General features: G+C 33.5%; 3 protein-coding genes across 3 annotated transcripts; 1 reads left to right on the top strand and 2 right to left on the bottom strand.

Moving 5' to 3' along the window:
- Positions 1-17,820: 17,820 nt before the first annotated feature.
- Positions 17,821-60,075, bottom strand: LOC146734711 (dolichyl-diphosphooligosaccharide--protein glycosyltransferase subunit KCP2-like). The gene is made up of 5 exons (XM_085506841.1): positions 59,986-60,075; positions 50,194-50,348; positions 48,728-48,791; positions 34,962-35,028; positions 17,821-18,024 (listed from the first exon to the last, which is right to left on the bottom strand). Exons 1-5 carry the CDS (start codon positions 59,987-59,989, stop codon positions 17,913-17,915), a joined length of 402 nt encoding a protein of 133 aa, XP_085362967.1. The 5' UTR covers positions 59,990-60,075; the 3' UTR covers positions 17,821-17,912.
- Positions 60,076-60,135: 60 nt separating this feature from the next.
- Positions 60,136-131,953, top strand: LOC144361886 (NAD-capped RNA hydrolase NUDT12-like). The gene is made up of 5 exons (XM_085506849.1): positions 60,136-60,217; positions 100,820-101,035; positions 115,495-116,144; positions 116,662-116,823; positions 130,573-131,953. Exons 1-5 carry the CDS (start codon positions 60,168-60,170, stop codon positions 130,875-130,877), a joined length of 1,383 nt encoding a protein of 460 aa, XP_085362975.1. The 5' UTR covers positions 60,136-60,167; the 3' UTR covers positions 130,878-131,953.
- Positions 131,954-152,786: 20,833 nt separating this feature from the next.
- LOC146734712 (uncharacterized) lies at positions 152,787-155,339 on the bottom strand. Its single transcript, XM_085506824.1, has 2 exons — positions 154,084-155,339; positions 152,787-152,925 (listed from the first exon to the last, which is right to left on the bottom strand). The coding sequence occupies exons 1-2, from the start codon at positions 155,337-155,339 to the stop codon at positions 152,787-152,789; spliced, it is 1,395 nt and encodes a 464-aa protein (XP_085362950.1).
- Between the last annotated feature and the right edge of the window lie 133,019 nt (positions 155,340-288,358).

A 288,358-nucleotide genomic window follows, 5' to 3' on the forward strand; every position in this document is an offset into this window, starting at 1 on the left:
CCACCAAAGCGTACTTTATCATAATTAGGTGTACTCAACCAAAGCGTACTTTATTATAATTTGGTGTGCTCAACCAAAGCGTACTGTATAATAATTTGGTGTCTCAACCATAGCGTACTTTGTCATAATTAGGTGTACTCCACCAAAGCGTACTTTATCATAATTTGGTGTACTCCACCAAAGCGTACTTTATCTTAATTGGGTGTACTCAACCATAGCGTACTGTATAATAATTTGGTGTACTCCACCATAGCGTACTTTATCATAGTTTGGTGTACTCAACCAAAGCGTACTGTATCATAATTTGGTTTACTCAACCAAAGCGTACTTTATCATAATTGGGTGTACTCCACCAAAGCGTACTGTATCATAATTTGGTTTACTCAACCAAAGCGTACTTTATCATAATTGGGTGTACTCAACCAAAGCGTACTTTATTATAATTTGGTGTCTCAACCAATGCGTACTGTATCATAATTTGGTGTCTCAACCAATGCGTACTGTATCATAATTTGGTGTACTCCACCAAAGCGTACTTTATCATAATTTGGTGTACTCAACCAAAGCGTACTTTATCATAATTTGGTGTACTCCACCAAAGCGTACTTTATCATAATTTGGTGTCTCAACCAAAGCGTACTTTATCATAATTTGGTGTACTCAACCAAAGCGTACTTTATCATAATTTGGTGTACTCAACCAAAGCGTACTTTATTATAATTTGGTGTCTCAACCAATGCGTACTGTATCATAATTTTGTGTCTCAACCAAAGCGTACTGTATCATAATTTGGTGTACTCAACCAAAGCGTACTTTATCATAATTTGGTGTACTCAACCAAAGCGTACTTTATCATAATTTGGTGTACTCAACCAAAGCGTACTTTATTATAATTTGGTGTCTCAACCAATGCGTACTGTATCATAATTTGGTGTCTCAACCAAAGCGTACTGTATCATAATTTGGTGTACTCAACCAAAGCGTACTTTATCATAATTTGGTGTACTCAACCAAAGCGTACTTTATCATAATTTGGTGTACTCAACCAAAGCGTACTTTATCAAAATTTGGTGTCTCAACCAATGCGTACTGTATCATAATTTGGTGTACTCAACCAAAGCGTACTTTATCATAATTTGGTGTACTCAACCAAAGCGTACTTTATCATAATTTGGTGTACTCAACCAATGCGTACTGTATCATAATTTGGTGTACTCAACCAAAGCGTACTTTATCATAATTTGGTGTACTCAACCAAAGCGTACTTTATCATAATTTGGTGTCTCAACCAATGCGTACTGTATCATAATTTGGTGTACTCAACCAAAGCGTACTTTATCATAATTTGGTGTACTCAACCAAAGCGTACTTTATCATAATTTGGTGTACTCAACCAAAGCGTACTGTATCATAATTTGGTGTACTCAACCAAAGCGTACTTTATCATAATTTGGTGTACTCAACCAAAGCGTACTGTATCATAATTTGGTGTACTCAACCAAAGCGTACTTTATCATAATTTGGTGTACTCAACCAATGCGTACTGTATCATAATTAGGTGTACTCAACCAATGCGTACTGTATCATAATTAGGTGTACTCAACCAAAGCGTACTTTATCATAATTTGGTGTCTCAACCAAAGCGTACTTTATCATAATTAGGTGTACTCCACCAAAGCGTACTTTGTCATAATTAGGTGTACTCCACCAAAGCGTACTTTATCATAATTAGATGTACTCCACCAAAGCGTACTTTATCATAATTAGGTGTACTCATCCAAAGCGTACTTTATCATAATTTGGTGTCTCAACCAAAGCGTACTTTATCATAATTTGGTGTACTCCACCAAAGCGTACTTTATCCTAATTTGGTGTACTCCACCAAAGCGTACTTTATCATAATTAGGTGTACTCAACCAAAGCGTACTTTATCATAATTTGGTGTCTCAACCAAAGCGTACTTTATCATAATTTGGTGTACTCCACCAAAGCGTACTTTATCATAATTAGGTGTACTCAACCAAAGCGTACTTTATCATAATTTGGTGTCTCAACCAAAGCGTACTTTATCATAATTAGGTGTACTCAACCAAAGCGTACTTTATCATAATTTGGTGTCTCAACCAAAGCGTACTGTATCATAAGTTGGTGTCTCAACCAAAGCATACTTTATCATAATTTGGTGTACTCAACCAAAGCGTACTTTATTATAATTTGGTGTGCTCAACCAAAGTGTACTGTATCATAATTTGGTCTCTCAACCATAGCGTACTTTGTCATAATTAGGTGTACTCCACCAAAGCGTACTTTATCATAATCAGGTGTACTCCACCAAAGCGTACTTTATCATAATTAGGTGTACTCCACCAAAGCGTACTTTATCATAATTAGGTGTACTCAACCAAAGCGTACTTTATCATAATTTGGTGTCTCAACCAAAGCGTACTTTATCATAATTTGGTGTACTCCACCAAAGCGTACTTTATCATAATTTGGTGTACTGCACCAAAGCGTACTTTATCATAATTTGGTGTACTCAACCAAAGCGTACTTTATCATAATTTGGTGTACTCAACCAAAGCGTACTTTATTATAATTAGGTGTACTCAATCAAAGCGTACTGTATCATAATTTGGTGTACTCCACCAAAGCGTACTTTATCATAATTTGGTGTACTCCACCAAAGCATACTTTATCATAATTAGGTGCACTCAACCAAAGCGTACTTTATCATAATTTGGTGTACTCAACCAAAGCGTACTGTATCATAATTTGGTGTCTCAACCAAAGCGTACTTTATCATAATTTGGTGTGCTCCACCAAAGCGTACTTTATCATAATTAGGTGTACTCAACCAAAGCGTACTTTATCATAATTTGGTGTCTCAACCAAAGCGTACTTTATCATAATTAGGTGTACTCAACCAAAGCGTACTTTATCATAATTTGGTGTCTCAACCAAAGCGTACTGTATCATAAGTTGGTGTCTCAACCAAAGCGTACTTTATCATAATTTGGTGTACTCCACCAAAGCGTACTTTATCATAATTAGGTGTACTCAACCAAAGCGTACTTTATCATAATTTGGTGTACTCCACCAAAGCGTACTTTATCATAATTTGGTGTACTCCACCAAAGCGTACTTTATCATAATTAGGTGTACTCAACCAAAGCGTACTTTATCATAATTTGGTGTCTCAACCAAAGCGTACTTTATCATAATTAGGTGTACTCCACCAAAGCGTACTTTATCATAACTAGGTGTACTCACCCAAAGCGTACTTTATCATAATTTGGTGTCTCAACCAAAGCGTACTTTATCATAATTAGGTGTACTCAACCAAAGCGTACTTTATCATAATTTGGTGTCGCAACCAAAGCGTACTTTATCATAATTAGGTGTACTCAACCAAAGCGTACTTTATCATAATTTGGTGTCTCAACCAAAGCGTACTGTATCATAAGTTGGTGTCTCAACCAAAGCGTACTTTATCATAATTTGGTGTACTCCACCAAAGCGTACTTTATCATAATTAGGTGTACTCCACCAAAGCGTACTTTATCATAATTAGGTGTACTCAACCAAAGCGTACTTTATCATAATTTGGTGTCTCAACCAAAGCGTACTTTATCATAATTTGGTGTACTCCACCAAAGCGTACTTTATCATAATTTGGTGTACTCCACCAAAGCGTACTTTATCATAATTTGGTGTACTCAACCAAAGCGTACTTTATCATAATTTGGTGTACTCAACCAAAGCGTACTTTATTATAATTAGGTGTACTCAACCAAAGCGTACTGTATCATAATTTGGTGTACTCCACCAAAGCGTACTTTATCATAATTTGGTGTACTCCACCAATGCGTACTTTATCATAATTAGGTGTACTCAACCAAAGCGTACTTAATCATAATTTGGTGTACTCAACCAAAGCGTACTTTATCATAATTTGGTGTCTCAACCAATGCGTACTGTATCATAATTTGGTGTCTCAACCAATGCGTACTGTATCATAATTAGGTGTACTCAACCAAAGCGTACTTTATCATAATTTGGTGTCACAACCAAAGCGTACTTTATCATAATTAGGTGTACTCCACCAAAGCGTACTTTGTCATAATTAGGTGTACTCCACCAAAGCGTACTTTATCATAATTAGATGTACTCCACCAAAGCGTACTTTATCATAATTAGGTGTACTCATCCAAAGCGTACTTTATCATAATTTGGTGTCTCAACCAAAGCGTACTTTATCATAATTTGGTGTACTCCACCAAAGCGTACTTTATCATAATTTGGTGTACTCCACCAAAGCGTACTTTATCATAATTAGGTGTACTCAACCAAAGCGTACTTTATCATAATTTGGTGTCTCAACCAAAGCGTACTTTATCATAATTTGGTGTACTCCACCAAAGCGTACTTTATCATAATTAGGTGTACTCAACCAAAGCGTACTTTATCATAATTTGGTGTCTCAACCAAAGCGTACTTTATCATAATTTGGTGTACTCCACCAAAGCGTACTTTATCATAATTAGGTGTACTCAACCAAAGCGTACTTTATCATAATTTGGTGTCTCAACCAAAGCGTACTTTATCATAATTTGGTGTACTCCACCAAAGCGTACTTTATCATAATTAGGTGTACTCAACCAAAGCGTACTTTATCATAATTTGGTGTCTCAACCAAAGCGTACTTTATCATAATTAGGTGTACTCAACCAAAGCGTACTTTATCATAATTTGGTGTCTCAACCAAAGCGTACTGTATCATAAGTTGGTGTCTCAACCAAAGCATACTTTATCATAATTTGGTGTACTCAACCAAAGCGTACTTTATTATAATTTGGTGTGCTCAACCAAAGCGTACTGTATCATAATTTGGTCTCTCAACCATAGCGTACTTTGTCATAATTAGGTGTACTCCACCAAAGCGTACTTTATCATAATCAGGTGTACTCCACCAAAGCGTACTTTATCATAATTAGGTGTACTCCACCAAAGCGTACTTTATCATAATTAGGTGTACTCAACCAAAGCGTACTTTATCATAATTTGGTGTCTCAACCAAAGCGTACTTTATCATAATTTGGTGTACTCCACCAAAGCGTACTTTATCATAATTTGGTGTACTCCACCAAAGCGTACTTTATCATAATTTGGTGTACTCAACCAAAGCGTACTTTATCATAATTTGGTGTACTCAACCAAAGCGTACTTTATTATAATTAGGTGTACTCAACCAAAGCGTACTGTATCATAATTTGGTGTACTCCACCAAAGCGTACTTTATCATAATTTGGTGTACTCCACCAAAGCATACTTTATCATAATTAGGTGTACTCAACCAAAGCGTACTTTATCATAATTTGGTGTACTCAACCAAAGCGTACTGTATCATAAGTTGGTGTCTCAACCAAAGCGTACTTTATCATAATTTGGTGTACTCCACCAAAGCGTACTTTATCATAAATAGGTGTACTCAACCAAAGCGTACTTTATCATAATTAGGTGTACTCAACCAAAGCGTACTTTATCATAATTTGGTGTCTCAACCAAAGCGTACTTTATCATAATTTGGTGTCGCAACCAAAGCGTACTTTATCATAATTTGGTGTACTCCACCAAAGCGTACTTTATCATAATTAGGTGTACTCCACCAAAGCGTACTTTATCATAACTAGGTGTACTCACCCAAAGCGTACTTTATCAAAATTTGGTGTCTCAACCAAAGCGTACTTTATCATAATTTGGTGTACTCCACCAAAGCGTACTTTATCATAATTAGGTGTACTCAACCAAAGCGTACTTTATCATAATTTGGTGTCGCAACCAAAGCGTACTTTATCATAATTAGGTGTACTCAACCAAAGCGTACTTTATCATAATTTGGTGTCTCAACCAAAGCGTACTGTATCATAAGTTGGTGTCTCAACCAAAGCATACTTTATCATAATTTGGTGTACTCAACCAAAGCGTACTTTTTTATAATTTGGTGTGCTCAACCAAAGCGTACTGTATCATAATTTGGTCTCTCAACCATAGCGTACTTTGTCTTAATTAGGTGTACTCCACCAAAGCGTACTTTATCATAATTAGGTGTACTCAACCAAAGCGTACTTTATCATAATTTGGTGTACTCCACCAAAGCGTACTTTATCATAATTAGGTGTACTCCACCAAAGCGTACTTTATCATAATTAGGTGTACTCAACCAAAGCGTACTTTATCATAATTTGGTGTCTCAACCAAAGCGTACTTTATCATAATTTGGTGTACTCCACCAAAGCGTACTTTATCATAATTTGGTGTACTCCACCAAAGCGTACTTTATCATAATTTGGTGTACTCAACCAAAGCGTACTTTATCATAATTTGGTGTACTCAACCAAAGCGTACTTTATTATAATTAGGTGTACTCAACCAAAGCGTACTGTATCATAATTTGGTGTACTCCACCAAAGCGTACTTTATCATAATTTGGTGTACTCCACCAAAGCGTACTTTATCATAATTAGGTGTACTCAACCAAAGCGTACTTAATCATAATTTCGTGTCTCAACCAAAGCGTACTTTTTCATAATTTGGTGTACTCAACCAAAGCGTACTTTATCATAATTTGGTGTCTCAACCAAAGCGTACTGTATCATAAGTTGGTGTCTCAACCAAAGCGTACTTTATCATAATTTGGTGTACTCAACCAAAGCGTACTTTATTATAATTTGGTGTGCTCAACGAAAGCGTACTGTATCATAATTTGGTGTCTCAACCATAGCGTACTTTGTCATAATTAGGTGTACTCCACCAAAGCGTACTTTATCATAATTTGGTGTCTCAACCAAAGCGTACTGTATCATAAGTTGGTGTCTCAACCAAAGCGTACTTTATCATAATTTGGTGTACTCAACCAAAGCGTACTTTATTATAATTTGGTGTGCTCAACGAAAGCGTACTGTATCATAATTTGGTGTCTCAACCATAGCGTACTTTGTCATAATTAGGTGTACTCCACCAAAGCGTACTTTATCATAATTAGGTGTACTCAACCAAAGCGTATTTTATCATAATTGGGTGTACTCCACCAAAGCGTACTGTATCATAATTTGGTGTCTCAACCATAGCGTACTTTATCATAATTGGGTGAACTCAACCAAAGCGTACTTTATCATAATTGGGTGTACTCCACCAAAGCGTACTGTATCATAATTTGGTGTCTCAAACATAGCGTACTTTATCATAATTGGGTGTACTCAACCAAAGCGTACTTTATCATAATTGGGTGTACTCCACCATAGCGTACTTTATCATAATTAGGTGTACTCAACCAAAGCGTACTTTATCATAATTGGGTGTACTCCACCAAAGCGTACTGTATCATAATTTGGTGTCTCAACCATAGCGTACTTTATCATAATTGGGTGAACTCAACCAAAGCGTACTTTATCATAATTGGGTGTACTCCACCAAAGCGTACTGTATCATAATTTGGTGTCTCAAACATAGCGTACTTTATCATAATTGGGTGTACTCAACCAAAGCGTACTTTATCATAATTGGGTGTACTCCACCATAGCGTACTTTATCATAGTTTGGTGTACTCAACCATAGCGTACTTTATCATAATTGGGTGTACTCAACCATAGCGTACTTTATCATAATTGGGTGTACTCCAGCAAAGCGTACTGTATCATAATTTGGTGTACTCAACCAAAGCTACAGAATTTCTGAGAAAATGTTAGAGATGTCACGGACGGAAACCGGAATAAAAAGGGGATTTAGTATGACTCCATGGACAATGATACAAGTACACTAGTAGACTAAGTGTTGATTATTTGGGATAAAAAGAAAGTTTGTAAAATATTATTAATTCGAATGACACTAACCAGGTTGCAGAAATCAATTCGCAATGGCGAAAAAACAGGCAATTGCGAGTTCGCAATGGCAAAAAAATGACGATTTAGAGTTCGCAATGGCAAAAAAACTGACGATTAGAGTTCGCATTGGCAAAAAACTGACGATTGAGAGTTCGCAATGCCACAAAAACAGTCAACTGAGAGTTCACAGTAACACATAAAACAAAAGGCTGATTTATATTGTTGAGTGTTGCTGCAGTGGAAAATAGAAAACAGTTTTGAAACGTCGTGTGAACCATCAAAGGTATGCCGACAGTCAACCAATGGTAGACGTGTATTCACGCAACCCTGCTGTTACATTGGACCATGGAGGTAGTAGTCTCTTTTCTACCTCCATGATTGGACCAAACATGAAGCGGAGAGATTTGACACATCATAATAAAAGTAAAGCTCTCTTGCGAGGACGTTTCATTTGGTGAATTATTTGAGGGAAAAAACGTTGTGACAGGATGTAATTCACAGCGTTCCGCAGAGCCATTGTATTCATAGTTCGAATAACAAAACGACCCTGAACGGTGGCGTACATGCAGTCTGCAGACAGCGGTACGTTTCACCGGCAAAATACAAAATTACAAATATAAAAACCTGGGCGTCATTTGATTTTTGTTAGAAATAAATAATTTGTACATATTTCCCAGATAACGAGATGTTTGTTTCATCAGGAAGGGACGGTATCATGTTCCTGAGATCACACGTAATTGTAATGAGTGGCCCTACTAAGTACTCCAATGTATGACATTCATCTCCGATGCGTCTTTTTTACGAAATTGATAATTTTAAGCAGTCTCGAACTTGATGCAGAAATGGGGTTTTCCAAGCCGTTCAATTCATTTGCGAACGCAAGCGGAAACGTAACGTCGCCGTTTGTCTCCGCAAATTTACCCTCTGGTCAGTTTTGATACCATGTACATGTACTAGGAAGGAATTGAACTATAATACATGTACATGTAATAGTATCTAATAACAAGCAGCCTGTCGGCTGAGATAGCTCCGCTGTTAGCAATGCACATTTCAATTAAAGAACAGAAGATATCATTAGAAAATGAACAATATGTATAGTATAAAAGCAATTGGACTTGCAGTTTTTAACAAGAAGTCGAAAATATTACTTCACAAAAATGACAAAAATAATCATCAAAATTAGGTAATTGAAGATATCACCACGAAATTAACAAATCTGAAAGAGGTCCACATGTAGTACCTATATATGCAATATCAAAGCAATTGGACTTGTACTTTTTAACAAGAAGTCGAAAATATCACTTTTCACCAAAATGACAAAAATATTCACCAAAATTAAAGATATCATTACAAAATGAACAAATCTGAGAGAGGTCCACATGTAGTACATATATATGTAATATCAAAGCAATTGAACTACCAAAAATGACAAAAATATTCACCAAAATTAGAGAATTAAAGATATCATCATGAAATGAACAAATCTCAGAGAGGTCTACCCAAGCTGCATATACACCAAATATCAAAGCATTCATGCTTGTAGTTTTCAAGAAGAAGTCGAAAAAAGTAAAACATTGACAAGGACGACGGACAATCACTCATATGATAAGCTCCGCTCGACAACGACAGCGGAGCTAAAAAATGCACAACAAAAATAAGGCACGACAAACCGTAATTTTGCATGAAATATATAAACGGTTTAGATGTTTACAAGACATGTAAGTAAGTAACTTTTTTTTTTTTTTTCTTCAGGTGATAACTTCACCCGCGTTCGATGATTAACACCAGTCCGAGTACAATACCCGTTATGGCCCGTAATTAGTGGTACACATTAACTAGTCCACATGAGCTCATTTCAGCTACATGAACTAGCTACAACCCCTTTTACTTGAGCTTGCAGTTTGTATTGTAATAGAAGTCAAAACAAGCAGCCCATCGGCTGAGATAGCTCCGCTGTTAGCAATGCACATTTTAATTAAAGAACTGAAGACATCATTAGAAAATGAACAATATGTATAGTATAAAAGCAATTGGACTTGCAGTTTTTAACAAGAAGTCGAAAATATCACTTTCTACCAAAAATATTTACCAAAATTAGAGAATTGAAGATATCAACATGAAATGAACAAACCTAAAAGAGTTCTACCCAATGTACATATACACCAAGTATCAAAGCATTCAGGCTTGTAGTTTTCAAGAAGAAGTCGAAAAAGTAAAACATTGACACGCTCGACGGACGATCACTCATATGATAAGCTCCGCTCGACAAAGTCGACAGCGGAGCTAATAAATGGGTCAGGCAACAATGTTTCAGTTCGCGATAATACAAATAAACCTATAATAATTTGAACATTGCCGAATATGCATTTGAGCATTTGTAAAAATATGTGCAAGCAGCAATTTTATAGCTCAGTCGTGCTTACTCAGAGAGTATCTAATACGTATAATATTTTAACCTTTATCTTAAAAAGTTACTGCCATGACCGTAAACTACATCGTTTTGTAATTTGGTAGACCATGTTTCAATGTGTGTCAATTCTGTGGTAATTATTCTTTTGAAAATGCCTGTCGTCATAAATAGAAACTTTGTTGCCTGGCCCATTTATTTTTATGTCACCCATGATACAAACTGCAAGCTCGAACGAACTGTAAATGAACTACTGTAAATATTAAGGCAACTGGTGTAACAAATTTAGGGGAGTGTCGGCTCGCTAATAAAGACGTCAGGTCCTAAAAAACTGGGATGTGGTCAATTGAATTGCCAATAACTTGCGTGTCGGACTATACCATTTAGGTGTGGGGAGGTGGCTGCGGGATAGTTAGCATGATGTGGTTGATTGACAGGTCAATTAGTTAGCATGATGTGGTTGAGTGACAGGCCAATTAGTAACATGCTGTCTTTGTTTTATTTTACAGGCTGCTTTTTTTAAAACCACAGAAAGTAATTAATTTATTTTTTTATTTTATTTTACTAACATTTTATTTTTTATCTCTTATGTATTGTATGTATTTATGTTCCTTACCATACAAAAACCCTCTGAAGGTTTTTTAGTAGTGTAATAAAGTTATTATTATTATTCTGACCAGTGTAAAAATAGTGGTCATTATAACTACCAGTTTGAAAATACTGGCCAATATTTTGACCATTAAAAAATTTCTGGTAGGTATTCTGGCCATTAAAAAAATAGTGGCCATTACAATGGCCAGAAGTGACTTTTCAAAGGGGTCTGAGGGGTGAAAAAAACAGAGTTAAAGTGAAATGAAAAATTATTATAACCTCCTCACTAGCCTAAAAGTATGAATAAATATTCAAAAGTTGTGAAAATTAAATCTTTCCGAAACGTGACGGAATTTCCGAAAGTTATCCGGACGCTGTTATAAATTCCTCGCCTGGTTACGGAAATCAGTATCATCGCTGCAAATACGACGTACCCGGAGTAACTGTGAGTAAGGTATGGAATCCTTCATTCTAGTAGGATGTGATGATTCATACTGTAAATAACAATGTGAATAGTAGGTTTTGTGTAAATTGATGTAGAAATCCGATCACCATCTACCTTAGTAGAAATATCGAGAAATGGTAGTGTTATTTCTGATATCTCATGTGTGTATTGTATGGCGAGATTAAAGTTGTTAACAAAGTCAATGGACTGTAATAACTCATCCCGACTGCTTGACATGGCACCAAAGCCATCATCAATGTACCTGACATAAAATTCAGGTTTAGTGCCTTGAAAGGACGAACAAATTAACTCCTCTTGATATGACATGAATAAACATGCATAGCTCGGACCAAAACAACTGCCCATAGCCACACCTCGTTTCTGTATATAATGTTTACCATTAAAAGAAAAACAATTCCTGTTCAAAACTAATTCCGCTAAGCGCACCAACACAAACGTAGGAGGATCCTTAACTGCCCTTTTATTCAGAAAATGCTGTAAAGCCAACAGTCCATTAGTGTGCGGGATAGATGTATAAAGTGATTTTAAATCCATAGAAAACAAAAATCTGGGTTTATCCGATGTGAAACGAAATAACTCTAGTTTCTTAAGTGCATCATTAGTATCCTGAACATACGTAGGCTGTGACGCAACAATTGGTCTCAACATTGAATCCAAATATCGAGCTATGTGCTCAGTCGGATAATTACATGCTAAGACAATGGGTCTACCAGGATTGTTTACCTTGTGAATCTTAGGTAATAGATAAAAGACTGATGTCCGTGGTCTGCGCACTATAAGATTTTTGGCCTCTTTCGGCAAATCACCTTTAGCAATATAGCCATTGATCACCTATTTCCCGTTGTATATTATTCGTGATATCCACATCAAGTGCCCGGTAGGAGTCTGTATCCAATAACTGCCTCTCTGCCTCCACCAGATACAAATCTCTACGCCAAACCACGACTTCTTCTCGAAAACCGCTGAACCATTTGACTCGATTTTTGGTGTGTGGATGCCTTGATGAGTGTAGATAATTTGTTCATGTGAAGTCGATCTGTCAAAAATTATGCAAATTAGCCCCCAAAACTCTACTGTGGCGGCCTATGGTGAGAATAGTGATGGAATAACTTTGTTTATGAATAAGTCTGTGCGTCCCTGTGTCAGTCAGTTAAATTGTTTCCGTCTGTGTGGGCAGGTCGATTCTCCTGTTAAATCGACTGAATTCCTTCCAAAAACTGAACGAAAGTGGTTATGGATGTTGTGGAACTCTTGGTACAGACGAAATCGTGTTTGCGTGGAATTTAGTGACTGGCAGTCTTTTCCGAAAGTTGTAGTTGTGTGGATCGACCGCAGAGGTTGCAGTCCGCTGTTGCCATTGTGTTGAACGAAACCGTGGTTGAACCTAGCTGCAGTTCTGTAGCTCACTTGGTTTCGCTGTTGGTTATTTTGTTCGTCATGTTGTTAACGAGAAACCATGGTGCTACAGTTCCATCCTTTGCGAGTTACCCTATTTTACCGAACTGAAATCAGGTCAGGTCGTTTTTTTTTTCATTATTTTCGCCTTAAGTTTCCACCTTCAGTAGATGGGTCCCAAACTATTACATCAATTATTTTGAAGGCGATGGTTCGAAATTGGTCGATTTCAAGACGAAAACCACGGAAAACTACAGCGAAATCCCTGTGTTTGTCAACATCTTGAATAAGTTATTGTGACGCCACGAGGCGTCATAGTTTTCCCATTTCACATGGTTTTCTTCGTGAAATCGACCAATTCCGGACCATCGCCAGTCGGCCATTTTGAATCTTATCTGAAAAACAAAATTATTTGCATCAAGGTCCCATAACGTCTAATGTACATACCAAGTTTGAACAAAATCCATCTGTAAACAGCCGAGAAATGCTCGATTTTTAGGATTTTTTAGCACAAAAATGGCCGCCATTCGGCCATCTTGAATCAGATCGTGAAACAAATTGACGTGCATATGTATATTATCATGTATGATGTATGTGTGAAGTTTGATTGTCATTGATCCAGGCATTTCTAAGATACAGGTCCTGACGCGTGCGTCAGACACGCACGGACACACAGAGGTCAAAACATAAGTCCCCGTTTTCGGACTGCGTCCGAACGGGACTAATAATTTGGTGAGGTAATGCATGTTTTAGATAAACACTAAACTGTTGAAATTGTTGCTGGTAGAAACATGTACTTATCAGCAGAACTAAAAAGAAATACAAAACATTCTGCTTCAAACACACAGTGTACACATAATACACCTCTGTGATTTGTAACTGGGTGTCTTTAAAATCTATGTCATTGATTTGACAATATTTATATGTCTATTTTGTGCCATCAAGATAATGTTCATTAAATTTCGATATATGGTTTTTATCTTTAAATTTTTTTTTAAAGACCTGATTCTCACGAGTATGTAGAGTGAAATTACCTAAGGTTTAAAATTTATAAACTGCAATTTTATTTGATAGAAAAGAGAATGGTGTTATTTTTTGATTTTTATTGTGGTCTAACATCCTGTATTTTTTCTGGTGATTGCTTGACTAAATTCTCACAAACATTTTGTCAATTCCTTAACTTAGCTGAATGATGTTTCATACAAGGTATGCAAGGTCTGTTTATAATTTGATTGACAGTCTTTCAATTTACACATTTCATGATATCTTCATACTATGATCCTATTTTATCATTTGAGATTCACAGTGACATGTCCAAGCAAGGTTTTACATCTCTTCATTAACAGCTTTTGTACTGTGTCTGTGCAGACGTATTTCACATAAAGACTTCTCAATCTTTTAAACCTTTATCAATCAAATCTGAAATCAATTACCATACTAATTGACATCTCTTCTAGTATGTACATATTCCACCTCAGGCAGTCATTCTGGATATCTGCGATGATTAAGGTAGCAGGACTATTATTTGCATACTTGTTTTCATCTTCTAATTGTGACCAAATGACTACAAATAGACCCAGGAAAGTATAGATTTTTGGAATCGCCAGACTTCAAGCTTTTCAAAGGTGTGTTTGCCATGCCCGTATCTGCATTCTACAGGTCATAACAGCCGTTTTTTTTTCATTATTTTCGCCTTAAGTTTCTACTTTCTACTGTTGATGGGTCCCAAAACTATTACATCAATTATTTTGAGGTCACTTTTCCTAGCTAATCAATAGTCTGGTAAATTGATAATTGGTAATACTACAGCCAGATCTGAAGGCCTTTGCCGCATTCTGGCCACGCTGTGTGGCGCGTGTCGCGTGGACGGGTTTCATGTTCTCTGCACGTAATAAGCGAGGTTATTAAGCATCCTTTTTTGGGGATGCCCGGTGGCCGAGGGGAAGACGTGTAGTAGCGTGAAGCTAGGCTATTAGGTGCCGTACGCGAGCGCCGGTTCGAGTCACGCACGCAGTACGTATTTACTATAATTAGACATAGTCTTTACCTTGCCGTTTATTCGGTGTTATTTGCTTACTTTACTTCCTATGTCGACAGCAACTATGAGTTTAAAATTATTTCTCAGTACTTATTAACTGTTACAATGCTGTACCATTACTTTCACCATACTACTACAGCCAGATCTGAAGGCCTTTGCCGCATTCTGGCCATGCTGTGTGGCGCGTATCGCGTGGACGGGTTTCATGTTCTCTGCACGTAATAAGCTCGGTTATTAAGCATCCTTTTTTGGGGTTGCCCGGTGGCCGAGGGGAAGACGTGTAGTAGCGTGAAGCTAGGCGATTAGGTGCCGTACGCGAGCACCGGTTTGAGTCACGCACGCAGTACGTATTTACTATAATTAGACATAGTCTTTACCTTGCCGTTTATTCGGTGTTATTTGCTTACTTTACTTCCTATGTCGACAGCAACTATGAGTTTAAAATTATTTCTCAGTACTTATTCACTGTTACAATGCTGTACCCATTACTTTCACCATCCTACTACAGCCAGATCTGAAGGCCTTTGCCGCATTCTAGCCATGCTGTGTGGCGCGTATCGCGTGGACGGGTTTCATGTTCTCTGCACGTAATAAGCTCGGTTATTGAGCATCCTTTTTTGGGGATGCCCGGTGGCCGAGGGGAAGACGTGTAGTAGCGTGAAGCTAGGCGATTAGGTGCCGTACGCGAGCGCCGGTTCGAGTCACGCACGCAGTACGTATTTACTATAATTAGACATAGTCTTTACCTTGCCGTTTATTCGGTGTTATTTGCTTACTTTACTTCCTATGTCGACAGCAACTATGAGTTTAAAAATTATTTCTCAGTACTTATTCACTGTTACAATGCTGTACCATTACTTTCACCATCCTACTACAGCCAGATCTGAAGGCCTTTGCCGCATTCTGGCCATGCTGTGTGGCGCGTATCGCGTGGACGGGTTTCATGTTCTCTGCACGTAATAAGCTCGGTTATTAAGCATCCTTTTTTGGGGATGCCCGGTGGCCGAGGGGAAGACGTGTAGTAGCGTGAAACTAGGTGATTAGGTGCCGTACGCGAGCGCCGGTTCGAGTCACGCACGCAGTACGTATTTACTATAATTAGACATGATAGTCTTTACCTTGCCGTTTATTCGGTGTTATTTGCTTACTTTACTTCCTATGTCGACAGCAACTATGAGTTTAAAATTATTTTTCAGTACTTATTCACTGTTACAATGCTGTACCATTCACTTTCACATACAAACCAACCCCAGTGTCACACATTTTTAACTTTTCCTAACTACAAACCAACCCCAGTGTCACACATTTTTAACTTTTCCTAACTACAAACCAACCCCAGTGTCACACATTTTTAACTTTTTTAACCACAAACGGACCCCAGTGTCACACATTTTTAACTTTTCCTAACTACAAACTGACCCGTGTCGCACATTTTAACTTTCCTTAACTACAAACTGACCCCAGTGTCACACATTTTTAACTTTTCCCAACTACAAACCAACCCCAGTGTCACACATTTTAACTGTCCGTAACTATAAACTGACCCCAGTGTCACACTTTTTTAATATTCCTTAACTACAAACGGACCCATGTCACACATTTTTAACTTTTCCTAACTACAAACTGACCCCAGTGTCACACATTTTTAACTTTTCCTAACTACAAACTGACCCAGTGTCACACATTTTTAACTTTTATGAACTACGAACTGACCCCAGTGTCACACATTTTTAACTTTTATTAACTACGAACTGACCCCAGTATCACACTTTTTTAATATTCCTTAACTACAAACTGACCCGTGTCACACATTTTTAACTTTTCCTAACTACAAACTGACCCCAGTGTCACACATTTTTAACTTTTCCTAACTACAAACTGACCCCAGTGTCACACATTTTTAACTTTTCCTAACTACAAACTGACCCAGTGTCACACATTTTTAACTTTTATTAACTACGAACTGACCCCAGTGTCACACATTTTTAACTTTTCCTAACTACAAACTGACCCCAGTGTCACACATTTTTAACTTTTCTTAACTACAAACTGACCCCAGTGTCACACTTTTTTTAACTTTTCTTAACTACAAACTGACCCGGTGTCACACATTTTTAACTTTTCCTAACTACAAACTGACCCAGTGTCACACATTTTTAACTTTTCCTAACTACAAACTGACCCCAGTGTCACACATTTTTAACTTTTCCTAACTACGAACTGACCCCAGTGTCACACATTTTTAACTTTTATTAACTACAAACTGACCCCAGTGTCACACATTTTTAACTTTTCCTAACTACAAACTGACCCCAGTGTCACACATTTTTAACTTTTCCTAACTACAAACTGACCCCAGTGTCACACATTTTTAACTTTTCCTAACTACAAACTGACCCCGGTGTCACACATTTTTAACTTTTCCTAACTACAAACTGACCCAGTGTCACACATTTTTAACTTTTCCTAACTACAAACTGACCCCAGTGTCACACATTTTTAACTTTTTTTAACTACAAACTGACCCCAGTATCACACATTTTTAACTTTTATTAACTACAAACTGACCCCGGTGTCACACATTTTTAACTTTTCCTAACTACAAACTGACCCCGGTGTCACACATTTTTAACTTTTCCTAACTACAAACTGATCCCAGTGTCGCACATTTTTAACTTTTCCTAACTACGAACTGACCCCAGTGTCACACATTTTTAACTTTTCCTAACTACAAACTATTTTTATGGTGACAATAAATGAAATTGCAAATACCTATTGGGGGTAGGTGCGCATGAAACGTCCTAAATTATTGTTTTGACAGAAATTTTGCTTTCTGACAACAAAAGATGTACTATGGCATCTGACATTAATGTAATCAACATACAACATGTAGTCTATTTTACATATAATTTGCCTAACAAATTAATATTGAGTTCTGTCTGTCTAAAACTCCAAAAAGTCAATGTACATGTACTTACTATGTTCTTCATCTGAACTAGAAGAATGAATTTGGGAATGACAACAAAGAAAACAATACTGTATATATAGTTAATGACAAAACAACAATGATTTTAATTTCTCACAATCACAGTTAATAATTCAAAAAAAAAATCATTTATGAAACCCATGGTGCTTTTATCTCCTCTTTTTCCTTTCTTGCTGTGGTTTGACAGGAGTCACTGGTGGAGCATACATAGAACTTGAGATTTTGTTTATGTAGTACAGAGCTATCACTGAAAAGATGAAGCTGTAAGAGAAACAAAAAAATAAGTACAGAACTGCTTGTCGATAAAAAAAATATACAAGTAACATGTACTACAGTACTAATTCCGCCCAACCTCCTGCTTTTATCGTTTTTATTCCGACCGATTATCACTTAATTTCTGACCGCTCGCTGCTTTCCGACCGGAAACCAACCACTTTTTCTTTATGTTCGCTAGCTCCTGCTATGGCTGGCTTCAGAAACGTTGTCCGCTTGCCATAAACTTTAATATGTTGTTATTCATAATAAATTTAGGTTTTAATGATGATTCAAAATACAACGCGTATTGCTTCTCTGTAATTGGAAGGGGGACAAAGACGCCTTCAAATCACTTGACACATTGTAACGTTTGCTACGCAAGTCGAAGTGTGACCTGTATTAATATATTTACGTCCTTGTGTGCGTAGTTCAAGCAGCTATATAACTGGTCAATCAATCGTGATATGTATTGAGTACTAGTATTTGTGTGTGTGTTTCTGTGTGTGATTTTGACTAAATTTATTCCGAATGACGCTCAAAATAATTTAACACTTTGTCACACTATGACCCTCACTCAATTTGCATAAGTAATACAAATGCTGTATTTTCTGAAATTCTATCGGTTGACTTTTGCTCATGTCTGGGTGGGCAAAACAAAACTGCACATATAATCATCGCATAGCTGAATTTCTACAAATCAATTGGACTTGAACTACAAGTATAATGACTGTGGCAATTAATCACTTGTCTGAGTACATGCGACGACGAATTATTGGATTGGCAGCAGCCGAACGAAAAATGAAAGAGATCCCGTAACAGTTAATTGTTGAGGAAAACATAAAACAAAACAAACGCAGCCAGTGATACATTTCGAAAATAAAAATACAAAATAAACGCAATCACGCGCGTTAGAAATAAATAAAATGTGTTGTGACACAGTCTCATCAGACTTTTTTACTCACACAATATAATTATGCTATTTCCCAAAGCACTTATATTTAATACATTGACGAAAAACACCTCGAACGTAATGTTGATCACTGTAAAAGTGAATAAATTCGAACCATCATCAAATTCAAAATTCAAACGATCTCGTTGAATGTCAATCAAAAATAAACTTGAGGTTTAGAACGACAAAAACAACAACATATTAGAGTGCAAAAAAAGTTAGCAGCAAAGAACAAGAAATGCATGTGCGAAAGCGATGAGTGAACTCAAGGACAATTATGCTAATGTGAGAACAAGCAATATACCCCACGGAGTACTCACTAAAACATCCAGAAAATGTGCCATTTCATAGAGCACCCTTACAAATAATGTGTGCGATTGTGTGAACATGATAACGTGCAAACAAGAAACAGAGCTCATGTTCCACAAGGAAACTTAACGATGACGCAGTTAGATGTATACGGCTGTTGAAAACATATGAGCAGGTTCATGTGGATGTATCATTTTCAACTATTACCAACAACACTACAATAATAAAGACTTTCCGTTTTCAACATTGTGAAATACTTTTGTTTTTATGTAGAAAAATACAATATTTTTAACCAAGTAAAATGATATTTATTAAAGTTATTGTTTATACACGAGTTTTCGAACACACTACATAGTTTGTAATTTCATCCAGCTTTCAGTCACAATTCAAGACAAATAAAAGGCACGATGTAATATTCGTGTGTAATCAGTAATTATGAAAATAATTTATAGGTACATGTGGAATACATTTCCTTATGAATTTTCCTTGATATAAATTTCTAAATTATCTTGTCAAAATCATTTTTTTTCAGGGTTTTTCCCCTCAAAAGACGAAAGAATTTCATAATGTCGGGAACGGGAAATCTTTTATTATTATTATTATTTATTGGGAAAAGAAATTCCTTATCGTAGTGCTTTGCCTTGGTTGACAATGAGCTCTTTGGGTTGCTAAAACTGTATGTCCACCTCTGTTGGGGTGTTCATTTGTATTATTATACTGAATAAATCTTAAAACAGAAATTGTGGCACTCAATCATGGCAATCTTCCAGGTCATCGTTAGGAAGCTTTTCGGAGGCAAATTTAATCTCCACTCAAGGCTATCTTGAAGAATTGCAGGAAATTGACCTTTACCGAATCATATTTATGAATTAATAGGGATTCAGGTACCATAGTGTTTGTAACAGAGTATTCCTAAAGATACGCCAAAAAAAAAAAAAACGAACTTTCGTGTGGGATTTTTCATGCAAACATTGTCAATGGTTCCCCGACACTGATTCCTTTTTAACTTTCAATTTTTCCAAGACGCGGCAAACCCTGCTCAGTGCTCATGATCGGAGACGTCGTTAAGATGCAGGTGCAATTCCTCATTGCAACGCGTTCTATTTATTTCCAACGTGTGTGGTCAGCACCTTTTATTGAGTTTATTTTGTCTTTTATTTCTGAAATCTACCACTGGCAGCGTTTGTTTTGTCGCGTCTCACAACCTAATGTCCAAACTGACTATGTTTTGGCTGTAAGTGAACTATGTACAGCTCCTGGTATTTCGCCCAAAGTTCGCAAAACGGAATACCCTGCAAAATTTGAATCCTTTATTTTATAACGAGACATTGTGTGCAAAAATAAAAATCATAATTGTAATTCAACAAGTTTATGTAACATGTTAGGCCGCTTGCCAGCCGCCCAGTTAAAAAACGCGATCTCCATTGATGTCGGCTTCGACAATTTTGGACAAGTAAGATGGGTGCTGGCCGACATCACATTTGCAAGTATTGTATTTGTTTGACAAATTGTACAGTACAAACATTCTATAACAATCGATTGGTGTTTTTTTTCATAGTCTTACTATTCCTGCAGATATTCTTCAATTGTTATGAATTAAGGTAGTAATGCAGTTCATTTGGCTTGCTTTTTTAATTGAGTAATTAGACAATGAAGATGGTATTATATATCCAACATGTTATATATTTTCTGAAAGCTTATTATACAAACTTTGTAAAACGTGTCTTTATTTTAAATATCCAGAATGCGTTTTTGATTTTGGGTCAAAAATATGCTTTTTTGGACAAAAGTGGTTTAAAAAAAATTAGCTTAAAAACTTCAAGTCCGTTTGTGGGTAAAATTACATCACTGGATACCTTGGTATACTACTAATTCAAATGCGTCCACTCATCTCTCTAACGGCTTTCAAAGTTGCACAGCATGATCTCAAAGTTCACTTATTTCTATTTTTGCATAATTTATATATCCATGTTAATTGCGGACTTGTTATTTTTGTTCCACTCGTTGTAATAAACTGTCCGGACGCATTTTGAAGGGGGAACACCTTGTCAATAATGTGTGAAAATTTCGAGGCAAATGGCCAAAGCGTCCATGAGCTATTTTAATTTAAAACCCAAGAATTCACCAAAAATAGAAGACGAGAAAAAGGCTAATTTGCATATTTGCGCGTTAAACCGGGAATTACTGCTTTGTCATACTTTCTAGACTATTGAAATTGAAAGTTAACGTATAGACATAGACATTTTATGTAAAATCGTTGGACCAGAACAACTGCTCTTGAATATATAAATCAGAAACACGTCATTCATACCAGTGTTTTGATGGGGTCGGTAAAACACGTGTCAATGCCCAGTAAATATGACGTCATCTCATGAATTATTAAACAGGGGGCGGTCCTAGGAAGGTGACCTTTTATCACGATCAAAACATCATGGCTTCTCTTCGATGTATTTTCAATAAAAAATCCACGAGTATTTCAGAGCCTATGGTTTACCGTGAAGAGTACAAAGTGGGATATTAAATTATTTATCCTTGACAGATTTTTATGTAGTATTGAGAACCAACTCCAGGAAGTGAACGTAGAATAATGAATAATCACGTAATCCTAGAATCGAAACGCGAGGCACAGAAGTTTTGTTCAGCGTTTCCAATCCCATTTTTCCCACTGCAACATATTTGTTTTTTAAGGAGGCAATTTTTTATTTTTTCCGATTTTGGTAACGCCTTATTCAGGGATTTTCTTAGACAATTGCAGACAATCAGCGCACGGATGTACGTACAGAACATGCTGTTGTACTACCGGCGATGGTTGCCTGCAAAAAGAGAGCTCCAGCTACTAACGTAAAAGTTTTAAAATTTCGACCGGTTTTAAATAATTAGTGTTTTAAGAGTGCAAAATTAAGGTGCATTTTCGAGCGGTCGAATTTTTCTGAATAGAAATCAGCAAATGAAAAAAATAGGAGTGCTAAACAGTGTGTTCGTTAGTTTTGAAAAATGGAATGTCCGTCAAGTTGACGTAAACTTCCCCATTTTTCACGGAAAAAGCAAAGGTCGTGGCCGAGTTGCAGGCTAAAAAACTCAAAAATCAAAACAAAATCATCAATCAGTAAGTATCATGACAAGGAAAACAAAACATCAGACGCGGAGAAGCGGTCAGCGTGTCAAAAGAGTTGTTAATGTATCAAGTTACCTCTCTCTGTGATTTATTTTTCATTGAAATTATTTGCTTGTTTTCAATTAATTTTAGCGTACCTCTGCAATTTATTTTTGGCGATCCGCTCCGCTAGGATTGCCCTTATAATCACTTTTGTCGTTTTGTGTGTGTGTGTGTCTGTGTGTGTACATTTCCAGTGTTCCAGTGTTCACGTATTATTTCTTCTGTGATTTTTTTGGCTTGGCCGATTTCGTTCAAACTTGGCAGGTAGGTCACACCTTAACCCTAGTTATAAGGAAAAATCTGGAAAAATTTTTTGGCCCACCGTTGCCATAGCAACAGCCAAAAAACTGATTTTTGGATAGCTTCGCGCCAAATGTATCTCCTCCTACAAATTTGGGATAAAATACTTCAAACATAGCTCATTCTACTCAGCTTGAGTGTGGGCACAAAGTTACCATTTGAATTTTTGATATCTGTTTTCATTTTCAAAGTTGGGGTAACTTTTCACCAGCAACGGCTCGGCTGGTTTTGTTCATACTTCACAGGTAGGCCGTGCCGTCACTAATTGGAAAAAAATCCTGGCCCACCACTGCCATTGCAACATCCAAAAACTGATTTTTGAATACTTTCGCCCCCAATGTATTACCTCCTACCAGTTTTGTACACAGTCAGCTGGCATCGGTGTCGCTGGGTGTATATGATAAAGGGAAGTTGTGCAACCAAATTTGCCGAGTTCGCAGTTTTTCGCCAATAAAAAAATAACTAAGGCAACAACTCACGGTTTTTCAGCATTTTTGTAATAAAGACATTATTCTCTATCAATAATCCGCCCAAAACAGGAACATTTCTACTAATTCTTGTGTTTTTAGATGTTTTTCGAAAAACCTGCTATTAGGCTGCAAAAGTAGAACATTCCGGAGGGGGCGAAAGGGAAGAGCCAAATTTAACGCGTAAAAATAGAACGCGTATTTTGACCTCTATGCGGTCGTTGCCAAAAAGCCCTGTGTCCATCGCCTGGCGATGCTCTTCTGTTTCACCAGTTGCGTTTTTTGACTAAAATTTGGGCAGTACTGTCAGTCACGAAAATTGATGAATAAATTAATACACATAAAATATGAATCACGGGATAATTCAATGGTCACCGAACACTCCACTACTAAACAATCTGTGGCAAGATAGTAGCGTACTGTATATTTGACCCAGATTTGACAAGCGTGGTACAGTTTTTTGCGCGTGTCCGTAATAACGCGCACAAAGGATTGTGGGATAGAGTCCTTTATTTGCTGGCATTCTTGACTTTTGACTGCAGTTCTTTTTTTATATTTTAGAGTAAATGCTTCTGATATGCTCTTAGGTTGCTTAATATCCGTCTGAAATTCTGGACTGTGGTCATATTTTTCGATTAGGAGTCGTATATTTAAATTACTCACTGTGACTAGTGTTTTGCATTATGAAGTATATTGTTATGAAGGTCAACACACTGCAATTTAGGTAAATATTTACCATTTCGTTATTTCATTATTTCGCTTTCCAGCATTTCCGGGAAACGCTTCATTCTAAAAAATGCTATCGCAAAACGGTTGGAAATAATAAATGTAACAGCAGAATACGTCCTAGCACAGTCACTCTACTAGGAGAGAGTAACTGTGGTCCTAGTACTAAACTAAGTGACTTCTAAAGACTGAATGGTGTTTGCGAACTTCGTATTAGTTATAAACCGACGTCAGCTTCACGTTTATGTCACCATGGAAACAGCCAAAAAACATGTTGCTTGTTTTTGAGCGGAGCGGATCGCCAACCAGCCTACCGGCTTGTAGCATTGTCAGTTGTTTGCTTCATTGAATTAAACAGAGTTCGTCCGATTGCAAACAAAGCTGTCTCGCACCACCGAGCAAAACTTGCGAATGATCGAAGTACAGGTACCCATTGGACAAAAGATACACGAAAGTTTGTATCTCCCCGACCCAGTGCAATATATGCGGTTAGAATCAAAGCTCACATGTCCATTATTTGAGGGACCAGATTCTGCCGTAAATTCGGAATGGGATTTAGAAAAAAATAAAATAGGACTTTTAAGGTGTATTTTGGCGTCATTTGTGGACATTTCAATAATTCCTGATGCCAAAAATAGGGTCTACAGTGATAACAGCTCATTGTCGAAACGAAGCTTACCCATTCACGCTAGTCACAATAAACATCATACTCTTGAATAGGCGTCAATGACTACGGTAAAACTTAGTAAACAATGTTAAATTATTCTTCACATGCTCAGTTTATTTTTTGAGAACAATTATTTAAAAATAAAATCTCTCAATCAATCAGAAACTCGGATTCACGCCTTCAGGGAAAGTCACGTTTGGACGCTCACATCGATTTTGTTTTTCGTTCGGCGGGCTGATGCCTTCAGTGTAGCTTTTGCCTCTTCCGACATAGAAATCATCTGTATCTTCTTTCTACCTCTCATTCTTTTTACACCACGCATAATGTAATGATAAAAATTAGGAAAAAACGCTGAGGAAATATAATGTTTGGTTTGCTAGAGAGCGATAACTGATTTGAGAATAATTGCACATGCGTGCGAATTGAATGAACTATGACCCGTACAATCTCGATTTGTCAATCAAAGGTCCTGTTATTTGCTTACTCATGCAAATTAGGCAATGGGACATAAACATTGCCACGTGTGAGTGTTTTTTATTTTTAACCAGAAAATAAACAGCAATTTTAACAGTGTTCCAATAAGAAATTATTGGTCAAATTTTCACAGAATGTTCTTTAGATAAAAATCTATATAAAAAAACGAAAAAAACTATTTTTGATTGAAATTCACAAATAAACTGCATCTCTACCTTAAACAAATTTATTAAACTACAACTTGACCAGGGATCTGGCCACGCTGGTCGGCCCCGACCGGCACTTAAAATTAGCGACTACCACTGAAATGCTTCCGACCAAGACTATTGTCCGATTGTTATTATAATTTATGTGCCGACCGACACGCATTCTGCCAGTCGTGGATTATAATTTGTAAACAATAGACCTAGTTGCACGATATGTAGCAGCTAGTCAATTTTGTGAAATTAGCACCTCTTTGTTTGTAAGTAAATACTTGTTGCGATAGACACAGTCTTTAGATTTAAACCTAAAATTCTTTCAAAATCAATTCCACCTCGATGTAACATGGTCAAAGCGGAGTTCACAATCAGTGAATTGGTAAAATTCATTTTAACTGTTATCATCGCGAATCATGTAAAAACTCTTCTTTCAAGACCTATTTTACCTTTTAAAATTGCTAATCACCTGTTTCGAAAACCATCATGCTGTTTTCAACTGAAATCAATGCCAACACATCGTGCTACGACATTGTAATTTTTATAATTACTACCTTTCGGAAAACTTCCGATTCTACCGGCATTACCATGCGGCATACACATGCCAGTCAACTAATACGTCACAAACATCATGGCGGGTCTGTGTATTTTACCGAAGCGATCGATACGGTAAAGCTTAGTAAAATTTTACTTTTACTTCATATCAAAAAAAAAAGGAAGAACATTTTTTGCTTGGCATCATGACTGAGTAAGAGGAATTGTTGGTATAATCGGTGTATAACATCACGAAGTAAGTTATGTCACGTCGTACCTTTGAAAGTTTTATTTGTTCATTCATTACTGTGAATACTTTGTATATATGTTTTAGAAATTGATGATACGAATAATAAATTACAACAATACGTCAAATAATTAAGTGGTCGATTTTTTGAAAGAGAATGTTTTTGGAGTAAATAAGATCGTAAACATTAATATTGCAACAATAATTTATTTGTTTCTGTTTTTTAGTCTGCAGCATTCGCATTTTGAATATATTTCATTTTCAAATTCAAACTCTTCTAAATTGTGAAACATAATGTCCTAAATTCCAAAAATATTTGCACTGCCACCGAACTCATTAATATTCATTGCTAATTAATATTCATATAGCTCATTAATATTCATGACCGACCGGCACTCACGTTGGGCTGGCGAGATCCTGGCTTGACCCGTGTTAAACACAAACCATGCGTGCATGGCAACCGTCACCCTACACACAGTTACTCAACGAATACCGTACTCTACAATAGAAATTTTTCGCTCTCCACCAAAAATAGATGGTTTTATTTCATATTAGTTGTGTCTGTGTCAGCGCCGTATTTGATTTCACATGTTATTACTACACGTATGTATTATTACCAATTTTATATGGCAGTGTGATCCACCGTATTTTTTAAACTGTCGGATTGTATTTATTCTTCTTTTAACATCATAAAAACAATAATTATACACTTGTACATGAAAGAATAGGTAATGAACTGTAAATGCGGGCAGTTGCGATGTCAGGCGAGTGAGTGCGTGAGCGGATACTTTCGGATTTGCGCAGTGTAAAAAAAAAAGAAATTGTCCGGTCGAATTGAACAAAGCGAAAGAAAAAATGACGAGCGAAATCCGGAAGCTTGTGGGCGAAATGAGTACAGTACACGTAGGTTTCTTCATCTGAGCTTGGAGCAATTTGTATAAAGACATGAATTTCATAGCATTGAAAAATTACTTAAATTATATAATATTAGGGTTGTACAAACCCATTTGTTTACTTAATCATACCTACCAGAAAGTCTGTGGAAATAATAAATTCCATTTATTACTCGTAGGCTTAACTACAGATTACAGCCCCAATCGGAAACTATTAGGGAATATAACCTGTTCACAAAGAACACCTTAGGGTAGCATTCCCTATAGAAAAAAGGCCTCTCCTAAGGGGCCACCCCGCGCACGCGGTGGCAACGCAAACGAGACGGGATCCGATATTCCCACAAAACGTTTCCGCTGCCACAACGGGCCGCCGGAAGCTTGTGGGGAGGTAGGCGGGTTCCACAGACTTTCTGGTAGGTATGATTAAGTAAACAAACGTTTGTAAAACCCTAATAGTTTACTACATCACCTACCAGAAAGTCCGTGGAAATAATAAATTCCATTTATTACTCGTAGGCAGAGCATCACGCTCACCGAAGGTGGGGTAGTTCTGACAGCTGAAATATATATAAGGTCCAAAAACAAAAACTGAGAAATCTAAAGCTCCTCACCAACAAGGAGTCTAGTCCCAGGATAAAACGAATTAGATGACTCTTTAGGGACCAGTGCCCAAGGATGAACCCCCCAATTTAAGAAGGCTACATGTACTAAAGCCGGTCAACTGAACAATAAATAGGGCCCCAACAATTGTAATGCATCAAAACAGTATATTGCCAGGGTTCGATAGTGCTTAACGAAAACTGGTAGCGTCAAGCAAAGGAGGCTGGTTTCGGCTGAAGGCACTATCTCTAACGCTTTCGCGCATAGGCCCCCCCTTGGTGGTGCGGGCTGGGTCAATGAACACAGTCTGACCCGTCACCACTGGACCCACCTGTAGAGGCCCTCCTGCAGTGCTTGAAGGTCTCTCAGGTAATAATTAATGAAGACATTCTGAGATCTCCAGAACCCTGCTCGAAGCACCCGCTCGAGTAAGGTCCCAGACATCAAAGCCAATGAGTTAGCTACCCCGTGCACCTTGTGTGCCTTCACCTGGTGGCGTTCCAAACGAACCGATGAAGAAGCAGTTAACCTATACGCTTCCACGACCGTATCAACAATCCACCGCGAAATGGTGATATTCAAAGCAGGGTGGCTCTGTTTGCCCCGCCCATAACAGACAAACATTCTCACTGCCCCTAGACATCTTGGTGCGATCGCAGTACCAGCTCAGCGCTCGAACCGGGCATAGAATCCGTTCCTGACGATCCTCCTTGCCCACCATGTTAGTGAGGCGTGGAATGACGATCGGCTCAGGGTCACGCCCTGGGATTTGATTCTTGGCAAGAAAGCCCAGCCGAGTCTTTAGAATAACCTGCGAGTTCATAAAGGAGGCACAACCGTCACTAAAGGACAGTGCGCCTATCTCTGAGCGCCGCCTACCAGAGCCAAAAGGAAAACTGTTTTTATAGTGACATACTTCATGTCTGCCTTATCCATAGGCTCGAAGGTGAGTGTCGTAACGCCAACAGAACTAACGACAAGTCCCAGTCAGGAGGATTTGTAAGCCCCCTGGCGCGTGGCCTCTTCGAGCGGAAAGACTTAAATAGTTGATTCATAATAGAGCTAGAAGCCAGTTTCAGTCCAGCAGATTCTGATAAAAGTGGGAATAAAACCGACCGATATCCAAGAATTGTCGATATAGATTTCCCTTGATTAAACAAATGAAGGGAAAAATTGGCTACCTCGCTAATAGAGGGACTGAGATGATCAATCTTCCTTCTGTTACACCAATCACCAAGTACAATTTCCATCTGGATTCCTACAACCGTCTGGTGCCGTCCGACTGTGCCGAAGCGAGGAACTTGGACATCTCTGCAGAAAAGCCTTGCGCTTGCACGAGTTTATCGATACCCTCCACGCGTGAAGATGAAATAACGCGGAGCTCATTGATAGCATGCCGTCCGGCTGGGACAACAGATCCAGCAGCTCCACTGGCGACTCGACTAGAAGTTCCAGTAACAACGGGAACCAGATCTTCACTGGCCAACTGGGCGCCACCAATGTAAGAATACAGGTGGGCTCGAGTCGTAACTTCTCCAACACCTGGTGCACCAGATGGAAGGGTGGAAATGCGTAAGCGTCTATGTGGCTCCAAGAGATCGATAGAGCGTCCGTGGCAAATGTGCTCGTCTCCAGGAGGAGTGACACGTACGTTGGGGAGCTTGGCGTTCTGGTGATTGGCAAACAGATCTATCCGGGGACCGTCCCAGAGACGAAAAAGCCTGTCCGCCACCCATTGGGGGATCTGCCACTTGGTGTTCTTGAACCGAATACGTCTCGAGAGGGCGTCCGCGGCACTGTTGCGTATCCCCGGAAGGTGGTGAGCCGATAGCTCCACTTGGTTCTCCAGGCATCAAAGGAGAATCTCCTCCGCTAGCTTTGACAACATGGGGGAACGAGTCCCCCCCTTCTTGTTGATGTACGACACTACTGAGCTGTTGTCTGTCTGAAGCAAGACTCTGTGGTGGTGTGCGACTTCCTGAAAATGTTTCAGAGACAGTAGGACGGTCTGCAACTCCAACCAATTGATGTGGCGGTCCCAATATGTGGGCGGCCAAATCCCCTGGACCTGAAGGTCCATCAGATGACCACCCGATCTCTGGAGCGACGCATCTGTATTGAGAGTCAGTGAAGGGGTCGTCGGATCTAGAGGTACACCCGTCTGTGCGTCCTGCCACCAAAGGAGGGCCGCCATCGCTTGATCCGACAGTTGAACCCTGAAAGTCAAGTTCCGCATATGGACTCTGTAGTCCAGTAAGCACCTCTGAATCGGACGAGACAGGAGAGCTGCTAACACAACCAGACGACGAACTGACGTCATTTTGCCAATAAGCTGCATCAGTTCGCGCATTGACGCCGATCCCGTCGACCGGAGTTGGCTGGCGAGCTCTACAAGCGAGCCGCATAGCTCCTGAGAGGGGCGAACACGCCCTTTCTCCGTGTCAAACTGCATACCCAGAAACACTAGGCTGTGGGACGGTATAGGGTTGGACTTGGCAATATTTATTAAAAAGCCCAACTCGTGCAGGAGCGTCTGCGTTAACCGCACATGCTCCACTAAGACCTCCCTGTCTCGGTTGTGTATTAACCAGTCGTTGAGGTATGACGACCGGTGTAGCAGCTGGGTCACCTGTCTTAGCACTCTGGTGAAGACATACAGTGCCGTGCACAGGCCGAAAGTAAGGGCGGTAAACTTGTAGATTTTGCCCTCTATAGGGAATCTGAGATACCACGGTGTACCATCTTCCGCAACCGCCAAACCGTTCACCGCATCCACTAACCGGCCACCAAATAGCCGGTCACGCCCCCAAGGCCTTCTCCGCAGAAGATCAAACTCGCCTCCCGCTGGAGTAGGATAGGCGCATACACCAAGAACTGCCTCACGCTCAGCCGAAATCGCTCCTGCCAAGAGGGCAGTATGGACTTGCAGGATATCGCACATAGCGACTCTCTGCACCGCCAGGAACTGGCCCATCTGCCCGAGAATCGAGGTTAGTTGCTGAACATCCAGACGGTCGGAACTTAGCAAGGGGAGCTGATGCTCTAACGCTAGAGAAACCCATTCTAAAAAATTGATGGGTCTAAGTTTCGCCCGTAAAGCCCTATGCACTAATAGGCTCTGGTGCTGGTCAATTACCACTGGCCCAGTGCGAAACAAGAGTCTCGCGGCCATCACTGCACGGTTCACAAGCTGCGATCTTAACTGCATATTAGTAAGGGGCAGCTGGGCTCCGGTTGTTTGGGTATCCTGTGACTGCCCCGCCAAAGTGGGGACGAGAAACGACAAAACGCTCGCCCCCCCTTCCAGTCGGGGAAGTGGTCGCTGTGCCCCATAAGAGGGTAGCGTACCACCCTGTCCAGGGGTACCAACACTGGAGTCCCCCCCCCCTCGCAGAGTCATAAGAGGGAACACTGCGCGGTTTGGGAAGATGCAGGAAACAATGTCTGGTTAGCCTGTGCCTGAGGGGGGTGTGGGGAATATGGACGAGAACGCGTAAGGCGGTCCTTTCTATAATAGAAGTGGGCGCTCCCCTTCCCACTGATGTGAATTGTCCCCTCACTGACCCTCTAAAGGAGAGATCACTGGGAGAAAGGAACACACCTGACCCTAGCCCTGGTGGTGAGGGTACAGGCAATATCTCCGCCTGCCCCCTCCACCTGACTTACCCCCCTAGGTTCTCCTGAGTCCTACCCTGAGACTGCAGAAGGGAGTTGACTTTTGAAGCCAGACTATGCATCCAGACTGTCCAAGCCATCTCTTCACCCTGGGAAAGTAGTTTTCCACCTTGACTTGTACCGGTACAGGGAGGCAACTGAGCCTATCCCTGTGATTGCGCAATGCAATCAGGCTGCGTCGGTGGATACCGGTGGATTGAACCAGTTTGATCTCTAAAAGAAATGCCGATTCCACCCCGGGGCTCAGTGCCGATGTCGGCACCCCAGAGGGAACATGCCGTTTATCAACATCAGTCGCTGTGGTGACCGGGAACTCCGATCTCACCGCAAAAGCGGTTGACCGATGTTCATTAGCCTCGGTAATATCCAATGGGGAAGCCCACTCCACGTTGGGAGAATTGAGATCTACCATCGGTGCACTATCGACCGCCCTTTGCGTTACCTCAGCGGTAAACTTTTCCGGCGGCCTTTACTCAATCGGCGATACCGCCACCTCGAGCAGGGAGTCAGATCGTGACAACTCTACCAAATTCTCAGCTGTCGAACGGAGGCGAGACTCGCGGTGACCACCAAGCGTAGTAGAGAATAATTTCTCACTCTTAGAAGCCGACACACTGGAGCTAGCATCAGTAAGGAATTTCCCCTTCTTTCCGCGATCTCCACCAGCCTTCAATCGCTTGCCTTCCGCCTTCCACCCTGCTTTGCACATGAGCCACATTTTATGGTCCCACAAATCACAAATAACTTCAAGACAAACCCCGGAGTCCCTGACGCAATTAAGGCAGGAGTGACAGCACATATGGGAATCCCACTCGGGCATAAGCGTATAGCAGGAAGATCATGTCCTACGTTCCGTCTGAGGCGGGACGTTCTTCAACTTTTTTTGAGATTTAGGCATTATATTAGAGTCTGCAAAAAAGGGAATATCGGTTCACGCCTCGTTTGCGTGGCCTTTTTTCCTATAGGGAATGCTACTCTAAGGTGTTCTTTGTGAACAGGGTATATTCCCTAATAGTTTCCGATTGGGGCTGTAGTTAGCCTACAAGTAATAAATGGAATTTATTATTTCCACAGACTTTCTGGTAGGTGATGTAGTAAACTATATATTGAGAAAAGAATATTTTCTTTATATATAGGCCAAAATAAAAACTGTTTTGCTACTCGTCCTTGGGAAAATTGAATCAAACAAAGCTTAGAAAGAAATCCTGTGTTCTGAAGGTATTGGAAACAGAGTAAAAACAAGGAATACTTTATTTACTATATTAGAAACACATCATCAGTACACATACAGCAAAATCGGATGCAAAAATCATTGAAATATATCTTATTTTGACCAAGTCTATGAAACATAGATGTATTTTATTAAAATCTGTTGAATGGTTAAAATAGGCTAATTAATATGCAAATCAGATAATTGATATGCACTGATTACAACAACTAAAAAACCAATCAGGTCTGGCAAGTTTCATAACATGTTTACATGCAAGTTTAAAAAATGCTTAAAATGGACTTATTAATAAGCAAATTAGGAAATTAACCAAAACCGAATCAGGTCTGTGCATTATTCCAAAGCATCTATGCACCTAGTTTCATTAAAATCTGATAATTGGTTCATGAGATATTGTGTACTTCACACACGCGAGTGTTTATTCAGTAATGTTTATCCACTAATTTTTGATTAATATTATAAGTGTTATAATATTAGTCCGGTGGATAAGCACAAAAAAACAACATTGTGAACTTTGGGGTAGAAGTATGAAATTAGGTGCAAATTATCTACTCTAGGATGGAATCATTTTATGACATACTGAGAAATACTTTATTTTCGCTGGAATTAATTTTCGCTAAAAAGGTTTTTTGGGCATTTTGTATAGAACTTATTTTCACTGATTTTTGATGAGTTTAATGTGAAATATATAGAAAAAAAAGTATATTCGCTGGATTTTATTTTCACGGAATCATCCCTTCAGCGAGAATAAATTCCAAGCGAAAATAAAGTATTCTACAGTAGTGCAAATAGATTAGCGTCCTCTAGTGGCCACCAGTTTAAGAGATGGAACATTTTGTGAATAACAAACTAATAGAAATACTATCTCTCTAGAATTGAAGGTAATATACAGAATGTTTTTGTACTATATTTATATAGCCAGTGAGTACGACGAAATCTTCCATCACCCTGTACATAATGCATCAAATGAAAACCCTCAATAAATATTTTTAAAATGATTCAAAGACAAAAACAATTTAGTGAAATCAAAGGTACATTACTTGTGGTTTGCAACTCGCATAATACTGTATGGTGACATCATGTCAAGATCCCATTCAAGTCTCTTCTCGTAGATAGCGAGACTGAGGCTACGACCTTCTGACATGACACATATCAATGTTCAAGGTTTGTAATGAAAAAACAAAACTTTTCTTGCCACTATCATAGTGAAAAATGTAATACATCGAAAATGTACAGAAAATATAGTTCTCGTAATCCGTCATATCGTGGGCAGCTATTTTGATCCACGTGGACATCCCAGTATCTTTAGTTACCTTGGGCATGCGCATTCGCATTTTTCTGAGTTGGAACGCTTATGTGAGAGCGAGGTTGTGACGGGATCTTGGTATCATGTCACCGCAGTTGCAAACCCCAAGTAATGTCCCTCTGGTTAAATTTAATATTAATTGTTAGAGTGAAAGTGAAGTTAAAATGAAATTTTACAACATTAAGCAGACATTAATACTTAAATCACAGCACTGCCACAAACATAGAATTTATGAGCAGTCGAGCAAGTGATACATGTATGTAAATTGGTCACGTAACTGACAACAATAAACGAAGACAAAATTTCACTTTTCACTTCCACAAACATTTGTCTCTTGCAAAAGTAAAGCATTTGACAGAAATTAAATATTTGTTAGTGATATATATATACATATATAAGGTATAAACTAAACTTGTTGTACTTTTTGCATTGTTCATGAAATTCAAGACAAATAAATTAATATTCAAAGCCCTCATTAGCCATGTCTTTTTCCTTTACATCACCATGTACACCCCTTTTCAAATATCATTCTCAAAACATAATAGTGAAGACTAGTATACATATAACAAATCTATTCAGCATATGAAATTGCAAAAATGGATGCATATTAGCGCAATTTGTGGTAACCAATATGTCATCCATTTTCATGTTTCAAAACAATGTTTCTTAATTCCATTCTTATGCAAATGCAGACATGCACTCATTGCAGTATTTACCAAATGCAGCAAACTGTACAAAAATTCCGAGTAAAAATCAATATAAAACCAAAACCATAAAAAAGACTACGCATCCAAAGAGTATCATTGTCACAGTAAACATTTTCATTTGTTTTTGATCTAGGTTTTCAATGCTGTACTTTTTGTTTTAAATCTGAAAAAAACAAGGAATAATCCTTGTAAAGGCACTTCCTTCTGGTGATGACTTTGTATGATTCTGGAATGTAAAATGCCCCATTTTGAATTTGCCGTGAAAATGCAGAGAATTAATTCATGTGCCTAATTTGCATAGTTATTTCATGACTCTTGATACTTTTGTACAAGAATATAACTCTATTCAAATTACAAAATCATAACAGTCATCATCATTTTTGGGAAGGGGGACTACACCAGGCAGCTCAAATTTCATGGCAAATTGAAAAAAAAAACTCAACTTCAGAAGGAACTATAATTTTATCTTATTTGCAACATACATGTAATAATTCATGCTTTACTTACCAAGTTGTGACACAAACTCTGTGAACAAGACCTGATGCAAACATAGCAGCAAAAAGACAAACAGCCACTGTAAGAAATACATAGCATAACTATTAAAACCTTGTCCATTGACATAAAAGAGTCCCCATTGATTGAATAGTCAGCTGAATTGAAATGAGTCAGCCATTTTGAATCAGAGCACGAAACAAGTAACAAATACAGTACTCATTCCGCTTTTTTTCCTGACCGGAAACCGACCGCTTTCTTTTCAGCTTGCTCGCTTTTGTTCGCTCGCTCCTGCTATGGAAACATCGTCAGCTTGCCAACCGACCAGTGGAGTAACGATGATCGTATATTGTATGTATAAATTTATGTTTTTATTCGTAATAAATTTAGGTTTTAATGATGATTCCAAATACATGTACAACGCGTATTGCTTCTCTGTATTGGGAAGGGGGACAAAGATGCCTTCAAATCACTTGACACATTGTAACGTTTGCTACGCAAGTCGAACTGTGACCTGTATTTACATATTTACATCCTTGTGTATGTAGTTCAAGCAGCTATATAACTAGTCAATCAATCGTGATATGTATTGAGTACTAGTATTGTGTATTGTGTTGTGTTGTGTGTGTGTTTTTGACTAAATTTATTCTGAATGACGCTCAAAATAATTTTACACTTTGTTATTTGCGAACGCAACTAACACAATGACTCTTACTCAATTTGTCTAAGTAATGCGAATGTTGTAGTTCAGAAAATCTATCGGGTTAACTTTTGCTTGTGTCTGGGTGTGCAAAACAAAACTGCACATATAATCATCGCATAGGTGAATTTCTACAAATCAATTGGACTTAAACTACTAGTATAATGACTGTGACCATTAATCACTTGTCTGAGTACATGTGGCGACGAATTATTGGATTGGCAGCAGCCGGACGAAAAATGAAAGAGATCTCGTAACAGTTAATTGTTGAGGAAAACATAAAACAAAACAAATGCAGCCAGTGATACATTTCAAAAAATAAACTCAATCAGAGGCGCTGACCACACGCGTTGGAAATAAATAAAACATGTTGTGACACAGTCTCATCAGACTTTTTCACTCACGCAATATAATTATGCTATTTTCCAAAGCACTTATATTTAATACATTGACGAAAAACACCGCAAGAAAAAAGTAAATCAGGCTTGTAAATACTAGCAACTCAACTCGAATGCAATATTGATCACTGTAAAAATGGATAAATTCGAACCGTCATCAAATCCAAAATTCAAATGATCTCGTTGAATGTCAATCAAAAATAAACTTGATGTTTAGAACGACAAAAATAACAACATATTAGAGTGCAAAAAAGTTAGCAGCAAAGAACGAGAAATGCATGAGGGAAAGCGATGAGTGAACTAAAGGAAAATTATGCTAATGTGAGAACAAGCTATATACCCCGCGGAGTACTCGCTAAAACATCAAGAAAACGTGCCATTTCATAGAGCACTTTTACAAATAATGTCTGCGATTGTGTGAACATGATAACATGCAAACAAGGAACAGAGCTTGTGGTCCACCAAAGAAACTTGGTTAGATGTATACAGTTAGATGTATACGGCTGCTGAAAACAGAGACTCCTTCGATCTCATATGAGCAGGTTCATGTGGATGTATCATTTTCAACTATTACCAAGAATAGATGGTTTTATTTCATATTAGTTGTGTCTGTGTCAGTGCCGTATGGCAGTGGAGGTTGGACGAAATGAGAACTGTAAGTTTGATATTGCAATCAGTTAATGTACATCATGGATCAAGAACAGCATTTGATCTGAATAAATATTTTGATCCCTTTATACACATGTTCAATGTCCATGAAAATGGACAATATCTGTATATAACATATATTTTTAACATTGAATCATCAACATATAATGCATGGGTATGTGCTTGTCAGAACTATGGCTCTGGAATACAGTACTATATAAAACCTGTGCCTCATGTACTTTTGTTCGTGTGTGTGCCACATATAAAAAAATAGGTAATCTCTTTTTTCTGCTTCAGAAAATATTTTGTATGATTTAAATCATACTTAATGTACGATTAAAATCATACTTAATGAAAGTTTCAATAGCATCAGGGATTTTTCTAAACCGGCTGGGGCCCTCTTAATGAATTGCTGATTGAACTTTCAAGTCATAAATATATTGAATGGTGCAGAAAACTTCCGATATGGCGTTTCCAGGTTGATCCACCATGTTGTTTCTGTGCTAGCTTGTTTGCTCTGCTCCCTCGCCTGTGTCCTCTTGTTCATTTTTTTCTAGAAAAACCCCTGAGCATTAATTCATTAAATGTAAATGTTGTTGTTGTGGTATTACCTCAAAGTGCCTGTCAAATGACTGCTTTTTTCTCGCCAAAAATCATTCATTGGTACATCAATATTATTCATTTTTATCTTTCTAAAGATAAAAATAAAAAAATTGTGTGTATTTTAAAACGAGGCTCATTAGCTGAGACCGACTTATCACCTATGCGCAGGAACCCTTGTGGTCGTTCAGGCTGGGTGAGCAACCAGAGTCTGACCCGCTACGATGGGATCAAACCTAAAGAAGCCCTCCTAAATGGATTGGGTGTCTCTTAGGTAGTAACTGATGAGGACGTTTTGCGTTCTCCAGAAGCCGGCCCTCAGTATATGTTCAGCTAGCGCTAGTGAGTTAGCAATCGCACGGACCTCATGCGCTCGTACTTGGTGTCTCTGCAAGCTCTGTGTTGAGGAAGTTAAAGTATTATAGACCTCTAATACAGTTGCAGTAATCGCTGCTTCCAAACCTGAATACACAGCCGCAATCTGTGTGCGACAGGGATATGTGGCCATGGGTTTGGCGGTTGAGGGTGGAAGATGTCCAGTCTGACTCAGTTTTCCAGGCGAAAACACACTTGTCTAGGACCGTGTCTCATTGCACAATAGTAGCTCTGGCCAGGAGAGCCAGGTGACAGTGGAGGATGTCGAACATAGCTGTGTGGTGGCCCACCAATAATTGTGTCGCCTGGTCTGGGAGGCTGGTGCGTTCCGCCTCCAAGGTCTAAGAGTCCTGGGCGCGTACAATAATGCGCTCCAGGAACTCTGCCCTCATGGCATGATGGATCGTTTCAGACTGAGCTGGCGATAACGCCCATGGAACACGGTCGTCCCCATTTACCCGGTTTCCCAAACAGAAATTTGTGGTACCGGGGGTCTGGGGAAGGAGTCTCAGGATCTGGTTGAGGGCGTTTGGTCTCATACCACACTTTGGGGTCTGATCCCGAAACCACACCAACCGGGTAGCGTTTGGTCCAGCGGGAAGTGTTTTGCATAAGATTACCCTATTCGGGGACCTCCTCCACGGCTGACCAACATCCGCCCATCATCACCGCCTAAGCGCCCTCCGCCACACTCAGCACTCGGCCGGACTAGGGGAGACGTGCCAACAGGGTTGCTTTGGATCCCGGCGCCTGTGATCCCTTAAGCGTTGAAAGTGGCTGCCTTAGGATCGAGGGTGGGGGTATATACATCGTATCACTAGGATCGATGATACTTCGCATCACCCCAACAGCGTGGCTCACCGAGTCATTACGGATGGAAGAGTCTGTGGGGCTGCCCAAGGTACCCGAGCATGAGGACTTCACTCATGCCAACACACAACTCACTTTGAATGATTACACTAGACACGTGGCCGTTGTTGCAAAAATGAGCGACGCGGCCAGTTGCAGCGATTTTCATGTGACGCTGGAAAGCATCCCAGACCTGAGAACTCCAGTGATTACACACACCTTCAAGGCAAAAACAGTCGCCTCTAAACCTGAGGAGACAAAACCAGCGGCAAGCCTCTGGTGCTGTCATTACATCTATCCATTTCTAAATACATAGGTAACAAATAAAAATGAACACGACATGCATGAGGGAAGCGAAATACAGTTGGAAAAGATGACACAAAGAAACCAACAACGTGGTTAAATTGCGTCCCTGGATTTTATTTTCTTTGTTATATTATACACCCAAAGAAGAAATCGACACGGAGGCAAAAATAATAAGAATCAAAGAAAGCTTAGAAAGAACTCCCGTGTGCTGAGAGTATTGGAGACACATTAAAAATTAATTCAAAATTACTTGAACTTGAGATATTGATGGAAATGCAGAAAACTAATTATGCAAATAAGGTAACTAATATGAACACATTTAAGTGTAAAACTAATAAGGTCTGCGCAATGTAAAAGTAATAAGATCTGCGTAATGTAATATCTATGTACCAAGTTTCATTGAAATGTGATTAGAACCAAAAAATTATTAATTATTGTGCTAATTAAGAGAATTAATATGAACAGATTTTAACCCAAAATTAATCAGGCTGTCTATTGTCCTAGAGCATTTATGTACCAAGTTTTATTCAAATGTGGTGATCAATACTTGAGATATCAGTATTAATTAATTAATTAATTATGTTAATTAGATGATTAAGAAGCATAAATATTTACCAAAACTAATATGGTGTATAGTCCTACACATGTAGGTTCATTGAAATGTGATGAGTACTCTTTAAAAGTTTCATTAAAATTCAATGAGTGGTTTTTAGGACTAATTAAGCAAATTAGTAGTTAATATGCACAATAATTTATCCTAAAATTAATCAGGTCTCTGCATAGTCCTAGAAGATCTATGTCGCAAGTCTCATTGAAATGTGATGATTAGTACTTGAGATATCAGATGAAGGGCTGAAAATCAACTAATTATGCTAATAAGGTAATTAATATGCACAAATATTTCTCCAAAAACTAATTAGGTCTCTGCACAGTCCTCAAGTAACTATGTACCATGTTTCATTGAAATGTGTTCATTACTACTTGAAATATCAATAGCTGAAAATTAATTAATTATGCAAATTAGGTAATTAATATGTACTGATATTACCCTAAAAACTATCAAGTCTGTGCAGTCTCATATGACATCTATATACCAAGTTTTATTGAAATGTTATGATTAGTACTTGAGATATCAGTGGAAAAGCCAAAAATTTATTAATCATTATGCAAATTAGGTAATTAATATAAACAGATTTTTACCCAAAACTAATTAAATCTGTGCATTAGATCAGAGCATCCATGTGCCAAGTTTCATCAAAATCCAATGAGTGGTTCTTCAAATATCAGTGGAACAGTCATGGAACAGCTTAAAATCAGTTAATTATCATGCAAATTAGGTATTTAATATTCATAGATTTTTACCCAAAACAAATCAAGTCTGCGCATTAGTTCAGAGCATCCATGTGCCAAGTTTCATCAAAATCCAATGAGTGGTTCTTCATATATCAGTGGAACAGTCATGGAACAGCTAAAAATCAGCTAATTATCATGCAAATTAGGTAATTAATATTCATAGATTTTTACCAAAACCTAATCAACTCTGCACATTATCCCAGAGCATCTATGTACCAAGTTTCACCAACATTTGATTAGTGGTTCTTGAGATAACGGTGGAACAAAAAAAGTGACATACATACATGTACATACATACAGACATACATACATACATACAGACAGGGTAACTGCAAAGACTCCCTTTTGTGCTTCACACATGGGAGTCAAAAACTATCAGCCACAGTGTCGGCTACCGCAGCCACGGTAGCAACCGAAGCGAGAAACCCGGACAGGAAAAAGCAGACCTTCCAGACAGTCGCCAGACTTCATCCTCGTGGGTGCAGAGATAAAGAAAGAATGAAGGTCAAGTTAAGGTGGCGTCGCCACATTACCTCAGTCACGTGGTTCAGGACGTAAGGGAAAAAATCTTGGGGTCATGGGGCTTCCCCTGACCTAGATTTTATCTCTCAGTTATTGGCAGAATCGCTGATTAATGCCTACAGTTCAAAATAGTCATTTTGACTGACCGGAGACTATGGTGGGTAATTGAACAGAGTGAATTTGTGGCTTTCAACAAGAATTCAAAATTATCACTTTTTTCCAAAATTACAAAAATATTCACCAAAATTAGAGAATTGAAGATATCATCATGAAATGAACAAGTCATTGTCAATGACACGTCTCCGTTCCGTTCATATTTGAGTGACATATACATTCAAAGCAGATCATGACCGAAATGCACCTGCATATGTACAACACATTGTGCTAAATCTGAACAAAATCCATCCATGCATGACTGAGATCCGGTTCTGGAATTGTGAAAATACGTGATTTTGATGCATTTTCGGCCTTAAAATGGCCATCATTCCGCTATTGTTAAGCAGATCATGAAACAAATGCACATATCTATTTGTGACATGATGTACCATGTGTGTGTGAAGTTTGAACTTGATCAATCCAGACATGTCTTGGATACGGATCCAGAACTGAATTCTTTAACAAAATGGCCGCCAGTCGGCAATTTCGAACTTGATCCGAAAAAAAAAAAGACGTGCATCAAGGTCCTATTATGTTTAATGTATGTACCAAATTTGAACAAAATCCATCCATGCATAACTGAGATACGGGTCCGGAATGGTGAAAATGTGCGATTTCAATGCATTTTCGGCCTTAAAGCAGCCCCCATTTGGCTATCGTTAATGAGATCATGAAACAAATGCACATACATATTTGTGACATGATGTACCTTGTGTGTGTGAAGTTTGAACTTGATCAATCCAGACATGTCTCGGATACGGATCCAGAACTGAATTCTTTAAAACAAAATGGCCGCCAGTCGGCTATTTCGAACTTGATCCGAAAAAAAAAATGACGTGCATCAAGGTCCTATTATGTTTAATGTATGTACCAAATTTGAATGAAATCCGTCCATGCATAACTGAGATCCGGGTCCGGAATGGTGAAAATGTGCGATTTCAATGCATTTTCGGCCTTAAAGCGGCCGCCATTTGGCTATCGTTAATGAGATCATGAAACAAATGCACATACATATTTGTGACATGATGTACCTTGTGTGTGTGAAGTTTGAACTCGATCAATCCAAGCATGTCTCAGATACAGATCCAGAACTGAATTCTTTAAAACAAAATGGCCGCCAGTCGGCCATTTCGAACCCGATCCAAAAAAAAAAATGACGTGCATCAAGGTCCTATTATGTTTAATGTATGTACCAAATTTGAACAAAATCCGTCCATGCATAACTGAGATCCGGGTCCGGAATGGTGAAAATGTGCGATTTCGATGCATTTTCGGCCTTAAAATGGCCGCTATTCGGCTATCGTTAATCGGATCATGAAAAAAATGCATGTGCATATGTCCCATATAATGTGTGATGTATGAGTGAAGTTTGAACTTAATTGGTCCATGCATGTTGGAGATACAGGTGATCACGGACGGACGGACGGACGGACGGACGGACGCACGCACACAGGGCAAAACATAAGTCCCCGTTTTCGGACTGCGTCCGAACGGGGACTAACAAATCTAAGAAAGGTCTGCCAAAGGTACATATACACCAAGTACATGTATCAAAGCATTCAGGCTTTTAGTTTTCAAGTCAAAAAGTAAAAAGTTGACTCGTATGATAAGCTCTGCTTGACAAAGTCGACAGTGAAGCTAAAAACTTATAAAACTTGTATTATATAATCCTAATTCATAACTACGCAACTATAAGAATACAATGGATCAGCGAAACACAGTTTCCAAAGTAAAATACCATACACATTCCTACAAACATTAACAGCTATAACCGGGTTTATGTAATGTCGTAATTCGTAATTTTGTGACTACGCAACTTTCATAAAACACTGGATCGGCGGTACAGTTTCCTATTAAGTAAATTACCATTACATCAAACCACCAAGATCAAACTGCGTGAATATAATTAAGATGCTTTTGTTAATTGGACGCAATGGCACTAAATATAAATTCGAAATCTCTAACAGGACAGGAATCTCGGCTCCCTGAACTTTTTCTATTTGACTAGATGAACCTGTTCGTATTTGGACAGAAAAAAAAGCTATCGTGCATAATGAATGTGATGAATCCTCTAATCGTAAGTACCACCGTAGTACTGAAACAACAACCGCTAAAACGGGGCCATTAATTAATGAAATGTTATGTTTTATAGTGAACAAAATGGATATTTTACCAACCGACATCATGGTTAAACTAACCACTGAGTTTTATAATGAAGCGGAAATTGAATTGGCAAAATGTCTACTTTTTGATTTATGTGGTGACTGTAGTTCTAGGCGTTTCATTAGAAGACAGGGATTGAAGAAACCCCCCCCCCCCCCCCCCCCCGCAATGTCCAAGATATGCTGTCTCTCTTACATGAAAGTGAACCGGAATCAATACCAAGCTTTGTTGCAAAAGATCTGTGCAAATTGCCACCTGTTGACTTTGATCATGTTGATATGTCATTGCTGTTAAAAGACAACATCCAAACGAAATCGGCAATTGAATCATTGAAAGATTTCGTCAATATAATCTCGAAATTTCATATAGAAATATATAATGATATACGTATGTAAAAATCCAGACGTTTTGAAACAGGCTGAGACTACAAATGTACGTCTAAATCAGCTGATAGAAAGTCCACAGTCAATGATGAATTACGCAATGATGATGTTGATTTGCAAAGTGATAGTGGTAATTTGCATACTCAAGATGCTGATGTGCAGGTATACTACATTAATGAGAACGCCACCAAAGGTGTTAATGATGAATGTGATAATTGCACAACAGATACCAATGGTTACACCACTTATCACAGTCGGCGTCATCTTCGTAGAAAACGTAGCTATGCTAAAGTTGTGTCTGTTGAAAATAAAGCTGCAAACCCAGTCTATAATGCCTCAAGTCCAAGAAGGAATGGAATTCCTGTAGCTCTGGGTCCTTGTGTAAAACACAATATTAATACTCGCACCCATGTCACCACTAACTCGCGTACTTTGTTCATCGGGAAAAAGAAATCATGTGATATGCCTGTGGTTTAGAAATGCCTGAGTGTATTTGTTAGTAGACTTGAACCCAAAACTACCATCGAGATGTTTAGCAAGTATATAAGGACAAACGTGGGCATTACAGATATTGTGTGTGAAAAATTAAGAACCAAATATGACACATATGCTTAATTTTGTGTTACGACATCTTTATCAGACTTTCAGACTCTTATGAATGGTGATGCCTGGCCTAAGAACGTCTTCGTTCGTAAATTTTTTCAGTGACGCAATTGACACTCTTCACATTATAATGACAGAAATTAAAATTGTCTTGTCAATTAATTGTAGATCAATTAAGTCTTGTGTACCCACTGTCAACACACTGTGTGATAATCATGATATATGTTTTTTACAAGAACACTGGTTGGTAAAGGAAGACTTCTATACACAGGGACTTTTATTCGTTTGGAGTTTCTGCTGTGGGTACTTGCAGTGGTCTTCTTGGAGGTACCGCCATCTTGTGGCGTAAATCGCTTACACGCGCAATTGAGATTAAAATGTATGATGATCCAAGGCTTCTTGGTGCGGAATTAACAACTAACGACAATAGTAAACTTTTCTTCCTGTGTGTTTACTTCCCTACAAACTATGGTGACAATATAGACAAATTTGTAGACTACCTGGGTAAGATTAGTGCGATAGTGCAAGACTGTCATACACCCAATGTTATGATTATTGGTGACTGGAACGCGGATCCTACTACAAACTCCAACTTCAGTGAAGAAATGAATGAATTCTGTAACAATGCTGGTTTAATTATTTCCGACGTTGAATTCATTGGTACATCTAATGAAGCTTAACTTTTCTCAGTGACTCGCATGGTACAACGTACTGGTTAGATCACTGTGTCTCCTCAGTGAATGCACATCGTTCTATTGTAGACATTAATATTTGATATGAATATGTCACTTCTGATCACATGCCTGTTTCTATCACGTGTCATACTGAGTCTTTGCTGAGTGTAGCGTCATCTACTACTGGATCTGAAACCCGCAAGGCAAAAATTAACTGGCCCAAAGCAAGCACTTATAATCTTAACCAGTATCGGCAACGGATGGAAATATGCCTTAAAAACATTGATATTCCAAGGAATGCAATTATGTGTGTATCTGATGATTCCTTAGGAATTGCTGGTGATGAAACATTTATTAGAAAATCAACCAGACGTTTTGTGGCTGTACCTGGTTGGAATGAAGTAGTTAAAGAGGCACATGACACAGCTCGCAATTATTTTCATTCTTGGTGTGATTCTGGTAAATCTAGTTATGGTTTTGTGTACCAGATGATGGGAAAATTGAGGTCACAATTCAAACTTGCATTATGCTACTGCAGAAATAATAAGATCAAATTCGAGTCTGATAATCTGGCCAAGTCGTTGATGAACAAAGATCGGCAGATATTCTGGAAAAAGTTGACAATGGCATAAACGCGCCACTTCCATGTACTATTAACGGTTGCTCCGGTGAATCTAATATTGCGAACATGTGGGCAAACCATTTTAATACGATTTTAAATTCTGTTAATAATGATATTTATAAAGTTGAAGTGCAGCAATATGTTTCAGTTAATATGTGTCCGTAAAAGAAGTCGCTATGGTTGAGCAGAGTCTTGAGCTAGAGAAATCATGTGGAGCAGACGGTCTATGTGCTGAGCACCTTAAATTCGATAGCCCAGTAATCTCATTGCATCTGTCAATGTGTCTGTCTGCAATGTTTATACACAGAATTGTTCCAAGAAGGTTGATTGAAGTTGAACTGCTCCCAATAGCTAAAAACAAATGTGGAAATATGACCAGCAAAGATAATTATCGACCCATTGCCATAACTACAGTTTTATCCAAAGTCTTTGAACACATTTTTCTAAACAGATGTCGGAATTATCTTGATGTTTCAGACAATCAATTCGATTTTAAAAAGAAACACTCGACTGACTTATGTATTTTTACTCTGAAATAAATTATTAAGCATTACAATTCCCGTGGAAGTCATGTATTTGTTTGCTTTCTCGATGCATCTAAGGCCGTTGACGGGGTCAATCATTGGACCTTGTTTAATAAGCTCACAGAACGCATGGTGCCGGGTTACATTATTCGGTTTCTTATCAACTGGTATGAAAATCAAATGTACTGCGTAAGATGGGGGGAGTTCTATTACCGCTCATTCAGTGTATCCAATGGAGTTAGACAAGGTGGTGTTGTCACCCTCCCTGTTCAATGTGTATACAGATGACCTAAATGTGAAGTTAAATAAACTTTCATGTGGCTGTCTTGTTGGCAACAAAGTGATTAATAATATGACAGAACCCCACACCCTCCCCGTGGCTTTCGTTGCGTATGGAAGTTATTTTCACGAGTGATGCGGTGTATCCTGCGGCCGTACTTTCACGAGCGAAGCGAGTGAAAGTACAGCAGAATACACCGCATCTCGAGTGAAAATAACTTTCATACGCAACGAAAGCCACGGGGAGGGTGTGGGGTTCTGTTATTATTACATATGTTCCATACTTGATTATTTCATATTAAAGAAAGAACGTGCAAACCAGGATGGAATTTAGGTCGGGAAACCCCATTGCCCATTAATATGTTCCAATATAAGTGTTACGCCCTAGCAGCGCGTGTCAGTGTAGAACGCGCCCGGAGAACGCATGTCACTGTTTGTATGAAATTAAAATAATCAGACGTCTTAATCTGAGTCACTGTCCGAATAAATAACTCGTTGATGTAGTTGGGAACACGACAGAACCAGAACTTGAACTGGATGACTATGATACACAGTTTATGTTGAAGTTAAAAGTTCCGCAAACATGCCGTGCAAATGCGGTACTCCACTGACGGGATGACTTTCATCGACAGCGGTTGTCGCTGAGCTGCACGCTACAACTTCGTGTGTGATGTTGCTTGCTGGTCGTGGATTGACTGAGTCTTGATTACCGGTTAAAATGTTGCTCTTTTGGCGTTGGTAATTTTTATTTGGAACTGAGTAACGCCGCAACGTCGCCAGCAGAAACCTGGTATCTCGATGCTGATGGTTGCGGCTGCATAGTAATCGCTGATTTTACTGCTGGTGGATCTTCTGAGAGCCCTTCAAGGTTTATAAAACTCAGTTTCCAGGTGGTCAATATACATTAAGTTCTCCCAATCGTAGTATTCCATGTGATGTACACCTGACATGCCAAAAATGTTGTTGAACGATTTGAACTGGATAAAAATAGCAGACGAAAATGTGTTTACAAAATAAAAATAGTTCAGTAGCCAATGAAAATACCATGTTCATTTGCATATCGACCATGAAAATACCGAAAACATTATTGCATGGGTGATATGCAAATTAGTTTGGGCCAAAATAAGTGACTGCCTAAAAGTATCATTATTGTTGTTCAAATTTCATTTCACTCGGCAAGTATATTCATGTACCCCAAGGGGAAAATATCATACTTCTAAATATTGTTTATTTCAAAAAACTGTACTCCTGAAGGGACTACTTTGTTTGCTCTCAGACCTCATTTGCATATGGGTTGTGGAAATACCGATTTTGATTTCATGGACGAATCAAAATAAACTGCAGTACATATGTAATAATATCAGTTATGCAGATGACACGTGTCTAATAGCACCCTCTATAAAAGGGCTACGAAAACTGCTGAAAACTTGTGAATTATTTGCTACTGATCATGATATGCTCTATAACGTGTTGAAAACAAAATGTATGTACTTTCCATCCAAGCTTAAACTGAACATTCTGCCACAGATTAGACTGATGGGCCAGAACATAGAATTTGTCTCGCAGATTACGTATCTGGGTCATAGGGTCACGTGTAACATGAAGGATAATGCAGACATTGACCACCAACGTCGCTTTTTTGTGTGAGAGCAAACCTACTTCTTAGGAAATTCGTTAAGTGCAGCTATGATGTTAAATTGTTCACAGTTGTGGTGCTTTTTTAACAGAGCGACCCTTAATTCTTTGAAGGTTTCTTATAACAACCTATTCCGTAGACTTTTTGACTATCCATATGACCACAGTGCCAGATCCATGTTTGTTGCTAACCGTGTCAAATCATTTTATGAAACTTACAGGAATATTGTATATAAATTTAGAGAGCGTGCGTGCATGATCGTCCAACAACAGTATATTAACTAGTTTATGGAACAGTGATTTGAGATGGAAGTCAGCCTTGTTGCAGCGTTGGAATGAAATGCTGTACTGAGATGCTATGTGCAATTATGTAATAGCAAGCGAACTATCATTTCCTGTTTATATTTCTTGTTCTTTCTAGTATTTATTTACTATTATTATTATTATTTTTTGTGTGTGTGTGTGTGTGTGGATATGGACTTATTTGTCTGAAATAAAATAAAATAGTAAATAGTATCCCAATACACATGTACTAACACACAACTGCCACTTACTAAGTGGTGTTAGTAAAAACTGAATATAAAAAGTCATTAGTAGTCAAATAGTAACATTACAAAGAAAAACAATGTCATCGGAGTTTTAATGGAGCCCCCATGGGAATGTCAATCTAAAATTGTGTCAACCCACAAAGCTTATACCTTGATAAAAGGTAGACTATTTGATTGATTAGAAGCGGAACGTAAAAACAGGAAAAACTAATTTGCAAAGGGACTGAACCAACTATTCAGCATGATCATTACTAAAAACTAAATGTAAACAAAGACAAAAGAAAGATGTCAAGTATCCAGCTCATCATAGTGCGTCATTCATCAAATAGCAGACTCCCAAGCATGGTTCAAACTGTCCTAAATTTGGCATACTTTCTCAATGGCTTTGAGAAGTGATACCAGATTAAAAAAACAAGATTTGAATTGACCTAGAAATTACATACCTTCTGGAATAATTCTTGCTTGGAATCCTCGCCCAAACATGACAGTTTCCAGATTGTTCATTGCCTAAAAAAGTATTTGTTAAGAAAAATATACAACATGTGTTTTTGAATCTAGTGAAAATTTAGACAATGCTTGAGATATATGTATAAAGTCTTGTGGAAAAAACAAGTCATTGTCAATGACATGTCCCCGTTCCGTTCATATTTGAGTGACATATACATTCAATGCAGATCATGACCGAAATGCACCTGCATATGTACAACACATTGTACTAAATCTGAACAAAATCCATCCATGCATGACTGAGATCTGGTTCCGGAATTGTGAAAATACGTAATTTTGATGCATTTTCGGCCTTAAAATGGCCATCATTCAGCTATTGTTAAGCGGATCATGAAACAAATGCACATATCTATTTGTGACATGATGTACCATGTGTGTGTGAAGTTTGAACTTGATCAATCCAGACATGTCTTGGATACGGATCCAGAACTGAATTCTTTAACAAAATGGCCGTCAGTCGGCCATTTCGAACTTGATCCGAAAAAAAAAAGACGTGCATCAAGGTCCTATTATGTTTAATATATGTACCGAATCTGAACGAAATCCGTCCATGCATAACTGAGATCTTGGTCCGGAATGGTGAAAATGTGCGATTTCAATGCATTTTCGGCCTTAAAGCGGCCGCCATTTGGCTATCGTTAATGAGATCATGAAACAAATGCACATACATATTTGTGACATGATGTACCTTGTGTGTGTGAAGTTTGAACTCGATCAATCCAAGCATGTCTCAGATACGGATCCAAAACTGAATTCTTTAAAACAAAATGGCCGCCAGTCGGCCATTTCGAACCCGATCTAAAAAAAAAAATGACGTGCATCAATGTCCTATTATGTTTAATGTATGTACCAAATTTGAACAAAATCCGTCCATGCATAACTGAGATCCGGGCTCGGAATTGTGAAAATGTGCAATTTTAATGCATTTTTGGCCTCAAAATGGCCGCTATTCGGCTATCGATAATCGGATCATGAAAAAAATGCATGTGCATATGTCCCATATAATGTGTGATGTATGAGTGAAGTTTTAACTTAATCGGTCCATGCATGTTCGAGATACAGGTGATCACAGACGCACACACGGACGCACAGACGCACACAGGGCAAAACACAAGTTCCCGTTTTCGGACTACGTCCGAACGAGGACTAAAAATTTGTATCACAACACACACATTAGTTTTGTACATGCAGGTTTAGTGTGTTCTATGAATAAACTTTGTTTTTTCCAGACAAAGATGCAACAGAATATGATTGCTTAGTTTGGAACCCAGTTTGTATACTTACCGGTACACATGTACCATGATCAGGGCAATCAATTCAATGTGACACATGGATTCCATGTATACAATACAATGCATGCCAAAAACACTGATGATGATAAATTATTGAATACAAAGGATACTGTGAGAATAAGAATGAAGAGTCCAGAGCCAAGGAATCCACCAAACACAGTCATGATTTCAGATCCTGCTAGCTGAGTTCTATAAACTTGCATGCCAGCAAACAACACCACAGTTAGTGTACTTGCCAGCAAAAATGATACACCGCTTGAGGCAGCTAAAATAGACAATATAATCAGTATATATATATATCAGCAAATAATAGTGAAAATTGCAGACGGCCAAGATATCACTAGTGAATCACACTTTTGTAAGCATTGCCTTTCGATTTACAGATACAATATTTCATAAATCTTGGTTTGGTTTTGCTTTCTGTTTTATTTTCTTCTATTTTCATTTATTTTTAATTATTAGCAGGAATATTTTTCTTTCTTTCTATTTTTTAAACACAAAACCCAAAAATGTGACCAATTATTATACCACAATAATCTCTCCGGGGTAATTACAAAGCTAAACGAATCTTTTTAGTAACAACAAACATGGAAGGTACTAACAGAAGAAGCCACAACGCTATTGTTTTAGCTTTACTCTATGATCGTTTGTTAATGTTTGTTCCCAAACATTGGTTCTTGTTAGCTCTTGGCATCTTCTCACAATGGGTTATGCTAATCTCGAGCATTTCGTAATATTCAGAGCATGTTCGGTAGCAATAGACAAACTGCGCATGTACAAGATTAATAATTACGTCTAGTTGGAACATTGTTGTTTTCGGAGATCTTGGCGAATTTTAATGAAAAAATGGCAGATATAACATTGATTGAAGAAGAACTGATGAACTATCGTGAATCTTTTTGTATTTGTAATGGTGATGAGACGTAGTCCATGATTGCCTGTGACAATAACGATTGCATTATTCAATGGTACCATTGTCAGTGCGTGGGTTTGGCGCCCAAAACTGTTTGAAATTTTTGACCACCGGGCATCGGCAAACACCACCAAAAAAATAATATCGAAAGAAGGGCTTGCCTAAACACTTTCTCTGTGCTAATATTTTTTAGGAGTTCTTAGGAATTTTTGTTGTACTGTATAAGCCCAGGGTCCTGAACATGGAAAATCGCCAAAAAGAATGTGACAAATATTAAAACCAGAAATAATAAAAATCTACAGTGAAGATTCATTTGAATTAGAATATCCCCGTCGACAAACACTCCGCCCCATACGCGTGAATTATTTCCGGTTTCTACAATTACTGGATCAACAGCCATACAAGATCAATAATAATTTACGCAGTAAAATTACGAAAGTTCATAGTTGTTAGAAGAAAAAAACCTTCTAAGATCTCTATTTGTACAATTATTGCTATCTTAGTAAAAGTCAAAACCCTGAAATTCCAAGTCGGTGCCACTGTGGCGATCGAACTAAAATCCAAATAGTTTCGTCTTGAAGTTTGTCGATGTCGTCCCACACAATTTGGGCTTAGCACGGACGGATTTCGCTGTCTGGTAGCTTGGCACTTTTAATTCATGTCTAATCAGAATAAAGAGACAAGAAAAATGGGGTCGCGGCAAATGACTTGCACGATGCTTTTGTTTACCGTCTGGCAATCATCTTTGACCTTTAAGCATCCGCTTTACTGATTGGCTAAGAATGACATCACTACTAGTGTTTTGTCATGGAGGTAAATTCAACACTGCTTTTTTATTAGACTAGGCGTTCGTTCATAAATCAAGGTGAAAGTTACCATTCAGCAAGTTATATGGATATCGCAGTGGGCTTGAAATAGGAAGATTTTTTTTCCAATGACAAAGAAAAATTTCGATGAAATGCAATAGCTGTGGTGAAAGATGGTAACTAAGTTGGCAGTCTTCGGCATGACATTGCAAAATTGCTGGCCCCAGTTATGGATTCGCAAATATTTTATAAAGCCAAAACAACGTGCTTTAAACCACTCTTCCAGTTACGGGTTGCTACAATATTGCAACATTGGTTTCATTGTCGGCGACGCTAACTACGTAAACAGTGGTGAACGCGCTGCTCTTTTTATGTCACAGCTATTTCGTGTTCACTCCTCGTTTTACGCAATTGACATTTATTTTTCAAATTTTGTTATCAGAATCAAAACAAACTGCAAGGAAGTAAACTGTTAATACAACGAACAAAAATAGGTTTTTGTTTTTTTTATTTTATTACAGGTGTAGAAATAACACCCCTGGGCGTTTGCTAGGATATGACCTCAAATCCTTTATTTTATCAAAAGTGGGGGGTGGGCGTTTGTCCGGGCATGGGCTCTTAGCCGGAAAAATACGGTAGATGCTCGAAATTTAGGCGAGGGTTCTCCGAACCCGTCTGTTCACATAGTTCATACCCACCATAGACTCCGGTCAGTCAAAATGACTATTTTGAACTGTAGGCATTAATCAGCAACTCTGCCGGTGACGGAGAGATAGAATCTAGGTCAGGGGAAGCCCCATGACATCAAGATTCTTTTACCCCTTACATCACGAACCCACGTGACCGAGGCCACATGGCAACGCCATAGGTAGCTGTCCATCACTCTGGTTCCTTTCTCTCCGCCTCGAGGACTTAGACCAACGCGACGGAAAGAGTGGGGAGGTTGGGGGGGGGACCCGGAGTCTATGGTGGGTATGAACTATGTGAATAGGCGGGTTCGGAGAACCCTCGCCTAAATTCACTACGTTCAATTACCCACCATAGACTCCGGTCAGTCAAATTTTGAACTGTAGGCAGAGTCAGACACCGACAGGTGGCGGGTTTGCAAAACAAAACCCAAAAACCTAAGTTAAGACCCAAAAAAGGTGCCAATGCTGCTGTGGTGACAGGGTTCGGTGTGCCCGAGAAAGCTAGACCCAAGCCGAATTCGGGGGTGATAAGCTTGAAGTAGGACCGAAACAGTTCACATGAGGGCGTAGGTCGACAGAAGCGAAACCTGGGAGCTTACAGGAAGTGCTAGTGGAACAGACAATCTGCCGGCAAAAATGCCGAGACTGACTATGCGCAGAGGCCCCTGCGGTCGTTCGGGCTGGGTCAGCAAACAAGGCCTGACCCGCTACGACGGGGCCTAACCTGAAGAGACCCTGCTCAATAGATTGGGTGTCTCTTAGGTAGTAGTTGATGAAGACGTTCTGCGTTCTCCAGAAGCCTGCCCTCAGAATGTGTTTGAGGGGGGCACCTGACGCTAGCGCTAGTGAGTTAGCAATCGCACGGACCTCATGTTCTCGTACTTGGTGTCTCTGCAAGGTCTGTGTTGAGGAGGATAGTGTATTATAGACCTCCAGTACAGTCGCAGTAATCCACCTGGAGACAGAAGTCGGGGAAGCCGGCTTATCCTGTTTGCCAGGGCCGTAACACAAAAACATGTGTTTGGTTCCTCATCTAGAAAACCTGGTACGGTTCTCGTAGCAACTCAGCGCTTGGACCGGGCAGAGAAGCAATTCCTCCTGATACTCCGGACTGACAATATTTGCCAGCCGGGGGATGACGATCGGTTGAGGATCGTGTCCTGGGATTTGGTTCTTGGCGCGACACCAGATTCGAGTCTTTAGTACAACTTGATCGTCCATAAAAGTGACACAACCGTCCGCGAAGGACAGTACGCGCCTAGCTCTGACCGGCGCCTACCTGAGGCGAGGGCCAGTAGGAAGACTATTTTCCACGTAAAAAATTTGAATGGTGCTGATTGGAGAGGCTCAAAGGGCGGTCTGCTTAGAGCAGACAGCACAGCCGACGAGTCCCAGTTGGGCGGCTCCCTTGTATGGGGTCTTGGCGTCTGGAAAGCAGTAAATAGTCTCCTAATAATAGGACAATCGGCTAGTCTTGTTCCCATACATTCTGAGTGGTGGGGGACAAGACCGACCTGTAGCCAACGCTCGCTGCGTAGGACAAACCCACTTCGTCAAACAGGTGGACGAAGGAGCCTGCTACCTGGCCAATAGAGGGATGGTATGAATCAATCTCCCTTCCGCTACACCAATCAGTGTATGCTTGCAGCCTAGAAATGGAGGTCGCGTAGGTGGAATGCCTGTTCGCCCTGGCCAGGACGTTGGCAGCCTGCTCAGATAAGGCTTTCGTATGTGCGGGTCTACTGAGAGCCTCTATGCATGTAAGTGATACCTGCTGGGCTCGTTGGTAGTGCGCCGTCTGGTTGGGACGGCCGGTCCGGTAGGTCCGGAAGCACTGCTGGCGCTTCGACTAGCATTTCCAACAGAAGTGGAAACTAGGCCTTGCTTGGCCAATTGGGTGCGACCCATGATAATAAGTGGGTGTGCACCTATCGAAGTTTTCTCCGTGCTCGGTGAACTAGCGGGAAGGGAGGAAAGGCGTACACAACTAAGTGGGTCCACGGGGCTAGCAAAGCGACCCTGGCCCAGACTCCTGGAGTCAGCAGGAGTGTTACGTATGTCGGGAGCTTGGCGTTCCGGGGTGCAGCAAAACGGTCCAACCTTGGACCATCCCACAGCCGAAACAGCCTGGAGGCTACCCACTGGGGTATCAGCCATTCCGTGTTCTGGAGACAGAGCCGCCCTGAAAGGGCGTCGCCAGACTGTTCCTCACCTCTGGAAGGTGGTGTGCGGTTAGCTCCACATTGTATTCCAGGCACCAAAGGAGGATTTTGCTCTGCTAGGACTGACAACGATGGGGAATGCATCCCCCCTCCTTCTTGAAGGAGACCACCGCTGCGTTGCCTGTGTGGAGCAGGACTCTGTGGTCTCGAACTACGGGTAGAAAGCGTGGTAGTGCTAAGTACACTGCTCTCAGTTCGAGCCGGTTGATATGGTAGTCCCGAAACTAATGTGGGGGCCATATCCTTGGGCTTATTGGCCCAATAGATGCGCTCCCCAACCCTGGGGATAGGTATCTGTTACCAGAGCCATACCTGCGGCGAGCGGGCCCAAGGGGCTCCCCTGTCCGAGATTGGCCAGTGCCGACCACCAGGACAGGGCTTCCTTCACTTGGTCCGAGATTGAAACCCGCCTATCTAGTTCCCATAGGAGAGCTCGGCGTTATAACAAGCGTTATACCGGGCGGCTGCGTAGTGTGGCCTGGGGAACGACCCTTCGAACCGAGGTCATCATTTCGATGATCCGTATTAGTTCACGGAGGGACACCGAGGGAACGCTGACTAGGCATTCGGCTAGGCTGCTTAGCGCTAAGCAATACGCTTGAAATAGCTAAGCCAAGCTTACCTCTGTGTCAAAACTCCATGCCCAGGGACACCAACTGCGTGTTGGGTCGAGGTGGGACTTGTCGATTTACTAATGAGCCCAACTGGTGAAGTAAATCCTGTGTTAGCCAGATGCGTTTGGCTATTACCCTTTGCCCGGGTTGTAGGTAACCGGAAGCTTGGGTACGTATTGAGGTGTACCGACATCCGGTGAAGCAGCAGCACTACCTGTTTCATCACTCTGTAGGGCACACATAGGGCACTGTGTCTAACCCGAACGGGGGGCACCCGAAATTCGAATACTTGGCCCAGCTGGGCGATTCGAAGGAGATGGCAACTCGCTGGGTGCATCGGTACGTGCAGGTAGGCCCCGCTTAAGTCTAGCGGGGCTAGCCAGTCAAAACGGTGGACGGAGAGAAGAACCCTGAATGGTGTCTCCATGTGGAACCGATCGAGGAGCACGCACTGATTCAGTCTGCCTAGATCCAAAACTGGACGCCTGCCACTTGTAGATTTGGTACTACGAACACATTTGGGTAGAAGCCTGGCCTTAGTTCTGGCTGATGTACCCTGTGTATGGCGTCTTACCCCAGCAAACTGCTACTTCCTGTCTGATTGCTTCCGCCTTGCGGGAGTCCCCTGGCAGTGCCCAACAGGGGAGACACTGACGGGAAGAAATGGAGATTTCAGCGGTATCCCGTAAACGGATGTCACCACCTGGGAAGGTCCAGGGGTCGGTCACCCGCCGTCTCCAAACCGGACTACACCGGCGCAATCTGTGTACGACAGGGACATGTGGCCATGTGTTCGGCAGTTGCGAGGGGAGGGGGGGTGCTCCCTTCCCCCATGAGGTGAGTTCCCCAAGGCCTGAAGTAGTCACTAAGTTGTGACCTGGCCATTCACCAAACACGTGCCTGTCCCCCCCTCCCCCCGGTTGCAGAGGTGAGCGTCAAAAATGCCTCCCCTGCTGCCGGGTAGACGTCCGCCCAGGGAGGGTGAGGAGCTACCACCTGGCTCCTACCTCCCTGGGGGCGCGCCACTACCCTCCCCTCCCATGGAAGGGTATAAGCGCTTGCCTCCTGGCTGACCCTGGCTATCGGACGACGCCCTAGGGCATTGTGTTTTCTGTGCTTGGGGTGCCCTCCGTTTGCCCATGGCAGGACCAACTGGCCAGCGGATTCGATCTGAACCCTCTGGTTCATTGCACTCCGAAGCTCCAAGACTGTACCCACCATTCCCTGAACAAAAGAGGGTGGAGGATGTCCAGTCTGCGTCACTGAGGTGGGGGACGTACCCCGGTTCAGCTTGTCGGCGAACAACACGTGCGACTAAGGCCTCGTCTCATAGCACGGTAGTGGCCCTGGCCCTGGTCGCATGTAGATGTGCGGTGGCCCACCAGTAAAAATGTCGCCTGGTCTAGGAGGCTGGTGCGTTCTGCCTCCAAGGTCTCCAGAGTGCTGGTCACGCATAATAATGTGCTCAAGCAACTCTGCCCTTAGGGCTGGATGGGTCGTTTTCAATTGGCAAAGACACCCATGGAACGCGGCTATCCCCCTTTGCCTGGTTTGCCAACTTCGTGGTACCGGGGTCTGGGGAAGGAGCCTTGGAATCCGGTTGGGGGCGTTTTGGTCTCATCCCACGCTATGGGGTCTGATCCCGAAACCACACCGACCGGGTAGCGTTTGGTCCACTGGGAAGTGTTGCCTAATGTTATCCCCACCCGGGGGTCCTAAGCATTACGTCCTCCACGGCTGACCAGCGCCGCCCATCAACACCGTTTGCGTGCTCTGCGCCCCACTCCACACTCAGGCGGACAGGGAGAGACTTGCCGACGGGGTTGCTTTGGATTCCTGTGATCCCATAAGCGTTGAAGCAACCTTAGGTGGTCACTTTAGGATCAAGGGTGGGGTTATATACATCGTATCACTGGGATCGATGATACTCCGCCTCACCCCCAAAAGCGTGGCTCACCGAGTCAAACAGATGGAAGACTCTGAGGGACCGCCCGGAGTACCGGCTGTATCCGACGCGAGCGAACTGCATCTCCTTTCACTTTAAATATGTGAGAGGGAGCGTGTTCGACTGTGCGTCTCATGACAGGGTCGATTCCCTCTGGGGACGCCCGTGGGTCGGTAAGAAGGGAGTCAAAACCCACAGCAGGAACCGGACACAAGGAAAAATTCGTCACCGTTGTACCGTTACCGCGTGATGAACCCTAGCTGGCTGAAAGTAGGGGGGGTCAACGTGTGCCCTGTCCTGCAAGCCCTGCCCCGAGATCGGAGACTTGGCTGCCAGCACCCTGTTGGCATTCAGTGCCCGAGGATCCAGAGAAGGATCAGTGCAATTAGCCTGAGCCTCGGCCACCCCCCAAAATAGTGGGAGAGCCGTGCCTGGGAACGGGGGTTCCCCGGAAGAGACGTATTTGAATGCAAACATGCTTTCGTGTCTCTTCCTGCTTGCCCACCGAGGGGACACAGTGGAGACAGCTCGCTCCGACTGCGTCTGATCTACCCGGCCCGCCAGGGACACATTTGCCCCGACAGTCCTTCGACCAAAGCCCTCAATTCGGAGGCAAACCCAGCGCCGTGCGAGGAAGGGCCCACAAAGAGACCTGCAACGGGCCCATAGGAGGAAAGCCTCCAGGGGCACAGCCTCGCTGCAGCTGGTGAAATCGGGTAAAACACCGCCTGAAAACACAGACTGTGAGGATGCCCTCCGATCAGCGGGGGAGACCGAGAAAAAATAACGGTACCTCCACAGTCGGGCCTCTTACTCGACGCCCCGGTACATGAAGTACCGGTAGCCGAGCGTGAGGACTTTCCACTCATGCAAAACACGCAACTCACTTTAACCGATTTGTTTACTGGACGCGCGACCTTGCTGTGACGCGGTCAGTCTCAGCGATTTGATGGCTCTGCAAGAAAAACTCAGGTCTCAGAACTCCAGTGAAAAAAACACGCTTCCACGCAAAACCCCCGAAACCCGCACGTAGCTACGACAAAGTATCTCGGATGCAGGTTCTATGCTGGTAAATTCTGAATATAACCACTGCACGGTCGATTCGAAACACGAGGAGACCGGAAAGAAAACGGCAGCGAGCCCTGGTGCTGTCATTACATCTATATATTGCTAAATAAATTGAAAATAAAAGACGACATGCAAGAGGTAAACGAATTACAGTTGTAAAAGGTGCCGCCATGAGATCCACATGTGACTAAGTAGTGGCGCCGGGTTTGGTTTCTTTGTTGTGGAAAAGCATAACACACAAAGGGGAAAACGACACGAGGGTAAAAAGACAAGAAAAACTTATCCTACCAGCTAGAATGTCGGATGGCGCGGCTGCGGCGACGACCCACGCTAGAAACCCGGACAGGAAAAAGCAACAAAGCCAGGCAGAGCCGCTCAGAATCATTCCCCGACGAGGCGGAGAGAATTGAAGAGTGATGGACGGCTACCTATGGCATTGCCATGTGGCCTCGGTCACGTGGGTTCGTGACGTAAGGGGTAAAAGAATCTTGAGGTCATGGGGCTTCCCATGACCTAGATTCTATCTCTCCGTCACCGGCAGAATCGCTAATTAATGCCTACAGTTCAAAATAGTCATTTTGACTGACCGGAGTCTATGGTGGGTAATTGAACGTAGTGAATCTTGTTCTTGTTACAATTGCTAATATTGAAAACATGTGAAATCTGTGAAATCAAACGTTCATCTGTTGAATTTCCGGTTGCGAAATGCTTAATTTGACCTTTCACATCTAAACAAACCAAATGCACATGTGTGATGGCCGTAGTTTCATAATGCGCATATATATATATTTTTTGGTCACGTTAAAAATCGGTGAGGTTATATCATAATCCGCTAACTCGTTGCTTGTGTAAGCAATTGTAAACTATCATGGACATCAAAGATGAGATAGATTAACTTGGGATTATCAGGATTAACTTGGGTTGAAACAAAAGGAAATAAGCCAGTTACAGTAAGAGGCTTAAGTGGCCACTTGAGAGACATTGTGGCTTCATCATCTAGTACCTTCCATGCAACAAACAAGGCAAACATTTAAAAGGCACATAATCTTAATTTGCAGAAGTTATTGAGATAGTACATGTACTAGCATAACATCATACTGGTTCTATTTAAATAATACATATTACTGGTGAATGGTACATATAAGATGAGGGTGGGTGGGTGGGTGGAGTGTTAGGGCTAAGGTTCAACGAAGGAGTGCTTCATAAAAAACACTTGACCCAATTACAATTACAGGTGACCATGGAAATTTCATAAACCACTTCCTGTTTATGCAAATGTATATTTACTACATGGTCACATTTAGCCTCTGGGTTCGAATAAAATTATTACTTATAGTTTTCATATTGACCATTCTGATTTTACTGTCGTACCTATACATGTATAGGTACATATTTAATAAACGTGTACAGTTAAATAACATTATTTAATACTATATCTAAAAGTGCCACGTCGTCGTCTTGGTTTTCCATTCTGCCGCCAACAAACGACTAAGACGCGCATCAATTTAACGACAATTCTAATATTAACAACCGCAAGTTTTGAATAAAGTATTTAACATTTGTATTAAACTATTCGAGTACCAAATTGAATTAAAATTCGCTCATTTTTAAACATATTTGCTCTCATAAAAAATATAACACATACCCATATTGAACTCGCAGGGAAGAGGTTGAGCTTGGGGTCAGAGAATGAAATAAACCAATCAGAATACGCGAAGTGGTAGCAGCGCCCTCAACTAACAATTTTTTAATATTGACCTTTGTCTTCTATAAACTGAGTCAGCTGATCGGCAGTAACGTGATAGTACATCTGTGTACCCAAAGGGCATGGTACATGGTTGTATTCGGTTGAGCCTATTCTTCGATTGTCTTGTCAGGTAAGTTTTAGATTGCAAGTACAGAGAAATATTTTAAATGCAGTGTAATCCCATTAATTGTTTAAGCCGAGGGACTGTGCATGCAGATACTTTTTTCCAGAGGGATCGTGGTACGAATCGAATATATTTAAAGTTTTAATTTTAGTAATATTTGTAACTTTGTTTTGTTTTGTTTTTTCTGTCATTATTTTATATATATATTACCTTTATTGTATTGATCAATAACCCATTGTGTATACGATTTCAATAAAGTTATTATTATTATTATTTAAAGGCCCAATTCACTTGCCCCGGGCAAGTGTTTATTGGAGGTGTGGCTATGCGAATGGGTTATAATCACTTGCATAGTTTACAGAAATTCATAGTTCTTTTATAAGCTTCCATAGAGTTCAGACCTGTGCTGCATAGACATTCCGTAATGACAAGCTAAGAATAATAATATTACCCCCGGTAATAGTAATAATACAGTTTTATTACACCATAATGAAATAACAAAATCATTTTTGGCTGAAAGTAATATAAGGTAAGATAAAGATGTAAGTAAAAAACAGAACGTTAAAATAACATAATATTTGGTAGTAAAATATTAATGTAGTCTGTGTTTTTCAAAAAAAACTTTCAGATACTGTGTCACATGTCTTATTAATTTATGATGGTTTGTATTAGGCCAACAACAAAATGACCGACCGAAAAATACAATCTGGTTGTTTTTTATTTTTTTTTTTAGTGATAGGCCCAAATATTAAAAACTCACCATTTTAGGCAGTAAAAAAGTGTTTTCTCTAAATATTAACGATCCCGGACCGTTGTTTGATACCAAGGGTCCCGGGGGGATAAGTGGAGACTTTGAACCTTGGGTTGATCTGTATTTAAATACAAAAGACTGAAAGAAACACTTTTATTTTTGTGTTTAATATCTAGCATGCGTTTGATTGATTCCCATATACCTCGGCTATTTACGATACCCTTAGTTTTCATGAGTTAAAAAAAAAAATCCGACCGACCCAATTTTTCAATTTACCGACTTGAGGGCAACATTATGTGTTTTTTTTTTATATGTAAGGATAATGAACTTATTGATATTGTTTTCAGACCGGGGGATTTCCTTAGTAAATTCAGGGTACATAGTATACCTTCCACCAGTGTAATAGCTACAGTGTGTACCGGTAATAAAATACTGTCACTCCTACACTTATCACAAATCCTGTTCTCTAATGGGATTTTAGGTCTCTTACGTCTGCCTACTTCTATTTTGAGTTAGTGACAACTAAGTCGCAATTGAGACAGTAGTCTAATATCTTGTCTATTATTTAACAGTTGTAGGTATTTAGCTGGACTAATATCACTGTAAGATCTGAGTTTGGCATCTGGTCTCTTGATATTATTAATCCACATGTTAGTATAATGGCTTTTAGTTTTCTGGTACCATACTAGAAACAACTAGAAGATCAATATTAAAGCCGCAAGCGGCGTCACCGGGGCCCAAGCTGACAAGATTCTGTTTCATAATTAATGAGATCACATGTTAGACAATCAGGTAGCTTGAATTATCAGTAACATGAGATCAAAATGAAATTGGTACCATGTATTTACCTGGTTTGGTTATCGAAATTTCGTTTTCAGGATTACCGATATAAAATAAGCCATGTTTTTATGCACAATAATGAGATCACATAATCATATATAGCCATTTCTAATGTCAGTTACATCTTTCATTCAATGTCTTCATAATGACACTAGTTACATGTCCTGCTCTGCGACAGTGTTTTAGATATGGCTGCTATGCATATTAATGAGTTCACATGACCATATACGGTCATCTGTTATTTTTATCAAATCTCTTGTTCACTGTTGTCATAATAACACAGGATTCATCTTCCTAACTACATTTTGTACAACAGTGTTTAAAATATAATGGTTATGCATATTAATGAGTTCACATGACCATATATGGTCATCTGTTATTTTAATCAAATTTCTTGTTCACTGTTATGATAACACAGGAATCATCTTTCTAACTACAAGTGTTTAAAATATAATGGTTATGCATATTAATGAGTTCACATGACCATATATGGTAATCTGTTATTTTAATGAAATCAATTGTTTAATGTTGTCATAATAACACAGGTTTCATCTTCCTAACTCCAACAGTGCTTGAGATATATCAGTTATGCATATTAATGAGGTTAGAAGCCCCCACCCCTTAGGCGCCCAGCGACAAAACCCAGCCACGTGCCATTCGGTTGAAAGAATGCATCTCAAGAGTAGTATGCACATATACAATTTTATCCAAATCGGACCAATACAACACATGTAATTGCACAAGATTTTTTTTCATAAAATCCAAGATGGCGGCCAAACCATGTGACTGATCATAATAATATTATTTTTCTCATATAGAGCTAAGGCTAGGCATGGTAAATATAAAAACATCTAGTAGATTGGTTGAATCACCTCTGAGAAACAAATGCCCGAACTTTTGGACAATTTTGCTTAAAATCCAAGATGGCGTCCAAACCATGTGACTGATCTGAAATCTTTTTTAGGTTTCTGAAAGAGATTGATATAGAGATGCCATACAGCAATATGGAAAATAATCTCTCAAGTGTGGCGTGAGTAAAAAAACTACTTCCTATTTAGAAGAAACCCGATATGGCGGCCAAACCATGTGACCAATCACAATAATTTTTTCAAACATAAATGGGATTCATATATAGAAGATAAATACTACATATGAGAGCATTCTGCTTAGTGGTTCTGAAGAAGAAGATTTTTAAGTGTTTTTTGCCGTTTTTAGGAAAAACAAAATGGCGGGAAAAGTCACATGACCGCTAAAGTTTTTATTGCTGATATCTATTACACATGAGTTGTACTATATGCCATAAAAAAATCTAGACGCCTAGACCCTCAGAAAGTGGTCAAACAGCCACTTCCGGTTTTATTTCAATCCAATATGGCTGCCAAACTAATTGACCAATCGAAATTCTGAAAGCATGTTGCACCAGTTCACATTAGGGACTATCAGTATAGAGCATTATCAGACCATTCCGTTCAGCGGTTTTCTCAAACGGCTTGACGAAAAAAGTTACGGAAGAAAGAAAGAAAAAACTGAACGATAATAATAGGGGCCTCGCCCTTTGGGCTTGGGCCCCTAATTATACAGGTCAATATGTGGCATTGACCATTTCTTTGAATTATGTTTATTTCAACAAGAGCGTTCATCTGAAATGCAGAATGACGTATCATATCCATTTGCCACCCTTGTATCGTTGAACTACGATTCCATGTCAATCATCATGATCACGATACACGTATGTATGTAAAGGGTGTTGTCAAGCTTGTTACGGTCAATACGGTCACACTCTCATAAATGCTGCTACTGATACGTTGCAATAGTAAAGATAATTAAAGCCGCAAGCGGCGTCACCGGGGCCCAAGCTGACAAGATTCTGTTTCATAATTAATGTGGTCACATGTTAGACAATCAGGTAGCTTGAATTATCAGTAACATGAGGTCAAAATGAAGTTGGTACCATGTATTTACCTGGTTTGGTTATCGAAATATGGTTTTCAGGATATATAATGAGCCATGTTCTTAATAATGAGATTACATAATCATATATAGCCATTTCTAATGTCAGTTACATCTTTCATTCAATGTCTTCATAATGACACTTGTTACACGTCCTGCTCTGCGACAGTGTTTTAGATATGACTGCTTTGCGTATTAATGAGTTCACATGACATATATGGTCATCTGTTATTTTTAATCAAATCTCTTGTTCACTGTTGTCATAATAACACAGGATTCATCTTCCTAACTGCAACAGTGTTTAAGATATAATGGTTATGCATATTAATGAGTTCACATGACCATATATGGTTATCTGTTATTTTAATCAAATCTCTTGTTCACTGTTGTCATAACACAGGATTCATCTTCCTAACTGCAACAGTGTTTAAGATATAATGGTTATGCATATTAATGAGTTCACATGACCATATATGGTCATCTGTTATTTTAATCAAATCTCTTGTTCACTGTTGTCATAATAACACAGGATTCATCTTCCTAACTGCGACAGTGTTTTAGATATGACTGCTATGCATATTAATGAGTTCACATGACCATATATGGTTATCTGTTATTTTAATCAAATCTCTTGTTCACTGTTGTTATAATGACACAGGATTTATCTTCCTAACTGCGACAGTGTTGAAGATATAATGGTTATGCATATTAATGAGTTCACATGACCATATATGGTTATCTGTTATTTTAATCAAATCTCTTGTTAACTGTTGTCATAATGACACAGGATTCATCTTCCTAACTGCAACAGTGTTTGAGATATAACGATTACGCATATTAATGAGCTCACGTGACTATATATGGTCATCTGTTATTTTAATCAAATCTTTTGTTCAATGTTGTCATAATAACACAGGATTCCACTTCCTAACTGCAACAGTGTTTGAGATATGACAGTTACGCATATTAATGAGCTCACATGACCATATATGGTCATTTGTTATTTTAATCGAATCTCTTGTTCAAGGTTGTCATAATAACACAGGATTCATCATCCTAACTACAACAGTGCTTGAGTTATAACAGTTATGCATATTAATGAGGTTAGAAGCCTCCACCCCATGGGTGCCCAGCCACGTGGCCTAACAGTGTGCTATTGGGGCAAAATGATGCATCTGATGACACAAATGCACATACAAAATTTGAAAGAAATCAGACTAATACAAAACATGTAGTTGCATAATTTCTATTTTCACAAAATCCAAGATGGCGGCCAAACCACGTGACTGATAAAAATAATATTATTTTTCTCGTATGCAGCTAAGGCCAGGCATGGTAAATATAAAAACATCTAGTAGATTGGTTGAATCGTCTCTGAGAAACAAATACCCAAACTTTTGGTCAATTTTGCATAAAATCCAAAATGGCGGCCAAACCATGTGACTGATCTGAAATTTTTTTTAGGTTTCTGAAAGGGCTTGATACACAGATGCCATGAAGCAAAATTGAAAATATTCCCTCAAGTGTTGCCAGAGTAAAAAACTACTTCCTGTTTAGAAGAAATCCAAAATGGTGGCCAAACCACGTGACCAATCGTAAACATTTTTTCAAACATAAATGGGATTCATATATAGAAGCTAAATACTACATATGAGAGCATTCTGCTTGGTGGTTCTGAAGAAGAAGATTTTCAAGTGTTTTTTGCCGTTTTTAGGAAAAACAAAATGGCGGGAAAAGTCACATGACCGCTAAAGTTTTTATTGCTGATATTTATTACACATGAGTTGTACTATATACCATAAAAAAATCTAGACGCCTAGACCCTCAGAAAGTGGTCAAACAGCCACTTCCGGTTTTATTTCAATCCAATATGGCTGCCAAACTAATTGTCCAATCGAAATTCTGAAAGCATGTTGCACCAGTTCACATTATGGACTATCAGTATAGAGCATTATCAGACCATTCTGTTCAGCGGTTTTCTCAAACGGCTTGACGAAAAAAGTTACGGAAGAAAGAAGAAGATGATGAAGAAGAAAAAACCGGACAATAAGAATAGGGGCCTCGCCCTTCGGGCTTGGGCCCCTAATAAGTTTGAGACGATGCATCACTGCGTGCGAAAACATGATGACCAACCACAGTCACTTGTAACGCAAAATAAAACTGGTAGATGCTGACTAATGTACATTTTCTAATGTGCACAAGGCTGGTTATACAAGGAAAGTCGAAACTTGTATTATCTAAAATAAATATTTTTAGTCGTTTGTTTTCATAATGTTAGCATGAATGTAAAAGCTAGATTTAGTTGTGATGTTAAAAAAAAACATTTTTGAGAAAACAAAAATTTTCACGATTTTAGCTACATGTATGAGCACACAGTTATGGCATGAATTTGCCATTTTCTTAAACAATTATTCACGGAATACGCTCTTTATCACCAAGTAAGAGTAAACAATACTGAAAACATGACAAGGGGTATTTGTGGCTCGTATTCTCTGTGGTGACTTTTTAAATTTGCGAACATGATTTTCATTGTCTTCGTTGAATGCGCTATGTGATAATGAGCAAAAGCATTAGGAACTGTGTAAATGTGCAACCTGTTTCAGCGACCCAACGTCACGTGACATTGATTGTTAGCAGGTTATTATTCAAGCTTATTAGCGCATCCTTTTTTCCAGTTCGTGTTTTTGATGTTTATCCAACAAAATCTGAACCTGTACCTATTTATTGTCATAAATACTATATATAATCACTGCTGTGATATTCATAATCACATACATCCACTTTGGCACGACATAATTGATCTGTAAGTTTTACCAGAGCTTGGCTGGAGCTGTTTACTACAGTGTGACTTTCAAGGAAATAATCCCTATTGTTTAGAAGCGTATTTATAGTATACATGTACCTGGGCCTTTAAGATGAATGAAGTTGAGTTGTATTAACATGTCATTTGTTAATAAAATAATAGGACATCTGATCTTCAATAATAATGGTAGGGCATACAATATAATAACTTGAAGTGCCTGTGAAATGCCCACCCACATATTATCAATTTTAGATCTGTGTACCACTGAAATGGAGTTATTGATTTTGTGGTTGAAAATGATTACTCATATCCAAGTAAATTTGAAATATTTCTCGTGTTGTAGCCACGCTCACCTATCCTGAAACGGTCAACTGTTTCCAGATTTCCGACTCTTGACGAAGTTGAAGTGTGCCACCAAATGCCAAAATATGAGAGGTAGCCTTACTCTTGAGTCGTACCTTTATAACACTGCGTCATTCAACATACTTTTTAAACGATATACATTTTTCGATCAGCATTTTTTTGTCTATTTTTTTTCTCCTAAGATTTTTTTAGAGGTTGTTTTCACAACAAACATTTATGATGGTTGAACGTTGTTGTGGTTGGTAAGTTTATATCGCAAAACTAGGTGTTGAGGTGTTCTTTTCGTTATTGAATCGAACATAGATTGCATTGAATTTTCTCGAGTTGAACAGACATGAGGTATAATTCAAACTTGTTTATTCATACTCAGCATGAACAATACGTTGTACAGCAAATACTTCTTGATATAAAATATGAATTGTTAAATAATAGTTTCATGAGTTGACACATAAAGAGCATAGAAGTAGGGTCTGCGAAACAAGCATCAGGTTGCGAAGCTACCATAGGAGGGATTACAATGACGGCCTGAGGCTTCTCACGACAGCGCTTTGCCTGGTTAAAGTAGTTGTTAACATTCCGAAAATGAAACAACACTAATGATTGGCGCAGTGGCATTACTTCAATATTGACTAATAGTGGCTTTAATTCAATATTGACTAATAGTGGCATTACTTCAATATTGACTAATTGTGGCTTTAATTCAATATTGACTAATTGTGGCATTACTTCAATATTGACTCATAATGGCTTTACTTCAATATTGACTCATAGTGGCTTTACTTCAATATTGACTAATAGTGACTTGACTTCAATATTGACTAATAGTGGCTTTAATTCAATATTGACTAATAGTGGCATTACTTCAATATTGACTAATAGTGGCATTACTTCAATATTGACTAATAGTGGCTTTAATTCAATATTAACTAATAGTGGCATTACTTCAATATTGACTAATAGTGGCTTTAATTCAATATTGACTAATAGTGGCATTATTTCAATATTGACTAATAGTGGCTTTAATTCAATATTGACTAATAGTGACATTACTTCAATATTGACTAATAGTGGCATTACTTCAATATTGACTCATAGTGGCTTTACTTCAATATTGACTAATAGTGACTTGACTTCAATATTGACTAATAGTGGCTTTACTTCAATATTTACCAATAGTGGCTTTACTTCAATATTTACCAATAGTGGCTTTAATTCAATATTGACTAATAGTGGCTTTACTTCAATATTGACTAATTGTGGCTTTACTTCAATATTGACTAATAGTGGCTTTACTTCAATATTGACTAATAGTGGCTTTAATTCAATATTTACCAATAGTGGCTTTACTTCAATATTGACTAATAGTGGCTTTACTTCAATATTGACTAATTGTGGCTTTACTTCAATATTTACCAATAGTCACTTTACTTCAATATTGTGGCTTTAATTCAATATTGTGGCATTACTTCAATATTGACTAATAGTGGCATTACTTCAATATTGACTAATAGTGGCTTTAATTCAATATTAACTAATAGTGGCTTTAATTCAATATTGACTAATAGTGGCATTACTTCAATATTGACTAATAGTGGCATTACTTCAATATTGACTAATAGTGGCATTACTTCAATATTGACTAATAGTGGCTTTAATTCAATATTGACTAATAGTGGCATTACTTCAATATTGACTAATAGTGGCTTTAATTCAATATTGACTCATAGTGGCATTACTTCAATATTGACTAATAGTGGCTTTACTTCAATATTGACTAATAGTGGCATTACTTCAATATTGACTAATAGTGGCTTTAATTCAATATTAACTAATAGTGGCATTACTTCAATATTGACTAATAGTGGCTTTAATTCAATATTGACTAATAGTGACATTACTTCAATATTGACTAATAGTGGCTTTAATTCAATATTGACTAATAGTGACATTACTTCAATATTGACTAATTGTGGCATTAATTCAATATTAACTAATAGTGGCTTTAATTCAATATTGACTAATTGTGGCTTTAATTCAATATTGACTAATAGTGGCTTTAATTCAATATTGACTAATTGTGGCTTTAATTCAATATTAACTAATAGTGGCATTACTTCAATATTGACTAATAGTGGCTTTAATTCAATATTGACTAATAGTGACATTACTTCAATATTGACTAATAGTGGCTTTAATTCAATATTGACTAATAGTGACATTACTTCAATATTGACTAATAGTGGCTTTAATTCAATATTAACTAATAGTGGCTTTAATTCAATATTGACTAATTGTGGCTTTAATTCAATATTGACTAATAGTGGCTTTAATTCAATATTGACTAATTGTGGCTTTAATTCAATATTGACTAATTGTGGCTTTAATTCAATATTGACTAATAGTGACTTTACTTCAATATTGACTAATAGTGGCTTTAATTCAATATTGACTAATAGTGGCATTACTTCAATATTGACTAATAGTGGCATTACTTCAATATTGACTAATAGTGGCTTTAATTCAATATTGACTAATAGTGGCTTTACTTCAATATTGACTAATAGTGGCATTACTTCAATATTGACTAATAGTGGCATTACTTCAATATTGACTCATAGTGGCATTACTTCAATATTGACTCATAGTGGCATTACTTCAATATTGACTAATAGTGGCTTTAATTCAATATTAACTAATAGTGGCTTTAATTCAATATTGACTAATAGTGGCTTTAATTCAATATTGACTAATAGTGGCTTTAATTCAATATTGACTAATAGTGGCATTACTTCAATATTGACTAATAGTGGCATTACTTCAATATTGACTAATAGTGGCTTTACTTCAATATTGACTAATAGTGGCTTTAATTCAATATTTACCAATAGTGGCTTTACTTCAATATTGACTAATAGTGGCTTTACTTCAATATTGACTAATTGTGGCTTTACTTCAATATTTACCAATAGTCACTTTACTTCAATATTGTGGCTTTAATTCAATATTGTGGCATTACTTCAATATTGACTAATAGTGGCATTACTTCAATATTGACTAATAGTGGCTTTAATTCAATATTAACTAATAGTGGCTTTAATTCAATATTGACTAATAGTGGCATTACTTCAATATTGACTAATAGTGGCATTACTTCAATATTGACTAATAGTGGCATTACTTCAATATTGACTAATAGTGGCTTTAATTCAATATTGACTAATAGTGGCATTACTTCAATATTGACTAATAGTGGCTTTAATTCAATATTGACTCATAGTGGCATTACTTCAATATTGACTAATAGTGGCTTTACTTCAATATTGACTAATAGTGGCATTACTTCAATATTGACTAATAGTGGCTTTAATTCAATATTAACTAATAGTGGCATTACTTCAATATTGACTAATAGTGGCTTTAATTCAATATTGACTAATAGTGACATTACTTCAATATTGACTAATAGTGGCTTTAATTCAATATTGACTAATAGTGACATTACTTCAATATTGACTAATAGTGGCTTTAATTCAATATTAACTAATAGTGGCTTTAATTCAATATTGACTAATTGTGGCTTTAATTCAATATTGACTAATTGTGGCTTTAATTCAATATTGACTAATAGTGACTTTACTTCAATATTGACTAATAGTGGCATTACTTCAATATTGACTAATAGTGGCATTACTTCAATATTGACTCATAGTGGCATTACTTCAATATTGACTCATAGTGGCATTACTTCAATATTGACTAATAGTGGCTTTAATTCAATATTAACTAATAGTGGCTTTAATTCAATATTGACTAATAGTGGCTTTAATTCAATATTGACTAATAGTGGCTTTAATTCAATATTGACTAATAGTGGCTTTAATTCAATATTGACTAATAGTGGCATTACTTCAATATTGACTAATAGTGGCATTACTTCAATATTGACTAATAGTGGCTTTAATTCAATATTGACTAATAGTGGCTTTACTTCAATATTGACTAATAGTGGCATTACTTCAATATTGACTAATAGTGGCATTACTTCAATATTGACTCATAGTGGCATTACTTCAATATTGACTCATAGTGGCATTACTTCAATATTGACTAATAGTGGCTTTAATTCAATATTAACTAATAGTGGCTTTAATTCAATATTGACTAATAGTGGCTTTAATTCAATATTGACTAATAGTGGCTTTAATTCAATATTGACTAATAGTGGCATTACTTCAATATTGACTAATAGTGGCATTACTTCAATATTGACTAATAGTGGCTTTAATTCAATATTGACTAATAGTGGCATTACTTCAATATTGACTCATAGTGGCATTACTTCAATATTGACTAATAGTGGCTTTAATTCAATATTAACTAATAGTGGCTTTAATTCAATATTGACTAATTGTGGCTTTAATTCAATATTAACTAATAGTGGCTTTAATTCAATATTGACTAATTGTGGCTTTAATTCAATATTGACTAATAGTGGCTTTAATTCAATATTGACTAATAGTGACATTACTTCAATATTGACTAATAGTGGCTTTAATTCAATATTAACTAATAGTGGCTTTAATTCAATATTGACTAATTGTGGCTTTAATTCAATATTAACTAATAGTGGCTTTAATTCAATATTGACTAATTGTCGCTTTAATTCAATATTGACTAATTGTGGCTTTACTTCAATATTGACTAATAGTGGCTTTAATTCAATATTGACTAATAGTGGCTTTACTTCAATATTGACTAATAGTGGCTTTAATTCAATATTGACTAATAGTGGCTTTAATTCAATATTGACTAATAGTGACTTTACTTCAATATTGACTAATAGTGACTTTAATTCAATACATGTATTGACTAATAGTGGTTTTAATTCAATATTGACTAATAGTGGCTTTAATTCAATATTGACTAATAGTGGCTTTAATTCAATATTGACTAATAGTGGCTTTAATTCAATATTGACTAATAGTGGCTTTAATTCAATATTGACTAATAGTGGCTTTAATTCAATATTGACTAATAGTGGCTTTATTTCAATATTGACTAATAGTGACTTTAATTCAATATTGACTAATAGTGGCTTTCCTTCAATATTGACTAATTGTGGCTTTACTTCAATATATACACATGTAGTGGCTTTACTTCAATGTTGACTCATCGTGGCTTTATTTCAATATTGACTAATAATGGCTTTACTTCAATATTGACTCATTGTGGCTTTACTTCAATATTGACTAATAGTGGCTTTACTTCAATATTGACTAATAGTGGCTTTAATTCAATATTGACTAATAGTGGCTTTAATTCAATATTGACTAATAGTGGTATTACATCAATAATGACTAATAGTGACTTTATTTCAATATTAACTAATAGTGGCTTTACTTCAATATTGACTAATAGTGGCTTTACTTCAATATTGACTAATAGTGGCTTTAATTCAATATTTACCAATAGTGGCTTTAATTCAATATTGACTAATAGTGGCTTTACTTCAATATTGACTAATAGTGGCTTTACTTCAATATTGACTCATAGTGGCTTTACTTCAATATTTACCAATAGTGGCTTTACTTCAATATTTACCAATAGTGGCTTTAATTCAATATTGACTAATAGTGGCTTTACTTCAATATTGACTAATTGTGGCTTTACTTCAATATTGACTAATAGTGGCTTTACTTCAATATTGACTAATAGTGGCTTTAATTCAATATTTACCAATAGTGGCTTTACTTCAATATTGACTAATAGTGGCTTTACTTCAATATTGACTAATTGTGGCTTTACTTCAATATTTACCAATAGTCACTTTACTTCAATATTGTGGCTTTAATTCAATATTGTGGCTTTAATTCAATATTGATTAATTGTGGCATTACTTCAATATTGACTAATAGTGGCTTTACTTCAATATTTACCAATAGTGACTTTACTTCAATATTGTGGCTTTAATTCAATATTGTGGCTTTAATTCAATATTGTGGCTTTAATTCAATATTGACTAATAGTGGCTTTAATTCAATATTAACTAATAGTGGCTTTAATTCAATATTGACTAATTGTGGCTTTAATTCAATATTGACTAATAGTGGCTTTAATTCAATATTGACTAATAGTGACATTACTTCAATATTGACTAATAGTGGCTTTAATTCAATATTAACTAATAGTGGCTTTAATTCAATATTGACTAATTGTGGCTTTAATTCAATATTAACTAATAGTGGCTTTAATTCAATATTGACTAATTGTCGCTTTAATTCAATATTGACTAATTGTGGCTTTACTTCAATATTGACTAATAGTGGCTTTAATTCAATATTGACTAATAGTGGCTTTACTTCAATATTGACTAATAGTGGCTTTAATTCAATATTGACTAATAGTGGCTTTAATTCAATATTGACTAATAGTGACTTTACTTCAATATTGACTAATAGTGACTTTAATTCAATACATGTATTGACTAATAGTGGTTTTAATTCAATATTGACTAATAGTGGCTTTAATTCAATATTGACTAATAGTGGCTTTAATTCAATATTGACTAATAGTGGCTTTAATTCAATATTGACTAATAGTGGCTTTAATTCAATATTGACTAATAGTGGCTTTAATTCAATATTGACTAATAGTGGCTTTATTTCAATATTGACTAATAGTGACTTTAATTCAATATTGACTAATAGTGGCTTTCCTTCAATATTGACTAATTGTGGCTTTACTTCAATATATACACATGTAGTGGCTTTACTTCAATGTTGACTCATCGTGGCTTTATTTCAATATTGACTAATAATGGCTTTACTTCAATATTGACTCATTGTGGCTTTACTTCAATATTGACTAATAGTGGCTTTACTTCAATATTGACTAATAGTGGCTTTAATTCAATATTGACTAATAGTGGCTTTAATTCAATATTGACTAATAGTGGTATTACATCAATAATGACTAATAGTGACTTTATTTCAATATTAACTAATAGTGGCTTTACTTCAATATTGACTAATAGTGGCTTTACTTCAATATTGACTAATAGTGGCTTTAATTCAATATTTACCAATAGTGGCTTTAATTCAATATTGACTAATAGTGGCTTTACTTCAATATTGACTAATAGTGGCTTTACTTCAATATTGACTCATAGTGGCTTTACTTCAATATTTACCAATAGTGGCTTTACTTCAATATTTACCAATAGTGGCTTTAATTCAATATTGACTAATAGTGGCTTTACTTCAATATTGACTAATTGTGGCTTTACTTCAATATTGACTAATAGTGGCTTTACTTCAATATTGACTAATAGTGGCTTTAATTCAATATTTACCAATAGTGGCTTTACTTCAATATTGACTAATAGTGGCTTTACTTCAATATTGACTAATTGTGGCTTTACTTCAATATTTACCAATAGTCACTTTACTTCAATATTGTGGCTTTAATTCAATATTGTGGCTTTAATTCAATATTGATTAATTGTGGCATTACTTCAATATTGACTAATAGTGGCTTTACTTCAATATTTACCAATAGTGACTTTACTTCAATATTGTGGCTTTAATTCAATATTGTGGCTTTAATTCAATATTGTGGCTTTAATTCAATATTGACTAATAGTGGCTTTACTTCAATATTGACTAATAGTGGCTTTACTTCAATATTTACCAATAGTGACTTTAATTCAATATTGTGGCTTTAATTCAATATTGTGGCTTTACTTCAATATTGACTAATAGTGGCTTTACTTCAATATTGACTAATAGTGGCTTTACTTCAATATTGACTAACTGTGGCTTTACTTCAATATTTACCAATAGTGACTTTAATTCAATATTGTGGCTTTAATTCAATATTGTGGCATTACTTCAATATTGACTAATAGTGGCTTTACTTCAATATTGACTAATAGTGGCTTTACTTCAATATTGACTAATTGTGGCTTTACTTCAATATTTACCAATAGTGACTTTAATTCAATATTGTGGCTTTAATTCAATATTGTGGCATTACTTCAATATTTACTAATAGTGGCTTTACTTCAATATTTACCAATAGTGACTTTACTTCAATATTGTGGCTTTAATTCAATATTGTGGCTTTACTTCAATATTGACTAATAGTGGCTTTACTTCAATATTGACTAATAGTGGCTTTACTTCAATATTGACTAATTGTGGCTTTACTTCAATATTGTGGCTTTAATTCAATATTGTGGCTTTAATTCAATATTGACTAATAGTGGCATTACTTCATTATTGACTAATAGTGGCTTTAATTCAATATTGACTAATAGTGGCATTACTTCAATATTGACTAATAGTGGCTTTACTTCAATATTTACCAATAGTGGCTTTACTTCAATATTGACTAATAGTGGCTTTACTTCAATATTGACTAATAGTGGCTTTAATTCAATATTGTGGCTTTAATTCAATATTGTGGCTTTAATTCAATATTGAACAATAGTGGCTTTACTTCAATATTGACTAATAGTGGCTTTACTTCAATATTGACTAATAGTGGCTTTACTTCAATATTGACTCATAGTGGCTTTACTTCAATATTTACCAATAGTGGCTTTACTTCAATATTTACCAATAGTGGCTTTAATTCAATATTGACTAATAGTGGCTTTACTTCAATATTGACTAATTGTGGCTTTACTTCAATATTAACTAATAGTGGCTTTACTTCAATATTGACTAATAGTGGCTTTAATTCAATATTTACCAATAGTGGCTTTACTTCAATATTGACTAATAGTGGCTTTACTTCAATATTGACTAATTGTGGCTTTACTTCAATATTTACCAATAGTCACTTTACTTCAATATTGTGGCTTTAATTCAATATTGTGGCTTTAATTCAATATTGATTAATTGTGGCATTACTTCAATATTGACTAATAGTGGCTTTACTTCAATATTTACCAATAGTGACTTTACTTCAATATTGTGGCTTTAATTCAATATTGTGGCTTTAATTCAATATTGTGGCTTTACTTCAATATTGACTAATAGTGGCTTTACTTCAATATTGACTAATAGTGGCTTTACTTCAATATTGACTAATAGTGGCTTTACTTCAATATTGACTAATAGTGGCTTTACTTCAATATTGACTAATTGTGGCTTTACTTCAATATTAACCAATAGTGACTTTAATTCAATATTGTGGCTTTAATTCAATATTGTGGCATTACTTCAATATTGACTAATAGTGGCTTTACTTCAATATTTACCAATAGTGACTTTACTTCAATATTGTGGCTTTAATTCAATATTGTGGCTTTACTTCAATATTGACTAATAGTGGCTTTACTTCAATATTGACTAATAGTGGCTTTACTTCAATATTGACTAATTGTGGCTTTACTTCAATATTGTGGCTTTAATTCAATATTGTGGCTTTAATTCAATATTGACTAATAGTGGCATTACTTCATTATTGACTAATAGTGGCTTTAATTCAATATTGACTAATAGTGGCATTACTTCAATATTGACTAATAGTGGCTTTACTTCAATATTTACCAATAGTGGCTTTACTTCAATATTTACCAATAGTGGCTTTACTTCAATATTGACTAATAGTGGCTTTACTTCAATATTGACTAATAGTGGCTTTAATTCAATATTGTGGCTTTAATTCAATATTGTGGCTTTAATTCAATATTGAACAATAGTGGCTTTACTTCAATATTGACTAATAGTGGCTTTAATTCAATATTGACTAATAGTGACTTTACTTCAATATTGACTAATAGTGGCTTTACTTTAATAGTGACTAATTGTGGCTTTAATTCAATATTGACTAATAGTGGCATTACTTCAATATTGACTAATTGTGGCTTTAATTCAATATTGACTAATAGTGGCTTTACTTCAATATTGACTAATAGTGGCTCAACTTCAATATTGGCTAATAGTGGCTTTAATTCAATATTGACTAATAGTGCCTTTAATTCAATATTGACTAATAGTGGCTTTCATTCAATATTGACTAATAGTGGCATTACTTCAATATTGACTAATAGTGGCTTTACTTCAATATTGACTAATAGTGGCTTGACTTCAATATTGACTAATAGTGGCTTTCATTCAATATTGACTAATAGTGGCATTACTTCAATATTGACTAATTGTGGCTTTAATTCAATATTGACTAATAGTGGCATTACTTCAATATTGACTAATTGTGGCTTTAATTCAATATTGAATAATAGTGGCTTTACTTCAATATTGACTAATAGTGGCATTACTTCAATATTGACTAATAGTGGCATTACTTCAATATTGACTAATAGTGGCATTACTTCAACATTGACTAATAGTAACATTAATTCAATATTGACTAATAGTGGCATTACTTCAATATTGACTAATAATGGCTTTAATTCAATATTGACTAATAGTGACTTTACTTCAATATTGACTCATAGTGGCTCGACTTCAATATTGACTCATAGTGGCTTTACTTCAATATTGACTAATAGTGGCATTACTTCAATATTGACTAATTGTGGCTTTAATTCAATATTTACTAATTGTGGCTTTAATTCAATATTGACTAATTGTGGCTTTACTTCAATATTGACTAATTGTGGCTTTAATTCAATATTGACTAATAGTGGCTTTAATTCAATATTGACTAATTGTGGCTTTACTTCAATATTGACTAATTGTGGCTTTAATTCAATATTGACTAATTGTGGCTTTAATTCAATATTGACTAATTGTGGCTTTAATTCAATATTGACTAATTGTGGCTTTAATTAAATATTGACTAAGTGTGGCTTTACTTGAATATTGACTAATAGTGACTTTACTTCAATATTGACTAATAGTGGCTTTAATTCAATATTGACTAATTGTGGTTTTACTTCAATATTGACTAATAGTGGCTTTACTTCAATATTGACTAATAGTGGCTTGACTTCAATATTGACTAATAGTGGCTTTACTTCAATATTGACTAATAGTGGCTTTAATTCAATATTGACTAATAGTGGCTTTAATTCAATATTGTGGCTTTAATTCAATATTGTGGCTTTAATTCAATATTGACTAATAGTGACTTTACTTCAATATTGACTAATAGTGACTTTAATTCAATATTGACTAATAGTGGCTTTAATTCAATATTGACTAATAGTGGCTTTATTTCAATATTGACTAATTGTGGCTTTACTTCAATATTGACTAAATGTGGCTTTAATTCAATATTGACTAATAGTGGCTTTACTTCAATATTGACTAATAGTGGCTTGACTTCAATATTGACTAATAGTGGCTTTACTTCAATATTGACTAATAGTGGCTTTAATTCAATATTGACTAATAGTGGCTTTAATTCAATATTGTGGCTTTAATTCAATATTGTGGCTTTAATTCAATATTGACTAATAGTGACTTTACTTCAATATTGACTAATAGTGACTTTAATTCAATATTGACTAATAGTGGCTTTAATTCAATATTGACTAATAGTGGCTTTATTTCAATATTGACTAATTGTGGCTTTACTTCAATATTGACTAAATGTGGCTTTAATTCAATATTGACTAATAGTGGCTTTACTTCAATATTGACTAATAGTGGCTTTACTTCAATATTGACTAATAGTGGCTTGACTTCAATATTGACTAATAGTGGCTTGACTTCAATATTGACTAATAGTGGCTTTACTTCAATATTGACTAATAGTGGCTTTACTTCAATATTGACTAATTGTGGCTTTACTTCAATATTGACTAATAGTGGCTTTACTTCAATATTTACCAATAGTGGCTTTAATTCAATATTGACTAATAGTGGCTTTAATTCAATATTGACTAATAGTGGCTTTAATTCAATATTGACTAATAGTGGCTTTAATTCAATATTGACTAATAGTGGTTTTAATTCAATATTGACTAATAGTGACTTTACTTCAATATTGACTAATAGTGGCTTTACTTTAATAATGACTAATTGTGGCTTTAATTCAGTATTGACTAATAGTGGCATTACTTCAATATTGACTAATAGTGGCTTAACTTTGATATTGACTAATAGTGGCTTTAATTCAATACATGTATTGACTAATAGTGGCTTTAATTCAATATTGACTAATAGTGGCTTTAATTCAATATTGACTAATAGTGGCTTTATTTCAATATTGACTAATAGTGGCTTTAATTCAATATTGACTAATAGTGGCTTTAATTCAATATTGACTAATAGTGGCTTTAATTCAATATTGACTAATAGTGGCTTTATTTCAATATTGACTAATAGTGACTTTAATTCAATATTGACTAATAGTGGCTTTCCTTCAATATTGACTAATTGTGGCTTTACTTCAATATATACACATGTAGTGGCTTTACTTCAATATTGACTAATAGTGGCTTTACTTCAATATATACACATGTAGTGGCTTTCCTTCAATATTGACTAATTGTGGCTTTACTTCAATATATACACATGTAGTGGCTTTAATTCAATATTGACTAATAGTGGCTTTAATTCAATATTGACTCATAGTGGCTTTATTTCAATATTGACTAATAGTGGCTTTACTTCAATATTGACTAATAGTGGCTTTAATTCAATATTGACTAATAGTGACTTTACTTCAATATTGACTAATAGTGGCTTTAATTCAATATTGACTAATAGTGGCTTTAATTAAATATTGACTAATAGTGGCATTACATCAATAATGACTAATAGTGACTTTATTTCAATATTAACTAATAGTGGCTTTACTTCAATATTGACTAATAGTGGCTTTACTTCAATATTGACTAATTGTGGCTTTACTTCAATATTTACCAATAGTGACTTTACTTCAATATTGTGGCTTTAATTCAATATTGTGGCTTTAATTCAATATTGACTAATTGTGGCATTACTTCAATATTGACTAATAGTGGCTTTACTTCAATATTTACCAATAGTGACTTTACTTCAATATTGTGGCTTTAATTCAATATTGTGGCTTTAATTCAATATTGACTAATAGTGGCTTTACTTCAATATTGACTAATAGTGGCTTTACTTCAATATTGACTAATAGTGGCTTTAATTCAATATTTACCAATAGTGGCTTTACTTCAATATTGACTAATAGTGGCTTTACTTCAATATTTACTAATTGTGGCTTTACTTCAATATTTACCAATAGTGACTTTACTTCAATATTGTGGCTTTAATTCAATATTGTGGCTTTAATTCAATATTGACTAATTGTGGCATTACTTCAATATTGACTAATAGTGGCTTTACTTCAATATTTACCAATAGTGACTTTACTTCAATATTGTGGCTTTAATTCAATATTGTGGCTTTAATTCAATATTGACTAATAGTGGCTTTACTTCAATATTGACTAATAGTGGCTTTACTTCAATATTTACCAATAGTGACTTTAATTCAATATTGTGGCTTTAATTCAATATTGTGGCTTTAATTCAATATTGACTAATTGTGGCATTACTTCAATATTGACTAATAGTGGCTTTACTTCAATATTTACCAATAGTGACTTTACTTCAATATTGTGGCTTTAATTCAATATTGTGGCTTTACTTCAATATTGACTAATAGTGGCTTTACTTCAATATTGGCTAATAGTGGCTTTACTTCAATATTGACTAATTGTGGCTTTACTTCAATATTGTGGCTTTAATTCAATATTGTGGCTTTAATTCAATATTGACTAATAGTGGCATTACTTCATTATTGACTAATAGTGGCTTTAATTCAATATTGACTAATAGTGGCATTACTTCAATATTGACTAATAGTGGCTTTACTTCAATATTTACCAATAGTGGCTTTACTTCAATATTTACCAATAGTGGCTTTACTTCAATATTGACTAATAGTGGCTTTACTTCAATATTGACTAATAGTGGCTTTAATTCAATATTGTGGCTTTAATTCAATATTGTGGCTTTAATTCAATATTGAACAATAGTGGCTTTACTTCAATATTGACTAATAGTGGCTTTAATTCAATATTGACTAATAGTGACTTTACTTCAATATTGACTAATAGTGGCTTTACTTTAATAGTGACTAATTGTGGCTTTAATTCAATATTGACTAATAGTGGCATTACTTCAATATTGACTAATTGTGGCTTTAATTCAATATTGACTAATAGTGGCTTTACTTCAATATTGACTAATAGTGGCTTTAATTCAATATTGACTAATAGTGACATTACTTCAATATTGACTAATAGTGGCTTTAATTCAATATTAACTAATAGTGGCTTTAATTCAATATTGACTAATTGTGGCTTTACTTCAATATTGACTAATTGTGGCTTTACTTCAATATTGACTAATAGTGGCTTTAATTCAATATTGACTAATAGTGGCTTTACTTCAATATTGACTAATAGTGGCTTTAATTCAATATTGACTAATAGTGGCTTTAATTCAATATTGACTAATAGTGGCTTTAATTCAATACATGTATTGACTAATAGTGGCTTTAATTCAATATTGACTAATAGTGGCTTTAATTCAATATAGACTAATTGTGGCTTTACTTCAATATTGACTAATAGTGGCTCAACTTCAATATTGACTAATAGTGACTTTAATTCAATATTGACTAATAGTGACTTTACTTCAATATTGACTAATAGTGACTTTAATTCAATATTGACTAATAGTGGCTTTCCTTCAATATTGACTAATTGTGGCTTTACTTCAATATATACACATGTAGTGGCTTTAATTCAATATTGACTAATAGTGGCTTTAATTCAATATTGACTCATAGTGGCTTTATTTCAATATTGACTAATAGTGGCTTTACTTCAATATTGACTAATAGTGGCTTTAATTCAATATTGACTAATAGTGACTTTACTTCAATATTGACTAATAGTGGCTTTAATTCAATATTGACTAATAGTGGCTTTAATTAAATATTGACTAATAGTGGCATTACATCAATAATGACTAATAGTGACTTTATTTCAATATTAACTAATAGTGGCTTTACTTCAATATTGACTAATAGTGGCTTTACTTCAATATTGACTAATTGTGGCTTTACTTCAATATTTCCCAATAGTGACTTTACTTCAATATTGTGGCTTTAATTCAATATTGTGGCTTTAATTCAATATTGACTAATTGTGGCATTACTTCAATATTGACTAATAGTGGCTTTACTTCAATATTTACCAATAGTGACTTTACTTCAATATTGTGGCTTTAATTCAATATTGTGGCTTTAATTCAATATTGACTAATAGTGGCTTTACTTCAATATTGACTAATAGTGGCTTTACTTCAATATTGACTAATAGTGGCATTACTTCAATATTGACTAATAGTGGCTTTACTTCAATATTTACCAATAGTGGCTTTACTTCAATATTTACCAATAGTGGCTTTACTTCAATATTGACTAATAGTGGCTTTACTTCAATATTGACTAATAGTGGCTTTAATTCAATATTGTGGCTTTAATTCAATATTGTGGCTTTAATTCAATATTGAACAATAGTGGCTTTACTTCAATATTGACTAATAGTGGCTTTAATTCAATATTGACTAATAGTGACTTTACTTCAATATTGACTAATAGTGGCTTTACTTTAATAGTGACTAATTGTGGCTTTAATTCAATATTGACTAATAGTGGCATTACTTCAATATTGACTAATTGTGGCTTTAATTCAATATTGACTAATTGTGGCTTTAATTCAATATTGACTAATAGTGGCTTTACTTCAATATTGACTAATAGTGGCTTTAATTCAATATTGACTAATAGTGACATTACTTCAATATTGACTAATAGTGGCTTTAATTCAATATTAACTAATAGTGGCTTTAATTCAATATTGACTAATTGTGGCTTTACTTCAATATTGACTAATTGTGGCTTTACTTCAATATTGACTAATAGTGGCTTTAATTCAATATTGACTAATAGTGGCTTTACTTCAATATTGACTAATAGTGGCTTTAATTCAATATTGACTAATAGTGGCTTTAATTCAATACATGTATTGACTAATAGTGGCTTTAATTCAATATTGACTAATAGTGGCTTTAATTCAATATTGACTAATTGTGGCTTTACTTCAATATTGACTAATAGTGGCTCAACTTCAATATTGACTAATAGTGACTTTAATTCAATATTGACTAATAGTGACTTTACTTCAATATTGACTAATAGTGACTTTAATTCAATATTGACTAATAGTGGCTTTCCTTCAATATTGACTAATTGTGGCTTTACTTCAATATTGACTAATAGTGGCTTTAATTCAATATTGACTAATAGTGGCTTTACTTCAATATTGACTAATAGTGGCTTTAATTCAATATTGACTAATAGTGACATTACTTCAATATTGACTAATAGTGGCTTTAATTCAATATTAACTAATAGTGGCTTTAATTCAATATTGACTAATTGTGGCTTTACTTTAATATTGACTAATTGTGGCTTTACTTCAATATTGACTAATAGTGGCTTTAATTCAATATTGACTAATAGTGGCTTTACTTCAATATTGACTAATAGTGGCTTTAATTCAATATTGACTAATAGTGGCTTTAATTCAATACATGTATTGACTAATAGTGGCTTTAATTCAATATTGACTAATTGTGGCTTTACTTCAATATTGACTAATAGTGGCTCAACTTCAATATTGACTAATAGTGACTTTAATTCAATATTGACTAATAGTGACTTTACTTCAATATTGACTAATAGTGACTTTAATTCAATATTGACTAATAGTGGCTTTAATTCAATATTGACTAATAGTGGCTTTACTTCAATATTGACTAATAGTGGCTTTACTTCAATATTGACTAATAGTGGCTTTATTTCAATATTGACTAATAGTGGCTTTAATTCAATATTTACCAATAGTGACTTTATTTCAATATTGACTAATAGTGGCTTTACTTCAATATTGACTAATAGTGGCTTTATTTCAATATTGACTAATAGTGGCTTTAATTCAATATTTACCAATAGTGACTTTATTTCAATATTGTGGCTTTAATTCAATATTGTGGCTTTAATTCAATATTGACTAATAGTGGCTTTACTTCAATATTGACTAATAGTGGCTTTACTTCAATATTTACCAATAGTGACTTTAATTCAATATTGTGGCTTTAATTCAATATTGTGGCTTTAATTCAATATTGACTAATTGTGGCATTACTTCAATATTGACTAATAGTGGCTTTACTTCAATATTTACCAATAGTGACTTTACTTCAATATTGTGGCTTTAATTCAATATTGTGGCTTTACTTCAATATTGACTAATAGTGGCTTTACTTCAATATTGACTAATAGTGGCTTTACTTCAATATTGACTAATTGTGGCTTTACTTCAATATTGTGGCTTTAATTCAATATTGTGGCTTTAATTCAATATTGACTAATAGTGGCATTACTTCATTATTGACTAATAGTGGCTTTAATTCAATATTGACTAATAGTGGCATTACTTCAATATTGACTAATAGTGGCTTTACTTCAATATTTACCAATAGTGGCTTTACTTCAATATTTACCAATAGTGGCTTTACTTCAATATTGACTAATAGTGGCTTTACTTCAATATTGACTAATAGTGGCTTTAATTCAATATTGTGGCTTTAATTCAATATTGTGGCTTTAATTCAATATTGAACAATAGTGGCTTTACTTCAATATTGACTAATAGTGGCTTTAATTCAATATTGACTAATAGTGACTTTACTTCAATATTGACTAATAGTGGCTTTACTTTAATAGTGACTAATTGTGGCTTTAATTCAATATTGACTAATAGTGGCATTACTTCAATATTGACTAATTGTGGCTTTAATTCAATATTGACTAATAGTGGCTTTACTTCAATATTGACTAATAGTGGCTTTAATTCAATATTGACTAATAGTGACATTACTTCAATATTGACTAATAGTGGCTTTAATTCAATATTAACTAATAGTGGCTTTAATTCAATATTGACTAATTGTGGCTTTACTTCAATATTGACTAATTGTGGCTTTACTTCAATATTGACTAATAGTGGCTTTAATTCAATATTGACTAATAGTGGCTTTACTTCAATATTGACTAATAGTGGCTTTAATTCAATATTGACTAATAGTGGCTTTAATTCAATATTGACTAATAGTGGCTTTAATTCAATACATGTATTGACTAATAGTGGCTTTAATTCAATATTGACTAATAGTGGCTTTAATTCAATATTGACTAATTGTGGCTTTACTTCAATATTGACTAATAGTGGCATTACTTCAATATTCACTAATAGTGACTTTACTTCAATATTGACTAATAGTGACTTTAATTCAATATTGACTAATAGTGGCTTTCCTTCAATATTGACTAATTGTGGCTTTACTTCAATATATACACATGTAGTGGCTTTAATTCAATATTGACTAATAGTGGCTTTAATTCAATATTGACTCATAGTGGCTTTATTTCAATATTGACTAATAGTGGCTTTACTTCAATATTGACTAATTGTGGCTTTATGTGGCTTTAATTCAATATTGACTAATAGTGACTTTACTTCAATATTGACTAATAGTGGCTTTAATTCAATATTGACTAATAGTGGCTTTAATTAAATATTGACTAATAGTGGCATTACATCAATAATGACTAATAGTGACTTTATTTCAATATTAACTAATAGTGGCTTTACTTCAATATTGACTAATAGTGGCTTTACTTCAATATTGACTAATTGTGGCTTTACTTCAATATTTACCAATAGTGACTTTACTTCAATATTGTGGCTTTAATTCAATATTGTGGCTTTAATTCAATATTGACTAATTGTGGCATTACTTCAATATTGACTAATAGTGGCTTTACTTCAATGTTTACCAATAGTGACTTTACTTCAATATTGTGGCTTTAATTCAATATTGTGGCTTTAATTCAATATTGACTAATAGTGGCTTTACTTCAATATTGACTAAAGTGGCTTTACTTCAATATTGACTAATAGTGGCATTACTTCAATATTGACTAATAGTGGCTTTACTTCAATATTTACCAATAGTGGCTTTACTTCAATATTTACCAATAGTGGCTTTACTTCAATATTGACTAATAGTGGCTTTACTTCAATATTGACTAATAGTGGCTTTAATTCAATATTGTGGCTTTAATTCAATATTGTGGCTTTAATTCAATATTGAACAATAGTGGCTTTACTTCAATATTGACTAATAGTGGCTTTAATTCAATATTGACTAATAGTGACTTTACTTCAATATTGACTAATAGTGGCTTTACTTTAATAGTGACTAATTGTGGCTTTAATTCAATATTGACTAATAGTGGCATTACTTCAATATTGACTAATTGTGGCTTTAATTCAATATTGACTAATTGTGGCTTTAATTCAATATTGACTAATAGTGACATTACTTCAATATTGACTAATAGTGGCTTTAATTCAATATTAACTAATAGTGGCTTTAATTCAATATTGACTAATTGTGGCTTTACTTCAATATTGACTAATTGTGGCTTTACTTCAATATTGACTAATAGTGGCTTTAATTCAATATTGACTAATAGTGGCTTTACTTCAATATTGACTAATAGTGGCTTTAATTCAATATTGACTAATAGTGGCTTTAATTCAATACATGTATTGACTAATAGTGGCTTTAATTCAATATTGACTAATAGTGGCTTTAATTCAATATTGACTAATTGTGGCTTTACTTCAATATTGACTAATAGTGGCTCAACTTCAATATTGACTAATAGTGACTTTAATTCAATATTGACTAATAGTGACTTTACTTCAATATTGACTAATAGTGACTTTAATTCAATATTGACTAATAGTGGCTTTCCTTCAATATTGACTAATTGTGGCTTTACTTCAATATTGACTAATAGTGGCTTTAATTCAATATTGACTAATAGTGGCTTTACTTCAATATTGACTAATAGTGGCTTTAATTCAATATTGACTAATAGTGACATTACTTCAATATTGACTAATAGTGGCTTTAATTCAATATTAACTAATAGTGGCTTTAATTCAATATTGACTAATTGTGGCTTTACTTCAATATTGACTAATTGTGGCTTTACTTCAATATTGACTAATAGTGGCTTTAATTCAATATTGACTAATAGTGGCTTTACTTCAATATTGACTAATAGTGGCTTTAATTCAATATTGACTAATAGTGGCTTTAATTCAATACATGTATTGACTAATAGTGGCTTTAATTCAATATTGACTAATTGTGGCTTTACTTCAATATTGACTAATAGTGGCTCAACTTCAATATTGACTAATAGTGACTTTAATTCAATATTGACTAATAGTGACTTTACTTCAATATTGACTAATAGTGACTTTAATTCAATATTGACTAATAGTGGCTTTAATTCAATATTGACTAATAGTGGCTTTACTTCAATATTGACTAATAGTGGCTTTACTTCAATATTGACTAATAGTGGCTTTATTTCAATATTGACTAATAGTGGCTTTAATTCAATATTGACTAATAGTGGCTTTATTTCAATATTGACTTATTGTGGCTTTACTTCAATATTGACTAAATGTGGCTTTAATTCAATATTGACTAATAGTGGCTTTACTTCAATATTGACTAAATGTGGCTTTAATTCAATATTGACTAATAGTGGCTTTACTTCAATATTGACTAATAGTGGCCATAATTCAATATTGACTAATAGTGGCTTTACTTCAATATTGACTAATAGTGGCTTGACTTCAATATTGACTAATAGTGGCTTTACTTCAATATTGACTAATAGTGGCTTTACTTCAATATTGACTAATTGTGGCCATAATTCAATATTGACTAATAGTGGCTTTCCTTCAATATTGACTAATAGTGGCATTACTTCAATATTCACTAATAGTGGCTTTACTTCAATATTTACCAATAGTGGCTTTAATTCAATATTGACTAATAGTGGCTTTAATTCAATATTGACTAATAGTGGCTTTAATTCAATATTGACTCATAGTGGCTTTAATTCAATATTGACTAATAGTGACTTTACTTCAATATTGACTAATAGTGGCTTTACTTTAATAGTGACTAATTGTGGCTTTAATTCAGTATTGACTAATAGTGGCATTACTTCAATATTGACTAATAGTGGCTTTACTTTGATATTGACTAATAGTGGCTTTAATTCAATATTGACTAATAGTGACTTTACTTCAATATCGACTAATAGTGGCTTTACTTTAATAGTGACTAATTGTGGCTTTAATTCAGTATTGATTAATAGTGGCATTACTTCAATATTGACTAATTGTGGCTTTAATTCAATATTGACTAATAGTGGCTTTACTTCAATATTGACTAATAGTGGCTCAACTTCAATATTGACTAATAGTGACTTTACTTCAATATTGACTAATAGTGGCTTTACTTCAATATTGACTAATAGTGGCATTACTTCAATATTGACTAATAGTGGCATTACTTCAATATTGACTAATTTTGGCTTTAATTCAATATTGACTAATAGTGGCATTACTTCAATATTGACTAACAGTGGCATTACTTCAATATTGACTAATTTTGGCTTTAATTCAATTTTGACTAATAGTGGCTTTACTTCAATATTGACTAATAGTGGCATTACTTCAATATTGACTAATAGTGGCATTACTTCAATATTGACTAATAGTGGCATTACTTCAATATTGACTAATAGTGGCATTACTTCAATATTGACTAATTTTGGCTTTAATTCAATATTGACTAATAGTGGCATTACTTCAATATTGACTAATAGTGGCATTACTTCAATATTGACTAATAGTGGCTCAACTTCAATATTGACTAATAGTGACTTTACTTCAATATTGACTAATAGTGTCATTACTTCAATATTGACTAATTGTGTCTTTAATTCAATATTGACTAATAGTGGCTTTACTTCAATATTGACTAATAGTGGCATTACTTCAATATTGACTAATAGTGGCATTACTTCAATATTGACTAATTTTGGCTTTAATTCAATATTGACTAATAGTGGCATTACTTCAATATTGACTAACAGTGGCATTACTTCAATATTGACTAATTTTGGCTTTAATTCAATATTGACTAATAATGGCTTTACTTCAATATTGACTAATAGTGGCATTACTTCAATATTGACTAATAGTGGCATTTCTTCAATATTGACTAATTTTGGCTTTAATTCAATATTGACTAATAGTGGCATTACTTCAATATTGACTAATTTTGGCTTTAATTCAATATTGACTAATAGTTGTATTACTTCAATATTGACTAATAGTGGCATTACTTCAATATTGACTAATTTTGGCTTTAATTCAATATTGACTAATAGTGGCATTACTTCAATATTGACTAATAGTGACTTTAATTCAATATTGACTAATAGTGACATTACTTCAATATTGACTAATAGTGGCTTTAATTCAATATTAACTAATAGTGGCTTTAATTCAATATTGACTAATTGTGGCTTTACTTCAATATTGACTAATTGTGGCTTTACTTCAATATTGACTAATAGTGGCTTTAATTCAATATTGACTAATAGTGGCTTTACTTCAATATTGACTAATAGTGGCTTTAATTCAATATTGACTAATAGTGGCTTTAATTCAATACATGTATTGACTAATAGTGGCTTTAATTCAATATTAACTAATAGTGGCTTTAATTCAATATTGACTAATTGTGGCTTTACTTCAATATTGACTAATTGTGGCTTTACTTCAATATTGACTAATAGTGGCTTTAATTCAATATTGACTAATAGTGGCTTTACTTCAATATTGACTAATAGTGGCTTTAATTCAATATTGACTAATAGTGGCTTTAATTCAATACATGTATTGACTAATAGTGGCTTTAATTCAATATTGACTAATAGTGGCTTTAATTCAATATTGACTAATTGTGGCTTTACTTCAATATTGACTAATAGTGGCTCAACTTCAATATTGACTAATAGTGACTTTAATTCAATATTGACTAATAGTGACTTTACTTCAATATTGACTAATAGTGACTTTAATTCAATATTGACTAATAGTGGCTTTAATTCAATATTGACTAATAGTGGCTTTACTTCAATATTGACTAATAGTGGCTTTATTTCAATATTGACTAATAGTGGCTTTAATTCAATATTGACTAATAGTGGCTTTATTTCAATATTGACTTATTGTGGCTTTACTTCAATATTGACTAAATGTGGCTTTAATTCAATATTGACTAATAGTGGCTTTACTTCAATATTGACTAAATGTGGCTTTAATTCAATATTGACTAATAGTGGCTTTACTTCAATATTGACTAATAGTGGCCATAATTCAATATTGACTAATAGTGGCTTTACTTCAATATTGACTAATAGTGGCTTGACTTCAATATTGACTAATAGTGGCTTTACTTCAATATTGACTAATAGTGGCTTTACTTCAATATTGACTAATTGTGGCCATAATTCAATATTGACTAATAGTGGCTTTCCTTCAATATTGACTAATAGTGGCATTACTTCAATATTCACTAATAGTGGCTTTACTTCAATATTTACCAATAGTGGCTTTAATTCAATATTGACTAATAGTGGCTTTAATTCAATATTGACTAATAGTGGCTTTAATTCAATATTGACTCATAGTGGCTTTAATTTAATATTGACTAATAGTGACTTTACTTCAATATTGACTAATAGTGGCTTTACTTTAATAGTGACTAATTGTGGCTTTAATTCAGTATTGACTAATAGTGGCATTACTTCAATATTGACTAATAGTGGCTTTACTTTGATATTGACTAATAGTGGCTTTAATTCAATATTGACTAATAGTGACTTTACTTCAATATCGACTAATAGTGGCTTTACTTTAATAGTGACTAATTGTGGCTTTAATTCAGTATTGATTAATAGTGGCATTACTTCAATATTGACTAATTGTGGCTTTAATTCAATATTGACTAATAGTGGCTTTACTTCAATATTGACTAATAGTGGCTCAACTTCAATATTGACTAATAGTGACTTTACTTCAATATTGACTAATAGTGGCTTTACTTCAATATTGACTAATAGTGGCATTACTTCAATATTGACTAATAGTGGCATTACTTCAATATTGACTAATTTTGGCTTTAATTCAATATTGACTAATAGTGGCATTACTTCAATATTGACTAACAGTGGCATTACTTCAATATTGACTAATTTTGGCTTTAATTCAATTTTGACTAATAGTGGCTTTACTTCAATATTGACTAATAGTGGCATTACTTCAATATTGACTAATAGTGGCATTACTTCAATATTGACTAATAGTGGCATTACTTCAATATTGACTAATTTTGGCTTTAATTCAATATTGACTAATAGTGGCATTACTTCAATATTGACTAATAGTGGCATTACTTCAATATTGACTAATAGTGGCATTACTTCAATATTGACTAATAGTGGCATTACTTCAATATTGACTAATAGTGGCTCAACTTCAATATTGACTAATAGTGACTTTACTTCAATATTGACTAATAGTGTCATTACTTCAATATTGACTAATTGTGTCTTTAATTCAATATTGACTAATAGTGGCTTTACTTCAATATTGACTAATAGTGGCATTACTTCAATATTGACTAATAGTGGCATTACTTCAATATTGACTAATTTTGGCTTTAATTCAATATTGACTAATAGTGGCATTACTTCAATATTGACTAACAGTGGCATTACTTCAATATTGACTAATTTTGGCTTTAATTCAATATTGACTAATAATGGCTTTACTTCAATATTGACTAATAGTGGCATTACTTCAATATTGACTAATAGTGGCATTTCTTCAATATTGACTAATTTTGGCTTTAATTCAATATTGACTAATAGTTGTATTACTTCAATATTGACTAATAGTGGCATTACTTCAATATTGACTAATAGTGACTTTAATTCAATATTGACTAATAGTGACATTACTTCAATATTGACTAATAGTGGCTTTAATTCAATATTAACTAATAGTGGCTTTAATTCAATATTGACTAATTGTGGCTTTACTTCAATATTGACTAATTGTGGCTTTACTTCAATATTGACTAATAGTGGCTTTAATTCAATATTGACTAATAGTGGCTTTACTTCAATATTGACTAATAGTGGCTTTAATTCAATATTGACTAATAGTGGCTTTAATTCAATACATGTATTGACTAATAGTGGCTTTAATTCAATATTGACTAATAGTGGCTTTAATTCAATATTGACTAATTGTGGCTTTACTTCAATATTGACTAATAGTGGCTCAACTTCAATATTGACTAATAGTGACTTTAATTCAATATTGACTAATAGTGACTTTACTTCAATATTGACTAATAGTGACTTTAATTCAATATTGACTAATAGTGGCTTTAATTCAATATTGACTAATAGTGGCTTTACTTCAATATTGACTAATAGTGGCTTTATTTCAATATTGACTAATAGTGGCTTTAATTCAATATTGACTAATAGTGGCTTTATTTCAATATTGACTTATTGTGGCTTTACTTCAATATTGACTAAATGTGGCTTTAATTCAATATTGACTAATAGTGGCTTTACTTCAATATTGACTAAATGTGGCTTTAATTCAATATTGACTAATAGTGGCTTTACTTCAATATTGACTAATAGTGGCCATAATTCAATATTGACTAATAGTGGCTTTACTTCAATATTGACTAATAGTGGCTTGACTTCAATATTGACTAATAGTGGCTTTACTTCAATATTGACTAATAGTGGCTTTACTTCAATATTGACTAATTGTGGCCATAATTCAATATTGACTAATAGTGGCTTTCCTTCAATATTGACTAATAGTGGCATTACTTCAATATTCACTAATAGTGGCTTTACTTCAATATTTACCAATAGTGGCTTTAATTCAATATTGACTAATAGTGGCTTTAATTCAATATTGACTAATAGTGGCTTTAATTCAATATTGACTCATAGTGGCTTTAATTCAATATTGACTAATAGTGACTTTACTTCAATATTGACTAATAGTGGCTTTACTTTAATAGTGACTAATTGTGGCTTTAATTCAGTATTGACTAATAGTGGCATTACTTCAATATTGACTAATAGTGGCTTTACTTTGATATTGACTAATAGTGGCTTTAATTCAATATTGACTAATAGTGACTTTACTTCAATATCGACTAATAGTGGCTTTACTTTAATAGTGACTAATTGTGGCTTTAATTCAGTATTGATTAATAGTGGCATTACTTCAATATTGACTAATTGTGGCTTTAATTCAATATTGACTAATAGTGGCTTTACTTCAATATTGACTAATAGTGGCTCAGCTTCAATATTGACTAATAGTGACTTTACTTCAATATTGACTAATAGTGGCTTTACTTCAATATTGACTAATAGTGGCATTACTTCAATATTGACTAATAGTGGCATTACTTCAATATTGACTAATTTTGGCTTTAATTCAATATTGACTAATAGTGGCATTACTTCAATATTGACTAACAGTGGCATTACTTCAATATTGACTAATTTTGGCTTTAATTCAATTTTGACTAATAGTGGCTTTACTTCAATATTGACTAATAGTGGCATTACTTCAATATTGAGTAATAGTGGCATTACTTCAATATTGACTAATAGTGGCATTACTTCAATATTGACTAATTTTGGCTTTAATTCAATATTGACTAATAGTGGCATTACTTCAATATTGACTAATAGTGGCATTACTTCAATATTGACTAATAGTGGCTCAACTTCAATATTGACTAATAGTGACTTTACTTCAATATTGACTAATAGTGTCATTACTTCAATATTGACTAATTGTGTCTTTAATTCAATATTGACTAATAGTGGCTTTACTTCAATATTGACTAATAGTGGCATTACTTCAATATTGACTAATAGTGGCATTACTTCAATATTGACTAATTTTGGCTTTAATTCAATATTGACTAATAGTGGCATTACTTCAATATTGACTAACAGTGGCATTACTTCAATATTGACTAATTTTGGCTTTAATTCAATATTGACTAATAATGGCTTTACTTCAATATTGACTAATAGTGGCATTACTTCAATATTGACTAATTTTGGCTTTAATTCAATATTGACTAATAGTGGCATTACTTCAATATTGACTAATTTTGGCTTTAATTCAATATTGACTAATAGTTGTATTACTTCAATATTGACTAATAGTGGCATTACTTCAATATTGACTAATTTTGGCTTTAATTCAATATTGACTAATAGTGGCATTACTTCAATATTGACTAATAGTGACTTTAATTCAATATTGACTAATAGTGACATTACTTCAATATTGACTAATAGTGGCTTTAATTCAATATTAACTAATAGTGGCTTTAATTCAATATTGACTAATTGTGGCTTTACTTCAATATTGACTAATTGTGGCTTTACTTCAATATTGACTAATAGTGGCTTTAATTCAATATTGACTAATAGTGGCTTTACTTCAATATTGACTAATAGTGGCTTTAATTCAATATTGACTAATAGTGGCTTTAATTCAATACATGTATTGACTAATAGTGGCTTTAATTCAATATTGACTAATAGTGGCTTTAATTCAATATTGACTAATTGTGGCTTTACTTCAATATTGACTAATAGTGGCTCAACTTCAATATTGACTAATAGTGACTTTAATTCAATATTGACTAATAGTGACTTTACTTCAATATTGACTAATAGTGACTTTAATTCAATATTGACTAATAGTGGCTTTAATTCAATATTGACTAATAGTGGCTTTACTTCAATATTGACTAATAGTGGCTTTATTTCAATATTGACTAATAGTGGCTTTAATTCAATATTGACTAATAGTGGCTTTATTTCAATATTGACTTATTGTGGCTTTACTTCAATATTGACTAAATGTGGCTTTAATTCAATATTGACTAATAGTGGCTTTACTTCAATATTGACTAAATGTGGCTTTAATTCAATATTGACTAATAGTGGCTTTACTTCAATATTGACTAATAGTGGCCATAATTCAATATTGACTAATAGTGGCTTTACTTCAATATTGACTAATAGTGGCTTGACTTCAATATTGACTAATAGTGGCTTTGCTTCAATATTGACTAATAGTGGCTTTACTTCAATATTGACTAATTGTGGCCATAATTCAATATTGACTAATAGTGGCTTTCCTTCAATATTGACTAATAGTGGCATTACTTCAATATTCACTAATAGTGGCTTTACTTCAATATTTACCAATAGTGGCTTTAATTCAATATTGACTAATAGTGGCTTTAATTCAATATTGACTAATAGTGGCTTTAATTCAATATTGACTAATAGTGGCTTTAATTCAATATTGACTCATAGTGGCTTTAATTCAATATTGACTAATAGTGACTTTACTTCAATATTGACTAATAGTGGCTTTACTTTAATAGTGACTAATTGTGGCTTTAATTCAGTATTGACTAATAGTGGCATTACTTCAATATTGACTAATAGTGGCTTTACTTTGATATTGACTAATAGTGGCTTTAATTCAATATTGACTAATAGTGACTTTACTTCAATATCGACTAATAGTGGCTTTACTTTAATAGTGACTAATTGTGGCTTTAATTCAGTATTGATTAATAGTGGCATTACTTCAATATTGACTAATTGTGGCTTTAATTCAATATTGACTAATAGTGGCTTTACTTCAATATTGACTAATAGTGGCTCAACTTCAATATTGACTAATAGTGACTTTACTTCAATATTGACTAATAGTGGCTTTACTTCAATATTGACTAATAGTGGCATTACTTCAATATTGACTAATAGTGGCATTACTTCAATATTGACTAATTTTGGCTTTAATTCAATATTGACTAATAGTGGCATTACTTCAATATTGACTAACAATGGCATTACTTCAATATTGACTAATTTTGGCTTTAATTCAATTTTGACTAATAGTGGCTTTACTTCAATATTGACTAATAGTGGCATTACTTCAATATTGACTAATAGTGGCATTACTTCAATATTGACTAATAGTGGCATTACTTCAATATTGACTAATAGTGGCATTACTTCAATATTGACTAACAGTGGCATTACTTCAATATTGACTAATTGTGTCTTTAATTCAATATTGACTAATAGTGGCTTTACTTCAATATTGACTAATAGTGGCATTACTTCAATATTGACTAATAGTGGCATTACTTCAATATTGACTAATTTTGGCTTTAATTCAATATTGACTAATAGTGGCATTACTTCAATATTGACTAACAGTGGCATTACTTCAATATTGACTAATTTTGGCTTTAATTCAATATTGACTAATAATGGCTTTACTTCAATATTGACTAATAGTGGCATTACTTCAATATTGACTAATAGTGGCATTTCTTCAATATTGACTAATTTTGGCTTTAATTCAATATTGACTAATAGTGGCATTACTTCAATATTGACTAATTTTGGCTTTAATTCAATATTGACTAATAGTTGTATTACTTCAATATTGACTAATAGTGGCATTACTTCAATATTGACTAATAGTGGCATTACTTCAATATTGACTAATAGTGGCATTACTTCAATATTGACTAATTTTGGCTTTACTTCAATATTGACTAATAGTGGCATTACTTCAATATTGACTAATAGTGGCATTACTTCAATATTGACTAATTTTGGCTTTAATTCAATATTGACTAATAGTGGCATTACTTCAATATTGACTAATTTTGGCTTTAATTCAATATTGACTAATAGTGGCATTACTTCAATATTGACTAATAGTGGCATTACTTCAATATTGACTAATTTTGCCTTTAATTCAATATTGACTAATAGTGACTTTACTTCAATATTGACTCACAGTGGCTTTACTTCAATATTGACTAATTGTGGCTTTAATTCAATATTGACTAATTGTGGCTTTAATTCAATATTGACTAATTGTGACTTTACTTCAATATTGACTCATAGTGGTTTTACTTCAATATTGACTAATTGTGGCTTTAATTCAATATTGACTAATTGTGGCTTTAATTCAATGTTGACTAATTGTGGCTTTAATTCAATATTGACTAATAGTGCCATTACTTCAATATTGACTAATTGTGGCTTTAATTCAATATTGACTAATAGTGGCTTTACTTCAATATTGACTAATAGTGGCTTTAATTCAATATTGACTAATAGTGGCATTACTTCAATATTGACTAACAGTGGCTTTACTTCAATATTGACTAATAGTGGCTTTAATTCAATATTGACTAATAGTGGCATTACATCAATATTGACTAATAGTTACATTAATTCAATATTTACTAATAGTGGCTTTACTTCAATATTTACCAATAGTGGCTTTACTTCAATATTGACTAATAGTGGCTTTAATTCAATATTGACTAATAGTGGCTTTAATTCAATATTGACTAATAGTGACTTTACTTCAATATTGACTAATAGTGACTTTACTTCAATATTGACTCATAGTGGCTTTACTTCAATATTGACTCATAGTGGCTTTACTTCAATATTGACTAATAGTGGCATTACTTCAATATTGACTAATAGTGGCATTACTTCAATATTGACTAATTGTGGCTTTAATTCAATATTGACTAATTGTGGCTTTACTTCAATATTGTCTAATAGTGGCTTTAATTCAATATTGACTAATTGTGGCTTTACTTCAATATTGACTAATAGTGACTTTACTTCAATATTGACTAATTGTGGCTTTACTTCAATATTGACTAATTGTGGCTTTACTTCAATATTGACTAATAGTGACTTTACTTCAATATTGACTAATAGTGGCTTTAATTCAATATTGACTAATTGTGGCTTTACTTCAATATTGACTAATTGTGGCTTTACTTCAATATTGACTAATTGTGGCTTTACTTCAATATTGACTAATAGTGACTTTACTTCAATATTGACTAATAGTGGCTTTAATTCAATATTGACTAATAGTGGCTTTAATTCAATATTGACTAATAGTGGCATTACATCAATATTGACTAATAGTTACATTAATTCAATATTTACTAATAGTGGCTTTACTTCAATATTGACTAATAGTGGCTTTACTTCAATATTTACCAATAGTGGCTTTAATTCAATATTGTGGCTTTAATTCAATATTGACTAATAGTGGCTTTAATTCAATATTGACTAATAGTGACTTTACTTCAATATTGACTCATAGTGGCTTTACTTCAATATTGACTCATAGTGGCTTTACTTCAATATTGACTAATAGTGGCATTACTTCAATATTGACTAATTGTGGCTTTACTTCAATATTGTCTAATAGTGGCTTTAATTCAATATTGACTAATAGTGACTTTACTTCAATATTGACTAATTGTGGCTTTACTTCAATATTGACTAATAGTGACTTTACTTCAATATTGACTAATAGTGGCTTTAATTCAATATTGACTAATTGTGGCTTTACTTCAATATTGACTAATTGTGGCTTTACTTCAATATTGACTAATTGTGGCTTTACTTCAATATTGACTAATAGTGACTTTACTTCAATATTGACTAATTGTGGCTTTAATTCAATATTGACTAATAGTGGCTTTAATTCAATATTGACTAATAGTGGCATTACATCAATATTGACTAATAGTTACATTAATTCAATATTTACTAATAGTGGCTTTACTTCAATATTGACTAATAGTGGCTTTACTTCAATATTTACCAATAGTGGCTTTAATTCAATATTGTGGCTTTAATTCAATATTGACTAATAGTGGCTTTAATTCAATATTGACTAATAGTGACTTTACTTCAATATTGACTAATTGTGGCTTTACTTCAATATTGACTAATTGTGGCTTTACTTCAATATTGACTAATTGTGGCTTTAATTCAATATTGACTAATAGTGACTTTAATTCAATATTGACTAATAGTGGCTTTACTTCAATATTGACTAATAGTGGCTTTACTTCAATATTGACTAATAGTGGCATTACATCAATATTGACTAATAGTTACATTAATTCAATATTTACTAATAGTGGCTTTACTTCAATATTGACTAATAGTGGCTTTACTTCAATATTTACCAATAGTGGCTTTAATTCAATATTGTGGCTTTAATTCAATATTGACTAATAGTGGCTTTAATTCAATATTGACTAATAGTGACTTTACTTCAATATTGACTAATAGTGACTTACTTCAATATTGACTCATAGTGGCTTTACTTCAATATTGACTCATAGTGGCTTTACTTCAATATTGACTAATAGTGGCTTTACTTCAATATTGACTAATAGTGGCATTACTTCAATATTGACTAATTGTGGCTTTAATTCAATATTGACTAATTGTGGCTTTACTTCAATATTGTCTAATAGTGGCTTTAATTCAATATTGACTAATTGTGGCTTTACTTCAATATTGACTAATAGTGACTTTACTTCAATATTGACTAATTGTGGCTTTACTTCAATATTGACTAATTGTGGCTTTACTTCAATATTGACTAATTGTGGCTTTACTTCAATATTGACTAATAGTGACTTTACTTCAATATTGACTAATAGTGGCTTTAATTCAATATTGACTAATTGTGGCTTTACTTCAATATTGACTAATTGTGGCTTTACTTCAATATTGACTAATTGTGGCTTTACTTCAATATTGACTAATAGTGACTTTACTTCAATATTGACTAATAGTGGCTTTAATTCAATATTGACTAATTGTGGCTTTAATTCAATATTGACTAATTGTGGCTTTAATTCAATATTGACTAATTGTGGCTTTAATTCAATATTGACTAATTGTGGCTTTACTTCAATATTGACTAATAGTGACTTTACTTCAATATTGACTAATGGTGGCTTTAATTCAATATTGACTAATTGTGGCTTTACTTCAATATTGACTAATTGTGGCGTTACTTCAATATTGACTAATTGTGGCTTTACTTCAATATTGCCTTTATAGTGGTTTGTCAATACTGCCCCTTTAAGGCATATTATTCAGGCACAGTAATATCAATCTTATAAAACATTGTAATTTGAATTTAATAATATCACTGATAAATATCACTGTTCTAAGAAGACAATTATTGTTACTGTGTTCTTGATTTATTACTTTCCCTGAAAATATGGCTTTACTGTATTTACAGTTTATTAATAAATGTTGCTGTATGTACAGTAAATACTTTTTAAACAATAAACCATACTATACTTTTAAGAAATGTTAACATTGTACAATGCGAGAATGATTTTATTGCTTGGCGGTGATATAGTAACAAATCCATGTCCTCTTGATTCACAAAGAATGTAATTAACATGTCAAGTCAAGTTATTGAAGGTACTGAACATCAGGGTCACTCAGATTTATGAATGTGTATGTGTTTTTTGTGATTCGATTCAAAATGGCGGACTGGTGGTTATTTTGGTTTTTATAATTGTCCTGCTTATTTAACAGAGATTTAGTACAAAGGCAAGATATCGCTTTGTTTCATTAATTTTCCCAAAAATCAACATTTGGACATGTCATTCACAGTTTCTGGGGCATGCAATGACCAATTTCATTCAAACTTACCGGTAGTCTTTATACCTGTTTCATGCACATTTGTAGTAAAAAAATTTAAACATAATCTGACTATGCTTTTCATTGTTTGACAAAGTCACTAAAAACATGACGGGTACTATGTCATTGACAATGACTTATTTTTTTTGAGGGCGTAAAAGTATAATTATGCAATTAATTTAATTTGTTGACAGATGTGTAATCATCATGAATTTTGATGGCTCAAATAGTCGGAAGCAATTTGTGGAACATCTTTATGAAGCTGCTGGTAGGGGAGATGTTGACAGAATCAAGAGTTTTATCAAAACCTCAGATGTTTTGAATGACTGTAATGACCGAGGATGGAATGCTTTGATGTTTGCTTCAAGGAATGGTAAATCAGAAGCTGTTAAGTCTCTACTGGATCTTGGGTAAGTTTCCAGTGAGTAATGGAATATGTACTGGTATATAAAGTAGTTGTCCGAGTATAAACCCCTGTTCGAGTATAAGCCCCCCTCCAAATTGACAGCATTCTACAACAAGTCATTTATCCGATTACCCCCCCCCCCTCCAGTTTGGCAAAATTTGGTATGTGAATAACGATAGTTGATTTGTGTTTGCACAATGTACCTCCACTTTGAAATGCATTCCGTGTAGTATCGAATTCTGCCCTAAATTTGCCCTTGATCATTAAACAGCAGTTTGGGTTTTTAAACAAATAAAATGGGACCAAAAAATCGCCCAGAGCAATTTTTCGGCAGCTTTGAATGTTGTTTTTAAATATTTTCGCGTCATTTTTTAGACATTTCAATCTTTCTTGACGCCTAAAATAGTCTATTTAAGTTGTATTCAAGAGTGCCCTTACAAAAATATCCTGTAGGTTTCCTATAAGACTAAGTCTCATAGGAATCCTATAGGAATTCTATAATATTCCTTTAGGACCAATTCTACAGAAATCCTATAAAACTTTAAAGTATTCCTATAGGAATTCTAAAAGATCCTTCAGTATTTTGGCCCCTTTCTTATAGGATTACTAAAGAAATACTACTGAATTTTTTAAGTAATCCTAAACGAAAGTGTGTACTTAAAGGTATAACCTGATGTTTTGTGTGTTGACAAAAACATAATTATCAAATAGAATGAGTATAGAAGCACAAAAGAAACTCAATATTATTCTTTTAGAACAACTAAAGAAATCCAATAATATTCTTATAGGACTACTATAGAAATCCAATAGTATTCTTATAGGACTACTAAAGAAATCCAATAGTATTCTTATAGGACTACTATAGAAATCCAATAGTATTCTTATAGGACTACGAAAGAAATTTAATAGTATCTTGTAGGACTACTATAGAAATCCAATAGTATTTTTATAGGACTACTAAAGAAATTCAATAGTATCCTTTAGGACTACTATAGAAATCCAATAGTATTGAATTTCTTTAGTAGTCCTATAAGAATATTGGATTTCTTTAGTAGTCCTATGACTACTAAAGAAATCCAATATTCTTATAGGACTACTAAAGAAATTCAATAGTATCCTTTAGGACTACTATAGAAATCCAATAGTATTTTTATAGAACTACTAAAGAAATCCAATAGTATTTTTATAGAACTACTAAAGAAATCCAATATTCTTATAGGACTACTAAAGAAATTCAATAGTATCCTTTAGGACTACTATAGAAATACAATAGTATTCTTATAGGACTACTAAAGAAATCCAATAGTATCCTTATAGGACTACTAAAGAAATCCAATAGTATTCTTATAGGACTGCTAAAGAAATTCAATAGTATTTTTATAGGACAACTAAAGAAATCCAATAGTATTTTTATAGGATTACTAAAGAAATCCAATAGTATTCTTATTGGACTACTAAAGAAATACAATAGTATTCTTATAGGACTACTAAAGAAATCCAATAGTATCCTTATAGGACTACTAAAGAAATTCAATAGTATCATTTAGGACTACTATAGAAATCCAATAGTATTTTTATAGGACTACTAAAGAAATCCAATAGTATTCTTTTAGAACAACTAAAGAAATCCAATAGTATTCTTTTAGAACAACCACCGAAATCCAATAGTATTCTTATAGGACTACTATAGAAATCCAATATTATTCTTATAGGACTACTAAAAAAATTCAATAGTATCCTTTAGGACTACTATAGAAATCCAATAGTATTCTTATTGGACTACTAAAGAAATACAATAGTATTCTTTTAGAACAACTAAAGAAATCCAATAGTATTCTTATTGGACTACTAAAGAAATACAATAGTATTCTTATAGGACTACTAAAGAAATTCAATAGTATCCTTTAGGACTACTATAGAAGTCCAATAGTATTTTTATAGGACTACTAAAGAAATCCAATAGTATTTTTATAGGACTACTAAAGAAATCCAATAGTATTCTTTTAGTACAACTAACGAAATCCAATATTATTCTGATAGGACTACTAAAGAAATTCAATAGTATCCTTTAGAACTACTATAGAAGTCCAATAGTATTCTTATAGGACTACTAAAGAAATACAATAATATTCTTATAGGACTACTAAAGAAATACAATAGTATTCTTATAGGACTACTATAGAAATCCAATAGTATTCTTATAGGACTACTATAGAAATCCAATATTATTCTTATAGGACTACTAAAGAAATTCAATAGTATCCTTTAGGACTACTATAGAAATCCAATAGTATTTTTATTGGACTACTAAAGAAATCCAATAATATTCTTTTAGAACAACTAAAGAAATCAAATAGTATTCTTATAGGACTACCAAAGAAATCCAATAGTATTCTGATAGGACTACTATAGAAATCCAATAGTATTCTTTTAGAGCAACTAAAGAAATCCAATAGTATTCTTTTAGAACAACTAAAGAAATCCAATAGTATTCTTTTAGAACAACTAAAGAAATCCAATAGTATTCTTACAGGAATATTAAAGAAATCAAATTGTATTCTTATAGGAATACATAGTTCATACCCACCATAGACTCCGGGTAACCCCCAACCACCCCACTCTTTCCGTAGCGTTGGTCTAGTCCTCGATGCAGAGAGAAAGGAACGTGAAACGGAGCTTATGTGGCACCGGTGTCTGTGACTCTGTTACTCTGTGATTCTGTTACTCTGTGACTCTGTGACTCTGTGACTCTGTGACTAAAATTTGTTCCACTGATAACTCAAGATCTACAATTTCAATTCAAATGAAATTTGGCACACAGCTAATATATGATGAGTAGATGCGCTGATTAGATTTTGGTGCATCTCCATGCATATTAATTAGTCAATTATTGCATTAATTAGTCCCCGGACGCAGTATCTGTATCTTAGAAATGCCTGGACCAATCACAATCAAACGTCACACATACATCATACATGATGTTATACATATGCACGTCAATTTGTTTCATGATCTGATTCAATGGCCGAATGGCGGCCATTTTTGTGCTAACAATCATCAAAATCAAGCATTTCTCGGCTGTTTACAGATGGATTTTGTTCAAACTTGGCATATACATTAGACATTATAAGACCTTGATGCACATCATTTTGTTTTACAATCTGATTCAAGATGGCCGAATGGTGGCCATTTTTGTGTTAAAAAATCCTAAAAATCAAGCATTTCTTGGCTATTTACAAATGGATTTTGTTCAAACTTGGTATATACATTAGACATTATAAGACCTTGATGCATATCATTTTGTTTTACAATCTGATTCAAGACGGCTGAATGGCGGCCATTTTTGTGTTAAAAAATCCTAAAAATCAGGCATTTCTTGGCTATTTACAGATGGATTTTGTTCAAACTTGGTAAATAATTTTGTTTTTCAGATAAAATTCAAAATGGCTGTCTGGCGGCCATTTTGTTTTTATGAATGTGGTTCTCGTGCCATATCTCTGACTTGCTTTCACTGATTATGTTCAAATTTTGAATATTCATTATACATTATGTCATGGATAGACAGATATATTGGTTTGATGATCCTCTTCAAAATGGCCAAATGGTGGTCATTTTGTGCTAAAAAATCATCAAATATCAAGCATTTCTGGCATTTATGGATGGTTTTTGTTCAAACTTGGTACATATATTAGACATTACGGGTTCCTGATGCACGTCATTTTATTTTTCATATTGGATTCAAAATGGCTGACTGGCGGCCATTTTGTTTTAATGATTGGGCTTCTAGAGCCATATCTCTGAAATGCTTTGACTGATTATATTCAAATTTTATATATTCGTTATACATCACATTATATATATACATGTATTCAAAATGGCTTATTTTGAATGCTGTTCCATATCTCTCAATATGTACTTGTTTGACGATCAGATACAAATGTCAATTTTAATGTTAAAAAATCATATTCCTGACATGGTTATATTCCAGCCATATTACTATAAACAAAACTATTTATCTTAAATTTGATAACGGGGACTGTGCCATGCATGGCTTGTTAATTTATAACTTAGTCTTTAAAGTTAAAATATTTGACTAGGGTGAGTAGCCTAATTTGCATATTGCAATAACGTATTCTGTCGCAAAAAACAAAAACAAAAACAAAACTGGTAATATTACATTGGAAGGTCTGCCAATTTGCGAATTTTAGTATATAATGATTTATTATATCATGATGGATGTTATTTGAGCAGATACAGCGACTAAAAACATCAAATGTATGCGAGTATGGGGAGTATGCATGCGCAGTTACAAGAGTGACGCGGCCATTTTTTCAGTTTGACGAAAAGGCAGTACCCTTTCCGATTTTCATGAACGCAAGTTCAATTTCACTTTGTGCGTCCTATTCATCAATAGACAATATCGAAGACAGATGCCGTACAACTTTCTGCCAATCTTGATTCGTGAATGTGCTGGTTACATGTACAGTGTTCTCCTCGGGCCTGCGTCGCTTGGACAATAGCCGCATAACTTTTGTTTCGCCCGCAATTCTGCAGTGTTCTCATCAGGTCTTTTTAGGGTATCGGGTCCGATACTGTTCTTTCTTTCCACGATACTGTTTCCCTCAAGCTGGGCCGTTTCCAGGCCATTGTTTTGCAATGATGAATCAGAACAGAACAATTCATGTGAACTGATTGATCCTAACTTATTATCTGGATACTCATATTCACCTGTGGATACTTCGACCTACTTTCAAGCATGAATATAGAAGGAAATCAATGATTTTTTTCAGTATCGTTCCAGACTTTGCAAGAAATTTATATAATAATCACAGTGATCACTACTATTGGGTTCAAAAATTATTTATGATCATTCAAATATAGTGGCCATGGCTGTCGGTTCAATCCAGTACTGGCCTTCACCGCTATTGCGACGCCACGAGCAGAGAAAAGGAAAGCTGAATCCCCACGTCTACACTTAATCCATGTATAAGGCAGACACCCGACAGCAACAGCAAGGAAGTTTGTCAGTTTTATTCAAGATTTTCTATTTTACGCGTGAAGCTAGGCGATTAGGTGCTGTGCGCGAGCGTCGGTTCGAGTCACGCACGCAGTACGTGTTTACTATAATTAGACATAGTCTTTACCTTGCCGTTTATTCGGTGTTATTTGCTTCTTTTGCACACGACTCCCAGTGTCTTCTCCTCGAGCAGACAGTAATATTTCACATTTGTTTTCGCATGGTTTCCATCTTACTCAAATAAAACGAAGCAGTTGATTCCTATTTTACTTAGTGTTTATTTTTGTTTTATATCTTTAAACAAAAATGCACTCATTATACAAATGGTATATAGGCGAGTTTATTGTTTTTGCCGAACGAGGACAAGGAAAACAAAATGGCGGTAGTTTTGTGTAGGGTCGATCGCGATCTTCAGTTTGTATCAAAAGCACGTCTCACAAATGAAATATTTTTTTTGAGTGATAATTTGATAGCAATTAAACAAATTTCAATCGTTGGCGTATGTAAGGGCTGGATCACTTACTTTCAAGGGCTCAAAGTCCGGACGAACATTAAACTATGATGTTTTTGTTTATCTGTTCTAGGTATGTTGTACAGACTTTTTAGTTGTACTATTTTGATGATTTAATTTCAAGAATCTGTCAAGGAAACAATCTGTTGTTACTTTACATGTAGGTTTAATTTAGCAGATTTTACTTATTTCCACGTGAAACGCAGGGTCGAATGCTGTTCCACTAAGTAAACGCACCCAAGAGTGATTAGTGACCCTGGGGCATAACGACCGATCCTCAAGTTAATACAAGAGAACTGGTGATGGTTGTGAACCATAACTGCCTCAGCACAAAGGCTGTTGTGTGATACCAGGGAATGTAAAGGGAAATGTATTGTAGTGTTACCTCTGTGTAATTTACAATATATCTGCATTAACCTTCACTATTAAGGACAAAATGGGAGTAGAAGCCAGGCTACGCAAATTTGCAAAATAGTAGTTAGTTAGAATAACCAGACATTGTGAGGTATAAAGAAATGGCTTATTAGTCCCCGCTCGGACCACGGTTACTAAAAAAGACTGTTAGGAAACGCCATTGTTAAAAGGAGTGAATCTGCCTAATCCCTCAAGGATGCGTGTCGCGCTGTGTACGCCCTCTATTGCTTGAGATTTCAAGGTCCACCATTTTGTTTCATTTTTGTGTCGATCACTTGATGTTCCGCGAATTTGAAATTTTAAGCTCGTTTTCGATAGAATATCCACGTTTAGTGAACAAGCTCTACGAAGAACCACACGTACATTTCGGATGAGTACTCTTTGTGACTGTGAAAACATTCAGAATCGAGAATCGTCATTTATCGTTTTCACTGTTGTCATGAGAGCTTGGGTCCCGGTAGAAAAGTGACAAAAATTCTAACCCCTAAGTCACTATTTTAAAATACATTATATTATAAAAATTACTACCAGATGAATTTTTAGTATACTACTGTGCGTACTTATGAAGGTTGTGTGGGATTTGGGGGCTTATTAGAGTAATTTTTGTCGTTTTGCTTTCGCGTCACTGTATCAGCCATTTTGTTCAAAGTCGTAACACTTTTTTTGTAGACGCCGTAGAAATTGTTGAAAATGTATTCAAAATTTACCGCCAGTTTCATAACATGCCTGTTTAATTGTTCTTGTCTGTCCTTGTTTCAGTTTTTTTGGAAAATTTTTCATGTTGCAATATTCAGCGTGCCGTTAAATGTGGTTTTAGTCAACGCTACAGTTTTTGAACACATTGAACTGTGGGTACAACTTTCTAGCAGTCTCTTCGCCAAATCAATTTTTCAAACCCTTTTTAACCGTTCTTAATTTCATTGGAACTGCCTGTTCAGGCCCGTAGTTTGGGGGGGTTTGGGGGGTTCGGTCGGACCCCCTAAATTTTGAAAGTGAATAGATTTATGATCGTAGATTAGAACATAATAAAACAAACAGTATTAATTAAAATAATTATCATCGTTTAAATCACTTGACTCAATGAGGTAACTACCAGACTCAGTCGAAATAGCATAGCAATGAGCATTTAGGTAGCAACGAGCTTTAAATGTCAATCGTGAAGTTACGCCGTCTCAGTTCAACAGCAGCCAATCAAAACAGGTTGTTATAAATGGGCAAGCTTTTATTCGGTGGTTCCGCGATAGTGTAATGAAGATCGCGTTCAAGCAGCGGATGTTAAATATTAAAGCAACATTGAAACAATAATGTAATGATAGTCACTCTCTGAAGGATGTGGTGGTCCTGAATAGGTCCGTTTGTCTTGTGCTAGTGTTCGCTCAGTTAGTAAAGTGTGGGATTCGAACGGGATTGAGACGACAACACGACACTGTACTTTCATATTGGTTCATTAGTTTTGTATTCTTCAAGTTAATGATGGCATATATACTGTTTTGTTCTATGTGTATCAGCCAAATGTAGTCAACTTATTGTATTAGTACGAGTAGCCTGTGTTATTGGACATAGTGTACAACTACGGGTTTAAAACATCATTAAAAAAATGACGAAGATTTATCATCACAAGTTGTATAGGTCGAAGAGCTTCTTGCAGCCAAAAAATTATCCCACAGTGTTGCTTCAGCACTGAAACTATGCGATAAATCATATTTTTCAAACATATTTTTTTACACGTTTTTTTTGATGTCTTAGAAAATTTTCTATGTTTTTAGTGGGTTCATAAAAAAGGAGATGTAGTCATTGAAGTTTATTTATTTGTTTACTGCTAAGCTGCTACTATATGCATATTCTTTTACCGCCATCTAAAAACAGATTTACAGTGAACCAACAAATTTACGTACTGCAAGAAACTTGGTAGTATGCCATTAGTTAGTGCATTTAATTTGTTTGATGCAATCATTGTGCCAGCTATTTCTTATGGTAGCGATATGAGGGTACCAAAATTCGGAAATCGAGAGGGTACAGACAACGTTTTGCAGATATCTACTTGGCATTAATAGTTGTGCAAACAATATAGCAATGTTGGACGAATGTGGAAGGCTGCAATTATGCTGTGATTATTTCAAACGTTGTATCTTATATTGGTTAAAATTAAATAATAAATAGCTGGAATCCCAGAACATGTTATATCATGCTTAAACGATTAGACAAGACCGACAGACTTACTTGGGAAACCCACATAAAAATCTCCTGTTCAAATATGGTTTCGGCATTGCCTGGTTTGAAAAACAAGTTGTAGATACTGCAAATTTCTTAGAGATATTTACTCAAAGAATAAAAAAAATGTAAGAATGGCATGCCTCAATTTCACATTCATCCAGGCTGCATACTTTCGGAAAAATCAATGTAGTATTATAACCTGGGAGATTTATTGGCAAGCAATAGACTAAAATATATACTGACGAGTTTTCGCTGTTTTGACCATAAACATAATGTTGAATTAGGCAGACACACACAAATACAGTTGGATCAATAAATTTTTAGTTTTTGCAGTGATACATTTGAATTTAGCGTGGTAGACAATTGCAATTCACTTTGTTTTTATATGTTCATTTTATATGTTCATTTTACTTCGTCGCTACACAAACTGCCACACCATATATCAACTAGCTCTGTATCTTTTAAAAGTTTTAAAGCGACGAGATAAATATGAATTCAGCTTAACTTAGTACCATATGTTTACATGGATGTTGTATTGTTTTTAAAACGTGATATGCACTTTTCTACCCATTACATTTTGTACGATGTGGTGAGGCTCTGTACAGAAATAAAATTACATAATTGACTAATACTAAAATGAATAATTGTAGACAGATTTCGACATGAAATTTCGACATGTGCGCTAACATCTGTGAAGAGCGAAAAAGCTCGTGAGTAGCATTCTACCTTAAAATGCTTGGACAATAATGCTAAGATGCGTACAGTCTTGTCTTTTTTGTGAACAACATTTTGCCGTAATGGATCAAGGGTGTGGGTGTGTTTGTGGGTGGGAATGGCCTAGGACCCCTTCTCTAAAATGGTAAAATAGTTCAAAAATGTTATGTGGAATAACTTGCCAACGTAACACAAAGTAAACCAATTGAATTTAAAACCGAGAATATAAAAATGTATGTAACAGAGCTCAAAAACACTTTTTGAATATTATAAATAAATATATCATTTATTGTTGTTTTCGAACCCCCTATTCAAAAGTGCTGGCTACGGGCCTGCTGTTGTTGCATATTTGGTCTGCTACATGCATTTTGTAGAGCATGGGTGGGTCATTTCAGTTATCTTATCGCATATTTTGTTTATTTCCAACAAAATGTACGTGGTATCATGGCTCCTCATTAAAACTTTCGCCTGGCTGAAAGATAAACACTTGTATGGTTTCTTTGACGTCTTTTTTTCTGATCATATTTTGTTGGTTTGTTTATTTCAGTTTTCTGCCGATCTTGTTATTTAGAAACGAAAATGCCATACGCGACAGGCAAATTTGTTTTGAGTTTAAACCGAGCGACAGGTTTTGTCAGGATTCACTGTAACAACTTACACTTTAGTATTACTGAAAGTATCCACAGAGACACAATAAAATGGCGTGCAGTTGTTGATTGCAATGAACTCTGCGGAAAATGGCGTCATATTTGCGTGATTTCCTGTCTACATTTTATGTTAATGATTTATCACAGATTAGTACGTCTTTTGTTTCAAATATTTACCCGCGACACGCATCCAATGAAAAGAACATGATTCGTTTCCTAACCGTCTTTTTTAGTAGCCGTGCTCGGACGAAGTCCGAAAACGGGGACTTATAATTCGGTCTCCGTCTGTGTGTCCGGAGTCATATCTCAGAATCCCTTGGACCGATTCCATTCATTCTTTGCATGTGCCTAGTACTTTATGCACATGCAGTGGTTTAGCGATTCGATTCAAAATGGCCGACTGGCAGCCATTTGGTTTTTTGAAAATGTTGTATTTTGGACATGCTTTGTCAGTTTTCATTCAAACTTGGTACATAGATTATACATGTTAGGATACATGTCCATGACGATTTATTTCGCAATTGGATCAAAGATGGTCGACTGGCAGGCATCTTGTTTTTTTATGCGATATCTTGGACATGCTCTGTCAGTTTTCATTCAAATTTGACACATACATGTACTTTATACATGTTAGGATGCATGTCCATGACAATTTGTTTCAAAATCTGGTCAAGGATGGCCGATTGACAGCCATCTGACTTTTTGGCCTTATTACTATATTTCCACAATTTATGTACCATTTTCATTCGTATTTGGCACATACAGCATACATACATGTATCAGTGTGTTTCATAATCAGATTGCCGAATAAAGGCTGTTTTTATTTTTGGCCATATTACTACTACACTGAACACGTGTTTTGATGTAAATAAACAATCTGTTGTATACGCCACTTGGAACTCAAGTTTCAAGGACACCCTCGCGACAACCCCTCCGCCTTAATATGACGAGCACAAAGAGAACTTTCAAAAATTTAACGGGGACTGTGTCATTTTCAATGACTTGTTAACCCATGAAACATACTCGCACATATCCATACATGTCTTATTGTGTGGGGGAAAGCTGTCATGTACACAATGATAATAACTGGAAATGGTTTCACAACAGCAAACAAGTGTTATTGCTGTAAATAATTACGAACAATAAAAACTGAAATTTAGAAAAACTATGAACAAAAAATAATGAAAGTCTGTGATTTTCTGCACAGTTTCCAGGAAATTATTAACCGAACCATAACATTTATAAAAAGCACAGTGCTCAGATTCACTTCGAGTATATCAGAAATATAATCTTACAATTGCATACGAGTCATCAAAACGTACAGTTTGGTGACATAATTCAAATGTTGTATAGTTCAATATGCATACAACCACCCATATACTAGTACATTTTGACAATAAACCCCTCTTTCACATTGTGCTAATACAAACAAGACATTAAACCTTCCTGACAGTAACATGTAAGCGTTGTATAAACCCGAATGAAAAGTCTTGAGTCACGGCGAATACTTCTATCGAGTCGCCCATTTAAAAAAACGCTTCAACTAGCCAAGGCCAATCAATAATGTGCAGGTTCATTAATTAAATAATATTAATTTTATTAACACTTGCACATTCCCCGGAGGGATTGGCAATGGTTACAAATGTTTAAGAAAGATTAAAAAAAATAAATAAATAATATAAAATAAAAACATACAAAAAGATAATTAATTATCTTTTTGTATATCTTTTTGACATGTAAGATTATTTTGAAGTAATGTACTTTTTTGGGAAAATATATGAATAAAAAAAAAATTATAAAAGACAAAAAAATAAATAAAAACATACAAAAAAACTAAGCTAAGCTACATTACTGTAACAGAGAAAGAAAATATTAAGACTAAATTATTATACAATAAAAAGATAGAAAAAAATTGCTGTCTTATTTCAAAACACTTCTTTAGGTACCTTGCTACAGGGAGTATTAGACCACTGTTGTTTAGCAAGACTATGAATTGTGTCTTTGGTGACAAATTTTGGTTTTTGCCATTTCAAATAAGACATTTCTATCGGGGTATAACTTTTGCATGACATCGTTAGGTGATATTCATCTTCTACTTGATTCTGATCACAAAGGTTACATAATCTATTAGCAAGGGGTATTCAGTTGTGTCTGTCAGTCTCAGTTTTCAAGTTATGGTCACTGAAGCGGAATTGTTTAAATTTTCGCGCATCTCAATATTTTGCAGGGTAACAAGGTAGGTTTCAAAAGCAAAATTGTTTTTTAATTCTCTGTATGTTCTTAATTTATTTATATTTCATTTTGGTTTGATTGATTGTCGTTTTGTAATTCACTTTTCCAAGTTGATATAAATGATGTTTGTATATTTTTATTAATTTGTCCTAATTGCCTTGTTAGAATTTCATTGTTGTCAACCAGGTTAGACTGGTTGATGTTATTCAAAAGGGAGTCCACTATTTACTATTAATTTCTTAATATTGATAATTTACTATTAAACTCAAAAACATCGTAATGTTATTACACTTCTACACCGGGTAACACCAATTAAAACCAACATCAATTTAGAATTACTGTGGCCAATGACATTGAAATTTGCTCTTCCATAAAGCAGCAGTTTCCCTTTTCTAATAATCAAAACTACCCTTGATACCCTGGAGAAGTATGTCCACTGTTTCACAACAACGACTGTCCCAAGAGATTTTCGTCTTCTCAATTTCTCAAGATAAACGTCCAAGGGTTGTTTTGTTTACTAGAAGGAAATGTCCTTTGACAGCGTTTCTTGAATTAATTTCCATTGCACAAAAAAGCAGCAAATACTCTTACTGAAGCACAGAATTGGCATGATTTTTTCCCCCGGCCATTCACGCAAACTGCAAATCAAGACTTTTACCGCATCCATAGTTGTTGACAGCCGATGGATGATGATGGATGTATTGTGACGTATTTTGACCCCCCGACCCCCCCCCCCCCTCCCCTGGATTTTGACCTTGCATTCTTGTCACATTTACTGCCCTTTCATACCTGTTCAATTCCTTTCATTATTTCATCCAGATTCCATGATATTTTATATTTAAAACCAACCTTTATTTCACAGTCACTCAAGTTTTCATTTTTCTAAAATTATCTTACTGATCAAAAGACTTTTCACCCCCATCATGCAATCTCCCATAGTACTTCCGCAGACACAGCAGCGATCGCCAACATATCTACAAATAACCTCGCTCTCAGGAGCTGAGGAATAAATTAGTTAGCATAAATTAACTTTTATCTGTTTATAAGCTCCCCCCTTTTTTTCATCAATTTTTCTCCCAGGGGTTTATACTCTGACAACTACGGTATAGACAATTGTATTCTAGTTCTTTAACAATTAAAACTGTTCATATTTGTTCTTATTTAACCTTTGACCGAATGCTTTATTCCACTTCCTAGTTGTTGTGTGTCACCAAGGATCTTAAAAATATGCACTTAAGATAATTATGTACAGTGTTGTATGCATCAATTAAATGTATGTTTAATACAGTGATTATATTCATTATTATGCATGTACTATCAATGCCAGTAGCATAAATACAAAAAACAAACACTAACAATTTATTTTCACAGAATCACTTATTAGCTCCGCTGTCGACTTTGTCGAGCGGAGCTTATCATATGAGTGATTGTCCGTCGTCGTCGTCTGTCGTCCGTCGTCCGTGTCAATGTTTTACTTTTTCGACTTCTTCTTGAAAACTACAAGCCTGAATGCTTTGATACTTGGTGTATATGTACCTTGGGTAGACCTCTCTCAGATTTGTTCATTTCATGATGATATCTTCAATTCTCTAATTTTGGTGAATATTTTTGTCATTTTTAGTAAAAAGTGATATTTTCGACTTCTTGTTGAAAACCGCAAGTCCAATTGCTTTGATATTACATATATAGGTACTACATGTGGACCTCTCTCAGATTTGTTCATTTTGTAATGATATTTTTAATTCTCTAATTTCGGTGAATATTTTTGTAATTTTTGGTAAAAAGTGATATTTTCGACTTCTTGTTGAAAACCGCAAGTCCAATTGCTTTGATATTACATATATAGGTACTACATGTGGACCTCTCTCAGATTTGTTCATTTCATAATGATATCTTTAATTCTCTAATTTTGATGAATATTTTTGTAATTTTTGGTAAAAAGTGATATTTTCGACTTCTTGTTGAAAACCGCAAGTCCAATTGCTTTGATATATTATACATATAGGTACTACATGTGGACCTCTCTCAGATTTGTTCATTTTCTAATGATATCTTCTGTTCTTTAATTGCCATGTGCATTGCTAACAGCGGAGCTATCTCAGCCGACAGGCTGCTTGTTTTCATTATTTCTATAAATGTACGGTTGTTTTGCAATGTTGTGATCATTTCTAAATTTACATGTGATCCTTGTTGTCACACATATCAAAATAACATTCCAATACTGTAAATTACTTTATTTTCGCTATTTTCAAAGGGACAATTCAGTGAAATCAAGCATATACTCCTTTACATTACAATATTGATTTGTTTTAGTGTCCACCATTGACTATCTTTGGATCTTTTATTTACTTTATGCAAACTTTATTTGGACAAATATTTTGTGGTATTTGATCAATTTGTGTTTATACATGTAATACACTCACAATCGTTGATGATTTAAGATGGTGTCTTTAATTTCATATTTTTGCATTTGTCAATATGAAATCTAAAAATATTATTTAGATATTATTTCACATTAATTCTCCATAACATTTTTTTTTTTTTTTAATTCAAATGATTTAATCATTTGGTTTTTCTAGCATTTTCCATCAGTTTAATGTTTATGAAAGTAATTTTTATAAAATCAATATTTATAATTAAAAATATCAAAAGTTATACATGTATGATGTATGCATTATTCTTGATCCATAATAATTAATAACTTTGTTTTGCAGGTGTATTTATGATGCTGTCAGCAATTCTGGACAGTCCGCTTTAGACATTGCTAAATTCTGGAACCATGTCAATGTTATTCGCGTATTTGAAGACCATCCAAGGACTTCTTACAAAGACAAAGAAGCCCCTACCAACTTCTTTGGTTATAACCCCCTTGATCGATGTGCTGTTAAACGGTCAGATGATAAGTGGCTGGAATCAACATTACAGAAAGATGATTCTGTGTTTCTCTTGTACAGCAACTCATATCCTCTAGTTAAATTTGATCCAAACGGAAAGCCGCAGCTTTGTCAATTCCGCTATAACAACATAAGATCCATCATTGATAACACAACAACTAAACCAAATATTATTTTTCTGGGTGCTAAATGTAAAGAACAAGAAGGCAGTAATGATTTCAATGAGGCTTGGTTTGCAGTTGATGCAACAGGTGTTCCTACTGAACAAATCACTGACTTGGCCCCAGGTGCTGAATATCTCAGTGGTGCAGGCGGTCTCCGTTTGATGCAGCTACATGAGTCAATAGCTGGTATTGTAGCACAAGGAAGGTCACTACTTGCTTGGCATGCAAGGTACAAGTTCTGTCCAACCTGTGGAAATAAGACATTTCTGACCGAAGCTGGGTACAAACGAAAATGTGAAAATGATGGCAAGTAACATCTGAGCTTTTATACAATATTCACCCTATATATAAAAACCGGTGTAAATTTCAAAGTATTTATAAACAAAGATATTTATAAATTGACAGTTCTAAAGCTTGTGCTGTGATAATGTCATGTATGTAACATGTTAGTGTTTTACAAAATGAAAGATAGTTCCACCCTAGCCAATCCAGTCATCTTGTTTGAATGCTAAACTGTTTTTATAAGTTTTGTAAATATAAATATTAAGTTGTGGAGGCCCACAGTACCTTTTTGTAAAATATTGCCAATAGTTTACAATTTACACAAGAACTACAGAAATCTAAATAACAAATAAAAAGATATTAACTGGGTACATATGTAGAGGGTTCTGTAACATACAACAATCTTAAGATAGCGAGATAGTTTATTGAATAAGTCAACTGGTTGAGGGCATTTTAACAATATTTATAATAGGGAACACATAAGTTTAGGAATAAAACAAATACATATACATTGCATTAACACATAGATTCTTTTTTACAGAGTGTATTAACCATAGAGAGATACACAATTCAAGTTATCCTAGGACAGACCCTGTAGTGATTATGTTGGTGGTTTCGTCTGGTGGAGATAAATGTTTGCTTGGCAGGGCTAAATCATGGCCAGCCGGCATGTACTCCTGTTTAGCTGGGTTCATGGAGCCAGGTATGTACTCCTGTTTAGCTGGGTTCATGGAGCCAGGTATGTACTCCTGTTTAGCTGGGTTCATGGAGCCAGGTATGTACTCCTGTTTAGCTGGGTTCAAGGAGTCAGGTATGTTCTCCTGTTTAGCTGGGTTCATGGAGCCAGATACATACTCTCCTGTTTAGCTGGGTTCAAGGAACCAGGTTTGTATTTCTGTTTAGCTGGGTTCATGGAGCCAGGTAAGTACTCCTGTTTAGCTGGGTTCAAGGAGCCAGGTATGTACTCCTGTTTAGCTGGGTTCATGGAGCCAGATACATACTCTCCTGTTTAGCTGGGTTCATGGCGCCAGATACATACTCTCCTGTTTAGCTGGGTTCAAGGAGCCAGGTTTGTACTTCTGTTTAGCTGGGTTCAAGGAGCCAGGTATGTACTCCTGTTTAGCTGGGTTCAAGGAGCCAGGTATGTACTCCTGTTTAGCTGGGTTCATGGAGCCAGATATGTACTCCTGTTTAGCTGGGTTCAAGGGGCCAGGTTTGTACTCCTGTTTAGCTGGGTTCATGACGCCAGTTATGTATTTGTGTTTAGCTGGGTTCATGGAGCCAGTTATGTACTTCTGTTTAGCTGGGTTTCTGGAGCTAGTTATGTACTTCTGTTTAGCTGGGTTTCTGGAGCTAGTTATGTACTTCTGTTTAGCTGGGTTCATGGAGCCAGTTATGTACTTTTGTTTAGCCGGGTTCAAGGAGCCAGCTATGTACTTCTGTTTAGCTGGATTCACAGAGCCAGGTATGCACTCATGTTTAGCTGGGTTCACAGAGCCAGGTATGTACTCCTGTTTAGCTGGGTTCATGGAGCCAGGCATGTACTTCTGTTTAGCTGGGTTCATGGAGCCAAGTATGTACTTTTGTTTAGCTGGGTTCAAAGAGCCAAGTATGTACTCCTGTTTAGCTGGGTTCAAGTAGCCAGCTATGTACTCCTGTTTAGCTGGGTCCAAGGAGCCAGTTATGTACTACTGTATAGCTGGGTTCAAGGAGCCAGTTATGTACTACTGTATAGCTGGGTTCAAGGAGCCAGTTATGTAATTCTGTTTAGCTGGGTTGAAGGAGCCAGGTATGTACTCCGGTTTAACTGGGTTCAAGGAGCCAGTTATGTACTCCGGTTTAACTGGGTTCAAGGAGCCAGTTATGTACTTCTGTTTAGCTGGGTACATGGAGCCAAATATGTACTATTGTTTAGCTGGGTTCATTGAGCCAGGTATGTACTACTGTATAGCTGGGTTCAAGGAGCCAGGTATGTACTCCTGTTTAGCTGGGTACATGGAGCCAGGTATGTACTCCTGTTTAGCTGGGTACATGGAGCCAGGTATGTACTCCTGTTTAGCTGGGTACATGGAGCCAGGTATGTACTTCTGTTTTGCTGGGTTCCCTGAGCCAGGTATGCACTTCTGTTTAGCTGGGTTCAAGGAGCCAGTTATGTACTTCTGTTTAGCTGGGTTCAAGGAGCCAGGTATGTACTCCTGTTTAGCTGGGTCCAAGGAGCCAGTTATGTACTACTGTATAGCTAGGTTTAAGGAGCCAGGTATGTACTTCTGTTTAGCTGGGTTCATGGAGCCAGGTATGTACTTTTGTTTAGCTGGTTTCAAAGAGCCAAGTATGTACTCCTGTTTAGCTGGGTTCATGGAGCCAGTTATGTACTTCTATTTAGCTGGGTTCATGAAGCCAGTTATGTACTTCTGTTTAGCTGGGTTTCTGGAGCCATGCATGTACTTTTGTTTAGCCGGGTTCAAAGAGCCAGGTATGAACACCTGTTTAGCTGGGTTCATGGAGCCAGCCATGTATTTTTGTTTACCTGGGTTCAAGGAGCCAGCTATGTACTCCTGTTTAGCTGGGATCATGGAGCCAGTTATGTACTTCTATTTAGCTGGGTTCATGAAGCCAGTTATGTACTTCTGTTTAGCTGGGTTTCTGGAGCTAGTTATGTACTTCTGTTTAGCTGGGTTCATGGAGCCAGTAATGTACTTATTTTAACCGGGTTCAAGGAGCCAGCTATGTACTCCTGTATAGCTGGGTTCAAGGAGCCAGGTATTTACTCCTGTTTAGCTGGGTTCAAGGAGCCAGGTATGTACTCCTGTTTAGCTGGGTTCATGGAGCCAGATATGTACTCCTGTTTAGCTGGGTTCAAGGAGCCAGGTTTGTACTTGTGTTTAGATGGGTTCATGACGCCAGTTATGTATTTGTGTTTAGCTGGGTTCATGGAGCCAGTTATGTACTTCTATTTAGCTGGGTTCATGAAGCCAGTTATGTACTTCTGTTTAGCTGGGTTCATGGAGCCAGATATGTACTATTGTTTAGCTGGGTTCATTTAGCCAGGTATGTACTTTTGTTTAGCTGGGTTTATGGAGCCATGCATGTACTTTTGTTTAGCCGGGTTCAAAGAGCCAGGTATGAACACCTGTATAGCTGGGTTCAAGGAGCCAGGTATTACTTCTGTTTAGTTGGGTTCATGGAGCCAGCCATGTATTTTTGTTTAGCTGGGTTCAAGGAGCCAGCTATGTACTCCTGTATATCTGGGTTCAAGGAGCCAGGTATTACTTCTGTTTAGCTGGGTTCATGGAGCCAGTTATGTACTTCTATTTAGCTGGGTTCATGAAGCCAGTTATGTACTTCTGTTTAGCTGGGTTTCTGGAGCTAGTTATGTACTTCTGTTTAGCTGGGTTCTTGGAGCCAGTAATGTACTTATTTTAACCGGGTTCAAGGAGCCAGCTATGTACTCCTGTATAGCTGGGTTCAAGGAGCCAAGTATTTACTCCTGTTTAGCTGGGTTCAAGGAGCCAGGTATGTACTCCTGTATAGCTGGGTTAAGGGAGCCAGGTATTTACTCCTGTTTAGCTGGGTTCAAGGAGCCAGGTATGTACTCCTGTTTAGCTGTGTTCATGGAGCCAGATATGTACTCCTGTTTAGCTGGGTTCAAGGAGCCAGGTTTGTACTTGTGTTTAGCTGGGTTCATGATGCCAGTTATGTATTTGTGTTTAGCTGGGTTCATGAAGCCAGTTATGTTCTTGTGTTTAGCTGGGTTCATGGAGCCAGATATGTACTCCTGTTTAACTGGGTTCATGGAGCCAGGTACGTACTCCTGTTTAGCTGGGTTCATGGAGCCAAATATGTACTATTGTTTAGCTGGGTTCATTGAGCCAGGTATGTACTTCTGTTTAGCTGGGTTTATCGAGCCATGCATGTACTTTTGTTTAGCCGGGTTCAAAGAGCCAGGTATGAACACCTGTTTAGCTGGGTTCATGGAGCCAGCCATGAACACCTGTTTAGCTGGGTTCATGGAGCCAGCCATGTATTTATGTTTAGCTGGGTTCAAGGAGCCAGCTATGTACTCCTGTATAGCTGGGTTCAAGGAGCCAGGTATTACTTCTGTTTAGTTGGGTTCAAGGAGCCAGGTATGTACTCCTGTTTAGCTGGGTACATGGAGCCAGATATGTATTCCTGTTTAGCTGCGTACATGGAGCCAGGTATGTGCTTCTGTTTAGCTGGGTTCAAGGAGCCAGGTATTTATTCCTGTTTTGCTGGGTTCAAGGAGCCAGGTATGTACTCCTGTTTAGCTGGGTACACGGAGCCAGGTATGTTCTTCTGTTTAGCTGGGTTCACAGAGCCAGGTATGTACTCCTGTTTAGCTGGGTTCACAGAGCCAGGTATGTACTCCAGTTTAGCTGGGTTCAAGGAGCCAAATATGTACTATTGTTTAGCTGGGTTCATTGAGCCAGGTATGTACTACTGTATAGCTGGGTTCTAGGAGCCAGGTATGTACATGTGTTTAGCTGGGTACATGGAGCCAAATATGTACTATTGTTTAGCTGGGTTCATTGAGCCAGGTATGTACTACTGTTTAGCTGGGTTGAAGGAGCCAGGTATGTACATGTGTTTAGCTGGGTACATGGAGCCAAATATGTACTATTGTTTAGCTGGGTTCATTGAGCCAGGTATGTACTACTGTATAGCTGGGTTCAAGGAGCCTGGTATGTACTTGTGTTTAGCTGAGTTCATAGTCAGGTATGTACTCCTGTTTAGCTGGGTTCTAGGAGCCAGTTATGTACTTCTGTTTAGCTGGGTTCAAGGAGCCAGCTATGTACATGTGTTTAGCTGGGCTCATGGATCCATATATGTACTTCTGTTTAGCAGGGTTCATGGAGGCAGGTATGTAATTCTGTATAGCCAGGTTCAAGGAGTCAGTTATGTACTTGTGTTTACCTGGGGTCATGGAGCCACGTATGTACTCCTGTTTAGCTGGGTTCATGGAGCCAAATATGTACTGTTGTTTAGCTGTGTGCATTGAGCCAGGTATGTACTGTTGTTTAGCTGTGTTCATTGAGCCATTGGTGAACTTCTGTTTAGCTGGGTTCATGGAGCCAGGTATGTACTTCTGTTTAGCTGGGTTCATGGAGCTAGTTATGTACTTCTGTTTAGCTGGGTTCACAGAGCCAGGTATGTACTCCTGTTTAGCTGGGTTCAAGGAGCCAGGTATGTACTCCTGTTTAGCTGGGTTCAAGGAGCCAGTTATGTACTTTTGTTTAGCTGGGTTCAAAGAGCCAAGTATGTACTCCTGTTTAGCTGGGTTCAAGTAGCCAGCTTATGTACTCCTGTATTGCTGGGTTCAAGGAGCCAGGTATTTATTCCTGTTTAGCTGGGTTTCTGGAGCTAGTTATGTACTTCTGTTTAGCTGGGTTCACAGAGCCAGGTATGTACTTCTGTTTAGCTGGGTTCACAGAGCCAGGTATGTACTCCTGTTTAGCTGGGTTCACAGAGCCAGGTATGTACTCCTGTTTAGCTGGGTTCAAGGAGCCAGGTATGTACTCCTGTTTAGCTGGGTACACGGAGCCAGGTATGTTCGTCTGTTTAGCTGGGTTCACAGAGCCAGATATGTACTCCTGTTTAGCTGGGTTCACAGAGCCAGGTATGTACTCCTGTTTAGCTGGGTTCAAGGAGCCAAATATGTACTATTGTTTAGCTGGGTTCATTGAGCCAGGTATGTACTACTGTATAGCTGGGTTCAAGGAGCCAGGTATGTACTCCTGTTTAGCTGGGTTGAAGGAGCCAGTTACGTACTACTGTTTATCTGGGTTGAAGGAGCCAGGTATGTACATGTGTTTAGCTGGGTACATGGAGCCAAATATGTACTATTGTTTAGCTGGGTTCATTGAGCCAGGTATGTACTACTGTATAGCTGGGTTCAAGGAGCCAGGTATGTACTTGTGTTTAGCTGAGTTCATAGTCAGGTATGTACTCCTGTTTAGCTGGGTTCTAGGAGCCAGTTATGTACTTCTGTTTAGCTGGGTTCAAGGAGCCAGCTATGTACTTCAGTTTAGCTTGGTTCATGGAGCCAGTTATGTACATGTGTTTAGCTGGGCTCATGGATCCATATATGTACTTCTGTTTAGCAGGGTTCATGGAGGCAGGTATGTAATTCTGTATAGCCAGGTTCAAGGAGTCAGTTATGTACTTGTGTTTAGCTGAGTTCATAGTCAGGTATGTACTTGTGTTTACCTGGTGTCATGGAGCCAGGTATGTACTCCTGTTTAGCTGGGTTCATGGAGCCAAATATGTACTGTTGTTTAGCTGTGTTCATTGAGCCAGGTATGTACTGTTGTTTAGCTGTGTTCATTGAGCCATTGATGAACTTCTGTTTAGCTGGGTTCATGGAGCCAGGTATGTACTTCTGTTTAGCTGGGTTCATGGAGCTAGTTATGTACTTCTGTTTAGCTGGGTTCACAGAGCCAGGTATGTACTCCTGTTTAGCTGGGTTCAAGGAGCCAGTTATGTACTACTGTATAGCTGGGTTCAAGGAGCCAGGTATTTATTCCTGTTTAGCTGGGTTCAAGGAGCCAGGTATGTACTCCTGTTTAGCTGGGTACTCAGAGCCAGGTATGTTCTTCTGTTTAGCTGGGTACACAGAGCCAGGTATGTATTCCTGTTTAGCTGGGTTCAAGGAGCCAAATATGTACTATTGTTTAGCTGGGTTCATTGAGCCAGGTATATACTACTGTATAGCTGGGTTCAAGGAGCCAGGTATGTACTCCTGTTTAGCTGGGTACATGGAGCCAGGTATGTACTCCTGTTTAGCTGGGTACATGGAGCCAGGTATGTACTTCTGTTTTGCTGGGTTCACTGAGCCTGGTATGCACTCATGTTTAGCTGGGTTCACAGAGCCAGGTATGTAGTCCTGTTTAGCTGGGTTCACAGAGCCAGGTATGTACTTCTGTTTAGCTGGGTTCAAGGAGCCAGGTATGTACTCCTGTTTAGCTGGGTTCAAGGAGCCAGGTATGTACTCCTGTTTAGCTGGGTCCAAGGAGCCAGTTATGTACTACTGTATAGCTGGGTTCAAGGAGCCAGGTATTTATTCCTGTTTAGCTGGGTTCATTGAGCCATTGATGAACTTCTGTTTAGCTGTGTTCATGGAGCCAGGTATGTACTTCTGTTTAGCTGGGTTCATGGAGCTAGTTATGTACTTCTGTTTAGCTGGGTTCACAGAGCCAGGTATGTACTCCTGTTTAGCTGGGTTCAAGTAGCCAGCTATGTACTCCTGTATAGCTGGGTTCAAGGAGCCAGGTATTTATTCCTGTTTAGCTGGGTTCAAGGAGCCAGGTATGTACTCCTGTTTAGCTGGGTACATGGAAGCAGGTATGTATTCCTGTTTAGCTGGGTACACGGAGCCAGGTATGTTCTTCTGTTTAGCTGGGTTCACAGAGCCAGGTATGTACTCCTGTTTAGCTGGGTTCACAGAGCCAGGTATGTACTCCTGTTTAGCTGGGTTCAAGGAGCCAAATATGTACTATTGTTTAGCTGGGTTCATTGAGCCAGGTATGTACTACTGTATAGCTGGGTTCAAGGAGCCAGGTATGTACTCCTGTTTAGCTGGGTACATGGAGCCAGGTATGTACTCCTGTTTAGCTGGGTACATGGAGCCAGGTATGTACTTCTGTTTTGCTGGGTTCACTGAGCCTGGTATGCACTCATGTTTAGCTGGGTTCACAGAGCCAGGTATGTAGTCCTGTTTAGCTGGGTTCACAGAGCCAGGTATGTACTTCTGTTTAGCTGGGTTCAAGGAGCCAGTTATGTACTTCTGTTTAGCTGGGTCCAAGGACCCAGTTATGTACTACTGTATAGCTGGGTTCAAGGAGCCAGTTATGTACTGTTGTTTAGCTGTGTTCATTGAGCCATTGATGAACTTCTGTTTAGCTGGGTTCATGGAGCCAGGTATGTACTTCTGTTTAGCTGGGTTCACAGAGCCAGGTATGTACTCCTGTTTAGCTGGGTTCATGGAGCCAGTTATGTACTTCTGTTTAGCTGGGTTCATGGAGCCAGTTATGTACTTCTATTTAGCTGGGTTCATGAAGCCAGTTATGTACTTGTGTTTAGCTGGGTTCATGGAGCCAGATATGTACTCCTGTTTAACTGGGTTCATGGAGCCAGGTACGTACTCCTGTATAGCTGGGTTCAAGGAGCCAGGTATTACTTCTGTTTAGTTGGGTTCAAGGAGCCAGGTATGTACTCCTGTTTAGCTGGGTACATGGAGCCAGGTATGTATTCTTGTTTAACTGGGTACATGGAGCCAGGTATGTACTCATGTTTAGCTGGGTTCACAGAGCCAGGTATGTACTCATGTTTAGCTGGGTTCACAGAGCCAGGTATGTACTCCTGTTTAGCTGGGTTCATGGATCCAGTTATGTACTTCTGTTTATCTGGGTTTCTGGAGCTAGTTATGTACTTCTGTTTAGCTGGGTTCACAGAGCCAGGTATGTACTCCTGTTTAGCTGGGTCCAAGGAGCCAGTTATGTACTACTGTTTAGCTGGGTTGAAGGAGCCAGGTATGTACTCCTGTTTAACTGGGTTCAAGGTGCTAGTTATGTACTACTGTTTAGCTGGGTTGAAGGAGCCAGGTATGTACTCCTGTTTAACTGGGTTCAAGGTGCTAGTTATGTACTTCTGTTTAGCTGGGTACATGGAGCCAAATATGTACTATTGTTTAGCTGGGTTCATTGAGCCTGGTATGTACTACTGTATAGCTGGGTTCAAGGAGCCAGGTATGTACTCCTGTTTAGCTGGGTACATGGAGCCAGGTATGTACTCCTGTTTAGCTGGGTACATGGAGCCAGGTATGTACTTCTATTTTGCTGGGTTCACTGAGCCTGGTATGCACTCATGTTTAGCTGGGTTCACAGAGCCAGGTATGTAGTCCTGTTTAGCTGGGTTCACAGAGCCAGGTATGTACTTCTGTTTTGCTGGGTTCAAGGAGCCAGTTATGTACTTCTGTTTAGCTGGGTTCAAGGAGCCAGGTATGTACTCCTGTTTAGCTGGGTTCAAGGAGCCAGTTATGTACTTCTGTTTAGCTGGGTTCAAGAAGCCAGCTATGTACTTCTGTTTAGCTGGGTTCAAGAAGCCAGCTATGTACTTCAGTTTAGCTGGGTTCATGGAGCCAGTTATGTACTTCTGTTTAGCTGGGTCCAAGGACCCAGTTATGTACTACTGTATAGCTGGGTTCAAGGAGCCAGTTATGTACTTCTGTTTAGCTGGGTTCATTGAGCCATTGATGAACTTCTGTTTAGCTGGGTTCATGGAGCCAGGTATGTACTTCTGTTTAGCTGGGTTCATGGAGATAGTTATGTACTTCTGTTTAGCTGGGTTCACAGAGCCAGGTATGTACTCCTGTTTAGCTGGGTTCATGGAGCCAGGTATGTACTTCTGTTTAGCTGGGTTCATGGAGCCAGTTATGTACTTCTATTTAGCTGGGTTCATGAAGCCAGTTATGTACTTGTGTTTAGCTGGGTTCATGGAGCCAGATATGTACTCCTGTTTAACTGGGTTCATGGAGCCAGGTACGTACTCCTGTATAGCTGGGTTCAAGGAGCCAGGTATTACTTCTGTTTAGTTGGGTTCAAGGAGCCAGGTATGTACTCCTGTTTAGCTGGGTACATGGAGCCAGGTATGTATTCTTGTTTAACTGGGTACATGGAGCCAGGTATGTACTCATGTTTAGCTGGGTTCACAGAGCCAGGTATGTACTCATGTTTAGCTGGGTTCACAGAGCCAGGTATGTACTCCTGTTTAGCTGGGTTCATGGATCCAGTTATGTACTTCTGTTTATCTGGGTTTCTGGAGCTAGTTATGTACTTCTGTTTAGCTGGGTTCACAGAGCCAGGTATGTACTCCTGTTTAGCTGGGTCCAAGGAGCCAGTTATGTACTACTGTTTAGCTGGGTTGAAGGAGCCACGTATGTACTCCTGTTTAACTGGGTTCAAGGTGCTAGTTATGTACTACTGTTTAGCTGGGTTGAAGGAGCCAGGTATGTACTCCTGTTTAACTGGGTTCAAGGTGATAGTTATGTACTTCTGTTTAGCTGGGTACATGGAGCCAAATATGTACTATTGTTTAGCTGGGTTCATTGAGCCTGGTATGTACTACTGTATAGCTGGGTTCAAGGAGCCAGGTATGTACTCCTGTTTAGCTGGGTACATGGAGCCAGGTATGTACTCCTGTTTAGCTGGGTACATGGAGCCAGGTATGTACTTCTGTTTAGCTGGGTTCATGGAGCCAGGTATGTACTTCTATTTAGCTGGGTTCATGGAGCCAGTTATGTACTTCTATTTAGCTGGGTTCATGAAGCCAGTTATGTACTTGTGTTTAGCTGGGTTCATGTAGCCAGATATGTACTCCTGTTTAACTGGGTTCATGGAGCCAGGTACGTACTCCTGTTTAGCTGGGTTCATGGAGCCAAATATGTACTATTGTTTAGCTGGGTTCATTGAGCCAGGTATGTACTTCTGTTTAGCTGGGTTCACTGAGCCAGGTATTCACTCATGTTTAGCTGGGTTCACAGAGCCAGGTATGTAGTCCTGTTTAGCTGGGTTCACAGAGCCAGGTATGTACTACTGTATAGCTGGGTTCAAGGAGCCAGTTATGTACTTCTGTTTAGCTGGGTTCTAGGAGCCAGTTATGTACTTCTGTTTAGCTGGGTTCAAGGAGCCAGCTATGTACTTCAGTTTAGCTGGGTTCATGGAGCCAGTTATGTACATGTGTTTAGCTGGGCTCATGGATCCAGATATGTACTTGTGTTTAGCAGGGTTCATGGAGGCAGGTATGTAATTCTGTATAGCCAGGTTCAAGGAGCCAGTTATGTACTTGTGTTTAGCTGAGTTCATAATCAGGTATGTACTTGTGTTTACCTGGGGTCATGGAGCCAGGTATGTACTCCTGTTTAGCTGGGTTCATGGAGCCAAATATGTACTGCTGTTTAGCTGTGTTCATTGAGCCAGGTATGTACTGTTGTTTAGCTGTGTTCATTGAGCCATTGATGTACTTCTGTTTAGCAGGGTTCATGGAGCCAGGTATGTACTTCTGTTTAGCTGCGTTAATGGAGCTAGTTATGTACTTCTGTTTAGCTGGGTTCACAGAGCCAGGTTTGTACTCCTGTTTAGCTGGGTTCAAGGAGCCAGTTATGTACTTTTGTTTAGCTGGGTTCAAAGAGCCAAGTATGTACTCCTGTTTAGCTGGGTTCAAGTAGCCAGCTATGTACTCCTGTATAGCTGGGTTCAAGGAGCCAGATATTTATTCCTGTTTAGCTGGGTTCAAGGAGCCAGGTATGTACTCCTGTTTAGCTGGGTACACGTAGCCAGGTATGTTCTTCTGTTTAGCTGGGTTCACAGAGCCAGGTATGTACTCCTGTTTAGCTGGGTTCACAGAGCCAGGTATGTACTCCTGTTTAGCTGGGTTCAAGGAGCCAGTTATGTACTTGTGTTTATCTGAGTTCATAGAGTCAGGTATGTACTTGTGTTTACCTGGGTTCAAGGAGCCAGGTATTACTCCTGTTTAGCTGGGTACATGGAGCCAGGTATGTATTCCTGTTTAGCTGGGTACATGGAGCCAGGTATGTACTTCTGTTTAGCTGGGTTCACAGAGCCAGGTATGCACTCATGTTTAGCTGGGTTCACAGAGCCAGTTATGTACTCCTGTTTAGCTGGGTTCGTGGATCCAGTTATGTACTTCTGTTTAGCTGGGTTTCTGGAGCTAGTTATGTACTCCTGTTTAGCTGGGTCCAAGGAGCCAGTTATGTACTACTGTTTAGCTGGGTTGAAGGAGCCAGGTATGTACTCCTGTTTAACTGGGTTCAAGGAGCTAGTTATGTACTTCTGTTTAGCTGGGTACATGGAGCCAAATATGTACTATTGTTTAGCTGGGTTCATTGAGCCAGGTATGTACTACTGTATAGCTGGGTTCAAGGAGCCAGGTATGTACTCCTGTTTAGCTGGGTACATGGAGCCAGGTATGTACTCCTGTTTAGCTGGGTACATGGAGCCAGGTATGTACTTCTGTTTTGCTGGGTTCACTGAGCCTGGTATGCACTCATGTTTAGCTGGGTTCACAGAGCCAGGTATGTAGTCCTGTTTAGCTGGGTTCACAGAGCCAGGTATGTACTTCTGTTTAGCTGGGTTCAAGGAGCCAGTTATGTACTTCTGTTTAGCTGGGTTCAAGGAGCCAGGTATGTACTCCTGTTTAGCTGGGTCCAAGGAGCCAGTTATGTACTACTGTATAGCTGGGTTCAAGAAGCCAGCTATGTACTTCAGTTTAGCTGGGTTCATGGAGTCAGTTATGTACATGTGTTTAGCTGGGCTCATGGAACCAGATATGTACTTCTGTTTGGCAGGTATGTAATTCTGTATAGCCAGGTTCAAGGAGCCAGTTATGTACTTGTGTTTAGCTGAGTTCATAGAGTCAGGTATGTACTTGTGTTTACCTGGGGTTATGGAGCTAGTTATGTACTTCTGTTTAGCTGGGCACATGGAGCCAAATATGTACTATTGTTTAGCTGGGTTCATTGAGCCAGGTATGTACTACTGTATAGCTGGGTTCAAGGAGCCAGGTATGTACTCCTGTTTAGCTGGGTACATGGAGCCAGGTATGTACTCCTGTTTAGCTGGGTTCATTGAGCCAGGTATGTAGTCCTGTTTAGCTGGGTTCAAGGAGCCAGGTATGTACTCCTGTTTAGCTGGGTACATGGAGCCAGGTATGTACTCCTGTTTAGCTGGGTTCATTGAGCCAGGTATGTAGTCCTGTTTAGCTGGGTTCACAGAGCCAGGTATGTACTTCTGTTTAGCTGGGTTCAAGGAGCCAATTATGTACTTCTGTTTAGCTGGGTTCAAGAAGCCAGCTATGTACTTCAGTTTAGCTGGGTTCATGGAGCCAGTTATGTACATGTGTTTAGCTGGGCTCATGGAACCAGATATGTACTTCTGTTTGGCAGGTATGTAATTCTGTATAGCCAGGTTCAAGGAGCCAGTTATGTACTTGTGTTTAGCTGAGTTCATAGAGTCAGGTATGTACTTGTGTTTACCTGGGGTCATGGAGCCAGTTATATACTCCTGTTTAGCTGGGTTCATGGAGCCAAATATGTACTGTTGTTTTGCTGTGTTCATTGAGCCAGGTATGTACTGTTGTTTAGCTGTGTTCATTGAGCCAGGTATGTACTTCTGTTTAGCTGGGTTCATGGAGCCAGGTATGTACTTCTGTTTAGCTGGGTTCATGGAGCCAGTTATGTACTTCTATTTAGCTAAGTTCACAGAGCCAGGTATGTACTCCTGTTTAGCTGGGTTCAAGGAGCCAGGTATTTATTCCTGTTTAGCTGGGTTCAAGGAGCCAGGTATGTACTCCTGTTTAGCTGGGTACACGGTGCCAGGTATGTTCTTCTGTTTAGCTGGGTTCACAGAGCCAGGTATGTACTCCTGTTTAGCCTGGTTCACAGAGCCAGGCATGTACTCCTGTTTAGCTGGGTTCAAGGAGCCAGTTATGTACTTGTGTTTAGCTGAGTTCATAGAGTCAGGTATGTACTTGTGTTTACCTGCGGTCATGCATGTACTCCTGTTTAGCTGGGTTCAAGTAGCCAGCTATGTACTCCTGTATAGCTGGGTTCAAGGAGCCAGGTATTTATTCCTGTTTAGCGGGGTTCAAGGAGCCAGGTATGTACTCCTGTTTAGCTGGGTACACGGAGCCAGGTATGTTCTTCTGTTTAGCTGGGTTCACAAAGCCAGGTATGTACTCATGTTTAGCTGGGTTGATGGAGCCAGGTATGTACTCCTGTATAGCTGGGTTCAAGGAGCCAGGTATTTACTCCTGTTTAGCTGGGTTCAAGGAGCCAGGTACGTACCCCTGTTTAGCTGGGTTCAAGGAGCCTGGTATGTACTTCTGTATAGCAGGGTTTATGGAGCCAGTTATGTACTCCTATTTAGCTGGGTTCATGGAGCCAGGTATGTACTCCTGTTTAGCTGGGTTCACAGAGCCAGGTATGCACTCCTGTTTAGCTGGGTTCATGGAGCCAGGTATGTACTCCTGTTTAGCTGGGTTCAAGGAGCCAGGTATGTACTCCTATTTAGCTGGGTTCATGGAGCCAGGTATGTACTTGTGTTTAGCTGGGTTCATGGAGCCAGGTATGTACTTGTGTTTAGCTGGGTTCATGGATTTATATTCAATAGATTGCCATAATGATGGCAGCAAAGGATTGTGGGACACCTGGGAGGCATGGCGACCACCAGAAATGTACCTCTAATAAATCTTGGTTATAGAGTAATTTTCTTAATCTAGATGTTAAATAGGATTGGATCTCTAAGACAATCACAATCAATTGAAATTGAACATTGTAGGGTGTTTATTTTATTTGTTTTATCATTGAATCACCAAACATGAAAAAACGTATTATAAGGAATCATGTCTGTTTTTATGATAGGTGAAACTATAGAAGATGCTGTTCGTCGAGAAGTTGCTGAAGAAACTGGTGTTAAAGTTGGGCGTGTGATGTACCATTCAAACCAAACCTGGCCTCGCCCATCAACTTTAATGATAGGATGTATCGGATTTGCTATGAGTGAACAAATCATTTTGGATGATGAACTGGAGGATGCAAAGTGGTTTTCACGGCAAGAGATGTTGCACAATATCACTGGTCATAGAGGTCATTTTATGATTCCAACAAAGCAGGCAATTGCTCATCAGTTAATAAAAGCATTTTTAGGAATGTCATCAAGTCTCTAATTATCACCTGTAGAGGGCGATTGTCTTGCTATAATTATATACTTGATAGTACATAAATAGATGTTATTGTAAGTCTATTTGGCATACTTTCACAATCGTACATATGATAATAACAATATTTACAGCTTAATATTCATATGGTTCTTGCTTATAATTATAATATATAATATAATTCTGTAAACCATCTCCTTTGCAAGAAAAAGACAAATCAGCAAAAACTATTTCTATCTGTGAAGATTTGATAGGGACTAATGTGGAATTTCTATCATATCATGAAGATCAATTATAAAATAATAAATTACCTAGCATTGGTTTTAAATCATTATTGTAATTAATCATAAACCAACAAATGTAATTAAAATATGACTTGACTATAAAAACACCTGTGTAATTTATGTAAGCGGATGCACTACTAATAGAAAAAATATGGTGGAACATTTGCAAAGGCAAATGCATATTAGCAATCATTTCTCTCTGCATTGCATCTTCAACTGTTGCAAGGTAATACTAGCAGGAAATGCAATACAAATATAAAGATATCACATTTCCAACTTCCTACAATATCTTGTGTGGAGCAAGTTTAGAATGTTACTGGTGGCACTGTCATAGAGCTAGCTTATTTATCATTTATTTTACCATTTTTTCTGTACATTTCTGTCTTCACCATTGACAAATTGCTGAACTGAACAATGTTTTTAGTGAACCACATACAATAATATAAATTTTATACAAATAACAAGAAAATATTTTCAGATTGATTTTCTTGAACAATTCTCAGAACTCCTGTATACTATCTTTTCACTAGGTTCTCCTATAGTATATTTTGATACTGAATGCTGTAATTCTTTTGCAGACAGTCAACAAAATTAAAATTAACTTCTATACATTGTCTGTAATCCATAGACTCATACCTGCTGAACCCAGAATTCTATTGTATATTTTCCAATGTGCAAAGACTTCAACTCATTCATGGCTCATGAATTGTTAAAATAAATCTGTGATTGCCAAGTCTATGATTCAGTCTGATGACGACAACAAAGGACACATTGAAAATAATACTGATTACTGTCACATTATGTCTTGGAATTTATTTTACATACACTTTTATTACCAAATTGTTCGAGCATTGACGAAGTGATGTTTGTATATTATAGATACAGTGACCCATTGTGTGACAATAGATGTTTTGCCCAATCTAAATTTATTCACAACATTCAAGATTATATCTGCAACATTCCACAATATATTCACAGCATTCAAGAATATATTTACAGCATTCAAGAATATATTTACAGCATTCAAGAATATATCCGCAACATTCAAGAATATATCTGCAAAATTCAAGCATATGTTCGCAGCATTCAAGAATATATCCACAACATTCAAGAATATATCCACAACATTCAAGAATGTATCCACAACATTCAAGAATATATCCACAACATTCAAGAATGTATCCACAACATTCAAGAATATATCCACAACATTCAAGAATATATCCACAACATTCAAGAATGTATCCACAACATTCAAGAATATATCCACAACATTCAAGAATATATCCACAACATTCACGAATATATCCACAACATTCACGAATATATCCGCTACATTCACGAATATATCCACTACATTCAAGAATATATCCACTACATTCAAGAATATATCCACTACATTCAAAATGTATCCACAACATTCAAGAATATATCCACTACATTCAAAATGTATCCACAGCATTCAAGAATATAACCACTACATTCAAAATGTATCCAAAGCCTTCTAGAATATAACCACTACATCCAAAATGTATCCACAACATTCAAGAATATATCCACTACATTCAAAATGTATCCACAACATTCAAGAATATATCCACAACATTGAAGAATATTTCCACAACATTCACGAATATATCCACTGCATTCAAGAATATATCCACTACATACAAGAATATGTCTGCAGCATTCAAGAATATATCCACTACATTCAAAATATATCCACTACATTCAAGAATATATCCACTACATTCAAGAATATGTCTGTAGCATTCAAGAATATATCCACTACATTCAAGAATATATCCACTACATTCAAGAATATATCCACTACATTCAAAATGTATCCACAACATTCAAGAATATATCCACTACATTCAAAATGTATCCACAGCATTCAAGAATATAACCACTACATTCAAAATGTATCCACAGCCTTCAAGAATATAACCACTACATCCAAAATGTATCCACAACATTCAAGAATATATCCACTACATTCAAGAATATATCCACAACATTTACGATATATCCACTACATTCAAAATGTATCCACAACATTCAAGAATATATCCACTACAATCAAAATGTATCCACAGCATTCAAGAATATAACCACTACATTCAAAATGTATCCACAGCCTTCAAGAATATAACCACTACATCCAAAATGTATCCACAACATTCAAGAATATATCCACTACATTCAAAATGTATCCACAACATTCAAGAATATATCCACAACATTGAAGAATATTTCCACAACATTCACGAATATATCCACTGCATTCAAGAATATATCCACTACATACAAGAATATGTCTGCAGCATTCAAGAATATATCCACTACATTCAAGAATGTCTGTAGCATTTAAAAATATATCCACTACATTCAAGAATATGTCTGCAGAATTCAAGAATATATCCACAACATTCAAGAATATATCCACTACATTCAAGAATATGTCTGCAGCATTCAAGAATATATCCACTACATTCAAAATGTATCCATAGCATTCAAGAATAAATTTGCTACATTCAAGAATATGTCTGCAGCATTCAGGAATATATCCACTACATTCACGAATATACCCACTACATTCAAAATGTATCCACAACATTCAAGAATTTATCCACAACGTTCAAGAATATATCCACCACTTTTAAGAATATATCCACAACATTCAAGAATATGTCTGTAGCATGTAAAAATATATCCACTAAATTCAAAATGTATCCACTACATTCAAGAATATATCCACAACATTCAAGAATATATCCACAACATTCATGAATATGTCTGCAGAATTCAAGAATATATCCACAACATTCAAGAATATATCCACTACATTCAAAATATATCCATAGCATTCAAGAATATATTCACTACATTCACGAATATATCCACAACATTCATGAATATGTCTGCAGAATTCAAGAATATATCCACAACATTCAAGAATATATCTGCAGCATTCAAGAATATATCCACGACATTCAAAATTTATCCACAACATTGAAAATGTATCCACTACATTCAAAATTTTTCACAACATTCAAGAAAATGTCTGGAGCATTCAAGAATATATCCACTGCATTCAAAATGTATCCACAACATTCACGAATATATTCACAACATTCCAAGAATATATCCACTACATTCACGAATGTATCCACAACATTCCAAGAATATATCCACTACATTCAAAATATATCCACTACATTCAAAATATATTCACAATATTCAAGAAAATGTCTGCAGCATTCAAGAAAATATCCATTACATTAAAATGTATTCACAACATTCAAGAATATATCCAGCACATTCAAATTGTATCCACAACATTGAAGAATATATCCACATCATTCACGAATCTGTCTGCAGAATTCAAGAATATATCCACAACATTCAAAATATATCTACTGCATTCAAGAATATATCCACTACATTCAAGAATATGTCTGCAGCATTCAAGAATATATTCACTACATTCAAATTGTATCCATAGCATTCAAGAATATATTCACTACATTCAAGAATATGTCTGCAGCATTCAAGAATATGTCTGTAGCATTTAAAAATGTATCCACTACATTCAAAAAGTATCCACTAAATTCAAGAATATATCCACAACATTCAAGAATATGTCTGCAGAATTCAAGAATATATCCACAACATTCAATAATATGTCTGCAGATTTCAAGAATATATCCACAACATTCAAGAATATATCCACAACATTCATGAATATGTCTGCAGAATTCAAGAATATATCCACAACATTCAAGAATATATCCACTACATTCAAAATATGTCCATAGCATTCAAGAATATATTCACTACATTCAAAATGTATCCATAGCATTTAAGAATACATTCACTACATTCAAGAATATGTCTGCATCATTCAAGAATATATCCACTGCATTCAAAATGTACCCACAACATTCAAGAGCATATCCACATCATTCAAGAATATGTCTGCAGCATTCAAGAATATCTCCACTACATTCAAAATGTACCCACAACATTGAAAATGTATCCCCTACATTCAACATTTTTCACAATATTCAAGAAAATGTCTGAAACATTCAAGAATATATCCACTGCATTCAAAATGTATTCACAACATTCACGAATATATTCACAACATTCCAAGAATATATCCACTGCATTCAAAATGCATACACAACATTCAAAATATATCCACTACATTCAAAATATATTCACAATATTCAGGTAAATGTCTGCAGCATTCAAGAATATATCCACTACATTCAAAATGTATTCACAACATTCAAGAATATATCCACCACATTCAAATTGTATCCACAACATTCACGAACATATCCACTACATTCAAAATTTATCCACAACATTGAAAATGTATCCACTACGTTCAACATTTTTCACAATATTCAAGAGAATGTCTGCAGCATTCAAGAATATATCCACTGCATTCCAAGAATATATCCACTACATTCACGAATATATCCACAACATTCCAATAATATATCCACTACATTCAAAATGTATACACAACATTCAAAATATATCCACTACATTCAAAATGTATTCACAATATTCAAGTAAATGTCTGCAGCATTCAAGAATATATCCACTACATTCAAAATGTATTCACAACATTGAAGAATATATCCACATCATTCACGAATATGTCTGCAGAATTCAAGAATATATCCACAACATTCAAAATATATCCACTGCATTCAAGAATATATCCACTACATTCAAGAATATGTCTGCAGCATTCAAGAATATATCCACTACATTCAAGAATATGTCTGCAGCATTCAAGAATATATCCACCACATTCAAAATGTATCCACAATATTCAAGAATATATCCACAACATTCAAAAAGTTTCCACAACATTCAAGGATATATCCACTACATTCTGGATTATATCCACTACATTCACGAATATATCCACAACATTCCGTGAATATATCCACTACACTCAAGAATATCTCCACTACATTCAAATTGTACTCACAACATTCAAGAATATATCCACTACATTCAAGAATATGTCTGCAGCACTCAAGAGTATATTCACTACATTCAAAATGTATCCACAACATTCAAGAATATATCCACAACATTCAAGAATATATCCACAACATTCAGGAATATGTCTGCAGCATTCAAGAATGTACCCACAACTTTCAAGAATATATCCACAACATTCCAAGAATATATCCACTACATTAGAAATGAATCCACAACATTCAAAATGTATCCACTACAATCAAAATGTATCCACAGCATTCAAGAATATAACCACTACATTCAAAATGTATCCACAGCCTTCAAGAATATAACCACTACATCCAAAATGTATCCACAACATTCAAGAATATATCCACTACATTCAAAATGTATCCACAACATTCAAGAATATATCCACAACATTGAAGAATATTTCCACAACATTCACGAATATATCCACTGCATTCAAGAATATATCCACTACATACAAGAATATGTCTGCAGCATTCAAGAATATATCCACTACATTCAAGAATGTCTGTAGCATTTAAAAATATATCCACTACATTCAAGAATATGTCTGCAGAATTCAAGAATATATCCACAACATTCAAGAATATATCCACTACATTCAAGAATATGTCTGCAGCATTCAAGAATATATCCACTACATTCAAAATGTATCCATAGCATTCAAGAATAAATTTGCTACATTCAAGAATATGTCTGCAGCATTCAGGAATATATCCACTACATTCACGAATATACCCACTACATTCAAAATGTATCCACAACATTCAAGAATTTATCCACAACGTTCAAGAATATATCCACCACTTTTAAGAATATATCCACAACATTCAAGAATATGTCTGTAGCATGTAAAAATATATCCACTAAATTCAAAATGTATCCACTACATTCAAGAATATATCCACAACATTCAAGAATATATCCACAACATTCATGAATATGTCTGCAGAATTCAAGAATATATCCACAACATTCAAGAATATATCCACTACATTCAAAATATATCCATAGCATTCAAGAATATATTCACTACATTCACGAATATATCCACAACATTCATGAATATGTCTGCAGAATTCAAGAATATATCCACAACATTCAAGAATATATCTGCAGCATTCAAGAATATATCCACGACATTCAAAATTTATCCACAACATTGAAAATGTATCCACTACATTCAAAATTTTTCACAACATTCAAGAAAATGTCTGGAGCATTCAAGAATATATCCACTGCATTCAAAATGTATCCACAACATTCACGAATATATTCACAACATTCCAAGAATATATCCACTACATTCACGAATGTATCCACAACATTCCAAGAATATATCCACTACATTCAAAATATATCCACTACATTCAAAATATATTCACAATATTCAAGAAAATGTCTGCAGCATTCAAGAAAATATCCATTACATTAAAATGTATTCACAACATTCAAGAATATATCCAGCACATTCAAATTGTATCCACAACATTGAAGAATATATCCACATCATTCACGAATCTGTCTGCAGAATTCAAGAATATATCCACAACATTCAAAATATATCTACTGCATTCAAGAATATATCCACTACATTCAAGAATATGTCTGCAGCATTCAAGAATATATTCACTACATTCAAATTGTATCCATAGCATTCAAGAATATATTCACTACATTCAAGAATATGTCTGCAGCATTCAAGAATATGTCTGTAGCATTTAAAAATGTATCCACTACATTCAAAAAGTATCCACTAAATTCAAGAATATATCCACAACATTCAAGAATATGTCTGCAGAATTCAAGAATATATCCACAACATTCAATAATATGTCTGCAGATTTCAAGAATATATCCACAACATTCAAGAATATATCCACAACATTCATGAATATGTCTGCAGAATTCAAGAATATATCCACAACATTCAAGAATATATCCACTACATTCAAAATATGTCCATAGCATTCAAGAATATATTCACTACATTCAAAATGTATCCATAGCATTTAAGAATACATTCACTACATTCAAGAATATGTCTGCATCATTCAAGAATATATCCACTGCATTCAAAATGTACCCACAACATTCAAGAGCATATCCACATCATTCAAGAATATGTCTGCAGCATTCAAGAATATCTCCACTACATTCAAAATGTACCCACAACATTGAAAATGTATCCCCTACATTCAACATTTTTCACAATATTCAAGAAAATGTCTGAAACATTCAAGAATATATCCACTGCATTCAAAATGTATTCACAACATTCACGAATATATTCACAACATTCCAAGAATATATCCACTGCATTCAAAATGCATACACAACATTCAAAATATATCCACTACATTCAAAATATATTCACAATATTCAGGTAAATGTCTGCAGCATTCAAGAATATATCCACTACATTCAAAATGTATTCACAACATTCAAGAATATATCCACCACATTCAAATTGTATCCACAACATTCACGAACATATCCACTACATTCAAAATTTATCCACAACATTGAAAATGTATCCACTACGTTCAACATTTTTCACAATATTCAAGAGAATGTCTGCAGCATTCAAGAATATATCCACTGCATTCCAAGAATATATCCACTACATTCACGAATATATCCACAACATTCCAATAATATATCCACTACATTCAAAATGTATACACAACATTCAAAATATATCCACTACATTCAAAATGTATTCACAATATTCAAGTAAATGTCTGCAGCATTCAAGAATATATCCACTACATTCAAAATGTATTCACAACATTGAAGAATATATCCACATCATTCACGAATATGTCTGCAGAATTCAAGAATATATCCACAACATTCAAAATATATCCACTGCATTCAAGAATATATCCACTACATTCAAGAATATGTCTGCAGCATTCAAGAATATATCCACTAAATTCAAGAATATGTCTGCAGCATTCAAGAATATATCCACCACATTCAAAATGTATCCACAATATTCAAGAATATATCCACAACATTCAAAAAGTTTCCACAACATTCAAGGATATATCCACTACATTCTGGATTATATCCACTACATTCACGAATATATCCACAACATTCCGTGAATATATCCACTACACTCAAGAATATCTCCACTACATTCAAATTGTACTCACAACATTCAAGAATATATCCACTACATTCAAGAATATGTCTGCAGCACTCAAGAGTATATTCACTACATTCAAAATGTATCCACAACATTCAAGAATATATCCACAACATTCAAGAATATATCCACAACATTCAGGAATATGTCTGCAGCATTCAAGAATGTACCCACAACTTTCAAGAATATATCCACAACATTCCAAGAATATATCCACTACATTAGAAATGAATCCACAACATTCAAAATGTATCCATTACATTCAAAATATATCCACAATATTCAAGAATATATTCTCTACATTCAAGAATGTATCCACTACATTCACGAACATATCCACAACATTCAAGAATATATCCACAACATTCAAGAATGTATCCACAACATTCAAGAATATCTCTGCAGCATTCAGGAATATGTCTGCAGCATTCTAGAATATATCCACAATATTCAAAAATATATCCACAACATTCAAAAATATATCCACTACATTCAAAATGTATCAACAACATTCAAGAATATATCCACAACATTCACGAATATGTTTGCAGCATTCAAGAATATATACACTACATTCACGAATGTATCCAGAACATTCAACATGTATCCACAACATTCAAGAATATGTCTGCAACATTCAAGAATATATCCACTACATTAACGAATATATCCGCAACATTCAAGAATATGTCCACTACATTCAAAATGTATCCACAACATTCAAGAATATATCCCCAACATTTAAGAATATGTCTGCAGCATTCAGGAATATGTCTGCAGCATTCTAGAATATATCCACAACAATCAAAATGTATCCACAACATTCAAAATGTATCCACAACATTCAAGAATATGTCTGCAGCATTCAAGAATATATCCACTACATTCAAAATTTATCCACAACATTGGAAATGTATCCACTACATTCAAAAATTTTCACAACATTGAAGAAAATGTCAGCAGCATTCAAGAATATATCCACTGCATTCAAGAATATATCTCCAACATTTAAGAATGTATCCACAGCATTCAAAATGTATCCACAACATTCAAGAATATGTCTGCAGCATTCAAGAATATATCCACTACATTCAAAATGTACCCACAACATTCAAGAGTATATCCACAACATTCAAGAATATGTCTGCAGCATTCAAGAATATATCCACTACATTCAAGAATATATCTGCAGCATTCAAGAATATATCCACTGCATTCAAGAATATATCTCCAACATTTAAGAATGTATCCACAGCATTCAAAATGTATCCACAACATTCAAGAATATGTCTGCAGCATTCAAGAATATATCCACTACATTCAAAATGTACCCACAACATTCAAGAATATATCCACAACATTCAAGAATAGAACTGCAGCATTCAAAAATATATGCACTACATTCAAAATGTACCCACAACATTCAAGAGTATATCCACAACATTCAAGAATATGTCTGCAGCATTCAAGAATATATCCACTACATTCAAAATGTACCCACAACATTCAAGAATATAACCACAACATTCAAGAATATAACTGCAGCATTCAAAAATATATGCACTACATTCAAAATGTATCCACTACATTCACGAATATATCCACAACATTCAAGAATATATCCACTACATTCAAGAATATGGCTTCAGCATTCAAGAAGATATCCACTACATTCAAAATGTAGCCAGAACATTCAAGAATATATATCCACCACATTCAAGAATATGTCTGCAGCATACAAGAATATATCCACTACATTCAAAATGTATCCACAACATTCAGGAATATATCCACTACATTCTCGAATATATCCACAACATTCCAAGAATATATCCACTACATTCTAAATTTATCCACAACATTCAAAATGTATCCACTACATTCAAGAATATATTCACAACATTCAAGAATGTATCCACTACATTCAAGAATGTATCCACTGCATTCACGAATATATCAACAACATTCAAGAATATATTCACAACATTCAAGAATGTATCCACAACATTCAAGAATATATCCACAGCATTCAAGAATATATCCACTACATTCAAAATGTTCCAACGGCATTCAAGAATATACCCACAACATTCAAGAATATATCTACTACATTCAAGAATATGTCTGCAGCCTTCAAGAATGTACCCACAACATTCAAGAACATATTCACAACATTCAGGAATAAGTCTGCAGCATTCAAGAATATATCCACTACATTGAAGAATATATCCACTACATTCAAGAATGTATCCACTGCATTCACGAATATATCAACACCATTCAAAAATATATTCACAACATTCAAGAACGTATCCTCTACATTCAAGAATGTATCCGCAACATTCACGAATATATCCACAACATTCACGAATATATCCACATCATTCAAGAAGATATCCACTACATTCACGAATTTATTCTCAACATTCAAGAATATATCCACAACATTCAAGAATATGTCTGCAGCATTCAAGAGTATATCCACTACATTCAAAATGTATCTACAACATTCAAGAATATATCCACAACATTCAAGAATATATCCACTACATTCAAAAAGTTTCCACAACATTCAAGGATATATCCACTACATTCTGGAATATATCCACTACATTCACGAATATATCCACAACACTCAAGAATATATATACAACATTCACGAATATGTCAGCAGCATTCAAGAATATCTCCACTACATTCAAATTGTACTCACAACATTCAAGAATATATCCACTACATTCACAAATTTATTCACAACATTCAAGAATATATCCACAACATTCAAGAATATGTCTGCAGCACTCAAGAGTATATTCACTACATTCAAAATGTATCCACAACATTCAAGAATATATCCACAACATTCAAGAATATATCCACAACATTCAGGAATATGTCTGCAGCATTCAAGAATGTACCCACAACTTTCAAGAATATATCCACAACATTCCAAGAATATATCCACTATATTAGAAATGAATCCACAACATTCAAAATGTATCCACTACATTCAAAATATATCCACAATATTCAAGAATATATCCACAACATTCAAGAATATATTCTCTACATTCAAGAATGTATCCACTACATTCACGAACATATCCACAACATTCAAGAATATATCCACAACATTCAAGAATGTATCCACAACATTCAAGAATATCTCTGCAGCATTCAGGAATATGTCTGCAGCATTCTAGAATATATCCACAATATTCAAAAATATATCCACAACATTCAAAAATATATCCACTACATTCAAAATGTATCAACAACATTCAAGAATATATCCACAACATTCACGAATATGTTTGCAGCATTCAAGAATATATACACTACATTCACGAATGTATCCAGAACATTCAACATGTATCCACAACATTCAAGAATATATTCACAACATTCAAGAATGTATCCACTACATTCAAGAATGTATCCACTGCATTCACGAATATATCAACAACATTCAAGAATATATTCACAACATTCAAGAATGTATCCACAACATTCAAGAATATATCCACAGCATTCAAGAATATATCCACTACATTCAAAATGTTCCAACGGCATTCAAGAATATATCCACAACCTTCAAGAATATATCTACTACATTCAAGAATATGTCTGCAGCCTTCAAGAATGTACCCACAACATTCAAGAACATATGCACAACATTCAGGAATAAGTCTGCAGCATTCAAGAATATATCCACTACATTGAAGAATATATCCACTACATTCAAGAATGTATCCACTGCATTCACGAATATATCAACACCATTCAAAAATATATTCACAACATTCAAGAATGTATCCTCTACATTCAAGAATGTATCCACAACATTCACGAATATATCCACAACATTCACGAATATATCCACATCATTCAAGAAGATATCCACTACATTCACGAATTTATTCTCAACATTCAAGAATATATCCACAACATTCAAGAATATGTCTGCAGCATTCAAGAGTATATCCACTACATTCAAAATGTATCTACAACATTCAAGAATATATCCACAACATTCAAGAATATATCCACTACATTCAAAAAGTTTCCACAACATTCAAGGATATATCCACTACATTCTGGAATATATCCACTACATTCACGAATATATCCACAACACTCAAGAATATATATACAACATTCACGAATATGTCTGCAGCATTCAAGAATATCTCCACTACATTCAAATTGTACTCACAACATTCAAGAATATATCCACTACATTCACAAATTTATTCACAACATTCAAGAATATATCCACAACATTCAAGAATATGTCTGCAGCACTCAAGAGTATATTCACTACATTCAAAATGTATCCACAACATTCAAGAATATATCTACAACATTCAAGAATATATCCACAACATTCAGGAATATGTCTGCAGCATTCAAGAATGTACCCACAACTTTCAAAAATATATCTACAACATTCCAAGAATATATCCACTACATTAGAAATGAATCCACAACATTCAAAATGTATCCACTACATTCAAAATATATCCACAATATTCAAGAATATATCCACAACATTCAAGAATATATTCTCTGCATTCAAGAATGTATCCACTACATTCACGAACATATCCACAACATTCAAGAATATATCCACAACATTCAAGAATGTATCCACAACATTCAAGAATATCTCTGCAGCATTCAGGAATATGTCTGCAGCATTCTAGAATATATCCACAATATTCAAAAATATATCCACAACATTCAAAAATATATTCACTACATTCAAAATGTATCAACAACATTCAAGAATATATCCACAACATTCACGAATATGTTTGCAGCATTCAAGAATATATACACTACATTCACGAATGTATCGAGAACATTCAACATGTATCCACAACATTCAAGAATATGTCTGCAACATTCAAGAATATATCCACTACATTAACGAATATATCCGCAACATTCAAGAATATGTCCACTACATTCAAAATGTATCCACAACATTCAAGAATATATCCCCAACATTTAAGAATATGTCTGCAGCATTCAGGAATATGTCTGCAGCATTCTAGAATATATTCACAACAATCAAAATGTATCCACAACATTCAAAATGTATCCACAACATTCAAGAATATGTCTGCAGCATTCAAGAATATATCCACTACATTCAAAATTTATCCACAACATTGGAAATGTATCCACTACATTCAAAAATTTTCACAACATTGAAGAAAATGTCAGGAGCATTCAAGAATATATCCACTGCATTCAAGAATATATCTCCAACATTTAAGAATGTATCCACAGCATTCAAAATGTATCCACAACATTCAAGAATATGTCTGCAGCATTCAAGAATATATCCACTACATTCAAAATGTACCCACAACATTCAAGAGTATATCCACAACATTCAAGAATATGTCTGCAGCATTCAAGAATATATCCACTACATTCAAAATGTACCCACAACATTCAAGAATATATCCACAACATTCAAGAATATAACTGCAGCATTCAAAAATATATGCACTACATTCAAAATGTATCCACTACATTCACGAATATATCCACAACATTCAAGAATATATCCACTACATTCAAGAATATGGCTTCAGCATTCAAGGAGATATCCACTACATTCAAAATGTAGCCAGAACATTCAAGAATATATATCCACCATATTCAAGAATATGTCTGCAGCATACAAGAATATATCCACTACATTCAAAATGTATCCACAACATTCAGGAATATATCCACTACATTCTCGAATATATTCACAACATTCCAAGAATATATCCACTACATTCTAAATTTATCCACAACATTCAAAATGTATCCACTACATTCAAGAATATATTCACAACATTCAAGAATGTATCCACTACATTCAAGAATGTATCCACTGCATTCACGAATATATCAACAACATTCAAGAATATATTCACAACATTCAAGAATGTATCCACAACATTCAAGAATATATCCACAGCATTCAAGAATATATCCACTACATTCAAAATGTTCCAACGGCATTCAAGAATATATCCACAACATTCAAGAATATATCTACTACATTCAAGAATATGTCTGCAGCCTTCAAGAATGTACCCACAACATTCAAGAACATATTCACAACATTCAGGAATAAGTCTGCAGCATTCAAGAATATATCCACTACATTGAAGAATATATCCACTACATTCAAGAATGTATCCACTGCATTCACGAATATATCAACACCATTCAAAAATATATTCACAACATTCAAGAATGTATCCTCTACATTCAAGAATGTATCCACAACATTCACGAATATATCCACAACATTCACGAATATATTCACATCATTCAAGAAGATATCCACTACATTCACGAATTTATTCTCAACATTCAAGAATATATCCACAACATTCAAGAATATGTCTGCAGCATTCAAGAGTATATCCACTACATTCAAAATGTATCTACAACATTCAAGAATATATACACAACATTCAAGAATATATCCACTACATTCAAGAATAAGTCTGCAGCATTCAAGAATGTACCCACAACATTCAAGAACATATCCACTACATTCACGAATATATCTACAAAATTTAAGAATGTATCCACAACATTCAAAATGTATCCAAAACATTCAAGAATATGTCTGCAGCATTCAAGAATATGTTTGCAGTATTCAAGAATATATCCATAACATTCAAGAAGATATTCACTACATTCAAGAACATATCCACTACATTCACGAATATATCCACAAAATTTAAGAATGTATCCACAACATTCAAAATGTATCCAAAACATTCAAGAATATGTCTGCAGCATTCAAGAATATATCCACTACATTCACGAATATATCCGGAACAATCAAGAATATGTCCACTACATTCAAAATGTATCCACAACATTCCGAGAATATATCCACTACATTCAAAATGTATACACAACAATCAAAATATATTAACTACATTCAAAATCTATTCACAATATTCAAGAAAATGTCTGCAGCATTCAAGAATATATGCACTACATTCAAAATGTATCCACAACATTCAAGAATGTATCCACAACATTCACGAATATGTCTGCAGAATTCAAGAATATATCCACTACATTCACGAATTTATTCACAACATTCAAGAATATATCCACAACATTCAAGAATATGTCTGCAGCATTCAAGCGTATATCCACTACATTCAAAATGCATCCACAACATTCAAGAATATATCCACAACATTCAAGAATATGTTTGCAGTATTCAAGAATATATCCACAACATTCAAGAATATATTCACTACATTCATGAACATATCCACTACATTCACAAATATATCCACAACATTCAAGAATATATCCACTACATTCAAGAATATGGCTTCAGCATGCAAGAAGATATCCACTACATTCAAAATGTAGCCAGAACATTCAAAAATATATATCCACCACATTCAAGAATATGTCTGCAGCATACAAGAATATATCCACTACATTCTAAATTTATCCACAACATTCAAAATGTATCCACTACATTCAAGAATATATTCACAACATTCAAGAATGTATCCACTACATTCAAGAATGTATCCACTGCATTCACGAATATATCAACAACATTCAAGAATATATTCACAACATTCAAGAATGTATCCACAACATTCAAGAATATATCCACAGCATTCAAGAATATATCCACTACATTCAAAATGTTCCAACGGCATTCAAGAATATATCCACAACATTCAAGAATATATCTACTACATTCAAGAATATGTCTGCAGCCTTCAAGAATGTACCCACAACATTCAAGAACACATTCACAACATTCAGGAATAAGTCTGCAGCATTCAAGAATATATCCACTACATTGAAGAATATATCCACTACATTCAAGAATGTATCCACTGCATTCACGAATATATCAACACCATTCAAAAATGTATTCACAACATTCAAGAATGTATCCTCTACATTCAAGAATGTATCCACAACATTCACGAATATATCCACAACATTCACGAATATATCCACATCATTCAAGAAGATATCCACTACATTCACGAATTTATTCTCAACATTCAAGAATATATCCACAGCATTCAAGAATATGTCTGCAGCATTCAAGAGTATATCCACTACATTCAAAATGTATCTTCAACATTCAAGAATATATCCACAGCATTCAAGAATATATCCACTACATTGAAGAATATATCCACTACATTCAAGAATGTATCCACTGCATTCACGAATATATCAACACCATTCAAAAATATATTCACAACATTCAAGAATGTATCCTCTACATTCAAGAATGTATCCACAACATTCACGAATATATCCACAACATTCACGAATATATCCACATCATTCAAGAAGATATCCACTACATTCACGAATTTATTCTCAACATTCAAGAATATATCCACAGCATTCAAGAATATGTCTGCAGCATTCAAGAGTATATCCACTACATTCAAAATGTATCTACAACATTCAAGAATATATCCACAACATTCAAGAATATATCCACTACATTCAAGAATAAGTCTGCAGCATTCAAGAATGTACCCACAACATTCAAGAACATATCCACTACATTCACGAATATATCCACAAAATTTAAGAATGTATCCACAACATTCAAAATGTATCCAAAACATTCAAGAATATGTCTGCAGCATTCAAGAATATGTTTGCAGTATTCAAGAATATATCCATAACATTCAAGAAGATATTCACTACATTCACGAATATATCCACAAAATTTAAGAATGTATCCACAACATTCAAAATGTATCCAAAACATTCAAGAATATGTCTGCAGCATTCAAGAATATATCCACTACATTCACGAATATATCCGGAACAATCAAGAATATGTCCACTACATTCAAAATGTATCCACAACATTCCGAGAATATATCCACTACATTCAAAATGTATACACAACAATCAAAATATATCAACTACATTCAAAATCTATTCACAATATTCAAGAAAATGTCTGCAGCATTCAAGAATATATGCACTACATTCAAAATGTATCCACAACATTCAAGAATGTATCCACAACATTCACGAATATGTCTGCAGAATTCAAGAATATATCCACTACATTCACGAATTTCTTCACAACATTCAAGAATATATCCACAACATTCAAGAATATGTCTGCAGCATTCAAGAGTATATCCACTACATTCAAAATGCATCCACAACATTCAAGAATATATCCACAACATTCAAGAATATGTTTGCAGTATTCAAGAATATATCCACAACATTCAAGAATATATTCACTACATTCAAGAACATATCCACTACATTCACAAATATATCCACAACATTCAAGAATATATCCACTACATTCAAGAATATGGCTTCAGCATGCAAGAAGATATCCACTACATTCAAAATGTAGCCAGAACATTCAAAAATATATATCCACCACATTCAAGAATATGTCTGCAGCATACAAGAATATATCCACTACATTCTAAATTTATCCACAACATTCAAAATGTATCCACTACATTCAAGAATATATTCACAACATTCAAGAATGTATCCACTACATTCAAGAATGTATCCACTGCATTCACGAATATATCAACAACATTCAAGAATATATTCACAACATTCAAGAATGTATCCACAACATTCAAGAATATATCCACAGCATTCAAGAATATATCCACTACATTCAAAATGTTCCAACGGCATTCAAGAATATATCCACAACATTCAAGAATATATCTACTACATTCAAGAATATGTCTGCAGCCTTCAAGAATGTACCCACAACATTCAAGAACATATTCACAACATTCAGGAATAAGTCTGCAGCATTCAAGAATATATCCACTACATTGAAGAATATATCCACTACATTCAAGAATGTATCCACTGCATTCACGAATATATCAACACCATTCAAAAATGTATTCACAACATTCAAGAATGTATCCTCTACATTCAAGAATGTATCCACAACATTCACGAATATATCCACAACATTCACGAATATATCCACATCATTCAAGAAGATATCCACTACATTCACGAATTTATTCTCAACATTCAAGAATATATCCACAGCATTCAAGAATATGTCTGCAGCATTCAAGAGTATATCCACTACATTCAAAATGTATCTTCAACATTCAAGAATATATCCACAGCATTCAAGAATATATCCACTACATTGAAGAATATATCCACTACATTCAAGAATGTATCCACTGCATTCACGAATATATCAACACCATTCAAAAATATATTCACAACATTCAAGAATGTATCCTCTACATTCAAGAATGTATCCACAACATTCACGAATATATCCACAACATTCACGAATATATCCACATCATTCAAGAAGATATCCACTACATTCACGAATTTATTCTCAACATTCAAGAATATATCCACAGCATTCAAGAATATGTCTGCAGCATTCAAGAGTATATCCACTACATTCAAAATGTATCTACAACATTCAAGAATATATCCACAACATTCAAGAATATATCCACTACATTCAAGAATAAGTCTGCAGCATTCAAGAATGTACCCACAACATTCAAGAACATATCCACTACATTCACGAATATATCCACAAAATTTAAGAATGTATCCACAACATTCAAAATGTATCCAAAACATTCAAGAATATGTCTGCAGCATTCAAGAATATGTTTGCAGTATTCAAGAATATATCCATAACATTCAAGAAGATATTCACTACATTCAAGAACATATCCACTACATTCACGAATATATCCACAAAATTTAAGAATGTATCCACAACATTCAAAATGTATCCAAAACATTCAAGAATATGTCTGCAGCATTCAAGAATATATCCACTACATTCACGAATATATCCGGAACAATCAAGAATATGTCCACTACATTCAAAATGTATCCACAACATTCCGAGAATATATCCACTACATTCAAAATGTATACACAACAATCAAAATATATCAACTACATTCAAAATCTATTCACAATATTCAAGAAAATGTCTGCAGCATTCAAGAATATATCCACTACATTCAAAATGTATTCACAACATTCAAGAATATATGCACTACATTCAAAATGTATCCACAACATTCAAGAATGTATCCACAACATTCACGAATATGTCTGCAGAATTCAAGAATATATCCACTACATTCACGAATTTATTCACAACATTCAAGAATATATCCACAACATTCAAGAATATGTCTGCAGCATTCAAGAGTATATCTACTACATTCAAGAATATGTCTGGAGCATTCAAGAATATATCCACTACATTCACGAATATATCCACAACATTCAAGAATATATCCACAACATTCAAGAATATGTTTGCAGTATTCAAGAATATATCCACAACATTCAAGAATATATTCACTACATTCAAGAACATATCCACTACATTCACAAATATATCCACAACATTTAAGAATGTATCCACAACATTCAAAATGTATCCAAAACATTCAAGAATATGTCTGCAGCATTCAAGAATATATCCACTTCATTCACGAATATATCCGGAACAATCAAGAATATGTCCACTACATTCAAAATGTATCCACAACATTCAAGAATATATCCACAGCATTTAAGAATGTATCCACAACATTCAAAATATATCCACAACATTCAAGAATATGTCTGCAGCATTCAAGAATATATCCACTAAATTAAAAATGTACCCACAACATTCAAGAATATATCCACTACATTCAAAATGTATCCACAACATTCAACAATATATCCACTACATTCAGGGATATATCTACCACATTCACGAATATATCCACAACGCTCAAGAATATATCCACAGCATTCAAGAATATGTCTGCAGCATTCAAGAATATCTCCCCTACATTCACGAATATATCCACAACATTCAAGAAGATATCCACAACATTCAAAAATATATCCACTACATTCAAAATGTATCCACAACATTCAAGAATATATCCACAACATTCAAGAATATATCCTCTACATTCAAGAATGTTTCCACTACATTCACGAATATATCCACAACATTCACGAATATATCCACAACATTCAAGAATGTATCCACAACATTCAAGAATATATCCACAACATTCAAGAATATATCCACAACATTCAAGAATATGTCTGCAGCATTCAAGAATATGTTTGCAGCATTCAAGAATATATCCACAACATTCAAGAATATATCCACAACATTCAACAATATATCCACTACATTTAAAATGTATCCACAACATTCAAGAATATATTCACTACATTCAAGAATATATCCACTACATTCACGAATATATCCACATCATTCAAGAATATGTCCACTACATTCAAGAATATGTCTGCAGCATTCAAGAATATATACACTACATTCAAAATGCATCCACAACATTCAAGAATATATCTACTATATTCAAGAATATATCCACAACATTCACGAATATATCCACAACATTCCAAGAATATATCCACTATATTCACGAATATATGCACAACATTCCAAGAATATATCTTCTACATTAAAAATGTATACACAACATTCAAAATATATCCACTACATTCAAAATGTGTTCAAAATATTCAAGAAAATGTCTGCAGCATTCAAGAATATATCCACTACATTCAAAATGTATTCACAACATTTAAGAATATATCCACTACATTCAAAATGTATCCACAACATTCAAAAATTTATCCATTACATTCACGAGTATGTCTGCATAATTCAAGAATATATCCACAAGATTAAAGAATGTATCCATAACATTCAAGAATATATCCACAACATTCAAGAATATGTCTGCAGCATTCAAGAATATGTCTGCAGCAATCAGCAATACATCCACAACATTCAATAATATTTATATCCCTGCACTTAAACTGAACCACTTCTGGTCATTTTGCTCTGTTTGTTGGAGATAGAAGACAATAACACAAATGAGATGGAATGAAAGGCCAAGTATTCTTGACATTTATTGAAAAATGAGAGGCTTGTAAACCTTAAAAAATCCCTCGCCAGTTTCCTCAAACTGAAAGATTACAACAGAAAAACCTCCAAGGAGGTCACAGGTCAAAGGTCAACTGGCGAGGAAAACTTTCAAAACAATAAATCAGTGAAAATTAAGCATAAATTAATCTCCCACAAAGGTGTGGGCCCCAAAAACGCCACAAGCCAGACTAGTGTGTGGCCGCCCCACCCAAAATGACCAGAAGCAGAGGTAAATCCTTATGAAAGTACATTACTTAAGTGAACACTAACTAAATTGCTTGAATCCGAATACAGCGGCCCATGCCTGACCTATATCGAATAGAAGGAAAAACAGAACAATGTAAGGCACCCATATATAGCGGGCCCTGCCTGACCTATATTCAAGTGCAAAACATGTTTTGTCTATTTCTGTAAACATGTTACCATACTGCTGGTTGCCTAATATGTCCCTTGAATGCATCTGACTTCCATCTACCTAAAACACGGATCTGAGCATCAGACAACCCATCTGAAGCAGCTTGTGAGGCTGCTCCTATACGAAAACTATGTCCCTTGAACCTATCAACATTAAAGCCACAAAACTCAAGAGAACGCCTAAGCTGAGCTGTGAAATCACCAATGCTCCAGGCAGGCAAAAAAGTGGGCCCGCATCTACTCCCCGTAACTGGCAAAAATCCCACATTGCCTGCACAGGGCAAAGGTCAGTCACCCCCCTCCTACAAAATGAAATAACAAATGCTGTGCCTGGTTTGCAATGCTTAAATTTGGATAAGGTTAATGTCATTGATTGAGGTTTACCCATAGTTCCAATAAACTGCAACTGATTGAAGAGAATGGCCCCACCTACATCATGCATATTTTTAATTGTAATTTCCCCAATCCTGAGGAACCCATAGAATGCTGTTAAAAACATTGCTCTAAATAAACACCCTTGATAAGCAGATTAAATAACGTGTGGAATAGCTTTAACTAGACAATGCAAAATATCACGAGTGATAGGAAGACGGTCATCCAGTTGAAGTTTTAACTTTCAATATGACTGCACCAATTTTTGTACCATAAAAGACTTGGTTGGGTCTGAAAAACCTGCAATTTTATGAACGTAGCTAATGGCTGACAAGTAAGTTGAAACAGTGGATGGTGCCAGGTGCTGCCTAGAAAGGTAGCCAATAAACAAAGCAATGGTTGTTTCCGGAAGTGGTAATGATGGACAATGTACCCCCAACTGGCTATACAAAAATTGGGCATGCTGATATGCTGTCCTAGAGAAGCTGCAAATAGCCTGCTGTAAAAGTCTGCCTACTTCCATTTCCAATTGACTGCTAGCAAATGTGAAGGAATTGGGGTTGGATTGGTATCCATGCCATAAGCCATCGATCTGAACTGATCCACCTGCAAACGAGAAAGACAGTCGGCCAAAATGTTATGCCTTCCCGGAATATGTTTTGCTCTAAAAAGAATGTTAAACTGAAGGCCAATGAGCACAATCCGACGAACTAAAACCATCAGGTCATTATCTTTTGCCGACTGCTTATTCAAGACTGACACCAGGGCCTCATTGTCAGTGAAGAACAACACCTGCTTGTTACTGAGATAATGCCCCACACTTCAAGAGCCAGCCTGATTGGAAATAACTTCAAGACTGCAATATTAAGAACTTTTCAGTCAGCTGGCCACTGCCCAAAAAAACAATGAGAACTAAAAATGCCACCGTACCCCAGTGACCCTGCTGCATCTGTGAACAAACAAAGAGATTCGGACGAATGCCAGATAGCATGCATAAAAAATGTCTTCCCATTATAACTATCCAAAAACTGCTTCCACACAAGAAGGTCTGCTTTAACCTCTTTGGTCAACCGGATATAAAAAATTGGTTTCTTTATCTTTTTTGTCAAATCAATTAACCTACGCAAAAATGCCCGGCCTGGAACCACCACGATGCATGCAAAATTTAAGGTCCCCACCAAAGACTGAATTTCCTTGAGCATCACCTTTTTCCTTACTAAGAAAGTATCAATCAAGCTGCGACAACGCAACAGTTTATCCTGTGGCAGTCGACACTCGCCTTGAACTAACTCAATACCTGCAAACACCATGGAAGTGTTGGGTCCCATAGTCTTTTCCTGTGTAATTGGAACCCCAAGTTCAGCACACAAATCCAAAAAAGCCTGCAAATCCGAAAAACAGTGCTCCCTAGTTTGTGCCAGAAATAAGAAATCATCCAAAATGTGAATAGTTGCCTCAACACCCACAACTTTAAGCAAAATCCACTCTAAAGCTGAACTAAAATGTTCAAAAATGCGGCATGATGTTGAGCACCCCATTGGAAGACATCTATCGAAAAAGAAATGATCATTCCACTTGAAACCCAACAAACAATGGTCATGTGGAGCTACTGGAATAATTCTAAATACTGATTTGATGTCAGTTTTAGCCGAGAAACAGCCTGGACCCAGATCCCTAATAATCTTAACTGCATCATCAATATTGGCATACTGAACAGTTGCTAGCTCGGCTGGATTACCGTCGTTTATTGATGAGACTGATGGACAAGATAAGTGGTGGATTAAGCGAAACTTGTTAGGTTGTTTCTTGGGCACTAGACCTAAAGGAGAAATACGCAAATTGTTAAATGGTGGAGCTTGAAAGAGACCAGCAACCCTGCCTGCCTGCACCTCAGTTTGAAGCATATCCCAAACAATATCTGGATTATTCAATGCAGATTTCAAATTAGGGGATGACCCTCCAACTCTCGGTCCTACATATTTTAAAGAAAACCCTTTTGAAAAACCATCCAACATATACAACGCCTTCCCCACATCAAAACCCGTCAGTAATCTACTCAGAATGGGCACTTTTACTGGGGTTACCACTAAAGGCAGCAGTTGGGGGTTTGGAGCCAACAGGACCCAGGGAAGTATAGTTGGGGCTCTCTCTTTTTCTGGCGGTTGCTTGCTGTGGCAATCCCCCATTGATTTGACTAGTGGAACTGCGGGAACCACATTTGAAAATTGGATGAGTTGCCCCACACTTGAAGCACTTGTGGTCGAAACTCGAAACGGCACCCAGGGCAGAACTTTCCCCCATGAAAACGCCAACAGAACCCTTTCGGAAAGGACTGAAATGAATTAGTAAACTCTGATTTGTTAGAAGTCGAAACGCTTCGACCAGCGTTGACATTTTCCCCCCAAATGTAATGCTTGTAACCACAATTCGCAATGTGTCTGGTCCCAGGGTAGTGGAGTTGACTGCTTCAGAAAGCGAAATTGATCATCATAAAACATCTAGCCAGCCTTTTTTGGCTGCCAGGTCACACACCACCTCTCCATACTTCATAAGACGTGAAATATCCTCAGGCTTCTTTAGAGTATACACTGCTACAAAGATGTTAAATGCAGAAATCCACTGCTCACTTGACGTAATTTTCTTAGTACTAGCAGCGGGTTCAAGACAAAGATGAGGCCTACCCACACCATCAGATAATGCAACGGTGTACCTACCATCCCGCAGGGAGGGATTACTAAGCAGAGTAGCGAATCAATATAATCACCTGCCCAGATTTTAGATTTAACCTTATCTTACACCCTTGCTACCAAAGGTACAGACTGGCTAGTGAACAGTGTGGTTGGCTGCAGCTCTCTCTCTGAACCCTGAATTATAGGTTGCTGTGTAAACTGAATTACAGACAAATTACTAATCTGATCCAGTGGCTGTCTAGCAGCCTGAACCCCCTGTCCATTGCCCGTAATGTCATTGACAACTGGTTGAACGACTTGAGATGCAGTAGCTGCTGCTGAGCTTACAACATTGCAAAGACCAGCATCCTTCAAACTTTGAACGACTGCACGTGAGATAGAGGCTGCTAACCCTTCTGGATCCAAGTGTTGCACTGCAGCATTATTACGTGTTGTGACTGCAGCAGCTCGCTGTTTACCTTGTTGATCGGTAGTGGGGACTTGCAGCACCGCAGAAGGATTACTTGATGTTTCCACTGGATTAGAACGTGTGGTTGTCGCTGCCTTACGCTTTGCTGTAGCTGCTGACGCACCAAGTTAATTAAACGTGACCCTACATTGGATGCAGAAAGTGATGCTACATCCTTTGTACCCAACTGTAAAATAACCACGTCTGGGTTGAAATCCTGAACGACGTGTAAATCGAAACTCCGTATCTTTTCAACCGTACACCCTCCGACACCACGTAGTTATATTTCTGCCGAATTACTCAAATTGAACGAAAGCGGCAAAGCGCGTGCGTTGCGTCCACCTGACATGGACGTACTCAATCGCGCCACAAAAGAATGACCCACTATTAAAACTTTAGGCTTCATGATGACATAAACAAACGTGTAAAAGAATGCCTGAAACCTCAACGGCGGAACGATAACCCCAGGTAAACCAGAACATGCCTTAAAGATATCGAAAATATGACTAAAATTGTAGAAAAAACAAACTGCAAGCCGGCAAGTCGACGGTGTAGTTTAAAATAGGTGGATCAATGTTGCTGCCCCCTCCAAGACACAATTAAACAAGAATGCACCAGCCATAGAGGGCGCTCTCCAACTGTTATTAAAATACAATTGCATGTATATAAATCTGATTATCTGTCTATAATCTATGCAATCCACAACATTCAAGAATATATCCACTACATTTAAAATGTACCCACAACATTCAAGAACATATCCACAACATTCAAGAATATGTCTGCAGCATACAAGAATATATCCACTACATTCAAAATGTACCCACAACATTCAAGAATATATCCCTGCCCAGATTTTAGATTTAACCTTATCTTACACCCTTGCTACCAAAGGTACAGACTGGCTAGTGAACAGTGTGGTTGGCTGCAGCTCTCTCTCTGAACCCTGAATTATAGGTTGCTGTGTAAACTGAATTACAGACAAATTACTAATCTGATCCAGTGGCTGTCTAGCAGCCTGAACCCCCTGTCCATTGCCCGTAATGTCATTGACAACTGGTTGAACGACTTGAGATGCAGTAGCTGCTGCTGAGCTTACAACATTGCAAAGACCAGCATCCTTCAAACTTTGAACGACTGCACGTGAGATAGAGGCTGCTAACCCTTCTGGATCCAAGTGTTGCACTGCAGCATTATTACGTGTTGTGACTGCAGCAGCTCGCTGTTTACCTTGTTGATCGGTAGTGGGGACTTGCAGCACCGCAGAAGGATTACTTGATGTTTCCACTGGATTAGAACGTGTGGTTGTCGCTGCCTTACGCTTTGCTGTAGCTGCTGACGCACCAAGTTAATTAAACGTGACCCTACATTGGATGCAGAAAGTGATGCTACATCCTTTGTACCCAACTGTAAAATAACCACGTCTGGGTTGAAATCCTGAACGACGTGTAAATCGAAACTCCGTATCTTTTCAACCGTACACCCTCCGACACCACGTAGTTATATTTCTGCCGAATTACTCAAATTGAACGAAAGCGGCAAAGCGCGTGCGTTGCGTCCACCTGACATGGACGTACTCAATCGCGCCACAAAAGAATGACCCACTATTAAAACTTTAGGCTTCATGATGACATAAACAAACGTGTAAAAGAATGCCTGAAACCTCAACGGCGGAACGATAACCCCAGGTAAACCAGAACATGCCTTAAAGATATCGAAAATATGACTAAAATTGTAGAAAAAACAAACTGCAAGCCGGCAAGTCGACGGTGTAGTTTAAAATAGGTGGATCAATGTTGCTGCCCCCTCCAAGACACAATTAAACAAGAATGCACCAGCCATAGAGGGCGCTCTCCAACTGTTATTAAAATACAATTGCATGTATATAAATCTGATTATCTGTCTATAATCTATGCAATCCACAACATTCAAGAATATATCCACTACATTTAAAATGTACCCACAACATTCAAGAACATATCCACAACATTCAAGAATATGTCTGCAGCATACAAGAATATATCCACTACATTCAAAATGTACCCACAACATTCAAGAATATATCCACAACATTCAAGAATATGTCTGCAGCATACAAGAATATATCCACTACATTCAAAATGTATCCACAACATTCAAGAATATATCCAATACATTCAAGAATACGTCTGCAGCATTTAAAAATATATCCACTACATTCAAGAATATATCCACTACATTCAAGAATATAACCACAACATGCACGAATATGTCTGCAGCATTCAAGAATATATCCACTACATTCAAAATGTATCCACAACATTCAAGAATATATACACAACATTCAAAATGTATCCACAACTTTCAAGAATAAATCCACAACATTCAAAATGTATCCTCAACATTCAAAATATATCCACTACATTCAAAATGTGTCCAAACTATTCAAGAAAATGTCTGCAGCATTCAAGAATAGATCCAATACATCCAAGAACATGTCTGCAGCATTCAAGAATATATCAACTACATTCAAGAATATATCCAATAGATTCCAGAATATGTCTGCAGCATTCAAGAATGTGCCCACAACATTCAAAAACATATCCACAACATTCAAGAATATATCCACAACATTCACGAATATGTCTACAGCATTCAAGAACATCTCCACTACATTCAAGAATATGTCTGCAGCATTCAAGAATATATTCACTACATTCAAGAATATATCCACAACATTCAAGAATGTCCACTACATTCAAGAATATGTCTACAGCATTCAAGAATACATCCACTACATTCAAGAATATATCCACAACATTCACGAATAAATCCACAACATTCCAAGAATATATCCGCTACATTCACGAATATATGCACAACATTCCAAGAATATATCCACTACATTCAAAATGTATACACAACATTCAAAATATATACACTACATTCAAAATGTATCCACAACATTCAAGAATATATCCACAACATTCATAATGTACCCACAACATTCAAGAATATATCCACAACATTCAAGAATATGTCTGCAGCATACAAGAATATATCCACTACATTCAAAATGTACCCACAACATTCAAGAATATATCCACAACATTCAAGAATATGTCTGCAGCATACAAGAATATATCCACTACATTCAAAATGTATCCACAACATTCAAGAATATATCCAATACATTCAAGAATACGTCTGCAGCATTTAAAAATATATCCACTACATTCAAGAATATATCCACTACATTCAAGAATATAACCACAACATGCACGAATATGTCTGCAGCATTCAAGAATATATCCACTACATTCAAAATGTATCCACAACATTCAAGAATATATACACAACATTCAAAATGTATCCACAACTTTCAAGAATAAATCCACAACATTCAAAATGTATCCTCAACATTCAAAATATATCCACTACATTCAAAATGTGTCCAAACTATTCAAGAAAATGTCTGCAGCATTCAAGAATAGATCCAATACATCCAAGAACATGTCTGCAGCATTCAAGAATATATCAACTACATTCAAGAATATATCCAATAGATTCCAGAATATGTCTGCAGCATTCAAGAATGTGCCCACAACATTCAAAAACATATCCACAACATTCAAGAATATATCCACAACATTCACGAATATGTCTACAGCATTCAAGAACATCTCCACTACATTCAAGAATATGTCTGCAGCATTCAAGAATATATTCACTACATTCAAGAATATATCCACAACATTCAAGAATGTCCACTACATTCAAGAATATGTCTACAGCATTCAAGAATACATCCACTACATTCAAGAATATATCCACAACATTCACGAATAAATCCACAACATTCCAAGAATATATCCGCTACATTCACGAATATATGCACAACATTCCAAGAATATATCCACTACATTCAAAATGTATACACAACATTCAAAATATATACACTACATTCAAAATGTATCCACAACATTCAAGAATATATCCACAACATTCATAATGTACCCACAACATTCAAGAATATATCCACAACATTCAAGAATATGTCTGCAGCATACAAGAATATATCCACTACATTCAAAATGTATCCAAAACATTCAAGAATATATCAACTACATTCAAGAATATATCCAATAGATTCCAGAATATGTCTGCAGCATTCAAGAATGTGCCCACAACATTCAAAAACATATCCACAACATTCAAGAATATATCCACAACATTCACGAATATGTCTACAGCATTCAAGAACATCTCCACTACATTCAAGAATATGTCTGCAGCATTCAAGAATATATTCACTACATTCAAGAATATATCCACAACATTCAAGAATGTCCACTACATTCAAGAATATGTCTATAGCATTCAAGAATACATCCACTACATTCAAGAATATATCCACAACATTCACGAATAAATCCACAACATTCCAAGAATATATCCGCTACATTCACGAATATATGCACAACATTCCAAGAATATATCCACTACATTCAAAATGTATACACAACATTCAAAATATATACACTACATTCAAAATGTATCCACAACATTCAAGAATATATCCACAACATTCATAATGTACCCACAACATTCAAGAATATATCCACAACATTCAAGAATATGTCTGCAGCATACAAGAATATATCCACTACATTCAAAATGTATCCACAACATTCAAGAATATATCCACTACATTCAAGAATATAACCACAACATTCACGAATATGTCTGCAGCATTCAAGAATATATCCACTACATTCAAAATGTGTCCACAACATTCAAGAATATATCCACAACATTCAAAATACATTCACTACATTCAAAATGTGTTCAAACTATTCAAGAAAATGTCTGCAGCATTCAAGAATATATCCACTACATTCAAAATGTATTCACAACATTCAAGAATATATCCACTACATTCAAAATGTATCGACAACATTCACGAATATGTCTGCATAATTCAAGAATATATCCACAACATTCAAGAATATGTCTGCAGAATTCAAGAATAAATCCACAACATTCAAGAATATGTCCAATACATTCAAGAATATGTCTGCAGCATTCAAGAATATATCCACTACATTCAAAATGTATCCATAACATTCAAGAATATATTCACTACATTCAAGAATATATCCACTACATTCAAGAATGTATTCACTACATTCAAGAATATATCCACTCCATTCACGAATATATCCACAACATTCAAGAACATGTCCACTACAGTCAGGAATATGTCTGCAGCATTCAATAATATATACACTACATTCAAAATGTATCCACAACATTCAAGAATATATCCACAACATTCAAAATGTATCCACTACATTCAAGAATAAATCCACTAAATTCATGAATATATCAAACATTCACGAATATGTCTACAGGATTCAAGAATATATCCACTACATTCAAAATGTATCCACAACATTCAAGAATATATCCATAACATGCACGCATATATACACAACATTCCAAGAATATATCCACTACATTCAAAATTTATCCACAACATTCAAGAATATATCCACTACATTCAAAATGTATCCACTACATTCAAGAATATATCCACAACATTCACGAATATGTCTGCAGAATTCAAGTATATATCCACAACATTCAAGAATATGTCTGCAGAATTCAAGAATAAATCCACAACATTCAAGAATATATCCAATACATTGAAGAATATGTCTGCAGCATTTAATAATATATCCACTACATTCAAAATGTACCCACAACATTCAAGAATATATCCACAAACTTCAAGAATATGTCTGCAGCATATAAGAATATATCCATTACATTCAAAATGTATCCACAACTTTCATGAATATATCCACAACATTCAAGATTATGTCCACTACATTCAAGATGTCTGCAGCATTCAAGAATATATACACTACATTCAAAGTGCATCCACAACATTCAAGAATATATCCAATACATTCAAGAACATGTCTGCAGCATTGAAGAATATCTCCACTACATTCAAGAATATATCCAATACATTCAAGAATATGTCTGCAGCATTCAAGAATGTACCCACAACATTCAAAAACATATCCACAACATTCAAGAATATATCCACAACATTCAAGAATATGTCTGCAGCATTCAAGAATATATCCACTACATTCAAAATGTATCCATAACATTCAAGAATATATTCACTACATTCAAGAATATATCCACTACATTCAAGAATGTATTCACTACATTCAAGAATATATCCACTACATTCACGAATATATCCACAACATTCAAGAACATGTCCACTACAATCAAGAATATGTCTGCAGCATTCAATAATATATACACTACATTCAAAATGTATCCACAACATTCAAGAATATATCCACAACATACAAAATGTATCCACTACATTCAAGAATAAATCCACTAAGTTCATGAATATATCAAACATTCACGAATATGTCTACAGGATTCAAGAATATATCCACTACATTCAAAATGTATCCACAACATTCAAGAATATATCCACAACATGCACGAATTTATACACAACATTCCAAGAATATATCCACTACATTCAAAATTTATCCACAACATTCAAGAATATATCCACTACATTCAAAATGTATCCACTACATTCAAGAATATATCCACAACATTCACGAATATGTCTGCAGAATTCAAGTATATATCCAATACATTGAACAATATGTCTGCAGCATTTAATAATATATCCACTACTTTCAAAATGTACCCACAACATTCAAGAATATATCCACAAACTTCAAGAATATGTCTGCAGCATACAAGAATATATCCATTACATTCAAAATGCATCCACAACATTCAAGAAAATATCCAATACATTCAAGAACATGTCTGCAGCATTGAAGAATATCTCCACTACATTCAAGAATATATCCAATACATTCAAGAATATGTCTGCAGCATTCAAGAATGTACCCACAACATTCAAAAACATATCCACAACATTCAAGAATATATCCACAACATTCAAGAATATGTATGCAGCATTCAAGAATATATCCACTACATTCAAGAATATATCCACTACATTCAAGAATATGTCTGCAGCATTCAAGAATGTATCTACTACATTCATAATGTATCCACAATATTCAAGAATATATCCACAACATTCAAAATGTATCCACTACAATCAAGAATATATCCACAACATTCAAGAATATGTCTACAGCATTCAAGAATATATCCACTACATTCAAAATGTATCCACAACATTCAAGAATATATCCACAACATTCAAAATGTATCCACAACTTTCAAGAATATATCCACAACATTCAAAATGTATCCACAACATTCAAGAATATATCCACTACATTCATGAATATATCAAACATTCACGAATATATCTACAGGATTAAAGAATATATCCATTACATTCAAAATGTATCCACACCATTCAAGAATATATCCAATACACTCAAGAATATATCCACAACATTCCAAGAATATATCCAATACATACACGAATATATGCACAACATTCCAAGAATATATCTACTACATTCAAAATTTGTTCACAATATTCAAGAAAATGTCTGCAGCGTTCAAGAATATATCCACTACATTCACGAATATATACACAACATTCCAAGAATATATCCACTACATTCAAAATGTATCCACAACATTCATGAATATATCCACTACATTAAATAATATATCCACAACATTTTTGAATATATCCACAACATTCCATGAATATATCCACTACATTCACGAATATATCCACAACATTCCAAGAATATATCCACTACATTCAAAATGTATATACAACATTCAAAATATATCCACTACATTCAAAATGTATCCACAACATTCAAGAATATATCCACAACATTCAAGAATATGTCTGCAGAATTCAAGAATAAATCCACTACATTCAAGAATATGTCTGCAGAATTCAAGAATATATCCACAACATTCAAGAATGAATCCACTACATTCACGAATATATCCACACCATTCATGAATGTATTCACATCATTAAAGAATATATCCATAACATTCAAGAATATGTCTGCAGCATTCAAGAATATGTCTGCAGCATTCAAGAATATATCCACAACATTCAAGAATATATCCACAACATTCAAAATGTATCCATATCATTCAAGAATATATCCACTACATTCCAGAATATATCCACTACATTCAAGAATATATCCACTACATTCCAGAATATATCCACTACATTCAAGAATATGTCTGCAGCATTCAAGAATATGTCTGCAGCATTCAAGAATATATCCACAACATTCAAGAATATATCCACAACATTCAAAATGTATCCATATCATTCAAGAATATATCTACTACATTCAAGAATATATCCACAACATTCACGAATATATCCACAACATTCCAAGAATATATCCACTACATTCACGAATATATCCACAACATTCCAAGAATATATCCACTACATTCAAAATGTATCCACAACATTCACGAATATGTCTGCAAGATTCGGGAATATATCCACCACATTCAAGAATATATCCACTACATTCAAAATGTATCCACAACATTCAAGAATATATCCACAACATTCACGAATATATCCACAAAATTTAAGAATGTATCCACAACATTCAAAATGTATCCAAAACATTCAAGAATATGTCTGCAGCATTCAAGAATATGTTTGCAGTATTCAAGAATATATCCATAACATTCAAGAAGATATTCACTACATTCACGAATATATCCACAAAATTTAAGAATGATTCACAACATTCAAAATGTATCCAAAACATTCAAGAATATGTCTATATAATATATTTAATAACATAAGTTATATTCCAACTGTGACTGTAACCCACTATATTTAATAATACAAGTTGTATATCAACTGTGAACATAATTCCACTATATTTAATAACATATGTTGTATATCAACTGTGAATATAACCCCACTATATTTAATAACATATGTTATATACCAATTGTGAATATAAACCAACTATATTTAATAACATATGTAGTATAGCAACTGTGAATATAACCCCAACTATATTTAATAACATAAGTTATATACCAACTGTGACTATAACCCACTATATTTAATAACACAAGTTGTATATCAACTGTGAACATAATCCCACTATATTTATTAATATATGTTATGTACCAACTGTGAATATAACCCCACTATATTTAATAACATGTTATATACCAACTGTGAATATAACCCAACTACATTTAATAACATATGTTGTATACCAACTGTGAATATAACCCCAATACATTTAATAACATATGTTATATACCAATTGTAAATATAACCCAACTATATTTAATAACTTATGTTATATATCAACTGTGAATATAAAACCACTATATTTAATAGCATATGCTGTATATCAACTGTGAATATAACCCCACTATATTTAATAACATATGTTGAATATCAACTGTGAATATAACCCCACTATATTTAATAACATATGTTGAATATCAACTGTGAATATAACCCAACAATAATTAATAACATATGTGGTATATCAACTGTGAATATAACGCCACTATATGTAATAACATATGTTATATACCAACTGTGAATATAACCCCACTGTATGTAATAACATAAGTTATATACCAACTGTGAATATAACTGAACTATATTTAATTACATATATTATATATGAACTGTGAATATAACTGAACTATATTTAATAATATATGTTGTATATCAACTGTTAATATAACCCAACTATATTTAATATAATATGTGGTATATCAACTGTGAATATAACCCAACAATATTTAATAACATATGTGGTATATTAACTGTGAATATAACCCCACTACATTTAATAACATATGTTATATACCAAATGTGAATATAACCCCACTGTATTTAATAACATATGTGGTATATCAACTGTGAATATAACCCCACTATATTTAATAACATATGTTATTTACCAACTGTGAATATAACACCACTATATTTAAAAACAATAATTAATAACATATGTGGTATATCAACTGATGAAACAGTAATGATCTGAGAAACAACTGCTATAGTCTGAAAAAGAAATACAAACAAATGGTTAAGAAAACGAAAAGAAACTATAAAAAAATATACTAAATAAACTTGAAGAGATGGGTAATTCTTCTCCAAAGGAATATTGGAATTTGATCAAGGAGCTTAGAAATGGTCAAATTAATAATGACAGTGAAAACATTGAAGACCAAAAATGGTATGGACATTTCAGACAATTAAATGCAATAAATAATACTGATGAAAGCACTTTAAACGAAGAGATTGCTAAGCTTGAAAAGGAAATTAAACCTATTACTGAGCTAGACCAAAATATTTCACAGTTAGAAATACAAACTGCAATTAGCAACTTGAAAAATAAAAAATCTCCAGGCATTGATAATATTAGAAATGAGATGAGTAAAACAGGGAGAAATGTGCTCATCAAATCTCTACAAAAAATGTTCAATCTCATCCTAACGAGTGGCCATTTCCCTAGCTTTTGGAATTTGGGCATTATCACTCCAATATTTAAAAAAGGGGAAAAATCTGATCCAGGCAACTACAGAGGGATAACTCTCTTAAACAGTCTTAGCAAGCTCTTCACAGCCGTATTGAAACAAAGGTTGACCAAACATGTAAAAAGCAATAATATCATAATTAAAGAGCAATTGGTTTTCTTCCAAAATTCAGCACAGCGGACCATATCTTTGTTCTCAAACAGCTAATAACAAAATATCTTAATAAAGGAAACTATTTATTTGCATGTTTCATCGACTTTAAGAAGGCGTTTGATTCCATTTGGCACCTCGGTCTTTTATATAAACTTCACAAAAACAAAATCTCAGGAAAATTTCACAACATAATTAAATCTATTTATCAGAATGGCACTGGCTGTGTTAAACTGAAAGGTGGTTTGACTGCTAGCTTTCCAGTTCAAAGGGGTATCAGACAGGGAGATGGTTTAAGCCCACTCCTTTTCAATCTTTTCATTAATGATATCAAATGCCAGATAGAATCATCCAATAATGAACCCCCTTTACTTATAAACAATCATTTGTCATGTTTGATGTATGCGGATGACCTCCTCCTCCTATCACAATCTAAAAATGGTCTACAAAATGCAATACGCACAGTGGAAACATACTGCAAACAATGGAAACTAGATATCAATGTGTCAAAATAAAAAATTATCATTTTCAACAAGCAAGGTAAAATATTAAGTAAGTTCAGATTTCAAATCAATAGCCAAAAATTGGAAAACGTCTCATCATACTCCTACCTTGGTGTTAAAATCAATGCTACTGGTAAACTGAACAGAGCTCAAGAAGACCTTAGTCACAGAGCAATGAAGGCACTTTTTAAACTAAAACAATTACTCTATGCAGACCCAAATATTCCAATCAAAACACATCTGAAATTGTTTGATGCTATGGTTAAACCAATTTTACTCTACTGTAGCGAAATCTGGGCAAGCGATATTATTAATATGCACTCAACAGACTTTTTTAAACAATCCTTGCCTATGGAAAAATTACATCACAAAATGTGCAAGTACCTACTACAAGTAAACTGTAAAGCCACAAACTTGGCATGTTTACTTGAACTGGGAAGATATCCACTTATCATCTCAAGCATCAAACGTATGATTAACTACTGGCTGAAAATAAAACATATGGACGAAACCACTCTGATCTCTGAGGCCTACAAACTTGGCACCAATTTGGACAAAGAAAACGTCAGTAATTGGACCACAGGCATAAAAAAATTACTGAACCTTTTAGAAATTAGTGATGTTTGCGAAAAAACCAGTATTATTCCATTAGCTACAAAAAAACTAAAAAATATGTTTGAGAAACACTGCACAGAAACAATGCATAATGACAATAAAGGCACTAATCACAAAAATAAACTTCGTACCTACAGACAGCTGAAAACTGATTTTGCACTTGAAAAATACCTTGAAATTATTAAAAACCCCATCCACAGATCATCTATGACTAAACTGAGGATAAGTGCCCACATACTTCAGATTGAAGTTGGGCGATATCACAACATAGATGTCTTAAATAGAACATGCCCTGTCTGTGACTCCAATGAAATTGAAGATGAAGAACACTTCCTCTTCAATTGTAACCAGTACAAATTTGAAAGAGATGCTTTGTTTGAAAACGTAAACTTATCCGGTAATCTGAAAGCACTTCTCAATAACAAAAATTCTGAAACCGTCCAAACAATTGCCAAGTTTATCAGCGACTGTTTCAATAAAAGAGAGAATTTCATGAAAAGCAATTTACCAGCTGCCTCAAAATAACACCAAAAAATACTTATATAATAATATTTTCACAGTATTACTATTTATTTCTTTTTATTATTATTATTACTTATGTATTTTATTGTTCCTTATCCTTATTGTATTCTAATCTAGATCCCAGAAGGGATACGATATCAATAAAGGTTGTTATTATTATCAACTGTGAATATGACCCAACTATATTTAATAACATATGTGGTATATCAACTGTGAATATAACCCCACTATATTTAATAGCATATGTTGTATACCAACTGTTAATATAACCCAACTATATTTAATAACATATGTGGTATATCAACTGTGAATATAATCCCACTATAATTAATAACTTATGTTGTATATCAACTGTCAATATAACCCCACTATATTTAATAACATATGTTATACATCAACTGTGAATATAAGCCAACTATATTTAATAACATATGTTGTATATCAACTGTGAATATAACCCAACTATATTTAATGACATATGTTGTATATCAACTGCGAATATAACCCCACTATATTTAATAACATATGTTGTATATTAACTGTGAATATAACCCCACTATATTTAATAAAATATGAAATATACCAACTCTGAATATAACCCAAATATATTTAATAAAATATGTTGTATATCAACTCTGAATATAACCCAACTATATTTAATAACATATGTTATATACCAACTGTGACTATAACCCCACTGTATTTAATAACATAAGTTGTATACCAACTGTGAATATAACTGAACTATATTTAATTACATATATTGTATATCAACTGTGAATATAACCCGACTATATTTAATGACATATGTTGTATATCAACTGTGAATATAACCCCACTATATTTAATAATATATGTTATATACCAACTGTGAATATAACCCCACTGTATTTAAAAACATAAGTTGTATACCAACTGTGAATATAACTGAACTATATTTAATTACATATATTGTATATAAACTGTGAATATAACCCCACTATATTTAATGACATATGTTGTATATCAACTGTGAATATAACCCCACTATATTTAATAACGTATGTTATATACCAACTGTGAATATAACCCCACTGTATTTAATAAAATAAGTTGTATACCATCTGTGAATATAACTGAACTATATTTAATCACATATATTGTATATCAACTGTGAATATAACCCCACTATATTGAATGACATATGTTGTATATCAACTGTGAATATAACCCCATTGTATTTAATAACACAAGCTGTATACCAACTGTGAATATAACTGAACTTTATTTAGTTACATATATTGTATATCAACTGTGAATATAACCCCACTATTTTTAATGACATATTTTGTATATCAACTGTGAATATAACACCACTATATTTAATAACATATGTCGTATAGCAACTGTGAATATAACCAACTATATTTAATAACCTAAGGTGTATATCAACTGTGAATATGACCCAACTACATTTAATAACATATGTTGTATATCAACTGTGAATATAACCCAACTACATTTAATAACATATGTTATACACCAACTGTGAATAAAACCCACTATATTTAATAACATAAGTTGTATACCAACTGTGAATATAACTGAACTATATTCAATTATTTATGTTGTATATCAACTGTGAATATAACCCCATATATATTTAATAACACAATTTGTATATCAACTGTGAACATAATCCCACTATATTTAATAACATATGTTATATACCAACTGTGAATATAACCCACTATATTTAATAACTTAAGTTGTATATCAACTGTGAATATGACCCTACTCTATTTAATAACATATGTTGTATATCAACTGTGAATATAACCCAACTATATTTTATAACATGAATATAACACCACTATATTTAATTGCATAAGTTTTATATCAACTGTGAATATAATCCCATTATATTTAATAACATCAGTTGTATATCAACTGTGAATATAACCCACTATATTTAATAACTTAAGTTGTATATCAACTGTGAATATGACCCTACTCTATTTAATAACATATGTTGTATATCAACTGTGAATATAACCCAACTATATTTTATAACATGAATATAACACCACTATATTTAATTGCATAAGTTTTATATCAACTGTGAATATAATCCCATTATATTTAATAACATCAGTTGTATGTCAACTGTGAATATGACCCAACTATATTTAATGACATGTGTTGTATATCAACTGTGAATATAACCCCACTATATTTAATAACATGTTATATACCAACTGTGAATATAACCAAACTACACTTAATAACATATATTGTATACCAACTGTGAATATAACTCCACTATATTTAATAACATATGTTATATACCAATTGCAAATATAACCCAACTATATTTAAAAACCTATGTTATATATCAACTGTGAACATAACCCAACTATATTTAATAACTTATGTTATATATATACTGTAAATATAACCCAACTATTTTTGATAACTTATGTTATATATCAACTGTGAATATAACCCAACTATATTTAATAACTTATGTTATATATTAACAGTGAATATAACCCCACTGTATTTAATAACTTATGTTATATATCAACTGTGAATATAACCCAACTATATTTAAAAACTTATGTTATATATCAACTGTGGATATAACCCAAATAAATTTAAAAACTTATGTTATATATCAACTGTAAATATAACCCAACTATATTTAATAACTTATGTGGTATATCAACTGCGAAAATAACCCCACTATATTTAATAACATATGTTGTATATCAACTGTGAATATAACCCCACTATATTTAAAAACATAAGTTGTATATCAACTGTGAATATAACTCAACTATATTTAATAACTTATGTTATATATCATCTGTGAATATAACTCAACTATATTTAATAACATATGATGTATATCAACTGTGAATATAACCCCACTATATTTAAAAACATAAGTTGTATATCAACTGTGAATATAACCCAACAATATTTAATAACATATGTGGTATATCAACTGTGAATATAACCCCACTATATTTAATAACATATGTTATATACCAACTGTGAATATAACCCCACTGTATTTAATAACATAAGTTGTATACCAACTGTGAATATAACTGAACTATATTTAATTACATATATTGTATATCAACTGTGAATATAACCCCACTATATTTAATAACATAAGTTATATTCCAACTGTGACTGTAACCCACTATATTTAATAATACAAGTTGTATATCAACTGTGAACATAATTCCACTATATTTAATAACCTAAGGTGTATATCAACTGTGAATATGACCCAACTATATTTAATAAGATAAGTTATAGTCCAACTGTGACTGTAACCCACTATATTTAATAATACAAGTTGTATATCAACTGTGAAAATAATTCCACTAAATTTAATAATACAAGTTGTATATCAACTGTGAACATAATTCCACTATATTTAATAACATATGTTGTATATCAACTGTGAATATAACTCCACTATATTTAATAACATATGTTATATACCAATTGTGAATATAACCCAACTATATTTAATAACATATTTGATATAGCAACTGTGAATATAACCCCACTATATTTAATAACATATGTTATATACCAACTGTGAATATAACCCCACAATATTTAATAATATAGTTGTATATCAACTGTGAATATGACCCAACTATATTTAATAACATATGTTGTATATCAACTGTGAATATAACCCAAATATATTTAATAACATATGTTATACACCAACTGCGAATAAAACCCACAATATTTAATAACATAAGTTGTATACCAACTGTGAATATAGCTGAACAATATTCAATTATTTATGTTATATACCAACTGTGAATATAACCCACTATATTTAATAACATAAGTTTTATATCAACTGTGAATATAACCCAATAATATTTAATAACATATGTTATATACCAACTGTGAATATAACCCAACTATATTTAATAACTTATGTTATATATCAACTGTGAATATAACTCAACTATATTTAATAACATATGTTGTATATCAACTGTGAATATAACCCAACTATATTTAATAACATATGTTATATACCAACTGTGACTATAACCCCACTGTATTTAATAACATAAGTTGTATACCAACTGTGAATATAACTGAACTATATTTAATTACATATATTGTATATCAACTGTGAATATAACCCGACTATATTTAATGACATATGTTGTATATCAACTGTGAATATAACCCCACTATATTTAATAATATATGTTATATACCAACTGTGAATATAACCCCACTGTATTTAAAAACATAAGTTGTATACCAACTGTGAATATAACTGAACTATATTTAATTACATATATTGTATATAAACTGTGAATATAACCCCACTATATTTAATGACATATGTTGTATATCAACTGTGAATATAACCCCATTGTATTTAATAACACAAGCTGTATACCAACTGTGAATATAACTGAACTTTATTTAGTTACATATATTGTATATCAACTGTGAATATAACCCCACTATTTTTAATGACATATTTTGTATATCAACTGTGAATATAACACCACTATATTTAATAACATATGTCGTATAGCAACTGTGAATATAACCAACTATATTTAATAACCTAAGGTGTATATCAACTGTGAATATGACCCAACTACATTTAATAACATATGTTGTATATCAACTGTGAATATAACCCAACTACATTTAATAACATATGTTATACACCAACTGTGAATAAAACCCACTATATTTAATAACATAAGTTGTATACCAACTGTGAATATAACTGAACTATATTCAATTATTTATGTTGTATATCAACTGTGAATATAACCCCATATATATTTAATAACACAATTTGTATATCAACTGTGAACATAATCCCACTATATTTAATAACATATGTTATATACCAACTGTGAATATAACCCACTATATTTAATAACTTAAGTTGTATATCAACTGTGAATATGACCCTACTCTATTTAATAACATATGTTGTATATCAACTGTGAATATAACCCAACTATATTTTATAACATGAATATAACACCACTATATTTAATTGCATAAGTTTTATATCAACTGTGAATATAATCCCATTATATTTAATAACATCAGTTGTATATCAACTGTGAATATAACCCACTATATTTAATAACTTAAGTTGTATATCAACTGTGAATATGACCCTACTCTATTTAATAACATATGTTGTATATCAACTGTGAATATAACCCAACTATATTTTATAACATGAATATAACACCACTATATTTAATTGCATAAGTTTTATATCAACTGTGAATATAATCCCATTATATTTAATAACATCAGTTGTATGTCAACTGTGAATATGACCCAACTATATTTAATGACATGTGTTGTATATCAACTGTGAATATAACCCCACTATATTTAATAACATGTTATATACCAACTGTGAATATAACCAAACTACACTTAATAACATATATTGTATACCAACTGTGAATATAACTCCACTATATTTAATAACATATGTTATATACCAATTGCAAATATAACCCAACTATATTTAAAAACCTATGTTATATATCAACTGTGAACATAACCCAACTATATTTAATAACTTATGTTATATATATACTGTAAATATAACCCAACTATTTTTGATAACTTATGTTATATATCAACTGTGAATATAACCCAACTATATTTAATAACTTATGTTATATATTAACAGTGAATATAACCCCACTGTATTTAATAACTTATGTTATATATCAACTGTGAATATAACCCAACTATATTTAAAAACTTATGTTATATATCAACTGTGGATATAACCCAAATAAATTTAAAAACTTATGTTATATATCAACTGTAAATATAACCCAACTATATTTAATAACTTATGTGGTATATCAACTGCGAAAATAACCCCACTATATTTAATAACATATGTTGTATATCAACTGTGAATATAACCCCACTATATTTAAAAACATAAGTTGTATATCAACTGTGAATATAACTCAACTATATTTAATAACTTATGTTATATATCATCTGTGAATATAACTCAACTATATTTAATAACATATGATGTATATCAACTGTGAATATAACCCCACTATATTTAAAAACATAAGTTGTATATCAACTGTGAATATAACCCAACAATATTTAATAACATATGTGGTATATCAACTGTGAATATAACCCCACTATATTTAATAACATATGTTATATACCAACTGTGAATATAACCCCACTGTATTTAATAACATAAGTTGTATACCAACTGTGAATATAACTGAACTATATTTAATTACATATATTGTATATCAACTGTGAATATAACCCCACTATATTTAATAACATAAGTTATATTCCAACTGTGACTGTAACCCACTATATTTAATAATACAAGTTGTATATCAACTGTGAACATAATTCCACTATATTTAATAACCTAAGGTGTATATCAACTGTGAATATGACCCAACTATATTTAATAAGATAAGTTATAGTCCAACTGTGACTGTAACCCACTATATTTAATAATACAAGTTGTATATCAACTGTGAAAATAATTCCACTAAATTTAATAATACAAGTTGTATATCAACTGTGAACATAATTCCACTATATTTAATAACATATGTTGTATATCAACTGTGAATATAACTCCACTATATTTAATAACATATGTTATATACCAATTGTGAATATAACCCAACTATATTTAATAACATATTTGATATAGCAACTGTGAATATAACCCCACTATATTTAATAACATATGTTATATACCAACTGTGAATATAACCCCACAATATTTAATAATATAGTTGTATATCAACTGTGAATATGACCCAACTATATTTAATAACATATGTTGTATATCAACTGTGAATATAACCCAAATATATTTAATAACATATGTTATACACCAACTGCGAATAAAACCCACAATATTTAATAACATAAGTTGTATACCAACTGTGAATATAGCTGAACAATATTCAATTATTTATGTTATATACCAACTGTGAATATAACCCACTATATTTAATAACATAAGTTTTATATCAACTGTGAATATAACCCAATAATATTTAATAACATATGTTATATACCAACTGTGAATATAACCCAACTATATTTAATAACTTATGTTATATATCAACTGTGAATATAACTCAACTATATTTAATAACATATGTTGTATATCAACTGTGAATATAACCCAACTATATTTAATAACATATGTTATATACCAACTGTGACTATAACCCCACTGTATTTAATAACATAAGTTGTATACCAACTGTGAATATAACTGAACTATATTTAATTACATATATTGTATATCAACTGTGAATATAACCCGACTATATTTAATGACATATGTTGTATATCAACTGTGAATATAACCCCACTATATTTAATAATATATGTTATATACCAACTGTGAATATAACCCCACTGTATTTAAAAACATAAGTTGTATACCAACTGTGAATATAACTGAACTATATTTAATTACATATATTGTATATAAACTGTGAATATAACCCCACTATATTTAATGACATATGTTGTATATCAACTGTGAATATAACCCCACTATATTTAATAACGTATGTTATATACCAACTGTGAATATAACCCCACTGTATTTAATAAAATAAGTTGTATACCATCTGTGAATATAACTGAACTATATTTAATCACATATATTGTATATCAACTGTGAATATAACCCCACTATATTGAATGACATATGTTGTATATCAACTGTGAATATAACCCCATTGTATTTAATAACACAAGCTGTATACCAACTGTGAATATAACTGAACTTTATTTAGTTACATATATTGTATATCAACTGTGAATATAACCCCACTATTTTTAATGACATATTTTGTATATCAACTGTGAATATAACACCACTATATTTAATAACATATGTTGTATATCAACTGTGAATATAACCAACTATATTTAATAACCTAAGGTGTATATCAACTGTGAATATGACCCAACTACATTTAATAACATATGTTGTATATCAACTGTGAATATAACCCAACTACATTTAATAACATATGTTATACACCAACTGTGAATAAAACCCACTATATTTAATAACATAAGTTGTATACCAACTGTGAATATAACTGAACTATATTCAATTATTTATGTTGTATATCAACTGTGAATATAACCCCATATATATTTAATAACACAATTTGTATATCAACTGTGAACATAATCCCACTATATTTAATAACATATGTTATATACCAACTGTGAATATAACCCACTATATTTAATAACTTAAGTTGTATATCAACTGTGAATATGACCCTACTCTATTTAATAACATATGTTGTATATCAACTGTGAATATAACCCAACTATATTTTATAACATGAATATAACACCACTATATTTAATTGCATAAGTTTTATATCAACTGTGAATATAATCCCATTATATTTAATAACATCAGTTGTATATCAACTGTGAATATAACCCACTATATTTAATAACTTAAGTTGTATATCAACTGTGAATATGACCCTACTCTATTTAATAACATATGTTGTATATCAACTGTGAATATAACCCAACTATATTTTATAACATGAATATAACACCACTATATTTAATTGCATAAGTTTTATATCAACTGTGAATATAATCCCATTATATTTAATAACATCAGTTGTATGTCAACTGTGAATATGACCCAACTATATTTAATGACATGTGTTGTATATCAACTGTGAATATAACCCCACTATATTTAATAACATGTTATATACCAACTGTGAATATAACCAAACTACACTTAATAACATATATTGTATACCAACTGTGAATATAACCCCACAATATTTAATAACATATGTTATATACCAATTGCAAATATAACCCAACTATATTTAAAAACCTATGTTATATATCAACTGTGAACATAACCCAACTATATTTAATAACTTATGTTATATATCTACTGTAAATATAACCCAACTATTTTTGATAACTTATGTTATATATCAACTGTGAATATAACCCAACTATATTTAATAACTTATGTTTTATATTAACAGTGAATATAACCCCACTGTATTTAATAACTTATGTTATATATCAACTGTGAATATAACCCAACTATATTTAAAAACTTATGTTATATATCAACTGTGGATATAACCCAAATAAATTTAAAAACTTATGTGGTATATCAACTGCGAAAATAACCCCACTATATTTAATAACATATGTTGTATATCAACTGTGAATATAACCCCACTATATTTAAAAACATAAGTTGTATATCAACTGTGAATATAACTCAACTATATTTAATAACTTATGTTATATATCATCTGTGAATATAACTCAACTATATTTAATAACATATGTTGTATATCAACTGTGAATATAACCCCACTATATTTAAAAACATAAGTTGTATATCAACTGTGAATATAACCCAACAATATTTAATAACATATGTGGTATATCAACTGTGAATATAACCCCACTATATTTAATAACATATGTTATATACCAACTGTGAATATAACCCCACTGTATTTAATAACATAAGTTGTATACCAACTGTGAATATAACCCCACTATATTTAATTACATATATTGTATATCAACTGTGAATATAACCCCACTATATTTAATAACATAAGTTATATTCCAACTGTGACTGTAACCCACTATATTTAATAATACAAGTTGTATATCAACTGTGAACATAATTCCACTATATTTAATAACCTAAGGTGTATATCAACTGTGAATATGACCCAACTATATTTAATAAGATAAGTTATAGTCCAACTGTGACTGTAACCCACTATATTTAATAATACAAGTTGTATATCAACTGTGAAAATAATTCCACTAAATTTAATAATACAAGTTGTATATCAACTGTGAACATAATTCCACTATATTTAATAACATATGTTGTATATCAACTGTGAATATAACTCCACTATATTTAATAACATATGTTATATACCAATTGTGAATATAACCCAACTATATTTAATAACATATTTGATATAGCAACTGTGAATATAACCCCACTATATTTAATAACATATGTTATATACCAACTGTGAATATAACCCCACAATATTTAATAATATAGTTGTATATCAACTGTGAATATGACCCAACTATATTTAATAACATATGTTGTATATCAACTGTGAATATAACCCAAATATATTTAATAACATATGTTATACACCAACTGCGAATAAAACCCACAATATTTAATAACATAAGTTGTATACCAACTGTGAATATAGCTGAACAATATTCAATTATTTATGTTATATACCAACTGTGAATATAACCCACTATATTTAATAACATAAGTTTTATATCAACTGTGAATATAACCCAATAATATTTAATAACATATGTTATATACCAACTGTGAATATAACCCAACTATATTTAATAACTTATGTTATATATCAACTGTGAATATAACTCAACTATATTTAATAACATATGTTGTATATCAACTGTGAATATAACCCAACTATATTTAATAACATATATTGTATATCAACTGCGAATATAACCCCATTATATTTAATAACATATGTTATATATTAACTGTGAATATAACCCAACTATATTTAATAACATATGTGGTATATCAACTGTGAATATAAAACCACTATATTTAATAGCATATGCTGTATATCAACTGTTAATATAACCCAACTATATTTAATTACATATGTGGTATATCAACTGCGAATATAGCCCCACTATATTTAATAACATATGTTGTATATCAACTGTGAATATAACCCCACTATATTTAACAACATAAGTTGTATATCAACTGTGAATATAACCCAACAATATTTAATAACATATGTGGTATATCAACTGTGAATATAACCCCACTATATTTAATAACATATGTTATATACCAACTGTGAATATAACCCCACTGTATTTAATAACATAAGTTGTATACCAACTGTGAATATAACTGAACAATATTTAATGACATATGTTGTATATCAACTGTGAATATAACCCCACTATATTTAATAACATAAGTTATATTCCAACTGTGACTGTAACCCACTATATTTAATAATACAAGTTGTATATCAACTGTGAACATAATTCCACTATATTTAATAATACAAGTTGTATATCAACTGTGAACATAATTCCACTATATTTAATAACCTAAGGTGTATATCAACTGTGAATATGACCCAACTATCTTTAATAATATAAGTTATATTCCAACTGTGACTGTAACGCACTATATTTAATAATACAAGTTGTATATCAACTGTGAACATAATTCCACTATATTTAATAATACAAGTTGTATATCAACTGTGAACATAATTCCACTATATTTAATAACATATATTTTATATCAACTGTGAATATAACCCCACTATATTCAATAACATATGTTATATACCAATTGTGAATATAACCCAACTATATTTAATAACATATGTGGTATAGCAACTGTGAATATAACCCCACTATATTTAATAACATATGTTATATACCAACTGTGAATATAACCCCACAATATATAATAATATAGTTGTATATCAACTGTGAATATGACCCAACTATATTTAATAACATATGTTGTATATCAACTGTGAATATAACCCAAGTATATTTAATAATATATGTTATACACCAACTGCGAATAAAACCCACTATATTTAATAACATAAGTTGTATACCAACTGTGAATATAGCTGAACAATATTCAATTATTTATGTTATATACCAACTGTGAATATAACCCACTATATTTAATAACATATGTTATATACCAACTGTGACTATAACCCACTATATTTAATAACATAAGTTGTACACCAACTGTGAATATAACCCCACTATATTTAATAACATATGTTGTATATCAACTGTCAATATAACCCACTATATTTAATAACATATGTTATATACCAACTGTGACTATAACCCACTATATTTAATAACACAATTTGTATATCAACTGTGAACATAATCCCACTATATTTAATAACATATGTTATATACCAACTGTGAATATAACCCAAATATATTTAATAACATATGTTATACACCAACTGCGAATAAAACCCACTATATTTAATAACATAAGTTGTATACCAACTGTGAATATAGCTGAACATTATTCAATTATTTATGTTATATACCAACTGTGAATATAACCCAACTATATTTAATAACATATGTTATATACCAACTGTGACTATAACCCAACTATATTTAATAACATATGTGGTATATCAACTGTGAATATAATCCCACTATAATTAATAACTTATGTTGTATATCAACTGTCAATATAACCCCACTATATTTAATAACATAAGTTGTACACCAACTGTGAATATAACCCCACTATATTTAATAACATATGTTGTATATCAACTGTCAATATAACCCCACTATATTTAATAACATATCTAATATATTAACTGTGAATATAACTCAATATATTTAATAACATAAGTTATATACCAATTGTGAATATAACCCAACTATATTTAATAACATATGTTGTATAGCAACTGTGAATATGACACAACTATATTTAAGAACATAAGTTATATTCCAACTGTGAATATAACCCAATAAATTTAATAATACAAGTTGTATATCAACTGTGAATATGACCCAACTATATTTAATAACATAAGTTATATACCAACTGTGACTATTACCCACTATATTTAATAACACAAGTTGTATATCAACTGTGAACATAATCCCACTATATTTAATAACATGTTATATACCAAGTGTGAATATAACCCAACTACATTTAATAACATATGTTGTATACCAACTGTGAATATAACCCCACTATATTTAATAACATATGTTATATACCAATTGTAAATATAACCCAACTATATTTAATAACTTATGTTATATATCAACAGTGAATATAACCCAACTATATTTAATAACTTATGTTATATATCAACTGTGAATATAACCCAACTATATTTAATAACTTATGTTATATATCAACTGTGAATATAACCCAACTATATTTAAAAACCTATATTATATATCAACTGTGAATATAACCCAACTATATTTAATAACTTATGTTATATATCTACTGTAAATATAACCCAACTATTTTGATAACTTATGTTATATATCAACTGTGAATATAACCCAAATATATTTAATAACTTATGTTATATATCAACTGTGAATATAACCCAACTATATTTAATAACTTATGTTATATACCAACTGTGAATATAACCCAACTATATTTAATAACTTATGTTATATATCATCTGTGAATATAACTCAACTATATTTAATAACATATGTTGTATATCAACTGTGAATATAACACTCTATATTTAATAACATATGTTGAATATCAACTGTGAATATAACCCAACTATATTTAATAACTTATGTTATATATCAACTGTGAATATAACCCAAATATATTTAAAAAATTATGTTATATATCAACTGTGAATATAACCCAAGTATATTTAATAATTTATGTTATATATCTTCTGTAAATATAACCCAAATATTGTTGATAACTTATGTTATATATCAACTGTGAATATAACCCAACTATATTAAATAACTTATGTTACATATCAACTGTGAATATAACCCAACTATATTTAATAACTTATGTTATATATCAACTGTGAATATAACCCAACTATATTTAATAACTTATGTTATATATCATCTGTGAATATATCTCAACTATATTTAATAACATATGTTTTATATCAACTGTGAATATAACCCCACTATATTTAATAACATATGTTATATATAAACTGTGAATATAACCCAACTATATTTAATAACATATGTGGTATACCAACTGTGAATATAACTGAACTATATTTAATTACATATATTGTATATCAACTGTGAATATAACCCCACTATATTTAAGAACATATGTTATATACCAACTGTGAATATAAACCCACTATATTTATTAACATATGTTATATACCAACTGTGACTATAACCCACTATATTTAATAACATAAGTTGTACACCAACTGTGAATATAACCCCACTATATTTAATAACATATGTTGTATATCAACTGTCAATATAACCCACTATATTTAATAACATATGTTATATACCAACTGTGACTATAACCCACTATATTTAATAACACAATTTGTATATCAACTGTGAACATAATCCCACTATATTTAATAACATATGTTATATACCAACTGTGAATATAACCCAAATATATTTAATAACATATGTTATACACCAACTGCGAATAAAACCCACTATATTTAATAACATAAGTTGTATACCAACTGTGAATATAGCTGAACATTATTCAATTATTTATGTTATATACCAACTGTGAATATAACCCAACTATATTTAATAACATATGTTATATACCAACTGTGACTATAACCCAACTATATTTAATAACATATGTGGTATATCAACTGTGAATATAATCCCACTATAATTAATAACTTATGTTGTATATCAACTGTCAATATAACCCCACTATATTTAATAACATAAGTTGTACACCAACTGTGAATATAACCCCACTATATTTAATAACATATGTTGTATATCAACTGTCAATATAACCCCACTATATTTAATAACATATCTTATATATTAACTGTGAATATAACTCAATATATTTAATAACATAAGTTATATACCAATTGTGAATATAACCCAACTATATTTAATAACAAATGTTGTATAGCAACTGTGAATATGACACAACTATATTTAATAACATAAGTTATATTCCAACTGTGAATATAACCCAATAAATTTAATAATACAAGTTGTATATCAACTGTGAATATGACCCAACTATATTTAATAACATAAGTTATATACCAACTGTGACTATTACCCACTATATTTAATAACACAAGTTGTATATCAACTGTGAACATAATCCCACTATATTTAATAACATGTTATATACCAAGTGTGAATATAACCCAACTACATTTAATAACATATGTTGTATACCAACTGTGAATATAACCCCACTATATTTAATAACATATGTTATATACCAATTGTAAATATAACCCAACTATATTTAATAACTTATGTTATATATCAACAGTGAATATAACCCAACTATATTTAATAACTTATGTTATATATCAACTGTGAATATAACCCAACTATATTTAATAACTTATGTTATATATCAACTGTGAATATAACCCAACTATATTTAAAAACCTATATTATATATCAACTGTGAATATAACCCAACTATATTTAATAACTTATGTTATATATCTACTGTAAATATAACCCAACTATTTTGATAACTTATGTTATATATCAACTGTGAATATAACCCAAATATATTTAATAACTTATGTTATATATCAACTGTGAATATAACCCAATTATATTTAATAACTTATGTTATATACCAACTGTGAATATAACCCAACTATATTTAATAACTTATGTTATATATCATCTGTGAATATAACTCAACTATATTTAATAACATATGTTGTATATCAACTGTGAATATAACACTCTATATTTAATAACATATGTTGAATATCAACTGTGAATATAACCCAACTATATTTAATAACTTATGTTATATATCAACTGTGAATATAACCCAAATATATTTAAAAAATTATGTTATATATCAACTGTGAATATAACCCAAGTATATTTAATAATTTATGTTATATATCTTCTGTAAATATAACCCAAATATTGTTGATAACTTATGTTATATATCAACTGTGAATATAACCCAACTATATTAAATAACTTATGTTACATATCAACTGTGAATATAACCCAACTATATTTAATAACTTATGTTATATATCAACTGTGAATATAACCCAACTATATTTAATAACTTATGTTATATATCATCTGTGAATATAACTCAACTATATTTAATAACATATGTTGTATATCAACTGTGAATATAACACAACTATATTTAATAACATATGTTATATATAAACTGTGAATATAACCCAACTATATTTAATAACATATGTGGTATACCAACTGTGAATATAACTGAACTATATTTAATTACATATATTGTATATCAACTGTGAATATAACCCCACTATATTTAAGAACATATGTTATATACCAACTGTGAATATAAACCCACTATATTTATTAACATATGTTATATACCAACTGTGAATATAACCCCACTGTATTTAATAACATAAGTTGTACACCAACTGTGAATATAACCCCACTATATTTAATTACATATGTGGTATATCAACTTTGAATATAACCCCACTATATTTAATAACATATGTTGTATATCAACTGTTAATATAACCCCACTATATTTAATAACTTATGTTATATATCAACTGTGAATATAACCCAACTATATTTAATAACATATGTTATATATCAACTGTGAATATAACCCAACTATTTTAATAACATATGTTGTATATCAACTGTGAATATGACCCAACTATATTTAATAACATAAGTTATATTCCAACTGTGACTGTAACCCACTATATTTAATAATACAAGTTGTATATCAACTGTGAACATAATTCCACTATATTTAATAATACAAGTTGTATATCAACTGTGAACATAATTCCACTATATTTAATAACATATGTTGTATATCAACTGTGAATATAACCCCACTATATTTAATAACATATGTTATATACCAATTGTGAATATAACCAACTATATTTAATAACATATGTGGTATAGCAACTGTGAATATAACCCCACTATATTTTATAACATATGTTATATACCAACTGTGAATATAACCCCACAATATTTAATAATATAGTTGTATATCAACTGTGAATATGACCCAACTATATTTAATAACATATGTTGTATATCAACTGTGAATATAACCCAAATATATTTAATAACATACGTTATACACCAACTGCGAATAAAACCCACTATATTTAATAACATAAGTTGTATACCAACTGTGAATATAGCTGAACAATATTGAATTATTTATGTTATATACCAACTGTGAATATAACCCACTATATTTAATAACATATGTTATATACCAACTGTGACTATAACCCACTATATTTAATAACACAATTTGTATATCAACTGTGAACATAATCCCACTATATTTAATAACATATGTTATATACCAACTGTGAATATAACCCAACTATATTTAATAACAAATGTTGTATAGCAACTGTGAATATGACACAACTATATTTAATAACATAAGTTATATTCCAACTGTGAATATAACCCAATAAATTTAATAATACAAGTTGTATATCAACTGTGAATATGACCCAACTATATTTAATAACATAAGTTATATACCAACTGTGACTATTACCCACTATATTTAATAACACAAGTTGTATATCAACTGTGAACATAATCCCACTATATTTAATAACATGTTATATACCGAGTGTGAATATAACCCAACTACATTTAATAACATATGTTGTATACCAACTGTGAATATAACCCCACTATATTTAATAACATATGTTATATACCAATTGTAAATATAACCCAACTATATTTAATAACTTATGTTATATATCAACAGTGAATATAACCCAACTATATTTAATAACTTATGTTATATATCAACTGTGAATATAACCCAACTATATTTAATAACTTATGTTATATATCAACTGTGAATATAACCCAACTATATTTAAAAACCTATATTATATATCAACTGTGAATATAACCCAACTATATTTAATAACTTATGTTATATATCTACTGTAAATATAACCCAACTATTTTGATAACTTATGTTATATATCAACTGTGAATATAACCCAAATATATTTAATAACTTATGTTATATATCAACTGTGAATATAACCCAATTATATTTAATAACTTATGTTATATACCAACTGTGAATATAACCCAACTATATTTAATAACTTATGTTATATATCATCTGTGAATATAACTCAACTATATTTAATAACATATGTTGTATATCAACTGTGAATATAACACTCTATATTTAATAACATATGTTGAATATCAACTGTGAATATAACCCAACTATATTTAATAACTTATGTTATATATCAACTGTGAATATAACCCAAATATATTTAAAAAATTATGTTATATATCAACTGTGAATATAACCCAAGTATATTTAATAATTTATGTTATATATCTTCTGTAAATATAACCCAAATATTGTTGATAACTTATGTTATATATCAACTGTGAATATAACCCAACTATATTAAATAACTTATGTTACATATCAACTGTGAATATAACCCAACTATATTTAATAACTTATGTTATATATCAACTGTGAATATAACCCAACTATATTTAATAACTTATGTTATATATCATCTGTGAATATAACTCAACTATATTTAATAACATATGTTGTATATCAACTGTGAATATAACCCCACTATATTTAATAACATATGTTATATATAAACTGTGAATATAACCCAACTATATTTAATAACATATGTGGTATACCAACTGTGAATATAACTGAACTATATTTAATTACATATATTGTATATCAACTGTGAATATAACCCCACTATATTTAAGAACATATGTTATATACCAACTGTGAATATAAACCCACTATATTTATTAACATATGTTATATACCAACTGTGAATATAACCCCACTGTATTTAATAACATAAGTTGTACACCAACTGTGAATATAACCCCACTATATTTAATTACATATGTGGTATATCAACTTTGAATATAACCCCACTATATTTAATAACATATGTTGTATATCAACTGTTAATATAACCCCACTATATTTAATAACTTATGTTATATATCAACTGTGAATATAACCCAACTATATTTAATAACTTATGTTATATATCTACTGTAAATATAACCAACTATTTTGATAACTTATGTTATATATCAACTGTGAATATAACCCAAATATATTTAATAACTTATGTTATATATCAACTGTGAATATAACCCAATTATATTTAATAACTTATGTTATATACCAACTGTGAATATAACCCAACTATATTTAATAACTTATGTTATATATCATCTGTGAATATAACTCAACTATATTTAATAACATATGTTGTATATCAACTGTGAATATAACACTCTATATTTAATAACATATGTTGAATATCAACTGTGAATATAACCCAACTATATTTAATAACTTATGTTATATATCAACTGTGAATATAACCCAAATATATTTAAAAAATTATGTTATATATCAACTGTGAATATAACCCAAGTATATTTAATAATTTATGTTATATATCTTCTGTAAATATAACCCAAATATTGTTGATAACTTATGTTATATATCAACTGTGAATATAACCCAACTATATTAAATAACTTATGTTACATATCAACTGTGAATATAACCCAACTATATTTAATAACTTATGTTATATATCAACTGTGAATATAACCCAACTATATTTAATAACTTATGTTATATATCATCTGTGAATATAACTCAACTATATTTAATAACATATGTTGTATATCAACTGTGAATATAACCCCACTATATTTAATAACATATGTTATATATAAACTGTGAATATAACCCAACTATATTTAATAACATATGTGGTATACCAACTGTGAATATAACTGAACTATATTTAATTACATATATTGTATATCAACTGTGAATATAACCCCACTATATTTAAGAACATATGTTATATACCAACTGTGAATATAAACCCACTATATTTATTAACATATGTTATATACCAACTGTGAATATAACCCCACTGTATTTAATAACATAAGTTGTACACCAACTGTGAATATAACCCCACTATATTTAATTACATATGTGGTATATCAACTTTGAATATAACCCCACTATATTTAATAACATATGTTGTATATCAACTGTTAATATAACCCCACTATATTTAATAACTTATGTTATATATCAACTGTGAATATAACCCAACTATATTTAATAACATATGTTATATATCAACTGTGAATATAACCCAACTATTTTAATAACATATGTTGTATATCAACTGTGAATATGACCCAACTATATTTAATAACATAAGTTATATTCCAACTGTGACTGTAACCCACTATATTTAATAATACAAGTTGTATATCAACTGTGAACATAATTCCACTATATTTAATAATACAAGTTGTATATCAACTGTGAACATAATTCCACTATATTTAATAATACAAGTTGTATATCAACTGTGAACATAATTCCACTATATTTAATAACATATGTTGTATATCAACTGTGAATATAACCCCACTATATTTAATAACATATGTTATATACCAATTGTGAATATAACCAACTATATTTAATAACATATGTGGTATAGCAACTGTGAATATAACCCCACTATATTTTATAACATATGTTATATACCAACTGTGAATATAACCCCACAATATTTAATAATATAGTTGTATATCAACTGTGAATATGACCCAACTATATTTAATAACATATGTTGTATATCAACTGTGAATATAACCCAAATATATTTAATAACATACGTTATACACCAACTGCGAATAAAACCCACTATATTTAATAACATAAGTTGTATACCAACTGTGAATATAGCTGAACAATATTGAATTATTTATGTTATATACCAACTGTGAATATAACCCACTATATTTAATAACATATGTTATATACCAACTGTGAGTATAACCCACTATATTTAATAACACAATTTGTATATCAACTGTGAACATAATCCCACTATATTTAATAACATATGTTATATACCAACTGTGAATATAACCCAACTATATTTAATAACAAATGTTGTATAGCAACTGTGAATATGACACAACTATATTTAATAACATAAGTTATATTCCAACTGTGAATATAACCCAATAAATTTAATAATACAAGTTGTATATCAACTGTGAATATGACCCAACTATATTTAATAACATAAGTTATATACCAACTGTGACTATTACCCACTATATTTAATAACACAAGTTGTATATCAACTGTGAACATAATCCCACTATATTTAATAACATGTTATATACCAAGTGTGAATATAACCCAACTACATTTAATAACATATGTTGTATACCAACTGTGAATATAACCCCACTATATTTAATAACATATGTTATATACCAATTGTAAATATAACCCAACTATATTTAATAACTTATGTTATATATCAACAGTGAATATAACCCAACTATATTTAATAACTTATGTTATATATCAACTGTGAATATAACCCAACTATATTTAATAACTTATGTTATATATCAACTGTGAATATAACCCAACTATATTTAAAAACCTATATTATATATCAACTGTGAATATAACCCAACTATATTTAATAACTTATGTTATATATCTACTGTAAATATAACCCAACTATTTTGATAACTTATGTTATATATCAACTGTGAATATAACCCAAATATATTTAATAACTTATGTTATATATCAACTGTGAATATAACCCAATTATATTTAATAACTTATGTTATATACCAACTGTGAATATAACCCAACTATATTTAATAACTTATGTTATATATCATCTGTGAATATAACTCAACTATATTTAATAACATATGTTGTATATCAACTGTGAATATAACACTCTATATTTAATAACATATGTTGAATATCAACTGTGAATATAACCCAACTATATTTAATAACTTATGTTATATATCAACTGTGAATATAACCCAAATATATTTAAAAAATTATGTTATATATCAACTGTGAATATAACCCAAGTATATTTAATAATTTATGTTATATATCTTCTGTAAATATAACCCAAATATTGTTGATAACTTATGTTATATATCAACTGTGAATATAACCCAACTATATTAAATAACTTATGTTACATATCAACTGTGAATATAACCCAACTATATTTAATAACTTATGTTATATATCAACTGTGAATATAACCCAACTATATTTAATAACTTATGTTATATATCATCTGTGAATATAACTCAACTATATTTAATAACATATGTTGTATATCAACTGTGAATATAACCCCACTATATTTAATAACATATGTTATATATAAACTGTGAATATAACCCAACTATATTTAATAACATATGTGGTATACCAACTGTGAATATAACTGAACTATATTTAATTACATATATTGTATATCAACTGTGAATATAACCCCACTATATTTAAGAACATATGTTATATACCAACTGTGAATATAAACCCACTATATTTATTAACATATGTTATATACCAACTGTGAATATAACCCCACTGTATTTAATAACATAAGTTGTACACCAACTGTGAATATAACCCCACTATATTTAATTACATATGTGGTATATCAACTTTGAATATAACCCCACTATATTTAATAACATATGTTGTATATCAACTGTTAATATAACCCCACTATATTTAATAACTTATGTTATATATCAACTGTGAATATAACCCAACTATATTTAATAACATATGTTATATATCAACTGTGAATATAACCCAACTATTTTAATAACATATGTTGTATATCAACTGTGAATATGACCCAACTATATTTAATAACATAAGTTATATTCCAACTGTGACTGTAACCCACTATATTTAATAATACAAGTTGTATATCAACTGTGAACATAATTCCACTATATTTAATAATACAAGTTGTATATCAACTGTGAACATAATTCCACTATATTTAATAACATATGTTGTATATCAACTGTGAATATAACCCCACTATATTTAATAACATATGTTATATACCAATTGTGAATATAACCAACTATATTTAATAACATATGTGGTATAGCAACTGTGAATATAACCCCACTATATTTTATAACATATGTTATATACCAACTGTGAATATAACCCCACAATATTTAATAATATAGTTGTATATCAACTGTGAATATGACCCAACTATATTTAATAACATATGTTGTATATCAACTGTGAATATAACCCAAATATATTTAATAACATACGTTATACACCAACTGCGAATAAAACCCACTATATTTAATAACATAAGTTGTATACCAACTGTGAATATAGCTGAACAATATTGAATTATTTATGTTATATACCAACTGTGAATATAACCCACTATATTTAATAACATATGTTATATACCAACTGTGACTATAACCCACTATATTTAATAACACAATTTGTATATCAACTGTGAACATAATCCCACTATATTTAATAACATATGTTATATACCAACTGTGAATATAACCCACTATATTTAATAACGTATGTTATATACTAACTGTGTATATAACCCAACTATATTTAATAACATATGTTGTATATCAATTGTGAATATAACCCAAATATATTTAATTACATGTTATATACCAACTGTGAATATAACCCAACTACATTTAATAACATATGTTGTATACCAACTGTGAATATAACCCCACTATATTTAATAGCATATGTTATATACCAATTGTGAATATAATCCAACTATATTTAATAACTTATGTTATATATCAACTGTGAATATAACCCAACTATATTTAATAACATATATTGTATATCAACTGTGAATATAACCCAACTACATTTTATAACATGAGTTGTATATCAACTGTGAATATAACACCACTATATTTAAAAACATAAATTTTATATCAACTGTGAATATAACCCCACTATATTTAATAACATCAGTTGTATATCAACTGTGAATATAACCCCACTATATTTAATAACATATGTTGTATACCAACTGTTAATATAACCCCACTATATTTAAAAACATAAGTTGTATATCAACTGTGAATATAACCCAACAATATTTAATAACATATGTGATATATCAACTGTGAATATAACCCCACTATATTTAATAACATATGTTATATACCAACTGTGAATATAACCCCACTGTATTTAATAACATAAGTTGTATACCAACTGTGAATATAACTGAACTATATTTAATTACATATATTGTATATCAACTGTGAATATAACCCCACTATATTTAATGACATATGTTGGATATCAACTGTGAATATAACCCCACAATATTTAATAACATAAGTTATATTCCAACTGTGACTGTAACCCACTATATTTAATAATACAAGTTGTATATCAACTGTGAACATAATTCCACTATATTTAATAATACAAGTTGTATATTAACTGTGAACATAATTCCACTATATTTAATAACCTAAGGTGTATATCAACTGTGAATATGACCCAACTATATTTAATAACATAAGTTATATTCCAACTGTGACTGTAACCCACTATATTTAATAATACAAGTTGTATATCAACTGTGAACATAATTCCACTATATTTAATAATACAAGTTGTATATCAACTGTGAACATAATTCCACTATATTTAATAACATATGTTGTATATCAACTGTGAATATAACCCCACTATATTTAATAACATGTGTTATATACCAATTGTGAATATAACCAACTATATTTAATAAAATATGTGGTATAGCAACTGTGAATATAACCCCACTATATTTAATAACATATGTTATATACCAACTGTGAATATAACCCCACAATATTTAATAATATAGTTGTATATAAACTGTGAATATGACCCAACTATATTTAATAACATATGTTGTATATCAACTGTGAATATAACCCAAATATATTTAATAACATATGTTATACACCAACTGCGAATAAAACCCACTATATTTAATAACATAAGTTGTATACCAACTGTGAATATAGCTGAACAATATTCAATTATTTATGTTATATACCAACTGTGAATATAACCCACTATATTTAATAACATATGTTATATACCAACTGTGACTATAACCCACTATATTTAATAACACAATTTGTATATCAACTGTGAACATAATCCCACTATATTTAATAACATATGTTATATACCAACTGTGAATATAACCCAGTATATTTAATAACATATGTTATATACTAACTGTGTATATAACCCAACTATATTTAATAACATATGTTGTATATCAATTGTGAATATAACCCAAATATATTTAATTACATGTTATATACCAACTGTGAATATAACCCAACTACATTTAATAACATATGTTGTATACCAAATGTGAATATAACCCCACTATATTTAATAGCATATGTTATATACCAATTGTGAATATAATCCAACTATATTTAATAACTTAAGTTATATATCAACTGTGAATATAACCCAACTATATTTAATAACATATGTTGTATATCAACTGTGAATATAACCCAACTACATTTTATAACATGAGTTGTATATCAACTGTGAATATAACACCACTATATTTAAAAACATAAATTTTATATCAACTGTGAATATAACCCCACTATATTTAATAACATCAGTTGTATATCAACTGTGAATATAACCCCACTATATTTAATAACATATGTTGTATACCAACTGTTAATATAACCCAACTATATTTAATAACATATGTGGTATATCAACTGTGAATATAATCCCACTATAATTAATAACTTATGTTGTATATCAATTGTCAATATAACCCCACTATATTTAATAACATATGTTATATATCAACTGTGAATATAAGCCAACTATATTTAATAACATATGTTGTATATCAACTGTGAATATAACCCAACTATATTTAATGACATATGTTGTATATCCACTGTGAATATAACCCAACTATATTTAATAACATATGTGGTATAGCAACTGTGAATATAACCCCACTATATTTAATAACATATGTTATATACCAACTGTGAATATAACCCAACTATATTTAATAATGTAAGTTGTATATCAACTGTGAATATGACACAACTATATTTAATAACATAAGTTATATTCCAACTGTGAATATAACCCACTATATTTAATATTGCAAATTGTATATCAACTGTGAACATAATTCCACTATATTTAATAACATATGTTGTATATCAACTGTGAATATAACCCCACTATATTTAATAACATATGTTATATACCAATTGTGAATATAACCCAACTATATTTAATAACATATGTTGTATAGCAACTGTGAATATAACCCCACTATATTTAATAACATATGTTATATACCAACTGTGAATATAACCCCACTATATTTAATAATATAAGTTGTATATCAACTGTTAATATGACCCAACTATATTTAATAACATAAGTTATATACCAACTGTGACTATTATCCACTATATTTAATAACACAAGTTGTATATCAACTGTGAACATAATCCCACTATATTTAATAACATGTTATATACCAACTGTGAATATAACCCAACTACATTTAATAACATATGTTGTATACCAACTGTGAATATAACCCCACTATATTTAATAACATATGTTATATACCAATTGTAAATATAACCCAACTATATTTAATAACTTATGTTATATATCAACAGTGAATATAACCCAACTATATTTAATAAGTTATGTTATATATCAACTGTGAATATAACCCAACTATATTTAATAACTTATGTTATATATCAACTGTGAATATAACCCAACTATATTTAAAAACCTATGTTATATATCAACTGTGAATATAACCCAACTATATTTAATAACTTATGTTATATATCTACTGTAAATATAACCCAACTATTTTTGATAACTTATGTTATATATCAACTGTGAATATAACCCAACTATATTTAATAACTTATGTTATATATCAACTGTGAATATAACCCAACTATATTTAATAACTTATGTTATATATCAACTGTGAATATAACCCAACTATATTTAATAACTTATGTTATATATCATCTGTGAATATAACTCAACTATATTTAATAACATATGTTGTATATCAACTGTGAATATAACCCCACTATATTTAATAACATATGTTGAATATCAACTGTGATTATAACCCAACTATATTTAATAACTTATGTTATATATCAACTGTGAATATAACCCAAATATATTTAAAAACTTATGTTATATATCAACTGTGAATATAACCCCACTATATTTAATAACTTATGTTATATATCTACTGTAAATATAACCCAACTATTTTTGATAACGTATGTTATATATCAACTGTGAATATAACCCAACTATATTAAATAACTTATGTTACATATCAACTGTGAATATAACCCAACTATATTTAATAACTTATGTTATATATCAACTGTGAATATAACCCAACTATATTTAATAACTTATGTTATATATCATCCGTGAATATAACTCAACTATATTTAATAACATATGTTGTATATCAACTGTGAATATAACCCCACTATATTTAATAACATATGTTATATATAAACTGTGAATATAACCCAACTATATTTAATAACATATGTGATATATCAACTGTGAATATAAAACCACTATATTTAATAGCATATGCTGTATATCAACTGTGAATATAACCCCACTATATTTAATAACATATGTTGAATATCAACTGTGAATATAACCCAGCAATAATTAATAACATATGTGGTATATCAACTGTGAATATAACGCCACAATATTTAATAACATAAGTTATATACCAACTGTGAATATAACTGAACTATATTTAATTACATATATTATATATGAACTGTGAATATAACTGAACTATATTTAATAATATATGTTGTATATCAACTGTTAATATAACCCAACTATATTTAATAACATATGTGGTATATCAACTGCGAATATAACCCCACTATATTTAATAACATGTTATATACCAACTGTGAATATAACCCCACTGTATTTAATAACATAAGTTATACACCAACTGTGAATATAACTGAACTATATTTAATTACATATATTGTATATCAACTGTGAATATAACCCCACTATATTTAAGAACATATGCTATATACCAACTGTGAATATAAACCCACTATATTTAATAACATATGTTATATACCAACTGTGAATATAACCCAACTATTTTAATAACATATGTTGTATATCAACTATGAATATAACCAACTATATTTAATAACCCAAGGTGTATATCAACTGTGAATATGACCCAACTATATTTAATAACATAAGTTATATTCCAACTGTGACTGTAACCCACTATATTTAATAATACAATTTGCATATCAAATGTGAACATAATTCCACTATATTTAATAATACAAGTTGTATATCAACTGTGAACATAATTCCACTATATTTAATAACATACCTTATATATCAACTGTGAATATAACCCCACTATATTTTATAATACAAGTTGAATATCAACTGTGAACATAATTCCACTATATTTAATAACATATGTTGTATATCAACTGTGAATATAACCCCACTATATTTAATAACATATGTTATATACCAACTGTGAATATAACCCCACTATATTTAATAATATACGTTGTATATCAACTGTGAATATGACCCAACTATATTTAATAACATATGTTGTATATCAAATGTGAATATAACCCAAATATATTTAATAACATATGTTATACACCAAATGCGAATAAAACCCACTATATTTAATAACATAAGTTGTATACCAACTGTGAATATAGCTGAATAATATTCAATTATTTATGTTATATACCAACTGTGAATATAACCCACTATATTTAATAACATAAGTTGTATATCAACTGTGAATATAACCCAACTATATTTAATAACATATGTTATATACCAAGTGTGACTATAACCCACTATATTTAATAATACAAGTTGTATATCAACTGTGAACATAATTCCACTATATTTAATAACATATATTGTATATCAACTGTGAATATAACCCCACTATATTTAATAATACAAGTTGAATATCAACTTTGAACATAATTCCACTATATTTAATAACATATGTTGTATGTCAACTGTGAATATAACCCCACTATATTTAATAACATATGTTGTATATCAACTGTGAACATAATCCCACTATATTTAATAACATGTTATATACCAACTGTGAATATAACCCAACTACATTTAATAACATATGTTGTATACCAACTGTGAATATAACCCCACTATATTTAATAACATATGTTATATACCAATTGTAAATATAACCCAACTATATTTAATAACTTATGTCATATATCAACAGTGAATATAACCCAACTATATTTAATAAGTTATGTTATATATCAACTGTGAATATAACCCAACTATATTTAATAACTTATGTTATATATCAACTGTGAATATAACCCAACTATATTTAATAACTTATGTTATATATCAACTGTGACTATAACCCACTATATTTAATAACACAATTTGTATATCAACTGTGAACATAATCCCACTATATTTAATAACATATGTTATATATCAACTGTGAATATAACCCAGTATATTTAATAACATATGTTATATACTAACTGTGTATATAACCCAACTATATTTAATAACATATGTTGTATATCAATTGTGAATATAACCCAAATATATTTAATTACATGTTATATACCAACTGTGAATATAACCCAACTACATTTAATAACATATGTTGTATACCAACTGTGAATATAACCCCACTATATTTAATAGCATATGTTATATACCAATTGTGAATATAATCCAACTATATTTAATAACTTAAGTTATATATCAACTGTGAATATAACCCAACTATATTTAATAACATATGTTGTATATCAACTGTGAATATAACCCAACTACATTTTATAACATGAGTTGTATATCAACTGTGAATATAACACCACTATATTTAAAAACATAAATTTTATATCAACTGTGAATATAACCCCACTATATTTGATAACATCAGTTGTATATCAACTGTGAATATAACCCCACTATATTTAATAACATATGTTGTATACCAACTGTTAATATAACCCAACTATATTTAATAACATATGTGGTATATCAACTGTGAATATAATCCCACTATAATTAATAACTTATGTTGTATATCAACTGTCAATATAACCCCACTATATTTAATAACATATGTTATATATCAACTGTGAATATAAGCCAACTATATTTAATAACATATGTTGTATATCAACTGTGAATATAACCCAACTATATTTAATGACATATGTTGTATATCCACTGTGAATATAACCCAACTATATTTAATAACATATGTGGTATAGCAACTGTGAATATAACCCCACTATATTTAATAACATATGTTATATACCAACTGTGAATATAACCCAACTATATTTAATAATGTAAGTTGTATATCAACTGTGAATATGACACAACTATATTTAATAACATAAGTTATATTCCAACTGTGAATATAACCCACTATATTTAATAATACAAATTGTATATCAACTGTGAACATAATTCCACTATATTTAATAACATATGTTGTATATCAACTGTGAATATAACCCCACTATATTTAATAACATATGTTATATACCAATTGTGAATATAACCCAACTATATTTAATAACATATGTTGTATAGCAACTGTGAATATAACCCCACTATATTTAATAACATATGTTATATACCAACTGTGAATATAACCCCACTATATTTAATAATATAAGTTGTATATCAACTGTTAATATGACCCAACTATATTTAATAACATAAGTTATATTCCAACTGTGAATATAACCCACTATATTTAATAATACAAATTGTATATCAACTGTGAACATAATTCCACTATATTTAATAACATATGTTGTATATCAACTGTGAATATAACCCCACTATATTTAATAACATATGTTATATACCAATTGTGAATATAACCCAACTATATTTAATAACATATGTTGTATAGCAACTGTGAATATAACCCAACTATATTTAATAACATATGTTATATACCAAGTGTGACTATAACCCACTATATTTAATAATACAAGTTGTATATCAACTGTGAACATAATTCCACTATATTTAATAACATATGTTGTATATCAACTGTGAATATAACCCCACTATATTTAATAACACAAGTTGAATATCAACTTTGAACATAATTCCACTATATTTAATAACATATGTTGTATGTCAACTGTGAATATAACCCCACTATATTTAATAACATATGTTGTATATCAACTGTGAATATAACCCAACTATATTTAATAACTTATGTTATATATCAACTGTGAATATAACCCAACTATATTTAAAAACCTATGTTATATATCAACTGTGAATATAACCCAACTATATTTAATAACTTATGTTATATATCAACAGTGAATATAACCCAACTATATTTAATAAGTTATGTTATATATCAACTGTGAATATAACCCAACTATATTTAATAACTTATGTTATATATCAACTGTGAATATAACCCAACTATATTTAAAAACCTATGTTATATATCAACTGTGAATATAACCCAACTATATTTAATAACTTATGTTATATATCTACTGTAAATATAACCCAACTGTTTTTGATAACTTATGTTATATATCAACTATGAATATAACCCAACTATATTTAATAACTTATGTTATATATCATCTGTGAATATAACTCAACTATATTTAATAACATATGTTGTATATCAACTGTGAATATAACCCCACTATATTTAATAACATATGTTGTATATCAACTGTGAATATAACCCCACTATATTTAATAACATATGTTGAATATCAACTGTGAATATAACCCAACTATATTTAATAACTTATGTTATATATCATCCGTGAATATAACTCAACTATATTTAATAACATATGTTGTATATCAACTGTGAATATAACCCCACTATATTTAATAACATATGTTATATATAAACTGTGAATATAACCCAACTATATTTAATAACATATGTGATATATCAACTGTGAATATAAAACCACTATATTTAATAGCATATGCTGTATATCAACTGTGAATATAACCCCACTATATTTAATAACATATGTTGAATATCAACTGTGAATATAACCCAGCAATAATTAATAACATATGTGGTATATCAACTGTGAATATAACGCCACAATATTTAATAACATAAGTTATATACCAACTGTGAATATAACTGAACTATATTTAATTACATATATTATATATGAACTGTGAATATAACTGAACTATATTTAATAATATATGTTGTATATCAACTGTTAATATAACCCAACTATATTTAATAACATATGTGGTATATCAACTGCGAATATAACCCCACTATATTTAATAACATGTTATATACCAACTGTGAATATAACCCCACTGTATTTAATAACATAAGTTATACACCAACTGTGAATATAACTGAACTATATTTAATTACATATATTGTATATCAACTGTGAATATAACCCCACTATATTTAAGAACATATGCTATATACCAACTGTGAATATAAACCCACTATATTTAATAACATATGTTATATACCAACTGTGAATATAACCCAACTATTTTAATAACATATGTTGTATATCAACTATGAATATAACCAACTATATTTAATAACCTAAGGTGTATATCAACTGTGAATATGACCCAACTATATTTAATAACATAAGTTATATTCCAACTGTGACTGTAACCCACTATATTTAATAATACAATTTGTATATCAAATGTGAACATAATTCCACTATATTTAATAATACAAGTTGTATATCAACTGTGAACATAATTCCACTATATTTAATAACATACCTTATATATCAACTGTGAATATAACCCCACTATATTTTATAATACAAGTTGAATATCAACTGTGAACATAATTCCACTATATTTAATAACATATGTTGTATATCAACTGTGAATATAACCCCACTATATTTAATAACATATGTTATATACCAACTGTGAATATAACCCCACTATATTTAATAATATACGTTGTATATCAACTGTGAATATGACCCAACTATATTTAATAACATATGTTGTATATCAAATGTGAATATAACCCAAATATATTTAATAACATATGTTATACACCAAATGCGAATAAAACCCACTATATTTTATAACATAAGTTGTATACCAACTGTGAATATAGCTGAATAATATTCAATTATTTATGTTATATACCAACTGTGAATATAACCCACTATATTTAATAACATAAGTTGTATATCAACTGTGAATATAACCCAACTATATTTAATAACATATGATATATACCAAGTGTGACTATAACCCACTATATTTAATAATACAAGTTGTATATCAACTGTGAACATAGTTCCACTATATTTAATAACATATGTTGTATATCAACTGTGAATGTAACCCCACTATATTTAATAATACAAGTTGAATATCAACTTTGAACATAATTCCACTATATTTAATAACATATGTTGTATGTCAACTGTGAATATAACCCCACTATATTTAATAACATATGTTGTATATCAACTGTGAACATAATCCCACTATATTTAATAACATGTTATATACCAACTGTGAATATAACCCAACTACATTTAATAACATATGTTGTATACCAACTGTGAATATAACCCCACTATATTTAATAACATATGTTATATACCAATTGTAAATATAACCCAACTATATTTAACAACTTATGTCATATATCAACAGTGAATATAACCCAACTATATTTAATAAGTTATGTTATATATCAACTGTGAATATAACCCAACTATATTTAATAACTTATGTTATATATCAACTGTGAATATAACCCAACTATATTTAAAAACCTATGTTATATATCAACTGTGAATATAACCCAACTATATTTAATAACTTATGTTATATATCTACTGTAAATATAACCCAACTGTTTTTGATAACTTATGTTATATATCATCTGTGAATATAACTCAACTATATTTAATAACATATGTTGTATATCAACTGTGAATATAACCCCACTATATTTAATAACATATGTTGAATATCAACTGTGAATATAACCCAACTATATTTAATAACTTATGTTATATATCAACTGTGAATATAACCCAAATATATTTAAAAACTTATGTTATATATCAACTGTGAATATAACCCAACTATATTTAATAACTTATGTTATATATCTACTGTAAATATAACCCAACTATTTTTGATAACTTATGTTATATATCAACTGTGAATATAACCCAACTATATTAAATAACTTATGTTACATATCAACTGTGAATATAACCCAACTATATTTAATAACTTATGTTATATATCAACTGTGAATATAACCCAACTATATATAATAACTTATGTTATATATCATCCGTGAATATAACTCAACTATATTTAATAACATATGTTGTATATCAACTGTGAATATAACCCCACTATATTTAATAACATATGTTATATATAAACTGTGAATATAACCCAACTATATTTAATAACATATGTGATATATCAACTGTGAATATAAAACCACTATATTTAATAGCATATGCTGTATATCAACTGTGAATATAACCCCACTATATTTAATAACATATGTTGAATATCAACTGTGAATATAACCCAACAATAATTAATAACATATGTGGTATATCAACTGTGAATATAACGCCACTATATTTAATAACATAAGTTATATACCAACTGTGAATATTACTGAACTATATTTAATTACATATATTATATATGAACTGTGAATATAACTGAACTATATTTAATAATATATGTTGTATATCAACTGTTAATATAACCCAACTATATTTAATAACATATGTGGTATATCAACTGCGAATATAACCCCACTATATTTAATAACATATGTTATATACCAAGTGTGAATATAACCCCACTGTATTTAATAACATAAGTTATACACCAACTGTGAATATAACTGAACTATATTTAATTACATATATTGTATATCAACTGTGAATATAACCCCACTATATTTAAGAACATATGTTATATACCAACTGTGAATATAAACCCAATATATTTAATAACATATGTTATATACCAACTGTGAATATAACCCCACTGTATTTAATAACATAAGTTGTACACCAACTGTGAATATAACCCCACTATATTAAATTACATATGTGGTATATCAACTTTGAATATAACCCCACTATATTTAATAACATATGTTGTATATCAACTGTTAATATAACCCCACTATATTTAATAACTTATGTTATATATCAACTGTGAATATAACCCAACTATATTTAATTACATGTTATATACCAACAGTGAATATAACCCAACTACATTTAATAACATATGTTGTATACCAACTGTGAATATAACCCCACTATATTTAATAGCATATGTTATATACCAACTGTGAATATAACCCCACTATATTTAATAACATATGTTATATACCAATTGTAAATATAACCCAACTATATTTAATAACTTATGTCATATATCAACAGTGAATATAACCCAACTATATTTAATAAGTTATGTTATATATCAACTGTGAATATAACCCAACTATATTTAATAACTTATGTTATATATCAACTGTGAATATAACCCAACTATATTTAAAAACCTATGTTATATATCAACTGTGAATATAACCCAACTATATTTAATAACTTATGTTATATATCTACTGTAAATATAACCCAACTATTTTTGATAACTTATGTTATATATCAACTGTGAATATAACCCAACTATATTTAATAACTTATGTTATATATCATCTGTGAATATAACTCAACTATATTTAATAACATATGTTGTATATCAACTGTGAATATAACCCCACTATATTTAATAACATATGTTGAATATCAACTGTGAATATAACCCAACTATATTTAATAACTTATGTTATATATCAACTGTGAATATAACCCAAATATATTTAAAAACTTATGATATATATCAACTGTGAATATAACCCAACTATATTTAATAACTTATGTTATATATCATCCGTGAATATAACTCAACTATATTTAATAACATATGTTGTATATCAACTGTGAATATAACCCCACTATATTTAATAACATATGTTATATATAAACTGTGAATATAACCCAACTATATTTAATAACATATGTGATATATCAACTGTGAATATAAAACCACTATATTTAATAGCATATGCTGTATATCAACTGTGAATATAACCCCACTATATTTAATAACATATGTTGAATATCAACTGTGAATATAACCCAACAATAATTAATAACATATGTGGTATATCAACTGTGAATATAACGCCACTATATTTAATAACATAAGTTATATACCAACTGTGAATATAACTGAACTATATTTAATTACATATATTATATATGAACTGTGAATATAACTGAACTATATTTAATAATATATGTTGTATATCAACTGTTAATATAACCCAACTATATTTAATAACATATGTGGTATATCAACTGCGAATATAACCCCACTATATTTAATAACATATGTTATATACCAACTGTGAATATAACCCCACTGTATTTAATAACATAAGTTATACACCAACTGTGAATATAACTGAACTATATTTAATTACATATATTGTATATCAACTGTGAATATAACCCCACTATATTTAAGAACATATGTTATATACCAACTGTGAATATAAACCCACTATATTTAATAACATATGTTATATACCAACTGTGAATATAACCCCACTGTATTTAATAACATAAGTTGTACACCAACTGTGAATATAATCCCACTATATTTAATTACATATGTGGTATATCAACTTTGAATATAACCCCACTATATTTAATAGCATATGCTGTATATCAACTGTGAATATAACCCCACTATATTTAATAACATATGTTGAATATCAACTGTGAATATAACCAAACAATAATTAATAACATATGTGGTATATCAACTGTGAATATAACGCTAAGTCGCGGGTGTTGGGATCCAAGCAAAAACCGCGACTTATCGAGGGCCGCGACTTATCGAGGGACGTCGTGAAAGAGGGAGGTCGTGCATTTAAAAACATATAAAAAGCACATATAAACCCTCGGTTTAGTTAATTGATGTATCATCACATGTGTCAGGCAGTATTCGAATAAAATCATGATTATGTTTGCTGTAAACATTGCGTTGATTATTTTGTTTGGGTCTGATATTATGTGGGCCGCTTGCTGTTGCTTGCGACTTCGACGGTAACAGCTTCCAAAATAAACCAGTTTCATCGCAATTATAAACATGTTCGTCAAAATAACCACCTTCATAGATAATTTCTCTCAGTTTTTCGGGAAAAGTTCCGACAGCGTCAATGTTCCCAGATCGAGCTTCGTCTTGGATTGAGACTGCGTGTGTCGATAGCGTGTCTTCTTTGCCATCGCAAGAACCACCCTGAACTGGCCTTAAATTCAAAGTCGTCATATCTGAGTTGTATGCTTTGCATTGGGTGATGGGACCAAATAGTGGAGTTCCGGCAGACCGTTCTTAAAGAAACGTAAACAGCTTTATCGGTGTCATCATTGTCGGACACTTTCGCTTGTTTTTCTGTTCAGTCCCGCCTCTTGGTCAACTTTGAAAACAAATTTACTTTTCATTTTTTACCCACCCACGAATAGTGGGCTCAACCACGTGCAACCCTTAACTTGGTTTGACACGGTCGATCGCCGTGAGTTTATGGCGTACGAACAGGCTGTATACATGTAGCTTTCGCTTTGACATGCTGCTCAATTGAGAAATAGAGATCAGAATTCTATGAATTCAACTCATTGTAGCTAGTTTTTGTAAAGGTATACCAAAATGGGACCGGCCAAGAAGTACGTACGGTCACTACTCGACACCCCTGTTGACACCTTGAGTAAGGCTGCCGTCACCCATTGCGTCTCAGCAATTGACGGACAGTAGGTGTTAAGTTGTCTCTTTAACGGTTAGTTAAAATACTATGCCACGAAACATTAGTCTTTGTACTTCAAAACTGCTGTCAAAACACAATAGAAATTTTGGGAGCCATCCAAGTACCCGCGACTTAGCCGAATCGCGACTTACCGAGGCGCGACTTACCGAGGGGCCACTGTATAACCCCACTATATTTAATAACTTATGTTATATATCAACTGTGAATATAACCCAACTATATTTAATAACTTATGTTATATATCAACTGTGAATATAACCCAACTATTTTAATAACATATGTTGTATATCAACTATGAATATAAGCAACTATATTTAATAACCTAAGGTGTATATCAACTGTGAATATGACCCAACTATATTTAATAACATAAGTTATATTCCAACTGTGACTGTAACCCACTATATTTAATAATACAAGTTGTATATCAACTGTGAACATAATTCCACTATATTTAATAATACAAGTTGTATATCAACTGTGAACATAATTCCACTATATTTAATAACATATGTTGTATATCTACTGTAAATATAACCCCACTATATTTAATAATACAAGTTGAATATCAACTGTGAACATAATTCCACTATATTTAATAACACTTGTTGTATATCAACTGTGAATATAACCCCACTATATTTAATAACATATGTTATATACCAACTGTGAATATAACCCCACTATATTTAATAATATATGTTGTATATCAACTGTGAATATAACCCAAATATATTTAATAACATATGTTATACACCAAATGCGAATAAAACCCACTATATTTAATAACATAAGTTGTATACCAACTGTGAATATAGCTGAATAATATTCAATTATTTATGTTATATACCAACTGTGAATATAACCCACTATATTTAATAACATAAGTTGTATATCAACTGTGAATATAACCCAACTATATTTAATAACATATGTTATATACCAAGTATGACTATAACCCACTATATTTAATAATACAAGTTGTATATCAACTGTGAACATAATTCCACTATATTTAATAACATATGTTGTATATTAACTGTGAATATAACCCCACTATATTTAATAATACAAGTTGAATATCAACTTTGAACATAATTCCACTATATTTAATAACATATGTTGTATATCAACTGTGAATATAACCCCACTATATTTAATAACATATGTTATATACCAACTGTGAATATAACCCCACTATATTTAATAATAGAAGTTGTATATCAACTGTGAATATGACCCAACTATATTAAATAACATATGTTGTATATCAACTGTGAATATAACCCAAATATATTTAATAACATATGTTATACACCAACTGCGAATAAAACCCACTATATTTAATAACATAAGTTGTATACCAACTGTGAATATAGCTGAACAATATTCAATTATTTATGTTATATACCAACTGTGAATACAACCCACTATATTTAATAACATAAGTTGTATATCAACTGTGAATATAACCCAACTATATTTAATAACATATGTTATATACCAAGTGTGACTATAACCCACTATATTTAATAACAAAATTTGTATATCAACTGTGAACATAATCCCACTATATTAAATAACATATGTTATATACCAACTGTGAATATAACCCACTATATTTAGTAACATATGTTATATTCCAACTGTGAATATAACCCAACTATATTTAATAGCATATGTTGTATATCAATTGTGAATATAACCCAAATATATTTAATAACATGTTATAAACCAACTAGGAATATAACCCAACTACATTTAATAACATAAGTTGTATACCAACTGTGAATATAACCCCACTATATTTAATAGCATATGTTATATACCAATAGTGAATATAATCCAACTATATTTAATAACTTATGTTATATATCAACAGTGAATATAACCCAACTATATTTAAGAACATATGTTGTATATCAACTGTGAATATAAGCCAACTATATTTTATAACATGAGTTGCATATCAACTGTGAATATAACCCAACTATATTTAATGACAAATGTTGTATATCAACTGTGAATATAACCCCACTATATTTAATAACATATGATGTATATCAACTGTGAATATAACCCCACTATATTTAATAAAATGTGAAATATACCAACTGTGAATATAAACCCACCATATTTAATAACATATGTTATATACCAACTGTGAATATTACGCCACTATATTTAATTACATATATTGTATATTAACTGTGAATATAACCCCACTATATTTAATGACATATGTTGTATATCAACGGTGAATATAACCCCACTATATTTAATAACATATGTTATATACCAACTGTGAATATAACTGAACTATATTTAATAACATATGTTATATACCAACTGTGAATATAACCCCACTATATTTAATAATATAAGTTGTATATCAACTGTGAATATGACACAACTATATTTAATAACATAAGTTATATTCCAACGTGACTATAACCCACTATATTTAATAATACAAGTTGTATATCAACTGTGAACATAATTCCACTAAATATAATAACATATGTTGTATATCAACTGTGAATATAACCCCACTATATTTAATAACATATGTTATATACCAATTGTGAATATAACCCAACTATATTTAATAACATATGATGTATAGCAACTGTGAATATAACCCCACTATATTTAATAACATATGTTATATACCAACTGTGAATATAACCCCACTATATTTAATAATATAAGTTGTATATCAACTGTGAATATAACCCCACTATATTTAATAACATGTTATATACCAACTGTGAATATAACCCAACTACATTTAATAACATATGTTGTATACCAACTGTGAATATAACACCACTATATTTAATAACATATGTTATATACCAATTGTAAATCTAACCCAACTATATTTAATAACTTATGTTATATATCAACTGTGAATATAACCCAACAATATTTAATAACTAATGTTATATATCAACTGTGATTATAACCCAACTATATTTAATAACTTATGTTATATATCAACTGTGAATATAACCCAACCATATTTAATAACTTATGTTATATATCTACTGTATTTATAACCCAACTATTTTTGATAACTTATGTTATATATCAACTGTGAATATAACCCAACAATATTTAATAACTTATGTTATATATCAACTGTGAATATAACCCAACTATATTTAATAACTTATGTTATATATCAACTGTGAATATAACCCAACTATATTTAATAACTTATGTTATATATCATCTGTGAATATAACTCAACTATATTTAATAACATATGTTGTATATCAACTGTGAATATAACCCCACTATATTTAATAACATATGTTATATACCAACTGTGAATATAACCCCACTGTATTTAATAACATAAGTTATATACCAACTGTGAATATAACTGAACTATATTTAATTACATATATTATATATGAACTGTGAATATAACTGAACTATATTTAATAATATATGTTGTATATCAACTGTTAATATAACCCAACTATATTTAATAACATATGTGGTATATCAACAGCGAATATAACCCCACTATATTTAATAACATATGTTATATACCAACTATGAATATAACCCCACTGTATTTAATAACATAAGTTATATACCAACTGTGAATATAACTGAACTATATTTAATTACATATATTGTATATTAACTGTGAATATAACCCCACAATATTTAATAACATATGTTATATACCAACTGTGAATATAAACCCACTATATTTAATAACATATGTTATATACCAACTGTGAATTTAACCCCACTGTATTTAATAACATAAGTTGTACACCAACTGTGAATATAACCCCACTATATTTAATTACATATATTGTATATTAACTGTGAATATATCCCCACTATATTTAATGACATATGTTGTATATCAACTGTGAATATAACCCCACTATATTTAATAACATATGTTATATACCAACTGTGAATATAACTGAACTATATTTAATAACATATGTGGTATATCAACTTTGAATATAACCCCACTATATTTAATAACATATGTTGGATATCAACTGTTAATATAACCCCACTATATTTAATAACATATCTTATATATTAACTGTGAATATAACTCAACTATATTTAATAACATATGTTATATACCAACTGTGAATATAACCCCACTATATTTAATAATATAAGTTGTATATCAACTCTGAATATGACACAACTATATTTAATAACATAAGTTATAATCCAACTGTGACTATAACCCACTATATTTAATAATACAGGTTGTATATCAACTGTGAATATGTTATATACCAATTGTGAATATAACCCAACTATATTTAATAACATATGTTGTATAGCAACTGTGAATATAACCCCACTATATTTAATAACATACGTTATATACCAACTGTGAACATAATCCCACTATATTTAATAACATATGTTATGTATATCAACTGTGAATATAACCCCACTATATTTAATAACATATGTTGTATAGCAACTGTGAATATAACCCCACTATATTTAATAACATACGTTATATACCAACTGTGAATATAACCCAACTATATTTAATAACTTATGTTATATACCAACTGTGAATATAACCCCACTGTATGTAATAACATAAGTTATATACCAACTGTGAATATAACTGAACTATATTTAATTACATATATTATATATGAACTGTGAATAGAACCCAACTATATTTAATAACTAATGTTATATATCAACTGTGAATATAACCCAACTATGTTTAATAACATATGTTATATATAAGCTGTGAATATAACCCAACTATATTTAATAACATATGTGGTATATCAACTGTGAATATAAAACCACTATATTTAATATCATATGTGGTATATCAACTGTGATTATAAAACTACTATATTTAATAGCATATGCTGTATATCAACTGTGAATATAACCCAACTATATTTAATAACTTATGTTATATATCAACTGTGAATATAACCCAACTATATTTAATAACTTATGTTATATATCAACTGTGAATATAACCCAAACATATTTAATAACTTATGTTATATATCTACTGTATTTATAACAAAACTATTTTTGATAACTTATGTTATATATCAACTGTGAATATAACCCAACAATATTTAATAACTTATGTTATATATCAACTGTGAATATAACCCAACTATATTTAATAACTTATGTTATATATCAACTGTGAATATAACCCAACTATATTTAATAGCTTATGTTATATATCATCCGTGAATATAACTCAACTATATTTAATAACATATGTTGTATATCAACTGTGAATATAACCCAACTATATTTAAAAACTTATGTTTTATATCAACTGTGAATATAACCCAACTATATTTAATAACTTATGTTATATATCTACTGTATTTATAAACCAAATATTTTTGATAACATATGTTATATATCAACTGTGAATATAACCCAACAATATTTAATAACTTATGTTATATATCAACTGTGAATATAACCCAACTATATTTAATAACTTATGTTATATATCAACTGTGAATATAACCCAACTATATTTAATAACTTATGTTATATATCATCTGTGAATATAACTCAACTATATTTAATAACATATGTTATATACCAACTGTGAATATAACCCCACTGTATTTAATAACATAAGTTGTACACCAACTGTGAATATAACCCCACTATATTTAATTACATATATTGTATATCAACTGTGAATATAACACCACTATATTTAATGACATATGTTGTATATCAACTGTGAATATAACCCCACTATATTTAATAACATATGTTATATACCAACTGTAAATATAACTGAACTATATTTAATTACATATGTGGTATATCAACTTTGAATATAACCCCACTATATTTAATAACATATGTTGTATATCAACTGTTACTATAACCCCACTATATTTAATAACTTATGTTATATATCAACTGTGAATATAACCCAACTATATTTAATAACTTATGTTATATATCAACTGTGAATATAACCCAACTATTTTTAATAACACATGTTGTATATCAACTGTGAATATAACCAACTATATTTAATAACCTAAGGTGTATATCAACTGCGAATATGACCCAACTATATTTAATAACATAAGTTATATTCCAACTGTGACTGTAACCCACTATATTTAATAATACAAGTTGTATATCAACTGTGAACATAATTCCACTATATTTAATAATACAAGTTGCATATCAACTGTGAACATAATTCCACTATATTTAATAACATATGTTGTATATCAACTGTGAATATAACCCCACTATATTTAATAACATATGTTATATACCAATTGTGAATATAACCCAACTATATTTAATAACATATGTTGTATAGCAACTGTGATTATAACCCCACTATATTTAATAACTTATGTTATATATCTACCGTATTTATAACCCAACTATTTTTGATAACTTATGTTATATATCAACTGTGAATATAACCCAACAATATTTAATAACTTATGTTATATATCAACTGTGAATATAACCCAACTATATTTAATAACTTATGTTATATATCAACTGTGAATATAACCCAACTATATTTAATAACTTATGTTATATATCATCTGTGAATATAACTCAACTATATTTAATAACATATGTTGTATATCAACTGTGAATATAACCCAACTATATTTAAAAACTTATGTTTTATATCAACTGTGAATATAACCCAACTATATTTAATAACTTATGTTATATATCTACTGTATTTATAACCCAACTATTTTTGATAACTTATGTTATATATCAACTCTGAATATAACCCAACAATATTTAATAACTTATGTTATATATCAACTGTGAATATAACCCAACTATATTTAATAACTTAAGTTATATATCAACTGTGAATATAACCCAACAATATTTAATAACTTATGTTATATATCATCTGTGAATATAACTCAACTATATTTAATAACATATGTTATATACCAACTGTGAATATAAACCCACTATATTTAATAACATATGTTATATACCAACTGTGAATATAACCCCACTGTATTTAATAACATAAGTTGTACACCAACTGTGAATATAACCCCACTATATTTAATTACATATATTGTATATCAACTGTGAATATAACCCCACTATATTTAATAACATATGTTATATACCAACTGTAAATATAACTGAACTATATTTAATTACATAAGTGGTATATCAACTTTGAATATAACCCCACTATATTTAATAACATATGTTGTATATCAACTGTTACTATAACCCCACTATATTTAATAACTTATGTTATATATCAACTGTGAATATAACCCAACTATATTTAATAACTTATGTTATATATCAACTGTGAATATAACCCAACTATATTTAATAACTTATGTTGTATATCAACTATGAATATAAGCAACTATATTTAATAACCTAAGGTGTATATCAACTGTGAATATGACCCAACTATATTTAATAACATAAGTTATATTCCAACTGTGACTGTAACCCACTATATTTAATAATACAAGTTGTATATCAACTGTGAACATAATTCCACTATATTTAATAATACAAGTTGTATATCAACTGTGAACATAATTCCACTATATTTAATAACATATGTTGTATATCTACTGTAAATATAACCCCACTATATTTAATAATACAAGTTGAATATCAACTGTGAACATAATTCCACTATATTTAATAACATATGTTGTATATCAACTGTGAATATAACCCCACTATATTTAATAACATATGTTATATACCAACTGTGAATATAACCCCACTATATTTAATAATATATGTTGTATATCAACTGTGAATATAACCCAAATATATTTAATAACATATGTTATACACCAAATGCGAATAAAACCCACTATATTTAATAACATAAGTTGTATACCAACTGTGAATATAGCTGAATAATATTCAATTATTTATGTTATATACCAACTGTGAATATAACCCACTATATTTAATAACATAAGTTGTATATCAACTGTGAATATAACCCAACTATATTTAATAACATATGTTATATACCAAGTATGACTATAACCCGCTATATTTAATAATACAAGTTGTATATCAACTGTGAACATAATTCCACTATATTTAATAACATATGTTGTATATTAACTGTGAATATAACCCCACTATATTTAATAATACAAGTTGAATATCAACTTTGAACATAATTCCACTATATTTAATAACATATGTTGTATATCAACTGTGAATATAACCCCACTATATTTAATAACATATGTTATATACCAACTGTGAATATAACCCCACTATATTTAATAATAGAAGTTGTATATCAACTGTGAATATGACCCAACTATATTAAATAACATATGTTGTATATCAACTGTGAATATAACCCAAATATATTTAATAACATATGTTATACACCAACTGCGAATAAAACCCACTATATTTAATAACATAAGTTGTATACCAACTGTGAATATAGCTGAACAATATTCAATTATTTATGTTATATACCAACTGTGAATACAACCCACTATATTTAATAACATAAGTTGTATATCAACTGTGAATATAACCCAACTATATTTAATAACATATGTTATATACCAAGTGTGACTATAACCCACTATATTTAATAACAAAATTTGTATATCAACTGTGAACATAATCCCACTATATTAAATAACATATGTTATATACCAACTGTGAATATAACCCACTATATTTAGTAACATATGTTATATTCCAACTGTGAATATAACCCAACTATATTTAATAGCATATGTTGTATATCAATTGTGAATATAACCCAAATATATTTAATAACATGTTATAAACCAACTAGGAATATAACCCAACTACATTTAATAACATAAGTTGTATACCAACTGTGAATATAACCCCACTATATTTAATAGCATATGTTATATACCAATAGTGAATATAATCCAACTATATTTAATAACTTATGTTATATATCAACAGTGAATATAACCCAACTATATTTAATAACATATGTTGTATATCAACTGTGAATATAAGCCAACTATATTTTATAACATGAGTTGCATATCAACTGTGAATATAACCCAACTATATTTAATGACAAATGTTGTATATCAACTGTGAATATAACCCCACTATATTTAATAACATATGATGTATATCAACTGTGAATATAACCCCACTATATTTAATAAAATGTGAAATATACCAACTGTGAATATAAACCCACCATATTTAATAACATATGTTATATACCAACTGTGAATATTACGCCACTATATTTAATTACATATATTGTATATTAACTGTGAATATAACCCCACTATATTTAATGACATATGTTGTATATCAACGGTGAATATAACCCCACTATATTTAATAACATATGTTATATACCAACTGTGAATATAACCCCACTATATTTAATAATATAAGTTGTATATCAACTGTGAATATGACACAACTATATTTAATAACATAAGTTATATTCCAACGTGACTATAACCCACTATATTTAATAATACAAGTTGTATATCAACTGTGAACATAATTCCACTAAATATAATAACATATGTTGTATATCAACTGTGAATATAACCCCACTATATTTAATAACATATGTTATATACCAATTGTGAATATAACCCAACTATATTTAATAACATATGATGTATAGCAACTGTGAATATAACCCCACTATATTTAATAACATATGTTATATACCAACTGTGAATATAACCCCACTATATTTAATAATATAAGTTGTATATCAACTGTGAATATAACCCCACTATATTTAATAACATGTTATATACCAACTGTGAATATAACCCAACTACATTTAATAACATATGTTGTATACCAACTGTGAATATAACACCACTATATTTAATAACATATGTTATATACCAATTGTAAATCTAACCCAACTATATTTAATAACTTATGTTATATATCAACTGTGAATATAACCCAACAATATTTAATAACTAATGTTATATATCAACTGTGATTATAACCCAACTATATTTAATAACTTATGTTATATATCAACTGTGAATATAACCCAACCATATTTAATAACTTATGTTATATATCTACTGTATTTATAACCCAACTATTTTTGATAACTTATGTTATATATCAACTGTGAATATAACCCAACAATATTTAATAACTTATGTTATATATCAACTGTGAATATAACCCAACTATATTTAATAACTTATGTTATATATCAACTGTGAATATAACCCAACTATATTTAATAACTTATGTTATATATCATCTGTGAATATAACTCAACTATATTTAATAACATATGTTGTATATCAACTGTGAATATAACCCCACTATATTTAATAACATATGTTATATACCAACTGTGAATATAACCCCACTGTATTTAATAACATAAGTTATATACCAACTGTGAATATAACTGAACTATATTTAATTACATATATTATATATGAACTGTGAATATAACTGAACTATATTTAATAATATATGTTGTATATCAACTGTTAATATAACCCAACTATATTTAATAACATATGTGGTATATCAACAGCGAATATAACCCCACTATATTTAATAACATATGTTATATACCAACTATGAATATAACCCCAATGTATTTAATAACATAAGTTATATACCAACTGTGAATATAACTGAACTATATTTAATTACATATATTGTATATTAACTGTGAATATAACCCCACAATATTTAATAACATATGTTATATACCAACTGTGAATATAAACCCACTATATTTAATAACATATGTTATATACCAACTGTGAATTTAACCCCACTGTATGTAATAACATAAGTTGTACACCAACTGTGAATATAACCCCACTATATTTAATTACATATATTGTATATTAACTGTGAATATATCCCCACTATATTTAATGACATATGTTGTATATCAACTGTGAATATAACCCCACTATATTTTATAACATATGTTATATACCAACTGTGAATATAACTGAACTATATTTAATAACATATGTGGTATATCAACTTTGAATATAACCCCACTATATTTAATAACATATGTTGGATATCAACTGTTAATATAACCCCACTATATTTAATAACATATCTTATATATTAACTGTGAATATAACTCAACTATATTTAATAACATATGTTATATACCAACTGTGAATATAACCCCACTATATTTAATAATATAAGTTGTATATCAACTCTGAATATGACACAACTATATTTAATAACATAAGTTATAATCCAACTGTGACTATAACCCACTATATTTAATAATACAGGTTGTATATCAACTGTGAATATGTTATATACCAATTGTGAATATAACCCAACTATATTTAATAACATATGTTGTATAGCAACTGTGAATATAACCCCACTATATTTAATAACATACGTTATATACCAACTGTGAACATAATCCCACTATATTTAATAACATATGTTATGTATATCAACTGTGAATATAACCCCACTATATTTAATAACATATGTTGTATAGCAACTGTGAATATAACCCCACTATATTTAATAACATACGTTATATACCAACTGTGAATATAACCCAACTATATTTAATAACTTATGTTATATATCAACTGTGAATAGAACCCAACTATATTTAATAACTAATGTTATATATCAACTGTGAATATAACCCAACTATGTTTAATAACATATGTTATATATAAGCTGTGAATATAACCCAACTATATTTAATAACATATGTGGTATATCAACTGTGAATATAAAACCACTATATTTAATATCATATGTGGTATATCAACTGTGATTATAAAACCACTATATTTAATAGCATATGCTGTATATCAACTGTGAATATAACCCAACTATATTTAATAACTTATGTTATATATCAACTGTGAATATAACCCAACTATATTTAATAACTTATGTTATATATCAACTGTGAATATAACCCAAACATATTTAATAACTTATGTTATATATCTACTGTATTTATAACAAAACTATTTTTGATAACTTATGTTATATATCAACTGTGAATATAACCCAACAATATTTAATAACTTATGTTATATATCAACTGTGAATATAACCCAACTATATTTAATAACTTATGTTATATATCAACTGTGAATATAACCCAACTATATTTAATAGCTTATGTTATATATCATCCGTGAATATAACTCAACTATATTTAATAACATATGTTGTATATCAACTGTGAATATAACCCAACTATATTTAAAAACTTATGTTTTATATCAACTGTGAATATAACCCAACTATATTTAATAACTTATGTTATATATCTACTGTATTTATAAACCAAATATTTTTGATAACTTATGTTATATATCAACTGTGAATATAACCCAACAATATTTAATAACTTATGTTATATATCAACTGTGAATATAACCCAACTATATTTAATAACTTATGTTATATATCAACTGTGAATATAACCCAACTATATTTAATAACTTATGTTATATATCATCTGTGAATATAACTCAACTATATTTAATAACATATGTTATATACCAACTGTGAATATAACCCCACTGTATTTAATAACATAAGTTGTACACCAACTGTGAATATAACCCCACTATATTTAATTACATATATTGTATATCAACTGTGAATATAACACCACTATATTTAATGACATATGTTGTATATCAACTGTGAATATAACCCCACTATATTTAATAACATATGTTATATACCAACTGTAAATATAACTGAACTATATTTAATTACATATGTGGTATATCAACTTTGAATATAACCCCACTATATTTAATAACATATGTTGTATATCAACTGTTACTATAACCCCACTATATTTAATAACTTATGTTATATATCAACTGTGAATATAACCCAACTATATTTAATAACTTATGTTATATATCAACTGTGAATATAACCCAACTATTTTTAATAACACATGTTGTATATCAACTGTGAATATAACCAACCATATTTAATAACCTAAGGTGTATATCAACTGCGAATATGACCCAACTATATTTAATAACATAAGTTATATTCCAACTGTGACTGTAACCCACTATATTTAATAATACAAGTTGTATATCAACTGTGAACATAATTCCACTATATTTAATAATACAAGTTGCATATCAACTGTGAACATAATTCCACTATATTTAATAACATATGTTGTATATCAACTGTGAATATAACCCCACTATATTTAATAACATATGTTATATACCAATTGTGAATATAACCCAACTATATTTAATAACATATGTTGTATAGCAACTGTGAATATAACCCCACTATATTTAATAACTAATGTTATATATCTACCGTATTTATAACCCAACTATTTTTGATAACTTATGTTATATATCAACTGTGAATATAACCCAACAATATTTAATAACTTATGTTATATATCAACTGTGAATATAACCCAACTATATTTAATAACTTATGTTATATATCAACTGTGAATATAACCCAACTATATTTAATAACTTATGTTATATATCATCTGTGAATATAACTCAACTATATTTAATAACATATGTTGTATATCAACTGTGAATATAACCCAACTATATTTAAAAACTTATGTTTTATATCAACTGTGAATATAACCCAACTATATTTAATAACTTATGTTATATATCTACTGTATTTATAACACAACTATTTTTGATAACTTATGTTATATATCAACTGTGAATATAACCCAACAATATTTAATAACTTATGTTATATATCAACTGTGAATATAACCCAACTATATTTAATAACTTATGTTATATATCAACTGTGAATATAACCCAACTATATTTAATAACTTATGTTATATATCATCTGTGAATATAACTCAACTATATTTAATAACATATGTTATATACCAACTGTGAATATAAACCCACTATATTTAATAACATATGTTATATACCAACTGTGAATATAACCCCACTGTATTTAATAACATAAGTTGTACACCAACTGTGAATATAACCCCACTATATTTAATTACATATATTGTATATCAACTGTGAATATAACACCACTATATTTAATGACATATGTTGTATATCAACTGTGAATATAACCCCACTATATTTAATAACATATGTTATATACCAACTGTAAATATAACTGAACTATATTTAATTACATAAGTGGTATATCAACTTTGAATATAACCCCACTATATTTAATAACATATGTTGTATATCAACTGTTACTATAACCCCACTATATTTAATAACTTATGTTATATATCAACTGTGAATATAACCCAACTATATTTAATAACTTATGTTATATATCAACTGTGAAAATAACCCAACTATTTTAATAACACATGTTGTATATCAACTGTGAATATAACCAACTATATTTAATAACCTAAGGTGTATATCAACTGTGAATATGACCCAACTATATTTAATAACATAAGTTATATTCCAACTGTGACTGTAACCCACTATATTTAATAATACAAGTTGTATATCAACTGTGAACATAATTCCACTATATTTAATAATACAAGTTGCATATCGACTGTGAACATAATTCCACTATATTTAATAACATATGTTGTATATCAACTGTGAATATAACCCAACTATATTTAATAACTTATGTTATATATCAACTGTGAATATAACCCAACTATATTTAATAACTTATGTTATATATCAACTGTGAATATAACCCAACTATATTTAATAACTTATGTTATATAACATCTGTGAATATAACTGAACTATATTTAATAACATATGTTGTATATAAACTGTGAATATAACCCCACTATATTTAATAACATATGTTATATATAAACTTGGAATATAACCCAACTATATTTAATAACATATGTGGTATATCAACTGTGATTATAAAACCACTATATTTAATAGCATATGCTGTATATCAACTGTGAATATAACCCCACTATATTTAATAACATATGTTGAATATCAACTGTGAATATAAACCCAACAATAATTAATAACATATGTGGTATATCAACTGTGAATATAACCCCACTATATTTAATGACATATGTTGTATATCATCTGTGAATATAACCCCATTGTATTTAATAACACATGTTGTATATCAACTGTGAATATAACCCAACTATATTTTATAACATAAGTTGTATATCAACTGTGAATATAACAACACTATATTTAGTTACATAAGTTGTATATCAACTGTGAATATAACCCCACTATATTTAATAACTTATGTTATATATCAACTGTGAATATAACCCAACTATATTTAATAACTTATGTTATATATCAACTGTGAATATATCCCAACTATATTTAATAACTTATGTTATATATCATCTGTGAATATAACTCAACTATATTTAATAACATATGTTGTACATCAACTGTGAATATGACCCCACTATATTTAATAACATATATTGTATATCAACTGTGAATATAACACCACTATATTTAATGACATATGTTGTATATCAACTGTGAATATAACCCCACTATATTTAATAACATATGTTATATACCAACTGTAAATATAACTGAACTATATTTAATTACATAAGTGGTATATCAACTTTGAATATAACCCCACTATATTTAATAACATATGTTGTATATCAACTGTTACTATAACCCCACTATATTTAATAACTTATGTTATATATCAACTGTGAATATAACCCAACTATATTTAATAACTTATGTTATATATCAACTGTGAATATAACCCAACTATTTTTAATAACACATGTTGTATATCAACTGTGAATATAACCAACTATATTTAATAACCTAAGGTGTATATCAACTGTGAATATGACCCAACTATATTTAATAACATAAGTTATATTCCAACTGTGACTGTAACCCACTATATTTAATAATACAAGTTGTATATCAACTGTGAACATAATTCCACTATATTTAATAATACAAGTTGCATATCGACTGTGAACATAATTCCACTATATTTAATAACATATGTTGTATATCAACTGTGAATATAACCCCACTATATTTAATAACTTATGTTATATATCAACTGTGAATATAACCCAACTATATTTAATAACTTATGTTATATATCAACTGTGAATATAACCCAACTATATTTAATAACTTATGTTATATATCAACTGTGAATATAACCCAACTATATTTAATAACTTATGTTATATAACATCTGTGAATATAACTGAACTATATTTAATAACATATGTTGTATATAAACTGTGAATATAACCCCACTATATTTAATAACATATGTTATATATAAACTTGGAATATAACCCAACTATATTTAATAACATATGTGGTATATCAACTGTGATTATAAAACCACTATATTTAATAGCATATGCTGTATATCAACTGTGAATATAACCCCACTATATTTAATAACATATGTTGAATATCAACTGTGAATATAAACCCAACAATAATTAATAACATATGTGGTATATCAACTGTGAATATAACCCCACTATATTTAATGACATATGTTGTATATCATCTGTGAATATAACCCCATTGTATTTAATAACACATGTTGTATATCAACTGTGAATATAACCCAACTATATTTTATAACATAAGTTGTATATCAACTGTGAATATAACAACACTATATTTAGTTACATAAGTTGTATATCAACTGTGAATATAACCCCACTATATTTAATAACTTATGTTATATATCAACTGTGAATATAACCCAACTATATTTAATAACTTATGTTATATATCAACTGTGAATATATCCCAACTATATTTAATAACTTATGTTATATATCATCTGTGAATATAACTCAACTATATTTAATAACATATGTTGTACATTAACTGTGAATATGACCCCACTATATTTAATAACATATGTTATATATAAACTGTGAATATAACCCAACTATATTTAATAACATATGTGGTATATCAACTGCGAATATAAAACCACTATATTTAATAGCATATGCTGTATATCAACTGTGAATATAACCCCACTATATTTAATAGCATATGCTGTATATCAACTGTGAATATAACCCCACTATATTTAATAACATATGTTGAATATCAACTGTGAATATAACCAAACAATATTTAATAACATATGTGGTATATCAACTGTGAATATAACGCCACTATATTTAATAACATATGTTATATACCAACTGTGAATATAACCCCACTGTATTTAATAACATAAGGTATACACCAACTGTGAATATAACTGAACTATATTTAATAACATATGTGGTATATCAACTTTGAATATAACCCCACTATATTTAATAACATATGTTGTATATCAACTGTTAATATAACCCCACTATATTTAATAACTTATGTTATATATCAACTGTGAATATAACCCAACTATATTTAATAACTTATGTTATATATCAACTGTGAATATATCCCAACTATATTTAATAACTTATGTTATATATCATCTGTGAATATAACTCAACTATATTTAATAACATATGTTGTATATCAACTGTGAATATGACCCCACTATATTTAATAACATATGTTATATATAAACTGTGAATATAACCCAACTATATTTAATAACATATGTGGTATATCAACTGCGAATATAAAACCACTATATTTAATAGCATATGCTGTATATCAACTGTGAATATAACCCCACTATATTTAATAGCATATGCTGTATATCAACTGTGAATATAACCCCACTATATTTAATAACATATGTTGAATATCAACTGTGAATATAACCAAACAATAATTAATAACATATGTGGTATATCAACTGTGAATATAACGCCACTATATTTAATAACATATGTTATATACCAACTGTGAATATAACCCCACTGTATTTAATAACAGAAGGTATATACCAACTGTGAATATAACTGAACTATATTTAATTACATATATTGTATATCAACTGTGAATATAACCCCACTATATTTAATAAAATATGTTATATACCAACTGTGAATATAAACCCACTATATTTAATAACATATGTTATATACCAACTGTGAATATAACCCCACTGTATTTAATAACATAAGTTGTACACCAACTGTGAATATAACCCCACTATATTTAATTACATATATTGTATATCAACTGTGAATATAACCCCACTATATTTAATGACATATGTTGTATATCAACTGTGAATATAACCCCACTATATTTAATAACTTATGTTACATATCAACTGTGAATATAACCCAACTATATTTAATAACTTATGTTATATATCAACTGTGAATATAACCCAACTATATTTAATAACTTATGTTATATATCAACTGTGAATATAACCCAACTATATTTAATAACATATGTGGTATATCAACTGTGAATATAAAACCACTATATTTAATAGCATATGCTGTATATCAACTGTGAATATAACCCCACTATATTTAATAACATATGTTGAATATCAACTGTGAATATAACCCAACAATAATTAATAACATATGTGGTATATCAACTGTGAATATAACTGAACTATATTTAATTACATATATTGTATATCAACTGTGAATATAACCCCACTATATTTAATAACATATGTTATATACCAACTGTGAATATAAACCCACTATATTTAATAACATATGTTATATACCAACTGTGAATATAACCCAACTATATTTAATTACATATATTGTATATCAACTGTGAATATAACCCCACTATATTTAATTACATATATTGTATATCAACTGTGAATATAACCCCACTATATTTAATGATATATGTTATATATCAACTGTGAATATAACCCCACTATATTTAATAACATATGTTATATACCAACTGTGAATATAACTGAACTATATTTAATAACATATGTGGTATATCAACTTTGAATATAACCCCACTATATTTAATAACATATGTTGTATATCAACTGTTAATATAACCCCACTATATTTAATAACTTATGTTATATATCAACTGTGAATATAACCCAACTATATTTAATAACTTATGTTATATATCAACTGTGAATATATCCCAACTATATTTAATAACTTATGTTATATATCATCTGTGAATATAACTCAACTATATTTAATAACATATGTTGTATATCAACTGTGAATATGACCCCACTATATTTAATAACATATGTTATATATAAACTGTGAATATAACCCAACTATATTTAATATCATATGTGGTTTATCAACTGCGAATATAAAACCACTATATTTAATAGCATATGCTGTATATCAACTGTGAATATAACCACACTATATTTAATAGCATATGCTGTATATCAACTGTGAATATAACCCCACTATATTTAATAACATATGTTGAATATCAACTGTGAATATAACCAAACAATAATTAATAACATATGTGGTATATCAACTGTGAATATAACGCCACTATATTTAATAACATATGTTATATACCAACTGTGAATATAACTCCACTGTATTTAATAACATAAGTTATATACCTACTGTGAATATAACTGAACTATATTTAATTACATGTATTGTATATCAACTGTTAATATAACCCAAATATATTTAATAACATATGTGGTATATCAACTGTGAATATAACCCCACTATATTTAATAACATATGTTGTATATCAACTGTGAATAGAACACCACTATATTTAATAACCTATGTTATATACCAATTATGAATATAACCCAACTATATTTAATAACATATGTTGTATAGCAACTGTGAATATAACCCCACTATATTTAATAACATATGTTATATACCAACTGTGAATATAACCCCACTATATTTTATAATATAAGTTGTATATCAACTGTGAATATGACCCAACTATATTTAATAACATAAGTTATATACTAGCTGAGAATATAACCCCACTATATTTAATAACATGTTATATACCAACTGTGAATATAACCCAACTACATTTAATAACATATATTGTATACCAACTGTGAATATAACCCAACTATATTTAATAACATATGTTATATACCATTTGTAAATATAACCCAACTACATTTAATAACATATGTTGTATACCAACTGTGAATATAACCCCACTATATTTAATAACATATGTTATATACCAATTGTAAATATAACCCAACTATATTTAATAAATTATGTTATATATCAACTGTGAATATAAGCCAACTATATTTAATAACTTATGTTATATATCAACTGTGAATATAACCCAACTATATTTAATAACTTATGTTATATATCAACTGTGAATATAATCCAACTATATTTAAAAAGTTATGTTATATATCAACTGTGAAAATAACCCAACTATATTTAATAACTTATGTTATATATCAACTGTAAATATAACCCAACTATATTTAATAACTTATGTTATATATCAACTGTGAATTTAACCCAACTATAATTAATAACTTATGTTATATATCAACTGTGAATATAACCCAACTATATTTAATAACTTATGTTATATATCATCTGTGAATATAACTCAACTATATTTAATAACATATGTTGTATATCAACTGTGAATATAACCCAACTATATTTAATAACATATGTTGTATATCAACTGTGAATATAATCCCACTATATTTAATAACATATTTTATATATAAACTGTGAATATATCCCAACAATATTTAATAACATATGTGGTATATCAACTGTGAATATAAAACCACTATATTTAATAGCATATGCTGTATATCAACTGTGAATATAACCCCACTATATTTAATAACATATGTTGAATATCAACTGTGAATATAACCCAACAATAATTAATAACATATGTGGTACATCAATTGTGAATATAACGCCACTATATTTAATAACATATGTTATATACCAACTGTGAATATAACCCCACTGTATTTAATAACATAAGTTATATACCAACTGTGAATATAACCCAACTATATTTAATTACATATATTGTATATCAACTGTGAATATAACCCCACTATATTTAATAATATATGTTGTATATCAACTGTTAATATAACCCAACTGTAGTCCGTGATATGCCCGAGTGGTTTTGAGGCTCCTGCCCGACATAAAAAATGCGTATTTGGTTACAAGGTCAATTGCTTTTTAATGCAGGAACATTACACTTGGTTGGCCCTAACTACTGTAGTGCTACATCTGGATAGCCTGTACTACCATAAATTACAGCTTGGATAGCTGTGAGTGCTTGACAACTACTTAAATAAACTACTTGGCTGACCGTGAATACCATAGGATGCATGAGGGGTTTTCACCAACTACTAAAATATGCTGTTTGGCTGGCAGTAACTACCATGGGACAACTTACAGATAACTGATACTACAAATATATCATATTTGCCTGCCCCATGTTCAAGTAGCTTCGCAATGGCTCTGACAGAATGCATATATTTTTGGTTAGGCTCTACATTATGACATCTAATTACCTGCAAAACACAGTACTGCAGGGGCTCTACAAACGTATAATTGTGTATAGTAGTGATATATATCTTGTATTCTGAGGCTTTATCTTCTATGCTGCAATAATAAAAAAACATGGTAAGCTTACATGTCATGTACATGTCTTCTCAGTCTCCTATCAAGACCCTCCACCCTGGGGCCCAATAATCTGTTCGTCAGACTTTTCTGATTCCTCCTCTTCTTCTTCCCCTTGTTCCAACTCTGCCGCCTCCTCTGCCACCTCTGACTGCTGTACCATCACTCCTGCCATTATCCCATCTTTTTCTGGACTCTTGAAGATCATTTTCACTGGTGTGTGTCGTCTTGGGTCTGTCTGGGCAACCTGTGGCCACATGGTGGTAGGGCAGAAAACAGCCCTTGCATAGGTTGATGCTACACTCCTGACATCTGAACACAGTCGATACAGGGCAACCTTTCCTTGTTTTTCTCCCTAACTGAATGCACCATCTGCAGGATGAGCCACGGGAGCGCTGACTATGTACTAAATGGTGGTTTTTGAATGAGCTGATCACAGGTTCAGAATTTCTGGTATGCTGTTTTCGGGATGAAAAACCACCAACCAGTGCCATGCCAACTTCAATTTGGAAGGCTTTGTGCATTTTCTTTGGATCCACTGATTCTTTGTACAGGATCCAGCTGTTGCATATAGCAGTATCCAGAAGGTAGAAAAAAATATACTTCCACCATTTCTTTGACTGACGCTGGGCTGTATAATAGGACCTGAGTTGGTTTGACTTGTCAACTCCACCCATGTACAGATTGTAGTCATAAATTGCTTCTGGGGAAGGTAGAGAGTATGCTACTTTCCTGCCAGTATCTGGTGAGCGCACAAAACGGGTAACTCTTTGATTCTCGGTTCTATAGCCCTCATAGTATGTTGTCAGTAAATTCAGGAGGTTGGAGTCCTTCCATGATATAGCCACCACTGTATCCTTTTGTCTGGATACAAACTGTCCCCTCCCCTTGTGATTTGAATTTTTCTTGGGGTTGGTACGGAGGGCATTTGGAAATCCCACTCTATCTTGCCTAACGCTGCCAACCACATATATTCCATGATTTTCTAGCAGGTAACTCACCATGTCTACACTGGTATAATAACTGTCAGTGTACAGGACATGATGGCATCCCCTAATGTCAACGATAAGCCTTTCACACAGATCTCTTGTTCTGGACACATCCCTTCTATACTTCTCATGACTACCAGTAATTGACATGATCTCAATCCTGTAGTTGTAGCCTGATTTGCTATCAGCCAAGGCATATATTTTGAATCCCTTAGCATGGGGTTTTCCCTGGATAAAAACTGTAGGTACTCCTCCATAACGACCCTTGTAGCCAACAATAGATTCATCTATGCTAACCTGGCGATGCATGTTGAAACATTCCCGGGAATTGGTGAAGACAGCATCCAGTACTGGCTGTACTTTATACAGAGGCGCTTCTTTTCTCCTTTCTCTGCGTTCTTCATCATTGACTATATTCATTGGGTCAGTTTCTGGGTTGTTACAGTGAAAATACTGCATCAGTTTTTGGTACCTGTTGCGGCTCATAACATTGGCAATGTAGTCATTTCTTATAGCTTGGTAGGTGGACCAGTAGTCTGCTATCTCTGGTTTTGAATCAACACCTATGATGGCAATTATTCCAATCAGTGCACTTATTTCTTCACTGCTAGCTGGAGACCAGAATCTATTCCCTCCATTCTTAGTGATGCACCAGGTTGCATAACTGTTGGTTTCTTTCCATAATCTTTTCACCAGGGATCTTGGAAAGATGGAATAGAAAGCATCAATGGGTTTTGCACCCTCACCCAAATCAATGCTTGGTCCAGGTGTGTTACCAGTGAAGGGCTGTGTATGGCGTTTTTTTAGCATTGTACTCCATCCATCATCATCTATCCTACTACTGTCGTCTTCAGACTCAGAGTAGTGTGCTGGTTCAGTATATACTGTTTTCCTGGTGTTTTCTATAAATTTGGCATTGTGGTTACGTAATCTTAACCGTGCCATCTCTTCATCTTCAGATGAAAAACCACCTATTTCACTCCCTCATGAGGAATCTATTGGAGGTAGTGGGGATGGTGAGGACATGTATAAACCATCATCATCGTCAGAAGTACTGTCATGTACCAGGGCATGGCTTACAATTATCCCCTGCATTTCTGGTAGTGGTTGCTCCCTACGTTATAACATGGTAGTGGGTCTATATTTTCTGGTGGCGGTGGGTCTACACTTTCTGCAGATGTGTCATTGCTTGTATCCATCTTTTCCTCATTTTCAATGTCACCAACAATTGCATCTTTTTCAATATCCCCTAAAAATATACATGGGTCATATCCACAGTTGATATACAACTTATGTTATTAAATATGTGGGGTTATATTCACAGTTGGTATATAACATATGTTATTAAATATAGTGGGGTTATATTCACAGTTGATATACCACATACGTTATTAAATATTGTTGGGTTATATTCACAGTTGATATACAACATATGTTGTTAAATATAGTGGGGTTATATTCACAGTTGATATGCAACATATGCTATTAAATATAGTTCAGTTATATTCACAGTAGGTGTACAACTTATGTTATTAAATACAGTGGGGTTATATTCACAGTTGGTATATAACATATGTTATTAAATATAGTGGGGTTATATTCACAGTTGATATATAACATAAGTTATCAAATATAGTTGGGTTATATTTACAGTTGATATATAACATAAGTTATTAAATATAGTTGGATTATATTCACAGTTGATATATAGCACAAGTTACTAAATATAGTTGGGTTATATTCACAGTTGATATATAACATAATTTATTAAATATAGTTGGGTTATATTCACAGTTGATATATAACATAAGTTATTAAATATAGTTGGGTTATATTCACAGTTGATATACAACATATGTTATTAAATATAGTGGGTTATATTCACAGTTGGTACATATCATATGTTATTAAATATAGTGGGATTATGTTCACAGTTGGTATACAACTTGTGTTATTAAAATATAGTGGGTTATAGTCACAGTTGGTAGATAACTTATGTTATTAAATATAGTTGGGTCATATTCACAGTTGATATACAACTTATATTATTAAATATAGTGGGTTATATTCACAGTTGGTATATAACATATGTTATTAAATATAGTGGGGTTATATTCACAGTTGGTATATAACATATGTTATTAAATATAGTGGGGTTATATTCACAGTTGATATACAACATAAGTTATTAAATATAGTTGGGTTATATTCACAGTTGATATATAACATAAGTTATTAAATATAGTTGGATTATATTCACAATTGGTATATAACATATGCTATTAAATATAGTGGGGTTATATTCACAGTTTGTATGCAACATATGTTATTAAATGTAGTTGGGTTATATTCACAGTTGGTATATAACATGTTATTAAATATATTTGGGTTATATTCACAATTGATATACAACATATGTTATTAAATATAGTTGGGTTATATTCACAGTTGGTATATAACATATGTTATTAAATATAGTTGGGTTATATTCACAGTTGATATACAACTCATGTTATTAAATATAGTTCGGTTATATTCACAGTTGGTATATAACATGTTATTAAATATAGTTAGGTTATATTCACAGTTGATATGCAACATATGTTATTAAATATAGTTGGGTTATATTTACAGTTGGTATACAACATATGTTAATAAATATAGTTCGGGTATATTCACAGTTGATATACAACTTATGTTATTAAATATAGTGGGGTTATATTCACAGTTTGTATACAACTTATGTTATTAAATATAGTGGGGTTATATTCACAGTTGGTATAGAACATATGTTAAAGTGCGGCAGTCGTCGCGCTGCGCATGTGCGAGATATATGGCTCTCATATAAACAAAGATGGCGACTTTGACTGTTGCGCTGATCAACGAGTACGAAATGACACGTTTCCAGGCTGTAATTAGGTAATTTCGTGTGATTGGAAGGTATCGAAGAAATCACTGGCGATAGTCAGTGCAAGTCGCGCCCAGCTCAAACCTCATACTTGTGATTTCCATTTGAAGAGCGCATTGTATTGTGGGAAAATCAATGTTTATGACTACCGCGCTTTAAGGCGGGGGGAGTCGTCACCTGCGCTTGCGTCAGATGGCCATAGCGTATCATTGTTTACAAACAATCGTCTACCCATGAGCCGTTGCATTTTTAGCGTGTGTTGTTATCGTCGCTATGGACTCAATTTCCGCGCGTGCGCAGGTCACGACCCTCCCGCTTTAATTATCGACCCGAAGGGAGCATTGTTGTAAAAGGCAGGTAGATGTTTCATCACACTTCCAATGGTTCGCGATGTCTACATATGACGCCAGTGTACATAAAGAATAACAGCATATTACTCTGTATGGGGGGGGGGCACTAGGAACTTAATTCACCCAAGTTCTCCGCGAACACGTTGATCTATCATAATGTCTGCGCATGTGCAGAAGCCTAATATAAAGTCTTTGACCGGTGAGAAGTCAATATGCAAATATATCGACCGCCAAATGCGCGAATCTGATTGGCTGATAGCGCTACGAGTTATAAAAATATGAAATATGTTCACATTATTACAATCTGTAATGAAATATCTAGATTACAAGTCGTTATAATTCCACTTCTTTCTTGTGATTCTATATTTTTCTGGTCGATGATTTCAATGAAATAGAGATGTACAATAGACTGATGCACTGAGTTGCTGTTATATTCTACTTTGTAGCAATGCAAATGTTAATATCTAGTGCTCTAAGGTTGTTGATAGATGGTGCTACATAATAATGTTCGTACTAAATAATACCCGCCTATGTATAGATTTTCGAACGGTTCTTCCACGTGTGCATATTGCAATTTGAATTCACAATTGAAAATGCATACGTACAGTAACCACAATATGGAAACGTGAAGTGTGTAGGCCAAAGGTATTTCATTTGTTACACATATTTGTATCAAAAACTACTCTAAAGATTAACCACTCATACAGTCGTGATTTGTGATACATTGTTGTAGATTAGTGTCACTTGCAGGTGCAATAATATTTGTTTTAATAGTTGTTGAACTCAAGTAATCACCTTACATTTTCATGGTATAATGACCTAGCCTACTGCCTCAACTGATTTGAGGAGAGAGTGATTTCTAGACGGACACGAAACCGTACAAGCGGAAGATGAAAATAATTGGCAGGAAATGAAAAATGCATTCGTAAATTGAAGAATAGCGTATATGTGTTTCAGTATTGAATTTTATTGGTTTAATTTTTACATATATTTGCAGTACATGTTTTATTGTTAGTATCTTCTGTCACTAAATTATCTAATTCGTTGATTACATCACAGTCACTCTACTAGTAGAGTGACTGTGATTACATATCTATAATCATATTATGTATTTAGCAAAATGAACCAGGATTATACACGTGACTACTGTAGCAAATGAATTCAGTCCATGGACACGTTTATAGAAGACAATGAACTTTAGGCTTGTTACAGACGTTCGCCGGAAGTTTAACTCTATTGCTAGCTACTACTCAAATCTCGTTCAGAACAATACATTCCTACAAATACAGGATACTATACGGCACACATATATTAACATAGGATACTAGTTGTGTAGGTCGTAGGGATGTTTTGTACATAACGGCACTGTAAGCGACCATTAAGGACACAAGTAGCTTTCTGGTTAATCTCATGTCACGTGTCGAGTTATTGTTTTTTTCGAAATATAATTACAGAGCAAACAAGCTGAATTTTTCAAATACATAATGGTTTGTGGGATATTAATTGCCAACGATTAACGATGTCAGACTTGTTCGTCATTCGGTTTCATGCCCCAATTTAAAGAAATCCCCGGGTACACCTCTCATGTAAAAGACACGCAATGAAAGTTGACAGACGCCGGTCACATGACACTGCTTCAAGTATACATGTGTATCTCTTCTGTTGTATAACACATCGCTCGCTCATACTGTTTCCTGGTTGGTGAAAACCATGTCAAGTAGTGTTGACTAATATTACCATGGTAGTGCCAGTAAAGTTACTAGTCCCCATTGGAAACTAGTACATCAACTATTCGCTGGTTGCTGGCGTCCCTTGCGAATGGCAAGTAGGACGCAGCCCGGCGTCCTTTACACCGATCTGATACAAGGACGAACATCGAACAGTTCGATACGCGTTACTTATCATCACTGCACAAAGCAGCTTTGCATATAACTCATTTGCATATTCGAATATGTTCGAATTACAAATCCCTGTTCGTTAATAAAGTTATGTCCAAATCATCCGGTTACTTTAATCAGTTTAATAAAATGTTTTACGCCTAAATGTGAAAGAAATATTCGGGTAATTAAATGAAAACATGCATGATTCACGCTAGGAAACTGTAGTCTTTTCAAATTTATCAAGACATTAGGATATACGATAAATGACTAACTTTATAAACTTGCTAGAACCTGTGTGTTAGACGCTGTTAGACGCGGAAACGCGAATCCGTGCAAGCCAGAAATAGTTTTGAAATATTCACCAGAATACAAGATGAACGAAAATGTTAGGAAGCCTTTTTCTTTTCCAACAATATAAGTTAACAGAACGTTTTTCTTCCCAGTTTTAGTGTATCACGTGCGCCATTTCACTACAATAACATTACCTTGCAAATAAAATTGTTCGTATTTACGTTTTTACTGACGTCTGACGTTAATAAATAGTTCGCATGTCACATACGTTTTCCCCTACTTTTTGTAGCACGTTTTTAGATGTAACAACTATGAGAAAATGGCCGTGCGTAGTGAGGTGATTGAACACAAAATTGAAGGCTGCCTGTCGCAGAGGCACTATTGCGTAAAGCGCAAATACCTATGGGAAGAAAATTGAGGTCTGCGTTCAATTTCCCACGCAGATTTTTATTTCTACGAATATATCTCTGGCACCGCGCGATCTTATGCTTGTCGTTGATTGGTCGATGCGTCACAGTGGTACTACTTTCAAAGATGCCTAACAAAATACTGTACGCGTTGCTTGTAGATTCTGCCGGGGGGGGGCTCCAAGTTAGACCTTGTACCCATGCATCTTCGCCATTCAAGGTCCATTTATTCGGCCGAAGCATCGACATTAACGTGGGCCGGTTATGTATGGCCGGCTTTAGCGAAACCGTGCGATTCGGACGATGGTACCCGTGCTGAAGTATAACTTTTCAAAAAAGCCTCCAAACACGTACTTATTTTTGTGAAATTATACCCCTTTTGAAGTGCAGAAACTTAAAATAGATACCCTATATACATACTAAAATCATACTGTTTCCAAGTTCAGTTGAAACGAATTCATGAGATTCATTTTTCACACTTTATTACTATATTCTAAGTAACAACCAGCTTCAAGTTAAAATATACGATCCTAAACACGGTACATGCGTCAAATAACTAAATAACACCCCTTTTACGCGTTTTTTTTTTCATTTTAGCTTGCGTCCCATATTTTATTCAGAGAACCCCCCCCCCCGCAAGGTTTTGGCTGTTTTAAAAGTCATAAACTCGATTTTTAACTTTCCATAGCACAAACGGTGTAAAGTAGAACGATTTAGCCGTCCAGTGCTTACGTTTGTTTATATTCTTCGAAGACGAAGGATGCGAACAAGTACACTAGACACGTTTTTATATCGTTTAGCGAAGAAATCGGGACTTCGCTAGCCAATGTCGAGAAAAAGGCAGCAGACGTTGTGTGCGTTTGTTTGACGCTTCTACGCCGGGCTCAGACAAAGTAACGGACAGTTATACTAATGTAAAGTAATGACGACGATCAGATATGGCCTGCAGCAGCACTTTAAAAAATAGACCGATAACGAATGAGGACATGCTGATATTGATATTGCTGCACTTTATATATCAAAATCTAATAAAACTAGGTATTTATGGATATTATGATATATCTATGTATTCGTGGCCATGAAAATCAGCGAAGTATAACCAAGTCGCATTTTGACACTCAAGGAACTGATTCACGTATCATTCAGAATAGACATTTTGACACTCAAGGGACTGATTCACGTATCATTCAGAATAGACATTTTGACACTCAAGGGACTGATTCACGTATCATTCAGAATAGACATTTTGACACTTAAGGAATTGGTTCACGTATCATTCAGAATAGACATTTTGACACTCAAGGGATTGGTTCGCGTATCATTCAGAATAGACATTTTGACACTCAAGGGACTGATTCACGTATAATTCAGAATAGACATTTTGACACTCAAGGGACTGATTCACGTATCATTCAGAATAGACATTTTGACACTCAAGAGATTGGTTCACGTATCATTCACAATAGACATTTTGACACTCAAGGGACTGATTCACGTATCATTCAGAATAGAGATTTTGACACCAAGGGACTGATTCACGTATCATTCAGAATAGACATTTTGACACTCTAGGGACAGATTCACGAAAATTCAGAATAGACATTTTGACATTCAAGGGATTGGTTCACGTATCATTCAGAATAGACATTTTGACACTCAAGGGACTGATTCACGTATCATTCAGAATATACATTTTGACACTCAAGGGACTGATTCACGTATCATTCAGAATAGACATTTTGACACTCTAGAGACTGATTCACGTATCATTCAGAATAGACATTTTGACACTCAAGGGACTGATTCACGTATCATTCAAAATAGACATTTTGACACTCAAGGGACTGATTCACGTATCATTCAGAATAGACATTTTGACACTCTAGGGACTGATTCACGTATCATTCAGAATAGACATTTTGACACTCAAGGGACTGATTCACGTATCATTCAGAATAGACATTTTGACACTTAAGGGACTGGTTCACGTATCATTCAGAATAGACATTTTGACACTCAAGGGATTGGTTCACGTATCATTCAGAATAGACATTTTGACACTCAAGGGACTGATTCACGTATAATTCAGAATAGACATTTTGACACTCAATTGACTGATTCACGTATCATTCAGAATAGACATTTTGACACTCAAGAGATTGGTTCACGTATCATTCACAATAGACATTTTGACACTCAAGGGACTGATTCACGTATCATTCAGAATAGACATTTTGACACTCAAGGGACTGATTCACGTATCATTCAGAATAGACATTTTGACACTCTAGGGACTGATTCACGAAAATTCAGAATAGACATTTTGACATTCAAGGGATTGGTTCACGTATCATTCAGAATAGACATTTTGACACTCAAGGGACTGATTCACGTATCATTCAGAATAGACATTTTGACACTCTAGGGACTGATTCACGAAAATTCAGAATAGACATTTTGACATTCAAGGGATTGGGTCACGTATCATTCAGAATAGACATTTTGACACTCAAGGGACTGATTCACGTATCATTCAGAATATACATTTTGACACTCAAGGGACTGATTCACATATCATTCAGAATAGACATTTTGACACTCAGGGATTTATTCAAGTATCATTCAGAATAGACATTTTGACACTCAAGGGATTGATTCAAGTATCATTCAGAATAGACATTTTGACACTCAAGGGATTGGTTCACGTATCATTCAGAATAGACATTTTGACACTCAAGGGATTGATTCACGTATCATTCAGAATAGACATTTTGACACTCAAGGGATTGATTCAAGTATCATTCAGAATAGACATTTTGACACTCAAGGGATTGGTTCACGTATCATTCAGAATAGACATTTTGACACTCAAGGGATTGATTCACGTATCATTCAGAATAGACATTTTGACACTCTAGGGATTGGTTCACGTATCATTCAGAATAGACATTTTGACACTCAAGGGGTTGGTTCACGTATCATTCAGAATACACATTTTGACACTCAAGGGATTGGTTCACGTATCATTCAGAATAGACATTTTGACACTCAATGGACTGATTCACGTATCATTCAGAATAGACACTTTGGCACTCAAGGAATTGGTTCACGTATCATTCAGAATAGACATTTTGACACTCAAGGGATTGGTTCACGTATCATTCAGAATAGACATTTTGACACTCAATGGACTGATTCACGTATCATTCAGAATAGACATTTTGACACACAAGGGACTTCATTCAGAATATACATTTTGACACTCAAGGGATTGATTCAAGTATCATTCAGAATAGACATTTAGACACTCAAGGGTTTGGTTCACGTATCATTCAGAATAGACATTTTGACACTCAAGGGACTGATTCACGTATCATTCAGAATAGACATTTTGACACTCAAGGGATTGGTTCACGTATCATTCAGAATAGACATTTTGACACTCAAGGGATTGGTTCACGTATCATTCAGAATAGACATTTTGACACTAAAGGGACTGATTCACGTATCATTCAGAATAGACATTTTGACACTCAAGGGACTGATTCATGTATCATTCAGAATAGACATTTTTTTGACACTCAAGGGACTGATTCACGTTTCATTCAGAATAGACATTTTGACACTCAAGGGATTGGTTCACGTATCATTCAGAATAGACATTTTGACACTCAAGGGATTGATTCGCGCAGCATTCAGAATAGACATTTTGACACTCAAGGGATTGGTTCACGTATCATTCAGAATAGACATTTTGACACTCAAGGGATTGGTTCACGTATCATTCAGAATAGACATTTTGACACTCAGGGATTGGTTCACGTATCATTCAGAATACACATTTTGACACTTAAGGGATTGGTTCACGTATCATTCAGAATAGACATTTTGACACTCAGGGATTGGTTCACGTATCATTCAGAATAGACATTTTGACACTCAAGGGATTGGTTCACGTATCATTCAGAATAGACATTTTGACACTCAGGGATTGGTTCACGTATCATTCAGAATACACATTTTGACACTTAAGGGATTGGTTCACGTATCATTCAGAATAGACACTTTGGCACTCAAAGAATTGGTTCATGTATGATTCAGAATAGACATTTTGACACTCAAGGAATTGGTTCACGTATCATTCAGAAAAGACATTTTGACACTCAAGGGATTGATTCGTGTATCATTCAGAATAAACATTTTGACACTCAAGGGACTGATTCACGTATCATTCAGAATAGACATTTTGACACTCTAGGGACTGATTCACGAAAATTCAGAATAGACATTTTGACATTCAAGGGATTGGTTCACGTATCATTCAGAATAGACATTTTGACACTCAAGGGACTGATTCACGTATCTTTCAGAATAGACATTTTGACACTCTAGGGACTGATTCACGAAAATTCAGAATAGACATTTTGACATTCAAGGGATTGGGTCACGTATCATTCAGAATAGACATTTTGACACTCAAGGGACTGATTCACGTATCATTCAGAATATACATTTTGACACTCAAGGGACTGATTCACATATCATTCAGAATAGACATTTTGACACTCAGGGATTTATTCAAGTATCATTCAGAATAGACATTTTGACACTCAAGGGATTGATTCAAGTATCATTCAGAATAGACATTTTGACACTCAAGGGATTGGTTCACGTATCATTCAGAATAGACATTTTGACACTCAAGGGATTGATTCACGTATCATTCAGAATAGACATTTTGACACTCAAGGGATTGATTCAAGTATCATTCAGAATAGACATTTTGACACTCAAGGGATTGATTCGCGCAGCATTCAGAATAGACATTTTGACACTCAAGGGATTGGTTCACGTATCATTCAGAATAGACATTTTGACACTCAAGGGATTGGTTCACGTATCATTCAGAATAGACATTTTGACACTCAGGGATTGGTTCACGTATCATTCAGAATACACATTTTGACACTTAAGGGATTGGTTCACGTATCATTCAGAATAGACATTTTGACACTCAAGGGATTGGTTCACGTATCATTCAGAATAGACATTTTGACACTCAGGGATTGGTTCACGTATCATTCAGAATACACATTTTGACACTTAAGGGATTGGTTCACGTATCATTCAGAATAGACATTTTGACACTCAGGGATTGGTTCACGTATCATTCAGAATAGACATTTTGACACTCAAGGGATTGGTTCACGTATCATTCAGAATAGACATTTTGACACTCAGGGATTGGTTCACATATCATTCAGAATACACATTTTGACACTTAAGGGATTGGTTCACGTATCATTCAGAATAGACACTTTGGCACTCAAAGAATTGGTTCATGTATGATTCAGAATAGACATTTTGACACTCAAGGAATTGGTTCACGTATCATTCAGAAAAGACATTTTGACACTCAAGGGATTGATTCGTGTATCATTCAGAATAAACATTTTGACACTCAAGGGACTGATTCACGTATCATTCAGAATAGACATTTTGACACTCTAGGGACTGATTCACGAAAATTCAGAATAGACATTTTGACATTCAAGGGATTGGTTCACGTATCATTCAGAATAGACATTTTGACACTCAAGGGACTGATTCACGTATCTTTCAGAATAGACATTTTGACACTCTAGGGACTGATTCACGAAAATTCAGAATAGACATTTTGACATTCAAGGGATTGGGTCACGTATCATTCAGAATAGACATTTTGACACTCAAGGGACTGATTCACGTATCATTCAGAATATACATTTTGACACTCAAGGGACTGATTCACATATCATTCAGAATAGACATTTTGACACTCAGGGATTTATTCAAGTATCATTCAGAATAGACATTTTGACACTCAAGGGATTGATTCAAGTATCATTCAGAATAGACATTTTGACACTCAAGGGATTGGTTCACGTATCATTCAGAATAGACATTTTGACACTCAAGGGATTGATTCACGTATCATTCAGAATAGACATTTTGACACTCAAGGGATTGATTCAAGTATCATTCAGAATAGACATTTTGACACTCAAGGGATTGATTCGCGCAGCATTCAGAATAGACATTTTGACACTCAAGGGATTGGTTCACGTATCATTCAGAATAGACATTTTGACACTCAAGGGATTGGTTCACGTATCATTCAGAATAGACATTTTGACACTCAGGGATTGGTTCACGTATCATTCAGAATACACATTTTGACACTTAAGGGATTGGTTCACGTATCATTCAGAATAGACATTTTGACACTCAAGGGATTGGTTCACGTATCATTCAGAATAGACATTTTGACACTCAGGGATTGGTTCACGTATCATTCAGAATACACATTTTGACACTTAAGGGATTGGTTCACGTATCATTCAGAATAGACACTTTGGCACTCAAAGAATTGGTTCATGTATGATTCAGAATAGACATTTTGACACTCAAGGAATTTGTTCATGTATCATTCAGAAAAGACATTTTGACACTCAAGGGATTGATTCGTGTATCATTCAGAATAAACATTTTGACACTCAAGGGACTGATTCACGTATCATTCAGAATAGACATTTTGACACTCTAGGGACTGATTCACGAAAATTCAGAATAGACATTTTGACATTCAAGGGATTGGTTCACGTATCATTCAGAATAGACATTTTGACACTCAAGGGACTGATTCACGTATCTTTCAGAATAGACATTTTGACACTCTAGGGACTGATTCACGAAAATTCAGAATAGACATTTTGACACTCAAGGGATTGGGTCACGTATCATTCAGAATAGACATTTTGACACTCAAGGGACTGATTCACGTATCATTCAGAATATACATTTTGACACTCAAGGGACTGATTCACATATCATTCAGAATAGACATTTTGACACTCAGGGATTTATTCAAGTATCATTCAGAATAGACATTTTGACACTCAAGGGATTGATTCAAGTATCATTCAGAATAGACATTTTGACACTCAAGGGATTGGTTCACGTATCATTCAGAATAGACATTTTGACACTCAAGGGATTGATTCACGTATCATTCAGAATAGACATTTTGACACTCAAGGGATTGATTCAAGTATCATTCAGAATAGACATTTTGACACTCAAGGGATTGGTTCACGTATCATTCAGAATAGACATTTTGACACTCAAGGGATTCATTCACGTATCATTCAGAATAGACATTTTGACACTCTAGGGATTGGTTCACGTATCATTCAGAATAGACATTTTGACACTCAAGGGGTTGGTTCACGTATCATTCAGAATACACATTTTGACACTCAAGGGATTGGTTCACGTATCATTCAGAATAGACATTTTGACACTCAATGGACTGATTCACGTATCATTCAGAATAGACACTTTGGCACTCAAGGAATTGGTTCACGTATCATTCAGAATAGACATTTTGACACTCAAGGGATTGGTTCACGTATCATTCAGAATAGACATTTTGACACTCAATGGACTGATTCACGTATCATTCAGAATAGACATTTTGACACTCAAGGGATTGGTTCACGTATCATTCAGAATAGACATTTTGACACCCAAGGGACTGATTCACGTATCATTCAGAATAGACATTTTGACACTCAAGGGATTGGTTCACGTATCATTCAGAATAGACATTTTGACACTCAAGGGATTGGTTCACGTATCATTCAGAATAGACATTTTGACACTAAAGGGACTGATTCACGTATCATTCAGAATAGACATTTTGACACTCAAGGGACTGATTCATGTATCATTCAGAATAGACATTTTTTTGACACTCAAGGGACTGATTCACGTTTCATTCAGAATAGACATTTTGACACTCAAGGGATTGGTTCACGTATCATTCAGAATAGACATTTTGACACTCAAGGGATTGATTCGCGCAGCATTCAGAATAGACATTTTGACACTCAAGGGATTGGTTCACGTATCATTCAGAATAGACATTTTGACTCTCAAGGGATTGGTTCACGTATCATTCAGAATAGACATTTTGACACTCAGGGATTGGTTCACGTATCATTCAGAATACACATTTTGACACTCAAGGGATTGGTTCACGTATCATTCAGAATAGACATTTTGACACTCAATGGACTGATTCACGTATCATTCAGAATAGACACTTTGGCACTCAAGGAATTGGTTCACGTATCATTCAGAATAGACATTTTGACACTCAAGGGATTGGTTCACGTATCATTCAGAATAGACATTTTGACACTCAATGGACTGATTCACGTATCATTCAGAATAGACATTTTGACACTCAAGGGATTGGTTCACGTATCATTCAGAATACACATTTTGACACTTAAGGGATTGGATCACGTATCATTCAGAATAGACACTTTGGCACTCAAAGAATTGGTTCATGTATGATTCAGAATAGACATTTTGACACTCAAGGAATTTGTTCACGTATCATTCAGAAAAGACATTTTGACACTCAAGGGATTGATTCGTGTATCATTCAGAATAAACATTTTGACACTCAAGGGACTGATTCACGTATCATTCAGAATAGACATTTTGACACTCTAGGGACTGATTCACGAAAATTCAGAATAGACATTTTGACATTCAAGGGATTGGTTCACGTATCATTCAGAATAGACATTTTGACACTCAAGGGACTGATTCACGTATCTTTCAGAATAGACATTTTGACACTCTAGGGACTGATTCACGAAAATTCAGAATAGACATTTTGACATTCAAGGGATTGGGTCACGTATCATTCAGAATAGACATTTTGACACTCAAGGGACTGATTCACGTATCATTCAGAATATACATTTTGACACTCAAGGGACTGATTCACATATCATTCAGAATAGACATTTTGACACTCAGGGATTTATTCAAGTATCATTCAGAATAGACATTTTGACACTCAAGGGATTGATTCAAGTATCATTCAGAATAGACATTTTGACACTCAAGGGATTGGTTCACGTATCATTCAGAATAGACATTTTGACACTCAAGGGATTGATTCACGTATCATTCAGAATAGACATTTTGACACTCAAGGGATTGATTCAAGTATCATTCAGAATAGACATTTTGACACTCAAGGGATTGGTTCACGTATCATTCAGAATAGACATTTTGACACTCAAGGGATTCATTCACGTATCATTCAGAATAGACATTTTGACACTCTAGGGATTGGTTCACGTATCATTCAGAATAGACATTTTGACACTCAAGGGGTTGGTTCACGTATCATTCAGAATACACATTTTGACACTCAAGGGATTGGTTCACGTATCATTCAGAATAGACATTTTGACACTCAATGGACTGATTCACGTATCATTCAGAATAGACACTTTGGCACTCAAGGAATTGGTTCACGTATCATTCAGAATAGACATTTTGACACTCAAGGGATTGGTTCACGTATCATTCAGAATAGACATTTTGACACTCAATGGACTGATTCACGTATCATTCAGAATAGACATTTTGACACTCAAGGGATTGGTTCACGTATCATTCAGAATAGACATTTTGACACCCAAGGGACTGATTCACGTATCATTCAGAATAGACATTTTGACACTCAAGGGATTGGTTCACGTATCATTCAGAATAGACATTTTGACACTCAAGGGATTGGTTCACGTATCATTCAGAATAGACATTTTGACACTAAAGGGACTGATTCACGTATCATTCAGAATAGACATTTTGACACTCAAGGGACTGATTCATGTATCATTCAGAATAGACATTTTTTTGACACTCAAGGGACTGATTCACGTTTCATTCAGAATAGACATTTTGACACTCAAGGGATTGGTTCACGTATCATTCAGAATAGACATTTTGACACTCAAGGGATTGATTCGCGCATCATTCAGAATAGACATTTTGACACTCAAGGGATTGGTTCACGTATCATTCAGAATAGACATTTTGACTCTCAAGGGATTGGTTCACGTATCATTCAGAATAGACATTTTGACACTCAGGGATTGGTTCACGTATCATTCAGAATACACATTTTGACACTCAAGGGATTGGTTCACGTATCATTCAGAATAGACATTTTGACACTCAATGGACTGATTCACGTATCATTCAGAATAGACACTTTGGCACTCAAGGAATTGGTTCACGTATCATTCAGAATAGACATTTTGACACTCAAGGGATTGGTTCACGTATCATTCAGAATAGACATTTTGACACTCAATGGACTGATTCACGTATCATTCAGAATAGACATTTTGACACTCAAGGGATTGGTTCACGTATCATTCAGAATAGACATTTTGACACTCAAGGGACTGATTCACGTATCATTCAGAATAGACATTTTGACACTCAAGGGATTGGTTCACGTATCATTCAGAATAGACATTTTGACACTCAAGGGATTGGTTCACGTATCATTCAGAATAGACATTTTGACACTAAAGGGACTGATTCACGTATCATTCAGAATAGACATTTTGACACTCAAGGGACTGATTCATGTATCATTCAGAATAGACATTTTTTTGACACTCAAGGGACTGATTCACGTTTCATTCAGAATAGACATTTTGACACTCAAGGGATTGGTTCACGTATCATTCAGAATAGACATTTTGACACTCAAGGGATTGATTCGCACAGCATTCAGAATAGACATTTTGACACTCAAGGGATTGGTTCACGTATCATTCAGAATAGACATTTTGACTCTCAAGGGATTGGTTCACGTATCATTCAGAATAGACATTTTGACACTCAGGGATTGGTTCACGTATCATTCAGAATAGACATTTTGACACTTAAGGGATTGCTTCACGTATCATTCAGAATAGACATTTTGACACTCAGGGATTGGTTCACGTATCATTCAGAATAGACATTTAGACACTCAAGGGATTGGTTCACGTATCATTCAGAATAGACATTTTGACACTCAGGGATTGGTTCACGTATCATTCAGAATACACATTTTGACACTTAAGGGATTGGTTCACGTATCATTCAGAATAGACACTTTGGCACTCAAAGAATTGGTTCATGTATGATTCAGAATAGACATTTTGACACTCAAGGAATTGGTTCACGTATCATTCAGAAAAGACATTTTGACACTCAAGGGATTCATTCGTGTATCTTTCAGAATAAACATTTTGACACTCAAGGGACTGATTCACGTATCATTCAGAATAGACATTTTGACACTCAAGGGATTGGTTCACGTATCATTCAGAATAGACATTTTGAAACTCAGGGGATTGATTCGCGCAGCATTCAGAATAGACATTTTGACACTCAAGGGACTGATTCACGTATCATTCAGAATAGACATTTTGACACTCAATGGACTGATTCACGTATCATTCAGAATATACATTTTGACACTCAAGGGATTGATTCAAGTATCATTCAGAATAGACATTTTGACACTCAATGGACTGATTCACGTATCATTCAGAATATACATTTTGACACTCAAGGGATTGATTCAAGTATCATTCAGAATAGACATTTTGACACTAAAGGGATTGGTTCACGTATCATTCAGAATAGACATTTTGGCACTCAAGGGATTGATTCACGTATCATTCAGAATAGACATTTTGACACTCAAGGGGATGGTTCACGTATCATTCAGAATACACATTTTGACACTCAAGGGATTGGTTCACGTATCATTCAGAATAGACATTTTGACACTCAATGGACTGATTCACGTATCATTCAGAATAGACACTTTGGCACTCAAGGAATTGGTTCACGTATCATTCAGAATAGACATTTTGACACTCAAGGGATTGGTTCACGTATCATTCAGAATAGACATTTTGACACTCAATGGACTGATTCACGTATCATTCAGAATAGACATTTTGACACTCAAGGGACTTCAATCAGAATATACATTTTGACACTCAAGGGATTGATTCAAGTATCATTCAGAATAGACATTTTGACACTCAAGGGATTGGTTCACGTATCATTCAGAATAGACATTTTCACACTCAAGGGACTGATTCACGTATCATTCAGAATAGACATTTTGACACTCAAGGGATTGGTTCACGTATCATTCAGAATAGACATTTTGACACTCAAGGGATTGGTTCACGTATCATTCAGAATAGACATTTTGACACTAAAGGGATTGGTTCACGTATCATTCAGAATAGACATTTTGACACTCAAGGGATTGGTTCACGTATCATTCAGAATAGACATTTTGACACTCAGGGATTGGTTCACGTATCATTCAGAATACACATTTTGACACTTAAGGGATTGGTTCACGTATCATTCAGAATAGACATTTTGACACTCAGGGATTGGTTCACGTATCATTCAGAATAGACATTTTGACACTCAAGGAATTGGTTCACGTATCATTCAGAATAGACATTTTGACACTCAGGGATTGGTTCACGTATCATTCAGAATACACATTTTGACACTTATGGGATTGGTTCACGTATCATTCAGAATAGACACTTTGGCACTCAAAGAATTGGTTCATGTATGATTCAGAATAGACATTTTGACACTCAAGGAATTGGTTCACGTATCATTCAGAAAAGACATTTTGACACTCAAGGGATTGATTCGTGTATCATTCAGAATAAACATTTTGACACTCAAGGGACTGATTCACGTATCATTCAGAATAGACATTTTGAAACTCAGGGGATTGATTCGCGCAGCATTCAGAATAGACATTTTGACACTCAAGGGACTTCAATCAGAATATACATTTTGACACTCAAGGGATTGATTCAAGTATCATTCAGAATAGACATTTTGACACTCAAGGGATTGGTTCACGTATCATTCAGAATAGACATTTTCACACTCAAGGGACTGATTCACGTATCATTCAGAATAGACATTTTGACACTCAAGGGATTGGTTCACGTATCATTCAGAAGAGACATTTTGACACTCAAGGGATTGGTTCACGTATCATTCAGAATAGACATTTTCACACTCAAGGGACTGATTCACGTATCATTCAGAATAGACATTTTGACACTCAAGGGATTGGTTCACGTATCATTCAGAATAGACATTTTGACACTAAAGGGACTGATTCACGTATCATTCAGAATAGACATTTTGACACTCAAGGGACTGATTCATGTATCATTCTGAATTGACATTTTTTTGACACTCAAGGGACTGATTCACGTATCATTCAGAATAGACATTTTGACACTCAAGGGATTGGTTCACGTATCATTCAGAATAGACATTTTGACACTCAAGGGATTGATTCAAGTATCATTCAGAATAGACATTTTGACACTCAAAGGACTGATTCACGTATCATTCAGAATATACATTTTGACACTCAAGGGATTGATTCAAGTATCATTCAGAATAGACATTTTGACACTCAATGGATTGGTTCACGTATCATTCAGAATAGACATTTTGACACTCAAGGGATTGATTCAAGTATCATTCAGAATAGACATTTTGACACTCAAGGGATTGGTTCACGTATCATTCAGAATAGACATTTTGACACTCAAGGGATTGATTCACGTATCATTCAGAATAGACATTTTGACACTCTAGGGATTGGTTCACGTATCATTCAGAATAGACATTTTGACACTCAAGGGGTTGGTTCACGTATCATTCAGAACAGACATTTTGACACTCAATGGACTGATTCACGTATCATTCAGAATATTCATTTTGACACTCAAGGGACTTCATTCAGAATATACATTTTGACACTCAAGGGATTGATTCAAGTATCTTTCAGAATAGACATTTTGACACTCAAGGGATTGGTTCACGTATCATTCAGAATAGACATTTTGACACTCAAGGGATTGATTCAAGTATCATTCAGAATAGACATTTTGACACTAAAGGGATTGGTTCACGTATCATTCAGAATAGACATTTTGGCACGCAAGGGATTGATTCACGTATCATTCAGAATACACATTTTGACACTCAAGGGATTGGTTCACGTATTATTCAGAATAGACATTTTGACACTCAATGGACTGATTCACGTATCATTCAGAATAGACACTTTGGCACTCAAGGAATTGGTTCACGTATCATTCAGAATAGACATTTTGACACTCAAGGGATTGGTTCACGTATCATTCAGAATAGACATTTTGACACTCAATGGACTGATTCACGTATCATTCAGAATAGACATTTTGACACTCAAGGGACTTCAATCAGAATATACATTTTGACACTCAAGGGATTGATTCAAGTATCATTCAGAATAGACATTTTGACACTCAAGGGTTTGGTTCACGTATCATTCAGAATATACATTTTCACACTCAAGGGACTGATTCACGTATCATTCAGAATAGACATTTTGACACTCAAGGGATTGGTTCACGTATCATTCAGAATAGACATTTTGACACTCAAGGGATTGGTTCACGTATCATTCAGAATAGACATTTTGACACTAAAGGGACTGATTCACGTATCATTCAGAATAGACATTTTGACACTCCAGGGACTGATTCATGTATCATTCTGAATAGACATTTTTTTGACACTCAAGGGACTGATTCACGTATCATTCAGAATAGACATTTTGACACTCAAGGGATTGGTTCACGTATCATTCAGAATAGACATTTTGACACTCATGGGATTGATTCAAGTATCATTCAGAATAGACATTTTGACACTCAAGGGAATTGGTTCACGTATCATTCAGAATAGACATTTTGACACTCAAGGGACTGATTCACGTATCATTCAGAATATACATTTTGACACTCAAGGGATTGATTCAAGTATCATTCAGAATAGACATTTTGACACTCAAGGGATTGGTTCACGTATCATTCAGAATAGACATTTTGACACTCAAGGGATTGATTCAAGTATCATTCAGAATAGACATTTTGACACTCAAGGGATTGGTTCACGTATCATTCAGAATAGACATTTTGACACTCAAGGGATTGATTCACGTATCATTCACAATAGACATTTTGACACTCTAGGGATTGGTTCACGTATCATTCAGAATAGACATTTTGACACTCAAGGGGTTGGTTCACGTATCATTCAGAACAGACATTTTGACACTCAATGGACTGATTCACGTATCATTCAGAATATTCATTTTGACACTCAAGGGACTTCATTCAGAATATACATTTTGACACTCAAGGGATTGATTCAAGTATCATTCAGAATAGACATTTTGACACTCAAGGGATTGGTTCACGTATCATTCAGAATAGACATTTTGACACTCAAGGGATTGATTCAAGTATCATTCAGAATAGACATTTTGACACTCAAGGGATTGGTTCACGTATCATTCAGAATAGACATTTTGACACTCAAGGGATTGATTCACGTATCATTCAGAATAGACATTTTGACACTCAAGGGATTGGTTCACGTATCATTCAGAATAGACATTTTGACACTCTAGGGATTGGTTCACGTATCATTCAGAATAGAAATTTTGACACTCAAGGGATTGGTTCACGTATCATTCAGAATAGACATTTTGACACTCAAGGGATTGATTCAAGTATCATTCAGAATAGACATTTTGACACTCAAGGGGTTGGTTCACGTATCATTCAGAACAGATATTTTGACACTCAATGGACTGATTCACGTATCATTCAGAATATTCATTTTGACACTCAAGGGATTGATTCAAGTATCATTCAGAATAGACATTTTGACACTCAAGGGATTGGTTCACGTATCATTCAGAATAGACATTTTGACACTCAAGGGATTGATTCACGTATCATTCAGAATAGACATTTTGACACTCAAGGGATTGGTTCACGTATCATTCAGAATAGACATTTTGACACTAAAGGGACTGATTCACGTATCATTCAGAATAGACATTTTGACACTCAAGGGACTGATTCATGTATCATTCAGAATAGACATTTTTTTGACACTCAAGAGACTGTTTCACGTATCATTCAGAATAGACATTTTGACACTCAGGGGATTTATTCACGTATCATTCAGAATAGACATTTTGACACTCAAGGGACTGATTCACGTATTATTCAGAATAGACATTTTGACACTCAAGGGACTGATTCGCGTATCATTCAGAATAAACATTTTGACACTCAAGGGACTGATTCGCGTATCATTTAGAATAGACATTTTGACACTAAAGGGATTGGTTCACGTATCATTCAGAATAGACATTTTGACACTCAAGGGACTGATTCACGTATCATTCAGAATAGACATTTTGACACTCAAGGGATTGGTTCACGTATCATTCAGAATAATCATTTTGACACTCAAGGGACTGATTCGAGTATCATTCAGAAAAGACATTTTGACACTCAAGGGACTGATTCACGTATCATTCAGAATAGACATTTTGACACTCAAGCGACTGATTCACGTATCATTAAAAATAGACATTTTGACACTCAAGGGATTGGTTCACGTATCATTCAGAATAGACATTTTGACACTCAAGGGATTGGTTCACGTATCATTCAGAATAGACATTTTGACACTCAAGGGACTGATTCACGTATCATTCAGAATAGACATTTTGACACTCAAGGGACTGATTCACGTATCATTCAGAATAGACATTTTGACACTCTAGGGACTGATTCACGAAAATTCAGAATAGACATTTTGACATTCAAGGGATTGGTTCACGTATCATTCAGAATAGACATTTTGACACTCAAGGGACTGATTCACGTATCATTCAGAATAGACATTTTGACACTCAAGAGGTTGGTTCACGTATCATTCACAATAGACATTTTGACATTCAAGGGACTGATTCACATATCATTCAGAATAGACATTTTGACACTCAAGGGACTGATTCACGTATCATTCAGAATAGACATTTTGACACTCAAGAGATTGGTTCACATATCATTCAGAATAGACATTTTGACACTCAAGAGATTGGTTCACATATTCAGAATAGACATTTTGACACTCAAGAGATTGGTTCACATATCATTCAGAATAGACATTTTGACACTCAAGGGATTGGTTCACGTATCATTCAGAATAGACATTTTGACACTCAAGGGATTGGTTCACGTATCATTCAGAATAGACATTTTGACACTCAAGGGACTATTCACGTATCATTCAGAATAGACATTTTGACACTCAAGGGACTGATTCACATATCATTCAGAATAGACATTTTGACACTCAATGGACTGATTCACGTATCATTCAGAATAGACATTTTGACACTCAAGGGACTTCAATCAGAATATACATTTTGACACTCAAGGGATTGATTCAAGTATCATTCAGAATAGACATTTTGACACTCAAGGGTTTGGTTCACGTATCATTCAGAATATACATTTTCACACTCAAGGGACTGATTCACGTATCATTCAGAATAGACATTTTGACACTCAAGGGATTGGTTCACGTATCATTCAGAATAGACATTTTGACACTCAAGGGATTGGTTCACGTATCATTCAGAATAGACATTTTGACACTAAAGGGACTGATTCACGTATCATTCAGAATAGACATTTTGACACTCCAGGGACTGATTCATGTATCATTCTGAATAGACATTTTTTTGACACTCAAGGGACTGATTCACGTATCATTCAGAATAGACATTTTGACACTCAAGGGATTGGTTCACGTATCATTCAGAATAGACATTTTGACACTCATGGGATTGATTCAAGTATCATTCAGAATAGACATTTTGACACTCAAGGGAATTGGTTCACGTATCATTCAGAATAGACATTTTGACACTCAAGGGACTGATTCACGTATCATTCAGAATATACATTTTGACACTCAAGGGATTGATTCAAGTATCATTCAGAATAGACATTTTGACACTCAAGGGATTGGTTCACGTATCATTCAGAATAGACATTTTGACACTCAAGGGATTGATTCAAGTATCATTCAGAATAGACATTTTGACACTCAAGGGATTGGTTCACGTATCATTCAGAATAGACATTTTGACACTCAAGGGATTGATTCACGTATCATTCAGAATAGACATTTTGACACTCTAGGGATTGGTTCACGTATCATTCAGAATAGACATTTTGACACTCAAGGGGTTGGTTCACGTATCATTCAGAACAGACATTTTGACACTCAATGGACTGATTCACGTATCATTCAGAATATTCATTTTGACACTCAAGGGACTTCATTCAGAATATACATTTTGACACTCAAGGGATTGATTCAAGTGTCATTCAGAATAGACATTTTGACACTCAAGGGATTGGTTCACGTATCATTCAGAATAGACATTTTGACACTCAAGGGATTGATTCAAGTATCATTCAGAATAGACATTTTGACACTCAAGGGATTGGTTCACGTATCATTCAGAATAGACATTTTGACACTCAAGGGATTGATTCACGTATCATTCAGAATAGACATTTTGACACTCAAGGGATTGGTTCACGTATCATTCAGAATAGACATTTTGACACTCTAGGGATTGGTTCACGTATCATTCAGAATAGAAATTTTGACACTCAAGGGATTGGTTCACGTATCATTCAGAATAGACATTTTGACACTCAAGGGATTGATTCAAGTATCATTCAGAATAGACATTTTGACACTCAAGGGGTTGGTTCACGTATCATTCAGAACAGACATTTTGACACTCAATGGACTGATTCACGTATCATTCAGAATATTCATTTTGACACTCAAGGGATTGATTCAAGTATCATTCAGAATAGACATTTTGACACTCAAGGGATTGGTTCACGTATCATTCAGAATAGACATTTTGACACTCAAGGGATTGATTCACGTATCATTCAGAATAGACATTTTGACACTCAAGGGATTGGTTCACGTATCATTCAGAATAGACATTTTGACACTAAAGGGACTGATTCACGTATCATTCAGAATAGACATTTTGACACTCAAGGGACTGATTCATGTATCATTCAGAATAGACATTTTTTTGACACTCAAGAGACTGTTTCACGTATCATTCAGAATAGACATTTTGACACTCAGGGGATTTATTCACGTATCATTCAGAATAGACATTTTGACACTCAAGGGACTGATTCACGTATTATTCAGAATAGACATTTTGACACTCAAGGGACTGATTCGCGTATCATTCAGAATAAACATTTTGACACTCAAGGGACTGATTCGCGTATCATTTAGAATAGACATTTTGACACTAAAGGGATTGGTTCACGTATCATTCAGAATAGACATTTTGACACTCAAGGGACTGATTCACGTATCATTCAGAATAGACATTTTGACACTCAAGGGATTGGTTCACGTATCATTCAGAATAATCATTTTGACACTCAAGGGACTGATTCGAGTATCATTCAGAAAAGACATTTTGACACTCAAGGGACTGATTCACGTATCATTCAGAATAGACATTTTGACACTCAAGCGACTGATTCACGTATCATTAAAAATAGACATTTTGACACTCAAGGGATTGGTTCACGTATCATTCAGAATAGACATTTTGACACTCAAGGGATTGGTTCACGTATCATTCAGAATAGACATTTTGACACTCAAGGGACTGATTCACGTATCATTCAGAATAGACATTTTGACACTCAAGGGACTGATTCACGTATCATTCAGAATAGACATTTTGACACTCTAGGGACTGATTCACGAAAATTCAGAATAGACATTTTGACATTCAAGGGATTGGTTCACGTATCATTCAGAATAGACATTTTGACACTCAAGGGACTGATTCACGTATCATTCAGAATAGACATTTTGACACTCAAGAGGTTGGTTCACGTATCATTCACAATAGACATTTTGACATTCAAGGGACTGATTCACATATCATTCAGAATAGACATTTTGACACTCAAGGGACTGATTCACGTATCATTCAGAATAGACATTTTGACACTCAAGAGATTGGTTCACATATCATTCAGAATAGACATTTTGACACTCAAGAGATTGGTTCACATATCATTCAGAATAGACATTTTGACACTCAAGAGATTGGTTCACATATCATTCAGAATAGACATTTTGACACTCAAGGGATTGGTTCACGTATCATTCAGAATAGACATTTTGACACTCAAGGGATTGGTTCACGTATCATTCAGAATAGACATTTTGACACTCAAGGGACTATTCACGTATCATTCAGAATAGACATTTTGACACTCAAGGGACTGATTCACATATCATTCAGAATAGACATTTTGACACTCAAGGGACTGATTCACGTATCATTCAGAATAGACATTTTGACACTCAAGAGATTGGTTCACATATCATTCAGAATAGACATTTTGACACTCAAGAGATTGGTTCACATATCATTCAGAATAGACATTTTGACACTCAAGAGATTGGTTCACATATCATTCAGAATAGACATTTTGACACTCAAGGGATTGGTTCACGTATCATTCAGAATAGACATTTTGACACTCAAGGGATTGGTTCACGTATCATTCAGAATAGACATTTTGACACTCAAGGGACTATTCACGTATCATTCAGAATAGACATTTTGACACTCAAGGGACTGATTCACGTATCATTCAGAATAGACATTTTGACACTCTAGGGACTGATTCACGAAAATTCAGAATAGACATTTTGACATTCAAGGGATTGGTTCACGTATCATTCAGAATAGACATTTTGACACTCAAGGGACTGATTAACGTATCATTCAGAATAGACATTTTGACACTCAAGGGACTGATTCACGTATCATTCACAATAGACATTTTGACACTCAAGGGACTGATTCACGTATCATTCAGAATAGACATTTTGACACTCAAGAGATTGGTTCACATATCATTCACAATAGACATTTTGACACTCAAGGGACTGATTCACGTATCATTCAGAATATACATTTTGACACTCAAGGGATTTATTCAAGTATCATTCAGAATAGACATTTTGACACTCTAGAGACTGATTCACGTATCATTCAGAATAGACATTTTGACACACAAGGGATTGGTTCACGTATCATTCAGAATAGACATTTTGACACTCAAGGGATTGATTCAAGTATCATTCAGAATAGACATTTTGACACACTAGGGACTGATTCACGTATCATTCAGAATAGACATTTTGACACTCAAGGGACTGATTCATGTATCATTCAGAATAGACATTTTTTGACACTCAACGGACTGATTCACGTATCATTCAGAATAGATATTTTGACACTCAAGGGACTGATTCACGTGTCATTCAGAATAGACATTTTGACACTAAAGGGACTGATTCACGTATCATTCAGAATAGACATTTTGACACTCAAGGGACTGATTCATGTATCATTCAGAATAGACATTTTTTTGACACTCAAGGGACTGATTCACGTATCATTCAGAATAGACATTTTGACACTCAAGGGATTGGTTCACGTATCATTCAGAATAGACATTTTGACACTCAAGGGATTGATTCAAGTATCATTCAGAATAGACATTTTGACACTCAAGGGGTTGGTTCACGTATCATTCAGAATACACATTTTGACACTCAAGGGATTGGTTCACGTATCATTCAGAATAGACATTTTGACACTCAAGGGATTGGTTCACGTATCATTCAGAATAGACATTTTGACACTCAAGGGACTGATTCACGTATAATTCAGAATAGACATTATGACACTCAAGGGACTGATTCACGTATCATTCACAATAGACATTTTGACACTCAAGAGATTGGTTCACGTATCATTCACAATAGACATTTTGACACTCAAGGGACTGATTCACGTATCATTCAGAATAGAGATTTTGACACCAAGGGACTGATTCACGTATCATTCAGAATAGACATTTTGACACTCTAGGGACTGATTCACGAAAATTCAGAATAGACATTTTGACATTCAAGGGATTGGTTCACGTATCATTCAGAATAGCCATTTTGACACTCAAGGGAATGATTCACGTATCATTCAGAATATACATTTTGACACTCAAGGGACTGATTCACGTATCATTCAGAATAGACATTTTGACACTCTAGAGACTGATTCACGTATCATTCAGAATAGACATTTTGACACTCAAGGGACTGATTCACGTATCATTCAGAATAGACATTTTGACACTCAAGGGACTGATTCACGTATCATTCAGAATAGACATTTTGACACTCTAGGGACTGATTCACGTATCATTCAGAATAGACATTTTGACACTCAAGGGACTGATTCACGTATCATTCAGAATAGACATTTTGACACTTAATAGATTGGTTCACGTATCATTCAGAATAGACATTTTGACACTCAAGGGATTGGTTCACGTATCATTCAGAATAGACATTTTGACACTCAAGGGATTGGTTCACGTATCATTCAGAATAGACATTTTGACACTAAAGGGACTGATTCACGTATCATTCAGAATAGACATTTTGACACTCAAGGGACTGATTCATGTATCATTCAGAATAGACATTTTTTTGACACTCAAGAGACTGTTTCACGTATCATTCAGAATAGACATTTTGACACTCAGGGGATTTATTCACGTATCATTCAGAATAGACATTTTGACACTCAAGGGACTGATTCACGTATTATTCAGAATAGACATTTTGACACTCAAGGGACTGATTCGCGTATCATTCAGAATAAACATTTTGACACTCAAGGGACTGATTCGCGTATCATTTAGAATAGACATTTTGACACTCAAGGGATTGGTTCACGTATCATTCAGAATAGACATTTTGACACTCAAGGGACTGATTCACGTATCATTCAGAATAGACATTTTGACACTCAAGGGATTGGTTCACGTATCATTCAGAATAATCATTTTGACACTCAAGGGACTGATTCGCGTATCATTCAGAAAAGACATTTTGACACTCAAGCGACTGATTCACGTATCATTAAAAATAGACATTTTGACACTCAAGGGATTGGTTCACGTATCATTCAGAATAGACATTTTGACACTCAAGGGATTGGTTCACGTATCATTCAGAATAGACATTTTGACACTCAAGGGACTGATTCACGTATCATTCAGAATAGACATTTTGACACTCAAGGGACTGATTCACGAAAATTCAGAATAGACATTTTGACATTCAAGGGATTGGTTCACGTATCATTCAGAATAGTCATTTTGACACTCAAGGGACTGATTCACGTATCATTCAGAATAGACATTTTGACACTCAAGAGGTTGGTTCACGTATCATTCACAATAGACATTTTGACATTCAAGGGACTGATTCACATATCATTCAGAATAGACATTTTGACACTCAAGGGACTGATTCACGTATCATTCAGAATAGACATTTTGACACTCAAGAGATTGGTTCACATATCATTCAGAATAGACATTTTGACACTCAAGAGATTGGTTCACATATCATTCAGAATAGACATTTTGACACTCAAGAGATTGGTTCACATATCATTCAGAATAGACATTTTGACACTCAAGGGATTGGTTCACGTATCATTCAGAATAGACATTTTGACACTCAAGGGATTGGTTCACGTATCATTCAGAATAGACATTTTGACACTCAAGGGACTATTCACGTATCATTCAGAATAGACATTTTGACACTCAAGGGACTGATTCACATATCATTCAGAATAGACATTTTGACACTCAAGGGACTGATTCACGTATCATTCAGAATAGACATTTTGACACTCAAGAGATTGGTTCACATATCATTCAGAATAGACATTTTGACACTCAAGAGATTGGTTCACATATCATTCAGAATAGACATTTTGACACTCAAGAGATTGGTTCACATATCATTCAGAATAGACATTTTGACACTCAAGGGATTGGTTCACGTATCATTCAGAATAGACATTTTGACACTCAAGGGATTGGTTCACGTATCATTCAGAATAGACATTTTGACACTCAAGGGACTATTCACGTATCATTCAGAATAGACATTTTGACACTCAAGGGACTGATTCACGTATCATTCAGAATAGACATTTTGACACTCTAGGGACTGATTCACGAAAATTCAGAATAGACATTTTGACATTCAAGGGATTGGTTCACGTATCATTCAGAATAGACATTTTGACACTCAAGGGACTGATTAACGTATCATTCAGAATAGACATTTTGACACTCAAGGGACTGATTCACGTATCATTCACAATAGACATTTTGACACTCAAGGGACTGATTCACGTATCATTCAGAATAGACATTTTGACACTCAAGAGATTGGTTCACATATCATTCACAATAGACATTTTTACACTCAAGGGACTGATTCACGTATCATTCAGAATATACATTTTGACACTCAAGGGATTTATTCAAGTATCATTCAGAATAGACATTTTGACACTCTAGAGACTGATTCACGTATCATTCAGAATAGACATTTTGACACACAAGGGATTGGTTCACGTATCATTCAGAATAGACATTTTGACACTCAAGGGATTGATTCAAGTATCATTCAGAATAGACATTTTGACACACTAGGGACTGATTCACGTATCATTCAGAATAGACATTTTGACACTCAAGGGACTGATTCATGTATCATTCAGAATAGACATTTTTTGACACTCAACGGACTGATTCACGTATCATTCAGAATAGATATTTTGACACTCAAGGGACTGATTCACGTGTCATTCAGAATAGACATTTTGACACTAAAGGGACTGATTCACGTATCATTCAGAATAGACATTTTGACACTCAAGGGACTGATTCATGTATCATTCAGAATAGACATTTTTTTGACACTCAAGGGACTGATTCACGTATCATTCAGAATAGACATTTTGACACTCAAGGGATTGGTTCACGTATCATTCAGAATAGACATTTTGACACTCAAGGGATTGATTCAAGTATCATTCAGAATAGACATTTTGACACTCAAGGGGTTGGTTCACGTATCATTCAGAATACACATTTTGACACTCAAGGGATTGGTTCACGTATCATTCAGAATAGACATTTTGACACTCAAGGGACTGATTCACGTATCATTCAGAATAGACATTTTGACACTCAAGAGATTGGTTCACATATCATTCAGAATAGACATTTTGACACTCAAGGGACTGATTCACGTATAATTCAGAATAGACATTATGACACTCAAGGGACTGATTCACGTATCATTCACAATAGACATTTTGACACTCAAGAGATTGGTTCACGTATCATTCACAATAGACATTTTGACACTCAAGGGACTGATTCACGTATCATTCAGAATAGAGATTTTGACACCAAGGGACTGATTCACGTATCATTCAGAATAGACATTTTGACACTCTAGGGACTGATTCACGAAAATTCAGAATAGACATTTTGACATTCAAGGGATTGGTTCACGTATCATTCAGAATAGCCATTTTGACACTCAAGGGAATGATTCACGTATCATTCAGAATATACATTTTGACACTCAAGGGACTGATTCACGTATCATTCAGAATAGACATTTTGACACTCTAGAGACTGATTCACGTATCATTCAGAATAGACATTTTGACACTCAAGGGACTGATTCACGTATCATTCAGAATAGACATTTTGACACTCAAGGGACTGATTCACGTATCATTCAGAATAGACATTTTGACACTCTAGGGACTGATTCACGTATCATTCAGAATAGACATTTTGACACTCAAGGGACTGATTCACGTATCATTCAGAATAGACATTTTGACACTTAATAGATTGGTTCACGTATCATTCAGAATAGACATTTTGACACTCAAGGGATTGGTTCACGTATCATTCAGAATAGACATTTTGACACTCAAGGGACTGATTCACGTATAATTCAGAATAGACATTTTGACACTCAATTGACTGATTCACGTATCATTCAGAATAGACATTTTGACACTCAAGAGATTGGTTCACGTATCATTCACAATAGACATTTTGACACTCAAGGGACTGATTCACGTATCATTCAGAATAGACATTTTGACACTCAAGGGACTGATTCACGTATCATTCAGAATAGACATTTTGACACTCAAGGGACTGATTCACGTATCATTCAGAATATACATTTTGACACTCAAGGGATTTATTCAAGTATCATTCAGAATAGACATTTTGACACTCTAGAGACTGATTCACGTATCATTCAGAATAGACATTTTGACACACAAGGGACTGATTCACGTATCATTCAGAATAGACATTTTGACACACTAGGGACTGATTCACGTATCATTCAGAATAGACATTTTGACACTCAAGGGACTGATTCATGTATCATTCAGAATAGACATTTTTTTGACACTCAACGGACTGATTCACGTATCATTCAGAATAGATATTTTGACACTCAAGGGACTGATTCACGTGTCATTCAGAATAGACATTTTGACACTAAAGGGACTGATTCACGTATCATTCAGAATAGACATTTTGACACTCAAGGGATTGATTCAAGTATCATTCAGAATAGACATTTTGACACTCAAGGGGTTGGTTCACGTATCATTCAGAATACACATTTTGACACTCAAGGGATTGGTTCACGTATCATTCAGAATAGACATTTTGACACTCAAGGGATTGGTTCACGTATCATTCAGAATAGACATTTTGACACTCAAGGGACTGATTCACGTATAATTCAGAATAGACATTTTGACACTCAAGGGACTGATTCACGTATCATTCACAATAGACATTTTGACACTCAAGAGATTGGTTCACGTAACATTCACAATAGACATTCTGACACTCAAGGGACTGATTCACGTATCATTCAGAATAGCGATTTTGACACCAAGGGACTGATTCACGTATCATTCAGAATAGACATTTTGACACTCTAGGGACTGATTCACGAACATTCAGAATAGACATTTTGACATTCAAGGGATTGGTTCACGTATCATTCAGAATAGACATTTTGACACTCAAGGGATTGGTTCACGTATCATTCAGAATAGACATTTTGACACTCAAGGGATTGGTTCACGTATCATTCAGAATAGACATTTTGACACTCAATGGACTGATTCACGTATCATTCAGAATAGACATTTTGACACTCAAGGGACTTCATTCAGAATATACATTTTGACACTCAAGGGATTGATTCAAGTATCATTCAGAATAGACATTTTGACACTCAAGGGATTGGTTCACGTATCATTCAGAATAGACATTTTGACACTCAAGGGACTGATTCACGTATCATTCAGAATATACATTTTGACACTCAAGGGACTGATTCACGTATCATTCAGAATAGACATTTTGACACTCTAGAGACTGATTCACGTATCATTCAGAATAGACATTTTGACACTCAAGGGACTGATTCACGTATCATTCAGAATAGACATTTTGACACTCAAGGGACTGATTCACGTATCATTCAGAATAGACATTTTGACACTCTAGGGACTGATTCACGTATCATTCAGAATAGACATTTTGACACTCAAGGGACTGATTCACGTATCATTCAGAATAGACATTTTGACACTTAATAGATTGGTTCACGTATCATTCAGAATAGACATTTTGACACTCAAGGGATTGGTTCACGTATCATTCAGAATAGACATTTTGACACTCAAGGGACTGATTCACGTATAATTCAGAATAGACATTTTGACACTCAATTGACTGATTCACGTATCATTCAGAATAGACATTTTGACACTCAAGAGATTGGTTCACGTATCATTCACAATAGACATTTTGACACTCAAGGGACTGATTCACGTATCATTCAGAATAGACATTTTGACACTCAAGGGACTGATTCACGTATCATTCAGAATAGACATTTTGACACTCTAGGGACTGATTCACGAAAATTCAGAATAGACATTTTGACATTTAAGGGATTGGTTCACGTATCATTCAGAATAGACATTTTGACACTCAAGGGACTGATTCACGTATCATTCAGAATATACATTTTGACACTCAAGGGATTGGTTCACGTATCATTCAGAATAGACATTTTGACACTAAAGGGACTGATTCACGTATCATTCAGAATAGACATTTTGACACTCAAGGGACTGATTCATGTATCATTCAGAATAGACATTTTTTTGACACTCAAGAGACTGTTTCACGTATCATTCAGAATAGACATTTTGACACTCAGGGGATTTATTCACGTATCATTCAGAATAGACATTTTGACACTCAAGGGACTGATTCACGTATTATTCAGAATAGACATTTTGACATTCAAGGGACTGATTCGCGTATCATTCAGAATAAACATTTTGACACTCAAGGGACTGATTCGCGTATCATTTAGAATAGACATTTTGACACTCAAGGGATTGGTTCACGTATCATTCAGAATAGACATTTTGACACTCAAGGGACTGATTCACGTATCATTCAGAATAGACATTTTGACACTCAAGGGATTGGTTCACGTATCATTCAGAATAATCATTTTGACACTCAAGGGACTGATTCGCGTATCATTCAGAAAAGACATTTTGACACTCAAGCGACTGATTCACGTATCATTAAAAATAGACATTTTGACACTCAAGGGATTGGTTCACGTATCATTCAGAATAGACATTTTGACACTCAAGGGATTGGTTCACGTATCATTCAGAATAGACATTTTGACACTCAAGGGACTGATTCACGTATCATTCAGAATAGACATTTTGACACTCAAGGGACTGATTCACGAAAATTCAGAATAGACATTTTGACATTCAAGGGATTGGTTCACGTATCATTCAGAATAGTCATTTTGACACTCAAGGGACTGATTCACGTATCATTCAGAATAGACATTTTGACACTCAAGAGGTTGGTTCACGTATCATTCACAATAGACATTTTGACATTCAAGGGACTGATTCACATATCATTCAGAATAGACATTTTGACACTCAAGGGACTGATTCACGTATCATTCAGAATAGACATTTTGACACTCAAGAGATTGGTTCACATATCATTCAGAATAGACATTTTGACACTCAAGAGATTGGTTCACATATCATTCAGAATAGACATTTTGACACTCAAGAGATTGGTTCACATATCATTCAGAATAGACATTTTGACACTCAAGGGATTGGTTCACGTATCATTCAGAATAGACATTTTGACACTCAAGGGATTGGTTCACGTATCATTCAGAATAGACATTTTGACACTCAAGGGACTATTCACGTATCATTCAGAATAGACATTTTGACACTCAAGGGACTGATTCACATATCATTCAGAATAGACATTTTGACACTCAAGGGACTGATTCACGTATCATTCAGAATAGACATTTTGACACTCAAGAGATTGGTTCACATATCATTCAGAATAGACATTTTGACACTCAAGAGATTGGTTCACATATCATTCAGAATAGACATTTTGACACTCAAGAGATTGGTTCACATATCATTCAGAATAGACATTTTGACACTCAAGGGATTGGTTCACGTATCATTCAGAATAGACATTTTGACACTCAAGGGATTGGTTCACGTATCATTCAGAATAGACATTTTGACACTCAAGGGACTATTCACGTATCATTCAGAATAGACATTTTGACACTCAAGGGACTGATTCACGTATCATTCAGAATAGACATTTTGACACTCTAGGGACTGATTCACGAAAATTCAGAATAGACATTTTGACATTCAAGGGATTGGTTCACGTATCATTCAGAATAGACATTTTGACACTCAAGGGACTGATTAACGTATCATTCAGAATAGACATTTTGACACTCAAGGGACTGATTCACGTATCATTCACAATAGACATTTTGACACTCAAGGGACTGATTCACGTATCATTCAGAATAGACATTTTGACACTCAAGAGATTGGTTCACATATCATTCACAATAGACATTTTGACACTCAAGGGACTGATTCACGTATCATTCAGAATATACATTTTGACACTCAAGGGATTTATTCAAGTATCATTCAGAATAGACATTTTGACACTCTAGAGACTGATTCACGTATCATTCAGAATAGACATTTTGACACACAAGGGATTGGTTCACGTATCATTCAGAATAGACATTTTGACACTCAAGGGATTGATTCAAGTATCATTCAGAATAGACATTTTGACACACTAGGGACTGATTCACGTATCATTCAGAATAGACATTTTGACACTCTAGAGACTGATTCACGTATCATTCAGAATAGACATTTTGACACACAAGGGATTGGTTCACGTATCATTCAGAATAGACATTTTGACACTCAAGGGATTGATTCAAGTATCATTCAGAATAGACATTTTGACACACTAGGGACTGATTCACGTATCATTCAGAATAGACATTTTGACACTCAAGGGACTGATTCACGTATCATTCAGAATAGATATTTTGACACTCAAGGGACTGATTCACGTGTCATTCAGAATAGACATTTTGACACTAAAGGGACTGATTCACGTATCATTCAGAATAGATATTTTGACACTCAAGGGACTGATTCATGTATCATTCAGAATAGACATTTTTTTGACACTCAAGGGACTGATTCACGTATCATTCAGAATAGACATTTTGACACTCAAGGGATTGGTTCACGTATCATTCAGAATAGACATTTTGACACTCAAGGGATTGATTCAAGTATCATTCAGAATAGACATTTTGACACTCAAGGGGTTGGTTCACGTATCATTCAGAAAACACATTTTGACACTCAAGGGATTGGTTCACGTATCATTCAGAATAGACATTTTGACACTCAAGGGAATGGTTCACGTATCATTCAGAATAGACATTTTGACACTCAAGGGACTGATTCACGTATAATTCAGAATAGACATTATGACACTCAAGGGACTGATTCACGTATCATTCACAATAGACATTTTGACACTCAAGAGATTGGTTCACGTATCATTCACAATAGACATTTTGACACTCAAGGGACTGATTCACGTATCATTCAGAATAGAGATTTTGACACCAAGGGACTGATTCACGTATCATTCAGAATAGACATTTTGACACTCTAGGGACTGATTCACGAAAATTCAGAATAGACATTTTGACATTCAAGGGATTGGTTCACGTATCATTCAGAATAGCCATTTTGACACTCAAGGGAATGATTCACGTATCATTCAGAATATACATTTTGACACTCAAGGGACTGATTCACGTATCATTCAGAATAGACATTTTGACACTCTAGAGACTGATTCACGTATCATTCAGAATAGACATTTTGACACTCAAGGGACTGATTCACGTATCATTCAGAATAGACATTTTGACACTCAAGGGACTGATTCACGTATCATTCAGAATAGACATTTTGACACTCTAGGGACTGATTCACGTATCATTCAGAATAGACATTTTGACACTTAATAGATTGGTTCACGTATCATTCAGAATAGACATTTTGACACTCAAGGGATTGGTTCACGTATCATTCAGAATAGACATTTTGACACTCAAGGGACTGATTCACGTATAATTCAGAATAGACATTTTGACACTCAATTGACTGATTCACGTATCATTCAGAATAGACATTTTGACACTCAAGAGATTGGTTCACGTATCATTCACAATAGACATTTTGACACTCAAGGGACTGATTCACGTATCATTCAGAATAGACATTTTGACACTCAAGGGACTGATTCACGTATCATTCAGAATAGACATTTTGACACTCAAGGGACTGATTCACGTATCATTCAGAATATACATTTTGACACTCAAGGGATTTATTCAAGTATCATTCAGAATAGACATTTTGACACTCTAGAGACTGATTCACGTATCATTCAGAATAGACATTTTGACACACAGGGGACTGATTCACGTATCATTCAGAATAGACATTTTGACACACTAGGGACTGATTCACGTATCATTCAGAATAGACATTTTGACACTCAAGGGACTGATTCATGTATCATTCAGAATAGACATTTTTTTGACACTCAACGGACTGATTCACGTATCATTCAGAATAGATATTTTGACACTCAAGGGACTGATTCACGTGTCATTCAGAATAGACATTTTGACACTAAAGGGACTGATTCACGTATCATTCAGAATAGACATTTTGACACTCAAGGGATTGATTCAAGTATCATTCAGAATAGACATTTTGACACTCAAGGGGTTGGTTCACGTATCATTCAGAATACACATTTTGACACTCAAGGGATTGGTTCACGTATCATTCAGAATAGACATTTTGACACTCAAGGGATTGGTTCACGTATCATTCAGAATAGACATTTTGACACTCAAGGGACTGATTCACGTATAATTCAGAATAGACATTTTGACACTCAAGGGACTGATTCACGTATCATTCACAATAGACATTTTGACACTCAAGAGATTGGTTCACGTAACATTCACAATAGACATTCTGACACTCAAGGGACTGATTCACGTATCATTCAGAATAGCGATTTTGACACCAAGGGACTGATTCACGTATCATTCAGAATAGACATTTTGACACTCTAGGGACTGATTCACGAACATTCAGAATAGACATTTTGACATTCAAGGGATTGGTTCACGTATCATTCAGAATAGACATTTTGACACTCAAGGGACTGATTCACGTATCATTCAGAATATACATTTTGACACTCAAGGGACTGATTCACGTATCATTCAGAATAGACATTTTGACACTCTAGAGACTGATTCACGTATCATTCAGAATAGACATTTTGACACTCAAGGGACTGATTCACGTATCATTCAGAATAGACATTTTGACACTCAAGGGACTGATTCACGTATCATTCAGAATAGACATTTTGACACTCTAGGGACTGATTCACGTATCATTCAGAATAGACATTTTGACACTCAAGGGACTGATTCACGTATCATTCAGAATAGACATTTTGACACTTAATAGATTGGTTCTCGTATCATTCAGAATAGACATTTTGACACTCAAGGGATTGGTTCACGTATCATTCAGAATAGACATTTTGACACTCAAGGGACTGATTCACGTATAATTCAGAATAGACATTTTGACACTCAATTGACTGATTCACGTATCATTCAGAATAGACATTTTGACACTCAAGAGATTGGTTCACGTATCATTCACAATAGACATTTTGACACTCAAGGGACTGATTCACGTATCATTCAGAATAGACATTTTGACACTCTAGGGACTGATTCACGAAAATTCAGAATAGACATTTTGACATTTAAGGGATTGGTTCACGTATCATTCAGAATAGACATTTTGACACTCAAGGGACTGATTCACGTATCATTCAGAATATACATTTTGACACTCAAGGGACTGATACACATATCATTCAGAATAGACATGTTGACACTCAGGGATTTATTCAAGTATCATTCAGAATAGACATTTTGACACTCTAGAGACTGATTCACGTATCATTCAGAATAGACATTTTGACACTCAAGGGATTGATTCAAGTATCATTCAGAATAGACATTTTGACACTCAAGGGATTGGTTCACGTATCATTCAGAATAGACATTTTGACACTCAAGGGATTGATTCACGTATCATTCAGAATAGACATTTTGACACTCAAGGGATTGGTTCACGTATCATTCAGAATAGACATTTTGACACTCAAGGGACTGATTCACGTATCATTCAGAATAGACATTTTGACACTCAAGGACTGATTCATGTATCATTCAGAATAGACATTTTGACACTCAAGGGACTGATTCACGTATCATTCAGAATAGACATTTTGACACTCAAGGGACTGATTCACGTATCATTCAGAATAGACATTTTGACACTCAAGGGACTGATTCACGTATCATTCAGAATAGACATTTTGACACTCAGGGGACTGATTCACGTATCATTCAGAATAGACATTTTGACACTCAATGGACTGATTCACGTATCATTCAGAATATACATTTTGACACTCAAGGGATTGATTCAAGTATCATTCAGAATAGACATTTTGACACTCAAGGGATTGGTTCACGTATCATTCAGAATAGACATTTTGACACTCAAGGGATTGATTCACGTATCATTCAGAATAGACATTTTGACACTCTAGGGATTGGTTCACGTATCATTCAGAATAGACATTTTGACACTCAAGGGGTTGGTTCACGTATCATTCAGAATACACATTTTGACACTCAAGGGATTGGTTCACGTATCATTCAGAATAGACATTTTGACACTCAATGGACTGATTCACGTATCATTCAGAATAGACACTTTGGCACTCAAGGAATTGGTTCACGTATCATTCAGAATAGACATTTTGACACTCAAGGGATTGGTTCACGTATCATTCAGAATAGACATTTTGACACTCAATGGACTGATTCACGTATCATTCAGAATAGACATTTTGACACTCAAGGGACTTCATTCAGAATATACATTTTGACACTCAAGGGATTGATTCAAGTATCATTCAGAATAGACATTTTGACACTCAAGGGATTGGTTCACGTATCATTCAGAATAGACATTTTGACACTCAAGGGACTGATTCACGTATCATTCAGAATAGACATTTTGACACTCAAGGGATTGGTTCACGTATCATTCAGAATAGACATTTTGACACTCAAGGGATTGGTTCACGTATCATTCAGAATAGACATTTTGACACTAAAGGGACTGATTCACGTATCATTCAGAATAGACATTTTGACACTCAAGGGACTGATTCATGTATCATTCAGAATAGACATTTTTTGGACACTCAAGGGACTGATTCACGTATCATTCAGAATAGACATTTTGACACTCAAGGGATTGGTTCACGTATCATTCAGAATAGACATTTTGACACTCAAGGGATTGATTCGCGCAGCATTCAGAATAGACATTTTGACACTCAAGGGATTGGTTCACGTATCATTCAGAATAGACATTTTGACACTCAAGGGATTGGTTCACGTATCATTCAGAATAGACATTTTGACACTCAGGGATTGGTTCACGTATCATTCAGAATACACATTTTGACACTTAAGGGATTGGTTCACGTATCATTCAGAATAGACATTTTGACACTCAGGGATTGGTTCACGTATCATTCAGAATACACATTTTGACACTTAAGGGATTGGTTCACGTATCATTCAGAATAGACATTTTGACACTCAAGGGATTGGTTCACGTATCTTTCAGAATAGACATTTTGACACTCAGGGATTGGTTCACGTATCATTCAGAATACACATTTTGACACTTAAGGGATTGGTTCACGTATCATTCAGAATAGACACTTTGGCACTCAAAGAATTGGTTCATGTATGATTCAGAATAGACATTTTGACACTCATGGGATTGATTCGCGTATCATTCAGAATAAACATTTTGACACTCAAGGGACTGATTCACGTATCATTCAGAATAGACATTTTGGCACTCAAGGAATTGGTTCACGTATCATTCAGAAAAGACATTTTGACACTCAAGGGATTGATTCGTGTATCATTCAGAATAAACATTTTGACACTCAAGGGACTGATTCACGTATCATTCAGAATAGACATTTTGACACTCAAGGGATTGGTTCACGTATCATTCAGAATAGACATTTTGAAACTCAGGGGATTGATTCGCGCAGCATTCAGAATAGACATTTTGACACTCAAGGGACTGATTCACGTATCATTCAGAATAGACATTTTGACACTCAATGGACTGATTCACGTATCATTCAGAATATACATTTTGACACTCAAGGGATTGATTCAAGTATCATTCAGAATAGACATTTTGACACTCAATGGACTGATTCACGTATCATTCAGAATATACATTTTGACACTCAAGGGATTGATTCAAGTATCATTCAGAATAGACATTTTGACACTCAAGGGATTGGTTCACGTATCATTCAGAATAGACATTTTGACACTCAAGGGATTGATTCACGTATCATTCAGAATAGACATTTTGACACTCAAGGGGATGGTTCACGTATCATTCAGAATACACATTTTGACACTCAAGGGATTGGTTCACGTATCATTCAGAATAGACAATTTGACACTCAAGGGATTGATTCACGTATCATTCAGAATAGACATTTTGACACTCAAGGGGATGGTTCACGTATCATTCAGAATAGACATTTTGACACTCAAGGGACTGATTCACGTATCATTCAGAATAGACATTTTGACACTCTAGGGACTGATTCACGAAAATTCAGAATAGACATTTTGACATTTAAGGGATTGGTTCACGTATCATTCAGAATAGACATTTTGACACTCAAGGGACTGATTCACGTATCATTCAGAATATACATTTTGACACTCAAGGGACTGATACACATATCATTCAGAATAGACATTTTGACACTCAGGGATTTATTCAAGTATCATTCAGAATAGACATTTTGACACTCTAGAGACTGATTCACGTATCATTCAGAATAGACATTTTGACACTCAAGGGATTGATTCAAGTATCATTCAGAATAGACATTTTGACACTCAAGGGATTGGTTCACGTATCATTCAGAATAGACATTTTGACACTCAAGGGATTGATTCACGTATCATTCAGAATAGACATTTTGACACTCAAGGGATTGGTTCACGTATCATTCAGAATAGACATTTTGACACTCAAGGGACTGATTCACGTATCATTCAGAATAGACATTTTGACACTCAAGGACTGATTCATGTATCATTCAGAATAGACATTTTGACACTCAAGGGACTGATTCACGTATCATTCAGAATAGACATTTTGACACTCAAGGGACTGATTCACGTATCATTCAGAATAGACATTTTGACACTCAAGGGACTGATTCACGTATCATTCAGAATAGACATTTTGACACTCAAGGGACTGATTCACGTATCATTCAGAATAGATATTTTGACACTCAATGGACTGATTCACGTATCATTCAGAATATACATTTTGACACTCAAGGGATTGATTCAAGTATCATTCAGAATAGACATTTTGACACTCAAGGGATTGGTTCACGTATCATTCAGAATAGACATTTTGACACTCAAGGGATTGATTCACGTATCATTCAGAATAGACATTTTGACACTCTAGGGATTGGTTCACGTATCATTCAGAATAGACATTTTGACACTCAAGGGGTTGGTTCACGTATCATTCAGAATACACATTTTGACACTCAAGGGATTGGTTCACGTATCATTCAGAAAAGACATTTTGACACTCAATGGACTGATTCACGTATCATTCAGAATAGACACTTTGGCACTCAAGGAATTGGTTCACGTATCATTCAGAATAGACATTTTGACACTCAAGGGATTGGTTCACGTATCATTCAGAATAGACATTTTGACACTCAATGGACTGATTCACGTATCATTCAGAATAGACATTTTGACACTCAAGGGACTTCATTCAGAATATACATTTTGACACTCAAGGGATTGATTCAAGTATCATTCAGAATAGACATTTTGACACTCAAGGGATTGGTTCACGTATCATTCAGAATAGACATTTTGACACTCAAGGGACTGATTCACGTATCATTCAGAATAGACATTTTGACATTCAAGGGATTGGTTCACGTATCATTCAGAATAGACATTTTGACACTCAAGGGATTGGTTCACGTATCATTCAGAATAGACATTTTGACACTAAAGGGACTGATTCACGTATCATTCAGAATAGACATTTTGACACTCAAGGGACTGATTCATGTATCATTCAGAATAGACATTTTTTGGACACTCAAGGGACTGATTCACGTATCATTCAGAATAGACATTTTGACACTCAAGGGATTGGTTCACGTATCATTCAGAATAGACATTTTGACACTCAAGGGATTGATTCGCGCAGCATTCAGAATAGACATTTTGACACTCAAGGGATTGGTTCACGTATCATTCAGAATAGACATTTTGACACTCAAGGGATTGGTTCACGTATCATTCAGAATAGACATTTTGACACTCAGGGATTGGTTCACGTATCATTCAGAATACACATTTTGACACTTAAGGGATTGGTTCACGTATCATTCAGAATAGACATTTTGACACTCAGGGATTGGTTCACGTATCATTCAGAATACACATTTTGACACTTAAGGGATTGGTTCACGTATCATTCAGAATAGACATTTTGACACTCAAGGGATTGGTTCACGTATCATTCAGAATAGACATTTTGACACTCAGGGATTGGTTCACGTATCATTCAGAATACACATTTTGACACTTAAGTGATTGGTTCACGTATCATTCAGAATAGACACTTTGGCACTCAAAGAATTGGTTCATGTATGATTCAGAATAGACATTTTGACACTCATGGGATTGATTCGCGTATAATTCAGAATAAACATTTTGACACTCAAGGGACTGATTCACGTATCATTCAGAATAGACATTTTGGCACTCAAGGAATTGGTTCACGTATCATTCAGAAAAGACATTTTGACACTCAAGGGATTGATTCGTGTATCATTCAGAATAAACATTTTGACACTCAAGGGACTGATTCACGTATCATTCAGAATAGACATTTTGACACTCAAGGGATTGGTTCACGTATCATTCAGAATAGACATTTTGAAACTCAGGGGATTCATTCGCGCAGCATTCAGAATAGACATTTTGACACTCAAGGGACTGATTCACGTATCATTCAGAATAGACATTTTGACACTCAATGGACTGATTCACGTATCATTCAGAATATACATTTTGACACTCAAGGGATTGATTCAAGTATCATTCAGAATAGACATTTTGACACTCAATGGACTGATTCACGTATCATTCAGAATATACATTTTGACACTCAAGAGATTGATTCAAGTATCATTCAGAATAGACATTTTGACACTCAAGGGATTGGTTCACGTATCATTCAGAATAGACATTTTGACACTCAAGGGATTGATTCACGTATCATTCAGAATAGACATTTTGACACTCAAGGGGATGGTTCACGTATCATTCAGAATACACATTTTGACACTCAAGGGATTGGTTCACGTATCATTCAGAATAGACATTTTGACACTCAATGGACTGATTCACGTATCATTCAGAATAGACACTTTGACACTCAAGGGATTGGTTCACGTATCATTCAGAATAGACATTTTGACACTCAAGGGATTGGTTCACGTATCATTCAGAATAGACATTTTGACACTAAAGGGACTGATTCACGTATCATTCAGAATAGACATTTTGACACTCAAGGGACTGATTCATGTATCATTCAGAATAGACATTTTTTTGACACTCAAGGGACTGATTCACGTATCATTCAGAATAGACATTTTGACACTCAAGGGATTGGTTCACGTATCATTCAGAATAGACATTTTGACACTCAAGGGATTGATTCGCGCAGCATTCAGAATAGACATTTTGACACTCAAGGGATTGGTTCACGTATCATTCAGAATAGACATTTTGACACTCAAGGGATTGGTTCACGTATCATTCAGAATAGACATTTTGACACTCAGGGATTGGTTCACGTATCATTCAGAATACACATTTTGACACTTAAGGGATTGGTTCACGTATCATTCAGAATATACATTTTGACACTCAGGGATTGGTTCACGTATCATTCAGAATACACATTTTGACACTTAAGGGATTGGTTCACGTATCATTCAGAATAGACATGTTGACACTCAAGGGATTGGTTCACGTATCATTCAGAATAGACATTTTGACACTCAGGGATTGGTTCACGTATCATTCAGAATACACATTTTGACACTTAAGGGATTGGTTCACGTATCATTCAGAATAGACACTTTGGCACTCAAAGAATTGGTTCATGTATGATTCAGAATAGACATTTTGACACTCATGGGATTGATTCGCGTATCATTCAGAATAAACATTTTGACACTCAAGGGACTGATTCACGTATCATTCAGAATAGACATTTTGGCACTCAAGGAATTGGTTCACGTATCATTCAGAAAAGACATTTTGACACTCAAGGGATTGATTCGTGTATCATTCAGAATAAACATTTTGACACTCAAGGGACTGATTCACGTATCATTCAGAATAGACATTTTGACACTCAAGGGATTGGTTCACGTATCATTCAGAATAGACATTTTGACACTCAAGGGACTGATTCATGTATCATTCAGAATAGACATTTTTTGGACACTCAAGGGACTGATTCACGTATCACTCAGAATAGACATTTTGACACTCAATGGGCTGATTCACGTATCATTCAGAATAGACATTTTGACACTCAAGGGATTGATTCGCGCAGCATTCAGAATAGACATTTTGACACTCAAGGGATTGGTTCACGTATCATTCAGAATAGACATTTTGACACTCAAGGGATTGGTTCACGTATCATTCAGAATAGACATTTTGACACTCAGGGATTGGTTCACGTATCATTCAGAATACACATTTTGACACTTAAGGGATTGGTTCACGTATCATTCAGAATAGACATTTTGACACTCAGGGATTGGTTCACGTATCATTCAGAATACACATTTTGACACTTAAGGGATTGGTTCACGTATCATTCAGAATAGACATTTTGACACTCAAGGGATTGGTTCACGTATCATTCAGAATAGACATTTTGACACTCAGGGATTGGTTCACGTATCATTCAGAATACACATTTTGACACTTAAGTGATTGGTTCACGTATCATTCAGAATAGACACTTTGGCACTCAAAGAATTGGTTCATGTATGATTCAGAATAGACATTTTGACACTCATGGGATTGATTCGCGTATAATTCAGAATAAACATTTTGACACTCAAGGGACTGATTCACGTATCATTCAGAATAGACATTTTGGCACTCAAGGAATTGGTTCACGTATCATTCAGAAAAGACATTTTGACACTCAAGGGATTGATTCGTGTATCATTCAGAATAAACATTTTGACACTCAAGGGACTGATTCACGTATCATTCAGAATAGACATTTTGACACTCAAGGGATTGGTTCACGTATCATTCAGAATAGACATTTTGAAACTCAGGGGATTGATTCGCGCAGCATTCAGAATAGACATTTTGACACTCAAGGGACTGATTCACGTATCATTCAGAATAGACATTTTGACACTCAATGGACTGATTCACGTATCATTCAGAATATACATTTTGACACTCAAGGGATTGATTCAAGTATCATTCAGAATAGACATTTTGACACTCAATGGACTGATTCACGTATCATTCAGAATATACATTTTGACACTCAAGAGATTGATTCAAGTATCATTCAGAATAGACATTTTGACACTCAAGGGATTGGTTCACGTATCATTCAGAATAGACATTTTGACACTCAAGGGATTGATTCACGTATCATTCAGAATAGACATTTTGACACTCAAGGGGATGGTTCACGTATCATTCAGAATACACATTTTGACACTCAAGGGATTGGTTCACGTATCATTCAGAATAGACATTTTGACACTCAATGGACTGATTCACGTATCATTCAGAATAGACACTTTGACACTCAAGGGATTGGTTCACGTATCATTCAGAATAGACATTTTGACACTCAAGGGATTGGTTCACGTATCATTCAGAATAGACATTTTGACACTAAAGGGACTGATTCACGTATCATTCAGAATAGACATTTTGACACTCAAGGGACTGATTCATGTATCATTCAGAATAGACATTTTTTTGACACTCAAGGGACTGATTCACGTATCATTCAGAATAGACATTTTGACACTCAAGGGATTGGTTCACGTATCATTCAGAATAGACATTTTGACACTCAAGGGATTGATTCGCGCAGCATTCAGAATAGACATTTTGACACTCAAGGGATTGGTTCACGTATCATTCAGAATAGACATTTTGACACTCAAGGGATTGGTTCACGTATCATTCAGAATAGACATTTTGACACTCAGGGATTGGTTCACGTATCATTCAGAATACACATTTTGACACTTAAGGGATTGGTTCACGTATCATTCAGAATATACATTTTGACACTCAGGGATTGGTTCACGTATCATTCAGAATACACATTTTGACACTTAAGGGATTGGTTCACGTATCATTCAGAATAGACATGTTGACACTCAAGGGATTGGTTCACGTATCATTCAGAATAGACATTTTGACACTCAGGGATTGGTTCACGTATCATTCAGAATACACATTTTGACACTTAAGGGATTGGTTCACGTATCATTCAGAATAGACACTTTGGCACTCAAAGAATTGGTTCATGTATGATTCAGAATAGACATTTTGACACTCATGGGATTGATTCGCGTATCATTCAGAATAAACATTTTGACACTCAAGGGACTGATTCACGTATCATTCAGAATAGACATTTTGGCACTCAAGGAATTGGTTCACGTATCATTCAGAAAAGACATTTTGACACTCAAGGGATTGATTCGTGTATCATTCAGAATAAACATTTTGACACTCAAGGGACTGATTCACGTATCATTCAGAATAGACATTTTGACACTCAAGGGATTGGTTCACGTATCATTCAGAATAGACATTTTGAAACTCAGGGGATTGATTCGCGCAGCATTCAGAATAGACATTTTGACACTCAAGGGACTGATTCACGTATCACTCAGAATAGACATTTTGACACTCAATGGGCTGATTCACGTATCATTCAGAATATACATTTTGACACTCAAGGGATTGATTCAAGTATCATTCAGAAAAGACATTTTGACACTCAATGGACTGATTCACGTATCATTCAGAATATACATTTTGACACTCAAGGGATTGATTCAAGTATCATTCAGAATAGACATTTTGACACTCAAGGGATTGGTTCACGTATCATTCAGAATAGACATTTTGACACTCAAGGGATTGATTCACGTATCATTCAGAATAGACATTTTGACACTCAAGGGGATGGTTCACGTATCATTCAGAATACACATTTTGACACTCAAGGGATTGGTTCACGTATCATTCAGAATAGACATTTTGACACTCAATGGACTGATTCACGTATCATTCAGAATAGACACTTTGGCACTCAAGGAATTGGTTCACGTATCATTCAGAATAGACATTTTGACACTCAAGGGATTGGTTCACGTATCATTCAGAATAGACATTTTGACACTCAATGGACTGATTCACGTATCATTCAGAACAGACATTTTGACACTCAAGGGACTTCAATCAGAATATACATTTTGACACTCAAGGGATTGATTCACGTATCATTCAGAACAAACATTTTGACACTCAATGGACTGATTCACGTATCATTCAGAATATTCATTTTGACACTCAAGGGATTGATTCAAGTATCATTCAGAATAGACATTTTGACACTCAAGGGATTGGTTCACGTATCATTCAGAATAGACATTTTGACACTCAAGGGATTGATTCACGTATCATTCAGAATAGACATTTTGACACTCAAGGGATTGGTTCACGTATCATTCAGAATAGACATTTTGACACTCAAGGGATTGATTCACGTATCATTCAGAATAGACATTTTGACACTCTAGGGATTGGTTCACGTATCATTCAGAATAGACATTTTGACACTCAAGGGGTTGGTTCACGTATCATTCAGAATACACATTTTGACACTCAAGGGATTGGTTCACGTATCATTCAGAATAGACATTTTGACACTCAAGGGACTGATTCACGTATCATTCAGAATAGACATTTTGACACTCAAGGGATTGGTTCACGTATCATTCAGAATAGACATTTTGACACTCAAGGGATTGATTCGCGCAGCATTCAGAATAGACATTTTGACACTCAAGGGATTGGTTCACGTATCATTCAGAATAGACATTTTGACACTCAAGGGATTGGTTCACGTATCATTCAGAATAGACATTTTGACACTCAGGGATTGGTTCACGTATCATTCAGAATACACATTTTGACACTTAAGGGATTGGTTCACGTATCATTCAGAATATACATTTTGACACTCAGGGATTGGTTCACGTATCATTCAGAATACACATTTTGACACTTAAGGGATTGGTTCACGTATCATTCAGAATAGACATTTTGACACTCAAGGGATTGGTTCACGTATCATTCAGAATAGACATTTTGACACTCAGGGATTGGTTCACGTATCATTCAGAATACACATTTTGACACTTAAGGGATTGGTTCACGTATCATTCAGAATAGACACTTTGGCACTCAAAGAATTGGTTCATGTATGATTCAGAATAGACATTTTGACACTCATGGGATTGATTCGCGTATCATTCAGAATAAACATTTTGACACTCAAGGGACTGATTCACGTATCATTCAGAATAGACATTTTGGCACTCAAGGAATTGGTTCACGTATCATTCAGAAAAGACATTTTGACACTCAAGGGATTGATTCGTGTATCATTCAGAATAAACATTTTGACACTCAAGGGACTGATTCACGTATCATTCAGAATAGACATTTTGACACTCAAGGGATTGGTTCACGTATCATTCAGAATAGACATTTTGAAACTCAGGGGATTGATTCGCGCAGCATTCAGAATAGACATTTTGACACTCAAGGGACTGATTCACGTATCACTCAGAATAGACATTTTGACACTCAATGGACTGATTCACGTATCATTCAGAATATACATTTTGACACTCAAGGGATTGATTCAAGTATCATTCAGAAAAGACATTTTGACACTCAATGGACTGATTCACGTATCATTCAGAATATACATTTTGACACTCAAGGGATTGGTTCACGTATCATTCAGAATAGACATTTTGACACTCAAGGGATTGATTCACGTATCATTCAGAATAGACATTTTGACACTCAAGGGATTGATTCACGTATCATTCAGAATAGACATTTTGACACTCAAGGGGATGGTTCACGTATCATTCAGAATACACATTTTGACACTCAAGGGATTGGTTCACGTATCATTCAGAATAGACATTTTGACACTCAATGGACTGATTCACGTATCATTCAGAATAGACACTTTGGCACTCAAGGAATTGGTTCACGTATCATTCAGAATAGACATTTTGACACTCAAGGGATTGGTTCACGTATCATTCAGAATAGACATTTTGACACTCAATGGACTGATTCACGTATCATTCAGAATAGACACTTTGGCACTCAAGGAATTGGTTCACGTATCATTCAGAATAGACATTTTGACACTCAAGGGATTGGTTCACGTATCATTCAGAATAGACATTTTGACACTCAATGGACTGATTCACGTATCATTCAGAACAGACATTTTGACACTCAAGGGACTTCAATCAGAATATACATTTTGACACTCAAGGGATTGATTCACGTATCATTCAGAACAAACATTTTGACACTCAATGGACTGATTCACGTATCATTCAGAATATTCATTTTGACACTCAAGGGATTGATTCAAGTATCATTCAGAATAGACATTTTGACACTCAAGGGATTGGTTCACGTATCATTCAGAATAGACATTTTGACACTCAAGGGATTGATTCACGTATCATTCAGAATAGACATTTTGACACTCAAGGGATTGGTTCACGTATCATTCAGAATAGACATTTTGACACTCAAGGGATTGATTCACGTATCATTCAGAATAGACATTTTGACACTCTAGGGATTGGTTCACGTATCATTCAGAATAGACATTTTGACACTCAAGGGGTTGGTTCACGTATCATTCAGAATATACATTTTGACACTCAAGGGATTGGTTCACGTATCATTCAGAATAGACATTTTGACACTCAATGGACTGATTCACGTATCATTCAGAATAGACACTTTGGCACTCAAGGAATTGGTTCACGTATCATTCAGAATAGACATTTTGACACTCAAGGGATTGGTTCACGTATCATTCAGAATAGACATTTTGACACTCAATGGACTGATTCACGTATCATTCAGAATAGACATTTTGACACTCAAGGGACTTCATTCAGAATATACATTTTGACACTCAAGGGATTGATTCAAGTATCATTCAGAATAGACATTTTGACACTCAAGGGATTGGTTCACGTATCATTCAGAATAGACATTTTGACACTCAAGGGACTGATTCACGTATCATTCAGAATAGACATTTTGACACTCAAGGGATTGGTTCACGTATCATTCAGAATAGACATTTTGACACTCAAGGGACTGATTCACGTATCATTCAGAATAGACATTTTGACACTCAAGGGACTGATTCATGTATCATTCAGAATAGACATTTTTTTGACACTCAAGGGACTGATTCACGTATCATTCAGAATAGACATTTTGACACTCAAGGGATTGGTTCACGTATCATTCAGAATAGACATTTTGACACTCAAGGGATTGATTCGCGCAGCATTCAGAATAGACATTTTGACACTCAAGGGATTGGTTCACGTATCATTCAGAATAGACATTTTGACACTCAAGGGATTGGTTCACGTATCATTCAGAATAGACATTTTGACACTCAGGGATTGGTTCACGTATCATTCAGAATACACATTTTGACACTTAAGGGATTGGTTCACGTATCATTCAGAATAGACATTTTGACACTCAGGGATTGGTTCACGTATCATTCAGAATACACATTTTGACACTTAAGGGATTGGTTCACGTATCATTCAGAATAGACATTTTGAAACTCAAGGGATTGGTTCACGTATCATTCAGAATAGACATTTTGACACTCAGGGATTGGTTCACGTATCATTCAGAATACACATTTTGACACTTAAGGGATTGGTTCACGTATCATTCAGAATAGACACTTTGGCACTCAAAGAATTGGTTCATGTATGATTCAGAATAGACATTTTGACACTCATGGGATTGATTCGCGTATCATTCAGAATAAACATTTTGACACTCAAGGGACTGATTCACGTATCATTCAGAATAGACATTTTGGCACTCAAGGAATTGGTTCACGTATCATTCAGAAAAGACATTTTGACACTCAAGGGATTGATTCGTGTATCATTCAGAATAAACATTTTGACACTCAAGGGACTGATTCACGTATCATTCAGAATAGACATTTTGACACTCAAGGGATTGGTTCACGTATCATTCAGAATAGACATTTTGAAACTCAGGGGATTGATTCGCGCAGCATTCAGAATAGACATTTTGACACTCAAGGGACTGATTCACGTATCATTCAGAATAGACATTTTGACACTCAATGGACTGATTCACGTATCATTCAGAATATACATTTTGACACTCAAGGGATTGATTCAAGTATCATTCAGAATAGACATTTTGACACTCAATGGACTGATTCACGTATCATTCAGAATATACATTTTGACACTCAAGGGATTGGTTCACGTATCATTCAGAATAGACATTTTGACACTCAATGGACTGATTCACGTATCATTCAGAACAGACATTTTGACACTCAAGGGACTTCAATCAGAATATACATTTTGACACTCAAGGGATTGATTCACGTATCTTTCAGAACAAACATTTTGACACTCAATGGACTGATTCACGTATCATTCAGAATATTCATTTTGACACTCAAGGGATTGATTCAAGTATCATTCAGAATAGACATTTTGACACTCAAGGGATTGGTTCACGTATCATTCAGAATAGACATTTTGACACTCAAGGGATTGATTCACGTATCATTCAGAATAGACATTTTGACACTCAAGGGATTGGTTCACGTATCATTCAGAATAGACATTTTGACACTCAGGTGATTGGTTCACGTATCATTCAGAATAGACATTTTGACACTCAAGGGACTGATTCACGTATCATTCAGAATAGACATTTTGACACTCAAGAGGTTGGTTCACGTATCATTCACAATAGACATTTTGACATTCAAAAGATTGGTTCACATATCATTCAGAATAGACATTTTGACACTCAAGGGACTGATTCACGTATCATTCAGAATATACATTTTGACACTCAAGGGATTTATTCAAGTATCATTCAGAATAAACATTTTGACACTCTAGAGACTGATTCACGTATCATTCAGAATAGACATTTTGACACACAAGGAACTGATTCACGTATCATTCAGAATAGACATTTTGACACACAAGGGACTGATTCACGTATCATTCAGAATAGACATTTTGACACTCAAGGGACTGATTCATGTATCATTCAGAATAGACATTTTTTTGACACTCAACGGACTGATTCACGTATCATTCAGAATAGATATTTTGACACTCAAGGGACTGATTCATGTGTCATTCAGAATAGACATTTTGACACTCAAGGGATTGATTCAAGTATCATTCAGAATAGACATTTTGACACTCAAGGGATTGGTTCACGTATCATTCAGAATATTCATTTTGACACTCAAGGGATTGATTCAAGTATCATTCAGAATAGACATTTTGACACTCAAGGGATTGGTTCACGTATCATTCAGAATAGACATTTTGACACTCAAGGGATTGATTCACGTATCATTCAGAATAGACATTTTGACACTCAAGGGATTGGTTCACGTATAATTCAGAATAGACATTTTGACACTCAGGTGATTGGTTCACGTATCATTCAGAATAGACATTTTGACACTCAAGGGACTGATTCACGTATCATTCAGAATAGATATTTTGACACTCAAGGGACTGATTCACGTATCATTCAGAATAGACATTTTGACACTCAAGAGTTTGGTTCACGTATCATTCACAATAGACATTTTGACATTCAAGGGATTGGTTCACATATCATTCAGAATAGACATTTTGACACTCAAGGGATTGGTTCACGTATCATTCAGAATAGACATTTTGACACTCAGGTGATTGGTTCACGTATCATTCAGAATAGACATTTTGACACTCAAGGGACTGATTCACGTATCATTCAGAATAGACATTTTGACACTCAAGGGACTGATTCACGTATCATTCAGAATAGACATTTTGACACTCAAGAGGTTGGTTCACGTATCATTCAGAATAGACATTTTGACACTCAAGAGATTGGTTCACGTATCATTCACAATAGACATTTTGACATTCAAGGGATTGGTTCACATATCATTCAGAATAGACATTTTGACACTCAAGGGACTGATTCACGTATCATTCAGAATATACATTTTGACACTCAAGGGATTTATTCAAGTATCATTCAGAATAGACATTTTGACACTCTAGAGACTGATTCACGTATCATTCAGAATAGACATTTTGACACACAAGGGACTGATTCACGTATCATTCAGAATAGACATTTTGACACACAAGGGACTGATTCACGTATCATTCAGAATAGACATTTTGACACTCAAGGGACTGATTCATGTATCATTCAGAATAGACATTTTTTTGACACTCAACGGACTGATTCACGTATCATTCAGAATAGATATTTTGACACTCAAGGGACTGATTCATGTGTCATTCAGAATAGACATTTTGACACTCAAGGGATTGATTCAAGTATCATTCAGAATAGACATTTTGACACTCAAGGGATTGGTTCACGTATCATTCAGAATAGACATTTTGACACTCAAGGGATTTATTCAAGTATCATTCAGAATAGACATTTTGACACTCAAGGGGTTGGTTCACGTATCATTCAGAACAGACATTTTGACACTCAATGGACTGATTCACGTATCATTCAGAATATTCATTTTGACACTCAAGGGATTGATTCAAGTATCATTCAGAATAGACATTTTGACACTCAAGGGATTGGTTCACGTATCATTCAGAATAGACATTTTGACACTCAAGGGATTGATTCACGTATCATTCAGAATAGACATTTTGACACTCAGGTTATTGGTTCACGTATCATTCAGAATAGACATTTTGACACTCAAGGGACTGATTCACGTATCATTCAGAATAGACATTTTGACACTCAAGGGACTGATTCACGTATCATTCAGAATAGACATTTTGACACTCAAGAGTTTGGTTCACGTATCATTCACAATAGACATTTTGACATTCAAGGGATTGGTTCACATATCATTCAGAATAGACATTTTGACACTCAAGGGACTGATTCACGTATCATTCAGAATATACATTTTGACACTCAAGGGATTTATTCAAGTATCATTCAGAATAGACATTTTGACACTCTAGAGACTGATTCATGTATCATTCAGAATAGACATTTTTTTGACACTCAACGGACTGATTCACGTATCATTCAGAATAGATATTTTGACACTCAAGGGACTGATTCATGTGTCATTCAGAATAGACATTTTGACACTCAAGGGATTGATTCAAGTATCATTCAGAATAGACATTTTGACACTCAAGGGATTGGTTCACGTATCATTCAGAATAGACATTTTGACACTCAAGGGATTGATTCACGTATCATTCAGAATAGACATTTTGACACTCAGGTTATTGGTTCACGTATCATTCAGAATAGACATTTTGACACTCAAGGGACTGATTCACGTATCATTCAGAATAGACATTTTGACACTCAAGGGACTGATTCACGTATCATTCAGAATAGACATTTTGACACTCAAGAGTTTGGTTCACGTATCATTCACAATAGACATTTTGACATTCAAGGGATTGGTTCACATATCATTCAGAATAGACATTTTGACACTCAAGGGACTGATTCACGTATCATTCAGAATATACATTTTGACACTCAAGGGATTTATTCAAGTATCATTCAGAATAGACATTTTGACACTCTAGAGACTGATTCATGTATCATTCAGAATAGACATTTTTTTGACACTCAACGGACTGATTCACGTATCATTCAGAATAGATATTTTGACACTCAAGGGACTGATTCATGTGTCATTCAGAATAGACATTTTGACACTCAAGGGATTGATTCAAGTATCATTCAGAATAGACATTTTGACACTCAAGGGATTGGTTCACGTATCATTCAGAATAGACATTTTGACACTCAAGGGATTTATTCAAGTATTATTCAGAATAGACATTTTGACACTCAAGGGGTTGGTTCACGTATCATTCAGAAGAGACATTTTGACACTCAATGGACTGATTCACGTATCATTCAGAATATTCATTTTGACACTCAAGGGATTGATTCAAGTATCATTCAGAATAGACATTTTGACACTCAAGGGATTGGTTCACGTATCATTCAGAATAGACATTTTGACACTCAAGGGATTGATTCACGTATCATTCAGAATAGACATTTTGACACTCAAGGGATTGGTTCACGTATCATTCAGAATAGACATTTTGACACTCAGGTGATTGGTTCACGTATCATTCAGAATAGACATTTTGACACTCAAGGGACTGATTCACGTATCATTCAGAATAGACATTTTGACACTCAAGAGTTTGGTTCACGTATCATTCACAATAGACATTTTGACATTCAAGGGATTGGTTCACATATCATTCAGAATAGACATTTTGACACTCAAGGGATTTATTCAAGTATCATTCAGAATAGATATTTTGACACTCAGGTGATTGGTTCACGTATCATTCAGAATAGACATTTTGACACTCAAGGGACTGATTCACGTATCATTCAGAATAGACATTTTGACACTCAAGGGATTGGTTCACGTATCATTCAGAATAGACATTTTGACACTCAGGTGATTGGTTCACGTATCATTCAGAATAGACATTTTGACACTCAAGGGACTGATTCACGTATCATTCAGAATAGACATTTTGACACTCAAGGGATTGGTTCACGTATCATTCAGAATAGACATTTTGACACTCAGGTGATTGGTTCACGTATCATTCAGAATAGACATTTTGACACTCAAGGGACTGATTCACGTATCATTCAGAATAGACATTTTGACACTCAAGGGACTGATTCACGTATCATTCAGAATAGACATTTTGACACTCAAGAGTTTGGTTCACGTATCATTCACAATAGACATTTTGACATTCAAGGGATTGGTTCACATATCATTCAGAATAGACATTTTGACACTCAAGGGATTGGTTCACGTATCATTCAGAATAGACATTTTGACACTCAGGTGATTGGTTCACGTATCATTCAGAATAGACATTTTGACACTCAAGGGACTGATTCACGTATCATTCAGAATAGACATTTTGACACTCAAGGGACTGATTCACGTATCATTCAGAATAGACATTTTGACACTCAAGAGGTTGGTTCACGTACCATTCACAATAGACATTTTGACATTCAAGGGATTGGTTCACATATCATTCAGAATAGACATTTTGACACTCAAGGGACTGATTCACGTATCATTCAGAATATACATTTTGACACTCAAGGGATTTATTCAAGTATCATTCAGAATAGACATTTTGACACTCTAGAGACTGATTCACGTATCATTCAGAATAGACATTTTGACACACAAGGGACTGATTCACGTATCATTCAGAATAGACATTTTGACACACAAAGGACTGATTCACGTATCATTCAGAATAGACATTTTGACACTCAAGGGACTGATTCATGTATCATTCAGAATATACATTTTTTTGACACTCAACGGACTGATTCACGTATCATTCAGAATATACATTTTGACACTCAGGTGATTGGTTCACGTATCATTCAGAATAGACATTTTGACACTCAAGGGACTGATTCACGTATCATTCAGAATAGACATTTTGACACTCAAGGGACTGATTCACGTATCATTCAGAATAGACATTTTGACACTCAAGAGTTTGGTTCACGTATCATTCAGAATAGACATTTTGACACTCAAGGGATTGATTCACGTATCATTCAGAATAGACATTTTGACACTCAAGGGATTGGTTCACGTATCATTCAGAATAGACATTTTGACACTCAGGTGATTGGTTCACGTATCATTCAGAATAGACATTTTGACACTCAAGGGACTGATTCACGTATCATTCAGAATAGACATTTTGACACTCAAGGGACTGATTCACGTATCATTCAGAATAGACATTTTGACACTCAAGAGTTTGGTTCACGTATCATTCACAATAGACATTTTGACATTCAAGGGATTGGTTCACATATCATTCAGAATAGACATTTTGACACTCAAGGGACTGATTCACGTATCATTCAGAATAGACATTTTGACACTCAGGTGATTGGTTCACGTATCATTCAGAATAGACATTTTGACACTCAAGGGACTGATTCACGTATCATTCAGAATAGACATTTTGACACTCAAGGGACTGATTCACGTATCATTCAGAATAGACATTTTGACACTCAAGAGTTTGGTTCACGTATCATTCACAATAGACATTTTGACATTCAAGGGATTGGTTCACATATCATTCAGAATAGACATTTTGACACTCAAGGGATTGGTTCACGTATCATTCAGAATAGACATTTTGACACTCAGGTGATTGGTTCACGTATCATTCAGAATAGACATTTTGACACTC

This window comes from Saccoglossus kowalevskii, chromosome 13 (genome assembly GCF_978046115.1).
Source record: "Saccoglossus kowalevskii chromosome 13, keSacKowa6.1, whole genome shotgun sequence".
In the NCBI taxonomy this organism is placed as follows: Eukaryota; Metazoa; Hemichordata; class Enteropneusta; family Harrimaniidae; genus Saccoglossus; species Saccoglossus kowalevskii.

Coding starts and splice junctions, on each gene's coding strand:
- LOC146734712 (XM_085506824.1), bottom strand. CDS start 155,339: ATGGGGGATTGCCACAGCAAGCAACCGCCAGAAAAAGAGAGAGCCCCA. Junction 152,926..154,083: donor GATGCAGCAGGGTCACTGGG/GTACGGTGGCAT, acceptor TAATGTTGATAG/GTTCAAGGGACATAGTTTTC.
- LOC146734711 (XM_085506841.1), bottom strand. Junction 35,029..48,727: donor AGCAAGAATTATTCCAGAAG/GTATGTAATTTC, acceptor TATTTCTTACAG/TGGCTGTTTGTCTTTTTGCT. Junction 18,025..34,961: donor AGAGTTTGTGTCACAACTTG/GTAAGTAAAGCA, acceptor TTTCTCTTACAG/CTTCATCTTTTCAGTGATAG.
- LOC144361886 (XM_085506849.1), top strand. CDS start 60,168: ATGGTACATGGTTGTATTCGGTTGAGCCTATTCTTCGATTGTCTTGTC. Junction 116,145..116,661: donor ACGAAAATGTGAAAATGATG/GCAAGTAACATC, acceptor TCTTTTTTACAG/AGTGTATTAACCATAGAGAG. Junction 116,824..130,572: donor AGCTGGGTTCATGGAGCCAG/GTATGTACTCCT, acceptor TTTTTATGATAG/GTGAAACTATAGAAGATGCT.